The following is a 258,072-nucleotide window of genomic DNA, read 5'->3' as shown; positions in this document are numbered from 1 at the left end:
TTAGTGATAAACATATGAAAATACCTAGCAACAACAGTACTCTGAAATATTGGAGAAAATATCGACCACACGTAATATTTGACGGTTTTATTATAGCTAATATTTAGTAAAAATGAATCACTTGCTTATCTTCTCATAATGGAGATCAGATATTTATAGGTGTATTAGTAGTCTTACAGGATTTTCTAAAAAAAATTGCCGATATATTGATATCCAAGTGAACTACTTCGGCAACAAAATTTTTCTGGATTTGTTTTTTATTGTCAAGATTGTAAATAAAGTTCACAATTATAAAGTCTCCAACTTTAACTAATATTTTTTTCCGCAGTTTGGCAAGTGGCATGTTTATCTCTGTTTCGTCTGAACTCTCAAGACTTTCGGCTTCGGCTATCATATTCTCTTGTGAAAAATGCAACTTTCTTGAAACCTTATTTGAACTCTGTTCGGTGTCTGAACTGACAAACTTAGAATCGTCGGATTCATCATGAATAGACATTGTGTCACTGAAATTATCATCGAAAGAACTTCTAGATGTTTTCTTTAACTTATTTTCTGCAGTATTAGTTTTGCTAGTTTTTGATTTCTGAACTGTTTTGGGTCATTTTATTTTCCTATTCTCAGCTTCTCTGAACCTAGCAACCACCACTTCCGTCGTTACTACCTCTCCGTACCGCATCTGTTTTAAACGGGTTGATGTTTTTTTTACAACTTGAATTTCACTTGAGAAGTACCTTTTTTTACGAATTGCTTCAGCAAAAATTTTAAAAATTGTAGAGGATGAACATGAAATAAAAGAATCACTAATAGTAGCTGGTAATGATGGTAACTCAGAAGGACCAGTCTTTTCCAATTGTGACGCTGATAAAAAAACCAATAGATGAATTTGAATTTCCAGCTTCTTGCATTTCTGGAGCAGATTGGATTACAGAGCTGACATTACTTCTCCGTTTTCTTCGGCTATTGGCGCTATTGGATCAAACTTTCTGGAATACGCTTTTGATTTACTGGACAAATTCCTGTGGTAATAAAACCTGCTTCAATATTTGGTTTTGTCATAGCTTCTACCCAAACTAAGCCCAAGAGTTCAGCAAAATCACCTTTTTGCAAACGCCCCGTTCTAACTTCAATATTGGCCTTACCAGACTCTAACAACTTTCGGTCCCACGGTTTTTTCACTGGAGCAAACATGTATTTATCAAGGGATCAAGTTTTTTCTGTTGTATGGCTGGGAAATTTGATAATTTAAATATTAACCTCCATAGCAAGTTCTATTATGCGTAGACTGCTGTGACCATCATATACAATTAAGGCGGTTGCATCTGGTAGTTCCAGCTCAGAACGTTTTTTTGCGGACACGGGATATAAAACAAGTTTCCAGCCACTAAAAGAACTGTGGTTCTTCCATCCATCCATTTCGCAATGTTGCGTACACTGTACCAGGGTAAGCTGCTCCTTTGAATATAATCAGAGGTGGAATTATTGTACCATCTGCTACTGTACAAGCCAACACTGTGGTGTTTTCTCGACCTGAACCCTGCTAACACAACTCAAGGTACTTCTTTGATGTCTCCTTTGATGATCGCAAACACCTGGTTTAAACAACCAAAAAGAAGATTATATACATGGAAAGCACCTGGCGATAATCAAAACCGCATAATAAGAAACCAGATTAATTATATATTAATTGACAAACGTTATAGAAATGGAATCAGGGGAATTAAAACAAATCCCGGGGCGGACATAGGTTCCGACCACAATCCTGTTGTTGGTAAAATTTCAATTAAACTAAAGAAAATCAAATGCTGAGAAAAGATAAAACCTAGCCTCGAAAAACTTAAAGATCCAATAGTACAGGCAGAAATAGAGAAAAAACTCAATGATACACTCAAAGAAAAGTTCAATTAAGCATCCGCGGAAGCAGAAGAAACAATAGAAAGTATTTGGCACACCTTCAAAACAACAATCACAACTATACAAAGAGAACAACTACAAGACAACATCAAAAAAACAAAGAATACATGGATGACAAAAGAAGTCCTAGAGCTGATGGATATAAGGAGATCTTACAAAAATCGCAATGAAGAAAAATATAAAGAAACAAAATCAGGAAAGCCAAAGAAGAATGGATGAGTCCAGAAAATGTAGAAGATATCTGGGAAAAATACATCAAAGATCTGTTTGATGACGAGAGAACAGAACCACAGATAAATATAGTACAAGAAACAATACTTGATATATTAACATCGGAAGTTACAAAAACAATCAATACGGCAAAGCCACGAAAAGCCTCAGGTCCAGATGAAATATACGTAGAGATGATAAAGCTTATCAATGAAGAAAATCTTCAGATGTTAACACTATTATTTAACAAAATATATATCACTGGAATCTTCCTAGAAGACTGGCTTAGATCGACATTTATACCTATATCCAAGAAAAATAAAGCAAATAGATACTCACAGTTCAGATTAATTAGCCTGATGAGCCATTTTCTGAAAATTTTACTCAAAATTGTACATCAACGAATATACAGAGAATGCGAAAGAAACCTTAGCGACAATCAATTTGGATTTCGTATGGGGCTTGGTACAAGGGAGGCATTATTTGGCCTCCAGATATTACTACAAAAATGCCGAGATCAGCGAAAAGACGTGTTTCTATGTTTTATCGACTACGAAAAAGCGTTTGATCGTGTAAAACACACAGAACTCATAGAAACTCTAACACAACATGGTATAGACCATAACACTGTAGCACTTATTAAAAATATATATTGGGATCAAATGGCGTGGATCAAAATAGACAATCGTCTGACAGCAGAATTGCCAATAAAAAGAGGAGTTCGTCAGGGCTGTGTACTTTCTCCACTGTTATTCAATATATATTCCGAAAAGATCTTTCAAAATGACCTCGAAAATATTGAAGAAGGAATAAAAATCAACGGAGAATACGTAAACAACTTAAGGTACGCAGACCACACCATCATTATTGCGGACAGTGCTGAGGGTTTACAACGACTTTTGAATGTCCTAACCAGAGAGGGAGATAGCTTGGGACTAAATATAAACACAAATAAAACAAAAGTAACGGCTGTTACACGTGCACCAAATGTCGACATTAATATTTGTATATAGGTATAACAAACATATAGAACCAGTACAAAGATTCCAGTATCTTGGTTGGTAGATAACAAACGATCTTGACCACGAGGTCGAAATACGTGCTCGTATAGAATATGCTAGGTCCGCATTTCAACGAATGAAAAAATTCCTAATAAACTCTACGTTATCGTTGGATATCCGATACCAATTTGTAAAAACGTTTATTTATTCCATATTGTTATACGGAGTGGAAACATAGACTCTCGGAATTACAAGTATGAGGCGTATAGAAGCCTTTGAGATGTGGGTTTTTCGAAGGATGCTGAAAATCTCTTGGAAAGAGCACGTGACCAACAACGAGGTGCTAAGAAGAATGGGTACTGAGAGAGAACTCCTAAATATTGTAAAAAACAGAAAAACGAGTTATCTACGACATATTTACAGAGGAGGAAAATACAACTTCCTACGACTTATAATGGAAGGGAAAGTGGAAGGAAGAAGAGGTCCAGAAAGAAGAAAATGCTCCTGGTTAAAGAATGTAAGAGACTTGACAGACATGGACACACATTCGATACTAAGAACAGCTCAAGATAGAGAGCAATTTGCTGTAGTTATAGCCAACCTTCAGTAATGGAGAAGGCACCTTAAGAAGAAGACATTTTTTATGAAATCAACGTGGCGTGCTTGTGATTTACATTATTGTTTTGATTATCAAGGTACGTATTTTTACCATGTATTTTAGTGTAAAACGTTAATTAATATTCTATTAACAATGTTTAAATTAGTTTTGCATGCTTATTTTATTAGTTTTGAGGTTAGAATAGGTGGTTCAGTTACCTCGAGAGCTATTGCTCTTTCGAGGTAACTGGGACCTATATCAGGAGTAACTGGGCCAGGGCCTGGTCCAGTTACCACTCAGGACCTCAGGACCTAAAAATTTTTTTCATCCTTTACTTTTTCAAAGCCTAATATCAGATTGTTTTTGTTTCAGAAAATGGTACGAACGTACATAAAAAAAAACTCCTGGTGTTGACTCCTCATATACCAGATCTTGATAGGGCAATTGAGGGTATTAGAAATGACATCAAGACAACACGGGGTGCATCATTATTTTACAATATTCCACGATCTACACTGAAGCATCGAGTCAAAGGAACGCTTGGGACTGGACTGATTTCAAAAGAAGGTAACGGTGGTGGAGGAGTTCAGACATATTTGTGGTCTCTTGGGGAAAAAGAAATTGCAGATTGCATAAAAATTATGGACAAAAATGAGTTTGTCCTATCAAGAGAGGAATTATTAGACTTAGTACAATTGTATATAAGACAGACTAATATCAAGAGTAGATTTAAAGACCAAAGACCAGACCCTGACTGGTTTAGATCATTTAAAACTAGGCACCATCTGTCAATAAAGAAACCTACGAGTATTGAACATATTAGATGCGATCAAATGAACCCTTGGGACATCTATAATTAAATTAAATTTGAAGTATTAACAAAAACCGTGGAAGAACTAAACCTTAAGGGGAAACCAGAACAGATATTTAATTGCAATAAGACGTCATTTTGCCATGACCCTAGTTAAACAAAGGTCGTTGGTGTAATTGGTACAAAAAGCATAAGAAATACCAGTTCGTCTGGCCGAGTAAACACATCTGTTTTGTTGTGTTGTTCTGCTGATGGTCAAATGATACCTCTCCTCTGTGTATTTAAAGGTAAATACGTAATGGATAATTGGATTAATGAGAATACAATATCCCAAACTGCAGTGTATACAACGTCTCGAGATTGGATAGAAACTATTTTGTTTTTTAATTGGTTTAGAGATGTTTTTTTACCTAATATTACAAAGGAGATAACAGTTTTATTAATTTATAATGGCCATGATACTTATGTGTCCACAGATTTAATTAAGTTAGCACAAAAAATGAAATTACTAATATGAAGTTACCTCCACACATGAAAAATTTATTACAACCATTAGATCAGTTATTACAGATTACAGATTAGTGTCAGTCTTATTTAGAGGTCTGAAAAATAGTTGAGATAAGGCACTCAGTAAGGTACAGAGGGAAAATCTTCGCAAAAAAAATTCCTAAAGAAATATTTGTGCAAATGATAACCAAGCGGATTTAAAGCTACAGGAATTTATGATGCCGATAAACAAGGTCCTAACAGAGATGCAATTCCTAGATCAATATTCAAAAACATAATTTGCTAAGGTATAAAAAAAATCTTCCAAGTCCCACTACAGTAAATTTCTAAGCCACTGCTTCTTTGAATGTCCAACACTCAGTAACTATCCCTTCCTCAGCCACAGTACAATCAGAAATCAGTAGGCCTACATCTTCAGCAGCACGATAACCAGATGCAAGTCCTATTATAGCCACTGGAAATCAAGAAGACTAGAATTATTCAAATGTAGGGCAACAAGCATCCCATACTTCTTCAGATACAATACAATCAGATGTCTCGAACGCTTTAATTCTAACAGAACAGCCAGAAACCTCTGTCTCTACCTTTGCAATGGTTGAACGAACAAAGTTACTTCTGCAAACGAAGTTCAAGTAGCCAAATAAAGCCCTGTCTCGCCAATTGGACCTTCTTTACAAACACGTAAATCATTTGTTGTTAGAAATAATGAAAAAAGAAAAAAAACCACTGAATTCAGGGAAGAAACGAAAAAGACTGGTCACTAACTGTGAAATTATCACCTGCAAAGATTACCTAATAAAAAAAGAACAAGAGGGGAAAAAAATTTAAGAAACTGAAAAAAAATATATATGAAAAGAAAGGCCATACCGAAGTAGGCCTACACTAAGCTTTTTAAAACACAAGAAAAAGAACAGTTTTGATTGTATATTAGAAAGTAGTGATGATGTTGATTTGCAAGATATTGTAGAAGAAAATGAAAGATATTTAGATAGCGAGAAGAAATTTGATTGATTTCGAGATTGATTGAAATCTCGAAAATTGATTTCGAGAAGACATTTGATAAAGTTCCACATGAGAAAATAATCGATATCCTAAAAACATCAGGACTCGATGGTAAGGATATAAGACTGATCTCAAACTTATATCTCCAACAAAAAGCAACAGTGCGATTAGAAAATGAACTGTCCGAGATCTCCACAGTCGAAAAAGGAGTTAGACAGGGTTGCATATTGTCTCCGGCATTATTTAACATATACTCTGAAAACATCTTTAGAGAGGCCTTGGACAAATCAGAAGATGGGATTGCTGTAAATCGTCAATTTATAAACAATATTACATATGCAGCCGATACAGTGTTGCTGGCAGATAGTGCGCTGGGGCTCCAAAAGATGAGGGATAACGTTGTAGAAACATGTAAGGTAATTGACCCTATAATTGACACCTTAAGACATAAAACCGTTTAGAACTAGGTTATAATAGTGACCCCAAATTTGACAGCAAAATTTTGATTTTGTTCATAAATTTGACATGAAATTGTACCCAATTTTGACAGTGTCCCAAAAGTTGACAGTGGGTTGTATCTATATTTGACATACATTTACAATTTTCAAAATTAATTGTCAGAAGTCTCAGTACTTACTTACTTAGGGAATATAAAATTGATAATAATAATTGTGTCAGGTGATAAGTATATACACTTTTTTTACTGAAAATAAAATTTTTATTCTCAATAACAACGTACAAATGATACCTACATACTTAGGTATCTACATATTTTAGGTAAGTATAGGTACCTAAGTAGAGAAAAGCCATCTTTTTATGTCACGAAACTACAATATTTTCCGATTTCTGGTATGGAATAAATACCTCTATTATTTATTGGTGTTGGAATATTTATTTTTTCTACAATGTCTTCTGCAGAATACCAAAGTTCGTCTGGCTCTGATGGCCACTTCCAATAATTCAGTCCACTTGCCACCATAGCACTAACAAAAAAACCATTGTAATTTGAAATTTTCTTGACCTTTCCCGGGAATTTTTCACCCTCATAGCGAACTATAACGTAGTCGGTCACATTAATTTCAGATTTTGGAGTAGTTTCCTTCTTTTCGACACCGACTGAATTATCTTCAGTATTTTTTCCATTTAAAAAAATATTCTTCTTCACAAATTCAACTGCACTAGGTCTATAAAGTTTCTTTACTGATCTTTTCTCCTTTTCTTCTTGAAGTTGAAGTTTTTTCTCCTCTCGCTTTCTTTTTCTATCTAGAATTGCATTCTCTTTCTCAGTCTTCTCGTTTTCCTTTTTCAAATAATATTCTTTCCACTGTTCTGAGGAACATACACTTGGAACTTTTTCTTTGGCAACTCTTCCTGATTTTTTGTTTGTACTTCCATCTGGCCAAAACAAAATAGATTTAAAAGGGGAGGGTATCAATAGAGCATCCTTATTATTCTTTAAAATCATGTTCTTATTTTCCTTTGCTTCGTCTATCTCTTCTTTATCGTTATTTTTGACGATTTCTTTCTCTATTGTTTCAACTCCCTTAACTGTTATTTCATCGCTTGCTTGCTCGCTACATTTCTCACTATTATCCAAAGTTATATTTGTCTTTTCTTTTTCTTTCCAATTTATTTCTCTTACTTTAGTTGTCTCATCACTTAGTTGCTCGCTACATTTAATTTTCCCATCAGCCTCGAAAATCGTTTCTTCTTCTCTTTTGTTTCCTACTATTTCTATTATTTTGGTTACATTCTCATTATCCGTTTGCTCCACATATTTGCTACCGTTTTCCAAAACTACATCTTCTCCCTCTATCACTCTATCTATACTAACGATAGTCTCATAGTGTGGTGCTTGTTCTTCACCTTTCTTACTAGGATCTAAAATAATAGTATCTTCTTCATCTAATGTTGTTACATTTGCCTCTCCACTTTCCTTGATGACTGCTTCATTTTCTCCGTTACCTAAAATTTCTTGTTCCTCTGTTTCAATATCTACATCTTCCCAATTTATGTCCTCCAACAAAACATCATGTGCAACCTCTATTATTATATCCTTCGAGACCTCTCCTTCAGGGTGCTTGTACCTTTTCATTCAGATTCTTCCAAAGAAAAAATAAGTTTGTATCTTCTACTTTTCCGTTCCATTTAGCCAATTTCACCTTAGCTCGAAAACTCTCAAGTAGATTTTTGTCTAGAAAAGATTCTATGACCCTTAAAGCACCTATTAAATCATCTTTAACAACTTTATTTGATTTTAAGTTGCATGTATCTTGTACATCTGAGAGAGTTGATGCAATTTCATTTCTCAGCACTTTTGAGAAATCGACACTATTAACGTCGAATGGATATAATCCACATTTCCTAAACGCATTTTTCAGTATTTTCTCTTGTCCAGAACCAAGAACTTTCTGCAAAACTTTATTAAGCATTGGCGCAAAATCTTCTTTTTTAAGGGTTTGTTTTTTATTTTCTAGTCTCCAAGCATGAACTTCATTTTGCCACCCACTTTTTAATGGATGAAAAACGCCCACATCCATAGGTTGTAAAATGTGAGTGGCGTTAGACAGAAGACTTATCAGTATGATATTCTTTTCGGAACAAAAGGCACTTAAATTGTAGGTTAAGTGGGACTTATGCCCATCAACAAATAGAACAACTGGAAATGGGACGTCATTTTTTAACAACCAGTTGTAAAAATTATTGGAAATGAATTCAAAGAAACTCTCAGCTGTCATCCAGCCAGAGTCCGAGCGTCCTATTGCCCAGTCGGGTTGTGGGCACTTTAATATTATATTCTTAGGGATCCGTTCATAGCTAAGCATTATCATCGGCGGAGCTACTTCACCTGCAGCATTGCCTAAAAAACATGAAAATTTAGTAGAGAAAAGTGTTACCTATTATTTAAGATACTTTACCTGTTATTAGTGTAGTGATACATTCCTTGTCATTTGCATTTGAATAGCTGTATACTATTTTTGATCCATTTTTAGTAAGAACTTTTTTGCCCTTTGGCGACAAGAAAAAGGCTGTTTCATCAGCGTTAAATATTTGTCTGGGATTGGTGATTTCAATGTTATTTGCAACAAAATATTCATTGATTTCCTCAAACCACTTTCGGATATTTGTTTCCGAGACAGCAGACCTAGAGCTTGTTAGGTTTTGGGTCATTCGTTGACTTAATTCCGGATGTCGCTGCAAAAATCCTTCAAACCAATGTCTACTAGGTCTACCATTTGTAAAATTATTAGGCCTCTTCAACCTTTTCACAAGCAAGGCAACACTGTCTAATAGTTGGTCTTTTGTTACGGGAAAACCGGTTTTAGCAACATTTATTATCCAATCCTTTAATAGACTTTCTTCGCCTTCAGTTAATACAGTGCTTACTCCACTTTTGCATCCCATAGGAAATTTTCCTGACACTTTGTACATCAGTGATACGTGGCACATTGTTTAGCTGCTGAAGCACAAGACATTCCATTTTTACAGGCTTCTACAGCTCTACTCAGGTCCTCCTGAGAATATTTTCTATAAATATTTCCCTTGTTAGGCATCTAAAAATAAGAGTTATCTTAGTTATCCTTACTTATTAACAAAATAATGCTAAATTAATTCAATTTTTCATAAAGCAACTTTCGTGTACCTATTTTTGACACCCCTTGATCTTAAATTTGACTGGGGTGTCAGATTTAGGTTTTTAAAACATTGGTAATGAAATATACCAAAAAAGGATAACTATACGCAATTTCTGTGAGATGGATACAGAAAACGAACATATGATATTAATAGTTGGGTGTCCCTAAATTTGACACCTACATGTCAAATTTATAGCACTTTACCAGAAGATGTCCTAAAATTTGACACCCTAAAAAATAGCTGACATATTGGAAATTTTAGAGTATTTTTAATGAAAAATTGATTTTTAGACTCTATAAATGTTATATCAAGCAACAAAACCTTCCTTGCAACAGTAGCAACATTGTAGAACACATTTGAAAAGTAACTTGATTTTCACTCACCTTAATTTATTCACCACATCAAAACACAGGAGACGCTATTGCACCGTGTGCATGCACATTACAACTGTTGTTTTGGCGCGTTTTTTACCAACTGAGTAAGAAAGTCGGGGTGATTGATTTCAGAACAAATGAAAGATGGCGTTACTACCACAAATCTACTGAATTGCGGATCCATTTTCTTAATTTTTAGCTTTATTGATAAAACCTGTCAAATATACGGACAGTGTCAATTATAGGGTCAGTTACCTTAACAAATACGGCCTAAAACTAAATTGCAAGAAGACAAAAATAATGATCATTAATAAGAACATCAATATAAACTCCCAAATTACAATAGGCGATACACCGTTAGAAACAGTGGAAAAATATACGATTTTGACTGTAATATTAAGGATACTTGGGATCACAGCTACGAGATAAAAACTTGTATTGAAAAAGGCAGGCTCTTTCAACAGCCTTAGGAAGATTATCTGCAACTTATTTTAAGTATAAATATACGCATAAGAATTCTTAGATGTGACGTCTTTAGAGTCCTCCTCTATGGAGTAGAAAGTTGGAGCCTTACAGAAGATGCCATAAAACGATTAGAGGCATTTGAAATGTGGTGCTACCGACGTATGTTGAGGGTCTCATATATACACCACACACGTAACATAACTATTCTCCAGGGGCTAAGAAAAGATGGGTCAATGTGGTTGCCAACATATCTAGAAGATAGGCACATTTAGAAGAAGAAGATAAAAGTACAAAATACTTACATTTTTATTTTCTTGGTCGTGAGGCGCAAAACAATATTTTTAAATTAGTTTTGAATATTTTTATACTTTTTGTTCTTTAATTTTTTGACTGTTTACATTATGTTTTAAATTTTATTAAAGATAATCTAATATTTTAAGAAAAATACCCCTTATTCCTCAAAAATATTGCGAAGTTAAAAAAGATCCCACCTTACTAGATTTAATATTTTCTTTGAACTCCTATCCAAATAAATGCATTATAATTTTATGAAAAACCCAACAACCTTGATGAATAGATTGTGACTACAAATACGTAGTCGATTGTTATTTAGCTCAATTTGAGAGGTAACTGGCGAATAAACAAACGGGGTCATTCCTATTTTATATGTTTGAAGCTGTGCAGTAATTGTGATATAAACAAGTGAAATCTAGTTTTTGAAGAGTTTATAATAGAAATTGTGATATGAAAATTGTTCAAAAGCTATTACTAGGCTATGGGGTCATTCTTGCAAACAAAAATAAATCCGAGAGTAAGTTTTTTAACAGTTTATTATTATTTTAAAGCTTTGTTTATTTCTTAATTGATTATCAGCTGTTGATGGTTGTCTGTGTTTATGAATCATTGACAGGAGGAGCCACCGATTGTGGAAGGTGGGGAGTTCTTCACACATATGATATGGAAGGTGAATGTACTGGAAAAGCATGCTTGCCAATTTTACAATATTTCACAGTAATAGCATGTAATAGTTTATAAATTCTAAAAGATTTTAAATCAGAATTAAAGATAATTATAAAAAATTTTATGTAAAAATAATTTATAACAATATAATAAAAATACATTGTTCTTAAAAATACGGACGAAAAAAAAAACAAATTAATGGAAATAAAGAATTTAAAGTAATAAGTTACAATTTAAAATTTTAACGAAATTAAATTTTCTAACTTAAAAACATCTGATTCACTCGTTTTTATGGCATACAAGAGTCTTCCGGGTTGAAACGCATCGATTATCATTGTGTAATAAGGAGACATAAATGTAGTTCACTCTGATAAAAGGTTCTCGGTCAAATGTTGGAGAATAAAAGAATGGATGTCAGCTTCTTCTTGTTGACGTGCCATATCAGAATTATCCGCCGTTGGCGATCACCATTGTGGCGATCATATGCCACATGGAATAATTATTATCTTGCATTTGATATATGAATCCGTTCACGAAGGTTTTTTAATCATCTAAACATCATTTCTTTCTACACATCTACGGCCTTCTATTTTGCCTTTAAGGATCAGTTGTAGTATTTTATACCGATTTCCCCTCACCATATATCCCAGATGAAACATTTTCCAGTGGTTAACAGTCTTTAGCAATTATCTATCTTTGTGTAGAGTACTTACTTCCTCCTCAGTGCCTCCTCATTAGTTTTTCTTATATATCCTCATTATATCAGCTACTTCATCATTTTATTGAATCCGTTTCGTGTATTAATTCATACACATCATCAGTTCATTTACGAATTAGTCAAATAAGCAAACATCGATAGATACAAAAAATTTGCACATGGTTTACCTTACAAAAGATATGCAGCTTATTAGGTTGGAAGTGAAGAAATAGCTTAATTTATTTACAGTCGGTTTTATTTTTTTCACACCTCTGTGCGATCTACCGCTCCGTCCGTCGCCTGCGATAAGAAAGCTATGCTTCCAAAAAGGAATTTTGGAAGCAGACTTTTTTTTTCAGACTTAATTGAACCCCCATAGGGTTCAATTAAGTCTAAAAATCTTCAATTTTCCCATATGGAAAACTTTTTTATTTCTAGTTTTATAAAAAAAAATTATTCTTTATAAAAAGTTCTTAATGATCTAAAACCTAGAATGCAATGATCAGATATTAACTTTTTTCAGTTACATACGCGGTTTGTTAAAAAATATGAATTGTGGATATTGTTAACTCTTACATAAAATTCGTCAAGGGTTGCATGAGGTTAATTTTCCTCTTTTTGGGTATGACCTCTGATCAGAAATTTATCCATAATTGATTTTAAATTTGCCAATATTGTAACTATATATTTGTACATGGCCATCATGTACTTTTTGTAGTTGTTTTTTTTTTGCGACCCGCAACAGTTGTAACTATGTAAATTGCATTGTCATATTTCGCTATTTAAGCAACGCAGATATTTGAGCACACCGCTTGCAATTAGTTAGTAGCCATACTCCTCCGAAACGACCGGACCGATTTTTAAAAAATGTTATTGGTGTATGCGGTAGGTCTGAGAATAGGTTGTAATCTATTTTTCATACCCCTAAATGATAAGAGTGGTTCACCACAATCATTTTGAAGCGAAGCTTATATACTGGCGTTGTATTACTTTTTCTCTATAGTAAAATGCTGAGACGACCGTCACGGAAGTAGTGCCACGAGAAGGGCGTCAAGAAAATAGCGGTTCTTTACATCAATTCACTACTCTCGATCAATTCGTTTCTAGTCATCATGTACTCTAAGCAGGTTTAAATTAAAAACTTCATAAAAAATAACTAACAAAATATCTATACACATTAAATGATCAGTAAAAAATTAAGAGAATATCTGTCAATAAAAGATTTGATTTTTATTTTTATCGTTGTATGATGTGGAATTAAAAATACATAAAACCCTTAATTTTCGCCCTTCTTTCACCAACCCCTATTTTTTAGATATAGATATTAGTTTTAGACAAAATTTTTTGTTTTTATTCTGTTATGTGTTATGATTAGGGGAAAGGTTGGGCCGAATAGTGGCCGCCTAAGCATTTTGGTTTATTTATACTGCTACATAGCTTTAAAAATTATACTGTTTACGTAAATAAAACTTCAAACCTTAGTACTTCAAACTCTATTTACGAAAAATTTTTAAACAGAACAAAAAAAAATTAAAACGGTTTTTCAGACTTCTGCTGGTGGCCATATTTACCCGCTGCCGAGGGGTAAAAGTGGCCACTGCCACTATTACCCCCATTTAAAAAATAATTAAATGCAGAAATCGCAAATATAAATTTTGCCTTCGAAACTGGTACAGTCTTTGTGTGCCCATTGGCCGCAAATGCTGCATTGGATCCAGAGATCTCCATTTTTACCGAATTCGCCACAAATTGTGCAAATATCTTCGTTAACGTCCCCATCACGGTCATCGTCATCATCCTCATCTTCAGATGATATATCTTCTGTGTTCTTATACAATTTCTTTTTGGAACTATTCGCGGAGGACTGGACTCTTCGATGCCTATTTTTCATTTGGTCCCTTTGCTGGCTTTATTTCTCATTTGCTCTTCCTTCTTTCGCTGTTTTCTTATTTAGTAACTTCATTGGTGTTGATGTCATTATTTCGGAATGTTGCTTTCCGTTGCATTTGTGGTTTAATCTTTTATTTTCAACTGAGTCATCTTTTGAGCATCCTGGTAGTGGAATTATTTCAACAAAAGATACTTCAAACTTTTGTCATGTGTCGAACTTTCTTTATTCCCCTTAACTTCCTTAATATTCTTCTCCTTATCTAATCCACTTCTTTTCTCTTGGCCTAGTATCTTTTTATCTTTTTCTTGTATGAATGAATCATTTTTTTTTATTAACATTTAAGATTTTTACAATCTGTTTTGCAGTGAAAACAACAAGTAAAATTTTTTGTCTTTACATGACAGAGGGATGTAAGGTCCAGTGACCAAATCATCACGACACAAATTGGCTTGTTTACCGGTAGGATGCGCACATACACTGTAACCTCGGAAACCTTTTTTGGATGGTGCTAGAAAGGTCACCAATGGAGACACTGCGGACGGCAGCCAGATGGTTGGTGGAGAGCGAGTCGTGGGTTCGAAACTAGCTTTTGGAACCAGGAATGGGTCCAACGGACGAAATAAGTAAAGATACGATATGAGATATTAGAAAAAGATACAGAAATAAACAAAAAGATAGATGGGTAAAATTACCAAAGATAAGATAAGATAGGGAACAGGGCGCCACTTAATTTTTTGGGGTTTAAGGAGAAAATTAAGAAACCTTAGAAAAGAAAAGAGATAAGGAAAGATATTTAGGTTCAGAGATCAAACCCAAGAAAAGATATCAACTGTTAATTATTAAATAAATTTGGTTAACACTCTACATAAACAAAAAATAAATATATAAGGTATTACACTTACTCACCTACGAAACTTGAATCAGCCTGATCTTTCTACTGGTCAAAGGTATAGTTATATTTAAAGGTAAAAAACAAATATATCAGGGAACTTTGTTAGGAGTCGACAAATAAAATACATACATAAAACAATAACAATATACTAAACAACAACAAAATTATGACGCTGCTGAATGCAACACAAGTAATAAAAATACACAAACAACTATGAAATGGTGGTAGGTATACATATAAAAAATAGCAGAAATATAATTAGAAAATACCTTTACAAAGATATAAGTATAACACAATCATGCACAAATAAAGTTTTGGCGTATCTCGAGATATTACAGCAAAAAAATGAATAAAAAATTATAACAAACACCAAAGATAACAAAAATTAATAAAATTTAAATTTACAAAAATACAAAAAAAGTTACTGAAGTGAAAACATAAAAATTTAACCAAACCGCACTTGGTTAAGTCGATTATTTGGTTCGTAACAAAAAAAAGTATAGAATGTTCTTTAATTGACTGCAAAATTCAGTAGCTACTCTCAACTACATTTGATGACATGTATGATCGTTGGAGACGGTAAGGTAGCAGATACGATAATGTGAACTAAGCGTCTTAACTCGACGAATGCCCACCGATAAGTGACTTGGTTCCTCTAAAAATTTTACCAAGCTACCCAAGAAAAGGTTAGGGTATCTTCCCCCCAAAAATGATAGGCCAGCTGTATGTATTTCTGAGAAGGTAAAAAGTTCTAATTAACATTGAACATAACGGTATACTTCTACCTACAAACGTGATGAAACATCAAATCTCCTAGATTTGGTTTTTCCCGAAAAACATTGCAACGGGCGTTCGACGACAATTACCGCATTTATGAAAAAGAGGATTAGCTAAGGATTCGCCAGACCGGCGTCTTTAAATAAATACTTAGGTAGATTCTTCAGTCATATTCCGGTAGTTTTCCAATAAAAATTTCTGATCGTAAACACGACCATCAGCGTATCATCCACATGGGTAAAAGGAATTAAAATTAATTTAATATATTAATTAAAAAAATGTTACAACACTGATACGCGAGCACTAAAAGCGGCACTGATCACAATGGCTGGGTGCTGTTGAAGGCGTAACTCACCCTGCTGTAGGCTCTGTCAGGATCGGTGAGGTAGGTCCAAGGGGTCATGTCGCTTCAATCTCTTCGCTTGTTGGTTGTTGAGAAGATTGTGTGCCAGGGTATTAGGATGCACCCGCAACCTGTTTTGATATTGTTCAGAAGATTTTTTGCACTCTTTTGCAACTCAGAGACTGTTAGTACCTGAAGATCTCTATGTATTGCATCATTCTGGATATACCAAGGTGCATTGTATGAATGATTCATCTGAAGCAAAGTTTTCATCGGTAAAATTTTCAGGATTATATGAACATATTCCTGTATTCTCAAAACATTTAATGGCTTTGACTGGTGTGGCAACGCGACCGTATGAATTTTTAAATCTTTCAGCTATTTCAAATGTCGTGATGCGCTCATGAGGATGACTTCGAAGATAATTGCCACATTCAATGTTATACGCTGATTTTAACGATGAGTAAAAAGCTACATCCAGCGGTTAGAGTCGATGCCATGTGTGCGGGGGTATGGTTAACATAATAATTCCTCCTATTTTACAGAAATTGTATGTCTCTAATGTACAGTGGCTACTGTGATTGTCGATGATTAACAAAACTGGATCCTCCTTTGAAGGTTTTACAACACAGTAAAAATGCTGGAGCTATTCCAGAAATATTTGCTCATTTATCCACCCATTTAGGAACTACATACTACCTAAATGAAAATGAACACACGAACCCTGTACCATTAAAAAGGGAAGTAAAACAGGGAGATACTTTATCACCCAAACTGTTCACCTTAGTTTTGGAGGACGTTTTTAAAAACCTAAATTGGAAATATAAGGGAATAAACATCAATGGCCGCTACCTCAGTAATCTACGATTTGCAGATGACATAATCCTGATAGCTACTGACCTACAAGAAATGCAAACCATGCTTTTAGAACTACATACCGAATCTTCTAAAATAGGACTGAAAATGAATTTAAACAAAACAAAAGTCATGCACTCCGAAGACACCGTGACAATAATAAACGATAAAGTTATAGAAAAAGTTGAAGAATATACCTATATACTTAGGACAAAAAATAATACTAAATAGGGAAATTCAAACTGAAGAAATAAAAAGAAGAAGAAAGTTAGCTTGTATTTATAGGCACATTTTTTTATTTCTGAGGGAATTAGCCCATAAAAATGTTTTGATAACTTTATGACCTGCTTTGTTCTTCTTCTTTGGTAAATACAGAATTACGACCTAAAGAAGCAGCTGTTGTATCATTTTGATTTAGTCGTAGTTGAATTGTAGATCTGGGAATTGCAAAACACATTGCACTTTTTGTCTTGTAAACTCGAGGCATCTGAAATATAAGAATTTATAAAGAAATACTCTGTATTATACAAATACAATTTGGGGGTAATAGTGACCCGCCAGCATTACCTCCAGGCGCGTGGCTATTATAACCCCAAAATACATATTTATACTGATCGACTCATAATCATTAATCACTTAAATTAGAGAAGAACTTTTTATGTAATCTTAAGCTACTTTAAAAATTTAACAAATTTTTAACAACAAAATATGACATTTTCAAAAATTGCTTCTATACCGGCAAAACATCGTCATTGTTTTAGGTACAGTTTGAACGAAACACTGTTAGATGGCCCAACAGGTATTAAACGCGAAATAATATTAGGCCGTAAATGTAAATATTTCATATTACCCCAGCGGCCACCATTCCCCCCTTTCCCCTATATATATATATATATATATATATATATATATATATATATATATATATATATATATATATACCTATATGGGAAGATATATATGGTAGCTAATTATAATTTATTCTCCTTCAGCCCTGAAGAAGCCAAATTAATTCTCTTTGGCGAAAACGTTCGACGAAACAATTGATACTCATTAGAGTCTTTCTTGCAGATTTCCCCAATATTTAAATATTTAAGAGTTTACTATTTAACTTATCTGCAAAGATTAAACTTCTTTTCTAGATATATATATATATATATATATATATATATATATATATATATATATATATATATATATATATATATATATATATATATATATATATATATATATATATATATATATATATATATATATATATATATATATGTATTTATGTCATAGTCCAATCTTAAATTTTGACGTCGTCTTGGTCTCTGGACGCCTCTTGGATACCAAAGTGTAATTTTAGTGGACCACCTATTGTCAGTTCTTCTCCCTAAATGTCCCGCCCACTGCCATTTTAAATATTCTATGGATTACATCAGTAACCTTGGTTTTCTGTCTGATCTATTCTATTCTTGGTCGATCTCTCTTTGTTATATCTAGCATGCATCGCTCCATTGACGTTTAAGTGACTTTGAGTTCCGATATTATTCTTTCTTTAGTGGCCAAGTTTCGCAGCCGTATGTCATGATTGGTAGTTTCATTCTTCTGTTGATTTCTGGAAGTAAGGAGCCAGACTTATGTATTATCCCAGTTATACATACTCCTACTATCTTAAGTGCAGTGTTAGCTCGTTGTACATGGTTTTTGTTTTTGTCAAATTCATTTTTAGGCCAACTTCATTGCTAGCTGCATTTAGGTCGCTTATAAGTCCTTGTAGTTCTGCAGGATTATTAGCAATCAGAACGATGTCGTCTTCAAATCTTAGATGGCTGAGGTAGGTAGATCATCAATGGATATTTTCCTTTGTTCCGCCAGTTCATTCTGAATATATATATATATATATACATATATATATATATATATATATATATATATATATATATATATATATATATATATATATATATTTCATCCTGTTACTAATACCTATTTTTTAATAGCCATATTAGTGTCATAGAGTTCTGTTTTTTAAATACTTGTGGATTTAATTATGTAAAGTTGATTTTTTATTGACTTTCACGTTTTCTCTGATAATTAATCATTAAAGGAGATAAGTTTTAATTATAATTTGATTATTATTATAAATTCATTGTTTTCAAACAATCATTATGAGATAACATTTCATTATTGAACGTTATTCAATAATAGTCTATCTACATTACTTATTATTATTTTGTAATCATAAAAAATTAATATTTTCGAATAAACAGCTTGGTGATAACTTACTGATTCTGACATCTCTGACAACACTGTTTGGGTGAATTATTTTTACAGAATATTTTTTCTCTCATGTCATGAAGATTAGTGCATATACATAAAAAGTTTAGTACACCTAGCGTATGCTAAAACGCAATACGCATAGCACATGGTACAATGAACATGTACATTGCGCCTAGCATAGGAACATTATGCTTATTATGGTTTGCAATTTGCAACATTGCAATTTGATTTGTGTCATTGTTGTGGCAACTTGGCAACAGTAAACAGTAACATTTAACGTCAAGCATAAAACTTATCAGCTAATACACTGCAAATATTCCAATTCCAAACAAGTTTTTATAAATATAATTACCTTAAAACGGATAATATGAGGTCAAAGTATAAAGTGTAGACAACTAATTTAAAATCAACAAAATTTCACTCAACAATCGATGTTTTTGGTGTGATTAATTTATAAAATAAACATAACCTATTAAATTGGTAACCTACAAAATTCTAAAATGCCATTAACAAATAATTTTAATGCTTTCTTAGGAGCTGCTTTTCTGGGGGTAGTTAGTGCTGCAGGTATGTTTCTCGTTGAGCATTATAGGCAAGACAAAGTACGCCATGCCATGGCAAAAGATTTAGCTCGTTTGGACCAAGAACTTTCCCAAGTTAGAAAGGAATTGGATCATTTGCTTACTAAAACTAGCGAAAAGTAAGTATGACTTTAATTGGTACATCCAATATTTTGATTTGCAAATTTCAGTAACAAGTGGCCTTTGGTTAATTTTTACTGGTGGTCTTTTGTTGCCTCATAATAATTGATTTAATTCCTGTTCATGGTCAAGTAGCAACATTGCTTGACATTTTAAAAGTTAAAATAGTATAGTATGTGACTTTTATAAGGTAATTGCTTTCTTCCCATAGTTTAATATTGAATGAAATTTAGACTGTTTTTGACATACCAATTGTTCAAATAATTTTTCAATATTATTAGTGTATAATATTCCTCTTGGATACCTTGTAGTGTTTTTTCGTCCTATCTTATTCTTAAATCTTGTGTTGACCTTAATCCCTTAAGCACCCTTTTTGTATTTTTTCATTATTGGCCAGACGTCTTATTTTTACAGTTCTACAGCTTTTCTTTTATTCTGCTCCTAGCTTTAGTTTTTATTTTTTTTATTTTCTACAAAGGGATTTTTGCTACAATGAAATCTTAAAGTAACACAAATTAAGTTTTTGGCTAGACTGACTTCAAGAACACTATTAAACTTAATAATCTACAAGTAGTTCATCTATACACTAGATATCTCAGACAATAATGTTATTTGAAATTTGAACATTTGGAATTCTGCATAAATATAGCCAAGTTATCTATAAAAATAGGTCCATTTGTGCATATAGGTCTATTATAGTTGTGGTCTACTGATTGCAATCTGAAAATTCCTGAAGGTTGCCCAAAATAATGAAATGCAAGTATACTCTTATAGAAAGAAAAAATTATATGCCGGTAATAAGCATTTGGAGGAAAATAAATGTAAAATGAAAGGGGACTCTAATACTTTACAAAAAAAATGCATCAGAACTATTCACACAAAAAATTTATATCTAACCTAATTATTTACAAAACGATACAGCCTAATCAAAAGAGGGGTTGTTATTTACAGAAACCCCTCTGAGAAAATATTATGGTGTTATTTATATAATAGTGAAGAAACAACTTTATTATATATTCCTGTAAATGTTTATTATTACTAAGCAATAAACATTTTGCCTACAAATGGTTTGTTGCCTTTCTTGTGTGCAAACCCATCAGAGATTATTGTGTTGTTAGCCACAAAGGTAGACTGCATCTCTTGGTAGACCACAAGCTATAGCAGAAACATGATGGCAGACTGAATATTATAGTGGAACCTATAAATATGTACAACTTCCTATTGCTTCTTTCCTGCACCTAAAACCTTGCCATTAACAATTATTTAAGTGGAATTAATTTGCATTTGGTATTAAATACAACTCAAATTGATTCAGCAGTTTCAGCTTTTGATCCTATAATAAATATGGCAATATCTCTTTTTGTTTTACTCCTTTAAAGAGATACAAAACATCTAAATTAAACAATTAATAAAAATTTTTCGCATGAACCATAACGCTAATCAAAATATAGCTAATTATGAATTTTTAGAGCATTATGTTTTAAATTCAGTTCAGTTACTTTGTTCTACTAACATTTATTTTTGGCACAATTTGTAATATGATAGAGATGATAATGTCATTTCAAAATTGAATTCACTATAATAATAATAAAGTTGTAGAAATCAAAGGTTTTGTCCAATGTTTTGCTAATTATGTAGTCAGAATTATACTGCTGTTACCAAACAACAAGCTGGTGAAAATAGGGCTATTCTGACCATCAATTGTCAGTTGGATTAATTGTCCATAAAATTTCAAAGTTGCCCTCCAAAATTAGCTGAGGTTCATTTTATTCTTTTTAAAATGTCATGCACCATCATCCTTCTCTTTGGCTTCTACAACTTCCACTATATTATTTTTTATTTCAGCAAATTATTATTATTTTTTATTGGCAAACCTGGTTTGCTAGTTTATTATTAGGCAGGACTAACAGGTTCAAATTGTTAGTTATGTCACATTATGTTAATATATTATCTGGTGTACTACTAGGTGGCCATTGTTCACCATTTCTTTTTAATATCATTGATATTTCATCATGTTTCAATAATAGCGACTTGCTTTTATTTGCAAATGACTTCTGCCATCCCTAAGTCCCATCCCTCTAGTGGGCAAATGTCCACTTAGGAGAGGTACTTCAGGCCTCTATCCAATTTGGTATCACCAGTTTCATTTATGATGTTACTATGTCTGATCAAACCGGTAGGTGGCTCAGCTTTTCTTGCAGTCTATAATACCCATTCCCCCTTCTTCATTATAATTATATGTAAAGCAGGGAGGTGAGTAGGGCTGCCGTTGGTGCGCCCCTTACACCCCCTGTGATTCAGAGGCAAGCAAGTCTTTGCACCTTGCTTAGTTTGAGGATGACACTTTTTGCTGCACCTTTGACCACCATACCACTTATGCATATGTAATGGTTACATCGTGTTATAAATCTAATGTAACAAGTCTGGTCATTAACATAGTTACCACTCTCTCGATTATTCGTTCTATCTGCTGATTCCAAGTAAGCCTTGAGTCTAATATTACCCCAATACACTGTAATGTTATAAATGTCACACATATTGTTTATTCCCATTTTTGTGTGATTTTATTCATTTTTTAACCTTCTGTTTTGTTTTACTATTTTTTTCTTCTAAAAATAGTTATTGTCCATTTGATTTTGTTTTGATTTACCACTTCTTTTGCCACGTCAGTTTTCTCTAGACCCATAAGTCATGGTATCCAGTCAGGTCTGTTGCTATGTGTCTAGTGGTATCAGTTTTGCTGTAGATTCAAAAAAGAACCCCAAAAAATTCTTTCAGGGTCTCTTCGCCATTCTATAAGTGTATTCACCTGACTCCTTTTGGAGTGAGATAATACTTATCTGAGGGACCTTTGGGAAAACTTTATTGATTTGACATTTCTGCAGTCTCTTCTATCTCCACGCAATATCTTCTCGAGGATTTTCTTTTTGTCCTCAGTTCCTTATTTTTCAATCAGGGCTTTGTGATAATCGCCACAATAACCTGATCTTTTGGCACAATTTTGATTTGCAAGGTTGTTATTCTACCACTTTCCTGTTGGAATTCCTCATTTCCTATCTCCTGACAGTTGTCTTTGAAACACAGACATGACAACATCTTGAAATTGTTCGACTGTCATGTTATGATAAGTTTCCGTGATAGGCTCATTACCTTTTATTTCAAAACTGATGTGTTTATGGTCTGAACAAGACAGCCCATCTGACACATGCCATAGCCACATGAGTCGTGGGCAGTGTTATATCAATTGCAGTTGCTATCAACAAGTCCTTGTAGACACTTTTTCTCAGGACCAGCAACCTCCTGTAGAGTCTTACGTTGCCATGTCATCAATTCCAATTGTAACTTTAACATCATAACATATAAGATCCAATAATGTAACTTACCTAAATTCAAATTAATAACATTTAACGGGTTTTTACCCAAATATTTAGTGGCTCAAAACATGTACACTTAGACACACTGATGATGAAATATAGATTCCGAAAACGTTTTGTGATGTAGCCCGATTGGGTGTTTTAATTATATACCTTTTATAAAGGATTTTTAAATAAATTTTTTATATCAATTACTTCTTTTCGTTATGAATTTACGAAAGTTGGTGTGATTCCTATGTTTAATATGTCTAAATCCATATAACAAACTGTAGTAATGACTCACCTCTTTCATTGGTGTTTCTATTGTCCCGGGCGTATTCGCATCACAGCCGATGATGAACTGCAGTCCATTTTTCCTGAAATCTCTCACTAGCTATTCCAACTCTTTATTGTTCGTTTATCGGGATCGTCTTATGGGAGGTACGCTAATCCACGAATTATCTCCTTCATACTTCCTCCCTCTATGATCTTCATCATTACTGTCGTTAAATCTCTCGAACAAAGTTTCATCAACGGCATTGTTTTGATATGTCGTTTAACTATTATGCAAGTCCTCAGAACTTCTGCAGATGGGCTGTATATAAGCTCTCCATCTCAATGCCTGATAGACGTCTTATTTTGTCCTTGTAAATCCAGGGCTCTTGTATCAACGATATATTGAACCTTCTCATAGCAATAGTAAGGTCTGCGGAAGCTGCCTTATATGCTGTGAGTTTCACCTGCAGGACCCTGATTCAAATTTTGTTTCCTTAGACGGGTCCTGATAGTTGTTTTATCAGCCTCTTTAGTCACCTCAGTGGTCCATTTTTTTGTATACTCATTAGCGCAGTTCACCCACATGACCATTGCGCTAAATGATGTTTTATGGGGCTGTAGAAGGTTTCTGACTTCCGATAGGAGCCTCATCAAGTGCGTGTCAGTTTGTTGACGATTATGTCTACTTGAGCCTGATTTAGTTGAATATTAGGATGGTACATGTGTGCCCCCGCCATTCTGAATACTTTTGTGACATTGCCTTGCCCTTAAAGAGTTCAGAATAAGTATATTAGTTTTGACTATAAAATCTTCACATCAGCATTCCAAATTACTATATAAGTTCAGTTAAATAAAAAGGTCTTCATGAAAAAAAACTGGCAAGCTCTTTTATTGCTGTTAGTTGTGTTATTTATATTGTTGTTTGCTTAATTATGGCAACTAAATTTCAGCTAGGTATTATGAAAATGCTTCCTTATTATTCCTACAATTTAGGGACGAACCCTAACTTAACACAAGAGAACACGAGATGAATAGCTAGAAATCTTTATGAGATTTTTTGACAGAGATAGCGGAGGAAAAATGGTAAAAAAGAAAAAAAACTGAATACAGGTGAAACTTGGAATTCTATCAACTAAAGTAAAGAGCGAAAAAAGATATGTTTCAAACAGGAACTGTGGAAGAAAGAGTGGATAGAGAACGAGAATATAAAGCGATAAATATAAGAGTTAAAAAGAGTGCAAGAAGAGACAAAAAAGATGGGCTGAAGCGAATTCCTTATTTATGGCTTTAAAGTAGGTGCGACTTTTGCATTATAAACTAATAAATAAGCTACACGCTTCCTTTACAGTACTCACATTAACTTATTGATTCTTATATCTGAAGTCAAGATAAATATTTTAAAAAAAGTTTTCTACAACCAATAGAAGTGGAGTTAGCTTGTTTAAAAAATCACAGCTACTGTATTTATTCAGCAACAATGAAGAATTAAAATTGGTGCCATTTAATAGTCAAAGACCTGTATTTTATGAGGATATTATGTTTATTTTTAAAAAAGCTCTATTTATGGTCAAAAACATGCGTAAAGTTGAGTGTTTTTTTTTTCGAGTAGCCGAATCAGCTCTATTTTGGCTGGTTCTCCTGTCGGCCTAGCGCACTTCAAATTTGCGGCGCTCAGAACAGCTTATCATAATTTCGTTAAATATGGACCAATTTCGCTCTTTTTTTTTTCTGAAGAAGCGGAAAATTTTGTGAGCGTTGACGATATTTTTTTTTGGATTAGTCACTAATAACATTTCTTTTTAAATTAGTCTTAATCATCTTTATTTTACATAATATGATATATTTTTTATATTAAATGGTAAACATTCAGATTATTAAAGAATAGAATGTTAGAGGAGAAATTAAAGGGGTGGGGTGTAAAATAAAAAATGTAAAATAAACTCAAAAAAGTTTATTCGTTCATTTATTATTAAAAATATAGTTAATATTAACACTATTCATTAATTTTTATAATTAATATTAATAATATTCATTAATTTTTCGTTTTTTTTTTAATGTGTTACTTATAATTTGACTGTCGTCACCGTTTAATATTACATCCAAAATATCAATGTTGTCACTCATTCAGATCGTCATTTTCATCACGATTAACAATCGGAAAAGTATCGCAGCTATCTTCGTTACAATTTTTACATATTCGCGGATATTTTAGACCATATTTGCAACAACCACACTGTTGCACGCAGATTATAATATACATTTACATGATATAGTCTATGCATCGAGCAAAAGACAGAAGAGGGAACGTAAAGGTAGTAGGGACAAAAATGTTGTTAGACGGGAAGTGCCATTTTGAGAGGCACATTAAACAAAGAAAAAGAGTGTCTTTGCTTGTTTTAGAAATTAAATTTAGTTGGGTTATGTTATTGTTTGTCCCAATATTAGATTCCCTCTTTTGTCTTTTTGCACGATGAGTCTATGCCATCTCAGGAGGAACTAGTTTTTCGTTAGATGTGATTGACCCTAATCCGTTTTCACCCTTTTGCCAACCAAAATGCAATGTATCAGGATTATTTTAGAGCCAAACTTGTATTTGATAATAAATCCTCAAATCCTTTTTTCGAAGTAGAGCCATTTTCGATACAAATAAAGTGACTAACAATAATAAAATTTGTCAGTTTTTCGGAATTGTTATTTTTTTTATATTCTTATAAAAAGCTTCATTTTATCTCGACTGCAAAAGAAGAAATTTACAATACTCTCGATTTAAATTATGCTAATTTTCCTTTAAATCATGTAATAAAATCAAACATATTTTATTCGATTAATAACAAGGAATTTTTGGTAGAAGTTAAAATGACTTATCTTGAGATAAATAAACACTTCAAATAATTTTTAATTTGGTATGATTACGCAAATAACAATACAATTAACATGGGTAACAACAAAAAAAAATTTGACAATCTGCAAATGCAAATTTTTTATCATGGCAACCTTTGTTTCTAATTGAATTTGAAAATAAACAAGACAGTCAACGATAGACCGCAATTACCCCAAAAGTATTAATTTCAGGTATGGAAATCCTAATACTATTTAAAAGACATTTGAAATAATATCTAATTTCTTATTTCAGTACAGGGTATTTTATTTAAAATTGTTAACTGTGGGTTTTGGTAGTATGGTGGTAATTTCTGAAAAATCTTTAAACTTTCTCTCTGTGTATCCAGGTTTTTAAGAGATTGTATTTGTAAACAAGTGAGTTGTCAATATTGAAAATTATGACCTGTCAAGTTGTTTGAACAAAGATGAATTACTCGCAAAATTTTAACTTTTGATATACCGTACGTTAAGTTTTAAATTAAATATACACACTATAAATGGCAACACTTCGCGCCGTCGACTTTCCACAAACCTTTCCGTTGCCCCGTCCGTCGCCAACAATTTGTTATACAGTGGTTGTTTAAAGCAATAAGAGCGTAGATTTTTAATTTATTTTTGGAAACAAATGCCTGTTTAAACGCCCGCAGAAAAGCTTCAAATAATAAAATGGTTTTATGGTGGTAATTGTGAACAATAGAGTGTAGTAGAGTGTGTAGATTTATTTTCTGTGTTGTTTGAGGGGAGACCAATTCTTTGCGCACAGTCAGTTCATGATTTTGTTAAAAAATTTGAGAATTGTTAGTGCCTCAAAAATTGCAGAAAATGTCACGCTCAAGAAGTGTTACCTGAAATAGGTGAGGAAAGAGAATACCGGGATACACAAATTTGTGCAACAATCGAAGTAGACTCAACACGTTCAAGTAGAAGCGTTGTTTGGGAGTTAGATGTTAGCAATGTTACTGTAACGAAAGTGTGGAAAAAGCACGGTTACAAGAATTTTAAATATTTGAGACGCAGCAGCTTTATCTAGACGACTACTTTCGAAGAATGGAGTTTTGTGAAACTCGTAATAACGAAGACTAATGATGAACCCAATTTTATTAAAAACATTTTATTTATTGATGAATCTTCTGTTTCGTTAGTAGGGAGACATAATCCTTCCATTACGAGGTATTATTCGCAGGAAAACCAGCACAGAAGTGTTGTTTACCGAACTCAACGTTCTCAAAAAGTGAACGTCTGGACTGGCATTTTAGGAGACCACATAATAGGTCCATTTTTTATTGAGGGCAACTTGAATAGTAAAGTATACCTCGATTTGTTACAGAATCATGTTCTTCTTGCTATTCTCAATCTTGCTGATGTAAATCTGGAGAATGTTTGGTTCCATCAAGACTGCTGTTCAGTTCACAACGCTCGAATAATTAGGAAGTACTTAAACAATACTTTCCCGAATCGAGTTAGAATTGAGTTATATCAGTGGAACAGGTGATATTAAGTGGCCTGTGCGGTCTACAGATCTTACACCCATGGACTTCTTTTTTTGGGGATATTTAAAAACCATCATCTGCGATCATCCTGAGGCTAGAGCCCAAAATTTGGATGAATTAAGAAACCAAATAAGAGAAGTCTCCAATTCTATTACAGCAGAAACTCTTACATCTGTCCGCGGAAGTTTTTATGACAGATTGGGATACTGTTCAGCCGTAGAAGGTCAAATATTTGAATCATTTCTGTAGGGCATAAAGAATTATTTCTTATTTTATTAGGAGTTATTTTTTATTTTCAATAAGAGTATATTTTTTATTTTATCTTTTTAAATAAATGCGCTTTTATTATTAATTCAACCACAAAAAATTGTTCACTGTATTAAAAACCGATACAAATGCCCGTCTTATAACGTCAGTGTATTTTTATTGAGTTATCAACGCAAAATATCCAGACGGACCCATCAGCTAATCAACAGTAAGTAAAATAGTCCGAAAATTTGGAGAAACTGGGCACGTTAAACGTATTCCAAACGCTGGGAGTCCATATTTTATTGAATGTACATGACAATCTTCACAGTAGTTTAACACAAATGGGTGAATTTACTGGAGTTTCCCAAAGATCGGTATTGCGTATTTAAAAAAAAGAAAAATACCATCCCTACAAAATTCAACTACATCAGGAATTAAACGACGACGATTCCGATCGTAGGCTTCAATATTCTGAAATTATGCAGGATTTATGTATCCGCAATCCACATTTCATCAATCAAATCCTTTTTTCCGATGAAGCCACATTTTTATATATGGTACCGTGAATCGCCAAAATTGCAGATATTGGAGTCAAGAAAACCCACATTGGATGACTGAGTCACACACTCAATATCATCAGAAAGTAAATGTATGGTCAGGGATCATTAATGACAGAATCATTGGCCTTTTTTTCTTTGAAGAAAATCTAAAAGGAGAACGTTATTTAACTTTTTTGAGACATCAAATTATACCTGTCCTTGCTAACATGTATCCAAATGCCAATAATCCAAATTTATCTAGTGAAAATATCTGGTTTCAACAAGATGTAGCCCTTTCGCATTACGCACGTGAAGTACGTCAATTTTTAAATCATTGCTTTCCCAGCAGGTGGATCGGAAGACGAGGTTTTATAGAGTGGCCAGCAAGGTCGCCAGATCTAACATCTCTAGACTTTTTCCTGTGGGGTTACATAAAATCAAAAGTTTATGTCAATAGACCCCAAAACTTACAGGACTTGTAAGATAGAATTAGGCATGAAATGAGTCTAATTACTCCAGAAGTCATCCGCAATGTACTTGATGAATGTGTCCGTAGATTGTCCGCATATTGTCAAGAAACCGATGGATGGCATTTCGAATATTTAATTTAAAATAATTATTATGCATAATTTGGTTACTTTAAAGTACATTATTAATTAAATCATTAGTTGTAATTTAGTTGAATTTAAATTAAAAAAAATTGTTTTTGTACCCTTTAAAAAATATTTTAGTTAAAAATGTAATGTCGTTAAATAGAGAATTAAATTCTCCTTAAAATGAGGTGTCGCATTATACCAATTTCTATTTAAAAAAATTAACGATTACGTCACTACACCTACACCGGTGACATCATCCCTACCCAAAGTACGTTATAACATGGGTATTTTATAACAAAAATCGACCTGTTTCGGGATTTCCCTCAAAACTCGACGGTTCTCGAAATAATGATAATATTCCATAATTTAGCCGTTCACTGTATACAAAATTATATATATTTAAATTATATACTATAAATTTACATTATTATCAAAATTCATTTGTTGAAAACTTAAAACAAGTTATAATTAGAAGACAAGTCTTACTTATTTTGAATATTCAGTTAAAAAAACGTAACAATACGACCTAATAATGATCAAACCATACATGTTTTTTTTTTGTTTAGTTCTGTGGATGTTTTATTTAACATTTTAAAGCATTTACGATATTAAACTTAATTATATGTCGTTAAAAATGTTTATTCTACAATTTAAAATTTATCTGATTAAATTTATTAAAATTATTTTGAAATTTTTTTCTCAAAATGTTCTTTTATTACTGCTTGCAATGCGTTATTTTAATTTTATTTTTATTATTTTTTTAATCAGAACGTAAGTTATACTCATTATGTTGAAAATGTTTCCTGTTAGCTTGTATAGAAGATTTCATTGGAAGTAAACCCCAAATTATAAAATATTTTCATAACCTACTGATTATGAAAATAAAACGAGGCAAGAGAAGAACTGCAACGAAAAATATACGACCTATTAATAGGGACTTGGGAAGAAGAAAGAATGCCCGAAGATTAGAAAACAGGGTAGGTATTTCATATTTTAAAGAAAGGTGATACCACACAATGCAACAACTACAGAGGAGTAACATTATTAAACAGCTGTTACAAAATATTGACATCAAAAATCAGACAAAGACTTTCAGATTACATTGAAACTAAAATAGGAAAATACCAGCAGGGATTTAGAGAGGGAATGTCAACAATAGACGCAATACACATAGTCACACACTCAATTCAGAAGAATTTACGAACATAATATCGACTTACACGGCATTTGACAGCCTAGTAAAGCCCGACCTAATAGAAGACATGAAAAACATAGATATCCCAATAAAACTTATCATAAAGACGGCATCTCTAAAAATATAGAAATAGTAACTGGAGTACGACAGGGCGACTCTCTATCAACGTCACTATTTAATGTCGCTGTAGAAGAAACAATAAGACTTGCCGAAATAAAAGGTAGGTACAATTATAAAATCGGCGTCACTACTTGTGGCGTACACTGACGACATAGCATTGATTAGCAGAAAACTAAACAGTTTAAAAGAAGTATTTGTGAAGGTGTACAAGGAAGCATCCAATAGAGGTTTGGCAATAAATCAGAATAAAACAAAATACCTAATATGCTCAAGAAAAAATACAGTTAGTGTGACAAGGTTAAATATTAGCGAATATGAGTTTGAAAAGGTAGAGTACTTTAAATATCTTGGGGTCTCAGTTAATGGAACTAATGATAGAAGTATAATAATCAATGAAAGAATTCGGGCAGGAAACATAACTTACTGAAAATACAACAACTTGTTTAAAGATTCTGAATACTAAACTGAAAATTCACAGAGCAGCAATTAAACCAGTAATCACGTATGGTGCTGAAGTAATGTGTGTGACAGAGAAAGATGAAGAAAGATTGAGGATCCTATAGAGAAAAATCATTCGGAGAATAGCATTCCCACTAAACTTAGGTAATGATGAATTTAGAAAACTGAACTGAACTACGAAGTAAGAGAACTTTTGAAAAGAGAGGGCATCGTCAGATTTATCAAGGCACAGAGACTCAGATGGATGAGTTATCTAGAAGGGAGAAATCCAGAAGCAGTTATCAAGAAAATCACCAAATGGAGACCTGTATCAGGAAGGCCGAAGACGAGATGGGAGAACCAGATAATTTAGTACCTTAGGGGGAGTTAGAGAATGGAAAACCATAAGCAAAAACAGGAAAGAATGGAGAAATATTTTGGAAGACATTAAGTCACACAACGAATTGTGAAACCAAAATGTCAATGTAGACTGATTCCAGCTTTGGTGTTCTGTTTCCAACATTTGGTTTAAACATTCCCATTATGTATGTAAGTGTTTTTAGACTGACGAGATTTAGATACATAGTATGGAGGCTCATGCTTCATCAATGAATGCAGAAGTCGTGCTATCGTTTTATTAATCTGAGTGAGACTTTCCGTAAATATTGACCAATAGCTAGTATATTTTGTACCTAAACTACTCATATAGAAAACTGAGGATAGGGTAGATGGGATATTTTTGAAATCCTCCTCATAGCGCATCTTTCATCTACTTAAATGTTGACGGCAGGTAATTTGGAGTTAAATAGGAAATGGTGACTGTAAACCTGAAAGGATCAGTAGATATTTTTGTAAATTTTTGTACTTGTAGTGGTTTATATTTTTAAATTTTTATAGATTAAGGCATTTTAGTGATCGGTTCTACTAATTACACTGTTCTTCACAATTATTTTTGTTTGTAAATTTAAATTTGATTATGTATCAAATGTGACGTCGGCTTCAATAACTCGATTGGCTGGCAGGTACACTACAAAGTGGGCAGATTACGAGGAGTACCGTTACAGCCCTTGGGAAATTTAAATTTCTTACGCATCTAGTATAAATTCCAAAGAGTCTTGATACTTTTAATTGAATTTTACTAATGAAATTGAGTCGGATAAATGTTACCGTAAGATATGGAAACATACAGCTCGGTGGAAATTATGTCTTTGATCCCTACGTGTTGGCGTTCTAGAACCAGAAATAGTAGGGTTGATTTTTTGTATTTGTAGGAGGAGATCGAACAGAAGAGTATAAGAAATAACATATATTGAGCTTTTTCAGGATTTTTTAACCATTGGTTTATATAACACAATATTGATTAAAGGGGAGGGTCAACATCTGCAAACTGTAAGACATAAGTATTAGTATCAATATCAAATTTAAGAAAAAGATAATAACATCGGTATAATTGCCAAATATAGTAATAGCCTATTACTACCTTGGTTATACCCAAGGTAATCATTTTATTCAGCCTGAGTCCACTTGGAGCCTTATATATATATATATATATATATATATATATATATACATATATATATATATATACATATATATATATATATATATATATATATATATATATATATATATATATATATATACATATATATATTTCGTTCCTGTTTCCAAATTCATCATTATATCAATCTTCATAATATATCTGAGTATGGAATATATTTTTCCATTTCCTTCAGTGTTATTTATTTTTGTATTAAAATATATTGTATATATTTTAATGTATATTGTAAAATATATTGTATAAACAGAAGAATTTCAACATTTTCTTGTTAAATATTTTTTTATGACATAATATTTGACACTTTTTTTCATTTGCGTTTCTCTTTTATTTGTATATTAAACATTTATTTATGTTTTAATATTAGATCCAATAAATCTAGAAGAAGTAAAGTAAAAAAGGCCAATTCCATAGTATCTACATCTACTGGAGATGAATATTTGAGCTCAACCAATCTCGACAGTTCTGATCTAGAATTTTATGATCTCAGTGACAACGAAAATGACAATAACTCGATCAATATGGAAGAAGTAAGTAATAATATATTATATTTAGCAATAATGGTATAATTAGCATACAACACAAATAATATACACATACAAATAACACATCAGTAATAATTTTAACATAATTCCATAATTCGAAATTTGTTTATTCTATGTCATATTAAAATGAACATACATAGTTCCTATTTGCATGACAATTTCCATAACTAAAAACCCTCAGAGGAAGACACATATTTACGGAGGAACTTTAACTTAAAACACGAGAACACGAGATGAATAGGTGGAAAGCTTTGGCAAATGTTTTGAAAAAGAGATAGTTGAGGAAAAATGGGGTAAAAAAAGATAAAGAGAGAAAAGAATGGATTTCAGATAAAAGTTTGAATCTTATCAACGAAAAGAAAAAGCGAAAAAAAAAGATATTTTGGAAGCAGGAACTGTGGAATAAAGAGTGGATGAACAACGAGAATATAAAGCGATAGATATAAGAGATAATGGAAGTACAAGAAAAGACAAAACAGGATGGGCTGAAGAACTGGCAGAACAAGCAGAACCAGCAGCACAATACAACAGAAGTAGAGAGCTTTACCAAATTGTTACACGACTAACAAACAATGGGCCCAACAGTTCAAGCATTGTAAAATCCAAGAAAGGGGGAATAACTTACAACAACAGATGATCAAGTAGAGAGATGGAAATAGCATTTCCAGAAGGTGGTAGGTACGTCCGGGGATAGCATAGATGAAATTACAATGTAAAGTGAAGTAAAGTAGAGTGAAGAATAAAAGTAAAATGTAATGGCATGTCTCGCAAAACAGGAAAACAAAAAACACAATAGGTATATCGATGGAAGGCATCCGTATATACGTATTTCTGTCTATTGTTCGTCTTCAGTAGGGTGCAGCCAAGTTAGAAAAGGAGCATGTTAACTTGGGAAAGGATTACCACAGGAGCAACGCGACCATTATAGTTACAAGACCCTGATGGTTTCCAGGGCAACAACTAACAATAACCACGGAGGAAGCTACAGCTACCTCAGGAAAGGTTAAAACGAGTGAAGATTAAAAGTAAAATGTAATGGTTTGTCTCGCAAAACAGAAAAAAAAAAAAAAAAAAAAAAAAAAAAAAAAAAAAAAAAAAAATATATATATATATATAAATATATAGTATATTCCCTCTATAACGAACACGTATTACGAGTTTTCGCTTATAACGAGGTACATTAGATGTAACGTAAAATTTCTATTGAACTATAACCCTCTATAGCGAGGTAAATTTGCTTATAACGAGAGAAAATAAGATTGAAAAACGTGTTTTTTACGTTTTGGCCCGACCGTAGCTATAAATAAATACCCTTTTTAATTGCCGTCCGCAATAAACTTCTTACAATTTATGATTCTTAGTCGGAAATTTACAATTTATGATTCACAAGTGTCATTGTAGAGGGTTGACCATTCACACCTAATAATATAGGTCCTAATAGACAAGATGTGGAAAGTGTTTTAAAGGTTGTCAGAAACTTTATCCAAAGAAAAAACGCAAATGAAGAAGCACAAAGCTGTTACACATCTTTAGAAAATATGATAGATTTAATACTGGTCAATTTAGAGCAGTCAAATATGACAGACTTCTTCCAATTGCAGACGCAGTAGTTTATGTAATTCTTAAAAATACGCTTTATACAGATTTACAGAATACAGATTTTTGTGTGACGTATATTGACAATAAAAGTAAACAACTCTTTTTTTGTTTTAATGTATTTCATTGACAATAAAAGTAAACAGCTTTTTTCAATATTTATTAGCATCTTATATTGCTCCGAATGGCTTCACTATAGAAAGTTAATGTTTTATAAAACTACATATTCATATGTATGCACAGTATTATTATTGTTGGATATAACGAGATCCGCTTATAACGAGGTAATTAGTCTGCCATTTCAGTTCTCATTATAGAGGGAGTTTACTGTACATATATATATATATATATATATATATATATATATATATATATATATATATATATATATATATATATATATATATATATACTGCTTTTTGCATGAGAACTTCCATATCAATCGATTTTCCTGTTTTAGATTCTGAATATCATAGATGTTAAATTGAATAGTGGTGTCTTCAAAGAAGTACAAGAGGCGCTAATGAAATTAAGAGATTTGTGTATAGAGCACCCAGAAAACTCAGAATTGCTCTGGCGTATTGGGAAAGCCCATAAAAAGATAGCAGATTTTAATGATGACAAAGAAGTTATTAAAGAAAATGTTTTTAATGGTATGGAACTTTTTACTTTCACGTATTTTATTTATATTTATTTATTTATATATATTTGTTAAATAAAAAGTATTGGCATTCGAAAAACTGAACATAGACGATTTAGCATTGGATTGAATGTGATTCTTGTAAATGGAAATGAAATGAGCACTTTACATTGGAACTACACTGCGGTACGTCATTTAAGGTCATTTCTGAAGGAGCCCATATACAGTCTTGTCAACCAGATTCCGTCGAGGGAGAGCTGGCAGTCAAGTTTGAATAGTATTTCGAATTTCAATATCATTTAGTTTGTAGTATTCAATAAAATATAAAGTAAATAAGCCAGATAAATTTAACAGGTCATTCCAGTGGGATTTTATTGATCGCATTATTTTTATTTTTTTATTTACACGGCGAGGAAGTATTATATAGGTAGACTGTGACTAACAGCAAGCTTACAGCTGCGAGAAATTATTGTAACACGGTGCATAATAAACTTATATTTTCCGATAAGGTAATGTCTTTACACTTAAACCTACATTTTGACTGATTCTATATTTTTTCAATAAAACTTAATTATTTTGCCAAACATTTTATTAAAAATTACACAATCAATTTAATTATATTGCCAAACATTTTATTAAAAATTACACAATCAATTTAATTATTTTTTCATGATTTATTAACAAGAATGCATATTGTTTATATTCGTATACGCTTGTATAGCAACACGTATCTTATTACAAATGACAATCTTTCAACTATTTTTAATCTATCAAACAAACACTTTTCCTAAAAAGTTACATGCTTGCCTTTTATGTTGTGTTGCTTAACAAAATCCAATCGCACTGCAATAGCCCAGTCTCGTTATGCAAAAATCATCGATTTCATGGCAAAATTTTTCGCAGATATCTGAAGCTTTTAAGGCATAGGTGGAGGTTACTAGATGACGGAATAGATGAAAAAGTACTCGTATTTTTACCTTGCCTTTTTTTTACAATAATTTATGGTCCCAATTTGATTTTTTGTCTATAAGTTTTTTCCCTTTATTTTCCCGTTTTTTAAATTAAAATTGATAAATAATTTACGGAGATATTTGCAAAAAGTAGTTTTGTTGCACTAATTTATAAATTTTATTAATTTTTTAATAACAAAATAAAATGTTGTTTTTAACAACAAAAAATTAAAAATTAAAAAAACAAATATTTGTGCGAAATTTCCCCACGATCGGTCAAATATTTTAAAAGTTATTTAATTTATTTATCCCTGAGGCTAAATATTTAAACTCTTGAACTTGCTCTATTAATGATGCTAGACACATTTAGCAAATTTCATACGATTCTTTAAGACTTAAACTATCTCAGAAGTTAAATGCATATTGCGTTTTCATCGTAATTATTTACAAAATAAACGTTTGAAAAGGGGGTATGTTTTTTACTTATAAACAATTGTAATAACTTCTATATTTTTCGAGCTAAAAACTTGTACGTACAACCATTGGATAGCTGGTAAAAAAACTCACAAAAAAAATACCTCCAATAGGAAAAATACTATGTGCAATAGGAGCGAAGTTAGGGACTATTTTTTAAAAAATCATATCTCCATTGTTTATAAACATTATGAAGTAAAATTTGCACAAATTTTGAAGAAAAATCTAAACATTCATCAAATTTTTCCCAACTTACAGCCCTTTGAAACGAAGGTACTTTCGAAAGATCGACATAGGAAAGTGGAGGGGATAACTGTTTGAGCTCCGTTTTTTTTTCGAGATCGGAACTTCAAATTGAAACACGCAGGGAAAATTTACATTATTTCGGCTTCCATTGCAGTTAGAAGCCTCTTTTTTTAATCTGGAGTAGCTCGTCTAAATATGAATAACTACATAGTTTTCACTGACCGGAAAATATGGGAAACCTCGGAAAAATTGAGTCCATTAATTCACCGTAAAAACTTACTTTTTTTAATTTGGCTGGAATAGTCTGTCGCAGTATATTAATAATGATGGCATAATTTTCACCTCCCCGGAAATCTCAGAAAATCCTGGAAAATTAACATACATTTTTTTTCATTTTATATCAATGATGTAATAATACTTTTATTTTTATAAATTAAATTTCAGGTAATTTTTTACACATTATATTATTATATTCCTTATATTAATTATACTTATGTTGATTTTCCGGGATTTTCCAATATTTCCGGGGGGGGGGGTGAAAATTATGTCATTATTATTAATACTGAGACAGACTATTCCAGACAAATTTAAAAGAGTAAGTTTTTACGGTGAATTAATGGACTCAATTTTTCCGAGGTTTCCCATATTTTCCGGTCAGTGAAAACTATGTAGTTATGCATATTTAGACGAGCTACTCCAGATTAAAAAAAAAGAGCTGCAATGGAAGCCGAGATAATGTAAATTTTTCCTACGTCTTTCAATTTGAAGTTCCGATCTCGAAAAAAAAACGGAGCTGAAACAGTTATCCCCTCCGCTTTCCTATGTCGATCTTTCGAAAGTACCTTCGTTTCGAAGGGCTGTAAGTTTCGAAAAATTGGATGAATTTTATAGCTATAAGTTTCAATATAAAGTTTAGATTTTTATTCAAAATTTGTGCAAATTTTACTTCTTAATATTTATAAACAATGGCGATATGATTTTTTTAAATAGCCCCTAACTTCGTTCCTATTGGTCATAGGTTTTTTTTAATGTGAGTTTTTTACCAGCTATCCAATGGTTGTACGTACAAGTCTGTAGCTTGAAAAATATAGAAGTTATTACAATTGTTTATAAGTAAAAAACATACCCCTTTTTCAAACGTTTATTTTGTAAATAATTTCGATGAAAACGCAATATGCATTTAACTTCTGAGATAGTTAGTCTTAAAACATCCTATGAAATTTGCTAAATGTGTCTAGCATCATTAATAGAGCAAGTTCGATAGTTTAAATAGGGATATACAAATTAAATAACTTTTAAACTATTTGGCCGATCGGGGGGAAATTTCGCACAAATTTAAAAGACGGTAAAAGATGATAATTATTTATCAATTTAATTTAAAAAACGGGAAGATATTCTTGATATAAAAAATGATATAAATATTGTTTATGTAAAATATAAAGGAAAAGACTTATAGACAAAAAATCAAATTGTGACCATAAATTATTGTTTTAAAAAAACGCAAGGTAAAAATACGAGTAGTTTTTCATCTATTCGTCATCTTGTAACCCCCACTTACGTCTTAAAATCTTCAAGATATCCGCGAAAAAATTTTCGACCTTTTTTTTAGCCAGACTGGGCTACAAATACTGTGTTGCACTAGCGTTTTTTTAATTATACATATTATTCGGTCCAAATCTCAAATTGCCTCAGATACATATTTCCTCAAATGTATATTACCAAAAATTAAATTTCACAAAGTTCCTTAAAAATTGTCTACCAGCTCTTGATCTAAACACTGTAGTAGGTGTTTTGATAAACTGATGTGTACTGGAGTGTTCAACATTTGCTTCGTTGCAAGATGTATTTGCTCTATGTTCATTTCTTCGACTTCCAACGTTGTATTAACGAACTGTTTGATTTTTGTTTCCTTTATTTGTATTTAGGAATTGACGCTTGTGAAGCATCACTGCGATTCAAAGAAGACAGCTCAGAGGCCCACAAATGGTATGCCATTCTAGTTGGCGACAGGTGTGGCTTTGGTTCCATTTCTGAAAAACTTTCGGATGGAGCTCTGTTCAAAAAACACGTGTTGAGAGCTTTGGAACTAAATCCCCTCGATGGAACTCTACACCATATGATGGGACACTTTAATTTCGAGGCAGCTGGATTGAAATGGTAAATTAAAAAATAGTAGCTCGTTTTTTCAAACGTATACATTCCGTAGTTGTGGGTTGTGGCCATGTATCTGTATTAAGCATAAGAAATATTTTTTTCGTCCTAGGTATGAACGGAAGGTGGCATCAACCTTTTTTGGTGACCCTCCAAACTCTACCTATCCTGACGCTCTTCAGAACTTCTTGGAAGCTGAGAAACATATAAATTACGATTGGAAATCGAACAAATTGATGATTGCCAAATGTCATATACAAAGTGGGGAATATAAAGAGGCTGTTGAGTGGTTGGACAAGGCCAAAAATTGTAAAAGTGATGATAAACTGGTAAGAAACTTTCTCTTAAAAATATTGTTTAGTAAAAGATATTGTTTTCAAACAAAAGCTCATGAACTACTTTTTATTTTTTAGTTCTTTTAGTTTTTTTCTTGATAAATGCGTTATAATAAATAATGATTGATCAAAGAATTTAAACTTTTGGTTGTCCATTTATTCAATGGTTTTAAGAAAGGCATATTTACTAATAGCATAAGTTTAAAGGATTTTTGATGACACAAATGCTGATTGTGGAGTTATTGTGGATTAATTACAAAATATGCCTCATATAGGTTTTTTAGTTAGGAGTCTCCGAAGATGTAGACTTATAGGTGCGTTGTTTGACCTATAACAACACCGACAAGGTCTTTTTTCGGATGTCGTCTGTTTTTAAACCGGTTGCACTGCAGTAATTAACGAGTTGTACGTCTTTCATTTATTCGTGATGCCCATTCCAGAATTGTGGAATCCTATACCAGCTTGTAAAGATCTTGTTCGTTGAGATCATATGTTTTTGGAGTATTTGATAGGTGTTTTCCTGTCGTGCACATTGCTTTAGGGCTTTTCGGCACTCATATAGCCGGCTTTCGACCGAAGTATTTTGTAGCTGATGCTTTTCTGTGAGTCCATCAGCTCTTTCATTATCATATCCCTGAGGACCCAGTATCTATACTAGTGTTACACTTTTATGTTTCGCCAGTCTATTGAGTTCTACTTTGTATTCCCAGACTAGCCTAGATATTACCTTAATGCTACTGAGAGCTTCGATAGCCGCTTCATTATCTGTGCATATGTTAATCCGCTTGAGTTCAAAAACCCTCATGTTAATTAGCACAATGCGTGATTGTATAAATCGCTACCTAAAGTACAGATGTGTATTCTCCTAGTAGAATAGAAATGTTTACATTTCCTCCTTCTTCTTCTTTCTTGGCTCTATAACTTCTAGTCTTAGCCGGCGTTTACTATTTTCCTCCACTCTTGCCAGTCCCGTGCAGCAATTTGTTGTACCCCTATCTTATGTAGATCATTCGTTACTGCAACTTTCCATCTTTTTCTTGGGCGATCAACTGACTTTTTTCCATCGGGCCTTTCCAAGAAGGTTGTATTTAGTAGATTTTCATTATTCGATCTCAGTACATGTTCTGCCCATCTTATCCTATTTGCCTGTATTTATGTATCTTCTCTACTATCTCTACAATGCCCAAAGATCTTCCGTTCTAAGACTAATAATTATGTTGTTTCACGCTGGTCCAGTGTCCACGTCTTCCATACGTTATTATAGGGCGAATTACAATGTTTTATAGGTACCATTGCTTTAGCTCTCTTTGAGAGCAATTTTGATTTAAGTAGCGCCGCTACGGAATAATATGCTTTATTTCCTGCTAGGATTCTAGCTGCTACATCTTTTTCATAACTGTTTTCGGCTATCATCACTGCTCCCAAGTATTTGAATTCTTTGAAAACTTCTAAAATGTATCCATTTATTGAATAAATAAATAAAAAAAATACGTTTCCTCCACTATTGTAAATTCCTGCACTCAACCCTTCTGCAGTTTTAGACCCGTCTGTGTGCCAGGTGTAATCCTGCAGCCTGAGTTTGTGTTTCGCCGACCCATTCATCTCGTGGACCGATTACTTTAGACGTGTATGCGGGTATTATATGGTCAGAAGTCATCATCCGTACGGTATGATATATGCAGTATACCAGCAGCTATTTTTTCTTGTTTACGGATCTTCTTCTCAGCTGCGGATAGGCCTTTAGTTTTCAGACTGACTTACTCAAGACTTCCTATCATAATTCTTTTTATATTTGTAGGGTGTCTCATAATGTGACCCAGTAACATTCCAGTAAGTATTCCAACTTGCGCCTCTTTATTATATTGACCAGTTGTGTTGTTTGGTTCAGGCGTCTAAGGACCTCCTCATTTCTAACTCTGTCGACCCAGCCTATTCGTAGTAGTCGTCTATATTGGGATAACACGAACTCGTACCCCCTCCACTTAGCCAAAGTGTCATGTCTGCTATCGAGTCCTACTCTGCTGCTGTTTACATTGTATTATATAGCGAAGTTCACAGCATATATATTGGATGCAACAGTAAAAGTCGTTAAAATTAACAACCACAGTAATAACAAATAAATTGAATGAAATTATAACACTAGCAGAAGAACAACAAGGTTTTAGGTCGGGAATATCATGCACCGACGCTATATTTATAATGAGACAAGCGCAAGAGAAATCATTAGAATACAATAGACGGTATATCTATGTTTTCTGGACCTTATGAAGGCATTGGATCGGGTCAAATTAAAGGACGTTATCCATTTATTGTACGCAAGAGAGATATCTCTAGAAATAATCAAAACGATCGAAATTATCTACCAAAGCAACACAGTAAAAGTAAAATTAGAAGAAAAACTAACTGACCCTGTTGAAGCTGGTAATGGGATAAGACAGGGAGATTCCCTGAGTCCTCTATTGTTCAACCTTATTATCGATGAAATAATAAAAAAAAGTAAGACATAAAAATCCAAATACCAAATGGGAGAAAAACAACTTAAAATAATGTTCTATACAGACGACGCAGTACTACTCTCTCAGAGTAAAGTTGATTTACAACGTATGCTGCACCAATTTAATATAACCGTCAGAAAATTTAACATGTTAATTTTACCAAAAAACACAAAATGCATGGTTATAACAGCAAATGTCTAAGATGTAAATTGGAGCTGGAAGCTAAGATAATAGAACAAGTGATCAAGTTTAAATATCTAGGTATCACATTATCTAGCTACGGAAAGCTCGAAACGGAAGTGGAAGATCTCAAGAGAATAGAGCAAACAGAGCCACAGGTTGCCTGAATGAAACAATATGGAGAAATAAAAATATCGAAAAAAAAATAAAAGGGAGAATTTACAAAACAGTCATCGAACCAATAATGACATACGCGGCAGAAACACGACCTGATACAGACAGGACAAAAAGGATGTTAGAAACAGCAGAGATGAAAACACTTAAAAAAATTTATAGTAAAACTCTATGGGACAGAGCTAGAAGTAGATATACGAAGTAGATGCAAGGTGGAGAACATCACAAACTGGGTAAGAAATAGATGAGTAGTATGGATCGATTATATAAGCCGAATGGCATCAAATAGTGTAGTAAAGACGACAAGAAACGGTTCTTCAATAGGAAGACCACGTATACGATGGAACGGCAACTTATTGTAGGCACATTGAAAAACAGACAAGAGTCATGTCTACATAAAAAGAAGAAGTAAAAGTCGTATAAATATAGGCCATTACATTCCATTGTGTACCTTCTCCAAAAAAAGAGTTTTTACATTATTTTGATAATAAAAAGACAGTTGATCAATTAAAAGGCTGGAAAACAGTATTAAAATTAAAACATATGCTAACACCAAGAGTTTATTGAGTAGTAACAGATTTACAAAATCCATTTTTTTAAATAAACACAAACAAGTAAATCAAACACAAAGCTAGAAATTTAGGTTAGGTTTAATTATAATAATAATAAACGGTATTACGTATTCTGTCCTGTGTTGCAATGCATAAAGTAAAATAACCAAGTTACAGCAGAAAATTACATACAATGTGATTTACAATCACATTTACTTCATAATCATATCATGAAGTTCTTTCAATTAATCCAAATTAAACGTTTAGCTTTGTGTTTGTGTTTATATTTTGAAAAATAGATTTTGTAAATCTGTTAAGTACTCAATAAACTATTGTGTTAGGACAGTGTTGCCAATCTTTTGCAAGCTTTTTCCCTCAACTTGCCTTAAAAATTCCCACTTTTATGAAAAAATTCCCTCCCGTTTACAAAATGGGTTTTATAACAGAAATATAAGAATGTGTATATTTATGATATTTAGCCACGTTATATTCAGCAAAAAAAAAAACACTTAATCTTATTTCGGCGCCTTTCACGGCATTTTGGTGTTTTAAAGAAGTATTACCAGTTGCCAAATACGAGGAAATACTTGAACTAGATTTAATAGCAGTCATTTTTTTTAAATATTTCTTACCTGCAGCATGTTTTTGCAGTTTTCACTTTTGTCACATAAAATTTCTGCATTACACACTTTCCACATACATTTTTTATTATGTGGCAAAGCCTTAACCCATATTTTAAAAGAAGGATCTTCTTACCACTTAACATTAAATGTTTTTATTTAAATCTAGAATTGGTTATTTTATTTTTTTTATTGGATGACTACTATCACTATCACTAAATACACTGTTGTTATTACTGTCACTCATTTTTTTTTTTTTTTGTTAGACTTACACTCTGCTCTAAACTCCAAAATTATTAAGAAGTAACACTTTATACAGAAAGCACAGTATATTGCTTAAAAAGAATATACTCGTACTTATACTGTGCAGAAAGTACCAAACCAATTTAGGATAAATATGTTTTAAATTTAATACAGTCTTCCAGCATTTTAATTGATCAACTGTATTTTTATTATCAAAATAATCAGTTAAAACCACTGAATCTTTTTTTGGAATAGATAAACAATGAAATATAAGGTCTTTATTTATACGATTTTACTGTTGTTTACACGAGTTTCTCTACTCTGTTCAGTACGGAATCTCCGATTTTTATACCGTCTTCCTGTATATAGTTTTGTTTGATAACTATCATATATTTAGTTTTCTTAACGTTGTTTAATTTTGTTTATTAGATTTTGAAGGTCTTGTCCTCATTCAGCCAACACTAAGGTATCGTCGGCATATCTCATTTACGGTTACACCATTAACAATAATACCTTCTGTTTTCTTCTTTAGGGCTTCCTTAAATATTTCTTCTTAATACAAGTTAAAGAGTAAAGGCGATACTATACAGCCTTGTCTCACTCCTGTTTTGTATTCATTTCATCCGACAGTTCTTGTTCAACTTTTATTCCTGCCACTTGATGCCAGTATAGATTTGTAATAATTCGTGTATCTTTATCGTCCAATCCAGCTGTTTTCAATATTTCGAGCATTTTGCTATGTCGAACCTTGTCAAAAACTTTTTCAAAATCAATTGCACAGGTGATCTTAATGACTGCTTGGATGTAATTGTGTACACTATTTCATCCCTCCTAACTTCCCGTCATTTTCATGATCATCTCTCTCACAGTCACGCGGTTCATACCTATTTTCTTATACATTATATTTCTCTCCACTGTCAATCTACTACACTCCAGCATTGTGTGAGTAACAGTGTCGGAGTATTCTTAGTATAGGCATTTGTCTGTCCTTGTCTTCTGAGTAATCCAATCGCCTGTGACCACAGTCCAGCCAGTCCTTTAAGCTCAGCATCAGCACCTTCAACATATCTCGTGATGTTCCACTCTTACCATCTTTCCCTTTTTTCTTTTTTTATGGCTGTAGTCAAATGCTCTCTTCTCTCATAGATATGTCTCCTTTCTACTACAAACACATGCAGAGGAAAGCAACTCGTGTTGCTTTCCTTTGCATGTGTTTGTGGACATGCTAGTCCACAAGGCCGCCGCAGATACAGTCCTGTATGCGCATGCTACTTGCAACAGACTTGTTCTGTCCACTCGTATCATGAGCACCCTTGTAGGTCGGTATCTTTACCGCCCCACTCTAAACTGGTGCCGCTTAAAGGATGATTGACTGCACAACACCGTGTAGGGCCCTCCTCCTTTCTGATTTAGCCCAATGTTGGGCATCACCCTCCCCAACGCAGCCGCATTCTTCGCTGCCTTCCGGTCTACCACCCGTATATGTTCCCCCCAACGCCATATTGTTGTAGCGTCACTCCCAGATATTTTATGCATCTCTTTGATGTTAGCCGTGCACCTGCACATTTAGTACGACTACATACTATTTGCGTTGGGAATAAGCCACAATTTAAATAAGTTTAAAATAAGTATATTTTTGACGTTTCGATTTCCACTTCGGAAATCGTTCTCAAAAGACAAATATTAATAAATTAAACAATTTTTTTTGTTACTTGGTGAAAAATTCTTCTAATAACTCTTCTTAATAATCTAATAATTCTTCTAATAACCATAGTGTCGGACCCAATACCGATTCCTGTGAAACTTCAGCCGTTACGTCACCGAGCGTACCCTTCTCAACCTTGATCCTTCTCTCGGAAAGATATTCCGCCATTACATTCATCAGATAGCCAGGACATTCCCTCTCCTCCAATGCCCGCATCACCTCTTTCCATTGCGGAGTGTAACATCGAAGAGCAGCAGAGTATTTAGTATCGCCTATTTAGTACTTTTTTATTTTTATAAGTTTTGTGTGTTTTTTTCATTTTTCTACATTTTTCTTGCAAAGAAATATGAGTTATTTAAATTTTTTCATCATTTTAATCTATCGAATTATATTTTCAGGATGAAGCAGAAGATTCTGAAATAAAGGTTCTGTTGGAAAAGTACAATAGCTATAGGTAGTTTTTTAATATGTTTAACTTATTGACTATGTTTTAACTGTGGTGTACTGTCTTTTTATATCGCATTCCTTTATAATGTTATACATTATGGTTTCCTTATGCGTTTGAAAGGAGGTAGCTCATATATCGAGAGGTTAATGGATGTTGTGTTTAACTTTCTTCTATTTCATTCTTTTTTTTGCAAACTAATAAAATCTGTGATATCAAGATTAATATACTCAAAGCTGATATTTTACATTGTGAAAAAATCACCAAACTATGTAAACATTATCAAAATATCTATTCCTTCATTCTTAATAAAAAATACTCAAAAAAAATATATTAACTCATCCAACAGGTAAGCTGCTTTAGCACATTCAAAAACATCTGTGGCTCTACATAGCCAAAGTTTCTTTATTTTTTATTATTTACTGCTCAGTGGGGGGTAATTTTAATCGCAATATGAATTTTTAAGCATAGTTTTATAAAATTATCGTTAATTAGTATTTTTTTGTATACAAAACGTTGTGTTTGTTCTGGTAATTGGTGTATTGATTTTTGTAATCATATTTCATTTTAAAACTTTTTATTGTGTTTAGTTTATGATTTCTAATATGGTTAACCATCATATTATTATAATCTTAAGTTTTATCCTTATTATGTAATGAAAAGATACCAAACTATGGTTTGGTGTACCCACTTTTGCAGTAAAGTTAAACTGATGTTGAAAATTAAAGTTTATTAACCCTCGATATAAAGGTACCCCACTTTTATATTATGTATTAATATTTAAAAGATAAATTTTATAATACTATTGTAATGTTTAAAACATTTTGTTGGTAGTTATGGAAAGACTGCTGTTATATTATGTGTAAAATTTAATGTTCCGCTGTTGAAAGTATAAACATTGCTGTTAGCTATTGATACTGGTTTTTAATTGAGTAGGATAAATGTTAGACTTGTAAAGATCGCTTGTAACATTAGAAACTTGTTTATTGACTATCAAAGTAAATTAATTCCTATGGTGAAGGCGGATTTCAGAGCTCATGCACTCGCAGTGTAGTAATTTAAAAAAAAGCACAATGTTTGAATACATTAACTTAACAAGAAGCCATTTTATTCAAATGCAAAAGATTTTAGTTTACCAATGAAAGTTATAATATTGGAAAATTGTTGATTTCAGTACATGAGTGCTTATTCATTTGCTGTGTATTATTTTGCATCTGAGTGACACTACGATACTGTAATATTGAATTTCTAGTACATATTATTAAACTGTGGATAATTTCACATTTAATCAAGAATATAGTTTGTTAATTAACTGAACTACTAGAACGAAATGAACAGGCGGATTGGGTGGGAGTGGTGGGACATGTTGCTCCTCTTTTCCTATCAAGGTAACGGTACACACTGCTGCATGTTTTCTGTACATCAAATTTGAAAGTATATCATTCCGTCCAATGTTAAATGGTATATATTCAATTCTTCTAATCTCAAGCCTCCATAATAAATTTATATCTGTTGGGTCTTATGAAGAATTCTGAATCTATAAAATGCATGAATGCTTTCTAAATATATTCAATGACTTTTTTTCTGTTGATTATGTGATGAATGTTTGGACTGGCCAATACATTTTGTTTAATATGCGCGCGTTTTCTTTTGATAAAAACGGGTTTTATCGATATTAGTTGCTAGAACAGATTTAGATTCCCCTTCATAATCATAGTATCAAATAATGTTGACTCAGAGAATATTCATAAAGACTTATTTATTACAATATCGGTTATATATCGAATATAAATCTGTGTATTTAATATATCATGTCAGTAAAGACATGCTGACAGTTATCAATGAAATAGGACAGATTTGCACGCAAAAATTTCCCAGAAACAAACTAGCTTGAAATGATCACCAAACAAAAAATGTTTAAAGCAAGATAATTTATAAATCTCCGTGTATGGCTGCTTTGTGGACTATTTTGTTCTTTTAATGTGAGTAAATTATGAATTGTTTCCAAGTGGTTGACGGTGGAAAACATTTAATCAAACTGTTGAAATTTTTATGGGCTTTGTATGTTAGAATTAGAGAAGTCGTTTATCATGAAAAGTATTTAATATATACACGTAGATTCAGGCAGTAATGGAACCAATGGCGCTCCTAGGAGGTAATTAAACAAAAGAAATGTTGACAAACGTCAATAGTAACAAATTTTTGTTAGAGGCCGGAGCATGATCATTGAAAGACCTAATTGCCAATGCTCCACATTTAAAAAGAATAGTTTCGAAATAATACAGCTTTTTATATTCAAGCATAGAAATTGCTAATAAACGGCCAAATGAAGCCAAATTTGAAGAGGTATTAGCCATATCCAATATAATTGTTATAAAGCTGTTTTAATCCTTTATATAGAAATTTATATAGTCATCGAAAAAAAAAACTAATTACGATAGTCCGTGGAATAAAAAACGACGTGATTTGGAATTTTAACCACTTCTGCTATATAAAATTTTGAACAATTTGTATATCAACAATGTTGCAATGTTGCAATTGATAATGTCAAATTTTAAATTTCATGTACTGACATTTTATAATATGAGAAATAGCTGAAATGCCAACTAATAGCGTCAATTAAATGTAATGACCACATCCTACTCTTATTAATATTTTTCTCGATGATTCAGAGGAAAGAAATATTCAAACAGGCGATTGTACTAATTTTTGCAATGACTAAATCAACATGTGAGGAAGCTATTATATAAGCTACTCAGTCTGGTCAAAAACTACACTCATGAGGCGAATTATACTTCACAAGGTAGAAAGAAATGAAATTCACTTCTCAAACAGATATATATTAGCGTCGATTATTCGCCTTTATAAAGGACCTACATTAATACATCTTTCCATATCAGTTCTCTTACGTCCGTTGGTGTTTACTTATGTGATGTAAACAATTCTAGTTATGCCGTTGAAATTTTTGTGGCCTCGTTCGGTTGAAAGGCTTTAAAGTGTAGACCATAATGTACAGTTATCTACTTAACTGTTACTGGTTAAAATTTTAATATTAATGCTGGCCTCTGATTATCGGTGCTGATGATTTTTCGTAATAGAACATTTACATTTTATTCAAGAAGCAAAATTTTGGCTAAATAGTTTTCTTAACTAGCTCACGCAATGTTTATATTTAATTCAGTTCAATTGTTAATTATTTGCAAACAAATAAAATCATTTTATTTAAAATTATTTTATTTTATTCTACTAAGAGACAAATTGTACCATTGACGAAACAAACCCTCCAGATGGCCACCTCTTCACTACCACAGATTCCTTTATGTGGGGAAATCTAGATAAAGGTAAATTATGTTTTTAGTTTACCAGTTAGCTTTACCATAATCCTAATGAGCCATCTGCTGAAGATGTTTTTAAAAGTCATCCACAAAAGAATCTACCGGAAATGCGAGGAACAAATTGCGCCCAATCAGTTTGAATTTGTAAACGCCGTTGGTACGAGGGAAGCTTTATTTAGCGTGCAGGTATTGTTTCAGAAATGTAGTGATGTCAGCTGTAATGTTTTTGCATGCCTGATTGACTACAAGAAGGCTTTCGATAGAGTCAGGCATGAACAAATGATGGAAGTGCTGAAGAGGACAGGGATTGACGGAAGAGACTTAAAAATAATCGTCATCATCATTTAACCCGGATCTATCCACTGCTGGATATAGGTCTCCCTCAGTCTTTTCCATGTATTTCTGTTTTGTGCTGTTTGCATCCAATTTTTGTCGATCCGTTTTATGTAATCAGACCATCTTGTTGGTGGACGACCTCTACTTCGATGTGCTTCTTGTCTCGGTCTCCACTGTATTATTCGCTGTGTCCATCTGTTATCCGACATTCTAGCTATGTGCCCCGCCCAGTTCCACTTAAGGGTGATAATTCTTTCTATGGCATCTGTCACTCCTGTTCTCCGTCTTATTTCCTTGTTCGTGATCCGATCCCTACGAGAAATGCCTAACATCGATCGTTCCATGGCTCTTTGGGTAACACAAATTTTATTTCTTACTTTCTTGGTTAGTGTTAATGTCTCTGCACCATATGTAAGTACTGGCAACACGCACTGATTATAAGACTTTTCTTTTAAGACATATAGGCAGTTCTGATTTAAGAACATAGCTTAGCTTGCCGAATGCCACCCAAGTGAGTCCTATGCGGCGGCTTAGTTCGCACGTTTGATTATCTCTTCCTATGCGTATCTTATGTCCTAAGTACTTATACGAGGTGGTTTCTTCAGTATGCATGCCATTTACTGAAATCTTTTCGCTTAACACAAGATTTGTCATGATTTGTGTTTTTGTGTGGTTGATTTTTAATCCTACTTGTAGGGAGGCTAGGTATAGTTTCTCCAGTTGCGATACTGCATCATCGATTCTGTCAGCAAAAAGGACAATATCGTCAGCAAACCTCAAATGACTAAGCATTTCTCCATTGACATTAATTCTTTTTTCACTCAGATTTGCGTTCTTAAACATATGCTCTAATAATGTTGTAAACACTTTTGGCGAAATTGTGTCTCCCTGTCGCACTCCCCGTTTTATTTTAAATACGTTGGTCTTTTTATCTGCCAGTTTCACACTTGCTATCCCATTTTGATAGATGTATTTTATCATGTTTATATAGCGATGATCTATACGGCACTCTGTTAAGGCTTTTAACATCTTTTGATGACTAAAAATAATAGTTAACCTGTATTGGAATCAATCAGCGGTACTCCGAATAGATGGAGAATATACAGATCAAGTCAAAATCTTACGGGGAGTGAGGCAGGGGTGCATAATTTCACCACTGATATTCAATCTGTACTCGAGGCACATTTTTGAAGAGGCTCTAAAAGATATTGATGAAGGCATCTCAATAAATGGAGTCAAGCTCAATAACTTGCGGTATGCAGATGATACAATAGTGTTTTCCAATACCATAGAAGGGCTGCAAAACTTAATGAAGAAAATAACGGAAACAAGTAGAACATATGGACTGGCTATAAACACCAGCAAAACCAAGCTAATGATCATCAGCAAGGAAAACACAACTGGAGCAAATATGTATGTGAACCAAATGGGAATTGAACGTGTCTCACAGTACAACTACTTGGGAGCTATAATCAATGAGTCGGGGGACAATACCCAAGAGATTAAATGTCGCATCGGAAAGGCAAAAAGTGCATTCTTGATTATGAGCTCTGTGTTCAAGAGCCATGACCTCACCCTAGAGACAAAAATAAGGCTCCTTAAATGTTACATGTACTCAGTGCTTCTGTACGGAGCAGAAACGTGGACATTGAAGGCGGAAACTCAATGTCACCAATGAAAAGTACTGCGGAGGATGAGCACAACCGCGGATTTGGTCAAAATCGTGAAGGGCCGTAAGCTGCAGTACTTGGGACATATAATGAGAAATCAAGGCAGATACGAGCTACTTCAATGCATTTTGCAAGGTAAAATTGAAGGAAAATGGCCCCAGGACGAAGAAGAATATCCTGGCTTGCTAACCTGAGAGCATGGTATAGAAATACCTCAACACAGCTATTCCGTATAGCAACCAACAAAGTCATCATAGCCAGAATGATCGCCAACGTTCGGAACGGACAGGCACCCTAAGAAGAAGAAGGTTTTTAGTAATTCATTTCAATTCATTTAGGTAATTCATGTTTTTAGTTTCAAGTAGTTGATTTAATGCCTATTTGATGGTACTTTTGCAGATAGTGAAAATGACACGGTTTTTTATTTACGCAATCGCATCGACCAAATGATCATTAGCGATAATTTAGTAGGTTACAATTAAATTACATTAAATTTTGTATTACATATTTCTTTTACGTAATTTATAATATTGCTAAAATTGCAATTTGGACCTAAAGCTTCTGTGATGTATTGGCAACCATGTAGTGCGGTTACGTCGCAATCAGCTGAGAGAAAACTGAGGACGACAGACGCGACGATGGTCTATTTAATGTATATTGTTATTTGCATTACGTTTTGGAGTGATAATTAAAGTCGGTAGTATTTCCTATACTGTTGTTATTATTTACAACCCGGTCCGATACATATTAGCTTCTTAGCAATTTTTGACGTGACAACGTCTTAAATTAGGTTGTGGCTCGGAGTCACTCATGAAAAAGTGTAACGCCCGCTCACGTCTGTTACGATGAGTCACCGAACGAGAGAGAGGCCCGCCGGACCGGCGAATGCCTTGCGTCTCTCTCCCACTCAAACATGATCGGTCCGCTGCGCGCGCAGCACTAGAGAATTAGGCGCGTTGAATCGGTGCGTGCGTGTGTCTCTGTCTTTCTCGAGCGTTCTTGGCGTTGGAAAACCGAGAAAGCGTCATAATACAAGTTCACACGTGTGGTTAAAGTATCGTCAGCTGTGTCTGTAGTGAAAATGTGGAGTGCTTAGATTCGTCATTTACAACAACTACAACAATAAAGGTAAATAATTGTACACTAATATTTCATTATCGTAAACTATGATTGATTGATTAATTGTTAGATTGACACAAAAGTTGAGAAACTGAGTTTATAGGTTATGTCATACTATTGACAAATGTTGATAGTGTTAAGTAAATTATTAGTTTAAATCACTCTGCAATCAATCGTAATTCAGTCGATTGAGAAGAAACAGCGCGTTTCAACTGCAAACAACTATTGTGCAATTTAATAATATTCATATCAATAAATATTCTACCGAGAAAAAGACGTTGTCGCGTAAAATCTTCGCCCGTAAAACCGACTTTACAGGCAACCGATTTTTTGATATGTGATTAATACGTTGGATGTTTTAGGACGGACATTCGCACAGTATATCTACATTATGTTGAAAATTCCACATCTCGGTTTTCAGACTTTTTAATTGAATAATCATGTGTTAACTTTGTGTGACCGAGTCTGAGACTAGTTATGATGATTTATTGTCTTCTCGAGGTACACATTCCACGGAGGATTTTACTTACCGTAAATTTGCATCTGATTCACTCCATCTCTTTTGCTATGCTCCTGCTATCGATTGTTTAATGAACACTAAATTTTACTTGATATCTATGTGTCTATAATTTCAGAAGTATCACTAACCATCGCATCTTTTCGAGAAGTCCGTTATTTCGTTGCGTTCGATTCCTACATTGAATAGGATCCAGATTATATTTGCTTCATTTTGATTTATGTAAGTTTGATAAAGAGCATTTTTAATTTTCCTTAGGAGGTTTTTCGGAAACAATTGTCGTACACACTGTATGGCACTAAGTTAATTATTATTTAGTTAGTTCTAGGGCGCGATAAATAGCTTAGAGGTCATCTGTGTATACAGTACTAACATTTGTTAACCTGAATTTGAGGATCTTCTTTGTTACGGTTGACGTTTCGGTTTCTACTCCGGAAATCGTTCTCAAAAAAGATTATTTCGAATTTTGTTGAAAATAATGTATGTATAACTTTGGTGGTTATAGATTATTTTCAATAAAATTCTAAGTAATTTTTTTGAGAACGATTTCCGGAGTGGAAATGGGAGATCTCTCTTTTTTTTCACCAAAATATTTCTGATGTCTTTCACTTCTGTCCATCTAAATCCCATTTGCTCAAGAGTTGCTTGAGCTACTCGCTGTATTAAAAATAATGAAGTGCAATATCCCAAATCTTTGTCCATTTTTATAAATAAATAAACATTATAAGATTATTTGCCTCCCTTGGCTATATACCAATTTTTTATTGTTACTTTCTCTGTAAAATCAGTTGATTTTAGATATGCGATAAAATAAGATATTAATTAACAATAACTGTTATGTTCAAGAAAAAAACAGTTACAGATATTAAAATAAACATAATTTAACTTACATACTCCAACTCTTTTAAAAATGTAAAAACTAGTTCCACTCTGTCTTGCCGTGAGAACGCACAGCAGACAATTAAATGTTTTCGGTAATCTCGGATTTCATCATTTCGTTCGTAGATTCACGTCACCAAAGGAGTGAGTCTGGTTCACGAGGGTTTGTAAGTAGTTTGCGTAAGTATTGTATGCGTCTTGATTTTTCTGTACCTTGTATTATATTTTTCTTATATTATGTACTACAGTTATTACTAATAGGTTTTATAATAAATAAAAAACGCTGTTCTGTTCAAAACAATATCTATTTCTGTCATGTTGCATAAACATTCACGATCTTCCCAAGAAAAGAAATGGAATTTATAACGACGTATATGGTATGGTACACAGAATACAGTGACGGTTTAAATTAAAATTTTGATCATTGCTATCAACTATTTTTTAGAAAGCTGTAGTGTATCGAAAAAGTATAACTTGGTAAAATGTACGTATTCATTATAATGGAAATTATAATTTTCAAAAGTTTGCAGATAGAAATAAGTAACTCTTAACACACAAGAACTTAATAAGGATTCTTAAATAATTCCGTCACCTAAAGTAGGACTTTACGGATCAGGACCTTTTTCCATATCAAAATTATTCTATTTATAGTTTTTATCTTAGTTTAATTTTTATATAAAAATGGCAAATGACTAAAAAAACATCATCATCAAAACATCTCCCTTACCATTTGGACACCGCAGCTTGACGTAAGATGGTTTATAATATACAACATCGAGAATTAAACAATTTCGGTTTCAAATTTTCCCCACATGACTTAATGTTAAATCCGAATTCGCCATCAGTTTTTTTGTACCTGTTGCAGTTTTGGCAGCGCTAATCCACCTACGAACGACGGGTCAGAAAAAACTAAATGATCGACTTTTTTTTTAATTTATATTTCGATCCAAGAAATCTTTGTTGCAATCAAATTGTTAGTTATGACATTAAAAACATAAAATATTCTCAAAATTGGTACTAATAAGAACTGATAATATACAACATCATACACTGAAAAATACTGTTGGGAGACATTAAAAGAATATTAATAAATCGTTGGTAAGTAAAGAACTAAAAACGGAAAATTACTGTAACTAAAGAAACATATTGTTACCGTATTTATTGAAAATCTTAGCGATCTTTAACATGCGAAAGTATAAACACCTGTTTTTAGTGGTTTAATAAATGCCAAATGGGTAAATAATTTTATTCCACATAAAATCACAAAAATGGGATAGAAAGAACAAAATTTTTAATAATTTTCTTTTCAGATTTGGGAAGTTTATACTTTATACCACCTAAAGCCACTCAAAAGTCAGTTTTTTTTAGATAATTTAGAACACACCTTAATAAACATTTCTTAAGGAAAAGGAGCTGAATCGAATAAAAAATACTTATTGTAATGTTTTATAGCTTTAGATCATATTCTTAAAGCAAAATCTGAAACTGCACAGAATGTTTTGATGCACGCCAAATAATATTATATAATCCAGTCAACACGTACAAAATAATTTGCGCACGCATAAAAACATTTTATTGAGTTAGATTTGTTCTGGAAACCATTTTTTAAGTAATATACAATGTTTCAGTTCTCCACAAGATTGTTATTGATTAATTAGTACTACTTCATACTTTTTCAATACATAGTACAGCACACTCCTCACAACTTCTAATCCTTATTATACCTACAATTACAAACAAAAATAAATATATATAAAAAAGCATATATCCCAACGTTTATTTGCTATATCGTAAAGACTAGTATATTTGGTAAAACATATTGAATAAAAAAAGCTGTAACATTGATTACAAAGAACTGTAAGGTTATGTATGATCGCTAAACAAATGATTAGAATAGTGTTTTTTTGTACTTTTACGCGCCTAAAAATCTGATTTTTATTTCTTGAAATAAATATACAAGTTCATAATTAAGGACAAAAAGATTAATAATTTCAAATTGCACATATTTCTTTAACTTTGTGAAGAAACAGCGTAAATTACAACAAACGTCAATCATGGTGTTTAAGTGGATCTATTTTCAAGGTATTAGTAAAGAAAATCATGATAATTACACAACGGCGGGAGCAAGTCTGTCTGAATAGCAAATAACATCAACAACGTTTCGCAGATACGCCACTAAAAGAATGTCTAACTTCCGACCATTTCGCTGGTCTCAACAATTCAGTAGCTCATTGCGAAAATACGTAATTTTACACACCTCACCATTATTGACGTTGCTGTATATTAATGTAACGTAATTTTTGAGGTTAGGTGAAAATCTTAATTATAAGCAATCTAAACAGCATATTATATTTTCACATCTTTTTTTCAACCCTTCAGAAACATTTGATATTAGTTACCAATTTATATTTACTAAAAGTTCTAAAAAGGTCTTATTTTATTTAATCTTTTTTAGGCGCCAAAAAGTATAAAAAATGAATTTTATACGGATCTTAACAGTTTGATGTTGCACTGTTTTATAAATATCACATTTAGATCATCTTATTGTTTCAACTATTTGTTGCGTATAATATACTCAACATAATTAATTGAATCTATAACTAGGCGATTACAGCAAACATCAATTATAGCAAGGTGCGTGAAATTACATATTTCCGCCTTGAATTATCAGACCGCTCACACCTTATTACGCATCAAGCTGGGAATTCATTTAATGGCGTATTGTCATTGTTTCGCCACTGTTTCATCACGATTTACTTAATCAATACAGATTAAAAAGCTCCTAATTTTAAAACAGGCGCGACAAACATTCACCATAACTGGGTTTGCTGTAGTACTGTTGTAAAATCAAAGTCATTTGCACGTGTAAATCATCAAATTTATTTTGTTGAATTTTATATGTGATTGTTGCAAATTGATTCAACGCTACATAACAAACTGTTGAGACGTCTGTATAAAACTTGTTAATATTTAAGAAAAATGTATATATATTGTTAGTTAAAAACGTACTTTGGCTGTCATTATATATCAAATATACATAAATATCCTGTAGTGTTAATAAAAAAGTTAGTTAATGATAGAACACATTTTTCTTAAAAATAACTACGAAATTACTAGACGAAAAATCACCAAATGGTAAAAATATGTTTTATTTCACACAGCAGGACTCACATTCGGCGAACCAGTTTGAGGTGTGACCTTTTAGTAATAATATTGTTTGTTTTATTAGAGGTTATACATGTCTACATATAAATTGTCTGTAGTTATTATATTTTATCTTTACTTATTATTTTAATTATCAACTATGCACACTTATAAGCGGAATCATTATTTTATGTAGTTGTTCTCATATGTTGACTGTTTTTAACTTATAACAGAGGTAGTGGCAGACTAGTTAGGGTATTAAAGTGAACGACATATTTATTAACTCTCGTAAGTGAAGCGTTGAGTTTGAAAATCAATATCAAGAAGATGAAAACTGAGATAGTTGAGCTCTAGATCTAATAAAGAGCACAGATCAGAAGTTAGAAATGTTTTATTGAAATTTCGTTTCCGACTGATCGCAGATTGGATTTTATCTTAAGGATACAACTAGTGTTACATTTAACCTGTTACACAGAATTAAAGCATTTACGTTAAAAGTCAGATCCATTACTAAATAAGCTTGTGAAATGTGGTAGGTACCTACACCGAAACCTTATAATATCGAGGAGGGACAGCGTTAGAAATGAGGAACGTAGAACATGCCTAGAGGAAACTGCATACTAAGTGTCACAAATTACGAGCACAATACAGTTTTCAGTAACTAATAATAGAAGGAAAGATAGAGGATAACACAGGCCTAAGACATAAAAGATGTAAATCATCAATCAGATGACTCATTTTATATTTCAAAAGAATCGTGATTACGTCATTATATTGTTGTGATAAGTCAGTTTATACAGTAAATTTTATGATTGCCGTAAATTCGAACGATACTCCTCGTGATACACTGGGATGCAGTAGACTACTTTTCCCATGTGAAAAGTGAAGTAGCTTCGATCGATTAGGGAGTTTTGCAAATACTGGGTCCATTCAAATTGTTGAAACTTATAACACAGTTACACTAAAATTATGGTTACATGGTCAATATTAGCATGTTCCTATTAACAAGTTTCCGAAATTGTGTTTGCTCTTTCTTATTCCGGTTAATAAGAGCAAAAGTTTTATGTATAAATTATTTGAATTCGATAAAAAATCTTTGATTTGATTTCCAAAATATGAGCCATTCAAATACGTAGCAAAATGTGTTAATTGTACTGACGCGCTAGTGAAATAAAACATACCTCCTTTAGGTTTTACATAATATTGAATGAATAAATGCCGTAGATGTGCCTTATTCACATACATAACACAAAACTAAACGAGAAAAACAAAACGTTATAATAAATGGAATGAGCGACTTAGTTCCCTTTTAATCGATTCGATCTACATTCAAGTACATTTAATTCATAAACTAAACCTAAACACTATATCAGATTAAATAAGTCCTTCGAATATGAAACTGTCAACATTTTGTAATTGCTTCAAGAAAATCCAATGTGAAATTAGATTTTTTCAAAATAGATTATATAGATACTTATTAAATATAGGTCTATATAGGAGAGTACATAATTATATCTTAACACCCCTGCCTTGAAATATTGAAAAGTTACTTTCGTACCCATACCCACCAAAGTTTACATTAACTCTGTGATTCGAAGGATTTTATTTAGTCAGTTCGAGAACTCATCTAGTCTGAAACAGCCTTAAAAACAAAGCACTTTCAACAACATTACAAATATCAAGAATTAATAAACAAGTGATACTCTTTTTTTTCAAATAGGTTGCACAAACCTACTTCAACTGCCGAATAAATAAATTATATGCTAGTACAAAAACGCCTCAATCGAAGCATCATAAAAGAAGAAATCGAAAAAAGTCCAAAATTATGTGAATTGGAAGCATGCAATATAGTATATTGAAATTTATATTAGGTAATATAACACAAATGGTGGTGTTTCCATCGCAAGTATTCCTTTGTAAAACAGGAAACTTTCATGCACTTAAAAATATTTTTTTACTAAATAATATAATTTTATTTTAAAATGATATATAAAATATCCACCACTATCTTGTACGCGCGGCGCCTCTGATTAATTGAAAGTAAAACTACTAATGTCAACAACTTTATTTTCATAAACTAACCAATGATGTAAAGTATTTTATTTTGGTACAAAAAGGATAAAATACCGCGACTCCGGACTAACAAGAAGCAAGCTTCGTTATGACGTCTCCTTTTTTGAGAGGTTTGGCTCAATTAGATTTCCCAGCTAATTATTGTTTTCACTAACTTATCGTGTCTTGACTATCACCTAACTACTTAAGGTTCGACCATTTATGCCCAGTTCTTTCGACACATTTTTAGTAATTGCATCATTGTAATTCTATACTAATGTTACGAAACGAACAGTAGGTATACTACTACCATCTTTCAAAGAGACTCATTAACATTCAGCTTGGCGGAATGCTATTGTTCGAAGTGTGAAATTCCATAAACAAGGTATCATTCCATAAAATAGGTAGATCCCTTGTTAATGAAGTTTCACACCTGGAACTCGAGTCTCTTTAGAAAGATAGAAGTGCCATACTAGATTCATCGAGAGACTGACCGACTCCTCCATCATTTTCTTTTTACTGAACAATCAGTTTCTTCTCAACTCAGACTTTTTATACTTAATACTATAAAATATTAATATATGTACTTGTTTCATTTTTATACAAAAACTTTTAATTTTATTTAAAATGAATATTATCGTGGATATACTTTATATATTCAACTTACCTTTCACTTTGCAAATATTCCTTTTTTAATACATGAAAGTTATTTGGTAGTTTTAGGTTATTAGCCATTTTTCGCTTGGTTTGTTATTGTCAGTTTCTAAGGTTTCATAAGTATAGTGACGCCAATCGCATAAGGCAGACAAAATTTGAATGCGCGTAATATTTTCTCTAGAAAATGCAATACAAAATGCCACACTAGTTTAAAACATGAACATTTTTGGGAAAGTTATTAGAAAAATTAAAATAAAAATAATCCTTGCATACCCATTTGATAAGATTCCAGACTGAATACAGTTTCTAGTGGGGTTACTCGACATATAGTCATCATTTTAGTGGTCTTCTGGAAACGATCAATTTCACATCTAATTATAATTTATTTATGGACGTAGACTATTGGATATTATATTTGTCTTTAGGATTAGACCGTAGATGGTTTTTAATAGGTAGCGAAAAGTATTTTTGCATTTAAACAATGTTAATTGCCATTCAATTTGTTCATTTTAGACAGGATTATGAGGGTGTTTCTTATATTTTTGATAGTATGTTATTTTTATGTATACTGTTACGATAAATATATACTGGCCTAAATATATGATGACTAATAATATTCTGTTTTGTTGTAGAAATTTGGCGGAGGTTCTAGATTCAAAATTATGGTGAATTCTCCAACTAGATATTTCTCGATCTTTCGATGCTGTTCTAGTATATCAGGATTTCGTATATAAATACAACATTTTTATATGGAGGGACAGTTAATACTCAAGACCCGCACTCGCGAATTTGTACGTACGGATATAATAAATTATTGTCAGATAAGTTAATATAAATAAAGAAATAAATTAAATCCGTAAGTGTTATAAATATTGAACCTTTTAATAAATTCACAACAAATGGTGTCAGAGTGAGATCGAACATAAATTAGACTTATAATAATAATACAAGTGAATATAAAATAAATTGTGAAAATGGCTACGATTTATGAGCTGACAGTGACTAATTTAAGAAGACATCTTGAAGACAGAGAATTATCTTCCACCGGAAAAAAGGCTGAGTTAGTCCAACGACTAAAGAACGCTTTGCTAGAAGAAGGACTAGACCCAGAGACTTATATATTTGAAGACAAACATGATGCTGTCATCTCGTCGATTTCGAAATTGGAGAACAAAGTATCCGGCGACATCGCTTCTTTAGAAAGCAAAGTTTCTAACGAGATTTCTTCTCTGGAAAGCAAAGTCTCTGCTAACATCTCTTCGGAAATCTCTAAAGTCACTTCTGAGATGTCTGCCCTGGACGATAGAATATCTTCGTTAAAAAACCAAGTTGCTGCCGATAAGTTGGCCTTCGAAGAAAAGATTAAAGAGATGGAAAGGAAGATGGAAGAAACAGGGACAGCAGAGAGAGGTAACAATCCGATTACAGTGGAGATAAAAGAAGACGAGACGAAATTTAAGTTGGAGACACGGCCGAAATTTGAAGGAAGTGGAGGTTCTATTCATGTTAAAGTCCCAACTTTCGACGGAAAATCATCATGGAACAACTACATGAAACAGTTCGAATCAGCCGCAAGAGCAAATGGATGGTCTGAAAAAGAAAAGGCTGTAAACCTGACTATCGCTCTTCGAGGAGATGCCTTAGATGTGCTTCAGACCATAGCCGTAGAGGAGACCGATGATTTCGAACAACTGAAGAAGAGGTTAAATATGCGATATGGCCACGAACATTTGGAGCATGTATATCAGTCACATCTTAAAAATCGTAGACAGAAGAAAGATGAGGCTCTTCAAGAATATGAGGTAGATATTGCCAGATTAGTACGATATGCTTATCCAACAGCTCCCGAAAACATGATGGAAAAATTGGCCGTTCAAACGTTTATTGATGGTCTTCGTGATCATGAAATGCAGAGAACACTACGATTAGCTCGTCACAAGACGCTGGTTGATGTTTTATCCGCCGCCCTCGAATACGAGTCAGCTACGCAGGCCTCTGGCGGTTACAGTAAAGTTAGGACTGTAAAAGAGGAAGGAGATGAAGATAAACTTGACCAGCTCTTTAATTTGATGAAAAGCATGACATGCAAGAAAAAGAAGACCATAAAATCAAGAAACTCACCATCAGGAAAACCAGAACGAGTCAACCTTAGGGGGGCAGCTTCGACCCGGAACTCTTCCAAAGACCCTCTTATACTAATAGCTTCTTTGAAATGTCGTGAAGATAGTGTATATGTAGATGGAGACATAAATGGTAAAAAGCATACGTTGTTGGTGGATACCGGAGCGACCAGAACCATTATACGCCCGACAGTTATAAACAGCCGAAAGAAACTGTTACCAACGAGGTTGCGACTTCGGACCGCTACAGGTGAAAATGCCAACATTCATGGAGAAATCCAGGTACAATTGGGGATTGGAGCAGAAAAGTTTGTCCATACTGTTATAGTTGCTGACATCGAAGAGGATGTTATATTAGGAATGGACGTAATGAATATGCATGGATTCCAATTGGATTTTAAGAATAAGGTAATCAAAGTTGGCAACGAGGAAGTATTTCTCCATCCACATAATGACAACACTGTGCAAGCAGCCATTACAGAAGATACAGTCGTGCCTGCGAGAAGCGAAACGATCATAGTAGCGCGACTACAGGGAATTGTAGACGAAGGGAGACCTGTTATGATGGAGCCTTGGAACCACGACGATGAGGTTGGCCGTGGAATCATAATTGGAAAGGAATTGGTGACTTCGGCTAAAGAAATTCCTGTGAGACTTATCAATGTCAACGACTACCCAGTGACCATAAAGAAAGAGACAAAAGTAGGAACTTGTGTACCTGTGACATCCATAATTCGTCAGGCGACAACATCTGATAATTCCAACGACAAATTCGACCAAATGGTTGCAGTTGCAGGACAGTTTCTAAACCAGATGGAGAAAAGGAAATTAAGGGAATTTCTTCGGCAGTATCGTGATATTTTCGTACCGAAAGGAGGAAAAACGGGAAGAACTACCGTTGTTAAGCATAAAATTGATACTGGTAATGCTAAGCCAATTCGTCAAACAGCTCGACGATTACCACAGGCAAAAAGAGAGGAAGCTGAAACGATTGTTCAGGAAATGAAGAAAGACGGGGTGATAGAACCTTCTACGAGCCCATGGGTCTCTCCGGTGGTCCTGGTTAAGAAGAAAGACGGAACGACGAGGTTCTGTGTGGATTACCGTTTGCTGAACAACGTTACCAAGAAAGATAGTTATCCTCTGCCTCGGATCGATGACACATTGGACACATTGGCTGGAAGTAAATTGTTTTCTACTTTAGATTTGAAGTCTGGATACTGGCAGGTAGAAATGGACCCAGTCGATAAAGAAAAGACAGCCTTCACCACAGGATCTGGATTGTGGCAATTCAACGTCATGCCATTTGGACTTTGTAATGCTCCTGCGACATTTGAGAGGCTCATGGAAAATGTGTTGAGAGGGTTATCTTGGAAAACATGCCTGGTTTATTTAGATGACATAATCGTCTTGGGGGAGACATTCGAAGATCATTTGAGGAATTTAGAAAACGTTTTTAATCGACTTAAAGCTGCCCAATTGATGCTAAACCCCAAGAAGTGCCAGCTATTTCAAGGTAAAGTCAATTATCTGGGTCATATAGTCAGTAAAGAAGGAGTGGCCGTGGATAAGGGAAAAATCGATTCCATTAAGGAATGGCCAAAACCAACTGACAAACATCAAGTGAGAAGTTTTCTTGGACTATGTACTTACTACCGGAGGTTTATTAAGAAGTTTGCAGATATCGCTAAGCCATTAACGCGACTTACAGAGGAAGCAAGAGAATACCGCTGGGATATAGACTGCCAAAATGCCTTTGAGACCTTGAAAAAGCATTTAATAACAGCACCAATTTTAGGGTATCCACTGCCAGAAGGAGAGTTCATCTTAGATACAGATGCAAGTAATGTGGGAATTGGAGGAGTGCTGTCTCAGATTCAAGGAGGACAGGAACGAGTCCTCGGATATTTTAGTAAAGTTCTTTCAAAACCTGAGCGGAATTATTGCGTCACGAGAAGAGAACTTCTGGCAGTAGTGAAATCAGTAGAGCACTTCTATCAATACCTCTATGGAAGAAAGTTTCTAATCCGAACCGACCATGCCGCCCTTAAGTGGTTGATGCAGTTTAAGAATCCAGAGGGTCAGATAGCCAGGTGGATCGAACGACTCCAAGAATACGATTTTAAGATTGAGCACCGGGCCGGAGTTAGCCACAGAAACGCTGATTCTCTTTCCAGAAGGCCATGCTCAGCAGAGTGTTCCCACTGCAACAAAACGGAATCCAAGGAAGCAGCAGTGCTAAGAACGACGATTGTCAACGACGACTGGACGCCTACTAAGATCAGGGAAGAACAAGAGAGAGATCCAGTTATACAGAAAATCCGAAAATGGAAAGAGGAAAACCGTCGACCACCTTGGCAGGAAATATCAAACCTATGCTCAGTAGTTAAGACGTATTGGGCCCAGTGGGACTCATTTATCATCGAAGATGGCTTGCTTAAACGAGTCCTGGAAAATGATGACGGTTCAGAGAAGAGAAGACAGTTGGTGATCCCAAAGAGCAGAATAGCCGAAGTACTTCGTCAGTTACACGACAGTCCATCGGGAGGGCATTTTGGTGTAAGGAAAACCCTTCAGCGAATTCGGGAACGGTTTTATTGGATGAACAGTTCCGACGATGTAAAAGACTGGTGTAAGAAATGTACTATTTGTGCCACGAGTAACGGGCCTTACCGAAAAAAGAGAGCTCCTATGAGACAATATAATGTTGGAAGCCCGTTTGAAAGAATAGCTTTGGACATCGCTGGGCCATTTCCAGAAAGTGAAAATGGAGGCAAGTACATGCTGGTAGTAATGGATTACTTCAGTAAGTGGGTCGAGATTTACGCACTTCCAGACCAGAAGGCCGCCACCGTTGCAGATAAGTTGATCCAAGAATATATCAGCCGATTTGGAGTGCCTTTGGAGATCCATAGTGACCAAGGCAGGAACTTCGAAAGCGATCTATTCCAAGGAATATGTGATAGACTAGGCATGAAGAAAACAAGAACTACAGCATATCATCCGCAATCTGATGGTATGGTAGAACGGATGAATAGGACAGTTGGCAAATATTTGACAAAGATGGTGTCCGATCATCAGCGAGACTGGGACCAATACCTTCCGTTCTTCACAATGGCCTACAGATCTGCTGTTAACGAATCAACAGGCCAGACACCAGCGAAAGTCCTATTCGGACGCGAAATGCGACTACCTTGTGATCTAGAATTTGGGTGTCGACCTGGAGAAGATGTAGCAGGTGAAGATTATGTGATCGAATTACGAAGAAGAATGGACGATGTACATGAGTTGGTCCGTTCCCACCTTCAGATCGCTAGCGACCGAATGAAGAAACGGTACGATACACAAGCCGAAAAGGGTTGCTTTAAGAAGAACGACAAAGTATGGCTGTATAATCCCAAGAAGCGAAAAGGTTGTTCTCCCAAATTGCAGCAGTTTTGGGAAGGTCCATACCTCATCATGGAGAAGATCAACGATGTCATCTACCGAATAAGCAAGATTCCGAGGGGAAAGCCGATGATAGTACACCATAACCGGTTGGCATCTTTCGAAGGTGACCACGACGTAGATGAAGAAGTGGAAGTAAACCAAGTCCAAGATGTGTTTAACCTCACGTTTGAGGAATTCATGGGTGCCTATGGAGGTACCGGTAAAGCAAGACATGGTGTTACCACTGAAGAAAAGCAAGATCTACTCGCGCTCCCCGATGACTACTCGCTGGCCCTTACCATCCCGGCCAGTATCAAAGACGCACCAGGGTTGGCATCCGTCTTTCGAAGGAAGTTTGGTCGAGTTGCAGAACTGCAATGCCAGGTGCCAGCTCCCGGTAAAACCTTGAAACTCCAAGATGCATCACGTTACCTTTTCTACCTGGTAACAAAAGACACTGCCCGTGACCAACCTACCTACCGAGATGTATGGGAAGCCTTACTTCAATTGAGAGAGCACGTACTAGAGTCCGACGTGCAAAAGTTAGCCATGCCAAAGTTGGAGTGCCGCCAATTAGATTGGAGGGTTATCCGAAATATGGTGGAGGAGATCTTCAAAGACACCGAAGTCCAGGTGTTAGTCTGTTGCAATCCGCTAAGTACCTTGTGCGGAGAGAAAACCGTCCCTTGTCATTTTTATACAACTGGAAGTTGTAAAAGAGGGTCCAGTTGCCGATACCAGCATACAGTTCCGGTTCCAGTCCCGACAAGGTTCCAGGAGGAACCATCTTTTAAGAGGGGGGCAATGTTACGATAAATATATACTGGCCTAAATATATGATGACTAATAATATTCTGTTTTGTTGTAGAAATTTGGCGGAGGTTCTAGATTCAAAATTATGGTGAATTCTCCAACTAGATATTTCTCGATCTTTCGATGCTGTTCTAGTATATCAGGATTTCGTATATAAATACAACATTTTTATATGGAGGGACAGTTAATACTCAAGACCCGCACTCGCGAATTTGTACGTACGGATATAATAAATTATTGTCAGATAAGTTAATATAAATAAAGAAATAAATTAAATCCGTAAGTGTTATAAATATTGAACCTTTTAATAAATTCACAACAATACATTTCTAGAATTCATAAATTCGTCCGGCCTAATTCTACGAGTGCTTCGATTCGAGGTCTTTTGCATGAGTTTGTGCCCCCTTCAAAGATACTCAATATTTTTGGAAAAACGAAAACTAGACTGTGACCAAATATTACACGCTATAAAAATGCTACATCTAATTAATAAAAAAATCAAATGTCAATTGGCAACGAAAAAAAAAATTATATATTTCTTAAACTATTTGCAAGAAAACCGTGTATTCTACAATGCTTGAGTACTAGTCTACTTTATATTATTAAAAACCTGCTGTGGCAATGTAAAGAAAGAATTATTTTGAAGCTCACAACAAAATGGATTTATTATTTTTTTTCGTAATGTAAGTAGAAACATGTTGTTTAATTGCAAATAGTAAAATAAATTCCTATAGATTACCCATCATATTTTATTTGTAAATGGAACCATGTTTCAATAACCACGCTATTACATATATTTTTTTTTCTAAAACATATAGACAATAATTGTCTATATATTTTTAATTATTAAAAAAGTCAATATTTAATAAATGGAAGCAAGTACTATGTTGTTCGTTATGTGGCAATTCTTAAGGATACATTTTTACTTTATCAAGAAAACCTGATTTTATTATCATGTAATATAGATAGGTATATACATCGAGGTTGTTCAACTGAACTGCTTTTTTTTATCTATTGTCTATTGTAAATGCACCAAATATAGAAAATTACACTTAACGCAATATTACCGAAATTATAACACATGACAGCATCATTTTAAAGGATTGTCAGAAACATTTAATAAAATAAGTATCATGTATAACGTTATAACATCAGGTACTATACATATATAGTAAAATACATTTAATCGTGACCCAAGATCAAGATAATGTGACAAATGAAAGCAATCATTAACATATTCATATATTGTCCAGTAAATAACAAATTAATGCAAATATACAGGTGTTATATTTTTTCTTTTTTAAGGTTATTGCAAAATTAGAGAGGATTAGCAAAATTAGAGAGGATAATTGGGCATTTTTATTTGACATTTACCTTCAGCCTAAGTGATGACAATGTCTGTTTTACTATGTGTAGTATACTATTATAATAATCCCAATCATTTTCATCATGTTTGTTAACTTCTTATCGAATTTTCGTTCTTCATTCTTTCAGTTTTAAAAAAAGTAGCTCTAACTAATAAGAGTGATACGGTGGATTACAAAAAATGTTTTTTTTTTTAATTAATACCTCATGTTTTTAATCAAACAAAATTTATAGAAAGAAAGATTTGTAGTATTTTTTTTTAAGTTCGGTCCTCAAATGATTAATAATAAATTAATAATACTCAAATAATTTACATTAAATATCACTGAAATATAGTAGGTACGCCTTCTTCGTTATGAAGAGCAATTATGACATATCAAAAATTTAAAATACTGTGTGTAAGCACGTATATATTGTATTTATATCAACAAAATGCTAAAACAATTCAGTAGTTATTATAAGGGATGTGGTTTTCATTGATTCAATATTTTGGAAAAAGAGCGTGATAATGGGAAACACTGATACCAGTAAATGCTGTGATAGGGATAAGTGACAATAATAGTGATGTTGAGAATAATGGAATTGGTTTTTTTTAATATTTTTTTTAATAATTTAATAATTTTTTTATACAATATGCTTTATTATGTCATTATTTTTTGTCGTTGCAATTTTTCATCATGAACTTATAAACTAATGTTGATGAATTAATAATAACTTTAGGAGAAAAAGATTTCTGTAATGAAATTAAGGTAATATATGTTTCCACCATTAGATTTTTATTATATCTTCTACTATTTTTAAGACGACTGCTAAAGAAATTATTTCTTGTTTTGTCACAATTAAATAACCTTAGCAAATAATATAACCGCCACTAATCTAAAGCTTTAAATGGGAGAGCGAGCGATAATAGTGGTCAAATATTATAGTAATATAAGATGCGTTGTCATTGGAATTAAAGTTTATTTGTAATATGTGGAAAATTGTAAAACTATGGAGGAGTACTTGTGCGTTTCTTTCTAGAGGAAGCTATAATGGAAGCACTCGCTAGTGAAAGAAAAAGGTTAAATGAATTTGATATTTAATCGAATTACCAAATTTAAGTACTGAATCTACAATTTTGAATTTTATATTACTATCAAGAGTAACATAAAATGAATACCAGTTCTTTGGTAAATTTTGTACATATCCGCAAACCTCAAGAGACTATTGGTAAAATCTATTAACTTTGTTAATATGGATGTCGTAAATGATACAATTGTATTCGGCACCAGAAACACCTGCGAATTAGTCGTGTTACATTGTTTTACTTCCAAATCGTTACCAAAATAAAAGCATTCCGTGAGCAATATCTGGCCACAGCTGGAGTTTTTTGTATATATAGAAAAATTACAGCATATTATAATTTCTAAACTAGTAAATTTTTAGATTTATTTGTTTTTTATATAAATGGCAGCATTCTTGCTAAATGTATGAGAAGCCTGAGAGCGTTACTCCAAAGACGCCTCAATGGGGCGTATCTGAGTGTTAAAAAGTGCCACATACACATCACCGACAGAACTTGGAATATTTTGTATGTCCAAAACAACTTCGACATGTTTTTTCTAGCTTTTGGTAAGGTACCAGCATCTTCTTTAAATATAAATCTGCAAAAATATCAAATATTATTTACCATATATAAAATTACTATATTTTAAGACAATATTAATTCTTTGATTAATTTTATAAACTTCAATAACAATATTCGTAAACACTCTATTGTTAACAGATTAGTTATGAACCCACAATTTATGTATAAATCATACCTAACAATGGACTTTAATAAGTTTGCGGCTTATTTTCACTGCATATCTCTACAAGTCGCAAGTACAGATATTATATTTCCAAATAGACAATACTACTATAAGAATTATAGGAATAGAAGCAAACTGTATTTAAATAATCTTAACTGCTATAAATAAACAATATACTGACATGATTGATATCAGAAGTATTAAAGACGATTCAGATTATATTTGGGTACATGTAAGGTTATGATTAGCAATATACAGTTGAGTGAATGGTTCTTTACCCGTGCGTGATTAATACCTGGGATAAAACACATACTTTTATCAAGCATCATTGTCTTCCACGCATGAAACTAAAGACAAATCAGCTACCGCCTGTTATTAAGTAAAGACACATGTTATTTTTAGGAACTCTCTAGACTCAGCTACATCGAAAAGAGATATGTACAAAAAAGGCGCTTGAGGACGTTTTCAGATTTTAAGTACAATTTGTGACGTTTCTGGTTTTTGTCCTAGTCGAATATCAAGCCGGTTTTAGGGCAAACAGATCAACAATAGATCAACTATTCACGCTGAGACAACTTCTGGAAAAGGGATGGGAGTAAAACAGACCCATACACAATCTTTTCATAGATTTTCGACAGGCATATGATAGCGTAGAAAGAAGCCAAGTATGGAATGCCATGGCGGAGTTCTCAATACCAAAGAAGCTCATTCGGATGACCAAAGTCTGTATGGAAGGTGCAATATCTAAAGTACGTGTAAATAATAAACTGTCTGGCTGCTTTGAAATCAACAGTGGACTCAAACAGGGTGATGCGTTATCTCCACTACTTTTTAACCTTGTATTAGAGAAAGCCATGAGGTTTGCCGAAATAAAAACAGAATTGCTATCGGTTCAAGGTCCCAAGCTATTACTCGCATATGCAGATGACATAGATCTCGTTGGAGACTCCATCCTATCCACGAAAGACATCTTCCACAACGTAGAAGGAGCAACAAGTGAAGTAGGGCTGAAGATTAATGAAGAGAAGACGAAATATATATGTATAAATAGAACGACACGAAGAGACAGAATAGGACAAAATGTGACGGTAAACACCTTCAATTTCGAAAGAGTACAACGTTTTAAGTAGCTGGGGGCCGTAATCACAGCTGACAACGATGTTACTGAAGAAATAAAAGACAGAATCCAATATGCAAACCGCTGTCTATTCGCACTGGATAAGCTCATAAAATCAAAAAATCTTACAAGAAGTTCAAAGATAAAAATCTATAAATCCATCGTCAGACCTGTAATAACATACGGATGCGAAACGTGGACCATGACCAAAGCAAACGAAGAAAAGCTCAGACGCTTTGAACGAAAAATACTTAGAAAAATTTTCGGACCTCACCATGACATCACCACAAACCAGTATAAGATCAGAATCAATATCGAATTAAAAACACTCTACAATGACGCCGATATTGTCCAAGAAATTAAATCACAAGGAATAAGATGGGCAGGCCACGTGCACAGACTGCATAACGAGAGACTTGTAAAACTGGTATGGGAGGAGATTCCCACAGGCAAAAGGTCACTCGGACGTCCCAGAATGCGGTGGAGAGAAAACATTGAAGCAGATCTCCGGAAAATGAACATTCCATTTGACCCTATGTTGATGGAAGACCGAACAAATTGGAAAAAAGTTGTACAGTCAGCCAAGACCTACCAAGGGGTGTAGCGCTACGTGATGATGATGATGATGAAACAGTTGTTTTCATAACTTATTTTAGATTGGAGTTTGAAATTTTAAGTTGCCATAAATTACATACAAATTTAACCTCATTCACACAGTTAAGGAATGCTTTTGTTTAAGTTACCGTAAAAGTGAAAGAAATGACAAAAAGAAAATATTTTATTGAATTTATGCCAGATTATGCCTGGAAAAACTCTAACCTCATAAACTGTTTATTTATTTATGATTTATTAGTCACTAATGATGTTATACGAATTTATTAAGCTACTTCAAGTTAGCTGTAATTCTGCACCAAAATTTTAAAACAAAACTAATATTTTACACTCTATTTATTTAATAACGTCAAATTTTATAATGTAATCCGTAATCGGAGCCGTAGCCACTTTCTGTCACTTGCTGTTGCCTGGAGTAAATTTCCGACTTATTTTGTATGCTTTAAATGATGACGCACGGGAAAAGAACCATAGACTCAACTGTATAAAAAGCTTAACCATCTCCGTTTGGCAGATGACATTAACCTTATCACAGATAATTTAGAAAAAGCTACAGATATGTTAAATGAATTGAACTTTGCATGTTCGAAGGTGGGCTTCAGAATGAACTTGACCAAAACTAAGTTTATGACAAATGGTCCCCAATAACCATTTAACTATTCAAGACAAAGTGGTAGAACTGGTGGAGAAATATACGTATGTAGTTCATGAAATAGGAATCAGCAGGGATAACCAAATATGCGAAATCCAAAGACGAATTAATTTAGCGTGGGCAGCCTTTGGAAAACTGCGAGATACACTTAGAGCCAACATACCAATTAGCCTCAAAGGAAAAGTATTTGACCAATGCGTATTACCGGTCATGACCTATGGGGCGGAAACTATGACTCTAACCAAGACTACCGCTTCGAAATTGAGAGTGGCACAGAGACGAATGGAACGGTCTATGCTGGGAGTAACGTTGCGGGAGCAAATAAGAAACGAAGATCTGCGAAGAAGGACGAGTATTGCTGATGTTGTGGAACGCAGAGCGGAACTAAAACGGAACTGGGCAGGCCATGTAGCGAGAATGCATGACTCACGATGGACAAGTAAAATCACAAATTGGAGGCCAAGAGCAGACAAACGTAGTAGAGGAAGACCACCTACACGTTGGGCTGACGACCTCATGCGTATCACCAAAAATTGGCAACAAATAAAACAAAATAGCAAAGAATGGAGGAGTTTAAGGGAGGCCTATGACCAGTAGTGTACGTGGTAAATGAAGGTTGGATGATGATCACATGACATATGGACCAAATTATTAAGCTCATTTGCATATCCTCAGCTCAACAACAACACTTGGCAAAAAGTTTGACACGGTACATAATCTTGGCATTAGAATTGGTCTTGGAAAGCTTACTAAGTGAAGCCGGTGAGCCACCCCTACTTTACCGAAGAATATATTTAACACTACCTCACTTAATTTCTATTGCCTCAGATCCAAGTAAACCTTTGTATGACAATACCTCCACGATTACATGAACTACTTTAATAATAGGTCTCACACATCCAAAACTTACTATGAAAGAATTCGAATGTTCTGAATTAAATATTCCATTTCCTAAAATTGTTCCAGTGAACCCGAACAATTGGACTCCGTCGACTATTGAGGAACCGAAAATCAATGTATCATTAAGCTTAAATATTAACGATCAAACAAATGCAGCAATCTTTGAAGCACAGCTGAACCTTATCCTAATCCAGCAAAACAAAGACTGGTTTAAAATATTTACCATAGCATCAAAAACCGAACAGGGAGTTGGTGCAACTATTATTACATCAGACGGTCCCTTAAAATTTGTTCTTCCCACTTATTCTACCATATACTCATCAGAACTGGTTTCAATGTACAGAACCCTACAATACATTAATACCAAAAACATCTCCTACAGTGTCATTCTTTCTGACTTCCTCAGTGCAATTAAAGCCATGAAAAATCCCTACCGAAACATCCCATAGATGTAATGATAAAATTGGAACTTCAGAAAGCCCAAGAAAATCTCAGAACAGTAAACTTCTTGTTGATACCTTCCCACATTGGTATCAAAGGCAATGAATTAGCAAATTTAAGTGCTTACGGTGCTATCGGTAACGACGAATCAGAGGTCGAATATCGAAGTAAGGCAAGTGATTAAAGCCTATTTCAAAAATAAAGTGTTAATTGCCGGGAACCGGGAGTGGCAAAATTCGGTTTAGAAACTAAAACAGATTAAAAGTAGCATTTCACCATGGCAACCAACAGCAATAAGCGGAAGATCACAAGTAAACACGTCTTAGACTAGGCCACAGTAGGTATTCACACGCACACCTATACTCAAACTGCAAAGCTCCAAAGTGTTCAATTTGAGACGTAGTAGACTGTATAGACCATTTCGTAATTGACTGTCCTAAATATACCATTGAAAAACGTATACATTGCATCACGAATAGCTTGCAAACGGTACTTGAAAATTAATTTGACTACAGAAAACTAAAAGGGTATCCCTCTTGTATAAATATGTTGTATAAAATTTAATCGTGTAAGTACTGTTAATCTTGAGGATGCGCCTTTTTTTTAAATAAATAAAAAAACTCCGCAAACATTCTTTTATATATTTTTGTTTCGTTAGATAACATGACAAAATATCTAAGCATATTTACCTTCTAATTCCTAAGACGTAATTTTCTAAATAGTGTTCCCAATTTATTCGGGCAACATCAAAACAGAACTCTTCTCTATCTGATTCACTGAGAACCATCGCTAGCTGTCGTACATTTTCGTCATCGAATTTCCACTCATTGGTTGTAAAATATTGTAAACATGATGCAGCTTTTTCTAACTTCTCCTGCACTCTCATTAATCTAAAATCACATTTAAAATGTATTCCTCATATGTTGATAAAAATCTTAAATAACTAATTAAACCATTAAATATCTATATTAAAAAATATAGGACAACAATAAAAGAGTTTAGATGCATATGGCATATAGAGAAAGTCAACGATATTGATACATTGCTAAAATGTAGACACGTCAACCAGCTAAGTAAATAATACAGAAAATTTGTTATCTGATATATGGAATAATATAGCTAAGGATGGGTTTTTTTTTATTAACATTTAAGATTTTTACAATCTGTTTTACAGTGAAAACAATAAGTAAAATTTTTTGTCTTTACATGACAGAGAGATGTAAGGTCCAGTGACCAAATCATCACGACACAAATTGGCTTTTTACCGGTAGGATGCGCACATACACTGATACGCGAGCACTAAAAGCGGCACTGATCACAATGGCTGGGTGCTGTTGAAGGCGTAACTCCCACTGCTGTAGGCTCTGTCAGGATAGGTGAGGTAGGTCCAAGGGGTCATGTCGCTTCAATCTCTTCGCTTGTTGGTTGTTGAGAAGATTGTGTGCCAGGGTATTAGGATGCACCCGCAACCTGTTTTGATATTGTTTTTTTGCACTCTTCAGAGACTGTTAGTACCTGAAGATCTCTATGTATTGCATCATTCTGGATATACCAAGGTGCATTAGCGATTGTTCTCAGAGTTTTGGATTGGAATCTTTGTATTATCATAATATTAGATTTGCTAGCTGAACCCCAGAGCTGTGAGCCATATGTCCAAATGGGTTTTATTATTGTATTGTATATCAGCAGCTTGTTATCAATCGATAGGTGAGAGTTTTTTCCCAACATCCAGTAAAGTTTTCTGTATAAAATTCCCAATTGAAGCCTTTTCGTCCATATATGTTTGGTCCAAGTTAGACGTTTGTCAAGGTGAATACCTAAGTATTTTACGTCATGCTTTTGGGGCAAAGGATGTCCATTGAGGTTAACTTGTGGACATGTACCTCTTCTTAGAGTGAATGTAATTTGTGTAGATTTTGAGGGGTTTACTCTAATTCTCCAGAGTTTAAGCCATTCATTTGTTTTGTTCAGATGTAGTTGCAGTCTCTCTGATGCTATTATTGGGTTGCTATGAGAGGCCAAGAAAGTAGTATCATCTGCGAATGTTGCAAGCGTTAGGTTATTGCTTATTGGCAAGTCAGCCGTATATGTCAGGTACAGAATCGGTCCGAGCACACTACCCTGAGGTACACCAGATAGGATGGGGTAGAGTTTTGTATAGGCTTCACTATATTTTACCAGATATCTCCTTTCTGTACGGTATGATTGAAGCAGTTTAAAGTAAGGGTAAGGTAAATTTTTCTTTAATTTGTACAGAAGTCCTGTATGCCACACCTTGTCAAAAGCTTGAGAGGCGTCTAAAAAGACTGCAGTACAATATTGCTTGTTCTCGAGACTACTTCTTATTGTTGTGTATAGTCTGTGAACTTGTTCTATTGTACCATGTTGGTTACGAAAACCGAATTGATGGTCAGGTATGAGACACTTTTCGTCCAATATTGGTTTGATTTTTCGTAGTAGAAGTTTTTCAAAGACCTTAGAGATGACTGGGAGTAGACTAATCGGTCGGTATGAGTTGACATCTTTTGGATCTTTACCAGGTTTTTGAATGAGTATAATCTGTGCCACTTTCCATTGCAGAGGGAAGTAATGCAGACTAAGCATAGCATTGAAGATCATAGTGATTATTCTGTAATAGTCATTGGTTAGTTCCTGGAGGATCTTACCCGTTATGAGGTCGAATCCCGGAGCCTTATTGGGTTGTATCTCATTCTTTATTATCTGTTTTACTTCTTTAATATTAAACTTGGTGATTGGTAGATCCATTTGATACGGAGCCTCAAGAAAAGAATTAAATGGTTCTTCTTGTTCTAATGGCACTACTCTGTTAAATGGACTAAATACTGTAGAAAGATGTTCAGCGAATGTCTCAGATTTTTCTGTGTCTGTTCTTGCCCATTTACCTTTGACATTTTTTAGAGGAGGTATGGCGTCTTGTGGACCTTTTGCCTTTCTCGTCGCCTTCCATAAAGAATAATTGGTGTCTTTGGACGGAGTCAAATTTTCTAAGTAAGTTTGGATCCCCCTGTTTTTCTCTTCTTTTAATAGATTTTTAAGTCTTCTGGTAATTCTGTTTAAATTTTGTTTGTCAATAGGAGCGTGTGTGTTTTGCCACTTTTTCCTAAGTTTTCTTTTCTCATCGATCAGGTTTTTTGCACTTTGCGAACAGTTTATGCTTTCCTTCCATGTTGTTTGTTCGGGAGTAGAAATCCAACCTGCCTTTTGTATGGAGGTAGTAAGTTGTTGTACCGCATTTTCAATTTGTAATTCTGTTTTAAGTGGCAAGTTCGTTGGTATTTGTTCTGCTAGGTGAAAACAAATTATTACACTTTCTAGAATTTTGCCATGCGCCACAATTGAAAAGGTATATGTAAAAGAGAACAGTTTAAAAAAGACTAGTATGGTACCAGATTTTACATCCCGCACATCCATTAGAGATGTATTTATAGTATAGAGTTCATTATAAATCCAAATTTTCGAGTCACAACAAGTAATCTAGTGCAATAAACTCTATGGACTACAGAAACTGCGTTTTATATTCAAAGATATGCAATTTTTTTTTTGTTTTTAAGGTTGTGTAAGGTTTCAATCAAAGTAAAAATGTCTAGCACACGGACTCATTGGGATTTATGTAATCTCTTCAGTAGAACTAGAAACAGACCTGCTGTAATTAGTTATGTAGATAAAACAGTAATTGTCTCAGTCAGTGTGGAGCGCCTGAAGTATTGAGAAGAGTCAACAATAATAGATAGTTATTAAAAACTATTAAATGTATTAAAATATAAGCATTTGGATGCAATTCAAATTTGCATGTATGGAATTTCTTTTGTATTTTAGCCTTTAGTATTAGTATTCATTCATTCAGGATTGTACAGCAAGGACACTTTTCACGTCAGGGGTTCATCAGAGCGACTTCATTATGACACACAAGACATAAACCACGGTTAGATAGGTGGGCAACAAATAGGTAAACATACAAAGGAAATTTAACTTTGTAGAAATACCATAATTAGTTTAAATTTTTTTGTAGACGTAACAGTACATTTAAGTTTAATGGCGTCTTTAAACCTGCTTTAAACAATTCTTGAAACTGCCACGTGCTATTGAGATATAAGAAACAGTTAAAGATTATGTCATTTCGATCAGCTATGTTAATTCCACACTCACATCTGTCTTTTGGGAGAACTCCGACACTATATAGTGCAACAACTTTGTAAAATTGGTTCGCAGCTTCTGTTGGTTGTAATTTAAACAAATTAGTGCCTGTAGTTTCACCGAACTGAATCCAACGTCTATCCCATTTAAATTTAATATGCTGTTTCACATATGCAATGAGGTCACATGAGTTACTCTATTATGACCACTTGACATTATGTCAATTATTAATATATGATAAATTATCTGTAATCAAAACCTGGCAACAGTGTTGTCAGGTTTTGACTCAACTAAAATTTTAATATTATGATATGTTTCGATTTCCACCTAGGAAATCGTTCTCAAAATACAAATTAAATCATTATCGATTAGCATGTTTTGAAAATAAAAGATACTTACATAGGTTTTCCACCGGACAACCAGACAAAAGAATCGATTATATAAGCTGGGATCCAATGCCATATTAACTGCCTTACGCTATTGACGAGTTTGTAGGATGTAAGGGAACCTTGTGGGTAAAAGGATACGTCTAACACTGGATGCTTCCGACTATATTTAAAACAATAATCTACGAACTCTTTCCACTTAATAGGTTTTCGCATGCCTGAAACAAAAAACAATATCAAATATCCTTACAAACCAAATATCAGCAACATTACTACTCATTATTTGAATATAATATCAGTACGAACGCACTGAATTTAATTTTGCACGAGCTAATATTTTCTCACGGAAAGAAGACAACTACTAGCGCAAAACAAACGCTATACTCAAGAATACAGAGAACTTAATAAAACAATTAGAAAAGAACTAAAACGCGACATACAAAAATGGAACGATAACTTAATAGAGCGAGTCATTGAAAACAACAGAGGCTTAAAATGTCTAAGACCCGCACTGGGAGTTCAAAAAATCATCAAAATTAAAGACGCCAACAATAAGGAAGAGAAGGACAAATATAAAATAACAAATATTGTCGAAGACTTCTACACATCCTTGTACAGCTCGCAAGGCCAGCCTAATGAAACAACAAAGGAGAACGTCAAAAGAAAAATAAAAAACGTGGAATCAGAAGTACTACCAAATATAAAGGGATTCGAAATAGAATGAGCTTTAAAAGAGCTAAAAAATAATAAAGCTCCAGGACACGACGGTATAATTGCCGAGCTCTTGAAAACAAGCAAGACATTAACAATCCCTGTACCAACAGAGCTATTTAATAGATGTCTCCATAATAGCAAGATCCCTAAAGACTGAAACGAGAGTCTAGTAATACTCTTACACAAAAAAGGGGACAAATGTGATCTACAGAATTATAGACCTATATCGTTGCTCAGTCAAGTATACAAACTATTTATGAGAATTATTAACAACCGGTTAACCTACAAAATGGAAAATTACCAACCAGTTGAACAGGCTGGCTTCCGCAAAGGATATAGTACATCAGACCATCTGCTGACAATAAGAACATTGATCGAGAAGGAAAATAAATACCAACTACCCGTATTTCTTGCCTTCGTTGACTATGAAAAGGCGTTTGGTAGTATCGAGATGTGGGCCATAGAACAAGCTATTAATAATTGTAGAATAGATTCGAGATATAGGCAACTAATACATAATAAATATGAAAATGAAACTATGATAGCAGAACTAGACGAAAATACAAATCCCATCCCCATTAAGAGAGGAGTGAGACAAGGAGACGAAATATCGCCAAAGCTTTTCAACCTAGTCCTAGAATACGTCTTCAAAACTACAAATTGGTCAACCTATGGCATTAACATTAATGGCAACAAGTTAAACGACCTCAGATTCGCTGACGACATAGTGATTATAGCGAGCACATTCGAGGAACTGCAAATTATGATGGGGGAACTAGCGGCCAGCTCCCAATACGTCGGCCTAAAAATGAATATGAAAAAAACAAAAATAATGACAAACACAGATGACCCCAAACGTATAACTATAAATGGCAGTGAGATAGAGCAAATCCAGGAATATATCTACCTAGGCCAAATCCTGAAACTTGACAAAGAGAACCAAAGTGCGGAAATTACTAGTAGAGCAAGACTAGCATGGGCAGGATTTGGAAAACTTAGTTGGATACTTAAGAACAGCAAAATACCCCAATACTTGAGGAGCAAAGTGTTCAACCAATGCATCCTTCCTATCATGACCTTTTTTTTCGTCTTTATAGAGGGGGGGTCTGGAATCCTCAAAAGACATTTCAGTCCAGGACGCCGACTGACTAACTTTAGTGCAGGATTCGTTCTTCGTACTCCCGGCGATAGTTCCCGAGGTACTTTATAATGCCCTTTCGTCGCCGAGTCTACGCCGAACGCCTACCTGCTAAACCAGACCCTCCTCTGTCATCCAGCGATCCGGAAGCGGAATGGCCGCTGTAAGGCCGGCATCACTTCAGAAACACTACCTTTATTCATTCATTCTCCATTCATACACATCCACACTCTATTCATCAGCAAGGAGGTTCCCTGTCTCATTCCAGGTAGCGCGTAGAAGACACTCATCGCTCCTAGTTCGGCATTATTTCCAGATGGGCATTTCTTCCTTCCCCACAGTCTGACTCACGCATTCCAACTCATACAGTGTGACCCACTTTTCTAGCTTCACCTTTCAGCATCATTCACTCTTACCTTTAGCGTTGGTTTAGTAGTCTTTCTTCCTCTTCCTTTTTCTTGATCACTGCACGGATATAGCTGTGTATGTTAGTCCAAACTAATTTATTTTCAATCATTCTCTCAATCATTTCTCTCACTGTAACAAAATTCACACCTGTCTCTCTCTCCATTCTGTTCCTTTCCACTATCCATCTGCTGCAATCTAACATCGTATGTGTCACAGTGTCCGAGTATCCACAGTATAGGCATTCATCTGTATCAGCCTTTCCGATCCTATAGATTTAGGCCCTAAAACACCCGTGTCCTGTGAGCACCTGCGTCAGGAAATAATCCAGTCGCCTGTGGGCACAGTCCACCCAATCTCTTATGTTCGGGATCAACATTTTCGTCCACTGTGCCACATCTTCCGTGTTGTTCCATTCTTCTTGCCATCTTTCAACTGACCTTTCCCTTTCCTATCTTTTCTCGGCCACAGTAAGGTTTGGACCTCTTCTCTCATAAAGCTCTTTTCTTTCCACCGCCAAAACATGCAACGGAACACATCCAGTGATGGTTCATAAGGCTGCCGCAGACACAGTCCTGTAGGCGCATGCCACTCGCAATAGACTTGTTCTGTCTACTCGTGTCATGAGACTCCTATAGGCAGTTATCTCTACCGCCTCGCTCCAGACTGGTGCCGCGTAGAGGACGATCGACTGTACAACACCGTGTAAGACCCTCCTCCTTTCGGATTTGGGTCCTCCAATGTTCGGCATCACCCTCCCCAACGCAGCCGTACTATTCGCAGCCTTCCGGACCACCTCCCGCACGTGGTCTCCCCATTTTCCATTCTGGTGCAATGTCACTCCTAGATACTTTACTTGTTTCTTAGGTGTTAGACATGCTCCCGCACATTTTAATTCAATATTTTGCCTGTTCCTTGTCCCCTTCAGAATTATGGCTTCGGTTTTCTCTGTCGCAAGTTTCAGTCCGTGCTGCGTCATCCATTTTTTTACGACGCCGCCTGCGTTTCGAACCCGGTATTTGAGATCTGGCTCATCCCGGGCCACTACCAGTACAGCGAGGTCATCCGCGAATGCGAAGGGGGTTGTACCCTCTCCGTATTCACAGTGCATAACCCCGTAATAATAATAATCCATAACATCCACAGGATGTCAAACCTGGACCCTAACCTAGGCAAACATGAATAAACTAGCCACAACACAAAGAACAATGGAAAGAGCAATGTTAGGTATACGACTGTCAGATAAAAAGAGGAACGACTGGGTAAGATCCAAAACAAAAGTCGAGGACATAACAACAAAAATTGCCAAACTTAAATGGAGCTTCGCGAGCCACACTGCTAGACAAAAAGACCAACGTTGGAATACTACAATACAACATTGGAGACCTTACGAAAGTAGACGACTAAGAGGACGACCACAGATGAGATGGGTTGATGACATTAAAAGAATAGCTGGATGGAGTGAGTTGGGAGAGGCCTATGTCCAAACATGGACGACAGAAGGCGAAGAAGAAGAAGAAGAATATTTTCTCAACTAATAAAGCTAATATTCGTACAAAGCATTGCTATAAGAATGGGACACCAAAAAAATCTGCCGTCAAAAAGTTGATATGGAGGAAGGTGAGAGCTACAGAATAATTGTACTACTAAACTGTACTTATCAATAATAACCACTCTAAAATGATTTTAGACAAAAAAATAATAATAGAATGAATTCGGATACTGGAAACAATATGGAACTACAACAAAGACGTACGTATAACTGTTATACAGAGGCGTAACAGAGGCCCAGCAGCATGAAGCTTGTGTGGTACGTGACTATTGAAAGGTTTGAGAATTGCAATTTTGCGAATTTTAGAACAATATTTCTACATCTAGAAACGCGTTTGTTTGGTTGTGTGCATTTTGTGTTGTTTTAAGGTTACAGTTGCATCAATTTGGTACGCACTTATTTATCAATTATTGACGACTTTCTTGTGTAATCATTGGACAATCTCTCAACAGATAAACGGTAATATAAGGAAATTATAACACTTACACTTGCAATATCGCTCGCATTGTAATATATCTGTAGGTGACAGAACGAGTTCTAAGACGGAATATAAAAGCTACGTGCTCAAAAATCTGAACAAAAACAAAAATTACCAAAAATAAAAAAAAAACACAAATACTACAGCATGGGCCATCTAGACCTAAAAGGCCATTCCCAAAAGACGCCAATAACCGTTGTTTTTAGGAAAACTTTTATTGTTTTAAATCTCCTGCTGGAACTGAATTACCGCGTTACTAGTTGTGCTATTCGCAAAAAACCGATGAGTGGCCATTATTCCGAAGTGGAAAAGAAAATTAAGGCCGCCCAACCCCAAGCTGCATACATCCATTGTGCATCTCATAATTTAAATTTTATTGTTGCAGGACACAAGAAATAATATATAAGTCCGCGATTACTACGATACCATACAAAGTATTTATATTTTTTTTTTTTTGGCAAACCATTAAAAGATGGGATCATTTGCTAAAAATGCAGAAAAACGTCCAACCAGATTTTAAACTTTGGTTGGTGTAAAGCAGAAATACATAATTTTAAAAACACTGTCTAAAATAAATAAACTAGCACAGATCGTGAGGAGAAAATGACAGCTAATAATTTAAAAAGTAAAATGGAACAGTTTGAATTTGTCTTTCTAACTATTTTCCAAAAGTATGGATCTCTCACACGTAACAGTGCTTTTACATAACTGTAAAGAATTTTTAACAAATCTTAGCAAAACTATACGTCATTTTTAAAAGAATCCAAAGATTTTGCTACTAATTGTGGCTTGCCTTCTCTTTTAAAATTCAAAGGTTTTGTAGAGTTAAGAACCATTTTGATGAATTATTACAAGATCAACGAATCGCAAACCCTGAAGAACGATATAGAGTAGGCGTGTTTTTCGGAAATCTCAATGTAGTCATTCAACAAATTCAAGCTAGATTTATAAGTATGTACAAAGTGAACGATGATTTTAAAGTCTTAAAAGTGGTAGAAGTCCTAGAAATGGATATCTTTTTAAATCGAATCCAAAATTTTTTGCAGAAGCCAGTAAATTAGTTGCTGCGTACCCGTCAAATTGAAGTAAAGAGTTTTTGGAGCAACTGCAATTGGTTAGAAAATCATTAAGGACACAGTTGGAATCGGCGAACTCTATTTATGATGCAGCCAAAATTATCGTTATAGATTTTTATTGCACTAGTGCTTGCATACCAGTATTGTGTCATGCGTACATCTTGTTTTTAACTTTACCCGTCACGACCGCTAGTTCAGAGAGATTTTTTTCTAAACTTAAATTAATAAAAATCATATTTTCGTAGTACACTGTCGGAAGCACGGTTATCCTTCTCTAGCGCTTATAAGTATTGAAAATGAAGTTGCCCATCAGATAGATATTAATAAAATTGTAGATATATTTGGTGATAGTACTGCACGAAGAAACTTGTTCATCTCATAGAATAATACTATGTAATGTATTCATTTATTAATTTTTGTTCTATTTTATTCTATACCAATAAAGATGAAAAATGTAAGTTGTTATAAACAATGCATGAATACATTAACACATATCGCATTTAGTAATTTTTTAAAGGAGGGTCCCAATTCCAATTCTGCGGGAAGAGGGGGTAGACGGAGTTTTTCACGCCACTGCTGTTATATTATACTTTACAAGAATCTTTCATATAACTAAAATGGAGACTGAAACTGAAATAATGTAATGTACAAATAAAAATTGAAGATTTGAACAGTAACGGAAAAGTAAGATTTGAAGGAAATATATAAAACAGTTTTAATATGACGTATTGATCAAAACAAGGAATCTAATTCTCGTCAAGTTAGTAGGAAGTCAGAACAGATAAAATATGATATACCCCGTATTCAGACTCCATATCTATTCCATTCTACTCTATGACATACACATTATATAAAAGGTATATGCCCCACTTCAAGCGATAAAATAAATTTGTCAGCTATAGCGTTATAGTCTTATAGCGAATTTCTGTTAATAAATTTATTTACATAGTTAAATTTCTTCTCTGGGGTCACAAATTTCATATTTGTGGTTTATTATTTTTTACGTATCTGTCATAATATTTCTTTCATATACATATCCTAATCTCCAAGCCATGCTTTATTTCCAACTTTCAGATACGTATATGCATGTAGGTTCTTTCTTTTAATCATTTTAACTAATTTATTTTAACAATAATTATATTAATTCAGTTATCTTTGCCATCAGCTTTGTCGTTTAAAAAAAAACGCTTTGTCTATGGCAAGGAAATGATTAAAACGTATGCAGTCGCTAACACAAGGTTTCTCGTTTTACATTTTTTTGCCATAATAAACTTTTCTTGTGAAGGCTCATGGTGCACCACACAATGGGATAACAACAATAGCATAACGGATACCCTGCAAAACTCAATAGCTGCTTCAAACTACAACTGGCTGCAATCCATCCAACGAGCATCTGAAGCCATTAACAAGTTATCCTATCAATTACATGAAGCTATAAGTATCCATTTCAAATTTGTGTAAAGCTATAGGCAGGATTGACTTCGTTTTTATTTAATATTAAAACTTCATTTTATTTTTTTAATGTGCAATAAATATGATTACTTAATATCCTGTTGTATATGTCCCAGTCAAACTCATTTTTCAGATTAGCAATTAAGATAAGACGTTCTCACATCTGAGAGGCTGAGCTAGACGGAGCGAAAACAATTCCCGAAGAAAGTTGCAGTTTTATTTTTATACATATTCTCCCAACTTTCAGAGGGTAGTTAAATTATTACAACATACAACGTAAAAATTCCTATCACTCATTATTAATTGCTGCTAAAGACTTTGTTGGCCTGTGTTATTTTAAGTTGTAAAGTTTTTTTTTATAAAAAAAAATGTTTACTATTCTCAATAAATAATATCTATAGTTTATTTTAAGCTTCCTTTGTATTACAATTAAAGACAAAATAAGGAATCAAGACTTAAGGAAAAGAACAGGTATCAGTGATGTCGTCGAACGTATAGCCAAGCTGAAATGGAATTGGGCAGGTCACATAGCGAGACTGAAAGACACAAGATGGACCAGAAAACTAATTGACTGGCGCCCAAGAGAAGACAAACGCAGCAGAGGACGACCACCAACCAAGAAATGGCAACAAGAAGCACAGAACCGTGAAGAGTGGCGAAAAATGGGAGAGACCTATGTCCATCAGTGGACAGAAGAGGTTGCATGATGATGATGATGTATTACAATAGAGAAAAGTGTTTAATTTAATAAAATCGTTTTCTTTTGGATCAGCAGATTGTGTGTTTTTAATTATGAGTAATATAAAAATTTGACGTATGTAAAAAAAAGGATGCCAACACTGAAGATAAAATAGTCCTACACCAGAAAGAGAAATGATAAAAATAGTGAGAAGGAACTTAAAGGAAAATAAAAACCATGGCCAAATGGAAAATAAAAACAGAAGAACAAGATAGAAAAACTTAAAAGCATTTAAATCACAAAGATTGAACTGAATTAGTATTATACTCGAACTAACACCGACTGACTTATAAAGAAAATAACGAATTGTAAACCAATTAAAACGAAGTGTTTAAAAAAATATCAAAACTACAAACTAAGAAAAATAATAATGGCGACTAATCCGCCTCAGTAATAACGACTCTGATACTACATAAATAATCATAATCATAATATATACATATATATATATATATATATATATATATATATATATATATATATATATATATACATATATATATATATATATATATATATATATATATATATATATACATATATATATATATATATATATATACATATATATATATATATATATATATATATATATATATATATATATATATATATATATATATATCTTACCTGTGACACAATTATAAATTGTTATATCTTTATTTGGTGTAGTTCCTATCCTCCACGCCGACACTATCATCAAATTAATGACCATATCTACAGGTACAAAGTCTGCTACTTTATTTGGATCGCACAACATGGTCCTGATGAGTCCTTTACCTGCAGCTGCTATAATTCCTATAAATCAAAAACAACAAAATAATTTTAATTAATGTTTTCAATAACATATTTAGTATAACTGCCAAAACAAGTAGACGCTGGCGATATTGGGATGAGTTCGTTTGGGGTTATTCAAGAAACAAGAGCAGCAAAAATGACAGAATGTCTAAATGGTACAAAAAGTCGATGTTTCGATGAAAGTTTCGATAGTGAAATAAAAACATCATAGCATTGAGACCAGATTTAGAATGTACAACACAGCTATAAGACTTAGTATTGACATACAATGCAAAAACTAGACCAGAAGTATAAAAAACCACTGGAAACAACAGAAATTAATAAATAGCTGAAAAGATACTCCTAGAAAGAGAAAGTATCGATGACAGCTATCAATAGTTTGGTAAACAAAATGTTATAAAAAAATATGATCACAATGTAAGAAGGAAGAGTGATGAGAATCGCTCGAGATAAATTAGCAGTAGGAAATTGAACCACTGGCTGGATAAAACTATAAAATTTCCTAAAATGAAATAGGAAATGTAATGAAAATATGAACACAATGAAAGAGGAGAATTACTCGAGATAAATCAGCAGTAGGAAATTAACGCATTCACTAGATAAAATTGTAAAATTTCCTAAAATTAGGGAGGAAGTGTAATGAAACTAAGAACACAATGGAAGAAGAGAATCACTCGAGATAAATCAGCAGTAGGAAATTGAACCACTGGCTAGATAAAACGGTAAAATTTCCTAAAATGAAGGAGGAAGAAGTATACAAAAAGTTATTCCTACCTGTAGGACCGTTCCAGTTGTCGACCCAACCACTGAGGGGCTCGTTAATACTGCTTAAAACTATACTCGGTCTAATAATGACTATGGGTAAGTCGCCTTTATTTTTTTGTAACCAACACTCCGCCAGCGCTTTTGTGAATGTGTAAGTGTTGGGCCTCTTGCCTATCAATTTCGACGTGAAAGAATCCACCAAGTCTTCATCCAAAGCTTCAACTAACGTTACTACCTGGTCCGGTCCAATGGGAGGAGGGTAAATTGTTTCTTTCACCTCGGATCTATCACAGTTGCAGTATGCTGTTGATACGTGTACCTAAAAAAGATAGAGAATAAGTTAAGTTAAAACACCAAAATATTTAAGAACTATTTGCTAAAGTAGCATAATCAAAATTTGCACATTTTATAGGAACTCGAAGAAATCTACTCGTGAAATAACATATAATGTTCAAAAACATTTTAAAACTGCTTAATGAAAATGAAATTAATACAAATAATATTAAAATATATTTATGAAACGAGGATGTCGAGATTACATATCCAGTTTATTGCTTCAGGTGTTGCTTCAAGGATGCCATTTCATGGTCCTGAATATGCCCGTAGAGAGCAGTCAGAAGTAATGTATTGTATAGTTTGTCATGGTCGCAGTTAAAATCTGGAGACTAAATCTTACTATTCCTGATAGTACTAGCCCCTGTTGGAGTTAAGTATTAACATACTGTGTGTAAGGGCTGTTTATACATACGGGAGGATAAAATTCCGCTACAGAATAGCCATCGATGAACATAGAAGAGTAGCAGCTGAAGATCCCGAATTTGTCTCACAAAGTTTTTGAATAATAATATTTCTCGTTTTCAATTTGGCAGAGACTTTTTCGAGAAGTTTCTTAAAGGAGAGGTCTAGTGTCTAGTATAATTCCTAGGTATTTAGGATATTGATTATTTGGGAGTGCTTTGTCTTGGAACGTGATACTTAAATTTTCCTGTGGCATTATATTATTGGGATGAAAAGAGTATACATCGGTATTCCATAATTTTTTATTCTTGCGTTTTATCTGTGGGTCCTACGAAGTTATTCCTAGTAGCAGATATTATATCATCAGCATAGCATCGCAAAATTAGCGAGAACTGGTATGTGGAAGATCCGAGATGTGAAGGTTCAAAAGAAGTGGTGCAAGGAATGTGGGAGACTATTTTTGAGTTCTCTTTTTACTTATTTTGGCAAAACTTGGAATCTTCTGTCACACAACATCTGGTTGATTAATCGAAGCAGTTGTCTTGTAAGGAATTATTTGTAGGAACTTGTTAAAGAGTCCTTCTCTGCACACTATATTATAAGCTGATGTGAGCTTTATAAACATCACGGATGTTTTGAGACGATTCTAAAAGCTGGCTTTTTTTCTCGTAATAACAATTCCGATTGGGTCTAAAACTAGCTTACTCTGTAGGTTATAAATTACTACCTTTTTGCCATTGTCTTTGGCATTTCAAATTCTCTGCTGAAGTCCTCCTCCAGAGACTGTTTGTTTTCTATTTCACTTTTAAGAAGTTAATAGTATGTGTTTTATGGGATGGGGTTCGGGTAAGTTCACTGTTGTGGCAGCTATCTAATTGGAGTTCTAAGGAGTAATTGAGCTTGTTTTGTTGTTTATTAGCGTTGTACATCATTAAGTTTCCTCAGCAGACTTTACGTCTTTCTACCCATGTCTGAAGCCTAAATTTTAAGTTGCACGCCTCCATTTTTGTTGTGTTTGCTACGCCAAGAAGCGATAACAACTCATCAGCTATTTTCGAGTTTTCTTATTATTGAACCTTCCTGTATAGTCTGCATGGTCGTCCTATCATGGTATATATTTTTTTCTATAGCGTCTTAGCATGGCTTTTTGCAGCTTAGATGATAGCTTTTTCTAATGCTATCTCAGTTTGTATGGACTTTGCTCTATTATAGGTATTTACAGATATAATAATTAGTACTTCGAGACCTACTTTTAGGAAGACAGGTCGTTCTTATGGATCCTTATTATGGACTTTTCTCGAGCATTGACGTGGTTGATGATAACTATCCGTTACGAATGTTGGACACTAACATGGCTATTTTGACTATGTTGACTCCTGTTCACAAAAGTCCGGTAGTGCTCAAAATAAACCAATTTCGGAGGATATGAAGCCAGGATATTCTTCTTTTTCCTGAACCACTTTTTCTATTCACCTTAGCTTGAAGTATGATCCGAAGTAGGTCGTATCGTTGATCATTACGCATTATATGGCCCAAGTATTCCAGTTTGCGACGTTTTATGGTTATGACAGTTCGCGCTCTTTGCCCGTTTTGTGCAGAGCTTCTTCGTTGGTAACTTTGTATATCCAGGAAATCCTCAACATGCGTCTATAACACCACAATTCAAATCCTTCGAATCTCTTGAGTGATGCTTAAGTTAATATCCATAACACACCCATAACATTGTAGTAAACGAAATTTTATTTCCAATTATATTGTGACTGTTAAAGATTTCTTTCATTTTAACGAAAGCTGGTTTGACCTTCTCGACTCAAAAAACATAAATCAGGATTTGAATCTGTTTTCCAGGCAGCTGATCTAAACGAGCGTTTCTCCTTTACATCGAAGACTAGCTTAAGATTGTCGAGTTGAACCCAGTCCCAGGATAGGGAATTCCCTTCGTCGTCATTAACGGCGTAACTAAGCTTCGTGATGGCTATTGAAACCTAAGACATACATAGCAGGGTTTAATTTGGTATTGGTATTATGATAATCACTGTTAGATCCCCTACTTTAATTGTAACCATATGAATAACAGAGATAGAGTTGTTGATACTAACTAAACTGATTCAATTATACTTCTAACATACCTAATAACGCCATGCACATAATGATAAATGGCTCTTGCAAGAGAATATATTTTCTTCTTTTCATGAACTTTAGCGGTATAAGTTTTCTGGATAGCAACTACATAATCATTATTATCAATAACGTATTCGCTTATTTCTGTCCAAATTATTTCTATAGTTAGTCAAATAATCTTGGTGATGTTTCCAAGACTTCTGGTCAGTTGGTTCTTAAAAGAACCGTTTGTATCAGCCGTGTTTGATATCGTTTCCATTTTCCTTGTAAAAATTATCCAAGATAAAGATTTTTGGACTGGTCTGCGAAGACTCTAGCAATCAACGACAGACTATGATAGATTTTCATCTGATATATCCAATGGAAAGTTGAAAAGAACAGGTAATCGAAAAATAAATAGAATTTATAACTTACCAGTGCTTCGAGATGATCCATCCGCTTACAAAGCTCGATGAGCCGTTGCGTGCCTAACATGTTGATCGTAACTGACAGTTTGAGCTTTTCGTCGAATTTCACAGTTGCCGCGCTATGGAAAACTATATTGACGCTGCGCTCCAGTATGGCTCTGTCGTTGGCGCTTATGTTTAATTCCGGTTGTGTGATGTCACCTTCTATGGGCAATACTTTATGAAGATCTAGGGGCCGTTCTTTGCGGATTGTGTCGAAGAGCTGAAAATAACCAAATTAATATTAATGTCACGTAAGACGATTTAAAACTTTTAAAACACAAATGAGTCACATTCTTTCATATTTTCCAATTATTTATTTTTGACCAAGTTCGAGAGAGAGAGAGAGAGAGAGAGAGAGAGAGAGAGAGAGAGAGAGAGAAGAGAGAGAGAAGAGAGAGAAAGAAAAGAGAGAACGAGAAAAGAGAGAAAGCGAGAGAGAGAGAGAGAGAAAGAGAGAGAGAGTGAAAAAGAGAGAAAGATAGAGAGAGAGAAAGAGAGGGAGAGAGAGAGTATAAAATGACTACAAGCTCCATACCAAAGTGTCTTTCAAAACAGTTGGCTAACCTTCACATACGTGACAGATAGGAGTGAACAACATAGTTTTTCTGTGAAAAATGAAAAAGTAAATGGAACAAAGTTTCTGATCTGATATTTCTAGTGAGATCACGTATTCCGATAACTGAAAGCAGACCAGGGTAATCAACACTATTATTAACAATTTCTAAAAATTTATTAAAATATTCTAATTTCTTTTAATTTTTATTCATTTGTTAATTTTCTGTTTTATTTTACTATTTTTATTCTAAAAATAGTTGGCTTAACATTCTATTTACTAAATATTCTGTCATAATCTAAATTCCAATTTTAATTTGTACTTGTTTCAATTCTATACTCCATTCTATTCTATGTCATAGACATATATAAAACGTCTATGATCTCAACGACCCGTCTATGACCTGTATGAAGATATACTAACCAGACATATACAAGACTTGCAAGATGAAATAGAAGATGTAGATCAAGCAAATGAGGCATAATTAAGGCTCTAAAAGAAATGGAAAGGGAGTGCTGCCCGATCGTTCTGACCCATAAAGCAAAATACCAAAGAGCTAATAGATAAAAGAAGACAGCTGACCGAAAAATACGGCTCCAACTATGCAACAATGAAGAAATTAAATAAAGATATCCACCGGCCAATCCGAAAAGACGTAAAAGAAAACAATACAAGAGAAATTAGCAAAATAATTCAAGAAAGCAAAAGTTTAAAAGTTTTGAGGCGAAATACGAACAACATAGACAACAAAAGTATGTACAAAATAAAAAACAAAGATGGAAACATTACTACTGATAAAACCAATATCCTTGAGGTTGTCGAATCCTTTTATCGAGAAATGTATGAGAGCACAGACAAAAGGCAAGATCAGCCTCTGCTCAAAATCACAAACCAGTGATCAAAATGAATGCCAGAAATAACTCCATACGAAATCAAAACGGCACTTTAAGAAATGAAAAATAACAAATCCCCTGACGATGACGGAGTAGTGATCGAAGCTATCAAACCAGGTAGAAATAGAATTATCCAGGCTTTGACCAAGCTTTTCACCGAATGCATCTACCAAGGAAAAACTCATTCTCAATGGAACAATGCAGTCATTATTTTATAAAACAAGCAAGGAGACATAACAGATATAAAAAACTTCCGTCCTATCAGTTTGCTTTCACACATATACAGGGTGGTCCTAAAGTAATTGTACAAACAGAAACCATAGATTCTGCACTTTAAAATATTACGATTTAAGCCAACTTGCTTTAATAAAATGTTGATATTAAGAAAGATACAGGGTGTTAAAGTGGAAATTTAAAATTCTATTTTTCGCTATAACTTTTACGTTTGTAAATATTTTTGGACAAAAATTTATAATTGGACGCTTTTAAGTAGGATAAATTATAATTTTATACATAAATTAATGTTACTGATAGATGGCGCCACATATGACACAGGTGTGGCATAGACTTGCGCTTAACTTTTTTGCTCTTAAAGTACCTCTATTTGTGTTAAAAAATATTAAACATACATTATTTTTACAAAGAAAAGGTATACTTGTTAGTAACCTCAAAATTTAACCGTTTTCGAGATAATCGCATTTTATAAGTCAGCTGCCTCATAATTCTTAGTTGTGATATTTGTGCGGTAAAGCACTCAATACCTGTAGATAAGCATAATTCATAGTTTATTCTTATTAAAACAACTCAAAGATGATAATGTAACATTACAAAATTTTTGTTATGGCTGCTAAATTTCTTATTGGAGAAAATATTCTTCATCTTCTTCTTTAGGTGCCGTGTCCGTATTCAGACGCTGGCCGTCATCATGTATACAATTTCCCTTTTCTATCGCTTCTTAAATTTCTATACCTACTGGCGTTGTATTACTTTTTCCCTATTGTAAAATGCTGAAAAACCAAAATATATGGTTTATGTAAGATGGTACACCACCACATTCTAGAGAGAAGGCGTTGAGAACATAGTTAAATATACCTTTTCTGAACGTTGGATTGGACGTGGCAGTCATATTCCTTGGCAATGTGGTGAGATATTGATATAATTATTTAATTTATAAAAAAACCCAAAATAATACTTATTATTCATTACGTAAATTGTTGTTTACCCATTTTTATTATGACAAATGGAAACTAAAGCACAGGTATGAAATAACACACGTGTCTTGTTTCATAATACTTTTGCTACAAATCTTACCTTAAAGACTCAGCATTTTTACAAAAACATCATCGTTGGCCTAATAACCGATATTGTTATAAATATAGTAAACAAAGAGGCAATTTAGTTCAGCATAATATTAGTTCGTTAGTTCATAATATTATCATCATTATCATAATAGTCCATTTGTTCGATACGTAATTATAGTTACTCGTAAGCTTATATGAGTGTATATAAGTAACCAATGAATGAGATACATCACAGTTTAATACATTATTTAAACTTTGCGACATAATATACTATAAGATTTGGATATAGATTCGTCCATTATACATTATAGCCACCACGTAGCCCAGAATTTAATCCGCTTGATTTTGGTGTATGGGGCGTATTAAAACAACGTGTCTATAAGAATGCCATAAACATTTGCAACCAAATATGGGAAGAAATAAATACTGCAACAGTTTCTTTAGAACCAATGATGCTATTTAATATGAGATGATTTTTATGGAATATATTGACAAATGAATTAATGAAAATGGTAGACATATCGAACACTTACTTTAACAAAAAGTTTAGTAATTTAGTTTAACTATTTCTTAATTTGGTTTGTAAACAAAATGTTTTGATTGCGACTTTAATTAAAATATGAAATGTTTGATGTAAAATCCTATTATTCTGTTTTTTGTCATATCCTATTATTAATTATCCTGCTGATATATTTATTTTATTTAATATTTCGGTAAGTATTAACTTTAGTTATTGGTATTTTATACCAAAATTTAGATTTATTAATGTTTTTGTCTATTTTTCCTTCGTTGCCTGGGGTAATTGCCTTAACTCAGAAATATGCAGCTGATTTGTTAAATGCGATTATCTCGAAAACTAATGAGTTTAAAAGTTATTAACAGGTATACCTTTTTTTGTTGAAATAATGTATCTTTAATATTTTGTATCACAAATACAGTTCACTCAAAGAGCAAAAAAGTTAAGTGCAAATTTATGCCACATACTTATGTGGCATATGTGGCGCCCTCTATCCGCTACATCAAAGTGTGCATCAAATTATAATTTCTCATATTTAAAAGTACCCAGTTGTAAATTTTTATGCATAAATGTTTACAAACATGAAAGTTATAGCCAAAAATAAAATTTTTAATTTGCACTTTAACACCCTGTATCTTTCTTAATATCAACATTTTATTAAAGCAATTTAGCTTAAATCGTAATATTTTAAAGTGTAGAATCTACTGTTTCTTTTTGTACAATTACTTAAGGACCACCCTGTATAAACTTTTTACAAAAATTATCAAAAAAAGACGACGCTAAATTAGACTTCTATCGGCCTAGCGAACAAGCTGGATTTAGATCGGGATACAGCACCAACGACCACTTACTAGTGATAAATAACCTGATAGAGAAGTCTGCAGTCAAAAAGTCAAAAATCATTTGCACTGATTATTTGTCGACTACGAGAAAGCATTGGATACCATAATCAATCAGAAAATGTCAAAAGCATTGACAGACTGCCGAATAGATCATAGAAATAAATTCTGTATACAGCGAGGAGTACGACAAGGAGACACCAGATGTTGGGTGTCTTTCTGAGAGACCGAATCCCAAACGAAGAAATACGTCGTAGAACAAAAACAACAGACGCCATCGAAAAAATCGCTTCGTTAAAATGGAATTGGGCAGGATACGTCGCCAATTTATCAGACAACCGATGGACACAACGTATTTTAGAGTAGAGACCAAGACAAGAAGCAATACGGAGCAGAGGACGTCCACCCACCAGATGGACTGACGACCTGAAGCGTGTTAGCAATAACTGGATGCAAGCCGCACAAGATGGAAAGACGGTTACAAACTTTATTTGTCAGTTGGCAACTCCGTTCTGTAATTTCAGTTTTCGCTCCAATAGAAACGGAAACTTGTTTTTATAATATCATTCATTTTAGCTTTGAAATTCATTTATACCGTTTAAATCTCCATTAGGTCTTTTGGCCTAAATTATATTTTTCTTGTCCCACTTGTTCGAGAGAGGCCTTCCCTAAACCACATGGTCGACCATAGAGATTTATATACTGTAGTAGGTGACCGCTACTATGAAAACTCCTCCCCGAACTTATAATCCATTACACATTTTGCCACTTTCCAACCAGTATTTGAAACCAGCAACCGCACTAACTGTAGTCTACACCCATCCAGTTAATTACATTCAACAAGCTGTATAACTACATGAAGCCAACAATGTATGCCATAAGTATTATTTCCACATTTTTATAAAGCTATGAGCAGGATTTGCTACGTTTTTATTTAATATTAAAATTTAATTTAATTTGTAACGTATAATAAATATGATTAGCTAATACCACGTCTTATTTGTCTCAGCTAAACTCATTTTTCAGATTTGCGATTAAGCTAAGACGTTCTCACATCAGAGAGACTGAGCAAGACGAAGCCTTACACAATTTTCTCATAAAGAAAGTTGGAGTTTTATTCTTACACATTGGCTCTTAAGTTTCAGAGGGTAGTAATATTTTTGCAACATCAAATCCCCAAGGTAACTTTCGAGTTTCAAGGAAAAGTACAGTAAAGAAGGTCTTAAGAATAGAATACTCAGAATGTAGATTGCAAAATGAACAAATTTATGCTGTACTTCTTAATATTGCGTATATCATTAGCCTAACAATGGTGGGTGTTGCTGCGATCCAGGTGACGATGATGGGCACATGTGCATTTGGGGATGATGAATAACTGTAAGGATGCGGTAAAAGCATAAAAGAAAGAAGAGAAGATTTAGAAAAATTGATTTATTTATTCCAGTCATAACGCTTAATTTTTCTTTGAATAAAGTACTAGATGATGGCTCGGTTCCCGCATACTCCCTCCCTTGCATTGAATTACGTGCAATCGAGCGCTTCTACCGTTCATGCCTGAATTGGAGTTCCAAAACTCATGAGTAATACGAGCATTTCTGCGTGCAACTGCCACTCGTGCGATTGGTCTATATACCAAAGTAGAACTTTAAATTGAAAATTATAATTTTAAAGTGGCTCCAACATTTCTGGCTGCAAAATAATTATTATATTTAGTGGAACTCATTTCAGAAAAAAAAAGAAACCGATTGCAAATACTCAATAGCGGTGATTTAAAATTACAACTGACGAAAATAGAGCCGAGAATTACTAAATTAGTATCAGCACATCACGTTCGTCATTCTCAGTAAGATGATGTTGAATAATATTATAACTTTTTAGAATTATCTTTCTTAATGTTTTTCTGAAGTTGTTTTCATGTGGCATATTAATAGAATTTACCATTTTTACTGAAAATATACCACAATTTTATTGACGCGTATTCGGAAAACGTTCTCAAAATTTTCGAAGTGGAAGTCGAAACGTCAATATTAACATATTTTGGTTTATTCCCAGTAAAAATAGTAAATTATCTTTCTATTCTGAGTTTAATAAATAGTTTCATAATTTCAAAGTTTAATGTTTCTAATTTACACCTTTCTGTACTATATTTTACGAAAACCATTTTCAGTTAACCAGTGTTCAATTTTTTTCTATTTCATGAATTCAAATCCAATTAAATCGTGTTCACAAATTTTCCTCAATGAATATATTTTTAAAAATGTAGAAGAAAGGAAATAGAATCAACTTAAAAACTTTTTTCAAAATTCGAAATTCTTCTATATCGAAAAACAATTTTCGATATAGAAAAGATAAATTTTAATAAATTAAAAGTTTAGTCTACTCGTTTAAATAATATCATACAATTAACTTTAGTCAACCTTGTGAATAACGTGTATCCTAATATAATAAGCTCCTAGCTCGGGCCAAGGCAACACTGGCGTATTTAATTTTTATATAGTGTGTTGCATAACTAATAGGAACCAAAATGTCTGATTTTTAAGAAAATTTCAAATGGCAATGAAACATTAAAAAAATTATACTTAATAAAATATGTAGTTTTAAGTTAAAAAAATGAACAAATCTTTTATAATTATATTTTGCATTACTGTGAGGTACTTGATACCAACAGTAAATCAAAATATGTAGAAGATAGAAATACACAGCTGTATTACAACTTGGTAGAGGTATGTGGGTGTTTCCATAATTTATATTATTCCCCTAGGTCAGTCAATGTTTTTATATAGGTTTTGTTTTTATGTTTTCGTTTCTACGTCAGTGAACAAATTTTAAAAATGAACTTTTTTGGGCGGAACATTTTTTTTGTTTTTTTTTTGGATCGTTTTGAACAAAAAAGGTCTCTTACAATTGTTTTTTAAAGTCGATCATTTTTGAGTTAAACAATTTAAAACTGTCTAGAGTTAAGTTATTCAAACCTTCTTCTATCAGTTTCCGATGAAAATTTTGGGCTTATACTCCAGTCTCATGAGACGAAAATGCCACTGAACCTCTAAAAATCATACGAACAAGCTGAATTTTGGCGAGAATGTCAATTTTAGGACGCCAAAAAATGTACAAAAAAGTTTACCGCTTTTACCCCCGGGCTTTCTCTAAAAACCCCTCTCGTAAAAATATAACGGAATTCTAAATAATAACGGAAAAAAACGATTTACCAAGAATCTGCAAGCCGTAGAAACAAATGATTTAAATAAAAGATATAGCTAAGATAATTTTGAACAATAATGTGTATTAGAATTTTTTATTTAGAATAAACCGTTGTCTCAGAAACAACGCTTGAAGCGATCGGCGATTTCAAATTTGTATCAGCTCGACTATAAAAATTCGATATTTTTTGATTCGAGTGACCTATCGACAAAAATCAAGATGCGTTTTAAAGGTAAAGAGTTTAGCTTTCGTATGCAATTTTTGTATTTTACCACCAATAATTTGAGTTTTTATAAAGGTGTTAAATATAATATATGGTTAAAAAAGGCTGAATTTACACTTTCACATTACAAACGATCTATATCGTTTAAAATGGCTCATTTTCAATTACACTAGAAAGTTTTTCAAAAGTACCCAACTTCTGCTACAAATTACACCCAAAACGGTCTTTTTGAAGGAATTTTCTGTGACGTGCGATCGTTTGTAATGTAAAAGTTTAAATTCTGCGTTTTTTAGTCATATTTCAAATGCCTCATATTTGTTGCCACAACTCAAAATTGAATTTTCATGTTACAGGTTTTGAAGATTGGTCTCTAAAAATGGAAATTTCAGTACGATAGGTCATTGAGAGTGATACATTTTATTGATCTCACGAGAATCGTAAAAAATGACAAAAACGCGCAACGTTTATTTATTGAACAGATTTATAGAAACTGACTTCATTTGCGGCAAAATACAAAAATTGCATACGAAAGCTTCACTCTTCACCTTTAAAACGTATTTTAACTTTTGACGATAGGATACTCTGATCAAAAGATATCGAATTTTTGTTGTTTTTAAAAGAACGCTTCATTCGACAAAAAAAGTGCTAATAAACATTTTTGTTCAAAATTATCTCAGTTATTCAGTTTATTCAAAACATTTTTTTCTACGGCGTACAGATTCTTGGTAAATAGATTGTTTTGCGTTTGTAGGGGGTTTTAGGAGGAAGCTATGGGGTAAAAGTGGTAAACTTGTATCTTGTATCACTATAAAAAGTGGCTCATTTGTACAATAAAATTTCAAACTAGTAAAAATTTGTGGCATAAATCTTGTTACTATATAAAAGCGGCAATAATAATAATATAAAGTTATAAAGTTATATATATATATATATATATATATATATATATATATATATAAATATATATATATATATATATATATATATATATATATATATATATATATATATATATATATATATATATACGCTGGTATATTAGGCGCTACGCCCTTCCGATAGGGATCTATGGAGGAGTATCACCGAGCCGCAAGCCCTTATCTCTTGCCGTACTGCTCCACTATAGGCCGATCAGACACCAGCATATTCTAGTCTAAGCCGCAGATTCGTTTTAGAATTTTAAACTGCTGCGTTAGCCTTTTTTAATTTTCTGTACACGGAGCCAGGGTTTGAACGCACATCCCCTTAACCATTTGACAGTAAAGCAAATGAGAGTCGGCCGCCTGATCCGTTTGGCTATCTGACCGACCGTTATTAAGTTAAAATACAAAAAATTTATAACATTACACGCTTAATTGTTTACACCACAAGCCATTTTACCATCACAAGCCATTTTACCATCACAAGCCATTTTACCATCATCGACAAAAAGAAAACATGATGGATTTTCAAAGCTTTCTTAACTTAAGTAGAGCTAACTAAGAATCAGACAGAATTTTATACTTTTGTAAATGTGATAAAGAGCTAATTATCCAATCCAAAGCCTTGACAAACTAAGTTTAGCTGTAAATATCGAACAAGTTAAGTTTAATTTATATTGCATGTAATATGTAATCTTCAATGAGTTGGATGTAATAGGCGAGCGGTTTATCCTTAATAGCACAGCATAAACCGATTATTTTTTTATGTCATACTAGTTCATTATTGTGTTTTTATTGCTTAGTCACCAACTACATAATAGTATACTTTATGCTCGTGGGGGCATAAAGTGCATTTTATGGTCCGTACAGGCATAAAGCCAAAAAAAATTGATAACTTCTTAATAAAAATTATTATTAATAATTACTACATAACATTATTTAGTAGAATTTACAAAACTGGCAATTCTGGGACGTTTTCTATTCTATTCAATTCTATGTTTTACCCTAACGACCTTAGAGAAGGAAAGAGAGTCTCTCTTTTTCCTTGTCTAAGCTAACGACGGTATTGCACACTCTACTATGATAAATTTTCTGAATTTTTAAAAATTTTTAGAATGTGAATACGATAACAAACTACACTTGAGTGCAAAATAATCGACTCAAAAGCGATATTTGAGACTACACCTTCTGTTTCAATGTAAGAATTATGAAAATAAAAAAATGTAATGTGCAAACAATAACTTTATTATTGAACTTACAAAAACTTCTATTGCATTATTTGAAAGACACATTTTAAAAATAATATGTAATACAAACAGAGTTTCCTAAATATTCATCATTGGAACTAACGCAAGAAAGACGTTATAAACAGAGAAATCATCAGTTACAACATGAATTTCTTAATTATTCAGTATTTAATATTACCACCCCTAGTCCTAATTACACTTTCCAATCGATTTCGCATGAATCGGATGACTTTTTAATAAATTCTTTAGGCATTGCTTCACATTCATCAATAAGCGCAGCTCTCAATTCTATTGTGCTCCTTGGTGCATGATTTCTGTTCCGGACCCAACGTTTAAGCTTATCCCAAACATGGTCTATTGGATTTATGTCCGGGCTTAACGCAGGCCAATTTATTGTAGGTATACCGGTCTTAGATAGATAGGTGGTGGTAACTCGTGCGATATGGCATCGTGCACTATCGTGTATTAAAATAAAGGCATCACTAATAAATCCCGCGTTTGAAACCATATGTTCCGCCAAAATGTCTCTGATGAACTGTCTGCCCAAAACATACAAGAATCGCCTTCATGGCAATATTCCTCGTATACAAAATTGAGCAAATTACTCTCTTGGATACTCAGATCCTACTTCCATCGGAGAATAATACCTGACTCCATTGATAGTCGTTCCAATCCAGATGTTCGCGAGAAAATTCCAATTGCCTTTGCTTCTGGGCTGCAGTTAGGTTGGGACCCATAGCTGCCCGTTTTGGTGTCAGTTTGGCTGCCTTTAGTCTCCTTCTGACTGTCCAAACGCTGGTTACCACACCTCGAACCTCTCTAAGCTCTTTTTGGAGTTTAGCACTACTCAAATGTCGATTTCTCAGGGATTTCGATAAAAGAAATCGATCATCTCTCTCCGTTATTATTTGTTTACGGCCTTCTCCTTGTCGACGGATATAATTAGCAGTATCTTGATACGGACGATACACTCGGCACACAGCAGATTGGCTCAAATTTAGTCGATTTGCCACGGCCCTCTGGCTCAGGCCTTCCCTCAATAATGCTACTGCTTGAGTTGCGTTGACGGGTGTGGTATCCATTTGTAATGCAGTTGCGAACTTAAGTGACTGATGTTTTAGTGTGTTGCTATGAAAATTCATGCGTACGATATTAACCGAACGCGTTAAGTCGGTGCGTGTCGATTTCAATTAGGTAAATTCTGACCCCCTCTCCACTATTTATTATTTATTTGTAATGCGTCATCCAATTCACCAAAAAATAAATTTTTTTTAAAACTTAATAATGAGGTTAATGATTTTACACTAAATATTTTTAAATTTACACTTTTTAGATTGAAACAGGAGACGTACTTTCGAAAAATAATTTTGAGTCGATTATTTTGTAACAGACGTTTATACCCTCGAACGACTTAAAAACACTCGGACCAGAGTCCCTCGTAAGATGGGTAGTGTTAAGTAGATGGCATAAACTCTTAGGGTGTGTTTTTTTTTTTCACTTTTTTTAAGTTTTATACCATCGTATTTTTTTTCTAATATAATTTGGTATATTAGACTATCATACAATTTGACGCCAGAGGTCGATCAGAGCATTTAGACGAGACAGGTGGATTTCAGACTGACTTAGGGCTTTACACATATGGAAACAACATAGGTTATGAACTACATAAATTCATAAAATACTGTTCTACATAAATACTGTCTATAAATATATAAAATACTGTCTAATACATAAAATACTGTTACGAAAGTTCCGTAAGATTTATCCCACATAGAAAAAGTCCTTTAACGAAAAAGAAGAACTAGTTTGAGAACATTTAAGACGACATCGAAAATTGATGAATGTCTAGTAGAGTTTATAACGTAAGAATATATATATATATATATATATATATATATATATATATATATATATATATATATATATATACACACCTGATACAAAAACATGTTGACAGTTTGCAACAGTTTTTGAGTTTTGAAGTTTATAGTTGTCATTGAGTTATTTTAAACAAGTATTATTGTAATATAGTTGGTGTTCAATAAAGTTGATTTCAAAGAAGTGTAACAATACGTTTGTACAAAATTTAATAAATGTTTTGATCTTAAAAATTGGGTTATACTACTTCAGAGACGAAAATGCCACTGAACCTCTAAAAATCATACGAACAAGCTGAATTCTGCCTAGAATATTAATTTTGGGACCCCAAAAAGGACACAAAAAAGTTTACCACCTTTACCCCTAAAACCTCCCTCTCAGGGGAGTAAAAACGTAAAAAAATCGATTTACACAGAATCTATAAAAATTTCAAATAAAAAATGTTGCTTTATAAGCATTTTTTGTGTAGAATGAACCGTTCTCTTAGAACGCTTGAAGCGACAGTCGAATTTGGATGTCAGTCTATCGCGCGAAATCAATCTTCAATAAAATTTGTATCAGTGCCTCGGTAAAAATTCGGTATCTTTTGATTCAAGTAACCTATCGACAAAAATCAAGATGCGTTTTAAAGGTAAAGAGTTTATCTTTTGTATGCAGTTTTTGTATTTTGCTGCAAATAAACTCAAATTCTATACAGGTGTTAAATAAATAAACGTGACGCGATTTTCACAAGATCAATAATCTATCCCTTTCATTAACTGATTACTATGAAGTTTTGATTACTAGAGCCTAACCTTTAAAAGCTATAACATGAAATTTTAGTTTTGCGTTTTAACAACAAATGTGAGGCATTTGAACTATGCTTAAAAAACGTTGGATTTAAATTTTCACACAACAAACAATCTAAAACATTTAATTTTTTTTCAATTACACTAGTACATTTTTCAAAAGTAAAAAACTTCTGCAATAAACTACATACACCCTTAACCGTCTTCTTAAATCCATTTCCCGTGACATGTGATCGTCTGTAATGCAAAACATTAAATTCTGAGTTTTTTATTCATATTTCAAATGCCTCATATTTGTTACCACAACTCAAAATTGAAATTCCATGTCATAGGTTTTAAAGATTGATCGGTAAAAATGGTAAAAATCGCGCCACGTTAATTTATTTAAACCTTTATAAAAACTGAGTTTATTCTTAGCAAAATACAAAATTGCATACTAAAGCTGCACTCTTTGGCTTTAAAACACATCTTGATTTTTTTCGATGGGACAGTTGGATCAAAAGATATCGAATTTTTACCGTCCAGCTGATACAAATTTTATTGAACATTGATTTCGCGCGCGTAACTGACATGCAGAATCGACGGTCGCTTCAATCGTTGTTTCAAGAGAACGGTTCATTCTACACAAAAAATGCTTGTAAACATTTTTATTTAAAATTATCTTAGCTACATTTTTTATTTGAAACATTTTTTCTACGGTGTACACATTCTTGGTAAATCGATTTTTTCACGTTTTCCCCCTGCGAGAGGGGTTTTAGGGGGAAGCCCGGGGGTTAAAATGGTAAACTTCTTTGCATCTTTTTTGGTGTCCCAAAATTAATATTCTCTGCAAAATTCAGCTTATTCGTATGATTTTTAGGGGTCAACTCTCCGTCGACTGGACTATTAGGTTATATGGTTTGAAAAATAAAAGCTAATCGACCAAAATTAACAGATCATCTACTTTTAGTACAAAGAAATTGAATTAGAAATTCAAGAAGCAAATTTAGGCTTTTTGAACAAAGTTAAAAGTTATAGACTAAAAAATGAAGTAACGCCAAGAGCTGTTTTATACTGCAATTATTGAATTAGCTGTGTACCAGGGATTTAAAACTGGAACTAAGATTTAGGTTGGCGAGGTGCTATGTTTTTTCGACTTTATTTTATGGAATGGAATCTTGGACCTTGAATGCGACATCAATGAAAAAACTGGAATCATTTGAGCTGTGGGTGTACAGAAGAATTCTGAAAATATCATGGACAGAACACGTCACAAACAAAGAGGTTCTGGGAAGGATGAACAAAGAAATGGAAATTTTAAATACAATAAAAACAAGAAAATTGGAATATCTCGGACATATTACACGTGGAGAGAAATACACCGTGCTCCAACTGATTATACAGGGAAAGATCCAAGGAAAGAGAAGCATAGGGAGGCGTAGAATGTCATGGCTGCGCAACCTGAGAGAGTGGTACGGATGTACATCAAATGAACTTTTCAGAGCAGCCGTCTCAAAAGTCCGAATAGTTATGATGATTGCCGACCTCCGCCGCGGAGATGGCACTTGAAGAAGAAGATTGAATTAGATAGTTTAAATGGTCGTTTACGGAACATCGATTTAATACAGCATACAACTTGTTTAGAATTATACTAAACAGAAACAGACTTCCAATCAAGTCGAGTAAATAAGATATTAGTGTAATACATAGGCACAAAAACAACACTTTCATCGATATAATCGTCTAGACTACACAGTAATATCGGCATTGACAATCTAATAAAAAACAGGTGATTAATATGCTCACGTGTTCGCTATAAATTATATTTGAAATAAGCGCAGGGAAATAGAAGATACTAAATTCTCCTTGTCAAGTTCGAAATTGGCACAACTCTAGAATCAAATAATAAATCTATTGTGAATTGTAGGTAAACTCGTTAGATAAAGATAAAATTTGGAAAATGGGCCTCCTTCTTAAGGAGCCATATTTTAATCGCCACTTTACAAATATACAATAGGATATATTATATGACAATAACTTGAAATATGACCAAATAATATTTTTCCTTTCATTAAACATATTTTATTACACATAAACATAGTACAGTTGATCAATTTTCTGCTGTTTTGGATAATCACTAGAAACTTTGCATCCAATATCCAAATTAGTAATGAGATATTTTAGTCCAGTTAGTGTGGCATTTTCTCTCTAAATTTTTTATAACTGCACCGATTTCCCTGAAATGTTTACAGTTGGTAGGAAATTACTCAACAATCTTAAGTTATATGGTGTCGATGTATGCTTCTACTTCTAAGGTTGCCACCCCATTTCAGTGGTTGTAATGTTAACTTGGAAAAGTATTACTAATGATACCTTTTCCAAGTTAACATTCTCCTTTTCTAACTTAACTGCACCGTACTGATGACGACCAAATAGTCAGAAACACGTATTTACGGTTGCCTTACATCTTATACACATATTTTATGATTTTTTTCTTTTGTTACGAGCTATGCCGATACTTTCAATAATTAATGTATTATTAACTCGCCTTAACCTTTTCTTGTTGCTGGAACCGTTCTAAACATTTGGCATTTCTTTCCTCATAGCTTCATCCGTGGATGTGTTAGTAATTGCTCTGGAAATCTCAGAGTCTTCTAACATTATTGCCATAAATTGGCGGTCGGCCGATACTTCTTCTAAAACTTGGTGATTTGTACCTTGCTATTTTAACAACTTCTGTGTCCACAATTCTATTGATGTGATTGTTCCATTATTTTTTTTTGGAGCATAGCTTTCTTGCTCAGAAGCAAAGAAAATAAAAACAAAAGAAACGCGGCGGAACACAATGAAACGCAAATCGTGCGATCACACACTACGTGGAGTATATAACGCAGTCCCATGCGTATTTTTTAAGTATAATAAACTAACATGAAATAAAATAAAACAAATAAAACACAATAAAATATGAAATTAAATCGAATCGAATGGAATCGAATCGAATGAAATTGAATGAAATCGAATGAACTCGAATGGAATCGAATCGAATGAAATCGAATGGAATCGAGTCGAATCAAATCAAATCGAATTGAATCGAATGGAATTGATTGTAATTAAATCGAATGGAATCGAATAAAATCGAATCAAATCGAATCATTGCTTCATTCGTAGACGATAAGAAAGCTGTGCTTCCCCTCCTCGGTCACTCTCGGAGTACCATATCACTTTTTGTTTTTTTTTTTTTTCGTAGCCTTAGCCTACGGTAAATTTAATTTAACAGTCAGGAATATAATGCAACAGACTCTGACTGTAGTTACCCAATGGACATCAAATGTAGGACTTAACCCACAGAAGTCTTAAATCATGAATTTTACCAGGAGAAATTTAGTGGAATTGGGTCCTCCAAGTCTAAATGGTACAAATCTAAGTATGTTAAGAGAATATCTAAGTATGAGAAGTAAAGTAGGTATGCACTTTGCGATAATATTATACTCGATCTAATATTCCTTCTATCTAGGAATCTAGGAATAACCAAGACAACGGTGGCTGCGTTATGGTAGCCATATGCACTCATGAGAAAATATGGGGTTTAAAACCAGACATTTTATATTGATGTAACATGCAAAGACTTGCTTGCCTTGGAATCATAGAGGCTTTGAGGGATACATCAACAGCAGCCATGGAAGCTCTACTAGACTCCCTCCTCTGCATATCGTTATATAGGGGGAAGCGAGAATGGAACATTATATACTGCGAGAAACCGTCAGCAACGTCATGTCAATAACTGCGAGGTATTAGATCGTAGGCGGCAAACACTTTTTGGAGATTACCAAGTGAGCTCTAAAAAAAGAAATAAAATCGAAGGAATCTGAGCGGTAAAAGAATACACCTAAGAATTAAGTTTGCATATAGAATTATTCGCATCCGATTATTATTAGTACTGTACGCAAAGATAAATACATAAGACTTCACTAGATTGTTTAACAAACACAATGGTCGGATTCAGATAAGTTACAGAGAATCTAACCGAATGTGAATGAATGCATTGTTGAATCTAATGGTACAAGTAATTACACATAATATAAAGCGGGCTCTCCTATTCGCCAATTTCGTCTGCGTAAGAGAAAGTTGAGAAATTATAAGTTCGAGTTTTATTTACACACTGCCGAGAGCATGAATTTTGTTAATTGGTGACTTTTTTGTTAAATCCTTGTATACTGCATTTAATTTTGCACTGAAACATTTTCTATTCGAGAGTATTGGATCAATAAACCCGTAACGTCTCCGAATCGCCTGTATTTTACAGCCAGTTGACCTTAATATTATTACAAGGACGACATTTCTGTCAAGACTTCATCCTTGATTTCATTCCCGCTGAAAAAAGGTATTGTCTTATGGAACTTGATATTAAAAATCTTAGGAATAAACGGGCCAACCCGACTCTGTTGATCAAAGTTCGTATTGACCTAGTTCCTTGTAGAGAAAGTACAAAAACGTAGACAAGGTCGTATCTTTCAAATCCAAGACCAAGTTCACGACTACTGATGGTCATTCTAATTTTTTTTTACTTACACTGGTATGTAAGCAGGTAAACGACCCCAGCTACAGAGGCAGGGAAATCGTTGGTTGTGAGGTTTATGATAAGTCTTGGGATTATGTCATAAGGTCATTGGACATAAATAGGGCGTGGAGGCTAAAAAAGGACATCGTTGTCACTTAGATAATAATCCTTTTAATAAAAATAAATATGACCGTGTTTAAAAACGAGAAGGCATTACGGATTTATTGCACGGATACTGGACCCACATATGCTTAATTAAAGAGTGTGGTTGTGTTTTTATTGAGGAATTATGACGAAAGCAAACAGTTATGTAGAACAATTACTTTCTCCTGTACAAATTTTAACAAAACAAAAATGAATATTGTTTTCATAAAAGAAAAAACTGAGACATGCAGAGAATTATTCCTAGTAATAAACCATTGGACCGGTTTAACATAAATACGAATTAATGGAAATGAAAAATAACATAATGCCAATGTTTGAAATCAGAAATCAATTGAGGAATTCAGTTATAACCAAAACATGTTCAACGGAGTTTTTCCATGATTCAATATTTTTATAGTTATTCGCAGTGAAAAAGTGAAGTTTTTTTTGTTTAAAAATTCATGTGGACGTGTACGAACTCATCACTATATAGCCCCTCATAAAATTATTAGACCCTCGGAGATATAGTAAACTGATCACCGGCATCCTTTTGAGATTGGTAAACTCATCACCGCAGATAGGTAAACTCATCACCGAGATTTTTGCCTGGTTTCTAATGCGAAAGATTGCCTCTTACCTGTTATACTTCTCGTTTATGTGATAATTTAATAAATTCAGAAATTATTTTAAGCAAGTTGCTTTAAAATTTAACTGAGATATTAATATATCTCACGGTGTGGCCTATTAGACGTATCTGCCAATCTAAATGGTTTTGAGATCTAAAAATTTAGTTGCATAGGATTTCGATAGTGAACTTTAAAATGAAAATATTTGTCAATATGTGCTATTTTTGTTTATATCGGAAGTAGTCCCAACTTCGTTATTTGATTTTCATTGCATTTTTATATTTCTCATTGAATTCACGAGATAATTTGTTAAGCATACATTCGGTCTAAATCTTACCGTTTTGGCGTTATTTGACTATCTTGAAAATAATAGACGATTTTGGACAGTTAGTAAATATAAAATATCTGAAAAATAGGAAAAGCTAAAAACTTGAGTGTGCTATTAGTGCATTGAAGTCGAAGGAAACTTAATTTTTTACACGCGCAAAGCTTTACATTTTATGGCATCATTGGCGGCAATTTTTAAATTTGAAGTAATCAGCAATGCATATATTACGACAGAATGCATCAAAATGCTTAAGTACAGTTTCCTGTAATATATCTTTCAATGACTTGTACAAAGATCCCGCAATTAGAGTGCTTTTAAAAGCAATGTTTTTACATTTTTTGGTTAGTTTTCGCCATTATTTTTAGGAGTCAGATGAGTTGTTCATTTCATTTTATAAACACCATGACAACTAACCTCAATTAGTGTAAGATACAAAATAATTGTTATTCTGTAATTTGTACTAATTTTGTTTATTGTAGCAGCCTGATGATGCAAATAAAGATTTGCGAAAGATTGGTAGACTAAAAAGAGTACTTCTTTATCCTATCTTCGGCTACACACCCAAATATGTAGTTGTGTTTTGTAGTCTAACTGATCAGCGTTGACTACAAGCGTTTATCGCTTTTTCAGTATATCTATAGAAGAAGTCCAATTAAGTCGGTACCATATGGAAAATTTTTTTATTTTTAGTTTTATGAAAAAAAAATTCACTATCCATGTTGAAGAAACAAGGGCAAATGAAGAGACATTTTTTTTCGCTTGATTTTAGGTAGCTATCAATAGAATTTTGTGGAATTTCCAAATAAAAACCAATAAATTGCAGTTGCATTTAAGACATCTGGATTTGGATTATTCTGTGAAATCATCAAAAACTAGCCGTTTGCTGGGATTTTATGGTCTATACCTGATCCGGAGTGCAGGTAGGCCAGTGATCAGTTTACCAATCTCTTAGGGTCTATTTTGAAAACCCTACTTTTATGGCGGTGATGAGTTTGTACTATGTACGAGGGTATTTATGGTAATTGGTGATGAGTTTACGTGTACCCATTCAATGTTTTCGGACGGTTTTTTAGAAATAAACATGGTAGAAAAAAAGACGGTAGATGTACCTGCAAGATTCAGCATTGCTCATTATAAAATCAGCCTAAACAACGAGAAATAAACGTGAAGTTCTACACCAAATAATAAACCAATAGAGGAACAAATCTTTGAAGAAAAGGCTAGCATGGCTTTAGAACGTTATTTGCTACGAACGATATATGTTTTCTTTTAATTTAATATAAAAAATCCACTTTTCCAATCTGGGCGTTAAGGTATCCTAGTAAATTATTACATCTTCTTTTTGTAGTTATTCCATCTCTTCTTCTTCCTTATTATAAAAAGTTTCTTTTTCGGCTGTCTTGCCTGTTTCTGTAGGTGCGTATAGGTGTAACACTGATCTAAATGGTTTATTAGTTATTTTTACATACGCCACTATTTCACATATTGGTTTGAAGTTTATGACTTTCTCCCCTAGGAGTACTATACCTCGTTTTTCAACTAGTAGTAATTCAAATTTATCGCGTCGTAATGCTTGTGTTTGTGCAATTGGTCCAATCGCAAGCAAGTTTAAAAAAAAAAACAGGCAAAAAAAACTTCTGTTACAAGCTCTCGAGAATGTCACTACAACACATTGGCAAAATTGTGTTAATCACGTCCTCAAAGTAGAAGAAGAAATGTGGAAACTAGATGGCATCATGAATAGTGTAATAGAACTATTAATAATTTCAATTGGCAATGCTGACAGTAACACAAGTTCCTCAAATGATGAATATATTGTATCTACAATGTAATTTTATAGCGATTCTAATTTAATTGAATTTGTATTTTATAAAAATTAAAAATATAATTAAATTTCAATGTCTTAATTAACTAATTAAATTCTGCATGGCATGGATCTTTACATCAAACAGTTAAAACAAAGATATGCAATTTTCAAGTAAGACAATAAAGTGGAATAAAATGGATTATGTAGTAGATACTGACTTTAGAAAAATATTTTACATTTAACTTTTTTCAAACAACCTTGTTTGCAAAGATACACATCTGTCTGTTTCAATTAAGTGCCATTCATTTCAATGAAATTAAATTTTTTATCTGTTATGTTGTACGATACTGATTACTGGATTACCTACGAAGGTCGAGATGTTCAACCAAGAAAGAAGATGAATCTGGTGATTTTTCTAGTGACACTATTGGTTGTGAATCTGTCTTTCGAGTTTACTCCTCCTAGTTTAAAAACAGAGTATAGTATGATGAATACCACTCCTTTTTGACATTGATTCTTTCCTCCTTGGTATAACATTGTAAAGTCCTGTTTATCAATATGTCCTTGTCCGTCCCAACGTAATTCTTGCAGAGCTACAATATCTATTTTATACTTTTTGAGTTATTTGCCAATTTCCAACGTTTTTCCTAAGGCCAACATCGTTCTTAAGGTCCGTTTTCACACTACGTCTTATTGTACGTTTTGTGGGTCATATAAAACGTACGACACAATGTACGTTTTGTCCAGTGTATACACACTACGTTTTTCCTTCCGTTTTCTACCTCATTTCTAATTTAGTCTTGAGTTGTGTGAAGTTTGTTTAGTGTTTTTTTTTATTATGGAGGAAACACGGCTGCTTTCTTTTATTTTTTCAACTATAAAGATACTACGACTGAGGAAAAAGGGGATGAAGAGGGAAAAGACAAGATGGTCAAGAGAGTGGGCTTCTAAAAAGAAGCCAGTATTCCCACGTCTCGTTACTAAAAGAGGCGAACCAGATGACTGGAGCAATTATTTGCGAATGGACACCTCAGCCTATTGTCAATTGCTAGAGTTGGTAACACCATACATATTGAAATAAGACACCTCATGAGAAAAATCATTACACCCCATGAAAGACCCACAGCAACTCTCAGATATCTTACAACAGGACGCAGCGTGAAGGACTTGGAGTTCACAATCACAATATCCAAACCAGCGTTAAGTCAAATAATTCCTGAAACCTGTAATGCAATCTACTTGGTTTTAAAACATAACTACTTAAAAACTTTTATACAATTCAATAAATTCCCCGAGAAAATCGTGGGTGCATTGCCGCAAATCTGACATTATTAGGCTTTTTTTGGGAAAAATGAAACGAACTGCAGTGGAACTAGTCGTCATATAAGTCAAGATCGGACGACTTGTCTGAACATGTATTTTCACGTAACGTTTTATCCTATCAGTTCTCGCAAAACTATGCTTCTGCCAGCATTTCGACGATCTGACCTTGGATTTCATTTCGATTCGACAAGACGTACGTTTTGCTGTTTACATGCCACGTTTTATTGTATAGGATTTGTCCTATCCAAAAAAACGTACAATAAGACGTAGCGTGAAAACCGGCCTTTATATTCCATGTGCTTATTTTCAACTCTTTTCTCTTGTTTTTTTCAGTTATCTCCCGTATCTATTTATCATAAAATATACTTCCATAAAATATGCAAATATTTATTTTACATATTTAAACATGATTTGGTAAAAAGTGACCTTCCTATAAAATCCTGTATGAATAAATAGTGGAGGAAGGGGTACCTTTCAACGGGGGTACATTTGAACAGTTCGAGTATTTATGGCTGTATTGTACCGGTTGTATTTCATAGGGTGACTTTGTATAAGAGTCACCCTATGACTATTCATAGCTTAGGAGTTTTTTGAAACGTAATAAATATTATGTCAATTTTCTTATAGTTACGGCACAATTGAACAGACAAAATGGGGCACACTTGAACAGTGGTCAATGGTGGACTTTTAAAATGGTTAGAAATTACGTAAAACAATTAACCAAAGCAGAATTCAACGAGGAAGTCATGTTAAGAGCAATCGAATGCGTAAAAAGAAAAGACCTATCACTAAGAAAAGCTGCTGAAGTTTATGGATTAACTCACACAGCACTTTTTTGAAGAAAAATTGTGCGATCGTGATACTCTTACAAATCTCCAAGAAAATTTCTCTTCCAATCACACTTTCGGCAGGTATTTAGTAGTAAACAAGAAGAACTTCTAAAGGCATATACTTTAAACTGTTCGCAAATGAACTATGGGTTGACTATAAAATTACACGCACATTGGCCTTCGAATATGCATTAAAGTAATTTCATCGCTGTAAAAGTTAATAATCTTTCATTATTTATTTTTATTTTTAGTCTGCAAAGAACGTTTCCAGACTTTTGGCTAACTAATAAAATGGCAGGCTTGGATTGGGTAAAGGGATTTATGAAGAGGCAGTCAACACTATTATTACGCAAACGATAAAACACAAACCTTTCAAGAGCTAGCAGTTTCAATAAAACTAATGTTTTAGAATTTTATGACAACTAGAGTCGAGCTCTTCAGAAATAAACTTTCGCTGCAAATAGGATTTTCACTGTAGACGAAACTGGTGTAATAACGATTGTTCAAGTTCCGGAAATAATCTTAAGAAAAGGACTAAAGGACAAGCTATTTCTGGTGAACGTGGACGCCTCGTTACAATGGTAGGAATTGTTAGCGCATCGAACAATACCGTACCACTAGTTTTTATTTTCCCTCGGGCAAGGTTCCATGATACTTTTATGGTTGGATGTCCATCTGGTAGTTTAGGCTTGGTAAATAGTCCAACTAGTGGATCGATGAACGCATCGCTTTTTCTAAAAACTCTAGAACATTTGGTGATTGAACATTAAATGCACTGGGACTGACCCAATTTTACTTCTAGACAAGCACGAAAGCCATTGCTCACTGGAAGCCACTACTAATGCAAAAGCCAATGGTATTATAATGGCAACCTTTACTTCGCATTGCACACATAAGTTGCTCAAAATGATTGGATGCTCTCACATCCCGGTAAGACCATTACCATTCTTCCATACCAGGCTTCAAAACAACTGGGATACTTCTATTTAATAGAAATGGATTCTCGGATAAAGACTTTGAAGCAGTAAACGTCACATACAGGCCTATTGTAGAATAAACCATAGAAGCCCCTAACACACATATTGCACCGCAACCATCAACTAGTTCTTGTACTTTTAGAACTCCTCAACCTACAATTGTTATTGAAGCTTCCACCTCTCCATTATTTACTGTTGAGGCTGTTCGACCATTTCCGAAAGTACCAGCTAGAAGTGAAAAATCGTATTGTAAAAAGCGAGGCAGGTCTAAAATTCTTAGGTACTGAAATGCCAGAAACAAAGGCCATAGAGCAACAGAAAATAGTTAAAGAAAAGAAAATTAGGGGTACAAAGAAGGTTTTACAACAAATTAAAACATCTAGGAAAAGTGATCCATTTTCAGTTCATGATTCCTTTTCCAATAATTTATCTGATGATAATGAGTTTTTGATGTGTGTTTTTCGAAGACCTGTCTGTAGATGACTACTTTATTGTTTTCACTAAGTTGCACAATTTAAGAAAAAAGCGCATAGTGAATTACACGTGTCATTTATGAGAAAGAAAGGAGCAACATCCTACTTTCCTGAAATCAAGGATATTTCCACAATACAAATAAACGATGTAGTTCGAAAACTGCCATCACCCTCCAATACGAAGGGCACTGAAACAATCAAATCTTTAATTTCATTTAGGTTTGATCAAGGTCAATTTAATTTTCGATAAATTATTGTCATTATTTTTTTACTCTTTTAATAAAATTTAGTTGGTTTATGTAATGTGTGCTAATATTGTTCAAAAGTACCCCATGAGGGTATCTTTCAACACTGGTTTCAAAAAAAAATCCCAAAAAATTATGTTAAAGGATAGTTGAAAAAAGATCCAAATACTGTACAAAATATATCCCAGTGGGCTACAGAAGAATAATATATTGTTTATATTTTCTTGAGAAGCGTGGAGAGCTCCTGTAGGAAACAATGTTGAAACGTGCCCACCTCACCCTTACTCATGTTTATATGCAATTACGTAGCTAAAGATTCCAAACCAAAGAAAAAAACATAATTTTGTTAAATAATGCTTAAATACGGCTCCAACTACACAACAATGAAAACATTAAATAAAGACATCCACCGGTCAATCCGAAAAGACGTGGGAGAAAACAATATAAGATAAATAACTAAAATAATTCAAGAAAACAAAAGTTTAAAAGTTTTGAGGCGAAATACGAACAACATAGGTAACAAAAATATGTAAAAAAACACAAAAATGGAAACATTACTACGGTAGAAGCAAAATCCTAGAAGTTGTCACATCCTTTTATCGCGAAATGTATAAGAGCTTCGACGAAAGGCAAGATCAGCCCCTGCCCAAAATCACAAACCAGGGATCAGAATTAATGCAAGAAATAACTTTATGCCAGAAATGAAAATGGCACTTTTAGAAATGAAAAATAATAAATCCCCTGGCGATGACGGAGTACTGAGTAGGCGATCAAACTAGGTGGAAATAAAATCATCCAAGCTTTGGCCAAGGAAAAATTCCTTCTCAATGGAAAAATTCAGTCATTATTTTATTACACAAGCAAGGAGACATAACAGATCTAAAAGATTACCGTCCTATCAGTTTGCTCTCACACATATATAAACTTTTCACAAAAATTATCAAAAAAAGACTGGGCGCTAAGTTAGACTTCTATCAGTCTAGAGAACAAGCTGGATTTAGATCGGGATACAGCACTAATGACCACTTACTAGTGATAAAGAACCTAATAGAAAAGTCTGCAGAATACAACAACCCATTTGCACTGATATTCGTGGACTACGAGAAAGCATTCGATACCATAAGCTCTCAGAAAATGTTAAAATCATTGACAAAATGCCGAATAGGCCATCGCTACACTAACATAATCAAATATATCTAACAAAATGTCACAGCTAGCGTAAGACTATCTGAACAAGGAACAAATAAATTCTGTCTACAGCGAGGAGTACGACAAGGAGACGCCGTCTCTCCAAAGTTATTCACGACGCTTTTAGAACCTACTTGTAAGAAGCCAGATCTGAACGAGCACGGTATCAACATAAATGGAGAGAAGCTCAGTCATTTGAGATTTGCAGATGATATCGTCCTTATTATTGCCGATCGTATGGATGATGCAATAATAATGTTTGAAAAATTATATCACGCTTCCTTGGTAAATTTAACTATGTATTTAAATCGAACCTACCCATATGTGTCAAACGGAAAATCTTAGACTAATGTGTGTTACCTGTACTCACTTATGGAGCAGAAACATTAACACTCACAAAAAAGGTAGTGAATAAGATTCGCGTGACTCAAAGGGCTAGGAAGCGCCAGATGTGGAGTGTCTCTCTGAGAGACTAAATCCCAAACGAATTGGGCACGACACGTCGCCAGATTATTAGACAACCGATGGACAAAACGTATTGTCGAGTGAAGACCAAGACATGAAGCACTACTGAATAGAGGACGCCCACCAACCAGATGGACTGACGACCTGAAGCGTGTCGGCAGTAACTGGATGCAAGCCGCACAAGACAGAGACATATGGAGAGAGCTGAGGGAGACCTATGTCTAGCGGTGGACGCATACAGGTTTATAATGAATGCTTAAATATTGCATTTATGTCAAAAGAGTTAGTTAAAAGCACACTGTAGAAATATGTAACTTTAAAAGAGGATTATAAGATGAATTGATATCAAGAAGATTACTTGCGAATTTACATCAAAATCGGTGCAGTTCGAATAAATTCTGGAATAATTAAGTATTAAGACTATTACCGATGCACAGTTAATTAATTGTGAATATACCAGATTGCGCTTAGTATTTAGTTTTATTTCTCTCAATTATTTTATTTCTATGCCTTTAGTTTAAGTTGAACTGACTTTAAAATTACTAATAAAGATATAAAATGGGCAAGTGATAGTTCTTTCCGAAGTTATTATTCTCGTCGGCTGAGAAATCTTTAAAAATAAAAAAATCTCGTTTGTGTCGAACATTCCTATGGCTTAAAATAGTAAAAAAACTTAGTTACTAGTTACCACTTACTAATACAAATCTAACTAATTACTCTAACAATGGACATAAAAAGAACTTACCGGTGAACACAGTAATTGTTGCAATCTTTCTTGTGCATGCTGACCTTTCTTGGGCCTAATCAACAGGTAGATCTTCGACACTCCAGGACATGATCTCAGCAACTTTTCCAAAAGGACTTTTCCCATAAAACCCGTACATCCCGTGATGAACAGCGTCTTTCCATTATAGAATTCGCTAACACTACTGGAATTATTGACCGAGTTCTGAAGAGCTGACATTCTCGCCTCGTTCAACATGTACTAGGGAAGAATATCAAGTTTTCCGTATAACTACTACAAGCTAATGATATAATCTGGAAAAATATGTATGAACATTTGTCACTTCTTTTACTAAAAATAAATGTTTTTGTGCTTAAGGAGGATGACGTTCTTGCTTTGGAAGGCTTCTATTTCATCTTCTTGCGTGTACCTGCAACAAAATGAAAATATGAACGTCACTTTTTTGAACGTCATTCCGTTTACATTCTCATTATATAAAAATCATACGTAGGTATCTATGGATCTATCATAATAATGTCATATTAATGAGACGTCACTCAGTAATAAATTCTTTCCACACAAATCTAAAAATCTGTGCTATTCTCTCAGTACGTCAATTTAAATTATTCAAAAATTATGTCAATACTATAACACTTTGTCTACTTGTCAACTATTCTATATATATTTTCACACAAATTGAGCTACATTTTGTATCTTTTCTTCACAAACTGGGCGCAGAACTTATAATGATTGTATCTGGTGTGTACGTTATATGAAAACTGCATTATGTTTAAATACTTCTATTAAATATCGATTGATTGAGTTTTTGGGTAAATTCTGTCGAAATCACTTAACACTTCGCCAATATATGGTCACAATCTTTGGTACTTTATGTACAAAACATTACATTTTCTACAAAATTATACATTATTTAGTCAGTCCATAAAAAAGTTACATTGAGATAAAAAAATAGATCAGCTTAATTTATTTTTGAAAAATAAAAGAATCAATATTATGTTTATTTGAACACTGGCTGAGAGAAAACGAATTAACAACGTTAAAGCTTGATGGGTATTTTTTGTCAACTTTTTATTGTCGGAAGGTAAGGCAACATGGAGATGTAGCAATATTTAGCGATAATAAAATCTCTACACGACCAGTTTGCTTAAATGATATATCATGTGAATATGAGGGTGAATTTTGTGCATTAGAAATTATAGATATTAAAACTATTTTAGTAACAGTGTATAGAACCGAAAATGGCAATTTTAAAATTTTTGTAGACCTATTTGAAAAGTTATTGGTGTTTTGCTCTATTAATCTTTTAGAAATAATAATAATTGGAGATTTCAACATTGATTTCAAAAAAGCTTCTAATGAATTAAACAGTTTCCGTGATCTAATTTCTACTTTTGGCTACACCATAAATATTAATGAATTTACTAGAATCACAACTAGATCAGCAACTTATTATAACATCTTAACAAACATAAGCGGTGAGACAGTTGGTTGTGGAATTGTGGACCCATGTATTTCTGATCATTTTGCTCAATTTCTCTACTTAAAAGTAAAATCTGAAAAAGTCATGGTGCTAATATATACAGAAGAGCTCAATTTATTACAGAAATGTATGTAAAGTTAACTGAAATTAATTTTTCAATAAAAAAAATCCCGAACTCATAGTAAAGCTCCAATTTCTTGGTTTGATGATGAACTAAGAGTAATGCGAGAAAATCTTTCCACGGTCAAGATAATTGCTGATGTTACAAAGGAATATAGTGAGTATAAAAAGTTTAAGAAACACTATAAATCAACAATATCATTACAGAAAAAACTGGCTTATAAGAATTTCTTTTCCAATTCAGAAAATATATCTCGTGAAAGTTGGAAAGTTCTAAATTATCACAGAAATAAATTTCAAAATAAAAAAGTCTGTCCGAGCGGATTATATCAAACGATTTCAATAATTTCTTTACCTCAGTAGCTAAACATATTAGAAGTTCTTTTAATTCTATAAATGAAAGTGTAGCCATAGATTTTTTGAAAGATGTACACTCTCCTTGCGACTCTTTATTTTTATTACCTGTTAGTGATACTGAAATCAGAAATGTTTTGCATAGATTGAAAAATTCACACTGCACGGATTTTTATTTCTTAAACAAAAAAATTATTGTGAAAACAATCGATATAATTATTGACAAATTAATTATACTTTATAATAATTGTCTTACTGAAGGGATTTTCCCAGATGTATTAAAAGTAACAAAAGTACTGGCAGTGTTCAAAAAGGGAACTTTAGATGAAATTGGAAATTATCGTCCCATCTCAATCATTCCCATTTTCGGCAAAATTTTTGAGAGTATTGTAAATGTTCGTTTGATAGAATATCTAGAAAAACACAAAATACTTCACTGTAATCAATATGGCTTTAGAAAAAAGTGTAGCACTACACTAGCTATACAGAAAATTGTGAGAGAAATAGTTGATGGTTTGGAGGAAGGTCATTTTGTGTTTTTGGCATTGTGTGACTTATCCAAAGCTTTTAACTGTGTTTCGCATGAATTACTGTTCGAAAAAATGCATACGGTATTAGGGGAAACACTCTTAATCTATTTAAATCATACCTAACAAATAGAAAACAAGCAGTTTTTCTTAATAACAGTTATTCTACACTGAGTTTAACACTGTCTTATATGGGGTACCTCAAGGTTCGATGTTAGGACCCACTTCGTTTCTTGTTTATCTAAACGATTTATTTCACTATACTTCTCCTATAAAATGTGTTTGCTTCGCAGATAATACAACTTTCATTAATACTGATATTAATCAGCCTAATTTAAAAATTAAAATAGATAGTGATACCCAGAAAGCAAAAAACTGGTTTGTACATAATGGGCTGAAGCGAAATGAAGAGAAAAATCAGAATTATATTTTTAGTTCCGATTGTAAGTTATTTCAAGAAATAGTGTTAAACTATTAGGAATCTTTCTAGATGATAATTTGGATTGGAGTGCTCACACAGATTACTTATGTTCTAGACTTGCTATAAGTGTATTTTTAATACGCAACTTAGTTATCTACAGTACGGAATAACTGTTTGAGGTAATTCTTCTCACGCAGATCGAATTTTAAAACTACAAAAAAGAGTAGTGCGGATACTTGCAAGAGCAGAGTATAGAGGACACTCTAAACCTTTATTTCTGGATTTAGGTATTATGCCACTACCTTTACTCTATATATATATATATATATATATATATATATATATATATATATATATATATATATATATATATATATATGTATATATATGTATATATATATATATATATATATATATATATATATATATATGAGACGCTGATTGAAATTCATGCCAACAAAGGTGAGTTTAAGATAAATTCCAACTTCCATGATCACGATACAAGCTCTAGAGAAGCTATTAGAGCACAACGTTTTAGGTTGACAAAGAGCATAAAAAATTCGACTGATGTTAGTTTGTATAACTTTTTCCAGATGAAGTAAAAAGACTTCACTTGTTACCGTTTAAGTTTAAAATCATTGTTTTTATTCCAAAACGGAGTACTTAAGTGCAGCTTTTACACAATAGTACTAGTTTGGTCAGGGTATTTGCCTATTATGATGACATTTTATGTTTTTATATTTTTATTTAGTGAGTTTGTTGTTTCTTAAATTGTTAATATTAAATATCTTTTTGTAATGTTTAAATTAGCAAACATTTTATATGTATTTATGTAAATTGTCACTATTCCTTTCACTTGTCAAAAACAAAACTATTTTTGTATATTGAATAAATAATTTCTATTCTATTCATTTTTGAGAGGAGGCAATTTTATTTCTTTGCCGTGTTTGTGTGGTTAGTATAAGCTTAAGTTAAAGTTTATTTGGTCGGCATCTTGGAAAAAGGCGGGCAAAGGGTTTTCACGCTGTATCTCGTAAATTAGCAACCCTACGGAAAATTTTATAAAACATTATTTGTAGCAAATTCAATTTTCTATAACATTATTTCTATCACTTTTTATCGTAGAATTGCAAATAAATAAGTTATAAACAAAAATAACTAAAAACTTTTGAACAAATTTTATTCTGAGCTCAACTTTTTTTCTGGTTATTTACAATAAAATGACATTAGATTAATTTTATAGGGGATTTTTCAAAAAATAATTTTCACTAGAAATTTGTTTAATTTTAATAATTTCTCTGGATTTTATAGCGTTCCGAACTTCACCGGGTTCTTGAATACTCGTCATCTTGGGAAAAGGTGGGCAAAGGATTTTCACGCTGTATCTCGTAAACTAGCAACCCTACAGAAAATTTTATCAGTCATTATTTGTATCAAATTAAATTGTCTCGAACATTATTTCCATTACTTTTTAGTGTAAAATGGAAAATAAAAAAGTTAATAACAAAAATAACTAAAAAATTTTTAACAAATTTTCTTTTGGGTCTTACAACTTTTTTTATAACTTTATAACTTGTCATTTTACAATAAATACACTTTTACAATGTGTTTAATTTCATTAATGTCTCTGGCTTTTACAGCATTCCGAAGTTGACAAGGTTCTTGAATACTCAAGAATACAATAAAATGAAACCATTACGCTTAGTTTTTTATTATATATTTTTATTCATATAATTTAATATTTTGTTAACATTCCTATGGTATTATTAGTATTAGAAGGTGAATTGTTTGCGAACGAACGGAAGTTAGAATTGGCGTCATTATGGGTAATTCATCTTCGAATTCTTCAATTTTTTCGATTAATTTTAATATTTCCATGATGTCACTGCAGGTTTCACCAAAACAATTGAGGCAGACTGCAAAGCAAATCCCATCACAGTTTCCCTTGCATCTGTAGCAAATTAATTTCAGAAGTTCGTGGGTGCTGGAGTTTTGATTTGTATGCAAATTTTTCCATGGTTTTTCCAGTTCCAATCTTCAGGATCGCAGAGTTTCTTGGTGATAAACACTACGGAAACGAGCTGCATCTTGTGTTGGCGGAAGCGATGATAAGTTAAATGTAATTTTGGTCACTATCTTGGCGAGTGGCCTCTTATAAAGAGATGAAATAACGTTCGCCAACGACAGTGGGCATGGAAATCTCGGCTTTCTTACTGAGAAACAATGCTGTTCCGCTAGGTAACTTAGATTGTTTCTGTAAAATTTTGATGAATATAAGTTCGCTTGTATTGTAAGCTACTAATGTTGTATCGCATCTTGATAATGCATGGAGAAACAGCAAATTATGTGCAATAACGTCGCTATATATAAAACCTGAAGAACAGTATAATTGATACGACTTACCTCCTTTTAAAAGAACGGATGATGAATGCACCTGCATCAGATTCAGCCTGGTCGACATTAAAACCCACTTCTAAAAGAGCAGTTTTAAGGCCTGTTCAGTTTGTTTTGTTCTTTTCATTACCAAGAAATTTATCTTGGAATAACATTTGTACGATGCTCTTATTATACTTTATCTCTGCCCATTGGTGCTTTTTCGTCTGTTCAAGCACACGAGGTGGAGTAAGTTTGGTGGTGACGGAATGGGCCGATAATAAATTAATAATAACGTAGGAATGTTGAGAAAATAATAAATTGATATAAAATGATATGAATAAAAAAAATATATATACATAGTAGAAAGAAGTCTTACGGTTCGTTTTTATCGTATTCTTACGAGTAATCAAGAAACCGGCGATGTTCGGAGCGCTGTAAAACCCAGAAAAATTAATAAAATTATACAAATTTGCAGTGAAAATGATTCGTTGTAAAATCCTTTATAATATTGTTTTGACGTCATTTTATTGTAAAATGACTCTTCCAAGATGGCGAGTATTCACGAACACGATCAACTTCGGAGCGCTATAAAATCCAGAAAAATTAATGAAATTAAACAAATTTGTAGTGAAAATCATTCTATGAAATACCCTTTATGATATTACACATGCTATTTTATTGTAAAATTGACAGAAAAAAGGATCAAATTTGTTGCAAAATTATTATTTATTATTTTTGTTTATAACTTTTTTTATCATTATTTTCCATTTTATGATTAAAAGTGATAGAAATAAAGTTGTAGAAAATTTAATTTGCTACATTATAAACTTTTGCGTAGGATTGCTTATTTACGAGATACGGCGCAAAAACCATTTGCCCCCTTTTTCCAAGATAGCGGCCGGGGGGACAATGGTGGCGACACCACAAACTTGAACTTAAGCTTATTTTTACCTTCCCAATATGTCAAAAAAATTAAATTGCGTCCTGTAAGAGATACAAGCTAAGGCATACAAAATGTAACTTTTCAATGGACTGATTATATATGTAACGCTTGAAATAAAATAATTTGACAAAAAATAATACACCTGTTTCTGTGAAATTTATATCATATCTGCTCGGTTTCAGCATAAAGAACTGTATTTGCCAAAATAAACAGTACCGAAATTAAACATTGTATTTATTTTTTAATTTACATAACTTACAGGTTCAAAATGCGCACCATTGAGGAGCTAATACGCTTCATAATGATTTTGCAGATTATCCAACATATTTATGAAGAATGGTTGCTGCAGTGGTTGAAAACAGGATATTAGCTTTTGTCGTAGTTCTCCAATATCTGTAGATGAAACTTCTGACTTAAATACTGATTCCTTCAGCATGCCCCAATTGTACGCATTAGCTGTTGTTAGATCAGGTGAGTGATCAGAAATTATTCTGTTCGAGAATGTTCGTGAAGTAAGGCAAGGGAACGTTTAGCTGTATGGGTCGTTGCATCATGCATCATTCAGCTGAAACCATTGCCTGTGCATCTACAGAGTTCATGCGCGGAAAAATTCCGTAAATCTTTAACAAAAGGTGTAATAATGTTCCTCTTTGTAACGCCGTTGGTAAACAGGAACTGAATGCTCGTTGTCTTTTTGGTTAACGCAAATGTGTTTTTTACTAAACAGATCGTGGTAAAATATTAAATTTTAATAAGGGAAAAGCATTATTCCGGCGAATTCAAGATAGACCTATATAAAAACAACTTAAAAATACATAGAACACTGTAACATATATATTTATTGTACTGCTATAAAAATCTTACCTTACCACAGAATAAAGAACCTAAGTATCTACCAAGGTAAAAGCTTAAAGGGGTAGAATAATGGTTAGAAAATTCTGTTCGGAAATTATAGAGGAATTAAAAAAAATTAGAAAAGATTAACAACGTAAAATGTTTAAGACAACTGTGGTCAGCTTTTGGAAGCAAAAAAAGAATTACCTAATTTTTAGGTTTTTACAAAAAAAGTAAATCTGATGGGAACGTGATTTATTTTTGGAAACATGAATAATACAATTAGTGAAAGAACGATTTCAGGCTACTTTTGCTTATCAATAGCAAATTTAAACTTACCCCAATTTAAAGTACTCTATGGTAATACTTCTACCATAGTTACCGGATTCAAATTATTTTTAACATTGATACCAAAATAGTCTCGATAAAAGCGATAAAATGTCTCGATTCACGAGTTATGGTAACTCTTGACCTTAAATTTTATCTTAATACCTATTACAACATCAGTGGCGTCCAGTTCTTCAATTGTAATTTCCGGTATTTTATCTTAACTTCGACTTATTTCAATCTATATTATAAAAATGAATCGCAAAATTTGTTGGTAAGCGTATAACTCAACAACGCATGGACCAATCTTAACAATTCTTTTTTAAAATGTTTTTTGAAGTCTAAGGATGGGTTTTACGTCGAAAAATTCGAATAATTTCCGTGAAAACCCTAAAACAGCCCTTTTCATTTTCCCATACAAATAATTTTAAACTAAATGTAGAGTCAATTTGAACTTTAATGCTATTCAATAAAGTTTAGATTAAATTACAAGTACTCACTGTTATCTAAACAATGTAGCTGTGTTCCTAACGTCGAAGAGTCAATTTGGGCTTTATTGTCGCTGCACAAAGTTCAAATTCAATATTCAATCAAATGTATGTGTGTGCGCTTTCGTGTGTGTGCGCGTTCGAGTGTGTGCTTGTTCGCGTTGGAGGACCTAATCCTAATGCGTTCACACAAAAGTGATAATATCGCGAACCCGACCAAATTGAAAAGTCAAAAAATGTAAGAGCTATAGATTTGATTGGCCTCGCAATATTCTTTCTTTTGTTTTAGTTTTGGGACGCGACATAAATTGCATCAGTTTTCACGTCGTTGCATCTATCAAACAAACCGCGTTAAAAAGCGTTTATTATCTTTAAATAAAAAAAAAACTAAAACGTAGTTTTATATCATCTTTGATTAAATTCTCTTTCACAGACAAAGCAGAAATTTCACAGACAACAACAACCTGTCAATTTGCAGGTGTACATTGGTGTACACACACGTGTTGTTTTTCTTGGATTTTCTGTTACCTTATCTACTCAGTTTTCTTTTGTCAACTTGATAAACGAAACAAATTCTCAAGTTTTCTTCGATTTATTTTTGATTGATTGTTTTATATCGTGTTTTGTGCAAAGTGTTTTAATACCTGTGATTAATAATTATTAAGTATATTCGATATGCCTCCTATAATACGAAGTAATTTAGGTAGAAGAACCCGAAATGCTACAAACCAAACTAAGTACCGATCTAATCATACTGCACAAGAACGTGAAGACCGAAATGAACGTGAAAGAATTCGTATATCACGAACGCGGGAAGCGAGAGCGAGAGATTCAACTAATAATCGCGCTGCTTTCAATTATGATTTGTCAATTGATTACAGTAACCACCAATGTGTTACTATTGGATCTATGAACTTGGTTTGCTCTCATTGTAGGGCATTGACATACAAAAATGAAGCCAATGGATTGTGTTGCGCAAATGGGAAAGTGAAATTGATACCATTGGATCCACCACCAGAGCCATTGTACTCATTGGTTTCAGGAATAAGACCAGATTCCATACACTTTTTGTCAAATATCCGACAATATAACAATGGCTTTCAAATGACGTCATTTGGGACAACAAACGTAGTTCGGGAAAATTTCATGCCAACTTTTAAGGTATGTATTATAGCAGTTAATCATTCAAAAGGTTTTTCCAGATGTTGCCCAAAATTACAGAAACCATGATTGATTTAGCGAACGGGCTATATTGGCTGCAAAAAACATGTATGTAAATGAATTAAATTTCAAAATTCAAGAACAAATTACAGGCGAATTGAGGATATATAAATCAGTTGATTCCGCTACTAACCAAAATGATATCGTCAACTATCCGCCTGAATTTTTAAACTCGCTGGATTTACCAGGGTTGTCACCTAACAATCTTCAATTAAAGGTTGGATCGGTAGTTATAATGTTGAGAAATATCAACCAACCGCGTCTTTGCAACGGCACACGGTTAGCGATAAAAAAATTATTGAACAACGTGATAGAAGCAACTATACTGAAAGGAAAGTATAAAGGTGAAGACGTTTTGATACACGCATCCCAATGATTCCGACTGATGTACCATTTAAATTTAAACGACTACAATTTCCAATGCAGCTTGGTTTTGCTATGACCATAAATAAGTCCCAGGGGCAATCATTAGGTGTTTTAGAAAACCCATGTTTCTCACATGGTCAATTGTATGTTGCCTGTTCCCGTGTTAGAAAACTATCAGATTTGTTTGTATATTCACCAGATAATCAAACAAAAAACATTGTATATCATAAAGCACTACAATAAAAATAAAACAGATTTTTGTTAATAATTATGATTCACTTGATTTACAATAAAGCGATTACTGAAAATACTTATATACGTTTTATTTCATTATTCTTTATTACATCGGTTATTAAACCCATGTTAATAATAATAATAATAATAAATAATTAATTATCTCTATGTTTTGTCATTGAAGCACCCACTTTATAAATATTTGTCACCTTTAGGTTCCCACTATCCCTTTAGATTATTTTTTAATCAGGTTTCAACCTTAAGTTCCCCTCTTAGTTTGAAGCCCTCTGGCAGACATCCCAGTCGGGGTTTTTAGTGGGTCCAAAAGGGTGGCCAAAGTACGTGGAAGCGAAGATACTTAGGTCGCCCGAGCTGACCCTCACACACCGCCCTATCATCATGGTGACGGTTCTGTTCAGGAGAATTAAAGAAATAAACTGCCACATTCCAAATCTATTTGACAGAACGAAGTCTGTCGGGTCCGCTAGTACCAAATACCAATATTCAAAAGCCCATACATTATATTATTCCTTACTGATGTATATATTGACCATGAAAAATATCTTTTTTTCTAGCGAGCAAAAACTCGGTAGATTATTGTTCTTCCTTTTAGGCTATAGCCCAGTACAATATCCTAATGAGAATTTATTGAAAAACCTTAGAACCTTCTCAGATTGTAATGTGTCAGAGCCATTTAACACTCAAATATTTGCTTGATAGTAAAGATGAAGGTACTTGTGTGTTAGTCCAAGGCAGTATCGGATTATTAGAAAAAATATACATTTTTGAGCCTTAGACACTACGGCTTGTTTAATATGATAATGGCTCTACTAGCAATTTTAAAAAATTAGAGGAGTGCTTCTCATAGAGCATAATTCAGTTGCCTTGAGACTAAACCATTGTTAGACCAATAGTATATTCTGAAAATGAGACATGGATAATAGCAGAAAACGCAAAAATAAAATTGAAGATACAACTATGAACTTTACTGACTGTTGGAGGCAGAAGTTGGAGAAAGCCAAAGTTTAATTTGGGCAGTAACGCTATTGGAAGTCTATACCAACACTTGCCTACAACATCGAGTAGTGTGTGTAGTATCAGATCAATCCTTTTCAAAAACTGTAAACATAAACACCATAAACGGCTTATTATTCCAGAATATTCAGGTGATAAGAAGAGAGATGAACAGAGAATCCCTCTTCATCTTACGGTTAGCGTTATTTGTTTTACCTAATAGGTTTTTTTCCAATTGTGTAAAAGATTTTTTGCATCAGCATGAATCATTCTACTGAACAATTGAAGTATCCAATTTCATGGATTCAATACTACACAAATAAAATTAATTTTTGCTACACAACACCTATTGATTTGAGCCTAAAAGTTGCACTCCTGGTCCAGCTGGTAACTGCCATGGTAAGTAATATGAATTTTATTGTAGCCTGAGTGATCATCTTTTAGAATTTAGGTTACGTTAGAGATAAATATACTCTCTCTCTCTCTCTCTCTCTAGCAATTTTTGCGCGTTCGCTGCCGCTTCATCCTCCCTCCTTTTCCGTGGCTTTCCTTTTGGTCTTTTTTTTGTCTAATAATTTTAGTTTTTCTTTGGATAGTTCTTGAATGGAATTGTTTTTGGAGGTCATAGTATGCCCTATTTGTAACGTCTATTCGCCTTTTAATTTCTTCGCTTGTTTTATTGATACTAGTCACTAGCGATCCAAGGTATGTGAAGCTGTCAACACATTCAAAGATATGATTTCCAAATGTTGTTTCTCTTTCCTCATTTATATAGGATCCTTAATAACTAACATGTACTTGGTTGTGTCTTCGTTGATGACTAGACCGACCTGTTTCGCCGCCGTTTCCAATTCTAGGAAATATTGCTCAACATCTCGCTTGCTACAACCTATTATGTCAATGTCATCAGCGTGTGCTAAGCTTTGTATCGATCTATTTAAATACTACCGCCGTCTCTAATTCGTGTGTCTCGGACTGTCTTTTTCAAAGGCAATGTTAAATAGGAGGCAAGCCAGGATATCCCCTTGTCTGAGTGCATTCTTTATCACAAAGTATCGAGAATTTTCTCCCTGTATCTCCCTGTAACACAGGCTTTTAAGTTAGACATTGTCATTCTCGTTAATCCGATAAGTTTTTCTGGTATACCAAACTCACACATTGATTGGTATAGTACTGTGCTTTTGACACTGGCATATGTAGCCTTGAAGTAGACGAATAGGTGATGGGATTTAATGTTAAATTCTAATGTTTTCTCGAGGATCTGTCTTATTAAATGAATCTGGACAATTGTTGATTTTTTTTTGGAGTAAATTCGGCATGGTATTTTCCAACTATGCTAACTGTGTAAACTTGTAGCCTTTCGTAGGGAATATTTGCTGGTATTGTGTAAGCAGTTGTTAACAGGGTTATACCTCTGTAGTCTGAGACCATTCACAGGGCATGGTCGCTTAAAGAAAAAAAAGAAAAGAAGTAAAAGTTAGTTTGTTACCGGATAACTTATCATTAAGACAATACTATTGTGTTATTGCCAGCTGCTATTAAAACTCGCTCTCTACCTTACGCATAATTTGGCGATCTGGTTTCTGTTTTCGTAAAATTGTTGCTTCAAAGCTAATCCTTCATTTTTTCCATTTTATACTGCTCCATCTTGTATAAACATTTAATTTGTATCTTACAAATATTCGAAAAAAAAATACTCTCGAAATCTTTAAAGAAAAACACTTTAGTGTCTCTTCGAGTAGAATAAACAAAATCCAATTGTTTATATATATTGACAAATAGTCGCTTAGGATCCAACGTCACAGATCAATGCGAAAATATACAGCCGGTTGGGGCAATTAGCATCTTCTTCTTCTTTAAGTGCCGTCTTCTACCGAAGGTTGGCGACCGTCAAACGATAGGTTTCTCTGTTTTGTGCCGCATGTATTATGTTAGCAGCTTCTGGTAGTTGAAACCATTCTCTCAAGTTTCTCAGCCAGGATTTCTTCTTTCTGCCCAAACCTCTTCTACCTTCAATCTTGCCTTCCACGAGAAGCTGTAGTAGACTGTACTTATCATTACGGAACACATGGCCCAGGTATGACGCTTTCCTCCTTTTAACAGTTGTTAACAATTCCAACTCTTTATCCATTCGTCTTAATACCTCTGCGTTGGTCACTCTTGGTTGGCCAGTACAAGCGAGGCCAGAAATAGGAGTAGAATTAGAAGTATTTTATTTTTGAGAAACCTTTTAGGTTAGACCAAGAGATAAATTTCCCATTTATAAATTTCCAATTTATCTCTTGGTCACAAGGTAATAAAACATGTCCAGCTGCCTGCTTATGCGAATACAGGTAAAGCAGTATCCCTGTTCCTAATAAGCGATCTGTATACCTACGTCCCAAAGCTCGCCGCTGTGTCCCTCAAAACATCTGAGAGCCGGTATGTATTGTGGTCTTATTTAGACCTGCGATTCTTCGTCTAACTTACGATTCCCATACAAAACTTCCCCTTGGTTTAATTTAACCCAAGGGAAGTTTTGTCTGGGAATATATTACCCAACTTTTTATCATCTTTTCTTCCTAATGAGATTTATTTTACGTTACTGTATCATTGTATATATCACTGTCTTATCAAAGACTTGATAAGAAAAAAAAAATAGATCACGGCTTATAAACAGTTAAAACAATGTACCATTTTTGCTCATTCTGTTCAGATAGGGACTAATTATTTCTTATTATAATACAAATAAACTGTGTTCCTATTTAAGTCAATATTTAAATGGTTAAAAGTTATTTAACAAAAAGTAATGGATTTGGTATCATTTCGTTGAGGAAACCCTCATTTACATGGTGCTGTAGGGACTTGTTTCATTAGTAGGTTTTTTGCAGAGTTATTGAGATTGTAGAAGATTGGAACAATGTTGAGACATTTTTTGTTGTCACTCAACTAACTAATTGTGTTGCATAAAAAGTACCTAGTACTTAATGTTACATCTAAAGTTCCAGGGGCGCACTGATTTTTTTCCAGGTGTGCAAAAATGGTTAATAATAATTTATGTGAATCGTGTAAGACATACTTTCAAGATAAGGATAAAATTACCATTGGTGAAAGTTGTCATGCGGTATTTCTTAGTAATGAAAAATGTACTAAGTTTGCTTAATTAAAGTTTAAAGCAGTGATGTTTGAAATTCACATTTTAATGAAAATAGTAATTACTTTAAGATGCCACAAGAAATTAGCTTCAGAACAAGATGGAAATTCCATCAGTAGTTTTGTTTTGCAGTGGATGCCGCCTTGCATTATGGTAAAAGTGAACTTAGTAAGTGGTTTGAAGACTGAAGTGGAATATTGAATTGCCTCGACTGCTATCCTTTATTAACATTTTAAATATTTTTTTACTAGGTAGGTTACTGGTACTGAAATTAGTATTATTGTTAAACAGTCACTTTAGTTTTTCTTTTTAATCATATTTATTTGTATTAGCACTTTTATTGCAATATTTGCTGTAATGCTGGTAATTTGTCAAATAAAAAAAATAAATAAAATAAGTATAGACCTTTAATTACAAAAATATTATTTCTAAAATTGGTATACTTTTGTCAAATAAAGTTTCCAAAATGCAAATTAGAAATTATAATTGAAATAATAGACTAAAAGCCCATGGGACATTTTTAGAGGGTCATTTGACATGAATCAGACACCAACATGAATCAGATATAAATCAATACTACAATACGTAATAACAACTTGCTACCAATTCTTATCGACACTCATTGGGTTCAAATTAAGGATTGCGCTTTTGTTGCAGCCCAAAATGTACGGCTTTGCAAAAAAAAATTAATCTATCTATATACCGAACCCTGTGTCAAATTGCCGAGGATGGGGAAAAAGTTTTCAGAAAATAAAAAAGTCTCCCCGCTCATGGTAAAAATATAAAACAACCCACATGATTGAATTTCTAAAATAACGATGCATTGTAGTTTATGTCATTAACAGTTACTATTTATAAAATACTCGCCAACCCGAAACAATTTTAATATTGTTTTGTATATTTTTATATAGTTTTTTTATATAACAAATTATAGATATAGATAATTTTAAAATTATGAAATAGATTATACAACAATACAGACACAACTAATTAATAATATTATCGCTAAATTTTAATAATAAAGTTACGGAATATGACATAAAGTGTAGTCCTATGAAGGTACTTATGCTTATGAGGGGTTCACCAGCATATACAGCTTGAAAGAAAACTAGATTTCGGAGTATGTTTTACATAAACTAAAAAGAAGTCTACTCTTGCAAAAATATATAACCAGCGGCATCTCTTGAAGAAGAGTCTAATGAAGGCAATCTTCTTTTATAAAATGTTTATATAGAAGTCCATCAGATATGCACAGTTGAAAAATCTAGAAGCCACAGCAACGTGTCAGCCTAAGAGGCCATCACTTAACGTATGGTCCTAAAGTTTTGGGAAAACTTTCAAAAGCATATAACTCTGACCACAATAATCTTATATTTTTATTAAATTATTCAACAATTTAACTTAACTATCCTTATTATAAATCAAAATTCAAATGACAGACAAGGGACCATTATTTTCGATTTGCCTAATAATCCCCCTGACACGTTGCATCATCCTTTGGACGACCTCGGCGTTAATTTCTCTAATTTTTGTATATATGCGGCGTCTTAACTGTTCCTGATTTTGTACTTCCCATCCGTTATTATAGACTTTCCGACTTAATATTGCCCAGAACTCTTCAATTGAACGAGCCTGAGGTAGGTTGGGGGGATTGTCTGCTTTCGGTATAAAGGTAATGTTGTTAGTTTCGTACTAGTCCCTTGTGATCCTCGCGTAACTTGACGAAATGCACTCGCCTTAACGCGCGGCAACATCTCGGAATTGTCTCTAATTGATCCTCTGTGTATTTTGGAGCTTTCCTTCTTTTCCGGTAGATAATATTGTTACTCGATAGGGTCCTGTATACTGTAGTCTTTCCAACATGAAATCTTCTGGCCAGTTTTCGCTGTGAGACCCCAATTTTGTTCTTAGCTGCTTCAATCAGTCTTGCCTCTCTTATATGGTTAAAAATCCGCGGTCGGCCACTTTTACGCAAGTTAACACATGGTATCCCTTCTTCACATTCTCTGATTGTGCGATAAATTGTCGATTTGCTTATGTTTTGATCTCGATAAATATTAACAATATCTCGTTTCGACATTCGCCCAACCATATTATAAACACCTCGACGAATATCAATTTTATAAGACATTTTGCAGAGCACAAACCAAAATATTCTGCTTTGTTTATTAAATGTCAATAACTGATGACATTTCAATTCCATGGCCTTCTTTGTTAAATGCATTTTGTTTCTCAATCAGACCAGGTGAAATTTTTCCCAAAACTTTAGGACCATACGTTATACTACACTTCTGAAGAGTTCTATCACTTTAATAAAAGTAGACAAATATCTGAATACGGAATCCCGGAAGCTGAAGTACCACAGGGGGCCGTCTTATCACCACTCCTGTATAGTATATACACAGCAGACGTTCCAAGAACACCCGGAACACAAACCAGCCTTTATGCAGACGACACTAAAATCGCGGCAAGACATAGGAACTTGGATATGGCTGTAAGAAATCTACAGACGGCACTGAATACCCTAGAAGAATGGAATATCCAATGGAAAATAGCAATAAATCCAGAAAAGACCAAGCGGTTATCTTCAAAAAGAGAAGAGATAATCCAGAAGAACAGCTAACAATGCAAGACAGACCCATCGAATCGCAAAATGAAGCTAAATAGCTAGGAGTCACAATGGACCAAGGTCTAACTTTCACACCACATGTTAACGTGACAGTCCAGAAAACAGCAACGACCAGAGCCGGAATAAGAGGGCTCACAGGAAGAAGAAGCAAATTAGCTATGTAAACAAAATTAAGACTGATAAACAGCATCATACCACCGATAATTACCTATGCATCTCTTGCATGGGGACACCCTAGTCACAGCAACAAAAAGAAGATTCAGGCAGCATACAACAACTGCCTTAGAGAAGCTGTAAAACGTGCCCAGATACGTCGCTGAACAATTCCTATTCAGAGACCTAGAACAAATAAGGGTACTGGATATGATGGAGAAAAGAGCAAGATTCGCTGAGTGAGCAGACCACCCAAACCGGATTCTGCGAGAGATATGACAGGTATGGTGTGTACCACATATGGAACCACAGAAGACCCAAACAGCAAACGGTCTACAGATTGGGAAATAGCCACAGCAATCACAAGACCAAACAGAATTAGATGGGCTATAAATAAGTTTCGGCCATATAAGTCTCCAGGGACAGATGGCATATATCAAATACGGTTGCATATGGGATTAGAGGTATTGATACCACACCTATACAAGCTCCTCAAAGCCAGTTTAGCATGGGAGGTCGTACCGGAAATATGGCAAAAGGTTAAAGTCATATACTTGCCTAAGGTAGGTATCAGACCTAAAATCAAAGTCATATAGACCGATAAGCCTGTCTTCTTTTCTATTAAAAAGCTGGAAGGGCTTCTTGATAGGTACATCAGAGACGAAGTGCTAAAAGATAATGAGATAGACAAAGAGATAGCAATGGCCGCTTTTTTATATAGAAGGGGCATTTAATAATGTTACTACCAGCTCTTTGATAGTAGTTATAAGTAGACGAGGCGCACCTGCGGTAATATGCAGATGTATAAGGGCATCCCTGGAGAACAGGACAGTAATGTCCACTCTGGGTAAAGCAACCATCAAAGCAAAAGTAGGTGGAGGCTGTCCACAAGGAGGAGTTCTGCCTCCTCTACTTTAGGCAACCTTGGTAGATGATCTCCTCAGAAATCTTTTTCTCTCACAGAAGGCTTTTATTGTCTAGAATATGCTGACGATATAGCAATCGTTGTCAGGGACAGGTTTGCTCAAGTGGTGTTAGAGAATGCAAGCAGCCCAAAATATAGTTGACAACTGGTGTAAACAAGAGAGACTAATAGTCAATGCTCTTAAAACACAAATCGTCAACTTCACCGAAAAAACAGCAATACAAGGCCTAAAACCATCAAAACTGGGAGGAACAGAGATTTCATTTGCCAAAGAAACAAAATACCTTGGGGTGTATTTTGATCATAGACTTACATGGAACACTCACATTCTGAAAACCACATAGAAAGCTACTATGTCCTGGGCAGATGTAGAAGAATGTGCGGTAAGAATTGGGGACTTAACCCCAAAATGACTCTATGGTTATACACAAGGGTTATTAGACCAATGATAACCTATGGCTCGGTGACGTGGTGGACAAAAACGCAGCAAGTGGGAGCAATAAGGCTGCTAGGTAATATACAAAGACTAGCATGCCTGTGTATTACGGAGGCCATAAAAGCAACTCCTACTGCATCGTTGGAAGTCCTGCTGAATCTACCACCACTTCATATCGTTATACAGGGCGAAGCCAGATCAGTGAAGCACATTAATCCATAGTCAATTTGACGTTCTTAAATCTGTACATTTTCAAAATCAACAGAATGGATATTTTCCAAAGAATATTTAGTGTTATGTGCAATAACTCGTCTATGTAAATATTGACGTGTTTGTCTTATATATGATGAATTAAATTCTTAACAATTTATGTTATAAACTACATCTGATTAACTTTTGGTTTACTATAGTCTTTACTGACAATAGGTTTGAATTTTGAAAAGTATTTAGTGGATGTTTTTGGTGATTTATGATCAACATTTTTGACATTTGTTCAAAAAAAACATTAATATATGACAATTATATAAAGTTCTTCTTCTTCTTCTTCAAGTGCCCTGTCCGTTGCGAACGTTGGCTATTAACATGGCAATTCTGATCTTATTTGCGGCGCTTCTGAATAGTTCGACCGATGTGAGCCCGAACCACTTCCTCAGATTTTGGAGCCACGAGTGTCTTCTCCTGCCTGGCCCTCGCTTACTGTCTATTTTTTCCTGGACAATCAATTGCAGTAGACGGTACTTATCGTGTCTCAATATGTGGCCTAGATATTCAAGCTTTCTTTGTTTAATTGTATTCACGATTTCTTTCTCCTTTCCGATTCTTTGGATTATCTCTGTGTTGGTGACATGTTCGGTCCAGGATATACGAAGAATGCGTCGGTACACCCACATTTCGAATGCTTCTAGTTCTTGTGTGTACAAATGAGATTATTGTTGTTATTATTTGGGATAGTGTTCTGTAAGTTATTGATTTTATTATTGTTGGTAGAAAGATTTTTAAAGCCAGGACTTTTTTTCTAATATTACCTTTGGGTGTCAGTGGTTGTAAAACCCTTCAACGAAAAAAATATAAAAAACAAGCAAGCAATTGCATTTTTTATGTAATCTATATCTGTATTTACTCGTATTTTTAAATTTGTAACCATAGTAATTAATTCCCCGACGAATCACTTTCGTTTTTAGTAGAGAATGAGACATTATATTTTTAAACCGATATTTTTAGACAAGTTACGGTAGTTGCGATGAAAACAAAGTGTTGAAATTTACATAATGATACCTGAAATGATTTAATGGGGAATATTTTCAGTCTAAGAAAACGTTTGGTATTATGTGAGTGGGAAAAATGACAATTAAACATAACAACAACCAAAAATAAAGACAATTAGAGAGAGTCAATATTTTATGTTAAAATTAACATAAAATATTGAAAAATGCAGACATTAATGAAGGCTAAATAGCAAATAAACTCAACAAAAACCTCATTTCATATCAACATGTCATTTACCACAAAAATTTATTAAAAACACGGCTCAACACAACTTTAATACACCGAAGGAAGTACGCTACTGATCATTAGTTTATATTTTATATTTAACTTATTAATTAATTTGGTCCAAAAAACCAAAACATCTTGCTCTGATTCATTATGTTGTAATATCCTGAATAAATTAACATCAATGAATGTGTACCTTAGCACAAATTCACCTACAGATTAACGACCTGAAGTATTTTACATTTTAAGAAAACATAAACGAAAAATTGAAATGGATACTGTAGGTAAATTTTCCCAAAATAAAATGAAAATTATATCTATTATACCAGCGGTCCGCAGCCTTTTTGATATTGCGACCCCAAAATTAAAAAAAGAGTTATGAGCGACCCCAGAAAAAAAATCACTAAATTAACAAGTGCAAAGGTTAGTGCAGGACGAAATTAAGGTAAACTTAAATTATCCTCCATGTTGTACTTAGCTGTTTTTATTTCGTAAATTATATTGAAGAGTTTATTTATTTTGGAAAGTAATATTAGAGCAAACTATGCATTTAATATAATATTTATGATGGCATTAAATGAGACAAGCAATTATTTTAACATTTTATTTTTTTTTAAATAGGTACATATACGTCAGTTTACAAACTTATGTGAACCTGGTGCTTGCACACTTGCAGTCAGTATATTAATTCTTGGTGATATATTATCAGAAAGAGACACCCTCAAATCAGGTTCTACGTTAAGTCTGAAGCGATATTTTGTTTTTATAGCAGTCAATGTGGAGAAATCTGTCTCGCACAGGTATGTAGATGCGAAATGCAGCAATTTCAGCAGAGATGTTTTGTATAACAGTGGATATTCCTTTTCCATCACTATCCAGAACTTGTATAGATCCGTAGTTTTGAAAATAGATCGAAGGCTTTCATCGGACAATAAATCGATCTGCTGCTCCTTTTCTTTGAAGTTCATTTTTACAGTAATAAGATCACAAGTGAATGGATTAATTATCCATTGGTCGCCGTGTGACGTATCTGGGAATCGTATTACCAAGTCTTGCTTAACGCTTGTAAGATGCATGATGATTTTGGTTTTAGTTTCTTCTTCGAGCTTTATATTGTTTTCTTCAGAAAATGTCTCCAAACACGCAAACATCTCATAGTTTTCAGCACTGATTTCGTCTATCCACAAACTTATTTTCCTACAAAAAGCTTTTATTTTGTTCAATCAAGCAAAAATCAATACATTTGTACTCTTCCCTTACAACGATTGATTTAAATCATTAAGTATTTCAAAAATGTCCGAAAGATAGCAACTGTTGCCAGCCAATTTTCATTCAAGAAATATTCCGCTAGCTTTGGTTCCCGTATTTACATCTGGTTGCAAATGTTTTGCTGCAAGGGCGTCACGGTGAAACATACAGTGAATAAAGCCTACGTGGGGTGCAATCTCAGTCTTTTTGCTTTGAATCCTGTTCGGGAGCCGGTCAATGCAGCTGCGCCGTCTGTACACACAGATACTCCCACTTTATATCATGGATTTCAAAAAAGGTATTAACTGCAATAAAAATTGTTTCACCGGTTGTTCTTCCTTCTAATCTTTGAGAAAATAACAAATCTTCGCATGTCGTTTTCATATCGGTATCAGATAAATATCAAAAGTTGAGCTACATTAGCTACATCAGTGCTTTCATCCAGCTGAATAGCATAATAGGGACTCCCTTTCACGCGATCTATATGTTGTATTTTGATATCATCAACAAGTAGATTGATACGACGATGAACAGTGTCACTTGATAGTGGAATTGTTTTCAGTACATTGGCATTCTTTTCTCCTTGCATGATCGAAACCATTTTCATTGCAGCTGGCAAAATGAGCGTCTCGCCAATGTTGAGAGGTTTTTTAGTTTTGGCAATCAAAAAGGCAACCTCGAAAGATGCTTGTAACGCTTTTTGGTTAACTGTTGTGTATTTTTGGAAATTAACCTGCTGTGACGTTAGTTTGGTGGCATGTCGTTTAAAATAAGATTCATCTCTATTCTTTAACTGTGGATGCTTAGTTTCTAGGTGCCTTTTCAATTCGGCCGGCTTCATGCTCTCGTTTGCTAAAACCTCCGAACAAACAACGCACTGTGGACGTTGTTCAAAATTAAACACTGTACATTTAAAACCAAACTGGATGTACGATTCTTTAAAAATGCGTTAACGCTTCCCAGTTGTCTCCGATGTAGATGTTGCTTATTTAGTTGAAAATGAAGCGTCACTCTCTGTATCGATGTGTACGGTAGATGTGGCTGTTGAACGTGAAATGGCTTTACAATCATCGCTGTTATGATTAATAGTTATAGTAGTGAAACTAGATGTTGCTCTGCTGTCATCGATAGTAATAACACTACTAGTACTTGAGTGGGTGATCGTCAAACCCAGAAATTCCCGATACAACGTGGAGTACGCCAGGGGGACACCATATCGCCGAAACTGTTCACTACGCTTTTGGAATATATATGTAAAAGGGCAAAACTGACCGACAAGGGCATAAACATAAACGGAGAAAAGCTTGGCCATCTAAGGTTTGCAGATGATATTGTACTAATAGCTGATAGGATAGATGAGGCCAAAGAACTTTTAAATCAGCTCTACCTTTCCTCACTAGAATGGGGATTGAAAATAAATATATCTAAAACCCAGATGATGGATAGGAACAAGATTCATAGACCAGGTAATGGCCTAAAAATACCTAGGTCATGAGATCCGCATAGGAAAAGATAACCAAACCGTTGAGCTTCTCCGTCGTATAAGACTGACTTGGGCAGCCTTCGGCAAGCTGAACCATATTTTTAAATCGTCTGATATACCAATATGCCTTAAAAGAAAAACGTTTAATCAGTGTGTTTTGCCAATGTTAACTTACGGTGCGGAAACGTTGACCATGACAAGGAGAACAGTTCAAAAGATCCGTGTGTGTCAAAGGGCGATGGAGCGTGCTATGTTGGGCGTTTCACTACGAGAGAAGATCCCAAATCGCCAGCTACGACAAAGAACAGGAGTGGCTGATGCAGTAGAGAGAGTAGCAACACTGAAATGGAACTGGGCAGGTCACGTGGCTCGAATGACAAATAATAGATGGACAAAGCGGATACTGGAATGGAGACCAAGAGATGATGCCTACCGAAGCAGAGGTCGTTCACCAACACGTTGGACTGACGATCTAAAACGTTATCATAGGAATTGGATGCAAGAGGCACAAGATCAAAATAGATGGAAAATTATGAGGGAGATCTATGTCCAGCAGTGGATAAGCGAAGATTGAATGATGATGATGACTTGAAGTGGCGGCATTGTTTTCACGACTCATATTACTCGTAACAGTAGTTGTCATTATAGAATCTAAGGTGACACTGTTGTCAAGAAATATGTGTTTAATTCTTTTGTTTTGTGATGCGTTATTAGGACTTCCGCCACATACATCTTTAGATGTGCGTTTTATTAGCCACTTATCCATTGTTAACTGCAATAACAAATATGTATTAAATTATGGTTTTGATATTGAACCTACGCGTCCAACATGGTCGCACCGCGATGACGCCTCACTTTATTTTCTAAGTACGAGTGCACAGTTACTTAACGTGTGCGTGGTTATCCACGAGAACACTAATCTTCTAAAAAAACTTTCTAGGGAAGTAATCTTTGAAATCAATTTAGTGCCTATATTTAAATATAGAGGTTTTTATTTGCAATCGACAAAGCGGCAATGTGACTACGCACCTGTGGATAGAACTAACTGAACAGACTGGCTGAAGTGGCTGGACCTGGACTGAACAGCGGTGAGGTTGTGACGGGCGGGACTGGACAGGACGTACAGTCGTAATTATTTTCGATTCTCTCCGTTTTAAGAACATTTTGTAATTGTGTAAGTAAAGAGAAGGTATATTTTACGCATAAACCTTAATAAAATTCGATAAGTACAGGATCTTGTTGACTTTTTTGACGACCCCATAAAGATCTTTAGCGACCCCAGGGTTGCGGACCGCTGTATTATACTATACATGGGTATAAAAAAGATTAAAACAAGAACTTCATGAAGTTTGACGTTTAAAACCAAAAAGATAATCATGTTGGCACTTTTTAAAATAAATCACAAATGTAATAAACTACTTATTGTACACGTACTCCACGTACCCGTACTTCCATTATTTGGAGAACTTTTCCTCCCTCCAGGCCGTTCGCAATAGTAGTTTGATTAGCTCTGTTGTCGTGCAAGCACAACTCATAACGAATTGTTTTGTAATTTTCCCATTGTTGGAATTCCCATTCCCTCAAATACTTGTTGAATTTCAAATGTAATGACTATTTTACTGTTGAAGAAGTATTGCAGATTTATTGAGTTTCTCTGAATAGAGAAACATAAAACGTTTCACCACTTTAATGCATTGCACACGAAGGTTAAAAGCAAAGGAATACATTTATATTTTTAATAAAACATGAAGAATTGACGCTATACCTACTCAAAAATTATCAAATAAGAACTCTTCTCAATAAAAATATTTGCATATTTTTTATTTGAAAGAGAAGTGGCCTGTTTAATTTTTCTTGTTTACTATGAGGGTATTGTTAAAAATAATCAAGGAATGTGAAAGTTATTTCAATTGTATGACGAATTTTTTGGCGACCCGTTACAAATATATAAGGTGAGGTAGAATATTATGGTGCTAATTATGAAATCTAAGAAATACTTTGACGTCCCATCTTTATACCTTTTATGACAATGTTTAATATGCAATATTAAACTATATACTTTCTCTCTATATCTTATTTTTCTGTCGCTATTTATATGTCTATAGATCCCCTCTGGAGGATAATAGGAAATATGGAAATGCCTAATCATCTAGTTAACCAAATAAGAAATATGTATGATAAAAACTCCAACGTAAAAACGTGAAAACTGTGTAACTCTTATATCAGGGCATCAACTGTTCTATATGGAAAACAAAAAAAAAAAATAGGAACAGTTGGACTTCTTATACATAAGAGACACACTAAAAATATCCAACAACTTAAAGGTATCAATCCAAGAATAATACTCAGCATACTGAAGCTTAACAAAAAAACCAGCCTTAAAATAATTCAAGCCTATGCACCTACATCTACACACTCGGACGAGGAAGTGGAAACCTTTTATGAAGACCTAGAAAATGTAGTAAAACTGGCGCCTACTACACACAACCTAGCAATGGGTGACTTTAATGCTAAGTTGGGATGTAAACTGGACGGGACCGAAGTTACAATAGGTCCCTACGGATCCGGACAAAGAAATGAAAGAGGCGAAATGTTTTTGGGTTTCTTGGTACGAAATGGCCTCTTTGCAATAAATAGCTTTTTCAAAAAAAATCCCCAAAGAAAATGGACCTGGGTAAGTCCAGATGGAGTCACCAAAAATAAAATTGATTTTGTCTTAACCAACAACACAGACATGGTCTATGATGTAACAGTTCTTAATAGCTGTTCAGTGGGAAGTGATCATAGAATGGTAAGAGCGGAGATCGTGCTAAATCTCCAAAAACAAAGATACAAAATCACGTACATACCATACGAAACACATTTCCTTCGAAGAGGAAATTCTGAGATGTCTAGAGACAACAAATATAGACGTTATGGATGTCGAAACCTTAAATGATAATTTAATAAAAGCTATTAAGAACGCAGAGAAAAAGTGCAATACAAATCCTAGGAGAGATAAGGAGGAAAAAATCAGTCAAGAGACAAAAAGACTTGGAGACACGAAGAGAACTTAAGAACAAAATCGATACGAATGCACGCATACTACAACAAATTAATAAATATATTAATAAAGCAGTGAGAAAGGACGTACGACAATATAACACAAAAAAGATTACAACGGTTGTCGAGGAAAATAAAAGTTTAAAGGTGCTGAAGAGATGTCAAGCTCTAGGTAAGAAGAATATTGTTAAGCTCGCAGATCGAAATGGAAAAGTGGTAACAGATAAAGATAAGATAATTAAGGTAGTTGAAGAATTTTACACAGAATTATATAGAGAAAGGGGTAAGAAAGACGGCACCAAGTTGAGAAAGGTCCAGAATGTGGGTTCAGAGGATATCCCAGAATTAACAATCGAAGAAGTCTCAAAGTCATTATATCGAATGAAAAACAATAAAGCAGCTGGTGATGACCAAATCATTATTGAGGCAGTTAAAGCAGGAGGAAAGACAGTATTGAAAGCATTGACACAATTATATAACTTATGCCTTTCAAAAGAGGTTTCACCATCTCAGTGGAATAAAGCTATTATAGTAGTCATGCACAAAAAGGGAGATATATCAGAGCCAAAGAACTGTAGACCTATTAGCTTATTATCTCAAGTTTATGAGTTGATTATGAAGATAATAACTAATAGGTTGACATCAAAACTAGACTTCTATCAACCTTGCGAGCAAGCAGGATTTAGAGCTGGATACGGAACAAATGATCATTTGCAAACCATTAAGTCAATGATTGAAAAAACCATTGAATATAATAGATCCGTGATACTTGTCTTTGTCGACTTTGAAAAAGCATTTGAGTCAATCAAAGTGAAATGCTGAAAGCTCTAACACAATGTAGAATAGATCACCGATACATATCCCTCATCAAATACATCTATCAGCATGCTACAGCCTGTGTAGGACTTAATGAAGATACTGGAACCTTTCGTATTGAAAGAGGCGTTCGGCAAGGAGACAACATGTCTCCTAAATTATTTATAGCTTTGCTAGACTACGCTTGTAAAACAATAGATTGGAATGAAAAGGGCATCAATGTAGATGGAAAATTTTTAAATAACCTTAAATTTGCAGATGATATCGTTCTTATTGCAGACAGCTTTGATCGGGCACAGATAATGCTCCAAGAACTCCATACTGCCACAAAAAGAGTTAGTCTTAAAATAAATTTTTTAAACACACAATTTATGACAAATTTAGTCCACAACAAAAACATCTCAGTAGAAGACAAAGATATTGAGCCAGTTGACTCCTATAAATACTTGGGCCATGAGATCAGAATAAACCTCGCTTGGGCTGCATTTGGAAAGATGAAGGATATTTTTAGGTCTAAGATTCCAATGTATCTGAAAAGAAAAGTATTTAATCAGTGTATTTTGCCAGTGATGACCTACGGCGCAGAAACCCTAACACTCACAAGAACAACAGTGAGTAAACTACAAGTTGCGAAAAGGACAATAGAGAGAATAATGTTAGGGATTTCTCTACGTGATAGAATACCCAATGCTACTATACGCAAAGGATCAGGAGTAGCAGACGTTATTGAAAGGATAACAAGACTAAAGTGGAACTGGGCAGGTCATGTAGCAAGATCAGTTGATGACCGGTGGACAAAAAAAATTTGGAATGGAGACCTCGAATACAAGCTAACGGAAATAGAGGTCGACCTCCAACGAGATGGACAGATGACATAAAAAAAGTGACTACAAATTGGATTCAGATGGCGCAAAATCGGACTAAGTGCATAAAGCATTACAAACAATCGCACGTCACGGCAAATGCCTCCAAAAAGACTGTTTTGGGTGTCATTTATAGCAGAAGTTAAGTACTTTTGAAAAACGTACTAGTGCAGTTAAAAATGAGCAGTTTTAAATGGTTTAGATCGTTTGTAATTTGAAAGTTTAAATGCAGCATTTTTTAAGCTTATTTCAAATGCGTCACATTTGTTGCCAAAACTTAAAACTAAAATTGCATGCTATAGATTTTGAAGATTAGGTTTTAGTTATGAAAACTCCATAGTGGCAGGTCAATAAAAGGTATATATTGTATTGATCTCATGAGAATCATAAAAAATGGCAAAATTCGCGCCACGTTTATTTATTTAACATCTTTATAAAAACTGAGTTCATATGCGGTAAAATACAAAAATTGCATATGAAAGCTGCACTCTTTACCTTAAAACGCATTTTGATTTTTGTCAATACTGCCGTGTTAACTCAAAAGGGCGTATCTGCTTTAAACTAGTTTGCGAGAAAAATCAGTTTTTTTGATGAGGCAATCGTGATTTTTTAAAAAGTTGTGACTTGTACCATATAGAAGTTAATAAATAGGTTTATACTATCATGTGACAGATTTTGGTAGAGTATCAACTTGGGAAAACAACACTTTTGACAGATACGCCTTGTTGTATTAATGTTGTAATGTTGTATTAATTTCGTAAGTTATTCTTAATAATTAGGAAAAGTTAAAAAAGTAAACAACAATACAGACTAACTAAAATATCATACTCAGTCAATCAAATATAAATAATTAATACTTAATTTTCTACTGCGAACTAGTTATTATATTATATTAATCATCAATTATTGTGTCCACATTTTCGCTGACAAAAATATTTTTCCAAAATGTAATGCGATTTGGGGGCATTATTTGACCAATTTTAGTGATTACATTCTGTTTTCTTTCCATGATAATACCTCGTGGTTAAAAGATAGAGAGTGGTTTTGCAATGCCAATTTTATGGATATTAGCCTTTAAAAAATTGGCACTTATGATTTCTCCTTCAAAACTAGTTTTATAACCTAATGTACGGAAACCTCTCATGAACTAAACTTCCATCATTTGTTGAAGGTACGGACGAGGGACCAACCTTGTTATTTTATATTGAGATGATTCGTCTTTCCAGTTGTAAAAATCATTAAAAGCAATGTCGATAACTTAGACATTACGTGTTGTCGTTTTAACCGCATTTACAAAATCAACGAAGTCATAAACTTTACCTTGTGGATTTAGTGATTGCTCGACTCTATGGTGAAATGAGTCAGCTGCCATAAATGTATGACCTGACTCAAAATATCTCAGAGTTAATTTCCTAATGTTCAATTCTATCGAGTTTACAGCATACACAAAAAATGTGTACAAGCACCAATTTTTGTTCTGACCGAAACAATTATCCACCCAAACAAAAACTTCTTCGGAATCCCTAATTTTGTTTAAAAATGCATAAAATGTGCTAACAATATCAGCCTTTTTTCGTCCAGAAATAGCTTCATGCCATAGAACAGCAACTGTAGAAGTTTTAGAAGTACCAACTGGAACAAAGCACTCATTAAAGGCTATCAGTCTAGGAGTAAATATAATTTCTTTAAAAATATCGCATCTTGGGAGCATAATCACCTACAAAAAGATCAATTTACAATAACTTCAGAACCAAAAATATTTACCTTGACACATAGGTACAAGGTAAGAATTTGTATTTGTTAAGCCTTTTATATAAATTAATAGAAAATATACTTACTAGTTGTTTCTGCAAAATTATTATCCATATTTATTATGAACAACAAACTAAACACATTCTATGAAAACACGAAAAAGTAAGGTTAGAAATAAAGTAAATTGACAGTTTACTACTTTTCGCGCCAACATAATAATATCTTGAAATGAAAAGTGAATAGGCCGTATCTGCCGAAAACTTTTTAGTTACGGCTTTTTGTGTTAACATTTACAGTTGCGGCTTTTAAAGCTAACGTTTTAGTAGAAACTTCAGATACAGCTATTAATTTAAGCAGTATATATCCTGTTTTGTTGCAGATACGGCTATGAAACTCAGGTAGATTTGTAGAAAAGATTACTAAATAACTAAATAACTTTGAAACTCGTTTTTAATAAAAATTGCAGTTACGCCCTTTTGAGTTAACACGGCAGAATAGGACACTTGGATTAAAAGATATTGAATTTTTACCGTCAATCTAATACAAATTTTACTAAGCATTGATTTCGCACGCGTAACAGACATTCAAAATCGCCGATCGCTTCAACCGATGTTTTTGTTTAAAATTATCTTAACTACATTTTTTATTTGAAACATTTTTTTCTATGGCATACAGATTCTTGGTAAATCGATTTTTTTCCATTTTCCCCTCTCTACGGGGGGAGGGGGTTAGGGGAAAGCCCGGGGGTAAATCGTTCATTATTATATTCTATTTGTTTTAATTACCATTTTAGTTATCATCATCAATCGGTCAATTCGTTTTCGAGATACATTTAATTGTTTATAAAAATTTTTAAAGGTTTATAGATTTTGCATGGCCAGAACTTGTTTTGGCCATGTTGTTTTTCAAAAATATTTGATTAAAAAATGTTTCCACCCCTTATTTACTGCTTTAAGTTTTGCGTTATAAATTAATTAAACTAGAGCGGTCCCTATACATTACACACATTTTTAACTTATTGATTCTTACAGCTCAAGACAAAGATTAAAAAAAATGTTTTCTTCTCCTTTGAAATAATTCCCTGGATTATTTGTAACAAAAATGTTAATCTCTTTTTATGCAGAACGAACCGTTCTCTCAGAAACAACGCTTGAAGCGACCGGCGATTTTGAATGTCAGTTAGGCTTGATGCAAGGATGTTCTTTATCTGCAACTCTATTCAAAATTTATATTCAGGAAGCATTAAACAACTAGAGGAGAAAATGCACAGGGATAGGGGATAGGAATAGAACTTGGGAACAAGTATTTTTTCAAAATCAAGCAAATTTTTTCTTTGCAGACGACCAAATGATTATGGCAAACGATGAGAAGACATGGATTATATGATTCGAAAGTTAACCGAAGAATACAAAAATGGGGGACTCACCATCAACATTAAAAAAACGGAATATCTTAGAATAAAGGAAGAAGAAAGAGGCTCACAACTCTCAATTAGAGATACAAAAAATGCGAAGAATTTAAATACCTAACAGTGTTGAAATATGGTACAAACAATAAACTCATTACCTTGGTCTCCTCAAATTAGTTTACGAACAAACATGCCAATCTGCAAGTCGGTTGTAAAATTAATTTGGAAGTACGAACCAGAACGTTAACAAATGACGATGAAAGAGAAGAAAAAACTGGAAGTGGTAGAAATGAACTACCTAAGAAGAGCGTGTCAGATATCCAGACTTGATCACATACCAAATGAAGAAATAAGATAATAATAAGATATAATAATAAGAAAAACAGGAAGAATTTACAATACTGTAGATACAATAGAATCAAAACAATTTTTATGGTACGAGCAAGTAATGCGAATGGAAGACGAACGATTGCCAAACAAGGCCTTAAACTACGTTCCATGGAATAGAAATAGAGGAAGACCATCATTAGAAAGGAGAGAAGGAATCAGAGGAGTAATGAGAGATTGAGCCATAAATAAGGATGAATGGACCGACCGAAAGAAGTGGAGATGGAAATGCGACAAGCCGCAGAAGCTGGCGGACCCGCATGGATAGTATATCCGATCGAAAAAAAATGTTTCTTGTAAAAATAAGTAGATGAAATGCTACGCTTGCAGGCTAATTCCTATGTGACAGTCCTGAGGGACTAGAGGTAGAACAAAATGTTATATGGTAGGATGAAAAACGAGATAGGGTTGTAGCACTAGTGATCATGATATCAGGACCAAACATCAAAAATAAAACAGCAATGTATAGAAAATGAAGAACCTTTGCAAGCAAATCCCATGTGATACCAATCAGTTTTGAAAAATTTTGGGAGGATCAAGTATGGACTTTAATTTTTGCGTAAATAGTTCTCCCTCTAACAAACAAACGTGGCGTGTTTCAGACCAATCTCTGTCTTTTATGTGTAATAAAATGGAAGTGCGATCTGATTGTTTCAATATTAAAAATATAAAACCAACGATAAAAATTAAAGAAACTGTGAAAGACATTATCAGTAGATTATTAGTAAAAGTATAATCACGAAGGCGACAGTCACGAAATGTCTAAAATACTTTTTAATTCGAGATTCAACTACCAATAAATATTGGTTAAGTCGTTTCCATTTAATAAAAGTTGAATAATACAAAGTTAAACAATATAAGACCATTTAAGTGATACCGTAAAAGAAATAGAAAGTGTGAAATTAACGCTAATTGTGATAATGTTCAGAGTAATGTATGTAGATGAAGTTTTGTCTACTACACACCATTAAAATCGAAACAATGGAACTAATGCGAAGAAAACAAAAAGGAAAGTGAGCATTTAAAAAGCAAGCAAACTACAGAAAAAAAAACAAGAGTAACAATTATTTGGCGTTTCCTACTGAAAGTCAAAAATTATACGACTCTGACAGTCAAAATGAACTACATTCACGATCACGATTTTAAAGATTTTCTGTCATTTTTTAATCAAGGCATGCTGACAGCTGTATATTACACTTGCCTCGAAAATTGAAAACTATATTCAAGTTAATATACTTTGTCACAAGGTAGTCACAATCCTAACCATCAGGCCCAATTAAAACTATTAAAGGATATAATTGCAAAAAGTTCTTAAGTTCCATAAACAGTACAATAAGTTCTTAAGTTCATCAATCCTCTGTCAAGTGGGTAGGACAGCTGTGGAAAATTGCTGATATATGTTTAAATTTTCTTTATATATATATATATATATATATATATATATATATATATATATATATATACATGTGTATAATCAATATTAATTTTTTTAATGTATGTGTTGATGTCAATACGTAACAAGCATGGCGCCTCCTATTGATTTAAAGTAATACTACTAATATCGAGAAGCTGATTTCTATAGACTCTAACATACAGATCACGACATTGTTTTATTGACCATACAACACAATGGCAATCGCTGTGACATGTAACACGTTTCCACCTCTATATTAAATGCCTATTACGTTGTATATCGTCCAAGAAAAAGTGCTAAACTTGTAACATGGTACTTTCAGGGTTATTCGATACGCGAAGTAATTGATTTATTTATTTTGTCTTCGAAAATAAACCCTCACCAAGTGTTACAACAGTTAAAAATACCATTAAAAATTTTCAAACTTCGGGATGTGTAAAGTTGTAAAATGTGTCATGAAGGTAATGAACCACGTGTTAGACTTGTCAATGAGGAGCGTCAAAACAGGGATATTCATATTTGTGCTTTTGTGGAAGCTAGTGAACCCTGAAATAGTGTACACATTGCTAGGGAAGTTAACGTGAATGCTCGAACTGTCCAGCGAGGTTTCAAAAGGAATGGGTATCACTGTTTTAATATACAACCAACACAAGAACTGTTTCCGGAAGATAACTTTAGGCGGATGGAGTTTTGTGAATTTAAGTTAGATAAACAGAATAAAAATGTACACTTTTTAAAAAATATTTTATTTTCTGACGAATCTTCATTTTCATTACATAAAAAACACAATCCATCGGTTGCAAGGTATTATTCTCGGAAAAATAAGCACCTCAGTGTTACAGTGCGAACGCAGCATCCGCAAAAGTTAAATGTTTGGACTGGGATGTTAGGCGACCATATTGTCGGTCCATTTTTTATCGATGGAAACCTAAACGGGCCCAAATATTTACTACTTTTATTGATTTATTTGCCGGAATGAGATCATTCCGGCAGTTCGACGCCTTCCCGTTAATTTTTTAGGAGGTTTATTTCCAACAGGATGGGTGTTCGGCTCACAACTCTAGAGCAACTATTGACTTCCTAAATCAAACGTTTCCTGATCGACTGATAAGTACACGTGGTACAAAGTGGTTTTCTTTTTTTGGGGTTTTCTCAAAGAAAACATTTATAGGCATCAGTTTGAAAGGGCCACAAACCTAGTCGAATTAAGGCAAATATACTTCATTTCTCTGCAAGCATTACACCAGCCCTACTCCAAAATATGAGGATAAATCGGTATGACAGATTTGGTTACTGTTTAAGTATTTTTTATGTTTAAGTTTGGAAGAATTTTATTGTTTTTTTTTTATTTAAAAGTGCAAACGATTCTTATTATGATTTTTTTTTCTTCTTTCTTGTCTCATTGTTATAAGCTTTGTCCATAAAATTTGTACAATTTTCAGTGACAATAAAGTATATTACTTATTTACCTACTTATTTATTTGTATTGCTATTAAGGCTAAAAAATAACCAAAAAATTAGTTTTAGAGCATTATAATAAATATAATCTCGAGATGGGATTGCAATAAGTCTTAATTCCTATGGTCAATAAAACAATGTTGTTATCTGTATAGTCCAGTCCTCAGAGATTTGATCTTTAAAAACAAGACGAACAAGCTTAATTTTTTTGCCGAGCATGTCAATTTTGGGACCCTAAAAAAGTTTCTTCTGCTACCTCCGGGCTTCTCCTTAAACCCACCCATCGTAGGGGGGGGGGGGAACATCGATTTACCAAGAATCTATACGCTGTAGAAGAAATGTAGCTGAGATCATTTTAAACAAAAATGTCTATTAGCAGTTTTTGTGTATAATGAACCGTTCTCTCAGAAACAACACTTGAAGCGACCAGCGATTTTGAATGTCAGTTACGAGCACGAAATCAATTGTTTAAATTTAATTTGTATCAATTCGACAGTAAAAACTTGATCAGAGTGTCCCATCGACAAAAATCAAAATGTGTTTTAAATGTAAGAGTGCAGCTTTCGTATGCAATTTCTGCATTTTGCCTCAAATGAAGTAAATTTCTACAAAGCTGTTAGATAAATACACGTTGCGCCATTTTTGCCATTTTTATGATTCTTATGAGATCAATAAAATTTATTTCCATTGACTGCTCGCTGTGGAATTTTCATTGCTAGAGCCTGATCTTCAAAACCTATATAGTCCACGATATGACGGTTTTATGCTCAGAACTCTTTTTATATGCATGGATTTGGTTGAAATTTTGACAGTAGATAGACAACTGCTCAAAGATCTAAATCTATCCTTTGCCAATATGTGCTTTTCTTCTGGGGCTGGTTACCACTCCAACTAGAAGAGTGGAAAATTTTTATAAAAAAACATGGCAGTAGCCAGAGTAGTAAATTTTAAAATAAAAATGTTCTTTAAGGTTTTTTTTCGAAAAGTCAATATTTTTGGAGTGACTGGTCACGAAAAGTTCACAAATTACACGTCAAAAAACCATGTTTTTACAGGGGTTTTCGCAAATAACTTCAAAAATTTAGATTTTATCGGGAAAACTGTTTGGATATAAAATGAAGCTTATGAAACAAAGAGATTGGATTTTTATTATTACCGTATACTTAATATTAACAAACTTATGGCTGTTCGAAAGTAGACTTTTATTCATTGAATACAAAAATCCAAACATATAATGTTGAAAAACCGGGAACGGTGTGTTTTTCATGGAAAACTTATTTAAAGATCTTAAAAAACCTTTAAAGTAACTACTGGTAAAACTGATATGCATGAAAATTAAGGGTTAATTAATTATATTTTTTATGACGCAGAAAGCAACAAACTCACCCCTCCAAAAACCACCCTGGTTGAAACTAGTCGTTGTTTATTTACAATCTACTTTATTTATATACAAACACTACATTCTGGAAGTTTAACTGGTTTAAAAGTTTTAGTTTTGAAAATATCCGACTTTAAAGTGAAGAACATATTTTCGGAATTTCTCAAAAAATCCTATTTTCTTTCAAAATAACTCAACAACTAAAAAAGATACAGAAAAAATGCTAAAATACAAAAAAAGCTTTTTTTACTGAAGATTTGAATTTGTTTGTCGTGTTTATTTAAGTCACTGCTACGGTTCTTCATTTTTTAATAATGATTCAGGTAAGGGTTTCTGAAGGCGTATCAGGAGTTTTCTAAAGATAAGGTAGAACTGCAGCTATGCTGGTATTGGATAAGTCTGGAGGAGAATTTGTGACAACATGATAATTCTTATGTCGCTCTAGCAGCACATTTTCGATCACTGTTCTTCAGTTTTTCGAAGACTTTTCGGCGGTTTTCTGAAGACAAAAATACGATGCATCTATTTTTGACCACTGATTCATATTCAGTGCGCAAATATGCATCAAGAAAACGTGTCTCTGTTCTTTCAAAAATAAAGATTTTCGTTCACTTGACTGTGAATTAGTGCGCTTGACGTACACTGAACACCTGAATCCAATAACTTCAGAACGCTGTAGCTTTAGAATAATAGTTTTTTCAGACCTAGGTCCCATTGACTTTTTTAATCTACGCACTGAGAACTATCATTGACCGAACTTTCGTTAAATTTAACCGCGACCAGTTTTCCATAAGGATAGTTGCGGGGTGGGGTCCTTTATCTTTACACCATTATTATAAAAATATATTTACTTATTTAAAAAATATAATTTACCCATTAGCGCCTAGCGTGATCATTTGATCACACATGACAAGACCCCAAGATTTTATCTTTTGTTTGGCAACAGTGTGATAATTTTAACCTAGGCCCAAGGCCTTAGGTGGCACATCGCATAGTACAACGCACAGCACAATACTCCGCACCTAGCTTAGCCTTTGCTTCGCACATTAGTGGCCGTATTGAAGCACCATGTACCGCACATTTATTTTATTTTCTTTAATCATGTCGTCGTCATTCTCTTCATCGGACGATTGTTTTAAATTCAAATTTTAAGACATAGTGTTTATGCAAAGCACAATCAAAAATGGCGGTGCATCCTCTAAATAAAAAGCTAATTTACTATTGCCAATTTTACCACCCCTATAAAGACCTTAGAAAAGATTCCCAATACTTTTTTTGAATACATAAGAAAGATTTCAAATACGTTTGATTATATTTTAAACAAATTTAAAGGAAAAATAAATATTATTTGGAAAATTTGCCATGCCCAATCCATAACAGCTGAAGAAAGACTTATCTTAACATTACGGTAAGTTAAAAAAAGTCTTTTTCTTTTTTTGGAAGGACAAGAATCTTCAGGTCTTATTTCTTCCTCAAAACCTTCATTTTCCATTTCAATATCTTCATCCTAGATCTGTAAATTTAATGTTTCTTGTCCTTCATCTGTAGCTTTATCTTGTGCCTCTAGAAAATTTGAGGAATCCATTTTTGTACAAAGTTTTTTACATTTGCAACTAATATTTCTGAATAATGAGTCAGGTAGTAATACCTGCTCAGTTTGTATTGGCTCAAGACCATTTTGAGTTAGTTCCCACCCTCACTCAGTAGCATTCAGGTTATTTCCAAGCCACTGCTGTACTTGGAAATATACACGAAGCGAGTGTTGCTCAGCTGCAGATTGTGTTGAAAATTTTTATTTTTGCAACCTTTATTAAAGCACAAGTAGCGAATTTTATTCAATGTATAATCGCACTTTGAGTGGCCCATATACAACGCCGATATAATTTTACATCCGCTGCGTTTAATTTCTTCCTTAGTGGCACTTTTTTCATTAAAAATGGTAGCTTCTTGCGATATATCATTATTTGTTGAAAACAATTTAACAATTTTGCTTTTTCCTTGGTAAAAAAATGCAGAGGTTGTATCACAACCTTATAAATTTTGAAATTGATATGTTTAAAGCTCGTAAAGTTATTCAATTTGTTTATAAGCCTAAAAAATGTTTAAAACTTTAAAAAAATTTCTAGGCTCTCCTAGTGAACCCATTTGAATTTTACATAAAGCGTTTGAAAGTTTATGCCTTCTATTATATGTAAAAAAATTTTCAACTATCTGAGAGGCCTATTTAGGGCCTACTATAAATTTGAAAATTTGCGATTTTTTTTCCAGTAGGATGGATTGCAAAAGTATTATGCAAAACCTATCCGACCGATATTAACAAAATTTAGCACACGTTTTAAACATATTAAAAAGTTTTTCTAGGCGGAATATGGAGCTTGTAAGTCAAGTTTAGAAAGTCGAAAACATTTAAAGGATTAACTTCATTTTTTTGTACTTTTTTTCCAATTATTGCTATTTTTTCAACAATAAACATTAAATTTTCAATTTCTAGCTAACGAAATATTGTGTAAAATTGAATAACGAAACTTTTTACTTCTTATAGTTTTTTCTCTAGGATCAATATTTTCCGAATTATAAACGAAAATATTCAGAAAATATTCATTGTTTTCAGATTTTGTTAAATAAAAAATTTAGCACAGGGTTTGCAACTGGCGCATATCGTTATTATCGATATTGGGCACATCCTGAAGGGATTCCAGCGAAAAAATAGCTTCCTATGGAAAATGTCCATTATGGTCTGAATTTCTACAGATCCCGCCTAGTCTATGTATTTACTTTGTTTCCTAGCCTTTGGTCAAGGCTAGGTGCGGTGCGATGTGCGGTGCGCCGTTGTGGCCGCCACTTTAGGTTAAGTAATAAACAGTGCGAGATGCATTGAAATGCTATCAAAAGTATTTTTAATGGTGAATTTGCTGGTAAGCGTTTGAAAAATGGCAAATCCGTCCATTCGATTTGTGTAAAAATTGCATATAGTTTGTTTGTTATAAACTTTTTAAAAATTGGTTTGTGGTGTAATATGTTATAAAAATTAGTTAAACTTTATCTTAAAATGATTCACACTTCGAAAAAGTACTTTGGTATTACATAATTACACATTTATTAGGGATACCATCATATGAACACGCTGGGCGTAAACGTGGGCAGTGGGTAATTCTTTTTTTTTTTTTTTGTCTGTTAATCTTATATCAACATTTTTTTTATTTTTTTAGTGGTATTACCATAGAAAAACCGAACACATGTGTTCGGTTGTTCTCTGGTATTACTTTGGAAGGAGCATTAGCTATGATTGAAAACGACGAGGATCAAGATGTAAATGAAATATTTATAGAGCCTCCAGATCCAAATTACTAACTGACGAGGACTGTGGTGATAAGGAAGAAGCACTAGTTGATAACCTAACCGGTAGACAATTACGTGCAGGTGCAGAAGTTGTGATGAATTCAGATAATGAGAATCAGGATCATTTAGAATATGAGGGGGATGAACAGCACATTCTACCAAAAAATCTGCCAAGAAAGATTATCTAGAGACTGACTGGATAACAGGTGATATAGTACCGCCCTTCTTAGATTTTCCTTCTTCTTCTTATACAAAATACAAAGATTTAAGTCCCTATGATATATTTCGCTTGATTATAGATGACAACGTTTTGCGACTTTTTTGTGAAGAAAATACTAAATATGCTGCTTCAAAAAATTGTTCAGATTCCAATGTGAACCCTGAAGAGATTCAAGTTTTTTTAGCCATACTATTTTTTTTTGGTTATAATACTGTACCTTCAAAGAGAAATTATTGGGACTCACAAGGGAATATGTGCAATGAATTTGTTTACAATTCTATGAGAAGGAATATTCACACCTTAAAGATAATAATTTTCCGTCAACGGTGAATAAAATGTGGAAACTAAAACCATTGGCAAATATATTACAAAATAAATTTGCACTACTGTATGAACCCGAACATCATATTAGTTTTGATGAGTCAATGATAGAATATTTTGGTAAGCATGGTTGCAAGCAGTGCATTCAAAACAAACCTATTAGATTTGGATATAGAGTATGGAGTCTAAATACTTCTGATGAAGTAAGGTAAAAACCCTCATAGCAATAATCTACTACTACGATAATAAATTTGGAAAGTGTACCCTTGGTACAAATGCTTGACACTTTTCCAAATCAATTTAAAAGTTTACCTATGCATATTCATTTCGATAATTTATTTACTAGTATGGTTTTGTTGAAAGAACTTAAGAACAGAGGATACCATGGAAAGGGATAATAAGATTCCAAAATCCTGTAACACAAAAAGCAATAAACTAAGGAAAAAGGTAAACCGCGGGGAATATGCTTTTCAATTAGATCGGAAAAATGGAATAATTGTCTTAAAACGGATGGACAATTCAGTTGTGGCCGCTGCATCTACAGCTTATGGTGTTCAACCAATTACATATATCCAGGATTATTTTCGGGAACAGCAAAAAAATTCAAAATATTGATCAAAATCAAATTGATCAAAATATTTCATGTTAACGAATATCCATTCGTGGTAAAAAATGGTGGTGGCCAATACTTACATGGTTTTTGGATGCATTCGTTCATTACGCCTGGGTGTTAAAAAGAAAATCTGGTTGTGATATGCCTCAACTAGATTTTAGAAGAAGCATCGTTCAGATTATTTTGCATAAATGCTGTTGCTTCCAAAGGTGATGGTTATTCACGTGGGTTCAAAACTGAATTAGATAGCAAAGTTTGCAGAGCGATAAGACTTAATGAAAGAAATCATTTGGTGGAGCCTTGTAAGAGAAGACGGTGCCGTGGATGGGGCTGCAAAAAAACTGTTCGAACACAATGTGGAAAGTGTAACGTCGGACTCTATCGATTGTTTCGCAACTTTTTATAAAAAATCAAGAAAGATTATATTCGTATTTCATATACGCATAGTGTCATCAAATGAACACGGGCTCCGGTAAAGACAAAAAAAAAGAAATTTTTACAAAGTTTATATAAATATACATATACCTTGAAAATGAAAGAGATTTTATACAAATACTTAACAAAAAAATAATTCAAGCGCTAATAGGTTAAGTTAGCTCTGCGGAACAGCTGGACGTCCCGCGGGACTCGAGACGGTGCAGATGGAAAAGTGAGGGACACTGGATGGGACAAGAGCCTGTTCAGCGTCCCGCTATCCCGCGTGAAACCCTATTCAGTGTACATCAGAAAATTAAGATTGGCGGCTGAAATTGCTATCCACACCACAGCCTCTCGTCGATTTTTCTGTATTTTTAAAATTTTAAACAAACATTTTAACCAGGTCGCACAAAAGAAAAAAGGTGAAAATTTATATCTACTAAGTAGCTGGCACAACAAAGGTATTGGTTTAAGAAATAGACTTCAAACCTTCGTACTTTGTTGTAAATGCCTGTCAACTTTGATCGATCATAAATTCGGAAGTAATTGACCAATCTTAATGTTTTTTTAAATACGCGGCTTTCGCTGACCTTTCGATATAAGTTTAGAAAAAAAATAATTGAAAAAGTTATTCAATTTGTTTATTAGCTTAAAAATTGTACAGTTATTTGAAAAATTCCCTAAGCTCTCCTATTCAATGGATTTCAATGATTAAACTTTTATTTGAAAGCTTGAATGTAGTTTTATATACAAAAACATTTGGCCCTGCATAATTTTGAAAATATTATTATTTTTTTAAAAACTTATTTTGCAAAAATTACTTGATTGATTGTGTTAAACGTTTTTGTAGTTTTTTCTTATTAAAAAGATTTTCTATGTTAATTTTGAAGGGTCTATGTGGCTTATAGGTACGCGAAATTATTTAAAAACATTGATTTTTGATCCTGTTTAATAGTTTTTGCTAATTTTGCAATAATATTTTTTTCAATTTGCAATCAATTCTATCTTGTAGGAAATTTTGTGAACACAAAACTTTTTTGTGTTCACAAATTTTTTCTAAAATGCAAAGCTGCCAAGATATAGCAAAGAAAATGTAAAAAGAAATGAATTTTCCAAATTTTTTCATACATTGTTCAATAAAAAATTTAGCTCACCTTTTGAAGTGTTCGCATAGTGAGATTATCATTTCTTATAATATTTCGAAGTATTAATTCAAGGAAAAAAAGGTCTTATTGGCGATAAAATGTGAAATCATGCATTTTCTCCCACATTCAAAATTGAATATAAAATACCTTACTAGTTTAAAAAATAAACTGTCTGGTAAAAATATAAATCCTGGAATATCCTAATCCTAATAAAAAAAAATATTGAAAAATTTAAGGCATATAAAATTCGATCGACCGACAGTAGGCAAAAAAGGAAAATGTTAACACAATCTATCTAAATTAGAACAAACTAGGAGTATATTTTAATTAATGAAAAAAGTGAAATAAAAGGCAGACACTGCAAAATATTAAAACTTATAGGTTATTTATTTCATTGTGTTATCAATAAAGAAAATATAATAACTATAAACAGTATAACAGCCCTCTTGGATAATAGTACCACATAAACAGGAAAAAAACTATTTTCAAATAAAATAAATTCGCGATTCGCAATTCAGGTGAAAACGATTGTTAAAATAAAAAAATCGAACTAGAGTATAAGCAGTACTCACAATAAATAACTATATAGAACTTATAAGCAGTACTTACTTATTGACTTTTCTTTAGAAAGAAAATTCGGTCGGCACGAAAAAAAAACAGAAAATGTCACCAAACAATCACCGTGGTACCACTTACTTGTCCACCGAATTGTCGTTAGAACACCACTTTCGCGTCTTAGAAACTCATTAAAGAAATTGAGAATCCGGAGGTGGTACTGCGGAGAAGGTCAGTGGGGTACATTGAAGTGGGTCAACTAGTCAAAGTCGTACCGGAAGATAGTTGTTGTAGGGATCGATTAGAAATTCGATAAGCAATTTCTGATTCATGGGAATTAATACTAATAACTTTCTTTAAATAATTATGCAAAAATCTTTAGTAGTTACTTTAGAATAGAAATTAACTTATTCATAAGTAATACTTTATTTAACGTTTCGACCTCCAGGACGGAAGCTATTTTCAAAATATTTTTAACAATTAAACCTTAATATATTTTTAATGACTTTCGAACTTAAGATAAAAAGGCCAAATAAAATAGTTCCAATATGACAATTGTGCTTTATCATACATAATGCACAAATAAAAAATCAGTGAGACTAAAATAGAGTACAACAATCAAAGGTAAAAATCAACGACACAAACCTGATAATACAGCAGATTACCAAAGGCGATGAGGCGAAAGTGGCAACCTTTGTACAATCCTTAACGGATTGTATTATCAGAATATTTGCACATGAATATTTAGGTGAAAATGGAAATATCCGGAAAAAGCATTGAGAAGGAACGGTAATGTCCCAAGAATTAATAACAAGAACCAAAAGTTAAAGGTTTTCTACAGTATATTAAAAACGTGAAGAATCGAATTGGCAAAATCTTGACGTGGAATTCATCTTCAAATCAACATAGACGATACAAGGAATTCTGAGATCAGCCAAAAAAGAACCGTTGTCCAGAAATTTACTTGTACATGTGATTCAGTGTACAAAATGTAATATAAATTCTCGTTTTACTGAATATAAGGGGAACATAAGACGAACTGTCGTCTAGCAGAATATACATCACACAAGATATCCAGCAAATTTTATTCGGGAAATCATTGGTACTTTGTGTTATTATACTACAATACATGGATGTTCAGAGAGACTGTTAAAGTCTCAACAACCAACCAACTTTAATCCTCAAGGGGAGGGTCTGCTTCAAAACTGGATGTTGATTTTCTTGCTGTGAAATGCAAAATCTCTCCTCTTTATCTCAAGGCGCAGTATCGTTTCGAAGGATGCCGATCATTATTGGATCCTGTTTACTACTATTCGGAAGAGCTGGTTAAATAGTAGTTAAACGGTACGTTTTCCAATTATTTTTCTCTGTAAAATAACTTGTAGGAGCCGGTATTGTGGTTCCTTCATTATATACCCAAGATATTGGAATTTTCATATCTTTATTTCATCAACTAGTTCGGTTTTGTTTGATAGCCTTCGCAAAACTTCTTGATTGGTTAGCAATAACCCTGATATTTAAATCAGGATTCTATACAACCACATATCAAAGTCTTCTCTTTCATCATAAATTTAGTAAGGATATACAAAAATATCGAAAATAATGTATCATTACATCCAAAAAAAATTTATTTAATCAATTTTACCAAATGTTATACATAATCGACGTTTAAAAACAGTTAAAAGCGGGTACCCGTCAACTTTTTTTACTTAGGTTCAAGACGTATTCAGTTATCCAATTGGTGTGTAAACAGTTAATTTTCTCTCTCTCTCTCTCTCTAATGGCGCTACAACCCAAATCAAGCCTTGGCCTTCTCAGTGCCTCTTTAAACAGTTGGTAGAGTTCATGCTTGTACCTGGATCTCCATACTCCGTTTACTTTAATAGGTCCAAATATCTTCCTTAGGACTTTTCTTTCGAAGAATTCCAGCTTTCGTTTTGTCTCACAGTCATAACATACTATTGGTCTGATAATAGTTTTGTAGACCCCGATTTTCGATTTCCAGTGTGTGTTTTTGGAGCGGAACACATAGGCGAGTGAAAAGTAAGCTTTGTTTCCCTTTAAGTACTATTCTTCTTTGAATTTCTGGTTCTACTTTTCTATTCGTGTTTAATGCAACTCCCAGATATGTGAAACTTTCTATTGTTTAAATATCGTCCTCTAATTCAACTGTGCGTCTGTTTCCCCTGGCTCTTTGCCTGTGTTAGTTTTTTTGTCGTTTAAATATTTATTGCTAGTCCGGTCTCTCTTGCTCTGTGTTTTTAATTGTGAATATATTTCTGTTGCCTCTTCTGTTCTTCGAGACATGACGCTAATGTCATCGGCATATGCGGAAATCGGCATTGATTTATTTGTTAGGAGATTGGCTCTTCCTATACTCAGCTGTCTTGCCGTCTTATCACATATTCAAAAGTCAGGTTGAATAGTGTCGATGCCAGCCCGTCTCCTTACTTTAATCCTTTGACTAAGGTCACTTTGTACTCTGACAGATGCAGTTGACGAATTTATTGTTGCTTTTACTAGTCGAATGTATTTTTGTGGCATGTTAAAGCTAGGCAATATTTGATATAATTTTTGTTTATTAATTGAATTGTAGGCCTGTTTGTAATCTATGAATATGTTGTAGACGTCATATACTCACGATTTATTTGAAATTTTTTTCACTGTGAATAGCTGATCAGTTGTAGATTTTCCTTGTCGGAAACCGGTTTGATATTTCCCGACAATATTTTCAGTTAATTGTTGGAGACGTTAGTTTAGTATCTAAGTAAAAACTTTGTATGCTGTCCACAAGAGAGTTATGCCGCGATAATTTTCGCATTTCAGTTTATCCCCTTTTTTTTATAGATTGGGCATATAATCCCGGTTTTCCCGTTGCTATGGATCTTTTCATTATTTAAAATCTTAACTTTTCTTTAACTCGCAACTTTTCTACTTCATTTACATTTATATCTGACAATTTACTATTTAGTTGATTCTCTCAGTTTCCCATTTCAGTCCCATTAAAATGACTATCGGTGACGGTTCAAAAAGTATTGACATCGACATACGCTTGATACTAAGGTGTCCTTCAGAGCGATTTTTGTTAAAAAACGAACAATACAGGCAACGGTTAAAGGCAAATAACATAAAAAGAGAGACAGTAGAAAATACTATAACCAAAGTCCTACCATTTCGCATTCATAGCAGTTTAAACTTTCTGTTCGGTACGTCTAAAGAATTTCCATAAATTCGATCTAATAATTGGGTTGTATAAAATTCTGCGGCAGTATAATTTTTTGTTGGAAGATCACAAAATAATGACTGTTATGACACTGAAACATTCAGTGGTTAAGGTCATCAAAACTGCCGCCAGATTCACATGTATATGTTTCTGAAAGTTTTATTTTATATAGATATATATGTATATGAACTGGACTTTATGAGAAGATGTCTACAAATCACAAGAGCGGATAGAATAAGAATGGAGGAAATATGAAACAGAATGGAAGTAAAATGCTCAATTACAAAAAAGTTGGAAAACAGAGCCATGCAGTGGTACGGGCATGTACAAAGAATGCCAGAGCATAGGTGGCCGAAAAGAATATTAAACTGGGACCCGCCGAGAAGAAGACGGAGAGGAAGACCTGCTACAAGATGGAAAACATACGTCGGAAATGCTATGATAGATAGAGACTTCAGAGAAGGTGACTGGGAGAATAGAGTGCTGTGGAGGACGAAAACGGCGAACTCATAATGGGAAAAGGCGAAGAAGAAGAAGAAGAGATATATATACGTTTACTGTAGCGTGTCCAAAAAGGCATCTAACGTACATAGTATAAGTTTTCCGAGAGCTTCTCTCGTTTGGAGGAGTAGATGGAAGAGTTGGATGTATTTTTGCTACTGTTAGTAAAGGATTGCAACTCAATTTCCCAATTAATTCTAACGTGTTTCTTCTTAGCTTTAAATCAACTAATTTAAAAATGAATGAATTTTAGTTGCCAAAATCAATCTTAAACGCCAAACTTCGAAAGAAGGAAGGCGAATGATGGCGTCTTTGGGTGATAATATGACAGGAGTATCACTCGTTGCTAAAAATAGTTTGATTATTGGAGTTTTTTTTAATCATTCTTTAATTATGCTTAAAAATATTATTTAGACAATATTTTTAATTATCAACTCCCATTTAGATTATATTACAAAGACCATTAAATGTTATGAACTATAAATTCATTTATTAAATAAAAAATATATGATTTAATTACCTCTTTATCATTACCAGAACATATATATTGAACAATTAAATTCCTCATTAAAAAAATCACTAGAATGACAAGAAATTTGTCGATAAACGTTCATAGAAATTCTGACCATCCTTATTTGAACTAGTAAGTGCTACATGACTTATTAATGTTATGCCAAATTTCTATTTTCTTGATTCCAAAAGTTGAAGACTACTACTAGAACTAGTGTAAAAATTCGGAAAGTTTAAATAAGGAAACAAGTTTATGGTTCAAAAATTATTTTACTCTCAGGCGAATTCGAAAATTTGAAACCCGGACGTAATTTTTCAGAAAACCCACAAGGAAACAAAGTTCCTGTATTTGGCTGTATACCATATATTAAAAAATTTTGAATAAAATCCTTTATAAAAAGGTATATAAAAAACCCAGTTGGGCTATGTTGCATTTATAAAGGATTTTATTCAAAATTTTCAGAAAACCTTCAAAATACCCATCTTTAGCTACAATAACTTTTTCATTTGGCAAAAAAACTTTCAATGCAGAAACTTTTTGAAGTTTGGAAACAGATGAGTAAATCTTTGAAGTGTTAATACGTTAGTTCGACCAATCTCTAATAATTAAGGAATATAGGCAGACTGGAACTGTAAGATGTCCTAATCAATCTGGATGTCGACCTTCTACACTTACAGCATATGAAGAAAAAGTTAAAACATCTATACGACAGATAGTACACAGCTTATTTTTCAAGAATGATGTCCACTTTAAATAAAATTTTAAGTAAAATTAACAACCGCCTAGATCTTCCAAATATATGTCGTTCGCTATTATATAAATTCTTGAAGAGAATCAATTTAAAGTAAGTAAATATGGGTTAGCCACAACTATATAGTAAATAAAACGTGCAACAGAAAAAATCTTCATATTGTGTCTGAGTTAGGCAATTAATTAAAAGATAAATAGCTTTATTCAAAAGTACATTTTATTATTTTGTAGGTACTTGAAGAGAAGTTGAAAAAGTATTCTTATTAAATAAGAATACATATATCACAAAAGTTTCATTTAAAAATCCATTATAAAATGTATATAATTAAAAAGACCATTTCGGGCTACATCTCAACAGAACGTTTTCGGACTAACTAACATTTGGTAAATGCACTGATGATGGACTAGTTAGTCCGAAAACATTGTGATGTTGTGATGTAGCCCGAAAGGGTCTTTTTAATTATATATCTAAGGTCACACCAAAGATAAAGTGTGGGTAGACACTGATATAAAAAACTGTAGACACGCATTTATTGAGGGGTTGTCTACTGGAAAAGAAAAACGCCTCATAGTTTACATTCGGATCAGAGTTAGGTTTTGTTAATGAAGTACTTTTACTTTTTGAGGGAAGAAAGACAGAAGATTACCATGAAGAAATGAATGCATCTGTTTTGAAAACAGTTTACTAAACATTGGTTTAGTAATATCTGTTAAAAATTACCAAATAACGCTGTCAATGTAATGGATAATACAACATACCACAGCCGAAAGAAAGCTTCCTAGCATTTTAACATTTTTTTATATGTTTTAAGCAGCTCAAGTATTAAATTTATAATTATGTCCATTTTATCAAACAATTTCACAGTATATAAACTGATAATAATTTTAGAAAGTTGGAGATCGGATTTAAGTGCTGCTGATTTTTATTCTGCCATCAAAAATATCACAGATATTGAATCGTTTTTCTGGTTGCTTGTTGTTAAACCATCATTTTATAATTTTTATTTTGCAATTTGCCTTTTGGTTTTGCTTGTTCAAAATAAAGACCTAACCAAACTTTATACTGACATGTCAAAACAAAAATGTCACGTCATTCAGCATGGTGACTATGCTACTACCGACACGTAGAAATAAACGATTCTATGACCTCCTTAAATATTAATTAGATTACGTTTTTTAGATGGCTCTATATGAATTAAATAGAATTAGTATTTAAACGAAATACACGTTCTTAGAACGGTCGTTAATTATAGCCAGAAACATCAATAGAAGATATTTTTTAGAATATCTACTATTGATGTTTCTGGCTATAATGAATTAACATCTATAAAAATATATTTTTATAGATGTTACTTCCAAATTAAAAATATAATTAGATCCCCTAAAGTACCTCCCTGGTACTGATTCATTAGCCGATGCTTCTAGAAAACGTTTTCTTCTCGGTTCAACGTCTTTTTCTAACTATTCATTCACCGTTCCGGCGACTATACGGTAAGTATGTATCTATGCAGTCTAAAAGACATTTTAGAAATGTGTATATGTATAAGGAATTTCAAAGTGGGCAAAATTGATGATTTTTTAATAAACTAATCACAGAAAATGTATTTTTGTTGATCCAATATGGTTTTCTTAATTTTTCATTCGCCTTTCTGGCGAATAAACAAAAAATATATACAGATGGAAAAATATTTAATCGAGTAAAATATATACAGTGCTGCATAAAAACCCTTTTGAGTACGAAATAAAGTTTTGTGATGTTTTTACATGAGAATAATAAATGCAAAATTATCGCAATGTGGTTTAGTTAAGCTAATTGATGTATCTTAATGAAGTTCAAAAAGTAAGTGTGGTTGTCCTAATTAAAAATGGTACAGATCTATTGGTTTTGTTGCCATGGATTTCAAGTTAGCCTTTCAGTGCTTCACAGTTTGTAAACAACACTTTCTGGACATAGGACGATGTATACGGAGAGGCGAACAAGATTTCAAAAGAAAAAAGAATCCACAGCAAGATCCATTTCTTGCTCTATCGCCATACCTCATTGCACATCTTCCGCTCATCTGATATTCGCAAATGATTAGTGATGAAGCGGTATCGTCAATAATAACAGTCTAGTATATAACCTAGGTATACAGTGTACTATACTATCGAGTGGAATCATGGACGTTAAATCTAGACACAATGAGACGACTTAACGCCTTTGAAATGTGGACCTATAGAAGAATTATGAGGGTTTCCTGGGTAGATAGAGTTACGAAAAATAAAGTACTGAGAAGAATTGGTAAAGAGAAGGAAATTGAACTTACAATTAAATTAATAAAGCTACAGTATCTCGGACATGTGATGCGGGGCGAGAAGTATGGCATCCTGCGACTCTAAATGCAAGGAAAGATAGATGGCAGAAGAAGCATCGGAAGAAGACGGATTTCATGGCTCAAGAACCTGAGAGAATGGTTTGGATGCAGCTCAAAACAACTATTTAGAGCTACTGCCTCAAAAATTAAAATACCTCCGTAGCGGAGATGGCACCTGAAGAAGAAGTATATAACCAATTGTCTACTGGAACCCTGTAAAGAAATACTAAAGACTTCCGTAAACATGTACCCAACCGCTTTCGAAAAAAAGCTAATTTTTTTTTATACTCACACAGCATCGTCCATTCCAGGCCCATATAGCGACGTGCTTCCTGCTAAAATATCTAAAGCATCGTTTTGCTCCTGATTTCGAGGAACTTTGCCTTTTTTGTATCTGCAGCCATTTTATTTGCTCTAGAAATTCAATTGTTATCTGGCGCTAGTGCATAATTATGAGAACTTGACCCTGTACCTATTTCAATTTCTATGTGAGTGCTTACTCACCTCACTCACTTCAATCACTCACCTAAAGAAAAATTGCAAGAAATACCCTACCCCCTTAATATAGGAGTGGAATTGTTACTGAAATACTTTTGTACTTTAAAAGCATGTAGGTAGGACTCGCTTATTACATCAATAAAACGTTTGCATATAACATACACGTTTATAAAAACTAACGGTAGACTACGGAAACTTTTTGTTTTTGTACTAAACTAGAAGACATTACAGAAGTCTATTGTTACCACCTACTGAATTTAAATGAATGTTTATAATACTTACAACGAAATTATATTATTGAATCTGACCAAATAGTGTGGTATCACGTGTATGTATATTTTTAATTAGGCTCTGCTCCTATAAACCGATCGATTACTATAACGATCAGCTGCAAGGTTTTTCACGTGTTTGGCATGTAATATTCATTATAAAACTTATATATATGTCGCATGAAATAACCCAAATACTAATGGGATACGGTTTTTAATCGCTAATATTTATATCAACAAGGTAGTGAATATCTAGCTACAAAATTATAGACACAGCAATGTGTATATAATTATTGTTATGTAGTTATTTGATGTTCAAAAAATACACTCAACGATTATTATAAAATTTTAACGATGCTGGAACGAAAACATAAAGGTAAGAACATATTATGAACTACAGAACTTGTAAAAATCCAAAAAGAAGAGTAACAAAGGTGTGTTCGAATGATTTTTCTTTAATATGTTGTTCTCCAAAAACTTTTAAAAAAGATATGTAAAAAAATATTTTTTAATAAAGATCAATAGTAGCACCAGCCAAGGAAAGCGTGGAAATTTGGGCTGAAATGTTCTGAAACATGAATTTGCCATTAAATAACAAAATATCATTAACGTCGCAGACATGTTACAATAAAGTATTAAATAAAATGAAAGAAGCAAGTTGTAAAAAAACGACTTGGTAATATTAGAAGAAAGCAGGCGGATACAAACGTGTATTCGAAGTATAACAGTTTTGTAAGAAGACTACATATTTTGAATTTGTAGTCTCTTAGACCATAGTCGCAAAATATGGACGTTTGTAGTGTGTATAGATACGTCTAATTTCTAAACGATGTATTATCTGCCGTTAGTGAGTGTCAGTCAATTGTGTGATTTTTTTTAAATTCTTTTACTATGATATTAGTGATATCAATATCCTGAACTACATGTGTGGTAGCGTTCCTTTTTTCCGTTTACTGAAAAATACGTACCAATTGCTTGTTTTGAGAATATTGCATGTGTTTCAATAGAAAAGTATGGGATAATTGCTGTAGTGATCGCCAACGATCGGGCGACACTTTAACGGCATTTTAAAAGAGAAGAAAGTGGGATGAAACAATACAGACAGGTTTCAGAGCTGGAATAATAGACAACATGTTCTCATTAACACAGCTAATAAAGAAAATAAATGTAATAAAGAAACACAAATGGTATTTACGAGATGAATCAACAGTTTTTAGAAGTTAAAACCATCATACAAATGTACACGATTACTTCTTATGCAAAAACTGGTAAAATACTGGTCACCCCATTTAAAGTAACTAAAGTACTAACTCAAGGGTGTAGTTTTCATAGTATCTGATTCTCTTTAGCGAATATCTGGGGACAACTTTCTTTAAGTGGCAAAGAAAATGTAACTGCATGAAAAAAAAATAACATCAAATGGAGATTAAGAGTTAATGTTACTGAGACTGAATGTATGTACGTAGAAGGGCCAAATAATTACCGGCAAAGGTGCGCAAATCTACAACGCATGGTTGCCTCTAGTGTAAATGCTACAATAGATCATAGGAGCATTAAATTTAAATCATTTAGCAAAAAATGTTAGAAATAGAACAGAGCATCATATTTATGATTGTCATAGAAAAATTTAATCGCCAAAAAAGAAAAACTACTTACAACACAACTGGAGTTTCTCAGAATAACAGTTCGAAAATTAAAATTTAACAGAATTAGAAGTGGAGAACTCAAAAGAATGCTCGGAAGACCTATCATGAAATACGCAGTCGTGAACAACTCATGTAGTACGCAAATATAAATGAATCAGAATGGGTAATAGAAAGAATATTACTCGTAGAGACGGTGCAAAAAAGGAAGAATGGAAAGGGGACCCCAAAAAACCAAGGCTCTAATGAGATATCTTTACAGGGGAAAAAGGGAAAAAAAATGATTTATATATATATATATATATATATATATATATATATATATATATATATAATTCAAGAAAAAGAAAGGGTTAATTAACATATTCCATGTCAACATTATACTCTGCTTCTGTTGTGGGTCACTGTATGATGTTATTATAGAAACTCTCATATCCAGATGTGTATTTTGTTAACTTTTTTATGTCGTTAATTTTTTTAATGTTAATAGGAACTTTTCCAAATGGATGTACAAGGTCTATTGGAAATTCAGGAACATTAAGGTACTTCTTTAAGGTAAATGTTGAAGAAATAAAGCCACCAATAAATTCCTTAGCCACAACTTTTCCTGGACTAGTGTTTTTATAACAAAATTCCTTATAGGTAGAAACTTTAAATGGTATTCTTTGTTCCTTTGGAAAACCTCTCCCACATGTTTCATTAGAGTTCACAGTCTTCTTGTAATATTGGGTCCACCAAGTACTGAAAGAAAATATCATATCACTGTTTACCTTGTGGGCAGTAAAGCGACCAGTTTTACTAGCTTTGAGGATCATTTCGGCATACTGATCTGGTGTGTATACTCTATCAGCACGTCGCACAACACGTTTTATATTCCCAAAGTCACGATCGCATGGTAAATACGAGTGTCCCCTGACCGGAAAATAATGGGTTACAGTCTCAAACAAATTCCTATCACACAGATTCATAAGAAACCTCACAAGTGATTTTTATTCTGGCCAGATGGACCGCCACTAAAGAGTACAAGATGTTTCACTCCATTTGGAAAAACTTCTGTTTGTAGATAATGCAAGAGCCTAGAACAAACCTCATCAGAAGACTTATTCACTTCACCTTCATGATATATATATATATATATATATATATATATATCATGAAGGTGAAGTGAATATATATATATATATATATATATATATATATATATATATATATATATATACATTTTGGCTTTATTTGTCATCATATCAGGAATGCAAAATATATATATATACATTTTGGCTTTATTTGTCATCATATCAGGAATGCAAAATATATATAACCACATCTGGCGCATGTAAAGGTATGTGAGGTAATGGTAAGTTCTGCATATAATCAATACACAGAATTACCGTATCATTGTCCTTATTTTGGGCCATTTCTTTTTGTTTTAAATAAAACTTTTTGGCTCTGCGTTGGTATACGATTTGTTCAGCGGCTACACTACGCTTTGCATTGTCACATAGATCTGCATCTCTAAGTTTTGATTTAAAGTTTTAACACTTTAACACATACGTCTACTTGTGGCCGTCCAAAGGATAAGTTAAAATTTTCCTTAAAATATTTGTAAAAAAAACTACTTCACTTTTCCCTTTAATTCAGGGTATGCAGTTTGAAACATTTCTAACATTTTTGAAATTTCGAAATATTTAGTGATTTATCTAATCGCGATATATAGAGAACATGTAAATAATATTATATATTACGTAAGAAAAAAGTTTAATCAATTTAATGCTTTCTGATAAAAAATATTTTTATTTTTTTTTCAGTGCATAAATAAAACTGTGAAGGTTTTCCGAATCAACCTGTCATTAAAATTATAATAAAATTAATTGAATTTTCTTTTTATGTTTTAGGTGTTAAAACAATAGTTCTTTTTTATTTTCACTTACAATTCACAATAATCGCACTATTGTTTCCGTTAATTAAACAACACAAATTAAACATAATAAAATAAGAGGTATATTAAGTTTTATTATAAACAATCAATCAACATCAAAACATTAATATCCTATCCAACTTGTCATGACAACATACATATTATGTGATAATCCACAAACTAATATAGTTGCGTAACTTATTTATTTCTGTTTACAATCAAAAAGATAATAGAAAAATCATTGTTGCGCTACAAATATTCAACAGTTGGTAAAATTTACTAACAGGATGCCAACAAAATTCAAGGAAGTTCTTACCTAAATTTAGCGATTTTTACCGCAGTAGTTGTTAGAAAATAAAAAATATCTAAATTCTAGCTATGGGCAGGCTCCAGCTCTAAAGGACTGGATTGCATAAACCCATCTCTTTTCTCTCCCACCTCCCTCTCTCTCAACCTCCCACCACTCTCTTCCTTCCCGCTCCATCACTCTTTTGTTTTTCTCTTTGTCTTTCTCTCTTTTTTCTTTAAGTAGCTAGTTTCAATTGCTAACGATGTTTTCACTGATGGTAGTCTGATAAGACCAAAACGTTCTGAAATTTTAATCCGTTTGGATAATTTCAGATTTTTATATAAAAAAATAAATATATACCATTTGTAATTCACTGGAAAACTTGACTACTTCACTAGAAGTTTTTTACTTCACTGTGACTTTTTTACTAGGAATGAATATAGTGAATAGTTCACTTCAAATGAAGCAAAACTGGCATGGCAGAGAGACTTTTAAAATATATTTTGATTTATTTTAGATTAATAAAGAAACAATAAAACCACCAGATACATTTAATTAAATTAAATTTTGTAAGTTCTTACCCTAACTCCACCTCACTTTCAAGAGTAGGACGCGGCTTGTTCTTATCCATTAAAAACATTAAACCATTAAATGCAATCCACTTTATCATCATCATCATTATGGCTTTACAACCCTGCGTGGTTCCTAGCCTCCTCAAGAATTTCTCTCCAGTCATTCCTATCCATCGGCTTTAAGCACGTATTCCCATATTTCTCATGTCTTCATTGATACATGCAAACCAATTTGCTCGCGTTAATGTCATCAACTCCGCCTCTTGTATGAGATTTACTTTGCTTCACTTCCCTCTGAAACTGTCCTATTCAGCTTTTTTTCTGCTGCATCTTTTTGTATTTAAACAAAATGGACTAAATTCAAAAGACTCGTGAGCACTGGAATAAACATAGTTCCAGTGGTAGATAACCCACGAGAAATAGAAGACAGAGTCTTAGGGTTGGAAAACATCATTCAACAAGCACTCAGAAACAGCACTACAGAAGAGGAAGTAGAAATGCACACGGGAAGATTTAAGGATATACCGCAAGAAGCAAAATACTTAATAAGGAAAAAGAACAGAGCAAAGCAGACAGCAAGAAGGACAAGGAACCAGGGAGACAAAAATAGAGCAAACAGGCTAAACAGAGAGGTCAAAACAGCACTACAACAACACCGTAGTGAAAGCAGGGAAAACCACATAAGAGACATATGCAAAATATTTGGAGGCTTCAGAGAATACTAGGAAATGACAGAAAGCCAATCCCTCCATTACATGGCGAAAACGGAAAAATCTACACCACAGTGGAAAGAGCAGAGGTAATGAGGAGTACTCTCGAGAGAGAGTCTACATTAAATTACCACCACAAGACGAAGACATCGACTTGATAGAAGAAGTCGAAAGACAAAGGGAAAGATCCGAAAACCCAAATGAAATCATCCCTCCTACATCACCGGAGGAGTTAAACGAGCTAATTAAAAACAGCTCACCGAAAAAGGCACCTGGTCCCGATCAAATAACGAACAGGGCTCTAAAATACTTACCAGTGAGAGCCATAGTATATTTAATAAACATAATCAATGCGATGCTAAGATTCAAGAAATTCCCAAACATATGGAAAAAGGTCCATGTCATAATGTTACCAAAGCCCGGAAAAGACAGCATATTCCCGCAAAACTATAGGCCAATAAGCTTACTAACTGCAATCGGCAAGATTATAGAGTAATACTCAGCAGACTAAAATCTGAAACAGACAGACTAAACATAATACCCGAAACCCAATTCGGTTTTAGATCAGAACACTCCAATGAGCTACAAGTACTCAGATTAACAGAGTACATAGCAGCTGGATTTAATGATAAATAATTCGCAGGAGCTGCCTTCCTAGATGTATCTATCTGTAATCTCTTCGTACTTGAGCAATCATAGTTTCACTGTTTCTACTGTACACGATATACACAGCAAACATACCTAGAACACCAGGTACACTACTAAGCCTCTACGCCGACGAGACAGCGATAGCGACCAAACAGAGAAATGTAGACATAGCGGTAAACAACTTACAAACAGCGCTAGACGACATAGAAGAATAGAGTTTAAAATGGAAAATCGCTATAAACTCCGAAAAGACACAGGCTGTACTTTTCAAAAAGAGACACCAACAACCAGAAGAACAGGTGACTGTACAAGACAATCCCATCGAGTGGAAAAGCGAAGTAAAATACCTCGGAGTAATCATGGACAAAGGCTTAATGTTTAGTAAACATGTAGACTCTACAGTACAAAAAGCCAACATGGCAAGAGCATCAATAAGAGGCCTAGCAGGAAGAAAAAGCAAACTTAAAATGAAAACAAAAATAAGATTAATAAATAGTATAATTCTTCCTATACTAACATATGTATCTCTCGCATGGGGACATATATGTAATACATCAAAAAAGAAAATACAAGCGGCACACAACAGCCTAAGAGAAGCAGTCAACGTACCGAGATACGTTGAAGAAAGATACCTCTTTAGAGAACTACAACAAATCAGAGTGACTGATATAATGAAGGAAAAAGCAATGACAAAGTTCGCGGAGATAGAGAATCATCCGAGTCACATATTGCGAGAGATCATGAGATACGACACCTTCCACAGATGGAAGCACAAAAGACCCAAACAACAAATAGTAGAATAAAATCAAAATACTAGAGAGAAAATCAACAATCACACCAGAGAGAAAATAAAACACCAGAGAGAAAACACTTCAAAAAACAACAACAACGCACAATGAAGAAAAAAATTAAAAAATACTAACAAAAACCGGCGCAAGCCAACAAAAAAACTAACAAAAAACCATAAAAACCCGGGAAAGTAGGGCCCAACCCCTTGAGCACCAAGTTGCCGAACTGAGCCTAGCTCAGAGCGGAGACTTGAGGGCCAAGTAAGCAATTTTAGTTCGCGGATAAGCCACAGTAAGATAACAGGATTATAGCGACAATGCGCTGTCCTGAGATTTGAATTGGTTAGGAAACCATGTTGGGGTTCTATTACCCAGGACTCCCACATGAAGAGCATTTGGCTGATAGTTGTGCCCCTATCGCGCATCAGAGTGCTATAGCGCAGTGGAGTGACTCCTGTTTTTACTCAAGTTAATACACTTCGCTCCAATGAATTGTTGTTAAATTGCTTGCTTGCTGGCTTTTTGTGTTTCCATTGTTATCGCTACCTGTTGACACCGCTCACCGGCGCGACGGGTGACACATAATAATTTGTTGAAATAACAAGAAACATGTTTATGTTTAGTAGAATTTCCGTAACATGTTGAATAACATTGTTGATAATGTGTTATTTCAAGTTGATCTGGAAAGTAGCCAACGTTTCAATAAACAAAACATGAATGCTAAATTAAAATCGGATAATAAACAAAAAAGTTATTGCAATGATTTTGAATATTGTTAATAACTTTTTTAATGTTTATTTTATTAATGTTAAATTTGTTTAAATGTCCCTCAACTTAGGGTCTTATCGTATTTCAATTGTGTGCAAAAGATGGGCCAAATTGGTTTAATAGTTTTTTCGAAATTTAATTTGTTTATAAGATCTTTTGACAAATGAGCTAATTTCTAAGGCTGGTCCAGATAATTTGACTTAATGGATCTCAATAATCAATAATAAATTTAAAATTTTATATTTTAAAGAACTAACTGTGTAGTGTTATAAAAAAATTTAGCTATCTATCAATATAAAAGGTTAGGACAACTCACATTGTTTATTCGGTAAGAAAACTCCTAGCGCCTCCTAGGAAAGAAATCTGAACTACCAACTGATATTTTAATCATATTTTGTTCTTGAAACGATACGGTTGATTTATTGCCAATCATTCTACAAATTGATAAGTGAAATATCTTTACTCGGAAATTTTACTACTGCATCGGTAATTCATTTTTTTCACATTTTTCACAAAAAAACACACATGGCGGCATTGTCAAAAGGGCATCAAATCATATCTCCGTTGTTATTGGTTGAATTGGAGCGTGTGATGCGTTAAATGAAAGGGGATGATATAACAAATATTTTAAGACAGAAAAAACAAATAAGGCGACTAGCAAACGGGCACTACACAGTATCTTCATTATTAATGAACATATAGCGACATACGAGATATCACATGACACTATGGATGATGATCGACACACTAAAGGCAAATTTGCTTTATTGGCCTGAAGAAGGCCTCTGACTAAGTACAGAATAAACAACTAGCCGAATCCTAGCATATGACTCATCAAATCAACCGACGTGAGACGTATAGTACATATAATGTGTATAGCTTGCCATCAGTATATATATATATATATATAATACAGGATATAGTAAAAAACATGATTTCAGTTCAGAAGTGCACCAAATCATACTTTATGTTTACTTGGTTTACATGAAAGAAGTTTATTGTTTCAAAAACTGTTTGGAACCCCCGTCGCATGCGACTGGCAAAATCACTAGTATTTAAACAAAAATTAATTGCAGCAACACGGCAGTAATATATTGCAAGATTATTATTTATCCCTTAAAATCAAATTTTATTCGGAAAAATATTATCTACAGAAATAATCGATCGCGATGTGCAATATGCTGTATAAGAAAAGAAAAGCAACTTTTTCATATCTAGCGTCAATCGCCATTTGAACAGAAAAAGTTAACAAAAGTTTTGCAGTTTTTTTTTATTATTTCATCCTTTTGTAGGACTGCCATGTATCATAATCTCCTTTATATGTGCTTTTCACTCTCTAAATTTAATTCGGGAAACACCAAGAAATTTTTCTAAAAATGTCCAATTAAATGTTGCTTCCAAATAGCCACTTACAATTCACTCCAGATTTTAATCTTTTTTACGTACATACTTCAGAATCTCTTATTAATCTTTTTAAGATACTTTGCTTCGAGTGTACTATATTTTTTGAGGATAGCTTAAACGGTATCTTTAGATCTCATTTAGTCTGCCAAGTGAAAATATGACGTCAATGTTGAATCGTTACATTTAGTTTTTTCTAATTTTTGTGGAAATTTGTCAATCTCAATGAACGTAAATAAAAGCATGTGTTGTTATATATACCAATATGTAGGAGCGTAGAGTAAAACATTCAGTTCTCATACGATTGAGATTATTAAATCGATAAATTTGTATTACGGTTTTCCTTTTTCCTAAATTCAATTAAATATGTATGTCTAAAATTATTTCACATTGTTATTCCGGAAGGGATCAAAGGGTTGCAATAGGATCCGACAATATTAAGGAAAAGGGTGAAGTGAGGGATCCGGGTAACTTAAACCGAAATACCTCGGTTACGGGAGGTTATACCGCACACAACATACTTGGTCTACCTCATAAGGTGTTGTGGATCGGTTTAATTTCTCGATAACTGGAAAACAAAAAAATTATAGAGCAAAATATTACAAATGCTGCACTAATCACCTTTAAAAACCGTTTTAATTTTTCTCGATAGGACCCTGATCAAAAGATATCGACTTTTTACCATCGATTTGATATAAATTTTATTTAAAAAATTGATTTCGCGCGCGTAACTGACATTTAAAATCACCGGTCGCTTCAAGCGTTGTTTCTGAGAGACCAATTCATTCTAAACAAAAAGTGTTAACAAACATTTTTATTCAAAATTATCTCAGCTACATTTCTTGTTTCAAATATTTTTTCTATGGCGTACAGATCCTTGGTAAATCGATGTCCGTTTTTTTTCGTTCCCCCTCCCCTCTGATTAGGTTTTAGGGGGAAGCCCAGGAGTAGGAACGGTAAACGTTTTTGCATATTTTTTGGGATCCCAAAATTGACATTGTCTGTATGATTTTTGGAGGTGAAATCTCTGACGACTATTCTATATCTCAGACTTAAAACAAAACAATATTGTTTCTTATAAGTTTTGCATGTATTTTCATTATATACAGATTGCCACGGAATTCAAATTTTCAGTGTCAGATTTCGAGATAAGTTTTAATGTAATTAAAAAAATATGAGTGCGAAAATATTTTAATAAAACATATTTTTTGGTGATTTAGTAAAAAAAAAATTCATGGTTATTCTGGAAAATACATTCAATCCTAAATGTGAATCACGATAGCAACATTTAAAGTTATAAACAATTAAAATCTTTGGTAAAACGCCCTTCTTCTAAGAAATTTACGATTTTTACAAGAGAAAATGCTAAGTAATTAACATTTTCTTCTTTTTAACTCTTGATGAAATATGTGTAGCCACCAGAATAATAACAAAAAAAATGGAACAGTAGGAGATACTGTAGACTAGCTAGACTAGTTATTTTTACTTCCTTTTACGACTACCTACCTGTGTGAAACTGGATTTTCTGCTATGGTACAAGTGAAAAATAAATTTCGCAGTAGGCCTAATCTTGATCCAAATTTACGAATGAAACTAAGCACAATTGATCCTGATATCGATTCACTTGTTGTAGCCACGCAGAACCATCCTTCTCGCTGAATTTTTGGACTGGGTCTAGTTTTATTTTGTAACATTTATAATGCCCTTTTTTAAATAAATACATTTTTGCCAAAATTAGTATATTTTATCATCTACTTTTTTAATATGTGGTACGCGATTGACGCTGAAGTGGTACGTATAAAAAAAAGTTTGAGAATCGCTGCCGTAAGTCATAAGTCATAAGTAGCTACATATTTAAAAGCGGTGTCTCCTGAACGTTAAGTATTGCACCTTATGTGAGTTTTGTGTCATTTCGAAAATTGTGTAATTAAGACTGAAGTACCTATAGTAGAAACCCTCAATTCAGAAGAGTGATATCATAGTTTAAACGCGGAATATCCTCAAATTTAAATGTACACAGCGGCCCTCGAAAACTGCCTGTTTTCTCGATTGCAATTTGCGTTTCCTCATAAGAAATTACAGAATATATAAAGTAGTATATTTATTTGTGCTTCTCTATAGTAGACTTGACCAGAAGTTGTCGTACAGTGTAGCCAAATCTTGTTCACAAGTAGTAATTATTGTCATACAAAACCTGTATTCTTCCACGCAGCGATTATTACCGTCATAAAAATACCAAAAAACATGATTTTTTCAATAGTAAAAATTAAGCACAAAATTGTAATAAAATAAATTTTATTTATATGCTCCGTTTCGTTACGTATTTAAATTTATAAAATAAAAATCGATATTTTAAAACATTATTTTTCAATCGTTTGGCAATGTTGGAATTAGCGAGGGAACTCGGTTTTACAATTCGGATCCAGACATGCAGTAAAACTAGTTTTTATTATTTTTTGCCGAAGAAATGAACGAAGCAAACATTGGTGTTTCTATGTGTAAATAGTGCATGTGTTTTTGTGAGTATATTTTATGTGATAAGTTTGTAAACTTATTGTTGTCAATACTGTTTTATCAATACTGTATTGTAGTATTGATAAAACGTGTTATTGATAATAAGAAGGTTATAGTTTGTCGTTTTATAGTAAATATTTAGTTATATTCTTTGAAATTATTGTATATATAGTATATATCCAGATTATTGAAATACAATGGACGAAAAACCGAGTTGTTCCAAGAGAAAACAGCAAAATTCTGATGTTGATTCCAAGAATGAAAAGCCTCAAAAGAGACGGAAAATGTTAACGTCCGAAGAGAAGGTAATGATACGAAACGTTTATGAAGGAATTGTCGGCAGAAAAATGGCATTAAACGTTAGCCAAGCGGTCGACATTTGTAGCAGTTTAACAAAAGTATCCGTTAGTGTATTCATCGTGTACTTAAAAATACATCGGAAAATAAAAAGCAAGAAAAAGGTAAAACTAGAGGTAGGAAAAGCATTGTTTTGGATGACGAGACAAGGAATATTATACGTCGAAAAATTCATTCATTTTATTTTCGGAGTGAAATTCCAACACTGAAAAAAATTTCTCAAGAGCTCGAAAATGATGACTCTTTACCCAAGATATCTCGTAGGGTCTTAATCAGGACCATGCACGAAATGAACTTTCGATACGTAAAACGCAACAGAAAAAGTATGCTATTAGAAAAAAATGAAATTATTCTGTGGAGAAGAAAATATTTAGAAGAAATACGAAAAATTCGCAGCACTGGATGCAAAATATATTATTTGGATGAAACCTGGATTAACGAAGGTCATACAGTTGGAAAAGTTTGGCAAGATTTAAATGTAAAAAGTAAACGCGAAGCATTTATAGAAGGCTGGTCTACAGGATTAAAGGCTCCATCAGGAAAGGGACGGCGTTTAATCATCACCCATATAGGAAGTGATACAGGGTTCCTTGATGATGGTTTGCTTCAATTTGAGTCGAAAAAAACAGGTGATTATCATGAAGAAATGACTTCTGAAGTATTTGAGCGCTGGTTTAAGAGAATCTTACCAAAATTGGAATCTGGGTCTGTGGTTGTTATGGACAATGCGCCATATCATAGCTAGACTAGAACAATTACCGACGACGGCATGGCGGAAAGGGAGAATTCAAGAATGGCTTACAGAAAAGGGGATTGCATACGAAGAATCAATGCACAAAATTCAACTACTTGACATTGCACGGTTAAGGAAAAGTGAATATCTTAAATATGTTGTGGATGAAACTGCAAAAGATTATGGTGTTAAAGTTCTGCGTCTACCACCTTATCATTGCGAACTTAATCCCATTGAACTTATCTGGGCGCAAGTGAAAGGAGAAGTAGCACGCAATAACAAAACGTTCAAATTAAACGAAGTTAAGGAACTTTTGATTCAAGCAATCCTCCATGTAACTCCAGAGAAATGGGCTAAATGTATAGGCCACATAATTAAAGAAGAATATCGTATGTGGGAACTTGACACTCATGTCGAAGTTTTACTAGAGCCAATTATAATTACACCAGGTGAAGATAATGACAGCGATAGCAGCACTGCATCTTCAGATTTAGACAGCGAATAATATTTTCTAATAGTTTAGTAGGAACATCAGCATAAAAAAACCAAAAACAAAAAAAAACGAGAAGAACATAGTAAGTGTGTATAGTGTTTGTGTTAGAATAGAACAATGTTTTGTTACATCCAAAATTATTTTTATTTTGTTTTTATAGAATTTTATTTTGTTTTATAGGATTTTATTTTGTTTTGTTTTATACTGTTTAAGTGTTTTGTTTATTTTATTTAATGGGAAAATATGGCTCTTTGCGAACACCCATTTAAAAAAAAAGTAACGCGCCACAAGACATACCTCTCGGGTGGTGTGGAAACTGTCTTAAAATTTGTTTTAAAAACATTTCATTGTGTAACTCTTTAAGGGCGGGTCACGTCAAAAGACGTTTTAGCGTAACTTCCGCGGCAACCGGGTGGCATCAGTAAGCTTTCTGCAAAATTACTTGTTTTTATAGCTTTTTGTTTGTGGCATTCTGTATTTTTAGGAGACAGTAGGGAATAAGCCACAAAATATTTATTCATAGGTTTAATTTACTGACGTTTCGATCTCTGTATAAAGAGATCGTTTTCAAATATACAAATGATAGCAATATTTATTTTTTTTTCTGGCTTTTTGCTTGTGGCATTCCGTATTTTTAGGGAGAATGTTGGAAATAAGCCACAATACATCTATTTACATGTTTATTTTACTGACGTTTCGATCTCTATTACAGAGACCGTTTTTAAAGTTAAGTTATAATATAATAATAAACAAATAAAATAAATATAACTATAATTTATATCTTTGAAAACGGTCTTTGGATATAGAGATTGAAACTTCAGTAAAAACCAGATAAATATATTGTGGCCTATTTTGAACAATAATATTTAAACAATATAATATAATTAACGTTGAAATAAAAGTGAGTGAACGCCACTGGATTTTCATACGTCTTTCCCCACTTCTACGCCTTCAAACGATGACTCACTCTCCCAAATTGTGAAATTAGAGTTTAGACTTGATTGATAAATACTTTCTAGAAATTTATAAAATAAAAATGTATATTTTTTATAAAAGTATTAGATTATTTAATTAAAATAATATATATTTAATCTAAAATACCACAAATAGTGATTTGGATATATAAAAACTATATTAATTGAAGATAATTTTCTTCTTTCTTTTTAGTACGTAGTCTTTAAAATGAGTTTCAATAACATTTAAGTGAAAGAGAAAAAAGTAAACGAAAAGCAGATCGAGATCAAGAAGTGGCAAAACAAATGAGAAGATCATTCGTCAATAAATGTTAATTGGAGATGGAAAACAATCACAACAATCGTTATCCTTTTCACATATTTCACCTGTTCAAACTCCAAAAACATCACTTGTGTCTGAAACTATTCTGCAAAAACAACAGCAGGAAAAACCATGCAATTCCGATTGTGAAGATGAAACAAAAGGAGAGAATATAAATTTAAAATCATCTCAAAGTAATGAAACTAAGAGTTTTGTAAACGATATTGCAATAGCCAGTCTACTTAACAGACATCATGCGAGAGTACTATATAAAAAAATCCACCAAAATCAATATACATAGGATTGGAATTATCTTCTATTCGATGCAAAAAAGGGTCAAAACAAATTATAAGAAAATTAACTATTGCTTCCTTCTTCAGAACAATTAATAGCGGGAGAAAAGTTAAAAGAGTTTATGAACCAAAAACTTATTGTACTGCTACGTCTGTAAATTATTTTTCAATCAAACAACGCCGAAACCAAAAGGGACAAATGATTGGAAAAATGTACATAAAACATTGTCAGAGTGTGAAAACTCCAGTGACCACATTGACTTCATCACTAACTGGCGGGGATAGCGTTATGATAATGCGTTTAATATATATGATATTTTTTTAATATCGTTCAGGAATTGTACGTATTTTTTTTTTTCAAGTTCTACACATCGCTGGAATGCATTACAAAACACTTGAGTATTAAACCTATTTGTGAGACCGGGTGGTCTGCTCGTTCCGATGCTGTGACATCTTTAAAGGAAAACTATAAAGAATTTAAACATTGTTTACGTCATTTTTCCTTAAACAAAGATGAAAACCCATTAAAAAGGTCCCGAGCTGCCGGTTCATATAAGAACAGAGAGAATTATATAAAAAATATGAAAAAAAGAGCTTCAACCTGGAAGCAACAAGGAAGTTGGATCTTCTTCTTCTTGTGGCGAGAACGACCTCAATATTGTGTCACTGTACAAGAAAAGGGTGTGCATTGACGACGAACTGGATCGATATCTAGCAGAAGAACGAAAAGACAGAAACGTGTATCCTATCAATTCCAGCTAAGTCCGTCCCAGCAGAAAGGCTCTTCTCCAGATTCGGCTTGGTTTATAAGTGCATCCTAGATTAAATATCGATGTATAAACATCTAATAATATAATTTTTACATTTAATTAAAGACCACAGGAAAATAACTTGATAAGTCAAATTTTTGGTTTTGTTCAGGAAAACATTTTTAAAGTATAAAACTCTGTGATTATGTTAAAATAAATCTTACAATTAATTAGTAATAAAAAGAAAAAAAAATTCTATATTGGTTGTTGGTTAACGTTTTAGTTTTTTTTTATTTATATCGCATATTACTGGTATTAATTGTTTTTTTATTCATCTAAATGGCACTTATTCCCCTGTAAAGATGGACTTATCACGTTATTTCCGTATTGAATCATTGGCTGCCTATTTTTGGTAAAAACTAAAACACAGAAATAGTGCAAATATATTTTTAATGCAAAAAGTATCAAATAAAACATTGTCATAAAAAACCATTTTACCAATATAATTCAAGTTTTCCAGTTATTGTAGATACCTTGTAGTCTTCTTGTAGTCACATACTCTTGACTATGCCCTGTATATATGTATATTTATTGTATACATAAAATCCAACCGTTTGATTCCTTATACCACACAATCCAATAAAAATATGTCACGGTGCCTTTTTGACAAGACGTCATGTTTGTTTTCATAATCGCCTCCCCCACCCTTTTCATCGATACCTTATGATCCGTCTAGGCGTTTACGAGCTGTACGATTTTGCGACCAATTTGCTATTTTGGACCTTAGATTTACATTTACATGGGAAAATGATAAATTTTGTGCTCGGATTGAGGTCGTTACCCTTCTTTAAAAACCCACTTTTACTTTAAAATAAAACAAATTGAGCACTAAGATAACCTTCAGAACACAGAAACTGAAAGCATCTGTAGAAATCAAGTTACCCAATGTCGCATGCCACTGTTGCCAACTACTATGCTTACCTGGACTCATCAACATTTTCCCGTATTTGGAATGGACATGTCAAGTTCTTTCCCTGCACAGAGTTTTTTCAAACACTTATATCTTGTGACTGATCAAGTTACTCTTAGACACTATATAATTAAACCTACAAAGTAGTATGAAAAACGAGAAATGTCAAAAATTGGACTGATCAAGTTCTTTCCCTGTGATCTTCAATTGTTAACACAATTTGTAAAAACAAAATATGCTCAGAAAAAAATATACATATTAAATTTGTCTTTATACCATTATTATAAAAATATCACTTATTGAGAAAACATAATTTAAGTTAGCTTTGGGGGACAGAGGGACGTTCCGCTGAACATGGAACGGGACAGCGAAAATAGCTGTGGGACGGGACAGGTGGAAAAGTACGGGACGCAAGATGGGACAAGAACCTGTCCCGCGTCCCTCTTATAATATGATATAACCTTTCTCCAACCCTACCAACGATTATAATCAATTCGTTTAGGTATTTAATTTGTTGTTGCTTGCAACATTTTTTTGTTAAATTTCATTTATGTTCCAACAACTTTTGTTATTTTGGTGAATCTATAATGCAACGATTTTATGAATGAATTCAAATATATATTTACCATATATTTTAGCGATTTGTCTACACTTCCATATCAACCATTATATTTGTCTAAGTATGAAACGAAAAATAAACATCCAACTCATAATCTTTTCCTGAAACTTTTCAAAGTAGATAACTAAAATTAATAGTATTTTAACAAACAACTGCAACTCAAGCCTCCTTTATTTACTTTGGTAGGTCAATAATATGATTAGATAAAAAGTTTTTAACAGAACGCAGGTGCTTGTTCAAAAACGACTATTCTCTCTTAAAATTGACTAGGATAACATAACGTTGTTTTTTACAAAACAAAACCCCTTTTTTAATTTCCACAAAACATCAGCCGCTTTAAACTAGTTTAATATTATGCTTCTTTTGAAAAATAAGAAACCTGATATTCCACGAAACACCATTATCAAATTGTGAAGAAGCTGATGTTTCAGCGAAACATGTCAAGTTGGCTATATTATGTGGAAAATAACTAAGTATCAACTGAAAATTTCATAAATATTTCTAAAACGTTTATAAATTTCCTTAAATTTAATAATTTCAATCCTCATCTGATCTAGCATCTTATTCCTCTGCTCTATAATTTATTGTAAGGACAATTTATATCAAGGACATTTGAATATACATGATTCACATGTCACAAGTATTTTTCAAAATAAGCCGATATTTTTTCCAAAATGTAATAGTTCAAAAAAACACATTGATAAATCATGTTCAGATACTTTTGGCGAGTACTACTAGCTAGTCTTGATAATACAACCAAAGTTTTATTCAAGGACAATTGCAGGCTTCGGTGCAGAAACCATTTAACTCCATTTTTTTACCCAAATTCAGTTTTTGTATGCATTGTATAGAACAATGTTTACACATCTTTTGGTGCAAGAATCCGCCGTCTCCAACAAATATTAAGGTAAAAACATGGTCTAAGGAGTTGACTGCATCAATCAATACGAGTACTTAGGTGCAAGAAACGGTCGACTCCAGGAAATGACTGTTTCTTGTCACCATTGCTAACATTGGCAACATCGGAAAATCATTTCAATTATTTGTTTTGAAAATTGCAGTACTGTATCGTAGGTACGAATAAAGTGTAAAAAAGAACGTTGCATTATGAGTATTAGTTCAAGTAGAGAGTTTAGTGAGACTGACTACGTGTTATCGGATTCCTCCGATTTTGATGTTCCGGGTCATAGTCGACGGTGATCAAAGCATTTTGCTATTGCTAAAAAAGGTTCTCACGAAAGTAATGAACAGCAAAAAATGTCTGTGTGTCATAATACAGAAACTTCAAACATTCAACCGTTAAGAAGAAAGGCAAAAAACGGATAAGGATGGAAAGCAAATGGAAACGAAACGTTATGAAAACTAAATAGGCTAGAGGGGAAGAATATGTTAATTCGGCAAATATGCTAATTCAAAAGAAAACTACTGGACCTAATTGCCATTGTAAAAAAGATGTTTTACTAAAATAGACGATACCTACACCGATACGAACATACTTGAGCAGTTTTATAGTACGGAAGATATAACTAAACAAGACATTTATCTATGAGGATTATTCAGTGTCTCGAAGGTGCAAAGGAAACGCCCGACTACAGGACAGAATAGAGAAAAAAACAGCACCTATAAGTATAAGGTAATATTTTTGTTGCCAAATATAACAGTTGGTTCCAAAATGTCTTTTTTTAGTTATGTGTAGGAAGCCAGGAACCCATTGTATGCAAAAAGACATTCTGTTCCTTGCATGGAGTATTAAAATATAGCGTGTCTCAGATTGCCAAAAATCTGACGCTGGGTAGGATTAGGTCACCTTCCGATAAGCGTGGGAAGCATTTCAATAGATCGAACAAAATCAGTGAAGCAATAATAGCTCCAATAGAGGAACATATTCGAAGTTTTCCCAGAAGAAAATCTCATTATAGTAGGGAGATAATCAGAAAAAGTATTTTTTATCTCTTAAAAAAATATGTTCTCCTAGATGACGGGAAAGCTGCTAGTAATATATGATTTTTATCTCCGGCAATTGAATCTCAATCATAATCTCATAATTTGGACATACCAGGTCAGATACTTGCACCGCCTGAACAACACAATTGCCGCAGAAGCCAATGCAGAAACTAAAACCCGCTTGGATACTGAAAAGTAACTACACTTACAGAAGGCCGAAATATTTTATGCCAAATTACAATAATATACAAATCTTGCTCACGAAGACAAATCAGTTGAGGTCTTATGCTTTTATTTATGGCAATAAAAGCATAGGACATCAGGAAAGGCAGTTATAGCAATACAACTTTTATGTACATTCTACCAAGAAAAGAGAAGCTATTTTTTTTGTACGATAAGCACTGAAAAAAGGTTGTAACGAAGTGGTCAGTTATTTATATCATTATTTAACAAACTTTGTCCCGGAAACTGTTACAACCCTCTATTTATTTTCGAATAACTATTTTTCATACATTCATGAATGCTTTCAACAGTAATATTCAGCAAATTATACATCAGTTTCCAGAACCCGGTAACAGCTTTCTACCGTGCGACCGTTGCTTTGGATCCGTTGCAGATGATCATCGATTTTTCGAATACTTTTAAACCTATTTCAAATATTTTTAAACAAATTTTTAAAAGAGTCATAAGTAACCAACAAAAAGAAAGATTTACCATCTCCAAGTATCGCTTTTTGAAATATGAAAGAAAAAACATAATACAGTGTAGTGTTACAGCAGGCCTTACGTTATATTCATCATTAGTCATCAAAAAACTAACGCAGTTTTAGTTGGACCAAGTAATAAACTGTAAAACACTCCACTTATAATAATCCCCAAAAAATGGCTAATGTGATGTGAAATTTGGCAGATAAATTCGTATCACCAATATATAACTGGTACTCTAGGAAAAATCGTCAGAATTCTATTTAAAAAATCGTGAGAAATTGTGAGATTTTCCGAATTCAACAAAAGAATCTTATTAGGAGTTATAAAATAGATTAGAAAAACTTTACAAAAAAACTTTCCAAAAACCTATCAAAAAAAAAACATTCCTTTATATTTCAATCTTAAAACGATTAGGTAGCTATGTTAAATTTTGTTCATTGGTTCCTAACTTTTTGATCATATTTACACTTACATTAAAATTAAAGCACATATTATTTCCATTCAAACGTTTCGTATGTAAAATTCCCTCCATGGTATCAATTTTTAATCTGTTCCAAGATTGTGTTTTGTCAAACTTATTTGAGAGAAAATTCTCTCTACGGCAGCACTTGAATGAGGTTAACATAGCACATTAAAAACAAATTTTATTAAAGCGGGAAATTTTAAGGAATCATCACCTATTTTTACAAATGCAATATTTTTCCAAAATCTTATATCATTATCAATATCATTAGTGAAAATTTTAATAACATTCTCCACTCAATATCTAAATATAATTTTCTGGGCCAACTAGGTTAGGAAAAGTTACCGCCACATCGGAAATGAATGTTTTCTTTGATTTTTATAATTTTGGGGTCAAAAAATTGCATTTTTTCAACTGCGGAATTTTTGAAAGTAAATTTTAATTGTTATTTGTTTAACACTTTGGATATAAAAATCTAAACACTTAATTTGTACCATTTCTAAAACACTACTTGGCTTGTACTTTGAATGATCTCATTCGCTTTCTCAAGGCTTATAGTCCAGTTACTGTGGCATTTTCCCTTTAAATTTTTTATAACTGCACCGATTTATCTGAAATTTTTACAGTGGGTAGTAAATTACTCAAAAAACATAAGTTATATGGTGCCGATATGTGCTTCTACCCCTGGGGTGGTTGGCACCCCATCTAGGGGGTTGAACTTTTTACACTCAAAATAACCCCGGGATTTGATAGAGAATCAAATTTTAAACAAAAAATGTCATATAAATTTTTTTCGCTAAATCAATACTTTTTGAGTTATACGCACTTGAAAAAGTAAACTTTTCGCAAAAAAAAACATGTTTTCCAATGATTTTGTACGAATAACTCAAAAACAAAGCGTTTTATTGAAAAATCTATAATGAAAAAAAAATAAAGCTTATAAAAAAACAAAGATTGTTTTTTTATTAAGTTTTATAAGTACAATACTAAGCGATTTATAATTGTTTGAAGATAACTTTTTATTTTTGGGATACTATACTCGATGCATTTAACATCAAATATCGGAAAATGGACACCTTTTTTGATAAAAACTCATACACCACTTTTTAAAGAGCTAGAAAAAACCTTTAAAATGAGCTATGTTAAAAGCCATTTCGATTAAAACAAAGCGAAATACGAAGGAAAGAATTTGAATTACTCTAGCGTTTAAAAAAAAACGAGCAGTATAAGTAACACTATTTTGATCAGAATTGAAATTAAACGTATATCTTCTACAATTCATTTTTTTTAGTGTTAGTTATAAGTTTTAAAAGTTTAGCCTGTTTAAAATGCGTATTTTTTGAAAAAATCATGTTTAAATTAAAAATCTTTTTTTTTTATTATCTAAAAATTTACATTTTTTTAAAATAAATCTAAAACTATAAGAGATACGTGAAAAATCGTTGTATACCAAAATGTAGTTTTTTTCTTAACAAAAATTTAGATTTTTTTATTTTTTTTGTAGCTCGAAAAATAATAGAGATATAGCCAATTGAAGTTTGAGATACAGCGGCTGACACACCTGTAATCAGCACTTTGGCCCTTTACTATTTAAAAAGAAAGAATTTTAAACATATTTTAATCTACTTAGTCTTGTAGCTTTTGAAATTACATTCAAAATATTTTTTTAATGGACACTGTAGCTTAAAAATTAAAGGAGTTATTCTAAAAAAAATTTGGAGCATGTTATTTATATTTTGGAGCATCAACTTATTTTCTGTATATATAAATGCTTTATTCAAGTATATTCGAAAAGCGTGTGACTGTCGTAGACTAGGTCTATTTTGCAATGCTACGTGTGGAACATGCTCTGGCGACAATTGTCAAAACTGTCCTGCAATAGACGAAGAGGTGGAGTTAGAACACGACGAGAATGACTTTTCAGACAATGAATAATTTGATATATTGTAAATAATTTTTATTTTTGTAAATATATTTTGTATACTTTCTAATGTAAAGTATTTTCACGCATAATTTTTTACAATAAAAACATCATGAGTATACTTAATTTTTTTATTTAGACATTTACCAAAGGGGAATTTGTTTCGTGAGCATAGAGGTGGTTTTTAAGGGTTGAAAATAAGCAACCAATCAAAAAATATTTTATTGATAAGAAAGGAATTTTTGAATATAAATGTACATTAAAAGCTTTTGAAGTTGTTTAAAAAGATTTTTTTATATATTTTGACATAGGGGGTAGTTTTTAAGGGTTGAAGTGTTGCAATCAACCAAAATTATTTTATATAAGCAGAGAATTACATTGTAGATGATATATAAGCACTACAAAAGCGTTTGAACCTGTTAAATGATTTTTTACAATTATTTTTCTTAAAAGGGGTGGTTTTTAAGATTATTTAAGGGTTGAGAATGTACACAATATCCATTATTATAATTGACAATATTTCAATTACCTAATTTAACACGATTTAAATCCATAAAATGTTTAATATAAATTTTTCTCATTATTTTCAATAACCCCTTAAAAATAAAAAGCTCACCTAGCGCATATATAACTTTTGAAGAGGGAGGTAAGATAAGCCTAATTCCAAATTTTTAGCCAAATCGATTCAGTTATAAAAAATTTAGAGGTATTGACCTCTTTTCCTCTACAGTGACTGGACTATTAGTGAGTGAATATTAACAAGATAGTTTTCCTTATACACAATTAAATTAGTACCGAAATTTAAGTACTTTACAATATGTAAAGGATCTCTTAACATGGGATACCTGTAAAACTATCAACTAAAAAATAACTTTAATAATACATATTAAAATCACCTATCAATAAAACTATAAAACGTAATAATCTAACAATGTTCAATAATGGATTTCCAAATATTATTAAGTTGATATCCTGCGTTTCTATTTATATTTTTTGTTTGTAAATTTCCACTGATTCCCGGATAATTCTTTGAAAATAAAATTTATCATAGGATAATTATTGTTTGTTTCAACGTTGGCAGTTAAAAATGCACAATGCATGATATATACTCGAAAACTTTAGTTTTACTTCAATTAACAATAACCACGAAGCCTACGATTCGGGGACTTTTCCGAATTCCGATTCAATTATTCAATGTAATCCAGTAACAGCGAATTTCGTATGGTAGAAATAAAATTAATACTTTCATCTTCTTTTTCGTTCAGTTATAACGGGTTTGTTAACAGGGTTTTTCTGCCACTAAGTAATTTCTTTACAATGTTTAAAACCACTTATTACTCTGAAGTGAGAAAAATTCGTGAAAATTTCCATATAATTCGTGAAATCGTGAGACATTTGCCGAATTCGTGTAATCTCACGATTAATCGTGATATTTGGCAACACAGGACGAACAAATACGAGTCATAAAGTAGTAGTCATACGAGCTAGGCAATTTATATTTACCTACAATGTCCTGATGCCCTACTACTCGTCGCACGGAATAAAGTTTTTAGTTTCTGTAATTACCGCCTAGACCTAGAGCATCCAAAATTTTGGTTGGTACTATCGTTGGACTGTTAGGAAGACTTCACAGAGAGCTGTGTCTGAAAGACTTTACTTCACTTCACTTCGAGGGATATTTCGGTTGTAAATAGCCGATGGCGGCTATTTACTTGAATTTGAATTTATTCAAAAAAAATAGTTTCAGTTCTTAATCATCATCATCTTTGGCTCGACAATCCTCTGTGTATCTTGGCCTACTCTAAGATTCGTCGCCATTCTATTCGGTTTCTGGCAACCTGTTGCCATCTTCTGATTTTTAATATCCGTAAGTCGGTTTCAACTCCATCTAACCACCTAATTCGCGGTCGGCCTTTGCTTCTTTCTATAGGTGTTCCTGTGGTTAGCTTTTTAGCAATCGTATTTTCTGGCATTCGTATTATGTGTCCAGCCCATCTAAGTCGCTGTGTTTTAATGGACGTTATGACATCTGGCTGATCAAAGAGCTGATACAATTCAAAATTATATCTTCTGCGCCACTGCCCTTGATCGTTTATAGCTCCAAATATTTTGCGGAGTATTTTACGCTCAAATATTCCCAAAAGTCTTTCATCTTTCTGCGTTAGAGTCCATGTTTCTGCTCCATATGTGAGGACCGGCCTCAGCAATGTTTTGTATATAATAATTTTAGTTCTTCTTTGAATGTTTCTTGAGTGGAAATGCTTTTGGAGTCCATAGTATGCCCTATTTGTAAGATTTATTCGTCTTTTGATTTCTTCGCTTGTTTTATTGGTAGCAGTCAATAGCGACCCAAGGTATGTGAAGTTGTCAACACGTCCAAAGGTATGACTTCCAAAGACTGTTTCTCGTTCCTCATTTGCTATCGAATCCTTTGTAACCAACATGTACTTGGTTTTGTCTTCGTTGATGACTAGACCGACCTGTTTCGCCGCTGTTTCCAATTCTAGGAGATATTGCTCAACATCTCGCTTGCTACGCCCTATTATGCCAATCTCATCAGCATATGCTAAGACTTGTATCGATCTATTGTAAATAGTACCGCCATCCCTAATTCGTGTATCTCGGACTGCCTTTTCTAAGGCAATATTAAATAGGAGGCACGCCAGAGCATCCCCTTGTCTGAGTCCATCCTTTATCTCAAAGGATCTAGAATTCTCTCCCTGTATTCTAACAGTGGCTTCTAAGTTAGACATTGTCATTCTCGTTCAGTTCTTAAGGAGATGTATTAATTTGGAAAAGACGATTATTTTTATTTAGTTATTTATTATTTTGTTGTTTTTTTGGATTTATTCCATCATCTGATCGGTGAGTTGAAATTTACATTTTTTCCATGCGGCTATTTTGTTTCATATTTCATATTAATTAAATTTAATACTATTCCATTGAAAAATATTTTGTATATCGTAAAAATATTGAGAATACATTATTCTCTACGGATTATTACTATTTTCGATTCTTCAAGTCATAAATATCCGAAGTTTTTATTTTATAAACGAACTTTTTGTCTTAATTTTAATCTTTATTACAAGTTTAAAAAACCTGACTTTTTTTCTAGCCTTTTTTCGTACATAAGCCCCCTTTCAGACGAGGATACTGTATCCGAGATACTGTATGCGAGATACAGAATTTTCGATGGCGGCTGTATCGGATTCACGGGCATGCTCGTCAGTGTGAAAATAGTAGCAGTGCAGTGCGGTTATATTTTTGGATTATGGATGTAGAAGAGTGTGTTATGCTGTGCTAAACATATTAAATAAAAAGAAACTGAAAAGACGACGTAATTTGTGGGTTCATCCTATTGTAGAATTAAGAGAAACCAAGGGAACGTATAGTTTGCTGTATCAAGATTTATTGCAAGATCCATCGAAGTTTTTTAATTATTTTCGAATGTCTGTGAAAACGTTTGAAGAACTTCATAAAATTTTGGAAATTCAAATGAGTAAAAAAGACACAACTATGCGTAGAATTATTTCATCAAAAAACGGCTTTCTATGACTTTTTAAAGTTAAAGTCTATGACTTAAATTTAAAATAAATATGTGTACTTATCTCCAATTTGTAAATTGTTTACCTCGCCCTAAATAAAAAATGACCGTATTCCTTTTACAATAATGTAGTTTGATATTCGTTAAATAATCAAAATTCCAATTAGCAAACTTTTAAAACTAAACTGTATACGTATGAAACAAAATATTAAAATATTCTACTATGTATTTATAATAAAAACACGTTTATTTCTTACCATATTAATTTTGCTGTACTGCAGTCATAGCCTCAAAATTGTCGCTTAGAATTTTCGACCCAGCACTGCTGCTTTTTATTTCTATTGCAGTAATCTGGCGATGCTGTATCCCATAGACAGGGATTTGATTGTACCAAACAAATAAATTTGTCACTATCAAATACAGTACGCTCCATTATTTAACTATATTCAGAAAACACCGTCTTTCTTTCGTTGCTCATTCACAATTATTCGACAGAAAATCGCGCGTCTATGGAATGTGGTGCAAAAGTATTCGTGTCTGAAAGCGTTCATTTAACGTAATGTTTCTTCTGTATCTGGGAGACGCATTCAGTCGTCGGCGACAGGAAAGTCCGAGATACTGAATTCGGTAACGGTATCTCTCATACTGTATCTCCCGCGCGTCTCGTGTGAAAAGCTCCATTTGAGTCTATGTAATATCTGCGTCTCGGATACGCGTATCTCGGATACAGTATCCTCGTCTGAAAGGGGGCTAACGAAATAGAAGATACCGTGCCAGCACTTTCCACCAACTAACTAGATAGACACCTATCATTACTTAGAAGTCAAACGGGAAAGAATTATTGATTTAAGTTGGGGCTGCTTTTTGGGCATCATTTCCACCAAGGATTAATCTTTGGTTCATCAGAGTAGGCGTTCTTCTACGGTCACACCTCCAAGCTTAACCGGGACCGACAGAAAAATCTCCAATCCTTGTTTTTGTTGATTATTTGAACATGTTTGTGGGTTTAATAATTTTAATTTATTTAGTGAATACATATTTTTAATTATATTTATTATTTAACTTTACTATATATAGTCGGTTCGCTATATTAACGCGGGTTTCGGATTAAAAATTTTATTGTAAGTACCCAGTTTTAATTACCTGCTCTTTGGGGAAATATCAACTGGTCAAATGAAATGAAAAATAATCCATAACTTTTTTTAATTAAATAATAATGGAAAATCTTTTATATAATTGACAGTATAATAAGGAGAATTACTTCATTAATGGAGTCTAATGTGGCTAATATAAACCTAATAATAATTTTATATTACACTTCACACAGAAAATATGGTCCATGTATATTTGTTCCATGGAGAGAATTTCTAATGAAAAATAAAAAAATTTAACTTGCCAACAAAAATGAAAATCAGTCATTATCATCAAAAATATCATAATCGTCATCATCATCAATGTCATCACCATTAATTGTTATCATGATTGGACTTATTTCGTTTATTTTATTTTCACGAGTCCACCAATCTTCTATTAGTTTCTCGCACTTGAATATACAGTTGCACCACACTTCTGGAGTTACAATTGAAAGTGCCTTTCGCCAAGTTTCCCGAACTGCGTCGTCGCTATAACCGTTAGGCCCAATATGGTTGTCATAATATTGTTTCACTATTCCCCATATATATTCGATGGGATTAAACTGGCAATGATACGGTGGCAGACGTAAAACTTGATGACCGTAACTTTCAATAATCTAATCCACAACAAAGGTTTTTGGTTTTGCGTGGATATTTGGCAAGCGTAATAAGTCTGATTTTAAAATATATTGTGTAAATGGTATATGTTCCTTTGTCAACCATTCTATAATTTTATTAACAGTCCAAGAATTCGTTGGACTTTTGTTTAATACTTCAGAATGGTAAGGTGCATTGTCTAAAATAATTACGCTGGGCTCACTTCAACCTGGGAGAAGTTTTTCATGTAACCATTTTACAAACATTTCTGTGTTCATATTATCGTGATAGTCACTTGATTTTGATTTAGATGAAAATATTAAATCAGCACGTTCTATAAAACCCGATTTCCCTCCTGCATGTAAAATTATGTGTCGCTTCCCTTCTCCATCACTATGTTTGATAGACTTTACGTTATCATCTTGCCATATTCTCTTGGTTGCTCCCCTAAAAAATATCCATGTTTCGTCTAAATATATAAAATTTGCCCTTTCTTCTTTTAATTTAGAATATTTTCTTAGAAAGTTAATTCTTTTATGCACAACAGAACTTCTTTCACAAAGGGCTTTTCTGTTATCCTCCTTTTGAAATTTGAAACCCAAATTATGTATCACTTGCCATAGACTTGTTCTGCCAATTTCATCAAATTTTCTATCTTTTAATTCCGAGAGAATTGTATTTAAGGTCACATGTTCCTTGTTGGCTCGCATTCGATAAATGGTATCACGAATTTCAAATTTTTTTCCATCTGGAATATCTTTCGTTTTCAATGATAGGCGAGTTTTTCGGTGATCTTCTTTCGGCCGTTCATTATTGCGATTTTGTAATACTCCTCTTAGTTTGGTTTCACTAATTCCTAGAGCATCACATACGCGTTGTTGAACAGACATTACCGATTTTAAAGTACCGCCATTTTCTTTTTCATCCGTAAAATACTTATGTACACTACAAATTAGACTATCTACATCTAACACACGTCTAGGCATTTTTAAATATTTCCACCAAACATACAATGTCAACACTGGCAAAGAATCAATTCAACTGCAATATTGTAACAAATTTATACCTACCCTAATGTTATTTTAATGTATTTTAAAATATGACCATTAATACAGTTTTTACCTAATTTTCTGGGAAGTCGTTTACTGCAACTGGTTATCAACGAGTCATTAGCATAATTTTGTTAATCCGAAACCCGCGTAAATATAGCGAACCGACTATAATCTTCCCACGGATACAATTTTGTTATTATTTTTTAATTATTATGTATCCGGGGATGGTGTAATACCCCCATTATCACTAGCCTATCAGGTAACTGGGTACACATTAACTATAGAGAGTATTATATTGTTTTTGTCTTAGAATATTAATATGCTTGGAATTTATCCCGTCAGGTAAATCTCCATTTTACTTGCTCTTATTTCTTGGATCGAACGCCGAAGTTACAGAAATACTTTCTAGTAGGTTAGTAGACTATATGTTTATAACTCGGATTTTTATTATTTTTGTTCATATAACTATTACTACTATATTAATTTAAAGTTAGGGTATTCATTAATGGTGGGAAGTGAGATAAAGAGTAACATAGGCTAATTTTACCTTGTATATATAAATATTATTAGACTTAAATTGGGTTGTACATACTAGATCTTTTATCAGTCCCTTTTTTCAGTTTTTAGAAAGTAAACAACCCTTACAGCAGTATAAGATACTTTAAGAAGTATCCGTTGATACTTTCCTGATCCCATACATTCATTAGAGCAATTTTCTGACTTCATTATTCATATTCTGATCAATTTATCCACTTTTATATGCTTTCCACATTTATTCTCATTTAATTGTCTCTCTGAAGGACATGCAAATTGGCCGAATCCTTCCTTGAGTGTTACCTGGTCATTATCTGACATAGCGTGCTAGCCAACCTTAAATTTTGTTATATATATATACATTTTTATTAGATTGCGCCATCCATTACCTTCATCGTTTCTACTTTTTGTTACCTTGATGCATCAAAGTATATTTCACAGTTTTCTATATTGGTACACCAACGGTCCATTCCAATTCAATCCTACACTTCTTGTTACCAATGGATATTTTAAAAATAATAAAGAACATATACGCAAGAAACAAAATCGAAGTAAAAGTTCAAACAGAGACGACTGAACCGATAGACATTACAACTGGAATCAGACAATGGGATTCATTGAGTCCACTTATATTGAAATTCATATTAGACGAGGTTGTAAAAACAAAAAAAGGATACCGATACCAAATGGGAAACAAAGAAATAGATAATATGCCTCGATAAAACTGTATTATATTCGGTATTAATATAAAAATTTATCGGTTATCAAAAGCAATGCAAATGATGAACAGAATGATTCAATATCGATGCAATTTGTTTTTACTTCGTATTACAAAAAATACATGTAGTCTTTAAATAAGAAGATTATCAGTGTAATACAATTTACTGCAAGTAACAGTGAACTCTAATTACAATGAAAGAATACCGTTTACTTACTCAACAGCATAAAATATTGGTTTATCGCACTAATAAGGCATACGAAATAAATATACTTCACGCCATAGTTAACTTAACGACACCAAGACGGCTTTAATTGCATTATAGATATTAGAAACACTTAAGCACAGGGAATATTCCGGTCATGAACTACTAAAAGAAATAAGAACATTACGGATTTTAAGTAAATTTTTGAGTTAGGTACATGAATTTGAAATATGTAATATGCTGTAATGCCGATATCATTATGTTATATAATTTTTATCGAAATTGCTATTTATCATCTCCAATCACATATTTTGATCTTAAGTTAGTATATACTTAAATGTAAATTAAGACTTATACACTGAAAGATATTTTGAATCAAATGTGCATAGCTATTTTCTTCGATCTAAAGAGAACTTGCAATATGTGTTGGAGATACATCATTACAAAATTGCATAAATTATCTAAATCTGTCATTGCTCGCCTTTGTACAGACGCTTTAATACTGTACATTAAAGGAGCACAAAAATACCTGTATGTTGTGGTTTCCTGAACAAAGCACATACAACACTTGGCGCTGACATGCAACAAAAGACTCAATTTCCCTATCAAATCGCTTTTGGGGGTGGGACTTCTATACACTGATCCTTCTGTATAAAACTCTAATCAGATCCAAAATCGATTACCGTTCAATTGTTTATTACTCCGTAACCAAGACTACCCTAAAACCGCTAGATACAATCCACAATGCCGCATTTCGGATCGTTCTCGGAGCTTTTCACACGTCACTTATAGAAAGCTTATATTCCGAAACTGGACAACCATTATTACACTACAGACGGACACTTCTACATGCTTCTTCTCTAGTTGCCAATAACGATCATTCACTATTCGGAAATATATTTTCCGAAAATAATGTCGACCTTTTCTTTAATGGACCTCGTAATAGAAAACCTTATCACATACGAGTAAATCAATTTTGAATACATTTGAACGTTTTTAAATGAAAATAAATAAAATATTTTTAATAAAATACGTAAAATATCAAAATGCAATCGGTTAAAAATAAAAAAAAACGAATAAACTGAAGGGCACAGGGGAAAAACCCCGTTAGTCAATTTTTTCAAGAAATGGGCTGATGCCGCTATCCAGTGGTTTCAAACGAATAGTTTTTAAAAATTTATTAGTTTTTGTACAAAACACCGTAGATCTATTAAAATCCACGTTAGAAAATATGCGGCACTGTGGAAAAACTCCGTCAGTCAATGCCTGTGTATGGAAGAACCCCGTGAGTCAAATAATATTATAGTAATCCGTTACCGGGATTTGTGTTGTACACTTGTCAGTCTGTTAGTTTTTGTTCAGCAACAAAGCTGTTTCTTTGTATTGTCGAGAGCGTGTTATTTGTCAGTTTTTTGTGTACCTGTGTTTAAGAATAATGGAAAGTGACTACTCAAACAGTTGAAGTGAAACTGATGACTCGTTCAGAAAACCAATGAGTAAGAAACGAAAAACAACAAGTCGAGTTAGGGATGTTATGAGAGATTTGCGAGCAGCGTCTCACGAGCTTGGGCCGGATTGTTTTTGCAAAAGACTTAAATGCTTTCAGAATATACCAGAAGAGGGACGAAAACGAATCATTCGAGAGTATAATCTGCTGAGAGATAGAGAAAAGCAGAACTCTTATTTGTGGCCTCATTACAGTGTTGCCTCTAGTTCAAAGACGACCTCGAAATGCAGATCCTAGATATAACGCAGCTTCATTTTCATATAGAGTTCGTTTGTTAAAAGAGAATGTTGTATGTGATGTTCAGGTCTGCTTAAAAGCGTTCATGTCGCTTCATGGTATTAGTGAGGATAAGATTAGGTACAAAAGGGGTGCTCTGCTTAGTGCTGGTAAATCTCCCACTGACTGTCGTGGAAAACATTCATCAAGCCCCACAAACTTTCATAAAAAAACCAAACAAAACGTATTTAGTTATTTGAAATCTCTTAAAGGGAGAAAATCACACTATTCTTTAAAAGACACGAACAAAATTTACTTTCCTGCTGAGTTAAATATTTCAAAGCTACATACCATGTACTTAACTATCTATCTAGAACATAAAATTTCGTATAAATCATTTCGTGGAATTCTCAAAAGTTGAAGTTGTTAACCTTTCCTTAGGTTGCCCACGTAAGGACTCTTGTAGTACATGTGATTCCTTTAAATAACAAATTTTAGTGCTTGAGGAAAAGCTTAAAACAATAAGTCAGAATCTGCAAAAAAAACAGGCAGAAGAAGAGATGAGCGTTTTTATAAAAAAAAAAAATTACCGAAAACGTTCCATGAAATCAATCACGATGGAATCTGTGACCATGGACTTTCAAAAAAACCTGCCATGTCCTAACATTACGACTAATGATGTCTACTATCGGCGCTAAATGAATTTTTGTTAGTTTCGATATTCATGTACTTTCAACGCAGTAAGCAATTTTTTAAACGTATTATGAGTCTGTGGCAATAAACAACAGTGGCTCAAAAAATTCTTTAGCGACATTGTGAATACAGCTGTGCTACCCCCAGAATTCAAAAGAACAAAAATTATCGCAATCCAGAAGCCTGGCAAAGACAACAAGCTGCCTGAAAGTTACCGGCCTATTGCCTTACTCAGTTGCTGTTATAAATTACTAGAACGACTTTTACATAACCGAATATGTGACACCATTGAGGATGCGATACCAATTGAAAAAGCTGGATTTAGAAGAGGACGAAGTTGCTGTGACCAAGTGCTGTCCTTAACTACATTTATTGAAGCTGGCTTTGAAAGACGCGAAAAATCTGCCATAACATTTATAGATCTCACGGCTGCGTATGACACTGTGTGGAGAGAGGGTCCTATTTATAAGCTGATGAAAATCATACCTTGCCTAAAAACTTGTCAGCTGATAAACAATCTACTGACCAACAGACTGTTTCAGGTATATATGAATGATGCACAGAGTAACGTTAGAAAACTTAACAACGGCTTACCTCAAGGCTCAGTGCTAGCTCCTTTATTATTTAACCTTTATACAGCAGATATACCTGAAACAAAATTAAGAAAATTTGCTTATGCTGACGACCTGGCCATTGGCTTCCAAGATAATAGTAAAGAAGCAGGAGAACGAGCTCTAAACGAGGACTGAACTACACTAAGTAACTATTTTAAGAACTGGCGCTTACGTCCTAACACAAGCAAAACTGAAACCTGTCTCTTTCACCTGTCGAATCAACTTGCGGGCGATACTCTCAATGTAACTCTAAATGATACAGCTATCAAACATAACAACAACCCCAAATATCTAGGCGTCACACTTGATAGAACACTCACCTTCAAAAGTCATCTTACAAACACAGCCGGTAAACTAAGAACAAGAAATAACTTAATATCAAAACTTGCCGGAACAACTTGGGGTGCTTCTGCAGATACTCTTCGGACCTCTGCTCTAGCTTTGGTTTTTTCAGTGGCAGAATATTGTGCACCAGTATGGCTAAATAGTGCACATACAAGCAAAATCGATGTCCAACTTAACCAAACCATGAGAATAATCACTGGAACAATAAAACCAACGCCAGTGGGATGGCTGCCTACTCTGAGCAATATTGCTCCACGAGATCTACGCCGTACAGCAGCATTAGTGAGAGAGTACCAGAAAATTGTAGCCAACGTACAATTACCAATACATCAAGATATCCCAGACATCTCAAAAGAGCACCAGCGACTGAGATCTAGAAATCCTCCAATACGATCTGCCCGAAAAATTGGTAATTCCTATGATATACATAGGCAATGGACAACAAGATGGATGCCAACAGTAGAATCGGACTATATTAAGATATCCACCCCAACTCAGGGTTTCATCGGATCAAATCTGCCCCGGTCCACTTGGGCAAGGCTTAATCGTATACGTACCGGATATGGTAAATGTGCTGATTCGCTGTTCAGGTGGGGTCGTGCAGAAAGTCCACAGTGCGATTGCGGACAATCTAGACAGACCATAAGCCATTGTGTTTCAGACTGCTTGAATCGTGCCTACTGTGGAAACCTCCAGGACTTTGCGGAATGTTCCCCACAAGCAATTGAATGGCTATGTAAATTGGACATTAATATTTAGTGTCATTCATTCTGTCATCTTTAGTGTTTAAATAATATATTTAATATATATGTATATATTATTGTAATTTGTATATTTATCGTACTGTGAAAGTCCATACGCTAAATAAAATAAGTGGCCATAAAAGGCGCAGATGATGTATGCTCCATGTTTCGGCATTTTGTTTTTAAAATTTTGCCCCTTGAAGTGCAAGAATTCTGTATATTTTGCGACTCATGTGCGGGTCAAAAAAAGAATTATACATTTATCTGGTTTTTACAGCATCTGGTAACAAAAGATAAACGTTTTAAAACAGTTAAGATGATATTTCCGATAAAGAGCACTCTTACATGGAATGCGATCGGAATATGAGCATTGTTTAACAAAAATCCTATACAGAGGTTCCAGAAGATTGGAGGGAGGTTCTAAGGAATACTTGGGTAAAACCCTCTCCATTTACAGTGATTGATTGCGAAGTAGATGTAGTTTTTCAAAATTGGACTGCTTACCTATCATCACTTTATCCCCGAAAATGTGCATTTCCCACGAGATCGATTCGTATGTTAAAAATTTCGGCAACTGAAGAACGATTTCTGTTCTACAAACCTACTTTTTTTTTTGGACGTTATGCATCCTCAGTCCTTGAAAAAAAAAACCTCCTTGCAAAAAATCAAAGAAAAATCAAGGCGCAGCCACTGCAATAATTACCCCGTTACAAAATTTGTACAATGGAAAACTTCCAATACCAGCTGCAAAATATCGCGACCTTCTTTATTTATCACAGTAATTTGGAAAGCACCGAAGCAAAGCTTTTTTATCAAAATTAACTGCTGACGCTGTTCAACAGGAAGAAAATAATGACGAATACGCTGACGACCCCTTAATTGATGATGGAGAGAATTGACTTCAGACCGTTTGTTTAATAGTTTGTTAGGTTTTGCTCTGTTTTTTTTACTGCAAAAATATTAACAAAATTGTCAAAAAAATAATTAAAACGTTTTCTATACGTTTATTGTTTATGTTATTAGCCTCCAGATTTGAAAAAAACAATAAAATGGTTGTTTTCTCGAAAATTACTTTTTTTGACTGACGGGGTTTTCCCTTGTGCCCTTCAATTACAATTTTGGAGAGATAAATGTATAGTATTGCATGACCACATAAAGAATAATGTAAAAAAGTAAGACCTACAAAAATAGAAATCCACAGATGAGCTAGGTAGAACTAAAAAACGGCACGTGGCATTTGGAAAGTACCGCCAGAAGTGAATACTTCTTATAGCACGTTATTGCTATAAATATGTGGGTTAATGAAATTTTATATCTGCGTATTACTGAATTGTTAATATATTTTTATAACAACATATACTTAGTATTCATGTTTAATTACTTCATTTTGATTAGTATAATAAAAATAAATAAATAATAAATTTTAACTTATTTTAAATCATATTAATTTATTTTTTAATTTATTTTAATTTCTTTTAATTTCAATTTCTTTTAATTTCTTTTAATTTCTTTTAATTTCTTTTAATTTCTTTTAATTTCGTTTAATTTCTTTTAATTTCTTTTAATTTCTTTTAATTTCTTTTAATTTCTTTTAATTTCTTTTAATTTCTTTTAATTTCTTTTAATTTCTTTTAATTTCTTTTAATTTCTTTTAATTTCTTTTAATTTCTTTTAATTTTTTTTAATTTATTTTAATATATTTTATTTATTTTAATTTATTTTAATTCATTTTAATATATTTTAATTTATTTTAGTGTAAGTTAATTAATTTTAACTTGTTTTACATTACATATTTTAGTTTGCTTTACTTATACACAAGAAGTAAATTAGATAACGTGATTAAAAATGCCACATATTTTAAAGGTATAAAGACGTTATCGATACAAAGTAATTTTCTATTTCTGTATTTATTTTTATATCACAAGCGAATAAAATCTACAAACCGGTTATAAAACTTTCATTTTTAATTTATTTATTTTCATTAACCCCTTTATCCCATTAAGGGGGATAAAGGGGTAGAATGCGAATACATGGAGTTGATTCCAGTTTACTCCAACAAGCCTCTTCTACTCAAATCCGACTCTCACCTTCACGCTGGTGTCCCCTGTTAACCGAGCAACCCAACTGGAGATCTGGTATCCAACCCGGGTGGAAAGTTGGGTCGGGAACTGACGAGAGTGGGTGAAATGGCCCTCCGAAAAGGGGGTTTGGCGTTTGGGTTAACTACCCAACCCGGTAAAACCCTATAGTTACGAAATCGAAAGTCAAAAATGCCGGACGAAAATCTCGATGACGACCTATGCAACGAAATAAGGACCTGAATAATGGAAATAATGATCTAAATGTATTTACCTGGAACGTTCGCACACTTAACGAACCTGGAAACATCCGCAAACTGTGTGACATATTAGCACAATATAATGCTGATATTACTGCAATACAAGAAGTACGATGGACAGGCCATGGCATAATCCAAAAAGCAAACTACAATATATACTATAGTTGCCATAGAACCAGAAATGAATTTGGGACAGCCTTTATAGTCAATAATAAAGTCAAGCACTTGGTTATAGATTTTAAGCCGATAAATCCGCGAATGAGCTGCTTAAGGATCAGGGGCAAATTTTTTAATATTAGCCTTATTAATGTACATGCCCCAACAGAGGACAAGCAAGACGAAGAAAAAGACAATTTCTATGATGAATTAGAAAGAACATATGACAATTGTCCCAGAAATGACATTAAAATAATAATCGGTGATCTGAACGCAAAAAATCGGAAGGGAAGAAATATATCTACTGCACATTGGTAAATATAATCTCCATAATAATACTAATTCGAATGGACACCGAGCAGTCACCTTCGCAGCCTCAAAGAACATGATCGTAGGAAGCACATGTTTTCTACACAAAAAAATACATATGGGGACTTGGACCTCGCCTGATGGATTAACGAACAACCAAATTGATCATGTGATCATAGATGCTAGACACTTCTCCAACCTTATGGATGTCCGCACCTATCGAGGCGCCAATATTGATTCAGATCATTTTCTAGTTGGCACAAGAATTCGGGCTAGAATCTAAAATGCGAAGAAGGAGAGAAGTACTAAAACAAGGCGCCTTAATATTTAACTCCTCAAAAACCCGCAAACGGTAGAAAGGTTTCAAAACTATATCGAAACTAAATACATAACTAAAGAGAATCTAACAATTAGTGAACAATGGGAAATGTGTAAAAATTACATTAAAGACGCAGCAAATAACATTCTAGATCCGCAAAGACCACCACCACGCAATGAGTGGTTCGATGCTGAGTGCGAGGACATTACAAGAAGAAAGAACAATGCATATAAACTGATGCAGCAAAGAAGAACCCGAGAAAAAGAACAAAAATATAAAGATCTCAGAAGAGAAGAGAAGTACATCCATCGGAAAAAAAGCGAACTTATGAAAATAGAATATTGGAAGAACTTGAGGCATTAAAAAAGGAAAATCAAACAAGAAAATTCTATAAAAATCTAAATAAAGCAAGAAAAGAATTTAAACCAAGGATCGGACTATGTAAGGATAAGGAGGGGCATATACTCAATGCAATATACTGGTGATACTCCTCCATAGATCCCTACCGGAAGGGCGTGTGCCGCCTAAATACCGGGTATATATATATATATATATATATATATATATATATATATATATATATATATATATATATATATATATATATATATATATACTCAATACAAAAGAAGAAGTATTGAAAAGGTGGGTGGAACACTATAAAGAACTGCTTACTATCGAAGTAGAAGATCCAAATCAACCACCCCCAGGAGCAAACAACAATACACCATTGGAGCCTCCATCAATTCAGGAAGTACGGGATGCAATAAAACACCTGAAAAATAATAAATCTCCAGGAAGTGATGGTATACCCGCGGAACTTATTAAATGTGGAGGTGCTACTCTGACTAATCATATATATAAAATCATACTGAGAGCCTGGAATGAGGAACAAATCCCAGAAGAGTGGTGTATTGGGATCGTTTGCCCGCTACACAAAAAGGGCGATGAATTAGAATGTAGAAACTATAGGGGAATAACCCTCCTTAATACAGCATACAAAATATTTTCGAGTATTTTATATGGTCGCCTGAGTGAATATTCAGAGGAGCTTCTTGGCGAATATCAAAGTGGTTTTAGGCCTGGTCGATCAACAACAGACCAGATCTTTGCGCTAAGGCAAATACTGGAAAAAACCAATGAATTTAATATCGACACATACCATCTTTTCGTAGATTTTAAATCGGCCTATGATAGTGTCCTAAGAAATAAATTGTATGAAGCCATGGATGAATTCCACATCCCCGATAAACTGATAAGATTGGTTAAGGCTACAATGCGTAAAATTGTTTGCAAAGTCCAAATACAAGGCGAACAATCACAGGCATTTGAAACGCATGTTGGGCTGCGACAGGGAGATGCGCTGGCGTGTCATCTTTTTAACATAGCTTTGGAAAAGGCGGTCAGGGATGACCAAATAGACAGCAGAGGAAACATTTTTAATAAATCATCCCAAATTTTGGCATATGCAGATGATGTTGATCTAGTTGCCCGCACAACACGCAAGCTAGAAGAAATGTATACCACCTTGTCACACGCCTCAAAAAATATGGGCCTGCAAGTAAATGAAAATAAAACTAAGTTAATGGCATCAACACCCAACAATAGAGCCAGAAACATCGGCCACCAATTCACGGTTGATAATTCTACCTTTGAAGTGGTGGACAAATTCACATACTTAGGCTCCCTGATCACCAAGGAGGACGTCATGACGGAAGAAATCAAGCGAAGAATAATCCTAGCAAACAAATGCTATTTTGGACTGAGTAGACATATGAGAAGCAGAAACTTAAGCCAAAAAACAAAAATAACCATATACAAAACCCTTATACAACCAGTGTTGACATATGGGTCGGAGGCATGGACCATTTCCAAGGCAGATGAAAATCTCCTGCTTATATTTGAACGAAGGATCCTGAGAAGAATATTTGGTGGCATCTGTGAAAATGGTGTTTGGAGAAGGAGGTACAACTACGAGATATATCACAGATATAAACATATATTTGGTGGTAAGGACGTAGTATCCTTTATAAAAATAGGAAGACTAAGATGGGCAGGACATCTGGCAAGATCACAGCAGAACAACCCTCCTAGAAGAATCCTTATGTCACAACCTGTGGGAAGTAGAAAAAGGGGTAGACCAAAACTCAGATGGAGGGATGGTGTAGATGAGGATGGTAGACAAATAGGCGCAGCAAACTGGCAACAGTTGGCAATGGATAGAACTGACTGGCGTAATAGACTTGGGAAGGTCGAAGCTCTTTTATAGGGCTGTAGCACCAATAATGATGATGATTTTCATTAACATTCTAAAAACAAAACTACTGGTTTATGAGGAATGATTAAGTTTTATTTTATTTTGTTTTAATTTTTTTAAGTTTATTTTAATGTATTTTAATTTATTTTAATGTATTTTAATTTACTTTAATTTATTTTAATTTATTTTAGTTTATTTTAATTTATTTTAATTTATATTAATTTAATTTAATTTATTTTAATTTATTTGAATTTAGTTTAATTTATTTTAATTCATTTTTAATTTATTTTTATTTATTTTAATTTATTTTACATTATTTTAATGTATTTTATTTATTTATGTTATTTTATTTTAGTTTACTTTACTTATACACAAGAAGTGAATTAGAGAACGTGATTAAAACACCACATATTTTAAAGGTATAAAGATGTTATCGATACAAAGTAATTTTCTATTTCTGTATTTATTTTTATATCACAAGCGAATAAAATCTACAAACCGGTTATAAAACTTTCCTGTATCAATAAGGTACTTAATCTCGTATGTTTTTATCGTTCAAATGCAATTTTACTTTTGAATTGCCCTCATAAAAAGTGTCGCTCGTATCATTTTTTCTTAATTCATCTAAAGCATTGACCCTCGGCTTGATAATTCACACTTTAAATAAGCGGAAATAAAAAATTGACACAATTATGACTTACTTTTAATAGGCAGTCGACGTAGCCTTATCAGTAGATTAGATTAATAGGTAGTTTCAACCAGATATTCAGTGTCTAAAAAAGTCTAAAAGTGGTTTTAAGTGAACGTCATACCTTGATTAAACTTTTTATAACACCTTATTTTGAAAACACTGTTAACTGACTTCCTAACTATTTACATTTTAAAATTTTTATTGCTCAAAATATAGGGAAATTGAAAAAAATATTTTAATTAGAGTAGGTCGTGAAATTACTTAAAAATAAGGGATGTTGGTAGTTTAGTCATCACCAATTTTCTCTGAATAGACTGGTATTTATGACTTGACATCGTGACCAATGTAACGTTTGGTTATAGAAGTATATATTGAATAATTTTTTTGGGAAAATTAAATAAAAATTGTCTTCAGCAGTAAAGGGCAAAAATTTCGAATACTACTTCCATATAAAGTCGAGTCGTCAGAGAGAGATTTGGCCCCTAAAAATTATACGAACAAGTTGAATTTTGCCGAGAATATCAATTTTGGGACTCCAAAAAAGATGCAATAAAAGTTTACCACTTTTACACCCGGACTTCCCTCTAAAACCCCCCTCGTAAGGTGGTAAAAAACGCAAATAAATCGATTTACCAATAATCTGTACGTCGTAAAAAAATGTTTCAGATAAAAAATGTAGCTGAGATAATTTTGAATCAAAATGTTTATTAGCACTTTTTATGTAGAATAAACCGTCTTTTTAGAAACAATGCTTGAAGCGACCGGCGGTTATGAATGTCAGTTGCGCGCAAAAAATCAATGTTAAATAAAATTTGTATCAACTCGACGGTAAAAATTTGATATCTTTTGATCAGAGCGTCCTATAAACAAAGATCAAAATGTGTTTTAAAGGTAAATGTGTAAAAAGGTAAAGGTCCAGCTTTCGTTTGAAATTTATGTATTTTGTCGCAAATGAAGTTCTTCTTAGGGTGCCTGTCCGTTCCGGACGTTGGCGATCATTCTGGCTATGATGACGCGATGATAACAAATGAAGTTAGTTTTCTATAAATCTGTTCAATAAATAGACGTTGCGCGATTTTTGCCATTTTTTACGATTTTCGTGAGATTAATAAAATTTATCATTTTTAATGAGCGGTCGTAGTGAAATTTCCATTTTTAGAGACCAATCTTCAAAACCTATAACATGAAATTTAAATTTTGAGCTGTGGCAACAAAACTGAGGAATTTGAAATATGACTAAAAACACAGAATTTAAACTTTTACATTACAAACGATCGCACGTAATAGGAAATGCCTCCAAGAAGACGGTTTTGGGTGTAATTTGTAGCAAAAGTTGAGTAATTTGAAAAACGTACTAGTGTAATTGAAAAATAGCAGTTTTAAACATTTTAGGTTGTTTGTAATGTGAAAGTTTAAATTCATCGTTTCTTAAGCACATTTCAAATGCCTCACATTTGTTGTCAAAACTCAAAACTAAAATTTCATGATATAGATTTTGAAGATTAGGCTCTAGTAATTGGAACTCTATTGTTTTCGGTCAATAAAGGGGATATATTGTATTGATCTCATGGGAATCATAAAAAATGGCAAAAAACGCACCACGGTTATTTATTTTTAACACTTTTATAAAAATTAAGTTTATTGACGGCAAAATACAAAAATTGCATACGGAAGCTGCACTCTTTACCTTTGAAACGCATCTTGATTTTTGTCGATAGGACGCTCGAATTTTTACCGTCGAGCTAAAACAAATTTTATTTAACATTGATTTCGCTCGCGTAACTGACATTCAAAACCGCCGATTGCTTCAAGTGTTGTTTCTGAGAAAACGGTTCATTCTACACAAAAAATGCCAATAAACATTTTTGTTTAAAATTATCTTAGCTACATTTTTTATTAGAAACACTTTTTTATGGCGTACAGATTGTTGGTAAATCGATTTTTTTCCGTTTCCTCTCACTACGAGCGGGGTTTTAGGAGAAAGCAGAGGAGTAAAAGTGGTAAACTGTTTACCACTATTACGGTAAATTGTGGTAATTTTTGACCAAATAGTGTACAATTGTTATGCGCCTCTTCTAAATTTTTTAAGAGCACAATGTGTGATAGATTGATAAAAATTTTCACATAAACCGTATTTATTTTACAAATTCCCAATCGTCAATAGAACCACGTGTAAGCCAAACAGGGTCGTACTGATGTACGACCTATGTATCATATGATTTTTAAAAATATTTACTTTTGAAACTGTTAGTGTAAGAATTTCTTGAAATTTAATCATTATATCACAATTAAACTAAACTCTAAAATATAACACGACCAGTAAATAACTTAACAATAACTATAACATAAATATAACAATATATTAACTTAAAAATCAACACGATACAATTTGAATTTAAAATGCTGGCAAGTTGGGATCTGTAACATGAGAATCTGTCCGGCTTAAGGTAATAAATTATATTTAATAGCCTCTTGACGAATGAGACGGCGAATATCAACACATGCTGATGTTTACTGATGGGAATTTGGTAAACGAATGTACTATAGGTACTGTAATTATTTGAGTCCTAATCAGCATGGGTATCGAAAGGGTAGGCCGACTCAGGCAACTATTTATCAATTTATACAGTACTTAACTGTGGCCACAGAAGAGCATGAGTAAGCTTTTGGGATATTTTTATATATGTACGTATGTCAAAGGCTTTCCAGTTAAATGGTTTCATTCCAGTCATATCTGGCTGATAGGAAGATATGGTTTTTCAGCGAAAATGGTAACACAAATAGGCGTGCTTCAACGAAGCATAACAGGTATATCATTATTTATAAATTATATAATGGAAATAAGTATAGTAAGTTCAATTACTAATTATAGTGAAAAAGATTTTAATAGATCTATATATATTAGTCAAAGTATCAAATACGAGAGACCTCAGAAATACTATAATTTATGAAGTTAGTCAAGAGTTGAAAGAATGGTTTTCAACAAGTAAATTAATACTAAATGAGAAGAATACTAATTTAGTTATATTCAAGTCAAATTATGCTTGATTACTTCAATCCTAGAAGTAATTGTTTTTCGGAACAAACTTACTGTCTCAAAATCTTTCTTTTTGTTAGGATACGACACTTCACATACTTGCAACAATCGAACGCAGACGCCGCGTCGCCAGAAACTGGCCGAAAGATCGTGAAAAAGAACCGGTGTTCAGACGGCTAGGATGAAGTTCCAAGAGAACTATACCGTTACGTGGAGATGTCGGTAGAAAATTCCAGCGAGGTTTCGATGTAGAGCCGAACCGTATACATACAAAGAAGTCAGATTTTTAAGTTTCCCGATCCCATTGCACAATGATTCCTCTGTCTATTGCAGAGGATACAACTCCCAGCTGCCCTCAGGCGAAATGCGATTCAATACATTTAATATTTATCAAATTAAAATCGTAGACTAAAATCTTTTCCTTTTTATTTATCAAATTGTTTACATATAAATTCATCATCATCATCATTGGTGCTACAGCCCTATAAAAGAGCCTCGACCTTCCCAAGTCTATTACACCAGTCAGTTCTATCCATTGCCAACTGTTGCCAGTTTGCTGCGCCTATTTGTCTACCATCCTCATCTACACCATCCCTCCATCTGAGTTTTGGCCTACCTCTACTTCTACTTCCCACAGGTTGCAACATAAGGATTCTTCTAGGAGGGTTGTTCTGGTGTGATCTTGCCAGATGTCCTGCCCATCTTAGTCTCCCTCCTTCTCCAAACACCATTTTCACAGATGCCACCGAATATTCTTCTCAGGATCCTTCGTTCAAATATAAGCAGGAGATTTTCATCTGCCTTGGAAATGGTCCATGTCTCCGATCCATATGTCAACACTGGTTGTATAAGGGTTTTGTATATGGTTATACAAAGGTAGAATTATCAACCGTGAATTGGTGGCCGATGTTTCTGGCTCTATTGTTGGGTGTTGATGCCATTATCGTAGTTTTATCTTCATTTACTTGCAGGCCCATATTTTTTGAGACGTTTAACAAGGTGGTATACATTTCTTCTAGCTTGCGTGTTGTGCGGGCAACTAGGTCGACATCATCTGCATATGCCAAAATTTGGGATGATTTATTAAAAATGTTTCCTCTGTTGTCTATTTGGGCGTCCCTGACCGCCTTTTCCAGAGCTATGTTGAAAAGGAGACACGCCATCGCATCTCCCTGTCGCAGCCCAACATACGTTTCAAATGCCTGTGATTGTTCGCCATGTATTTCGACTTTGCAAACAACTTTACGCATTGTAGCCTTAACCAATCTTATCAGTTTATCGGGGATGTGGAATTCATCCATGGCTTCAAACAATTTATTTCTTAGGACACTATCATAGGCCGATTTGAAGTGTACGAAAAGATGGTATGTGTCGATATTGAATTCATTGGTTTTTTCCAGTATTTGCCTTAGCACAAAGATCTGGTCTGTTGTTGATCGACCAGGCCTAAAACCACTTTGATATTCGCCAAGAAGCTCCTCTGAGTATGTACTCAGGCGACTATATAAAATACTCGACATATAAATTCACATAAAGGACCGTTTATTCACAACCCTTTCACCTCTGATTGTCCAGAAAGCTCCTCCGCTGAAAAGTCACGAAATCTACCACCAATGGAACCACACAGTCAGAAAGCCAACCAACCAAAAACACAACATGTGCTGAAGAGGTGTAAAACCTATAACAGGACTCCAAAACACAAAACAAAGAAAGCCAATCAACAAGAAAGAACACCGAGACAATGCAGTATTTTTAAGTTTAGTCTAAAATAAACTGTTGTTTGCGTAAGCTGCGAAATAAATTAATATTGTGTTTCTTTTTGTCAATTAGAATAAGTGTAAAAGGCTGTAATAAATTATAATATAGTGTAAATAAATAAATAAATAAATTAAGTGGTAGCACATTTTAATAATAAATTAGAAGATTATTAATAAAAGCTGGTAAAATCGTTACAGTCGGGAGAGGTTGAATTCCTTAAATACGGATAGAGCTTCATTTCAAATTAGGCACACAGGTTTATCTTAGTAGGCGTAAAAAAGTATTTTACAAGTCTACTCATCTTTAAAACACGACGTTCTGAATCAACTTAAAAGTTTTTTAGTTTCCATTGTAAATAAATAAATGTCACAAAATACTACAAACAAAGCAAAACTTTTCACAGAAAATTATCCACACACACAGCCGCCAAGATGGATGTCATGCATACGTAACTGTTTGAGTAATCGAAATAAATAGAACTGAGCTTGAGCAACACACGCATTATACTCAACATCGTCTGTGACCATGAGGTGCAGGATAAGGGGACTGTGGTGGTGAGGGAACGCAGAGGTCGAAGATGCTCAGTTTCCAATGATGTTTCTGTTTCACCTGTCGTGCAGCTCACTGTTTCACTACCGGACCAACACATCACTTTGCTAACCTGCTTGATTCTTCTTCTTAGTTTGCCGTCTCTCTACAGAGGTAGGCAATCCTAATAGCTATTTATTTTGAACTTGTTGCTCTAAACAAATTAATCGATTTGCATTGATACCAATAACAACGTAGAGTCTTCAACCAAGAATTCTGCCATCGACCAACAGATCTTCTTCCTTGAATCTTTCCCTGTATTATGAGTCTGAAAATTTCATATTTTGGTCCTCTTATCACGTGGCCTAGGTATTCCAGTTTTTTTGTTTGTATAGTGGTGATTAGTTCTGTTTCTTTATCAACCCTTCTTACAAGTACTTCTTTATTTGTAATTCTATCAGTCCACGATATTTTTAATACTCTGCGGTAAAGCCAGAGTTCGAAAGTCTCGATTCCTTTTAAATTTAATTTTTTTAATGTCCAAGTCTCAGCTCCATATGATAATATTGAAAATACTGTTTATTAAATAATATTGTTTATTTAAGCGTAAAAGCATCCTCTTCTAAATGGGCTTGGAGTTCCGAAAGACCGACAGGTACAGATGCGAGAAATTTTGTAAGTTGTTTATAAACATTTAAAATACAGTCCAATATTGCGTAATTTTTGGGGTTACTCAAAACCGTGTCGCGAGCCTGATTGTATAGCTCAAAGGGCCGCACTTGGCACGCTGGCCGAACTTTGCTCATGTCTTAGAATGTAACGAAACAACAGAGAAAAGATTTTTGTTTAATAAAAATTCTCGTCTCCGGTCTGATTTGATTCGAACTCACGACCCCTGATTTTTTACACCCACTAGGTTAACGCTCTTACCACTGCGATACCGAAGCGTTGGTTGAAATTTTGCATACTTAAATTTACTAATTAGGGATTCATGATTGCTTTTTATATGTTATTTACGAATATTATTGCAAATGTTAATATTTTTAAAAAATTGCAAGAAATGTAAAAAAATGTCACGACAAATTATTTATCGATTTTAACGTTTAAAAAACGGGATTAAATTTTTTTATGATCTTATCTTATTTCCAGGTCAAAAAATAGTAATCTTTCGACTTTCCGTTGCTTATAAAGATTGACTTTGATTAGACGTTGACGATTAGATTCGATTCGATTGCATTCGATTCGATTCCAATCGATTTAATTCGATTTGATTCAATTTGATTAGATTCGATTCCAATCGATTCGACTCTACTTTATCGTATCTTATTTTAGTTTATTCTATTCTATTTTATTATATTCTATCTTGTTATGTTATGTTAGTTTATTTTATTTTATTCTATTTTAATTTAATTTATTTATTTTTCCGGTTTTTCCGATATTTCCGGAAGGTGAAAGTAGACCAGCTCATTATTTTCTCGAGCTATTCCAGTTAAAAAAAATATTATTCATCCAAGTATCATCATAAAAAACGGAGCTCTGAAAGTTCACCCCTCCCTTTATCGTGGCGGTATTTTACGAGTATGATCATTTTAAAGGGTTATAACTCTTTACACCTTCTCTGTATATGCCATCTACAAATTGGATAATAAAATCTAGATCTTCACGTATAATCTGTTCAATTTTTAGCTCTTGGTTATAAAACACTATAGACTATTTGGTCATAGAAGGTTCTTTTTTTATAGATTCTGTTTTTCACCATCTTTTCAGTGAGCCTACTTACAAGCACATGGCATAAAAAATATCAAAGTTATTAAAAATGTTTATAAGCTAAAAAGTCAGCCCTTTTTCAAAATTTTTTTTTAATGTGTCTTAAAATTGCAGTGTCAAATAATCAATTGCGATCTGCTAAATATCTCTAGACTCACTGTTTGGACAAGTACAGTTGTTTAAATAATCGCTCTCCGGGATAAACAAATGTAATATCTTACAAACTATTTGTAATATCGATCTAGCTCAGATTTGGCACACTTTAGTAACTCATTAATTGCCACCTTTTCAAGTAGTTATATTATAATGTCTTTGCAAAAAATAATGTTATTAACATTTATAAATTACTGAAAAAATGAGGGTTTTTTGCAATTGGATCGGTCAATTTTTTATGTATTTTAATTTTAAAACTCGCAAATTAAGGAAAGGTCTACAACTTTTATTTGAACTATTTTTCTCTAAAATGTGTAAGAATCGTTTTATAGGCAAAAAATGATTTTTTCACTTTTATGATTGTATTTTTACTTGAAATCAATGATTTTTCACAGATTTACTGGGGTAATTTACAGCCGAACGAATAAGAGAAAAAACATTTCAAGAACAGAATATCAAACAATAAGTACAAAAATAAGTTGTAAACCATGCTTTTTACTTCGTGTATCATATGTTAAGACAAAGTATAGATGTTTTTTAAAAAGATTCCATTCTCAAGTATTTTTCAAGGGATGAATTTTATTATTACATTATCTCCCTATATATATATATATATATATAATTACTATTATTTCACCCTATCTTTATAACAAGAATTTATTTGTGATGACTAATGTATCTTTCCTGACTAGGAAAAAGATAAAATTGTGGGTGATTGTTATAATATCGACGTGATTCACAACATTGACTTAAGTAAATATTGGAAGATTAACACGGCAGGCGTTTCCAATTAAACAGGTTTTCCATAAATCGGAATTGAGTTCGTAAAATCGTGAAAAAATATACTGACTTAACAATGAATAATGTAATGATATCAATAGAATATTATATATATATATATATATATATATATATATATATATATATAGTTTTGTCAAAGTGACATTCAGTTTTGATAACTTTTTTTTGATAAGTTTCTTTTTTCATTAGTACTAATTCTGGTTTTATTCGCAAAAAAAAACAGAATAAAGAAATTGATATTTCAAGTTAGGAAAATGGTAACCTCTATTACTGAACATAAAGTTCAAATTATTAAATGGCATTATTCTAAAAGTAGTGCCGACGATATAACCGGTAAGTTTTCGTTTTGATTCGAAGCCCCTGTACCAACAAAATCTACAATTTACAACATTATTTTTAAAATTCAAAAAACTGGTTGTGTCAAAAATTGTAAAAAATGCACGGATAGTGATGAAGATGAAAATCAACCAGCTCGTGAAATTAATGAAGAACGGAACAACGTGAAGCTGCCGTATGTAGTCTAGTTGAAATCAATTTTCCTTGTAACAGCACCCAACTACGGATGGTGTTTTGTGAGGCATCTGTTGCCGTAAGGGTACTCTACACAAAATTCTCACATAAGTGTAAAGGTCGCGGCATATTATGAGGCACGTATAGTTTCCAGCACGTAGCGTTTCGAGTCAAGCAATCGGACTGCACGTTCACATTTTCATACATACAAAGTTTCAGTTTGGTTTGGTGAAGATATGATCTCGCTTTTCTCGACAAAAATTATGTGCAATTGCTCTTCTACTTAACGATGAAGAAAGAAAAACTGTAGTAAAAAGAAGGTTTAAAGTACATCCAATGCTAAGAGAAAGGAAAAAGGAAAGTGAATGCTGGACTTTATACAAAGAATTAATTGATGACGATGAAAAATAGTATGGACATTTTAGAATGAATAGGATTCAGTTTGAATATATTTTAAATTTAATTACACCTTTAGTTAAAAAACAAAATACATTTAACGAAGCCATACATATCAAACCAAAGAGTATTTTTAAAAAAGAAGAGGTATCACATCCGTGCAAAAGTCCTATAAGTCCTATAATTGTTTATCACTTTCGTGTTTAATTGTAACAAAGCAATGAAAACGCAATGCATAAATGACAAAATAGCCTCGAAAATTATTTTTTCAAATACTCTGCATCAAAATCAAACAAATACCTAAATAAACAACGAGGGGAAAACGACGCACATCTAAGTCACATTATCTGTACCAACCGGTTACGACTCGTTACGTAGCCGTCGGCATCAGTAAAATATTGTTTTCGACTAAACGGAAACGTTAGGTGTCTTAACGCTACGTTCCTGACAGTGCGAATTGTTCATATTTAAAACCATTTATATTATATTTTTCGGAAACTAAACACTACGTGCTGGAAACGCAACGTGCATGATAATACGCCAAGACCTTTACTTACAAAAGACAATACCGTCAGAAAGTCAACGTCTGGGCTGGTATTTTAGGTGACAACGTACTTGGCCTTTTTATTGCAGTTGCAAAGTTGGTTGCAGTTTCGTTAACTACTTCCTATACTAGTGCATGTTGTGAACATCAAGAACTGGGTAAGAAATAGAAGAGTAGAATGGAACGATCATATAAGCCGAATTACAACAGAGTAGTAAAGACGGCAAGAGACGGTTCACCAATAGAAAGACGATCAGTAGGAAGACCACGAAAACGATGGAACGACAACTTACTGGAGGCACATTGAAAAACAGACAGTCATGTCTATATAAAAAGAAGAAGAAGAAGAAGAAGAAGAAGAACTTTTTTACACGAGGGTATAGGTATAGGCATTGCTTTACAGAAAAAAAAACTTTTAGTAGAAGTCTTTGAAAGTCACAGTATCCGAGATACGATTTTTCAAAGCTCGCTACTCACACCATTTTTGAATCATTTTCCCTATTTCTCCGCAAACATTGTTCTACGCAATTTTAGGTGCATATATGCGATGGTACATTAAATTGAAAAATAATATAATTACATTTAAAATGGTCTATTGTAGGTGGGTCTAGCAACAATTTTGAGCAAGACACGGTTCTTCAAACTTTTCTACTTTTAACGATTTTTACTATTTACGGCACAATGCAAAAATTGCGTACGAAAGCTGCACTCTTCACCTTAAAACCCATTTTAATTTTTGCCGATAGAACACTCTGATTAAAAGCTATCGAATTTTTACCGTCGAGTTTATATAAACTATATTTAAAAAAGTGATTTCGTAGGCGTAACAGATTTAAAATCGCCGGTCGCTTCAAGCTTTGCTTCTGAAAAAACGGTTCAATCTACAGAAAAAGTGCTAATAAACATTTTTGATCAACATTATCTCAGCTTCCTTGTTTGAAACATTTTTTTCTACGGCGTAAAGATTCTTGGTAAATTGATGTTTTCCGTTCACCCTCCCTATACGAGGGAGGATTTAGGGGGAAATCCAGGGGTAGGAGCCGCATATTTTTTGCATGTTTTTGGTCGTCTCAAAATTGACATTCTCAGCAAAATTTAGGTTGTTCGTATGATTTTTAGAGGTTCAGTGGCATTTTTTATCTCTGACGACTGGAGTATTCTTTTCTTGTACATTTACATAGGTATATACAAATCGTTGCAAGCACCACAATTTGATCATATCTTTGTTACCGTTAGTCCTAGAATACTTTACAATAGACTATTTTAAAGTACAGAAAATAGGTAATCTTTTTTTTTATTTAGTAATGCATATACCTAAATGTACTAGAAAAAAAGTTAGAATTAGAAATTTAGTAAAGCTTAGCAAAAATCGTTAAAAGTAGAGAACTTTGAAGAAGCGCATCTTGCTTAAAATAGTCTTAGATCCTTCTACAATAGAGCATTTTAAAGGTAATTGATTTTTCTTTCTATTAAATGTGTTACTGCATATACCTAAAGCAACGTATAAAAAAGTTATAGAACAATGTTTGCGAATAGGAAAAATAGCCAAAAAATGGTTTGAATGGCGAACTTTGAAAAATCGTATCTGGAATACTACAGATTTTAAAGACTTCTACCAAACGTCATTTTAAAGAAGAAGGATAAAAATTTGTTTCTGTTAAGCAATGTCTATACCTATACCTTGGTGGAAAAAAGTTATGGAGCAAAAAAAGTTTACCTTGGTGGAAAAAAGTTATGGAGCAAAAAAGAAAAATCGCGTATTTTTCTGTTTTTTGCTTCGTTTTTTAAATATATTTTTGTCAAAAAAAATATTTTTGACTCTAAAAGGTGATATTTCGAGGAAATTAAATTTTGAACAACTTTTCTGTAAATATATGTGCACAAAAAGTGCATAGAATTCACCCAAATGCACCCTGGTGCATAGGGATAAATTCACACCTTTCTTGAAAACACACCCCTTTAAATTGTACAACTCCGCGGTTTTTCATATTTAGGGGTTCATTAACTATATGAAATAATAAAACCCCTTTAACCCTTTAACTTTGTAGTTCCTTGTGGTCCTATTTTTTTGAACGTAACTGAAACTGCGCGTTTAGACTCCCTTTTATATTAAATATTATTTTATCCAAAAAAATTTGAAGTTTCGTCAAAAAAGATGTAGAAAAGAATTGTACCAAACAAAATATTCGCAATTGTAGTATTTGTATAGATAGAGGGTGTCAAATCGGACATTGTTCTATAATAAAATTGGTCATATCTCCTACAACACTTAAAATAAGGACGGTTTAGTCAACTTCCGGTTTAACCAGAAGTGGTAGTAGGCTCTAAATATTTTAGATTAATTAGGCAGAGTTTCTCTAAAAGGTCTAACCTAAAACTCACAAAGAATCACCCTGTATAAAGACTAATAAATTTTACCACAAAATCTTAATTAAATCTTAAATATTACCTGAAATCAATTTCACTTTCTTTGTTGGATTTTTTTTAAATCTAGTTTTTTACAAAATTTCTCGAACTCATAAGGTAATTCCCTTAAGCACCCATTAACAGATTTAAATAATATGCGCATAAATTATACATGAGAGATGTTTTAATGCACTTGAAATCGTAGCGAAATCACGCGAAATATTGTATTAAGTCCTATTAGTCCTATTACAGAACCGTTGTTAAACTTTTTTACCTGAAACCGAACCCTCCTCTACAAATTCAGGTTGTTTATGATCGGCAATTATTGTTGAAGTCAACCAAATATCTTGAAAATTGCTATATCTAAAAATATTATTTTTATTGTTTACGTTTATTACTCTTTTATTGTGTAACTAACTTTACCTCTAAATATTTATGTTAGGGGCAGTAAGGACACGGTCCTAAACTCCCAATGTCTATTTTTTTGGTGACAATTAAATCTGTATTTTTAGGTGGTCCCATCACTAAATATCATATACTTAATATATTATGCTGTGCACAGATTAACAATTTATTTTTATATTTTTTGAGAATGATTTCCGAATCTGAAATCGAAACAATCAAAACAAATGTAAAATGTAATTTTCATTACAATCAATTGTGGTCTAATCCCATATACATAAATTAATACATATTTAACTTAAAATTGATATACCTACTTACGTACACTTTCAAAATGACAAAATTGACTTGACAAAATTTATTAAAAAGCGTTTTAAATGAATAACTAAGATGCTCTGAAATATCAATATCATTCTAATTTTCAAATAACCTTCGTAAAAACAATGCAAGTTATAATAATAACGCATTAAAACGGTTTTAATATTTCAATTATTCATAGAAAATGTGTAGTATTGTGTAATAGTGTAAAATAAATAAAATACAAATAGATTATTATTAGTTTTTATCTCCGGGAAAACCAAATATTCGTTTGTAGATTTGTTGCACGTAGAATGCACATAATAATTGGTAATTTGCTTTACGGATTTTTAAATTTGTATCATTTAATAAAAATAGCTCACCATGGAAATTAAACTTCTTAATAACACCTCATCAAAAATAGAATAATAGGTACATTTATAAATAGTTTTACTAAGAGTGAAAAAGAAACATTGTGCTAGTAGAGATTATATTATATGAAAATATACAGACGTTGAATTAGAAAATATGCCAGACGTCTGCAAGGATTTCTAATTTTTAAGGTTAGGGCTTTTAGGAATAAACGACAGCAAAGACAGCTTGTATTTTTACTAACACATGCAATTCGAAGAGTATTTTCCAAAAACTGAGCAATGTTAGAACATTTAATGCAAACCCCCACCTCAATTTGGTTTTAGCACGAAAATCTTACCTAATCTGAGGAGCCGGCTTTGAATGTTCAAATAAATCCAATAAATTAACACAAAATCACACGCAAACATTCATAAAACTATACGGAACACACTGAATTTATTTGTCGAAGTACTGCTTTGTAAATTAAACGGAATTACTAAAAATTACAAGTAGTTTTACGAAAAAATCAATATAGTATCACACGGCTTTAAATTTGGGCGAGTACCAATCTTAGCAGCAGTAGGCCGGACTGATGTCACTGCTCAAATTGCATAGTTGCGTCATCTGGCAGCAACGGTAAGAACTAGAAAATCTTTTCAGTCATGGACTTGCATGAATTTACAGTGAAAGGAGTGAGTTACAGTTTTCAGTCGGGATCCTATTCAGCATAGTACAGGACCGTCTTTACTAATTTGAAATATAGATATTTTCAATAAAAACGTTAATTACTTAATAAAGTTTTAGGTATAAAAATATTATTATTATATAAGCGACATAATATATCTCGCTTAACATTGGAGTGAATTTAAGATTTAAATTATTGAAAAAAAAAATATATTTCCACTTATGATATTCTATAAATTTACAAAAATCTTGACTGTATCTATTTTAGTGTAGCTTAAGCTAATATAGAATAACTATGGAATAAATTCTAATACGGAAATAGAATCATGAAAAACGGAAAAATCCAATTTGTTCTCAAATGTAAGTCATTTATATTTGAAAAAAAATAAGAGTTTTACAAATAATAATTAGAGTGCAAAAGCTGCACAGATATTGTATTGAACCAGATTCTGAGGTTCTTTAACCGAGATGTTCGTCTTCTTCCTGGACCTCGTTTTCCAAATATTTTTCATTGCAGGATGGCTTGAAGACCATAGAACATGACACTATAATATTTGTGTCATCGGCGTATATTAGCAGCTGAACATGATGTGAGTGAGCTAGGCTACTGGGTAAGTCGTTGATAAAAAAATAAAGAGAAGTGAACTTAATATTGTTATATTATTAATTCTAATCTATTTATTATTTATTTATTAAAGGTTATATTTATAACTCTAAATTTATATATATATATATATATATATATATATATATATATATATATATATATATATATATATATATATATATATATATATATATATATATATATATATATATCTAATTTATTTTACATTTAATATTTATATAATTTATATACATTTATAATTCGTACGTTACAATATAAGCGCGAGTTCGCGTTTGTTGTTTTCGATTTCGAAAGTTCGATTGTTGTTTTTAATAACGGAGGGAGGCCCATCGTGTGTCAGGTAGGCATTACCTAGAAAATACGTGAATAAATGAGAATATTAGTAATAAATATGTTTACGGTTTTGGGTCAGAATTTATCGTAACAATATATGTCCTTCCCTCCCGGACTCTTTCCCGGAAAGAAATTACTTAATTCCATAGCCCTCTCAGGCCCAAGACTTTATTTTGTGAAAATTATAACTTTTTCTTGTTATATGTTATATTTAAAGACTAAAGAACATCAAAAAAATCTTTAAAAAAATATTACGTGCTCCCCTCCCCAAATGCAGCTATGCCACGTTCGTGTGTTCTGGGCTAATAGAACATGAACGCACGATTGTGCGTTGGTGCAAGAAGCAGTAGTTAATTTTAACAAAACTCAAGTATTAAAGGTGGTATATTTATTTATTTATTATTTTCACATTAAGTAAACATTTTAAATGCTAGTTCCTCTGATAGTCTTTGAAACATCATTTCACTCGCGACAAACACAGATGTACATCGCACTTTTCACATCTTATTTTAGTTCTGCTGCCACAGTTTTCAAGCCTGCATGATCTGGGACTATCAATTTGGTCAAACAGCGGAAAATGTTCATATCCGTCGTATCGTCTTGTTTCTGATGGTTGAAGACATGGTCTGTATCTTTTAGGATTTAGATCTGGATGTACATTCTTAATCTATAGGTTAGTTTCATCCGTTAAAACACGTTTTTTGCTGGTGCTCCTATCAGACATTTAGCCATTTCAAGTCGAAATTCAAGTAAATCTTTAATTTTCTTTTTGAGGATATGAGAAGCAATAGCTTGGGATTTGTAAAGACGCCAAGCATTCACGACCGATAAATCTATAAAATGAAGTATTACCTTCATAGTCCATTTCTTTGTTTTTATGTTTGTACGATAGTATTCCATACATTGATCAAGCACATCTACACCTCCCATATGTTGGTTATAGTTGTTTATAAGTTTTGGCAAAGTAATATCAATTTATTGTTTCTGTTTTTATCCCATCGTTTCACTTTAACTGTTTCGTCAGCTGACGTGCAGTTGGATGCTACCAATACTGGTTTGTTGTCCATCCATTTAACGATGACTATATCATTACAGAGAAACTGTTGTGATTCACCTCGATTCATCTGGCGATCTCTTTTAAAAAGTATACGTTTTCGTTCAGCCAATCTGTTAAACATTAACGTTCCAGAACCATGCATCCCCAATTCTGACAGGCGTTCCAACAATAGAATTGAAGTAAAATATCTATCGTAGTAGATACAACTTCCCGGAGGAATTGACTTGGATAGATGCAGTATGACAGCAGCTCCTAATCCAAGTGATTTATCAGGAAAATGTGTTCTCACTCCTTGGTAGACCCCTGTGGACGCGGTTTATTTTTGACTACCTGGCGTAAGCTTTTTGGGCATGTTCCGCAGAAAGGTATTATCTGTTCATCGATGGAATAATATGATGGAACTCTTAGCAGTTTATCACAAGCCCTCTTCACTCTGGTTATAATCGGTTGTACCTTTCAGAGTATATTGGTATCACTTTCTTCAGCCGTGTCTCTATCAATTACATGAAACGATGTACGTAAAGTTTTAAACCGCTCGCGTGTAATGTGTTTTGTTATCATCTCAAGTTGCATTTCTTGTCTCCAATACATATGTAATCTGGGATATGGGATACATCCCATTATCAAATTGGCACCCACGAAAATCTTCAATTCTCTCATATTAGTATTAAGAAGATAGCCCGTTTTATGCATGTGATAATTGTTTGTGCAATTAACTGCGCCCTCAAAAAACTCATCATTTAGGTAGTCCTCAAAATATTTCATCGACTTTCGTACGGGTTGTAGGTGTTAGGAAAACTATGACCTTTTTGTTGAAATACGCCTTCTTTCCATAATTTTAAAGGCTTTTTTTCTTTTTTCTTTTTTTTTTTTCTGTTCAGGAATGTTGCTAGTAGAAGCCGCTTTATTCAACAAAGTATTATCTTTAGTATCGGGCATTCGATCACACTCAGAATCAGGCACTAAAGAAAATTCAGACGGGTCGGCAACATCCTCCTCATCGAACATATCTTTTATTTCAGAATTATTGCCATCATTTATTAATTCCAGCGCCAATTCATTAGTAAGGAGTACACCTGAAAACAAAATGATATCTCAAAACAAAAACCCATGAACGTATATATTTTACAATAAATATTTTTTTTAGCCCAAACGTCACGATCGTGCGGTAGCCAAATCAAACACCAATATTTCCAAGAAACAATCGTTTACCTATTAAAATCTGGTATCTGCATTATAGTTGATCATTAGTTAATGAAACAAATCTAATAGTTTTTATTATTTCGCATTGGAAAAGTAAAAAATATTTACTTACGTTTAACTAGTCATTGGTCAAAATACATAGCCATATTTGTCGCCACCTAGGTGCACACTGAAGCAATATTAAACGAAATGCTTTTACCTCTCGGTTAAAATAAGAACCGCATGATCGTCGTTTGCTGTCTCAGTTCTCAAAAATTAGATTGATGACCTTGATTTTTAGTATCCTGGGTAAGAAATAAATTGTTTAAACGTTGCCAAAAAAGCGTTAGAGGATAACTCACTAACCCAGTCTAAATGAATGGCTTTTGTAGCCATGCAAACAAAAATTGCAAAAAAAAATTTAAGTGTTCGGGCCTTGCGTAATCTAGAAGCCCTAATAAACAGAGAACCTGCAAAATCAAAAACATACTTGACCCCCTTAAAGGCCAATATCATAGGCGAAAATTGTCTAACACATTTTGAGGACCAATGTGTCCTAGTCTACAATGTTCTTTTTTAATGAGCAAAGAAAAAACATGATCATTTGCGGGCAACAATATGGTGAATTTATTATTAAAATCCATATTTGCATTTTGTAAATGTCCTTCAACACGTACAATAGAGTATAAAAAAGGATTCAGAGGAAGCAATTTCTTGTATGTCTTCTTTTTTGGTTTCATAGCGTTTTGATCAAAAATCTAAATTAAAAAGCGGGGAAATTAGAAGTACTCCAGACTCCAGACACAAAAATACCACTGAACCTCTAAAAATCTTACGAACAAGCTGAAATTTGCAGAGAATATTAATTTCTTCTTAGAGTGCCATATCCCTACGGAACGTCGGCGACTACCATGCTTATAATATTTTTATATTGATCTCGGTCTTGCGCTACGTGTAGCAATTGGTCCGCTGTCAAACCTGTCCACTGCCGCAAATTCCTCAACCAAGAGAGTTTCTTCAGTCCTATCCATTTCTTTCCTTCGATTTTACCGTTGAGAATTAACCGAAGGAACTCATATCTTGGTCCTATGATGAAATGTCCAAGATATTCTAGTTTACGCCTCTTAATAATATTTAATAGAGTTCGTTGTCCCATTCTTCGAAGAACTCCTTCGTTTCTGGTTCTGCTAATCCATGGAATTTTAAGTATCCTTCGATACAACCACATCTCAAACGCCTCGATTTTATTCATGATATCGGCGTTTAAAGTCCAAGTTTCACATCCATACAAAAGTACAGACCACACGTAACATCTTGTAAACTTTTCACGGATTTCCAAATTTAATGAGTTATTGGATAATAGAGGCTTGAATTTTTGAAATGAGTTTCTTGCCTGTTCAATTCTACATCGAATTTCGAAGGATGGATCTAGATTTTGGGTAATCCAACATCCAAGGTATTTGAATCTCTGAACTCTCTGCAGCGGTTGTTGGTTTAACATCAGTTGGGTTGCGCCGATATCCACTTTACTGGTCACCATGTATTTAGTTTTATCAATATTTATCGACAGTCCCCAATTTGTGCATTCCATGTCAACTCTATTGATTAGCTCCTGCAGATCGTCGATGTTTTCAGCTAGAATCACAGTATCGTCGGCGTACCGTATATTGTTAATTATTTCTCCTCCTATAATAATTCCTTTTTGATCTTTTAAAGCTTCCCTAAATAGATTCTCAGAATACACGTTAAAGAGGGTGGGAGATAGTATACAGCCTTGTCTTACGCCTCGTTCAATACTGATTGGCTTTGATTCTATGTTGTTGGTATTAATAATGGCTGTTTGGTTCCAGTAAAGTTTGGCAATAAGTTTGATGTCTTTCTCATCTAGTTGGATGCTCTGCAAGGCGGTAATTAGTCTGGTATGCTGAACGCGATCAAATGCCTTTTCAAATGAAGCACATATATACGGCTTTTCTTACCTCCCAACATCGTTGAAGGAGTGTTTGCAAACTGCTCTTGACTAATTATTTCTTCGCACTTGTTGTTAATTCGGTTTAGAAGAATATGCAACAGTATTTTAACGGCATGGCTCATTAAACTAATGAGTCTACAGTCGCTACATTTCTTAACGTTTGGTTTCTTAGGTAGAGGAATAAAGATCGATTTTAACCAGTCCGATGGAATTTCACTGGTATCATATATTTGATTGAAAAGTACAGTGAGTTCTTTTATATTGTCATTTGAGAAAAATTTTAGCCATTCGCTGTATATTTGATCTGGTCCACTGGCTTTGTTGTTTTTGGCTTGGTGTATGGCTTTTTCCACTTCACCTTTTAAGATTGATGGTCCTGTATTTGCACTTAAGTTAGGTAGTGATCCTCGACCATCCTTAAATAATGCTTTAATGTAGTTTTCCCATTCCTCCATTACTTCGTCTTCTAGGGATAGTGCATGACCTTCATTATTCGTTAATGTTATGGGTGTATTTCTTTTGTGTACTGTTACTTCTTTTATTTTCTTATGTGTGTTAAATTCGTCATGTTTTCGTTGCAATTCTTCTAGTTCCTCACATTTTGCTTGCATCCATAACTCTTTGGCTTCCCTGATTTTTCTTCGAATCAGATTATGCTTTCGTTTATACTCTGAGTTATTTCTATTTTTAAGCTGTCTTCTTTCGTCCATCATTTCGATTATTTCATCTGTCATCCATGCTTGCTTTTTATAATGTGTGACAGTTCCACTTTGCGTTGCTGTATCGATGATACCATTCTTTATGTTATCCCATCTTTCTTCGACTGTTGGTACATTGTATACTTGTGTGATGTTGTCTCGAATTTTTTCGTTCATTGTCTGTTCAAAGTGATGTTTAAATTCTTCTTCTTTTAGTTTTTGTCTATCGTATTTCTTTGTAATGGAAGGATTTTTGATTGTCTTTAATTTTAGGTTGATTCTAGATGCTAGTAAATTGTGATCGGTGGCTGCGTCGGCACTTGGATATATCTTAGTACATTTACATGAGTTTCGAAATCTATTGTTAATCATGATATAATCTATTTGGTTACGTATTACACTACCATGGCCATCTCTCGGTGATATCCATGTATAGAGACGTCTTTTTGGTTGTTTAAAACATGTGTTGGTGATAACAAAGTTTTCCTCTTGGCAGAACTCTACCAATCTATCACCTCTTTCGTTTCTTTCCCCAAGACTGAATCCTCCAGTAACTCCGGGAGTTATGTCTTCTCCTACTTTAGCATTGAAGTCTCCCATTATTACACAAATTTCGTGTCTTTTTGTGTTATTTAGTGCTTGCTTTAATACATGGTAAAATTCATTAATTTCGTTGTCTGTACTGTTACTTGTAGGAGCGTATACTTGTATTAAGTTTATATTAATCTTACTTTTAATAGTTATCATCATTATTCGCTCTGAAAGAGGAACAAATTTGTCAACCAGATTTTCAAGTCGTTCCTCAAGAATTATAGCAACACCATTTTCATGAACATCATCCGTTTTTCCGGAGTAATAAGTAATATAACCTCCACTTTTTACAGTTCCCGATCCGGTCCATCTAGCTTCGCTAATTCCAAGGACTTGCAGGCCCAGACGTTTCATTTCGAGTTGTACATTTTTTAGCTTTCCTGATTGATATAAAGTTCTAACATTCCACGTAGCAATATGTTTTATTAATGATCTATTTTTATTTTTCCCTCCGGAGATTCTTAGCACCCCTGTCGCATTAAAGGGACGCCGGAGACTCGGGGCCGTAGTATGATTTGTATTTGTCATGGAGCTTTTCTTGGGAGATTTAGTGCAGTAGTTTCCCATTGCTTTCTGCACCGCAGTATCACAGCCAGTTAAATCATTATGGGATTGCCGCCTGTGGGTGTCTGTCGTCAAACCTGCTAGATGTCGTTCTAACAGCCTTGATTCAGTAATGGCATCACTGCTGCCTAATGCCATGCCCTCAGTTGATCCGCGGGTACTGGTTTGGCTAAGCCTTATTCGTAGCTGCCCTGCATATCTGCAGGAACATTCCCTATCAGCCATTGGGACGCGCCGTGTCGGGGTTGAGGACATCCCCCGTCCAGTCTGTCTTACGCAAAGTATTGAGAGGCTTCTACTCAATTCAAAGTCCCTCCTCTACGCAAGCTGAGACCGCCACGGTCTCAGCTTGCGCAGCCAATATTAATTTAGGGAACCCAAAAAGATACAGAAAAGTTGACTACTTTTACCCCCGGGCTTCTCCTTAAGGGGGGTAAAAACGCAAAAAAAAATCGATTTACCAAGAATCTGTACGCCGTAGAATTATTAAAAATGTAACTGAGATAATTCTAAACAAAAATGTTTATTAGCACTTTTTGTGTAGAATGAACCGTTCTCTCACAAATAACGCTTAAAGCGACTGTCGGTTTTGAATATCAGTTACGCGGGCGAAATCAATGTTCAATAAACTTTATATCAGCTCGCCGGTAAATATTCGATATCTTTTGATTCAAGTGACCTATCGACAAAAATCAAGATGCGTTGTAAAGGTAAAGAGTTCAGCTTTTGAATGCTGTTTTTGTATTTTGCCGCAAATAGACTCAGATTTTATACAGGTGTTAAATAAATAAACGTGGTGCGATTTTTGCCATTTTTTATGATTCTCACGAGATCAATACAATCTATCCCTTTCATTGACTGGCCACTATGAAGTTTGGATTACTAGAGCCTAATCTTTAAAAACTATAGCATGAAATATTAGTTTTGAGTTTTGGCAACAAATGTGAGGCATTTCAAATGTGCTTAAAAACGCTGGATTTAAACTTTCATATAACAAACGATCTAAAACATTTAAAACTTTTTTTTTTCAATTACACTAGTACGTTTTCCAAAAGAACCAAATTTCTGTAATAAACTACACCCAAAACCGTCTTCTTAAATGGATTTCCCGTAACACCTAATGGTTTGTAATGTAAAACATTAAATTCTGCGTTTTTTATTCGTATTTCAAATGCCTCATATTTGTTACCACAACAAATTTTATGTCATTATTTTTAAAGATTAATCTCTAGAAATGAAAATTTTACTACAACTGGTCAATAAAAGTGATCAATCTTATTGATCTCACGAGAATCGTAAAAAATGGCAAAAACAATAGTTTAATATTTGATTTAATTCTCCATAGAATATTTCAATCTCAGAACTTGATCGGTTCCACCTAAGATATCGTCAATATATGTTTGGAATAACAAAGCGCTAGCTGGTATGAAAGTGGAAAATGGGGGGTTACTTTGTGCAATATCTTTAATGACGCAGGTGATTAAAAATTGAGAACAATTTTGTCTAAAACTCAGACGGACAGTTCAATGCATTTAAAGTCCTCAGAGGGCGAATCGCTCCACAAAATATTTTGTGAATAGCTGTGTTTGGTCGACATTTCTCTATACACCATCTTTATATCTGCAGTCAAAATAAATGTAAAGGTCCTTAAGCGGCAAAGAATACCAAATAAATTATCCTGTCCTTGATAACTCTTTAGTGTAAGATCATTTAGCGAATATCCCGAACTAGATTTGGGAGAAAAGTCGTATACGACGTGAAGTTTAGTGGATGTTGCATGTTCTGTAATCACTGCACGATGTGGTATAAAGCATTTCATTAATGACGTTATCAGTTTACAGTAAAAAAGGAACTGCCTAATTTTTTATTTTCCAAATGTCGAAGAGACATGCCAATACCGTCCTGAATCCAAAATTTGCGTGGTGGTTTGGAAAAGTGTTTGAAATTTTTTCTTCATAAATATGAGACTGCGTAAATGGAAGTTCTTCGGCTAGGGATTCGCTAAATCGCCTTTTAACTCTTAAAGGAATTTGAAAAAACTCAGGATTTAAATCTGCCAAAATTTGTGGCAGATTTCCCGTGATTGTGTCTATTATTGAACAAGAAACATTAAATATTTTGAAAGAGTTTACTTGCGAATGTATTTCTATATCAATTATTTCACTACTTTTTGTTACATTATTATTTCCTAGACCAGAAATATTTAATTTTTGAAATCTTGTGTCGTATTGTAATTTTTGGGCCAAATTTTTTGTGACAAAACTTTGTATACTACCCGAGTCCAACAAGGCCTTCACGAGTAAAGGTTGGTTGTGTCTCGTGTAAAGTTTACATAGTGCATTAGGCAGAAGAATATGATTACTATTGCGATTAACAGCAGACAATGATATAAAACTGATCTGAAAAATAATAGGGGAATTTTTATTTGGGGTAATATTATTAGGCGCAATATTATGACTAGTGCTATTAGGATGAGAATTATGCCTACGTCAATTTTCGCTTTATTGTTGAGAACAACGTGGAAAATTCGAAGAAACGTGGGTTCGACCTTGCGACTGATGTCGCTGCTGACCACTATTGTCTAAATGGAGTAAAGTGTGATGATTTTTCGTGCATACTTGATTATCTTGACAAAGATTTACAAGAAAACACAATGTGCACATTACTTAAACAATGAAAACATTAAGATTTGGATTTATGAAATTTATGTCTTTCCTGTTGAATTAAATTCAAAAATTGCTTGCATTTGATGCGATATATCTAGGTTTTACGTTAGATTCAAATATGTTTAAATTATCTAATACATTATACCGTTTTTGCAAAAATTCAAAGTAGATGGCAATTCGTTTGGATTGCGTTCGTTTTCAAAAGCGCGTCTAGTCTGGTAATCTAGTTTCCTTTCTAAGATAAATACTAACAATGTGTCTAAACTAATTTCAGCCGTTAAGTTTAAGTTTCTAATTAAATCTAATGTTTTTTTTACATGTGATACAAAACGTCCTTAGTTTATGAGCATTAGATTTAGCCATAGTTTTTTTATCGAATAATGTACAATACAACCAATTTAAAAGCTTATTTTTGTCCTCGTTATTAGTTTTAAGTATTGATATAGCAATTTCTAAATTTTGATTAGTTACAGTTAAAGATTCAATAAATTGTAGCGGTTGTCCTCTCAGAAGACTCTTGATAATAAAATTTTTCGCTGTCCGATTTTAATTTCGCATTATTTAAAACAAGTGCTGTCATTAAATCCAAGAATGACTGCCATTGTGCCAATCCAAAAATGACTGCAATTTTTGTAAGTTCCAAATACATTATCATACTTTAATTTTATTAGCTGTTTATTATTTAAATTTGAATTAGTATTCAAAAAATTTTCAACACGCCTCAATTGGGATTTGCTACCCTCAATTTTTTTGCTTAAATTCTGAGAAGCCAATTATAGAACATTTTACAGAAATAGTATAATTGACAACAATAAAATAATTTAATCTTTGGGTATAAAACTTTCTATGAAATATTTTAAATAATAGAACAATACCAGTAGATAACCATAAAGGTTGTAAACTTGCGATCTTCAATTTCCTAAGTCAACAATAGCTCACCGCTGCTCGTCAGTCCAATGGAGATTAGCCGGAAATAGATAAGATGTCAGGAATAATTATTTAGTGTTTAATGAGTCATATAATATCACTCACGTCGATTCAAGTTTTTTTTACAACGAAAAGTTCTTAAATTAACTATTTAGCAAGCAAGCAATTTAATTGAACTCAGCCTGTGAGACCTGTTCACCCCTTAGAATTACATTTGGCTGTAACAATTCATTGGAGCGATGTGTATTAATTCGTGTATAAACAGGAATCACTCCACCGCGCTCCGATCCTCGAGACTTTCATTTCCCCCCTATAGCACTCTGATGCGCGATGACATGACATGAACGTTTAAACCTTGTTTAGGCCTGAGCCTCTTCAAGGAATGGGGCACTCCTTTTTTTTCGGAGTAGTGGGGGTGTGATAAACGTCAATTACCTGAAGTCGTTATCAAGAAGTAGTGGGCCACAGATCACCTAATCTCGTTATTAGTGGTCTGTGGTCTCTGTTATTAGTGGTCTGTGTAGTGGGCTACTAAGGAGCAGGGGAAAATCTGAAAGTGGCTGTGTTTGTGTGGTCGATCTAGGAACGCACAAGAGGAAGTGGGAATTGCCTAGCATGCCAGTTCAGGTACTTCAGGGTTACCAGCCAAGCGGTTGGAACGGCTCTTTATCAGCATTGTTGACGCGCAGTCTTTATTTGAGTATTTGCCCTCTATGGTTGCAAGGAGTCTTTAATGTTCGTTTTGCTCTGTTGTTCGAGCCAGCTATGGTTCTTAGGACATACTTCCTGCTGAGGCTTAGGATTCTGTCCTTGATTGGTGTTATGTTGGCTAATATATAATATATGAGCTGATAGATACGACCAGTCCTTTCTCATGCAGTATCTTAGTATTCGGCGTTCAGTAGCCATGATGGCGTTAAGTTGGTGGGTCTACAGAGAGACATGGACGCATGCCTTGTATTCGACGATCGGTCTAACAAAAGTTTTATAGGTGTGCAACAAGGTTTTTGAAGATGTCCCGCCCAGTTTACCGGACAGCACTTTCAGGAGGTTAAACCTCTGTCTCATCCTGTTTAAGGCTTCCTGAACGTCGGCCTTCCAGTTAAGAGTCCTTGTAAAGCGAACTCTCAAGTAGAGAACCGAGTCTCTGAAAATGAGGTCTTCTCCTAAAAGTGATAGTCGGCTCTGGACATCGCGACAATTGGAAGATTTTAATAATATTGCTTGAGTTTTGGAGGGATTTATGGTCACTCTCCATTTGTTGCACCATCTAATGACTCTGTCGAGGTTGTTTTGTGATCGCTCTAATACAGACCGTTGTTGCCCACGCTCCCTGTGAGAACCTGAGGTGACGATGGCCGTATCATCAGCGAATAATAAGAGGGACTCCGATCCTTGCTGTGGGCGGGGGATGTCACTATTGTAAACTGTGTATTGTATTGGAGCAAGTATTGAGCCCTGGGGTACTCCAGCTTGTGGAGTAAAGGAAGTGGATAGGTGGTCAGCTATTTTGATCCTGATCGTCCGGTGAGAGAGATAGGAATTGATTAACTTAACGAAAGGTGTGGGCAGTCCAGCGAGGTGAAATTTTTCAATCAGGCCTGTGTGCCAGACCTGATCGAATGCCTTCTGGACGTCTGTGAATATGCCTATGACGTGTTTCCTTTCATTAATTGATTGCGAAATGAAAGTTGTTGCTTCTACCAATGCATTTTGTGTGGAATGACCAGCCCTGAATCCGGAATTGCGAAGTGAGCGTCTAGGAATTCTACGAGTCTCTCCTTGAGGATCCTCTCGTAGACTTTACCTAGGGTGCTCAAGAGTGAAATAGGTCTATACGATTCAGGGTTGGTGAGGGTTTTCCCTTTTTTGGGATCATGACTGTACTGGCTACCTTCCAAGGAATAGGAAAGTAACTCAGTGATAGAGATGCATTGATAATATTGGTGAGCAACGGGATTATATTCTGTGGAAGATTTTTAAGGTATCTTCTGTGGATGCCATCAGGGCCTGGAGATGTGCCATAGGATTCAATGGAATGATTCAAATATAGTCCTAAAAGAAACGAATGGTAAAAAGAGAAAAATCAAAGAAGCGGCTCTAATTATGCTAAATGAATTGTGTCGCAAATTCCTCGGCAGAATGTAGTAGGATCTGGTTACCCATATTGAAAGAGGAAAATACCATTATTAGTAAGTCAGTAATATATAGAGCATACATCATTTATGTTTTTTAAATAACAAACATATAAAATCAAAATTTGGTGTTTATTGAAGGTAAACTAAATGCACGACCAAATACTTACCATGTCAGGATAGTATTATGAGGTTTTTTTCCTGGTTTTTCCCTCATAATTTACTATGGAATCACTAACAGGAGAATTTTACTGTCATCATGGCATACATTTGTCTTTTTAAAGACGAATTACATGCTATGATCTTTTCTGATGGATATTCTCAAGTTAAAGTTCATTTCATGTAATCGAATGAACTATCTTATAAGTAAAGTCGTCCCAGGAGCGCAACTCAACAATATTGGCAATATCATTTTAAAGTCGTCTACTTTAAAATGTATAATGTATGTCTGAATTGTCAATATAAATGAGTTAGATAAAATTAAATTATTAGAAGAATTGTTCACTAACAGAAAAACAAAAATTTGTTTAATTTTATAATGTTTGTATTTTGAGAACGATTTCGGAAGTGGAAATTGAAACGTCAATAACCATACTTTAACCTTTAATTGTGGCTTATTCCCATTTAAATAGTAATTAGTACAAATAAGGTATTACCAAGGAAACACAACGAGTGGATTGTTACATTACCAAGTCCAACTTGATGATGGTTATTGTTTAAAACGTCATATTGACCAAATTCGTAAAACCATGGTACCTAAACAGAATGTAACCTTTGTAAACAAACCATTAGTAATTCTTTATCAGCCACAACATTATTATCAAGAATGTCCCCCACATCTTCTGCCGCCTATTCAAATTTCATTTCCTTCAGTCAATTCACATCCAAACCCGATCAATGAAAATGTAGATCCAATGATAATGATATGGCACCCATTAATGAGCCAGCTCTGCATTACATTACTACATTGCATTATCTAATCCTTTTGTATTTTTATGTTGAGACGAAAAATAGCGTGGAAGACTATAATATCCTCATTTATCATATGATCCCCCTGTATTGTTATATTTCTTTATATCAGATCAGTAAAAAAAACTACAATTTTACAAGTGCTAATAAATCAGAGGATAAATTTAGAGATGAACAACAGAGTTTTCATAGTGGAAGATGGTTTCAAATTACTGACAAATGACATAATAGATCAGCATTTCTGTGTCTGATTGACCTAAAGAAAGCGTTTGACAGAGTAAAATTGATGTAATCCATCTTCTGTATGATACAGAAGTTCCCTTCAATATTATAAAAACTATCGTAAACATCTACCAAAGCAACAAAATGGAAGTCAGAATAGACGGACAACTTAAAGAACCTGTAGAAATAGGCAGTAGAATAAGACAAGGTAATTCAATGAGCCCCATGCTCTTCTATTTGATCATGGATGAAATCATCAAATGCGTTAACAAAGGAAGAGGATACAGAATGGGAAGCAAAAATATAAAAATACTCTGTTACGCAGATGACACAATATTGATAGCTCAAGATGAATATAGTCTGCAAAGACTGGTCCACAGATTTAACATAAGAGCAAAAGAATTTAATATGACAATCTCATCTCAGAAAACTAAAACAATAGTAGTCAGAAAAAAACCAACTAGATGTAAAATAGAAATTGATAGCATCAGTATTGAACAATTAATGGAATTAAAATACCTGAAAATTGCACTGTATGGAGACCTGGACAAAGAAGTGAGAGATCAAGTACAAAAAGCAAATAGACTGGCAGCACACTATATGGCGAAACAGACATATTAACACTGGGATAAAGTCGAGAATTTATTCGATTAATTAATTGAGTCAGTGTAAGACCAATAATATTTCTCAGAAACAAGACCCAACACAGCCACAACGCAAAGGCTACTGGAAACTGCAAAGATGAGAGTACTGAGAAGAGTTACAGGAAATACAGAGATCGAAAGAGAAGTGAAGACATTAGAAGAAAATGTAACATACAGTGTACAACTGAATGGACACCAAATAGAAAAAAAAGAATGGAATAACCACATACTCGTGTCTCCTTCCAGACAACCTCCTTCAAGATGAGTGACAACCTTCCATACCTATTAATCCGCCAATGAACAAGCAGATTTGCTTATAAAGAGGAAAAAGAAGTTAATATGTGTCATATTATGATTATAAAAATCATATAATTATTGTAGATAGAATAGACAAGAAAATTAGAATTAATGCACTCTAATGACCAGACATTGATAAAAATTTCCAGTGGAAAAAGTCATATTGGATATTCTTCTTGTAGTGCCTATCCGTTTCAGATGTTGGCGACCATCATGGAAATCTGTATTTTGCAAACTACGGCTCTGAAAAGATTTGTCATTGTGTTGAACCATGTACATAGATTTTTCAGCCAAGAAATCCTTCCCTTCCTTCTACTTTTTCTTAGTTCCTAGAATTAATTGCAGCAACCCATATTTTTCGTTGTTCCTCATGATGTGACCGATTTATTCAATTTAGGCTGTCTATTGGATGCAATTAAAGGACTAAATGGAGAAAATTGCTGTAGACCAGACCATAATTCATAAAACAATGTCATGAGCACAATTACCTTAAGGGTTAAGTTATATAATAAATGTTAAATTCTTAAAATGTAATTTTTATTAAATTATTTTGACCAAGACTATTACACTGAAACACAGATCCAGAAAAGGACTAACTAATTCGAATATCTAAGATATTAACTTACACAGCTTACAAACTAAAAGATATTATTGTGCGCCCACCAATCCACAAAAACATGTAAATAACTGTCAATGCTAACTACCTTTCACCACTCAATTTGGAGATATAATCATTATGAAACTAGATGTATTTCCACAACAACCAATATGGTACTTTCTTTGTACTTTAAGGTTAACAGTGTTGCCATAGGCAATGATTATGTATAATTTTTAATTTTATAAGCCAAAATATAAAAAAATCAATTCAGTCTGGTTGAAGGGAAACATCTAGTCCCTCAAGTATTATCTGTTGACAATAAAACCACAAAAATTGGTCTATATAAATTTAACCAGCCAAATTTGGCAGTGTAGGTGAGTTAGTGTTTCTAATGGCACAAAGACACATACGGAATGATATTTTTGCTATACAATAATAAACCAAAGTTATTAAAAATATTTTCAACGACATATTTGTAAGATTGGCGCCCAAATACATGGGTGCGGCAAAAAAATCAAAACTTATTTAAGACTTAACATTTAATCATCATCTTCTTCCTCTTCTCCGGCATCATTATCGTCATTATCTTCATCTCCTGAGTCCTTGGGTTCCTCTTTCTTCTTTGGTCTGCCACGGCCTCGTGCTAAAAAAATGTAAATTATAACACAATTTTTTTGGATGATTAACATCTCAACATTGAATGAAAACAAGTTCAAAGAAAAAGGTATGTGGGGTGTAAGTTATATGGAAATAGTTCAAAATAAAATTATTTTTTTATATAAGGCAGGAGTGGAACTTCAATATTTTTATACAAGAAAATTCACTATAGGATAATTTTGCATCCATCAAATGTATTAGTCAAATATTCTTTGGGCTTTCTTCTATTTGGTTGGCTTCAGTTTTTTTTTGCATGTACATATTCAAAGAAAATGTAAAAAATACTTACATGCTCCAGCAGATTTGCCTTTGGGTTTGACTGGGCTCTTCTTTTTTGTAGTTCCCTTTGGCCTGCCTCTACCCCTCTTTGCAGGTGATGCATCGTCATCATCTACTTCCTAAAACAATTAAAAATATATGATGATAAAGAATAGCACAGAAAGTAAGAAAGCTCAAAAAATATAAAGAATATCACAGAATATAAAATTGCAAATTGACATAATTTTAATAAATGACTTACTTTCTTTCCCCTCTTTTTTGTGTCATTCTTCTCTGCTTTTTCTACTTTTTCAGCTTTTTCTGCATTAGCTTTGCGTCCTCGCTTTGAAGGTGTTGTAGCTGCATCATCAGACATGGTTGATTTGTTGATTTATGTAAAATAGAACTAAAAGAAGAATTAAAACTTTAAATAGAACTAATTTCACAAAATAAAAAAATTGTTAATACTGGTTTTTAAAGAGCAAATCCGCATAAAATACAAATATCTAAATAGTATTTAATATCATTAACAATTTTTGGCATAATTAGAATATTCCAACAGATCAACTTTGATCAATCAATGAAAAACATGACAGCTTATACTTCCTGAAGTACAAACAAGAACAACCAATGGAATGATTTTAAAGAAATAATGACAAATGATTGTGATCACTAGGTGAGAATTAACAAGGGTTTTCAAGAGAAAAATTTTTAACTCTTGTGACACTAAAAGAAAACTTTTTTGAAAACGCATGTAAAAGAATAATTTTAGGAAAAGTTTATCAGAGGAAATACAAAGCATGTTTATAAATATTTGATATTGAATCAGAATACACTATGATTAGAATATGGGAAAAGATTGAAGGAACAACTAAAGTACATCCCATAGATAAATGTGTGTAATTGCCCATTACTGATTGCAGATTACTAATTTTATTACTCAATTGGAATCTTTAAACAGTCTGGAGAATCCTTGCATATTAGTATAGCTCATTTTTTGCACACATGGCATTTTTTATACTAGAGCTCTTTCCTACGCAAAGAATCTAAAATCATGGAATTAAGTCCCTGGTCTGTTCATAATAGAATACATTAAACAAAGATAGCAATATGGTGAAGGACCATTGATAACAGGAATTCAAGTTTTAACAATGTTAAAATGACAATGTTCTTGTTTATAACTAATTTGGAGTTTAGAGAATGTTGAGGTGAAGGTAGCTACAAATGATGCATAACAGAACAAGATTAGGCAGTGTTGAAATTTACATCTAAACTACATTCATTTTACATACTCCCATCTGTCAATATATGCATGTGTAAGCCAAACAGGGTCATACTGAAGTATATTATATGATTTTTAAAAATATTTACTTTTGCACCTATTAAAAAAGATTTTCTTGAAATTTAATCATTGTGAGCAAAATTTAATATTCCATTGAAGAAAAATGTGCTAAAATAAAATATTCATTCACTGAGAGATACATAACAAAGTGAACATTTTGAATAAAGTAGCATTGTCATAAGTTTATCAAGGCATAAAAACATACCATTTAAATAACACGACCAGTAAATAACTTAACAATAACTATAACATATAACACACAATATATTAACTTAAAAAGCAACACGCTACAATTTGAATTTAAACAGACTGGCAAGTTTGGATCTGTAAAATGGGAATCTGTCTGGCTTAAGGCAATAAATTATATTTAATAGCCTCTTGACGAATGAGAGGGCAAAAATCAACACATGCGTTTGCTTACATATGGAAATTTGCTAATAGCTCAAAGGGTAAGTGCCAAAAAAAACTCCAATAATTAATTGCAATGAATATCGAAAAAAACAAATATTTATTGGTTTGTGTTTTATATAAATTAAAAATTGCAGAATCCATAAAATAATATAATAAAAGTGTACTGTTTAACGGCTTTATCTGTGTATATTTGAGGCATATGATATTAAATAACCATTAAAAGGGAAAGAGGAGAGGAAAAGGTTGATAAACAAAAAATTTGAGCATTAAGCATTTCAGACACCTGTAAATGCTAATGTTTGAATATAAAAAAAATAGTAACAGCAGTATAATTTAGTCAGAAATGGTCATAAAAACATTATATGTTATTGGAAAACAAAAGAAAATTTATATTGCTGAGTTCTAGATTTATAAGATCTGGTTTTTCTGTTTGATTCAGTTGTAGATCTTGAGAAGTAAATTTTGGACTCTCTGGCAACAAAAAACACCTGTATTCTACCTGCCAGGGATTAACACATTTCACACAAAAATCCTCATAAAGCTAAAGCTTGTCACAATTTGTGAAACTAATTGTAAATGGATCACAAAACCCCATGTAGAAACCAAATATATTTTTCTCCAGTAAATAGGGTGATGTATTTGATATGATGTAATTTAAATTAGACTAAATTTAGTTAATTATTTATGTTTTAAACAGTGCTCAGACTGGACAGATAAGAATCATAGTGACTAAGGAAGTGCACATATGTTGGTTAAGTTTAATGGCATAGTCATGACTAGCATAACAAATAAATTATTTCGAATATTATCAAAAAAGTAATATTATTATTATACATGAAATAATGGGAGGAGACACAAGAAAAGTATTTGAAGTTAAATGATATGGAAGAAACAATATTTTTAATTTCAAATAAAATTGAATCTTTTATTATTTGAGTAACTGGAAAAAGTATCAACAATAAATAATCACTGCACCCCCATGGAGATAAATTTCCTCTTATGGGATTAAGAATAAAACCAGGCAACTTAATAAGAAAATTAATTGATAATCAATGTAGTCAATAACTAAGCAACGCCATCTTCCCAGAGGCACACAAAAAAAAGAATTTTCATTCCTAGGACTTGCGCTATTAAGGGTAACAACAAGAACGACGTCATGTGATCCAGCGAAGTTGTGTCTTCCAGTCTTCCTCTTCACTTCATCTACCTACCAAAATTTTGGCTCTCTCATATGGCGCTCAAACCCACAATATTGACAATTATCGCGAAGTTTTTTGGATCAAAGTGATTGTGACTAACCTTGAGCGTCTGAAAAACATCGACGCAAAATCAGAAACTATGGTCATCAAAATATGTTTTAATTTTAACAAGTAATAGAGTCAACAACCCCATGGCCTTCAATTAACAAAGCTCTGCAACTTTATCAAAAAAACTGTTTACATTTCCGGAAATTTTAAATTAATCAATAAACACTCGAAACTTTTGTGGTAATTATTTTTAGATCCAATTATACGCTGATAACAAGAACAACAAATTTATTGACGATGATTTTATTTAACAATACTTCACAGAAAGGATACTCTGCCCGAATATTTGTTCAAAAAATTCGACGCCGTAAGCGCGCCATTCTCAAATGCTTAAAATAATACAATATTAAAATTCTATGCCAACACCCAAATATTTTTAGAATAAAATGCCCATTATACGTCCCAAAACGCGATACTAAAGTATAAAAGAAAAAATTAGCTACAATTTCGAATAAAAATCGCCTAAAAACCGCCTATACTTACAGAGGAATTAATTTTCGAAGTCGTGAAATGAGTTTAGTTGGCTTTGATAGTGAATTTTGGTCGGCCATGGCAGGCAAAATAAATAGCTTTATTACACTTGGAAATTAATTGCTCTAAAACCATACTACACACTACAAAACCACTTACGCAGTTAATTAGAGTAAAAAAACTAATATTTGCTAGTAATTTTGTACAAAACCAAATAAATTCCTATGATTTTATATTAAATATTGAAGAGATAAATAAAATCGACTTACCAAACACACACGCTAGCTGGCTATGCCGATCGTTCCAAAGCGTTCCGATGAGGTCGCTTTCGCTACCCGCCAAAACCACCCGACCAATCACGAGACTTCGTTCGCAAATAAACAAATCATTGTCCTTTTCTAATCTCAACCGTTTTTCTTTTCAAATTGTATTTTATTTATTTTTAATTCCCTTCCAATAATTCATTACTTATAGTTTGTAACCAAACTACTCTTTTAATTATTACAAACAATAAAAATAAGTTTTCTATTTAGACAGTTTTCTTGGTGAACAAAAAATCGATAGGGCTGTAGTAACTGTAAAGAATTTGACTACAAGACAAAGATACAGTATGAGTCATTATCTTGTTTATAATTAGGTTATTAATATTTTTTTATATGTACATTTTTTGTAAACATAAAATGTTTCTTATATACTTGTTTTAATCAATCAATAATAAATGGGAGATGGAATATAACGTAAGAGTGCGATAAAAGATACTACAGAAGAGTCGACTGTATTTTTTAATAACATTTAGTATTTAAGATTAAGATTAGCATTGTAAAATTTAAAATTGGGACATATTAGTATCTGCTCACAAAGCATTCACCAAGCATTTATCATACTTCTGGCTTACAATTTTATTAAAAATATGGCCGCTCTCAACCAATTTTCATATCAACTAGATGCAGAGAGCAGGGACGTACTTAGCTTAATTTAGGTTAGATTAAATAATATGAGTGGGTACTTAACCACCCTTCCACTCGACGTAAAAGGTCTATTGTGGCTCATATCTAGGTTAATGATACTGAGCCATAGATAAATAATATATGATACTGAGCCCAAGATAGGGCGGGCTATTGCTCATGCAAAATACAAAATGACAGGATCTAAGTAGGATTATGATTTTTTTCAAATTTGCGTCAAGAATTTAGGGATTGTTACAAAACATGTCATCAGATTCAAATAAATTATTTACAAACTGCTATGTATGATACAAAAGATTTTTGGAATTATGTAAATAATAAAAGAAAATGTTTTGATTTGCCAAACACAATAAAATATGAGAATATAACATCTGATAATTACCAAAATATAGCAAATTTGTTTAGTAATTTTATAAATTCAATCTGTGTTACTAATAATACAGAGTATCCAGCTGTAAACTCTGATAATAGTCTTTGTGTTGAAATTTGTGATATTACTGTATTAGATGTATTTGAATTTATATCTAAGATTGATCTAAAAGTAAGTTGTGGACCTGATAATATGTCCCCTTTGTTCATATTTAATTGTAGATTTATTCTGAGTTATATTTTACAAAAAAATATTGAGTTTATCATTGAGCTCAGGTGTCTTTCCAGAGATATAGAAGAGAAGTTATATTACCCCAGTCCCAGTCCCCTGTGTTTTGTCATTGAAGCATCCACTTTATAAATATTTGTCACATTTAGGTTTCCACTATCCCTTTAGATTATTTTTCAATCAGGTTTGAACCTTAAGTTCCCCTCTTATTTTGAAGCCCCCTGGCAGATATCATAGTCCGGGTTTTTAGTGGGTCCAAAAGGGTGGCCAAAGTTCTGGAAGCGAAGATACTTAGGTCACCCGAGCTGACCCTCACACACCGCACTATCATCATGGTGACGGTTCTATTCAATAATTAAAGAAATAAACTGCCATATTCCGAATCTATTTGATAGAACGAAGTCTGTCGGGTCCGCTAGTATAATATACTATACTATATTATATATAAATACATAGTAAACTGTTTTTTTACCGTTCTGCCTTTTACTAAATCTTCTTGTTGACCCGATTTTCCTGTTGATCCTTATTGCAAATTTTTCATTTATCATTTTTTCTTTTAGCTGTATTATTAATATTAAATATCAATACATATATAAATGCCGTTAGTTGTAACAAAGAGTTCGATATTGATACAGCTAGATTCGACGTTTTTATTGACTTTTGCTCCTTATGTTACTCCACAATATTTTTTTATTTTTGTTTCTTTTCTACTGCTGTAAATTACGTAGAAAGAAAACAAAGAAGCATGTTTAAGATTTCTTTACAAATTTACAAAATCTCCACTAAATAAAAATAATACATGAGTAATCGTTAAAATACAGCCTTAGCCTACATTATAATACTGTAGAAAACCTTGCACAAAAAAACGTACAATTAAATTTTTACTTTCATTCATCACTTAAATCATATAGTTACCTAACATTATAGGTGAAACGGGAATCCTAAAAACCAACTTCAATAAAAAAAGGATAGATTATCGCGAACATATCGATGTCAACGAGAAAGGCAGAAAGATCTCCTTGGGAAGACTCAGTTTTCGAATACAATTTAATATTTAACAATAATCATATAACATATATATATATATATATATATATATATATATATATATATATATATATATATATATATATATATATATATATATATATATATATATATATATATATATATATATATGTGTGTATAAATGACATTCAAAATTTTTAAGTAATTAAGATTGTTGGCATTCTGTGCTAGTCTATGTTATGAAATGAAAATTAACTTTATAATTAATCTAACTTTACCTACTCTACTCTAAAGATAAATACATAAACCAATCAATCACAGAAGTATTTTCTATTTCTGTATTTATTAAACGGTATTTTATTGTACTGGTCAACTGATACTGTAAAACAAGAAATCACCAGTGTATTAGAACGAAAAATAAAGTTGATATCAAGCAAAGATAAAAGTAATAAGGAAAACTGACTGAGTGTTAAATAAATATTAAAGACGTAAAGAAAAAAAATTAAGTATAGTAAAAACAAGAAGAAAACAAGGGTGGATGACAGAAGAAATACTGAGACTCATGTATCAAAGAAGCGAAATTAGAAATAAAGATAAAAACGGTTACAAGAGGATCCACGAAATAATCTGGCAGAAGATAACACATGCGAAAACACAATTTCATATTAAAGAATGCAATGAAATTGAACAATATGAAAAGAAACACGATACATTTCATCTACATAAGAAATTAAACAGATCACCGGAGTCAAACGGAAACAACTATCCCAAAGTCTAGAAGATAAAAACGGACACAGAATATTAGATATAAAATCAAAAGAATGGAAAAACGACATTTCTGAATTATTTGAAGATGAAAGAGTAGGACACTACACCAATTGCTATAACAGATCCATATAATAACAGAAAGTAAGTATACATGGACAATATAAACAACAAAAAATGAAAAAGCACTTTGCCCCGATGAAGTAAGTGCTGAGATACTACAGTTTTTGGGAGAAAATATAATTAAACGACTGTGTGGTCTCTTTAACAGAATTTATGACACTGGGACATTGCCAACTGATTGGCTTAAGTCGGCATTTTGTCACAATATCAAAGAAACATCGTGCAAAGACATACAGTGATTATCGGACAATGAGTCTGATGAGTAACGTTTTAAAGATCTTCCTGCGAGTAATACATAGCAGAATATACAAGACCTTAGAGGAGATAATTATCAATACTCAATTCAAATTTAGGAGTGGCTTGGGTACAAGAGAAGCCTTGTTCAGTATCCAAGTTCTGATCCAGAGATGCAAAGATATAAATCAAAATGTAGACATCTGTGCAATCGATTTTGAAAAAGCTTTGGAAATACCAACAAGCTAGAAATCTTGAAAACAGCTGGATTGGACGATAAAGATTTACGAATAATTACAAATCTATACGGGCATCAAGTGGCAAGAATAAAAGTAGAACAAGAACTGGCAGATGAAATAACTATAAAAAGAGGAGTTGGACAAGATTGTATACTATTGCCTTTACTCTTTAATTGTATTCAGAAGAAATATTTAAGGAATCCCTAATGGAGAGAACAGAAGGTATTATTGTTAATGGTGTAACCGTAAACAATTTTAGATATGCCGAAGATACCTTAGTACAGTATTTTTCATATAAAAATGCGTGCACGTCATTCAAGATTTACGATGTCAGAACCCCACAGTGTTGCCAAAACATATATAGAATAGAAATATATATATATATATATATATATATATATATATATATATATATATATTTAATTGTGACGTGCACGCATTTTTATATGAAAAATACTATACTGGCTAATTGGGGAGAAGACCTTGAAACCTAATGAACAAAATAAAATAAATATGTGATCAGTACGGACCAGAACTCAAAGTTAAGAAAACTAAATATATGATAGTTAGCAAACAAAACTATATAGAGGATGACGGTATAAAAGTCGGAGATGTCGCAATGGAAGAGAAGAGAAACTTGTGTATCTCGGCAGTAATATCAATGTCAGCTGGGATCCAACCGTAGAAACTAAAAGCCGTATAGAACAAGCCCGAGTCACTTTTGTAAAAATAGGGAACGTACTTTGCAATCTTAGCATTGACCTTCGCGTTCGAATGGCACACTGTTCATGTTTGCAGAGCTACTGTATGAAGTGGAAGTATGGACCCTAAATGAGGTGATGCTTTTACGAATGGAAGTCTTTAAAATGTGATTATATAAACGACTGCTACGAATAAGCAGAGGTCCTTAGATGCCTGAAACAAACAACACAACTGGTCAGTTATAATAAAGAGACACAACCTGGAATACCTGGGTCACATTATGTGACACCCTGAAAAATATGAACTTTCACATCTGATCATTCAGAGAAAGATCCAAGGTAAACGTGTTCCTGGTAGAAGAAGAACAACAGAAGAAAAATCTAAGACAATGGTACGGAAAATCGACTACATTATTATTTAGAGCTGCTGTCAATCAACTCACGATAGCGAATATGGTAGCCAACATGATATCCAACGATAGACAACGGTCATGGATTTAGAAGAACATTTATAAAATAATGTATACCTACACATTCTTAAACGAATCAAAGTAAAAAACATAAACACACCTTACAACAAAAAATGAGTATCAGTGTATGAGTATCAACCTCCGAAATCATTAGCTATTGACAACATTTACTCACTGGTTTTTAATATAGTAGTAATGCTGCATTTCTATATTAACACATTTATTCTTCAATTACTGCAATTTTTTGAATTCCAATTTGTATTTGATTAAATCTATTTTGAATATTTAGCCGATTTCGGGTTTTTAATTATATCAATATTTTTAAAATCGTTTTGGTTGGGATTTGGTCATGGATTATAAAATATGAAGATCCAGTGATGAAACAAATTCACCATAATCAGTGGTGCTATAGCCCTAGTTAAGCCTTCGTTTCTATCGATCTTCCTCGTGTCTTCGTCTTCACGATACCTCCATCTCAGTCTTCGAGTCTTAGTCTACTTCAATTCGTATTTCCTACTGGTGCCGCTAATAGGGTTCATCCGGCTGGGTAATTTTTATTTGATCTTGACACATGTCCAGCCCATCTAAGCTTACCTATTTTTATGAAAGATATTACATATCTACCATTAACTATTTCTTTATACTTCACGTACAATTCTAAATTATATCGTTTTCTTCAAATACCATTTACACGGATTGCGCTCATTATTTTGGGTAGTAATTTCCTTTTGAAGATGAACAGACGATTTGTTTCTGTTTTGAAGATAATCCATGTTTCTAACCCATATGTCAGCACTGTTGGATGAGTGTTCTGTATAGTGTTAATTTGGTTTTTTGGCTTAAATTTCTGTTTTTAGCTACCTATTTAGTCAAAAATAATATTTGTTCGCCATCAGTACCCTTCGTTTTACTTCGTCAGATATGTCATTATCGCTTGTTATGAGAGAACCCGAATAGGGAAACTTATTTACTAGCTCAAAATTGTACTGGTCTATGCTAAAGTTTTGTTCGGCTAACAGATTATCTTAATAAATTATAATTTTAAGATTTGCTGCTACAATAATTCTTAAAAATGTAACATCAAATTTTCTTGAAATACAAATAATTCATAAATAAAATAGAGCCGAAAAGTTTAGCTTCTGTAAATAAAGATATCATAAAACTTTATTTTCGGCATATATTTAGTACAATTTTCAAAATATTCAATTAAACAGCTTTTTTGTAACACATCCAATTTATTAGCATATCTAACTAAAATGCATTCTTTTATTCTATACATTCTATACTATTTTATACATTCTTTTATATCTCATTACTCAGCTCTGAATATTTCTTCATATACTTCTCCTGCCCTGAATCTTCGATGACGTGGCACAGGTATTGCAGCTTCGTATTTCGATGGATTCCCCTCTATATATTTAATTTATAGTTTTTATAATTACTGGTTTAATTTTATGATCTCTAGCTTAAGTCTGATATTCTGAGAGCATAAAAACTTATAAAAGAGTTTGAGACAATTTTAAAGGATCTGTTTCAGTGCAACTAACAATATTACCATTGAGTCCATTGTATGTGAGCTTGGACCAAAAGTAATATAAACCAAACGTAGTTATTATGAATCCGACCCTGTGTTGCAGAGAGTCGCTGTGAACGGCAAACCAAAAATTAAAAACCAACATAACCCCTCTATTCGACATAATCGACATAGCATAATATAGCATGTAAATGTGCTGTGAATGCTGTGCTATTTGGTATAGGATATAATAGTACATAGTACTAAAGTACATTGTAATTTTTGTAATATAAATAATAATATATTTTATACTATGGCTATTCGGTTCCTATAATATGTACGAAGTATTATATACATATTGTAAATGCATTTAAATTTGTTTATTATTGTTTACTACCTTGAATTTTATATCATAGCTATGTCCCAGCGATAAAAAATATAAACCTTTCACCCCACTTGTAAAAAGGTAACTTTAATTTAACGTAATCAAAAGCCACAATGATCAAAAGCAGTGGCGGCTCGTGGCTTTGGAGACAGGGTCGAAAAGGTTTTTTTGTCTCTTCAGATAGGTATCCCGTCTAATAAAAAGGCTCAATCATCATAGGAGATTTTTTGTTTTTTTTCCTATAAATTTAGAACCTAAACATGTTTATAAATTAACTCTAGTCTACGTTGTTTGAAAGTAACGAAATGTATTATAACGTCATCGTAAAATTTATTAGTTTTTGAGAGATTTTTTTTTCTATTGACATTTGAGACAAGCTTGACATTCTCTCTTGTTTCATGGTGTTTGGACAATACGTTTTGGGGTTTTAGGCAAGAGAAATCCCATTCATTTGGGACAGAAATTGATGGTAATGAAAGAATTAATGACAATAATTTATTGATTTCGACAACAGTTTGTTGTGATGAATTGTAGTATATAAAATTATACATATCTTGTAACTTATCCCACCTTCCGAAAATATTTGGACCAGGATATAAAACTTTTAATTTATTTTCTAATTTTATTTTATTAAAGAATGATGAATAATTTCTAATTAACTTTCCCAACAGATATCTTGGATATTCATTGACGTAACTTTTAAATTTTGAATCGTTAAAGAGGTCAAAAATTTGCAAATCTTTAAAATTCGAAGAACGAGTATCTATTTGCATCATTATAATATTCAAAATCTCAAAATGTATTCTGTTTTCGAGATCTGTGTCTGTGTCATGCCTTTGTTTTTTTTTGTGGAGTTCGAAAATATCAAGCGAATCCAAAATGTCACTGCGTCTATAATGAAAAAAACTATCCTTACGAAAATTAATGTTTTTACACGTATCCTGCAAAACTAAATTATTATATGCGCACGACAATGAGTAAATAAAACTTGGGGTGCAATAGTTTTAACTTTTGCCTGAAGACCATTCAATTCACCGGACAACACGGCAGCGCCGTCATGTTTGCCCTGCCAATTTATTTTTAATACCAAAAATATATTCTGCCTTATGGCTGTTACTCACGTCTTTAAAACCTAAAAACCTCTCATAAATATTACCAAGTAACGCGTATCTTCTTCTTCTTGTTCTTGCAGTACCGTCTCCTATCGGAGGTTGGCTACCATCACAGCAATCTTTACTTTGTTGGCTGCAGCTTTGAACAACTGTATTGAACTGCACCCATACCACTCCCTTAAATTTCGCAACCAGGAAATCCTCCTACGTTCCACATTTCTCTTTCCCGAGATTTTTCATTGGATTATGAGTCTAAGCAGAGAGTACTTTTCTCCTCTCATTATGTGGCCCAGATATTCCAGTTTTTTTCGTTTGTATGGTTTTTATGACTTCGCATTCCTTCCCCATCTTCAGCAGAACATATTGATTTGTTACTCTTTCTGTCCATGGTATTTTCCACATACTCCTGTAACACCACATCTCGAATGTCTCAATGTTTTTGATGTTTATCTTTTTCAGTGTCCAGGCTTCCATGCCGCATAGCGGAACGGAGAAAACATAGCACCTTAACATTCTCGTTCTTAAGTTTATATTTATGTCCCGGCTGCATAGGACCTTTTTCATTTTGACAAACGATTGTCTCGCTATCTCTATTCGCCTCTTGATTTCTCTTGTCTGGTCATTAGTATCAGTGAAGCAAACCCCCAAATATTTGTAGGACGTAACTCTTTCAACTGGCTGATTATTTATGGTTAAATTCACATTGGTGTATAGCTTCTTTGTTACAATCATGAATTTAGTCTTTTTGATGTTCAGTTTTAGACCATATTTTTTGGTATGGGTGTTTATGTTTTCCATCAAAAACTGTAAATTTGCTAGGTTATCTGTTACTATTAACGTGTTATCGGCGTATCGTATATTGTTAATTAACTCTCCGTTAATGTTCATACCAATGTTTTGCTCTAGGAGCGCTTCGTGACATATTGTTTCGCTATATATATATATATATATATATATATATATATATATATATATATATATATATATATATATATATATATATATATATATTAAATAATAGTGGAGAAAGCACACAACCCTGACGCACACCTCGACGAATCTCAATTTCTTCGGTTAACTCATTATCAACTTTGATTTTTGCTGTTTGTCACCAGTACAACCTGGATATGATGTTAATGTCGCGACTGTCGATGTTTTTGCTTCTTAGGATTTCATACAGTTTTTGGTGTCTGACTTTATCGAAGGCCTTCTCAAAATCTATGAAACCTACGTAGAGGTCTTGGTTTACATCCAAACATCTTTGCATTAACACACTCAGACCAAACAAAGCTTCCCATGTTCCCAGTCTACCTCTGAATCCAAACTGTGTGGCGCTTATGCCCTCTTCTAATTTATTAAATATTCTATTGTGAATTATTTTTAAAAATACTTTTAGTGTGTGGCTAATCAATGCTATAGTTCTGTGGTCTGAATACTCTGGCGTTATTCGTCTTCGGGATTGTGACAAAAGTAGAGGAGAGCCATTTCTTTGGTATGATGCCTGTTCTATAAATTGTGTTAAAGAGGTTCACCATTATTTCAAGTGCGTCGTCGTCTATTAGTTTTAACAATTCTACAGGAATTTCATCTGGTCCTGCAGCTTTTCCCCCTTTTGTGTTCCTTATAGCATATTCTACCTCGCTTTTTAGGATTTCAGGCCTTGTTGTGTCGTCTGTAGGTTCTGCCACTGCTATTTCTGGTCTTTCGTCTGCAAAACGCGTATCGATAACGCGTATTGAACAACAATAATTGATAATAATTGTGAATGACATGATATATCAGTAGTTTCATCTACTTTTAGCGAAAAGCAAATGGTTTTCTGAATCTGAAATTCAACGTTATTCAAAATGTAACTAATTGATTCTATTAATTAATTTATATCAATTAAACGACGTAAAACTGCGTGATTATTTTTTACAATTTCGTTAATCGGACATTATTTAATGAAACATAGAACTTTGTTTTCCAAATAAATCTATGTATTCCAAATAACTTTGATCTGGCTGTATGTATGATCTTTCGAAATGTCGTGTTTCTGTAAAGCCCTAAATAATTCCTTTAAATTATCGTAACCAGATTCACACCACGAATTTTGATGTTTGCCCTATTTGTCGAAAACAGGATGCAAGGCCAACATAAAAGTTTGTTTTTTATTTCACTCCCGGCAAGCCATGAGTACTTGCTGTACCAATTATCCGAAAATAATCTATTACTTTCTTTACCCCAAGCATTAATGTTAATGTAGAAGTTTGCCTTTATTCAAATATATGGTAAAAACGATTTTTGTATAGGTATAGTTCGTCCCAAACCCTTCTTTCAGTGCGTCATAGTTGATCGAATTCTCTCTAACACATTAAGCTAGAAGTGACAGAAAAAAACGTGAGTCTGTGATTATTATACATAGAACTTAGAAAATTATTTATCGTAAAGCTAATTCTACTTACGGATGTATAATTGGTTGGAGTTTAGAATACACTAAATAGATATCCAATCAATGATGCGCATAAATATAATTTGACGCAGAAGGTCTCGATCTTGACAATACTTTCACAGCGTCAACTGATAAAATAATTGTCGTTCCAGGTTAGTATTATCAGACATTTTACAGTGAAAATTAAATTTTGTATTTATTGTCATAAAAATATTTTAAATATGCCGAGATATATCGAGAAAGAACAAAGACTAATATTAAAATGATTAAATTATTTTCAATTAGAAAAAGAGGGATTACGATCGTGCAACTGTCAAATTTAACTAAAATGACATGCAATAATTCTCGACATTCTTAAAATCCTATATTATGTCAAAATTAGTGACGCACTGAAAGAAGGGTTTGGGACAGACTGTACCTACACATACCAAGATATTTTATAAGTAAAGAATATAGACGCATATAACATTTTTCAAAGTAAAACACTTGCACGTCACGATTTTTACAAAGTGACGTCACTTGTATTTAAAATTTCCAGAACGTCAACCTTAGAGTTCAAATGTTTCTAACACAGCTAATAATACGAAGCCCATACGGAACTGCTCGATCTTTCATAGATGTCAACATAGTGTAATAATCAGAAAAATGTAATCATCATTATATTGAAAATTTTAGAATTATATTGATTAAATAACCAAAAACATTGGTTATTATTAATAATATAAATTTTATGAAATAACTCTTCAAGTCTAATATTGAACAAAATAACAATTTTAATTAAATGAATTAGATAATTGAAAGCAACTGATACCGGAATACTTCGTTCAGCGTGTGACAAAAGTGTATAAAGTGTTGCCGCTTTTTTAGAGTAAGAATTTTGTTTATGTTTTGATTTCTTACACAATTTAGATTAATAGCTTTAATTAATATTAGAATAATAGATTTAATTATTGTTGTGTATTGTGATTGTGCTATATCAAAATAAATAAATAGTCTGTAGAAAGCTGAGAAGCTTTCATATAAGATATAAGATAATTGTGAACAAGAAATAATGGCGGGACGTCTTTACTATTACAGCCCTAAAAGAGGTAAGTTTAAAATTTAGAATATATAATTTTGTATTAAAATATTTTCTTATGTATTTTAGTGTGTTGCAGTAGTCTTAAACTAAGTGTATTTACTGTTAATATAATAGCAAAGAATATAGACGCTTATCTATAGCGTCTATCTTCTTTGATAATAGTTTTACAAATAGTTGACTTTTTAAAAATTCCTCACTTACTAACTATTCTGATGTTTTGGCAACGCTGTGGGGTTCTGACGTCGTAAATCTTGAATTAGTTTTATGTGAAAAATGCTATATGCGTTTATTATCTTTGATATAAGAATTAATATTAACACAGTTTAACCACAAATAGTTTTCTTTTTTATACTATGATATTAACAAGAGAATCGAAAATCAAGTAAAAGCACAGTAAAGTACATGCCCGGGTATCTCTTATGTGAGTAACAGTCTAACAGTCCTCTGAAATTTGTATTTCCCAGAGATATGTTACATATCTCTGGTATTTCCTAAGGACACCAGAGGGAGACGGCGTAGCTATGGTAGCATTCGTAGCACAAACCATACATACTGTATGGTATGTATGGTTTGTGATTCGTAGCAAAGCTTTGTGACTGCGCAATACCGCAACCAACAAAACAAAACAAGTACGCCATTTTTATTGTGGTTTCAATTTTCAACACAGTGTTTCGAGTTATATTAATTTGCGATTAAATAATTGTTTGCTTTTTTAATTTTTGCCATCATATTTAAATAATTATGGTTTTTAACTGTTGCGTTAATGGTTGTAATAATTACAATAAGGATGCTCAAATGCATATTTTTCCAAAAGATAGGGCTGTAAGTAGAAAATGGTGATATAAGATTTTATTTATTTTTTAATAATTGATTTAAAATGTCCGATGTTGTCCCAAACTTCTTTCCTTTCACGTTATGATTTGTATTAGAATTGTTGCCGATATACAATTAGGTAAAAGTTTTTTAGGAAGTAAAATTATCGCCATTAAAAATGTGGCAATTCTTCAATGTTTTAGGAACTTTTTCTACAACACTTTTGTTTATTTGTCCTTTTGTAAAGCACCTCTAGAAACATACTGTGTAACATTATTTCACAGAAAATATTAAAAACAAACTATTTCTTTTTTAGCTTTATGATATTTGGATTAATCAAATTGGTAGAGAAGACTTGATGGCGAAGCCTATGGACAGGGTCCGAAAGTCATACCGCATTTGCACAATTCATTTTGGACCAGAAGCCCGCTATGTTGGATCGAGATATAAGTCCACCTTGAAATGTGATGCTATTCCTTCTCTGTTTCCCAATACTGCTTGCAGGAGGGAAGGTGGGTTTTATTAGTTATGTCATAAATTATATCTTCATAGAAATCTGGATGTTTTCATAGTGTTACCAAGAAATGTAAATAATAGGTATTAAGTATATGTTTTTTTTACAGCTTCTGCTAAAGTATATAAGTCCCCTACAGAGAATTCGAGAACTGAGCAAAGAGAATCAAGAGAAACTGAACAGGTTAGCATTGTTATGCCATCAACTTCTCAATCAATATGTGAAGAAATTTTACCACTTCGTTCTACATCTACACCAGAACGAAAAATTGAAACTGAATACGTAATGTGTACCCCAACAAAAGTGTCAAGTAAGTTTTTTTGTAACATAAATTAGGACGTATCTAAAGATTTTATGTTACCTATCATGAATTAAGTTGCAATATTTAAAAGTTCATGCAATGTAGGTTATAATTTTTCTACAGATTGCAAAACAAACAAAAAAATTATAATTGGGATTTTAATAATTGTTCTAGATGCATATTTAAGTTCCCAAAATAGTAGAGTAAATATAGTTTTTTACTTCAGAAAAAATCTAAAAAGAAAGAACTTAAAAAAAACTAAAAGTATTGAAATCGAAAAATCTTTGTATCAGAAGAGTTATGATCAGAGAGAATTAGCTTGTAGTTCAGTGATGGCATCTCAAGTATTTATTGAGTCACTTATATAATATAAATTTACATAGAATCCAAAAATACAATTACAAACTTGATTTTTAAATTGAAAATGTAATGTATATTTATTTTTCTAACAAGATTTGAAGGAAAAGAGTATATATTTCTTGTTCAATTTTTTTTTTGAATTGAAGTGTGGAGATCAACAGCCTCGAACAAGTACCGAACAACTAATTATAGATACATATAGGTACACCATGCACCTTCAAAAAAAAAAAAACATGGGAAAATTGGACAGTAAGAACTGTAATTCTTGAAGAGATGCTAAAGAAATGACAGAACATACAATGCGAATGTGTTGTATTGTTTTGCAAACAGCTTAAATTTCTTGAAGTGGTTGCTCTCACAGCCTTTGAAATAAGTAATATGCCATCTAGAAAGCTAATTAACTTTCCCAGAAGCATTGGCATTTTAGGATAGGGTATACATAAAAGATCTTATTAGGCAGAGGTGCAGAGAGGCCTTTATTACCTTACATAATCAACACCATGCACCTTTAACATATGTTTATTTTCTGCAGCTATGGAAGATAAAAATGAAGATGAACATGTTTGGCAGTCATGTGGATTTGTAGAAGTAGATGTTGAACTCCAGATTGAAGATGAGAACAATGAACGAGGAGCAAGTGCTGATTGCCAAATTTACAAAGAAAATACACCATCCTTGAAGAGGAAATCAGCACAGTCAAATATTGCAAGTAAGTGATTTTAAATCTGAGTTAAAAAAAAATAACTTTTAGTGTGAAACAATCACAAAAATATATTAGTGTAATTTTGTAGATAGGTAGTTTGTTAAAGACTACAAAATCCAATTTTTATAAGCTTTTGAAATAAATGTATATTTGAATCAACATATTTTATATTTGCTTTAAAATGAATTTTTCTACTTCAAAGTAAAATGTAACAACTATTACTTTATTTTGTAGAAATGGTTCATTTGAAACATGTAATTTTTTTAGCACCTATATGCAAGAGAGGACCAGTAGGTGTAAAACAAACAACTCTGCAATATCTAACAAACAAAAATGAAAATGCATTTGAAACTAAAAGTAGGGAATTGGCAATTCAAGAAAGAAAGTTGGTATTACAAGAAAAGAAATTTGAACAAGATAGATACGAAAGAACAAAGAGGCTAGAAATGGAAGAACGGAGACTTGAAATGGAGGAAAAACGAATGACAATGCAATTGGAGACTTTAAAAAATCAACAAACATTAATTAATTTAGTGTTATCAAAAATGTCTACAGATGTTAACCATTAACTTGTATTACTTATTAATAACATTTTAGGTTAATATATTTTTATTGTAATCAAATACATATTTTTTACAAACATTTTATTAAATAAAGGTACACATAACTTAAATTTTTTATTTAACAAATTAATTATTATTAAGGTATTCCTCAAGATTGGGTGGATGCACATTAAAATGTGTAGCTACTTGGCTACCATACAAACATGTGTGGCAATTTGTCATAATTACAGCAGTTCTATACATTTGGCCAATTTCTTGTTTTAATATTTTTTGGTTCTTTTTAAAATCTAAAAATGCAAATTCCTGAATTATTTTGTTAAATCCCCCCTCCACTGCAATCCTTAATCTACTTATTTCAGTATTAAACTGTTGTCTTGCAGGATTACTAACTACTTCATTCTCTGTGTATGGTCGTAATAGAAGTTCTCTTAAACTATAGCCTTTATCACCATAAATCACATAATTCCTATTATCAAATATTGTGAATTGTTCCAGTTCATTGTAGAGGCCTGATTCTCTTAAAATAGCTGAATCATGTTTTCGACAGGATAGGCACCCTTCAAATTTATTATAATGCCATTAGGACATATAAGCAATTTATAAGGGGGGCATGTTGTTATTTTCCCCTTTAATTATCGTTGAGTTCATTCAATTATTTTTACTTAGGGGAAAGAATGGATTTTCAATGTTAACAGGTATTTATTTAACACTGTTCTTACATGAACAAACTGAAGATTAACAAGACTTAGATAAAAAAAAAACAAAACATGAAGCGTTATTTATAAGTCAAAAAAAAACTAATATCCCTATGGGCCTTTTTCTAGTAGGACGCATGGCACAACATTTCCAAAAATACAGGACGCAGAGCGACCTACCGGGTAGGCAACATACACAACACAGGTTGCATACACTTAGGAGATTTGTTACAACCTCCCCCTTTGCTTCACGCAGAGTCCCTCTAGTAGAAGCAAGAACAGGGTGAGCAGAAGGCAACACTGGTAGGTGGGCCTCTGGACGGGGACGGGATGTCTCCGGAGGCAATGGCGAAAGAGTTCCTTAGGAGGGTCATCATTCGGGTCAGGTGTTATTGTGGGAAGGAGTGCCTCGGCATCGGTATGAGGCGAAGCAACGTCATTCTCTTCTTCGTATACATGGTTTTCATCAGGCACAGCTAATGCTGTTTTGTGGGGACGTCCTCTTCTGCGAATGGGAACCAACGGGTTAGGGGACGGACCATCATCGGTATCGGCATCAGCACGATAGGGCACAAGCGCTGATACACGGTATTTACCGAGAGGTTTGGTTAGGTTCTGTGGCGACGATATCTCATAGCTGGTTGGGCTAACCACCTTGGTTATTATGTATGGACCATCGCGACGCGGGGCGAACTTTGCTTTACTAAGAGCATGCACGTCAACGAGCACTTTGTCCGACACATTAAACGTCATATTGGCGCGGCGATACTTATCGGCATATTATGTCTTTGTGCGATCTTGACTCGCTTCGTAATTTTCGCGAGCTTGGTATAGAACACTACTCAGAGTGGGCACAATTCTCGGCAGTAGCTGCTTTAAGAGGAAATATTTCCACCCATTTAGTCGCGGTATCTTCAATAGCATAGATCCACTTGTATCCGTCAGATGTCTCTGGAAGTGGACCGAATAGATCGATGGACATGGTTTCGAAGCGTTGAGATTGAACAGGCGTTTGAAACTGTCCTGTTGGTTTTAGATTAGATGCTTTGTAAGGTTCGCCAGTCCATCCAGGCACTTCGCTACATAATCTATTATTGTTTTACGCATACCAGTCCAATAATATCTACTAGCGATTCGTTGATAGGTACGTTCGCACCATAATGTCCAGCTAAGGCTGCGTCATGGTAATCACTAAGTATATTTGGTTGCGGGATTTTGGAGCGACCAGCTGTGCTTCTTCGCTGTCCAAATCAGGGGTGTGTCTGTAAAGAACACCTTGCATCGTAAAATATCCTCGTTCAGATCATCTTTTATAATCAACGGAATTGGTATCTGGGTTTTCGAAAGATTCGATGATCTTTCTCAAATCGGGATCATTCAGTTGTTCTGTTTTCAAATCACTGGCAGTTTGTTGAGGTAAGTCTTGGACAAGATTAACATCAATACTTTCAATTGGTGGACGGGATAGCATATCAGCTACTACATTTAAACGTCCAGGAGTATAATCTATTTTTAAGTCATAGGCCATCAATGACAGGGCCCATCTCGAGAGTCGGCCAGACGGAGATTTGAGATACATTAACCATTTTAGAGACTGGTGATCACTTTGTATTTTGATTTGAGAATTTTCTATATATCCTCTGAACTTATTTACTTCCCACACGACAGCTAAGGCCTCAAGTTCACTAGTACAGTAGTTCTGTTCAGACTTTGTTAGGAGACGACTGGCGTATTCCACTGGTCTCTCCTCGGATTCCTCCCCCTGGAGTAAACAAGCTCCCAATGCGTAAGAACTAGCATCGGTTCTAAGAGTATAGGGTAGGTTAGGATCAGCCGGTCTTAGTATAGGGCTAGAGCACAGAAGAATTTTAAGTTGATCAAAAGCTTGGGTTTGGTTTGTGGTCCAAGTCCAATGAGCATTCTTAAGAAGATTTGATAGAGGTTTGGTGATGTCAGCGAAATCTTCAATAAAACGTCTAAACCAAGAACATGCTTGTAGGAATGAAGTAAGCTCTTTGACATTTTTCGGAATAGGTCGGTTGACAATACTGGCAATCTTATTTGGCTCAGGGTTTATACCAGACGAAGTGATTACATGACCTAGGTAAAGGACAGAAATACAACAGAAATTACATTTTAAACGATTTAAATGTAATTTAAATATTGTAAGCCGAGATAATACTTGCTAGAGGTCAACGAGATCTTCACTACATGTAGCGGATAGAATAATTAAGTCGTCTAGGTAAGCAAGTATACGAACATTAGGTAAACCAGAGCGAAATTTGTCAATAAGTCGCTAAAAAGTGGAAGGTGCATTACGCAGTCCAAAAGGCATGCGCGTAAAGCGAAATGTGCCAAATTGGCAAATGAAAGCCGTCTTGTCTCTGTCTTCAAATTTAATAGAAACTTGGTGATAACCAGACTTCAAATCTAGTGTTGACATGTAGTGTGTTTCTTTCGTCGCATGTAACAGATTATCTATTCTCGGTAGCGGATAGACATACGGTCTAGTGATCGCATTTAATTTACGATAATCTACTGTAAGACGAGTTCCGCCATCCTTCTTCGGAACCAGTACTACAGGTGAAGCATATGGGGATTCACACTCCTCTATGGTTCCATCAGTAAGAAGTGTATCAAGCTCTTGTTTGAGCTGTGCTTTTTTAATCTCAGACATTCGGTATGGGGGAACAACGATTGGATTTTCATCAGCTAAAGATGTTATATAATGTTCGGCAAAAGGCGTAGGCTCTTTGCTTGGACAAAAACATCATGTTTAGACAAAAGGTCATGTCCACAACAGATTTTGTTCACTTCCGAACGAAACACACAATTAAGTAACTTTTATAATGTATTTAAGTTAATTTATAAGGGGGGTATGTTGTTATTTTTTCCCTTTAATTATCGTTGAGTTCGTTCAATTATTTTTACTTAGGGAAAGAATGGATTTTCAATGTTAACAGGTATTTATTTAGCACTGTTCTTACATGAACAAACTGAAGATTAACAAGACTTAGATAAAAAACAAAACATGAAGCGTTATAACCTCTTAAGTAAAAAAAATCGGTTGCCTGTAAAGTCGGTTTTACGGGCGAAGATTTTACGTGACAACGTCTTTTTCTCGGTAGAATATTTATTGATATGAATATTATTAAATTGCACAATAGGAACAAGGAATTGAATGAAAATAAGAATTGCACAAATTTTAACTATAGAAATATATTTTGTTTACTTAAACATTGTACATGTAAACTTAAACTTAACTAATTTCTATTTGAGTGATTTTGTTGAGGATAGGACGATGATAGGAGAAATATGAAATGAAAGGAAGTGTTTCTGCTGTAATGTGTAATCCAACGCCAAGAACGCTCGAGAAAGACAGAGACACAAGCACGCACCGATTCAACGCGCCTAATTCTCTAGTGCTGCGCGCGCAGCGGACCGATCATGTTTGAGTGGGAGAGAGACGCAAGGCATTCGCCGGTCCGGCGGGCCTCTCTCTCGTTCGGTGACTCATCGTAACAGACGTGAGCGGGCGTTACACTTTTTCATGAGTGACTCCGAGCCACAACCTAATTTAAGACGTTGTAACGTCAAAAACTAATAATTCGTATGGCCCTTTTTCTTTTCTAGTAGGACGCATGGCACAACATCACAATAATACAGGACGCATAGCGATCTACCGGGTAGGCACCATACACAACACATTGCAACACAGGTTGCATACACTTAGGAGATTTGTTACAAATTGATATTTTACACAATGTTTTTTTGTATCCTGAATAATACTCTCTTTGTCTTAGTCTAGGAATCTGGTTGCATGATCTAGTACAATACATATACT

The 258,072-nt window shown here is 33.4% G+C and overlaps 7 protein-coding genes across 11 annotated transcripts; 3 read left to right on the top strand and 4 right to left on the bottom strand.

The window, feature by feature from the left end:
* The first annotated feature begins 11,142 nt into the window (after positions 1–11,142).
* Positions 11,143–49,174, top strand: LOC140437163 (regulator of microtubule dynamics protein 1-like). Of its 2 annotated transcripts, none has more exons than XM_072526507.1 (7): positions 11,143–11,326; positions 19,736–19,901; positions 32,964–33,126; positions 35,198–35,390; positions 38,973–39,204; positions 39,311–39,527; positions 45,900–49,174. In XM_072526507.1, exons 1-7 carry the CDS (start codon positions 11,260–11,262, stop codon positions 45,957–45,959), a joined length of 1,098 nt encoding a protein of 365 aa, XP_072382608.1. In that variant the 5' UTR covers positions 11,143–11,259; the 3' UTR covers positions 45,960–49,174. The 2 variants fall into 2 exon arrangements, with proteins under 2 accessions (XP_072382608.1, XP_072382609.1); XM_072526508.1 differs by lacking the exon at positions 11,143–11,326 and adding an exon at positions 19,494–19,681.
* Positions 49,175–66,383: 17,209 nt separating this feature from the next.
* LOC140437162 (putative fatty acyl-CoA reductase CG5065) lies at positions 66,384–218,643 on the bottom strand. 3 transcript variants are annotated; one of them, XM_072526504.1, is made up of 8 exons: positions 218,400–218,643; positions 115,909–116,317; positions 89,826–90,080; positions 86,562–86,871; positions 85,620–85,787; positions 77,449–77,653; positions 73,584–73,784; positions 66,384–69,025 (listed from the first exon to the last, which is right to left on the bottom strand). In XM_072526504.1, the coding sequence occupies exons 2-8, from the start codon at positions 116,143–116,145 to the stop codon at positions 68,821–68,823; spliced, it is 1,581 nt and encodes a 526-aa protein (XP_072382605.1). In that variant the 5' UTR covers positions 116,146–116,317; positions 218,400–218,643; the 3' UTR covers positions 66,384–68,820. The 3 variants fall into 3 exon arrangements, with proteins under 3 accessions (XP_072382605.1, XP_072382606.1, XP_072382607.1); XM_072526505.1 differs by lacking the exon at positions 218,400–218,643 and adding an exon at positions 157,294–157,417; XM_072526506.1 differs by lacking the exon at positions 218,400–218,643 and adding an exon at positions 123,303–123,381.
* Positions 136,013–136,531, bottom strand: LOC140436009 (zinc finger BED domain-containing protein 5-like). Its single transcript, XM_072524719.1, has one exon. It carries the CDS (start codon positions 136,529–136,531, stop codon positions 136,013–136,015), a length of 519 nt encoding a protein of 172 aa, XP_072380820.1.
* LOC140436008 (protein FAM200B-like) lies at positions 137,020–137,469 on the bottom strand. Its single transcript, XM_072524717.1, has one exon. It carries the CDS (start codon positions 137,467–137,469, stop codon positions 137,020–137,022), a length of 450 nt encoding a protein of 149 aa, XP_072380818.1.
* Positions 138,067–154,156, top strand: LOC140436007 (uncharacterized). Its single transcript, XM_072524716.1, has 4 exons — positions 138,067–138,094; positions 140,436–140,902; positions 141,064–141,788; positions 153,958–154,156. The coding sequence occupies exons 1-4, from the start codon at positions 138,067–138,069 to the stop codon at positions 154,154–154,156; spliced, it is 1,419 nt and encodes a 472-aa protein (XP_072380817.1).
* A 15,487-nt stretch (positions 218,644–234,130) lies between the features above and the next one.
* LOC140437161 (uncharacterized) lies at positions 234,131–239,071 on the bottom strand. The gene is made up of 4 exons (XM_072526503.1): positions 238,924–239,071; positions 235,386–235,529; positions 235,155–235,263; positions 234,131–234,851 (listed from the first exon to the last, which is right to left on the bottom strand). Exons 2-4 carry the CDS (start codon positions 235,497–235,499, stop codon positions 234,748–234,750), a joined length of 327 nt encoding a protein of 108 aa, XP_072382604.1. The 5' UTR covers positions 235,500–235,529; positions 238,924–239,071; the 3' UTR covers positions 234,131–234,747.
* Positions 239,072–250,900: 11,829 nt separating this feature from the next.
* On the top strand, positions 250,901–254,313 carry LOC140435995 (uncharacterized). Of its 2 annotated transcripts, none has more exons than XM_072524708.1 (5): positions 250,901–251,101; positions 251,409–251,604; positions 251,716–251,916; positions 252,800–252,976; positions 253,205–254,313. In XM_072524708.1, exons 1-5 carry the CDS (start codon positions 251,021–251,023, stop codon positions 253,537–253,539), a joined length of 990 nt encoding a protein of 329 aa, XP_072380809.1. In that variant the 5' UTR covers positions 250,901–251,020; the 3' UTR covers positions 253,540–254,313. The 2 variants fall into 2 exon arrangements, with proteins under 2 accessions (XP_072380809.1, XP_072380810.1); XM_072524709.1 differs by having other exon boundaries at positions 250,906–251,101; positions 253,238–254,313.
* Positions 254,314–258,072: the final 3,759 nt, after the last annotated feature.

Source organism: Diabrotica undecimpunctata, chromosome 3 (genome assembly GCF_040954645.1).
Source record: "Diabrotica undecimpunctata isolate CICGRU chromosome 3, icDiaUnde3, whole genome shotgun sequence".
Classification (NCBI taxonomy): Eukaryota; Metazoa; Arthropoda; class Insecta; order Coleoptera; family Chrysomelidae; genus Diabrotica; species Diabrotica undecimpunctata.
The sequence above is the reverse complement of the archived record's forward strand: the minus strand, read 5'-3'. Positions and strand labels throughout refer to the sequence as shown.

Bases quoted from the DNA above. Each gene is read 5' to 3' on its own strand.
- LOC140435995 (XM_072524708.1), top strand. From the start codon at position 251,021: ATGGTTTTTAACTGTTGCGTTAATGGTTGTAATAATTACAATAAGGAT. The intron at 251,605-251,715 runs GTGGGTTTTATT...TTTTTTTTACAG, and splicing joins TACTGCTTGCAGGAGGGAAG to CTTCTGCTAAAGTATATAAG. The intron at 251,917-252,799 runs GTAAGTTTTTTT...TATTTTCTGCAG, and splicing joins TACCCCAACAAAAGTGTCAA to CTATGGAAGATAAAAATGAA.
- LOC140436009 (XM_072524719.1), bottom strand. From the start codon at position 136,531: ATGTTTGCGTGTTTGGAGACATTTTCTGAAGAAAACAATATAAAGCTC.
- LOC140437163 (XM_072526507.1), top strand. From the start codon at position 11,260: ATGAAAATTGTTCAAAAGCTATTACTAGGCTATGGGGTCATTCTTGCA. The intron at 35,391-38,972 runs GTATGGAACTTT...ATTTGTATTTAG, and splicing joins TAAAGAAAATGTTTTTAATG to GAATTGACGCTTGTGAAGCA. The intron at 39,205-39,310 runs GTAAATTAAAAA...TTTTCGTCCTAG, and splicing joins GAGGCAGCTGGATTGAAATG to GTATGAACGGAAGGTGGCAT.
- LOC140437161 (XM_072526503.1), bottom strand. From the start codon at position 235,499: ATGTCTGATGATGCAGCTACAACACCTTCAAAGCGAGGACGCAAAGCT. The intron at 235,264-235,385 runs GTAAGTCATTTA...TAATTGTTTTAG, and splicing joins CAAAAAAGAGGGGAAAGAAA to GAAGTAGATGATGACGATGC. The intron at 234,852-235,154 runs GTAAGTATTTTT...ACATTTTTTTAG, and splicing joins AGGCAAATCTGCTGGAGCAT to CACGAGGCCGTGGCAGACCA.
- LOC140436007 (XM_072524716.1), top strand. From the start codon at position 138,067: ATGGATAGGAACAAGATTCATAGACCAG. The intron at 140,903-141,063 runs GTAAGAGCGGAG...ATTTAATAAAAG, and splicing joins TGGGAAGTGATCATAGAATG to CTATTAAGAACGCAGAGAAA. The intron at 141,789-153,957 runs GTTGACATCAAA...AAATATTTATAG, and splicing joins ATGAAGATAATAACTAATAG to AGCCTCCAGATCCAAATTAC.
- LOC140436008 (XM_072524717.1), bottom strand. From the start codon at position 137,469: ATGAAGCCGGCCGAATTGAAAAGGCACCTAGAAACTAAGCATCCACAG.
- LOC140437162 (XM_072526504.1), bottom strand. From the start codon at position 116,145: ATGTTGAACGAGGCGAGAATGTCAGCTCTTCAGAACTCGGTCAATAAT. The intron at 77,654-85,619 runs GTAAGATATATA...TTTTTGTTTCAG, and splicing joins AATTTATAATTGTGTCACAG to GCATGCGAAAACCTATTAAG. The intron at 69,026-73,583 runs GTAAATATGCTT...ATATTTTTGCAG, and splicing joins TACGTCTTAGGAATTAGAAG to ATTTATATTTAAAGAAGATG.